This window comes from Globicephala melas, chromosome 8 (assembly GCF_963455315.2).
Source record: "Globicephala melas chromosome 8, mGloMel1.2, whole genome shotgun sequence".
Classification (NCBI taxonomy): domain Eukaryota; kingdom Metazoa; phylum Chordata; class Mammalia; order Artiodactyla; family Delphinidae; genus Globicephala; species Globicephala melas.
In genome coordinates this window covers 102487605-102774334 of record NC_083321.1, presented here as the reverse complement: position 1 = coordinate 102774334, position 286730 = coordinate 102487605, and the positions used below count along the sequence as shown (strand labels likewise).

Here is a 286730-nt window from a genome sequence, read left to right as displayed (position 1 = left end):
CCATACATCGCCTGGTAACAGAGATTGAAGTCAGCAATCTCAGCGAGAATTGCTGCTGCTGCTGATTGTAAAATTCGAGTTGCCCGCGTTTCTCTGTGTTTCTTTCCTCCCCCTCCCTGTTTCACACCGACTGGCTCTTCCTGTCCTCTGACCTCAGCCTTCTCCCTGGATCGCACCGTGGGATTTCTGAGATTGTGAGTTAAACCACAGTGAAGCTCAGAAGTACTTTGAGATTCTTGGGCCGACAGTCCCAGCAAAGATCCAGCTGCTGGGGTTCTCTCTTTGGTGGGAGGTGCAGGCACGGTGTGGCTGGGAAGGCCAGGAAGTGACCGACGATGACGCTGCACGTGCCCGAGGTGCTCTGCAGCCCAGGGCCCCGACTAAATGTCACCCAGAGGAAAGCAGTGATCTGTAGGCTACGTTAGACACACAGAACACAGCAGGGGAAAACACACACTTCACAGGTAATGCAGGGATCGTCCACAAGGGCCTTGCACTCTGTAGCTCACTAAGGGGTCACTGGTCACAGATTTGCAAGGAAGTGCTGCAAGACTTGGATCAACCTTAACCCCGAAGTCTCTGAGCTCCCCCGAGGACCCGGGTTTTGAGCTTCCGGGCAGGCAGAATCTCCCCGCCCTGAATCCACAAGCCCCAGGGTGATCAGAACGAGGGGAAGGGGGTGACAGCCCTCTCTAGGTGTCATCCCTGGAGGGGTTCTGCCAGTGGGTGTGTGAAACCCAAAGAGAAAGGTGATCCGGGCCAGTTGGCAGAGAGAGGGGTGTGAGGACAGAGGCCACCTGTGTGTTTCACTGTGGGGCAACCCCTCCTGGCCTGGCCCTTAGCCAGTGTGACAGAGGCCAGGGGAGAAGAAGCAGCACTGCCACGGGGACCCAGGCAAGAGCTGGGAGGTGCCAGGACTGGGTTACTGCTCCTCCCCACAGAGCCTAACGGCTCCTGGCTGACCCCCAGCACACTCAGCTGGCTCACCCCTCCACCCCCAGCCTTGCAGCATCTGTGCTCATGAGGAGCTAGTGAGGGGAGGTCGCGGGGAGAGTACCGTCCTCACACTGAGCCCCTGGTCTCCCGGGACCCACTCGGACCCTCAGGCTCTTCCTCTCCATCCTGCTCAGCCTCTGCGTCCAGCTCTGCTCCAGCACAGCCTGCTGGCAGTGGGGGACTGGGGAGGAACTGCAGGAGCCGGCCTTCCCGCTTCATTTCTGCCAGCTCCTTGGCACAGCAGCTGGGCGTGTTTGTTTCATAGGTGTCGTGGAAGGTGTTGTAGTCCACCTCATAGAAGCCCTTTTCCAGGGTGAGGACTGGAGTGAATCGGTGGCCCCAGAGCACCTCCGTATCCATGTAGGAGCTCCGTGCTTGGCAAGTCATGCCTGGGTGAACAGAAGGCACGTGTGTTAGGAGTGGCCACAGCTATCCATCCCATCACCCACCAATCAGTCATCCATCCATCCCTCCATCTCTCCACCCTATCATCCATCCATCCCTCCATCCATCCATCCCTCCACCCTATCATCCATCCATCCCTCCATCCATCCATCCCTCCACCCTATCATCCATCCATCCCTCCATCCATCCATCCATCATCCCTCCATCCCTCCATCCATCCATCCCTCCACCCTATCATCCATCCATCCCTCCATCCCTCCACCCTATCATCCATCCATCCCTCCATCCATCCATCCCTCCACCCTATCATCCATCCATCCCTCCATCCCTCCATCCATCCATCCCTCCACCCTATCATCCATCCATCCCTCCATCCATCCATCCATCCATCCATCATCCACCCATCCCTCCATCCATCCAATCATTCATCAGGCACTTGTTGAACGTCTGCTTTGTGCTAAGCATGATGCAGATAGAACGCTGAATAAGACACGGTCCTTGCCCTGAAGGAGCTTGAGGGGTGATGGAGGCAGAAAATTAGAAATGAACAATGCAAGATTTTGGAGTTGGTTCCTAGAGATTGGAGTGGATAATTCAGAAATGGACGTGGTTCCTGAAACTGAGTTAAGTTCTAGAAGAGTGAGACAAGAAAAGAGGCAGGAAAAGGGTTTGAACAAAGATAAATTCAGCATGGCTGAACCCAGAGAAACTGACAGGCACTTAGAACACCCAGGCGTTGTTTTGGGTGGATACACATGGGCAGAAGCCTACATGTGCGTACACACACACACACAAGCTCACAGCATGGCTCCTTGATTGGAGCAGGCTCCGATGTCTCCATTCCCTGTCCGCTCAGCCCTGGCATGCCTGTGTTATTTTTAGGTGCTGTTTCTCTCCAGAGAGAGCAGCTTTGTTTATGGATGAGGACGCCTTTGAGCTCAGGGTCATGGGGAAGCAGCTCTCTGATATTTAATCTTTCGGCCAAGGAAGGTCCTAGCTTGTGCTCTTCAGGGACTGAAGGAGACACCTACTCCAGCCCCCCATTTGGACGTTCTCTGGCAGGAGTCTCATACACACCAGACCCAGCGCAGAGGCTGCTCCCCACTCGGTGCTCTGGTGCTGGGCAACTCCAGTGTACCCCACAAGCTGCGGCTCACAGCCTGTTCTCTGCTCTCAGGGTGCTGCCTGCACCAGGCCTCTCCCCTCGGTCCTTGGACAAGCCCCCCGGCTCAGCAGAGGTGCAGAGACCCAAGCTGGGCACTGACCAGCCTAGACACAGGCCAGGTGTCTCTGGGGCCTCAGGGAAAACAGCAGGACAGGACCTCCATGGAAGCTTTGGGCCAACCCTCTTGGGGACTTTCTGCCCTTCTTCTGCCCCATCGCTTGGGAAGGGGCTGCCCCATGGCTGGAAACCTACTTGTGTATCTGGCATCCATGTTCCAATGCACTTGGAAAGGACAGAAACCCCTCTGGGTGGCAGGCACTGCGCTTCCCACATGCTACTCCATTTCATCGCTTAACCCCCAGTGAGCCTGTGAAGTTTATTAGCCTCTTCTTGCTGACAAGTTGAGCAATCTGCCCACACTCACAGGCAGGCTGCACAGAGCTGTGCTGGTCAGACCTTGGCCTGAATCACAGCCCATCCTTGGCTCCCTAGGCGTGGCAACCAAGCTCTTAGAGATGCTGAGATCAGAGCCAGTGTGGGTGGGTGGTCTCCTTCTCTTGTCTCCCCGCAGACCCAGGGTCACCCAGGACATGCGGTCAGAGGAGGTCAGCCAGACGGGGCAGGCCAACCTCAGGACCTGACTTTGAGGCATTGTGAGGGAGAGGCCAGCAGGTGGCAGTGAGGGCGGGGCTGGGGCATGAGGGGCCGTGCTTAGGCACCGCTTTCCTGTTTGTCCCCGCGTCTCTGACCTGACCCCTCCTTTGTGGCCTCCAAGTGGAGCTCTTTTCCCAGAATCTCAGCCCACGTTCTGATCCGAGCCCGGCACCAAGGTCAGGGTGACCCGCGAGCCCCTGGCCCTGTGGGAGGAGGCTCCCTGCATCCCAGTTGTCCTGGCCCCAAGGGCTCCCTCAGCTGCCACCATATGCCACGTGGCGAGGCTCGGCCCCCGGCAGATGGCCGAGCAGCCCCGTCCGTCCAGGCCTCTGGAGCCAGTTCGCACCCCAGCCGGTTCCACTGGCTCCGATCGGGAGGGTCTGTGGCTGCCCGGTCCGAGTCTCCCACCCAGCACCCAGCTTCTCAGGAGGCCAGGAGGGCTTGTTGGGTCACCTTTGTGCCAGGCCCCCAGCATTCTGGGGGAGAGTGTGGAGTGGCAGACAGGCTGTAGTCACAGACCTGAGCATGAGCCCTTCCTGTCTGCAGAGAGCTCCCACCACATCTTTAACAGGAGCTTACAGCCAGCCCTCCAGTGCTGTTGCCGGAGTAGGAAACTATGCATATCCCGAGCCCGGGGGAGATTTCTGCAAGTCATCCTTAGGGTCAGACCCCTTCGTGAGCGGAGAGAAGGGGGCAGGAGAAGGGGAGGAAGCAGAGGTGGGTGCAAGGTTAACGGGGGCTCCTTGGCCCAGGGAATACAGCGGGGACACGGGGTCCCCCAGGCCTTGGGCTCACCGAGCCCCACACGGAGCTCGGCCTTGGGAAGCGCTTGGCTGCCCGTGAGTCAGTCGCTGGGCAGGGAGGGGCTGGCCGGACACATGTGCGTGCGATGCACTGTTTTCTGCACACCTCGTGTTCGTGGAGCCCTTTCCACAGGGAATATGAGGGGCGGCCTGCTCCACGGGCGCCCACAGGGGCCCATAGGTGTCTCTCCCAAAAGAGGATTCTGTGACTTTGGGAACCTTGGGTTTGGGAAATGCCGCACCCTGTCCTCTCCCCAGGAGGTGATTCACACGTAAAAAGACAATGCCAAGTCCTACAGTAAGAAGCCGGTTCACCTTTGTTTAACCGGGAGTTTCCCAAAGTTATTTGCTCACAGAAGTCTCTTTGGGTGACACCACCTCCACGATAGCAGTTAGGTGTAGCCTGTTGGAAACCAGTGCTGGGTTTGGGTCACCTGGCTTTGATCTGCATCCTGGCTCCATGACTTAGGAGCCCTTGCTCCTGGGTAAATAATTTGCCTGTGTCTCTGTTTCCATATCTACAACTGAAGGAAAACTATCTCACTCACTGAGCTACTGCGAGTTTAGAGTCTAGAATGGGCCCAGACGTTGGGCGGGCTCTGTACACCTTAGCTGCTCTCATCCCTCCATCTTGAGGAACGGTACCCCCCAGATCACCATGCAGGGGTCGGGCGGTTCAGCTGCCGTCTGGAGACTCCACCTTCTGGAGTCCTGGCAGTGGCCTGAGGGGAGGGGCCGAGGAGGAGAAAGCGGCTCACCTGTTGCCTCCACCATCCCTTCCAGGATGACCACGATTTCAAACTCCTCCTGATTCAGCTGGGCCCGCGACATCTCCCAGAAAGGGCTCTTCTCGTTGATCTCGTGAGAGATGATGAGCGGGGACACCAGGAAGAGGCGGTCGTCCCCCGTGTCGAAGCCCACGTTGATGTCGGTCTGGTTCAGCGGGATGAACTCCCCCTCCTTGGTCTGCCGGGACTTGATGAGCTTGGCGCGGATGGAGGCCTCCACGATGTGCGAGTTGCGAAGGTCGCCCACCCTGAACATGAGGCAGAGCTTCTCGTCCCGCAGGGAGATGACGGCGTTGCTGGAGAACATGAGGGTCTCGGCTCTCTTCTTGGGCTGGCTGATCTTGACGAACATGCACCCCACCATGAAGGCGTTGACGATGGAGCCGAGGATGGCCTGGACCAGAAGGAGGATGATGCCCTCCGGACACTTCTCCGTGATCACCCGGAAGCCGTACCCGATGGTGGTCTCGGTCTCTATGGAGAACAGGAAGGCAGACACGAAGCCACTGAGGTTTTCGACACAGGGGATCCACTCCCGGTCCCCGATGTGATCCAGGTCGCCCCGGATGTAAGCAATGAGCCACCAGATGAACCCGAAGAACAGCCAGGTGACGGTGTAGACCATGGTGAAGACGAGCAGGTTGAAGCGCCACTTGAGGTCCACCAGGGTGGTGAAGAGGTCGCTCAGGTAGCGGTAGGTCTCCTGGACGTTGCCGTGGTGGACGTTGCACTTGCCACTCTTCTCCATGTAGCGCTGCCGGGGCTTCTTGCCCTCCGCCAGCAGGCGCGTGCGGTCTGTGGCAATGGGGATATAATCGCGGGCCTGCTTGGGAACCTTCTTAGGGTCCCTGGGAGTGACCCCAATCTCCATATCCTGGTTCATGGCATTCCTAGAATCGCCAGCCATAGCTGGGGTATGCTGAATTAAAGAAGACATCATCAGAAGGCCAATAGGCACAAGAAAAGATGCTCGACATCAGTTAATTATTAGAGAAATGCAAATCAAACTATGAGGTACCACCTCACAGCAGTCAGAACGGCCATCATTAAAAAGTCTACGAATAACAAATGCTGGAGAGGGTGTGGAGGAAAGGGAACCCTCCTACACTGTTGGTGGGAATGTAAGTTGGTGCAGCCACTGTGGAGAACAGTGTGGAGGTTCCTCAAAAAACTAAAACTAGAGCTACCAGATGACCCAGCAATCCCACTCCTGGGCATATATCTGCAGAAAACTCTAATTCGAAAAGATACATGTACCCCCAATGTTCATTGCAGCACTATTTACAATAGCCAGGACATGGAAGCAACCTAAATGTCTGTCAACAAATGAATGAATAAAGAAGATGTGGTCTATATATACAATGGAATACTACTCAACCATCAAAAAGAATGAAATAATGTCATTTGCAGCAACATGGTTGGACCTAGAGATCATCATACTAAGGGGAGTAAGTCAGAAAGAGAAAGACAAATACCATATGGTATCACTTGTATGTGGAATCTCAAATACAATCCAAATGAACATATCTACCAAACAAGAACAGACTCAAAATATAGAGAACAGATTTGTGGTTGCCAACGGGGAGCAGGGGTTGGGGGAGGGAAGGAATGGGAGTTTGGGGTTAGTAGATGCACACTATCATATGCAGAATGGATAAAGAACAAGGTGCTACTGCACAGCACAGGGAACTATCTTCAATATCCTATGATAAAGCATAATGGAAAAGAATATGAAAAAGAATAAATATATATGTATAACTGAGTCACTTTGATGTACAGAAGAAATTAACACAACATTGTAAATCAACTATATGTCAATAAAAAAAAATCATCAGTGAGGTGGACCATTCTGATTCAGAAACCCTGAACTTCAAGGTCACTCTGCCTTTGTGCCCTCAAAGGCCTCTCCTCTAGTGTACAATGGACCAATAGATGTGGACCAGCAGCAGCCTGGGAGATGCTCAAGGCAGGGACCATGTTTTCTTATATTATTCACTTATATCCCTGGTGCCTAGTACAGGTTCTAGCATATAATGGAAGCTCAATAGTTGTTTGTTGAATGAATAAACGAACACATTCCAGGTGCAAACTCCACATTTAGTGTCTGAAGGGTTTAAAGAAATCTGGGAGCAATTTAAAAAATAGTAATTGCAACACTTTATTAAATGGCTACTGTATTCCATGCCTGATACATGGACAGTCACTTGTTATCGCCACAACAACCGGTGGGAGTGAGAGATTGTAATCTCCGTTATAGAAACACTGCACTGTTTGCTCAGGCATCAGGCTTATTTCCAACAGTCTCTCTTCCTCCTTTAGAATGTAAGGCCCCCACCCCCCGTCTCAATTTGGGGTCTGTTTTGTTCCCTGATACATCCCAAGTACCCACAGCAGAGCCTGGCACAAACTATGTACTCAAAAATTACTATTGAATAAATGGATGGATAAATAAGAAATGAGTCCCAAAGAGGATAAGTGACATTCAGGTGGAAGAGCTGATATCTGGGTTCTCGCTGGTCAGGCCCAAAGTCTATGCTGTTTCCTTTATCCCTCCCTGTCTTCTGTCTTTTTATCTGAGATCTTAGCAGCAGACAGAAAGGAAAAGGCAACACGTGTCTGATTCACCTTGCGGTCACTCCTACGGTCTGAGCCGAAGGTCTGTGGCCGTTTGAACGCTTACGAACGTGAAAAATTGCTGTGTGGACCCACCATTGAAAATTCTGGTACAGTAATTCCCTGCCCTCTAAGAAATTGAGATGGGCGGGATGTTAATGCCCCAAGGTTTTCAAAAGGGCTATAAGATATTTCTGGAGTATATGCTGCACTTTAAACATCCAGGATCCTGTAGTACTCAGTCTACTGTTTTTCTGATATTGTGCCCACAGTCATTTAAAATGCTCCCACGACCCTGAAGAGGCTGGGCAGGACCGTGAGATTGCAACAGCAATAGCTTCAGTATCTGCCCAGGCACCTCGCTAAGACACTAATATCATATGGGCTCATTTAATCCTCACAACAGAGCTCTTACACCAGTACTGTTATCATCACTCCATTTTCAGACGAGGAAAATGAAGCTCAGGTGGTAAGTGGCTGACTTAGGTTTGGGATCTAGGTCTGTCTGACTCCAGCCCGGGGGGTTCACAGCCCCCAACACCCAGTGGCCTGCAGACCTTGAGGTTCCAAGGAGCAGACTGAGACTGGTGAGCTGCTCCTTCCAGAAGGTTCTAGGAGCTTCTGATCCTGGGGATACTATCATTCAGCCCTTCTTCATCTTTATAAGCAAGTTCTTGACTTCACAGTTATGCCCCTGCCCAGGAAACTGTGTCCCTGATAGCACCACCTAGAGGAATGTTCTATAAACCACGAGCCAACTGCCTGATTGACTGAGTGAGGGAGATCTCACCCATCACAGAGAGGCAGACCTTTCCTCTGCTGCCTGAGTGGCTGCAGCAATTCCAGGGTAACCTTTAAAATATCATATTGAAGGGTCGTAGGAAGTGCCGCTCGTCTCAGACGTCCACTGGCCATTCCCCATTCTGCAGAGGCCACCTGCTCCTTGTCTCCCTCGCACGGTAGCTGCAAAGGTAACTGGAGCTGGGAGGGCATACTTGCTGCTGCTTTGCAGAATCCCAAGCACGATTTTGCTCCGCCCCTTAGCCGGGAGACCGTGTACTGAACACTCGACCAGAGAGTGCCCAGAAATGGGGAGAAAGGCTGCCGATCCTGAGGCTCTGGGTGCTCCTGGGGACCTCAGCTGCTGGAACGCAGATGGGGGTCCGTGAGGAGTGCTGCCCGTGACTGGCAAGAATGAGCCACCGGCTAGGGCGCCTGGAAAACACAGCAGCTGCCCTCAGCTCTTTCAGGAAAGGAGCTTTCTGATTTTCTGCTCCGCTCCCTTCTTTGCTTCTCAGCATACTTTCATACGTGCTTGCAGGAGAAGGCCCTGTTCTGTGATGGAAACAGAAAAAGCCTTTCTGGGACACCTCAGCCCAGATCTGAAAACGTTTTGTGTCCAGCAGACAGGAAAAGAGGTTGGCTTCTGATCTGATATTGGCACCCGTTCTCCACGTGAGCTCGAATCCTCTGCGGGAGTTCTTACTCATTCAACCCAGGGTGAGATCTGGATTCTAGCTCAGCTTCCAACACACCTGCTCTGTGATCCAAAGTAAAAGTCTTAACTTTCTTTGCTTCAGTCTGATCTGCTACAAACCTCGGATAACATTCTCCACCCCTCCAGTCCTGGAGGCCATTACGGGGACCCAGGGAAAGAATGTATGAAAATAAACGTAAGTATAAGTATAAATGTGAATAGTTACAAACTCTCCTTGAATTGAAATTTAATGCAATTTCCCAATAACACCATTTTAAACAAGACAGAGGCCGGGAGCCTCTAAGGCAAGTATTTAAATCTGCAGTGTGCAGTCTGCAGGGCAGGTATCAGGCAGGGTCCCTTGACTACCTGGATTCCTTCTAAGCATAAGCAAATCGCCCACCCTAGAAACCTTGGTTTCCAGTGCTGTGGCCCAGCAAGTCAAAGGGTTTTCACAGACAATGAAGATTCTTTCATCAGGTTTCCAAGATCCATTCTATTAATTTATGCATTCACTGAGCAAACGCTAATTGACGAACTATTAATAGTTCAACTCGCGTGCTAAGAGCTGGTGAGAAAGCAGTACGATGAACGCAGACGCAGGCCTTGTATAGTTTCTTTCTAGCATTGCCGCTTCGAACCCAGGGGTCTGTGGAGACAGAGGCAGGGAGAAAGTGTTGGCCTGGCCGTGGCCAGCTGCGTGTGGGCACGGCTCTCTGCAGAGCCAGGAAGAGGGCCTGACTTGAGCAAATCCCATTCAGTCTCAGCAAGCCCACATCTTCATCTCCATCTTTCATTCTCTCCCGCGTCCCTGAATGGAAAGCTGTGCTGAGACACGATGAAAGCTCTTGGGAAAGACAGAGCTTCAAGTCCAGCAAAGTGCTTGAATCTCTTTGATATAAAAACACAAGTGGAGAAAGAATCAAAAGAGGCACAGTCAGAGGCAGTTGTATTTTAGATAATGCATGAGTGAACCTGACACCCATTTCAATGCACCTCTGCATTAAGAATTCCCAGAACTCCTCTCACGTCCCCAGTGAAGAAAACTCTGTGTCGTGGGGGTATTTTAGAAAGTCATGGATGCAGCAGTTTGATAGAAACTGAACTTGGGGGCCAGCAGGGCTTCCTGAAGACAGCACTGGCCTGGGAGTCTTGTCTCAGACTCAGTTCCCCTACTGTAAAATGGGCATAGCAGGCGCCCTTAGCAATTTCCTCCTTTCTCTCTTAGATACACTGGATCAAAGTCTGAGTTCCCTGAGATTTGGGATTTGGTGTGAGATTGGAGGAAGAGTTATGGAGGGAATATACCCAGTTCTCAGACTGAGATACTTGTCTACTGTTCTATATGAGTCTATACGGCTGTACTGCTTGTTAAATATGAAAAGACTCCAAACTGGTTGATGAATAAGTTGCTCCAATGTCCTCAAAGACCCTCAGGGTGAGCAGGAAGTATAAAAGGTCTTACCAGTAGAGTATGTACTTGGAACAGAGAGGGCACATGAGAGTAGGAAGAATTCTTTTGTTTTTTTAAATCTTACCTACATCTTTTATTTATTTATTTATTTATTTATTTATTTATTTATTTATTTGGCTGCATTGGGTCTTAGTTACGGCACGCATGCTCTTCGTTGTGGCGCTTGGGCTTCTCTCTAGTTGCCGTGTGTGGGCTCTAGAGTGAGTGGGCTTAGTTGCCCAGTGGCAGGTGGAATCTTAGTTCCCCGACCAAGGATCGAACCTGTGTCCCCTGCATTGGAGGGCGAATTCTTAACCACTGGACCACCAGGGAAGTCCCGAGAGTAGGAAGAATTCTGAGAGGCCCCCATGATTCCTGCCCCCATACACTCCCTGTACATCCCCGGATGTGGGGATGGGGTTCTCACTCCCATGTCTGGGTTTTGTGCTAGCCCAGTTGACTCTAAGCAAGGCAGATCGTTTGGGGGTGAGCCAGACCTAGTCAGAGAAGCCCTTAAAAAGACTGGGCTTTTCCTGAAGCAGGACACTGGAGGCATGAGAGGAATTTGACGAGACAGGTGTTTCCTTTGCTGGCTTTCAAGACAGAGGAGCATTGCCGCGAGGAATGTGGGTGGCCCTCGGGAGCCAAGAGCAGCCCCTCATTGACAGCCAGCAGGGGAACGAGGACCTCAGTCTTACAGCCGCAAAGAACGAGATTCTGCCACTAACACAGGAGCCGGAGGAGGGCCTGAGCACCAGATGCCATGCAGCTGCTGACACCTGGGTTTTGGCCTCGTGAGACTCTGGGTGGAGAACGTGATCATGTGGCGTCTGGACTTCTGACCTTCAGAACCGTGAGCCGACCAATGGCGTTTTAAACCAGTACGTCTGTGGTCAGATGTGACGGCAGAAATAAACAACTAACACACGACAGAAGAGGAAACCAGGTGATGACGAGTTAGGCACCAGATTGCCCAGCTTCCTACTTTACCTTGAGCGGAGGGACTTCCGGGGAAGTGACTTCTCTGTAAGCCTCGGTTACTTTATCTGTAAAATGGGGACAATAATAGTGCCGCAAAGAGGGTTGCTGCGATGATGAAATGAAAGGTGTGTGCACAGTGCGTGGCTGATGGGAGCTCTTCTAAGTGGTAGCTCTGTTATCCTCTGTCTAGGGGTGGGAGTGGGAGTTGGGGGGGGCAGGAGAGCTTCAAGCATTAAGGACGAGGAAGGAGGACCACCAGGGCCCTGTGCCTGCTGCACCAGCATCATGCTGCCATGTGGCTTCATATCATTCACTCCTGCGAGGAGGGCATCGTCTTCATCTTACAAAGGCGGGAGCTAGGAGAGAGCTTAAATAACACGCCCAGAGTCACACAGCCTCTGCTGGGAGCTAAGACCCAACGCAGTGTCTAGATTCCACAGCGGCTGCACCAGATTGGCGCTTGTGGCTTGGAGAGGAAGAGGTCTTAGATGGCTCTGGGCTCTGTGGGGTCCTGGTGGGGAACCCCTCACTCTCTTTCCCCAGAAGCCGTGCCTGAAGAACTTTTTAAGAACCTTCACTTTCGGTTCTTTTCACACCGAGGCAGAGATGGTTCCGGTGCTCAGATCAGGGCGTTTCTCTTGCTTGGGACCTGCCTTCTCTACACAGGAGTGTGGGAAGAGGCGGAGGGGAGGCACCGGGGCTGGGGGGACAGGGGACCCCTGAGCGCAGTGGCCTGAGCATGGAATCGGGGTCACCAGCCTGGTTTTCCGTGACCATGACCCCTCTTCTCCCAGCCACCTGTCTCGGGCCAAATACCCCCACTGGGCTTGGAAAGGGCAGCTCTGGCCTCCTTCCTGCCTTGTGGTCCCCGGACAGTTCAGAGGCTCGGGAAGAAGCAGCAGGCGCCTGGCCTCAGCCCACGGGCCGCCCACCTGGAGCCTGGTGTAGAAACAGCAGAGAGAGAGGCCAGAGCCCATGGACACGGGAGACCCAGAGGCTGGCCCAGCATGGGTGGGACTGGCCCGGAAACTGCTGGCGGAGCAAATCCCTCTTCAACCAGGAGAAATCGGCCAGCGACTCCAGCCCCTAGAGCCTGGGCGCAAACCGCACGATGGGCTGGCTCCTCCCAGCCCTGGTTTCCCAGCTTTCACGATTACTAACCTTGAAAATGAAAACAGAGCTCTTTGTAGTGCATTCTGAGGTTTAATGGCCAAGAGTCAGAAGTAATACATCTTTAAAACCCAGCAGATATTTTGTTTAAAAACCTCATCATTTTGCAGCTATTTGCAGCTATCAACTTAGGTGGGAGTCTGTTCTCTATTTCCTGGATGTTTTGTGGTTTTCCTTCTTGAACCCAAGTTCGAAAAGTATCTGGGTGACACCACACGTGTGAAAGCACGCTGGAAACCGTGGCACACAAGATTCACTCATTCAGTCAGTGAGCTGGTGACCCTCACTGAACACCCCCTGCAAACGTGCATGATCGCCCTGGGGCTGTAGGAGGAGGTGGAGCGGCAGTTCACCCCTTTCCTGCGCTTTCCATTCACATTCACGGGGCTCTTGTTCAAATGCAGATCCTGATGCAGTAGCTCTGGGGTTCCCAGAATCTGCGTTTTCTCAAGGAGCTCCCAGGGACCTTGATGCTTCCGGTCAGCTGGGGGCTGGACGCCATGCTGAGGGCTGGATCCCACAGCCCAGAAGCCCGACCCTGGCCACGCTCATGGCGATGGAGACTGAGGACCCCTGCTCTATTTTCTGCCCTCAAGGAGCTCACGGAATGGTGGGGACACACAGGCAGACGGTGCAATAGAGAGTGACAGAGGGACCACGGCACAGTTCTTGATCCAGCTTGGCCTGAGTGGGTGAGGAAGAGTAAGGAAAGACTTGCTGAAGAGGATGCCCAGCGGGTGGGGTGAAGTGAGCCTTCTTTTTTTTTTTCCGGTACACGGGCCTCTCACTGTTGCAGCCTCTCCCGTTGTGGAGCACAGGCTCCGGACGCGCAGGCCCAGCGGCCATGGCTCACGGGCCCAGCCGCTCCGCGGCATGTGGGACCCTCCCGGACCGGGGCACGAACCCGTGTCCCCTGCATCAGCAGGTGGACTTTCAACCACTGCGCCACCAGGGAAGCCCCTCGAGGTGAGCCTTCTTGACATGAGACCCGGGAGCGGACCCTCATAAAAGCTCAGGTACTTAACACCCACTACATGCCACCGCTGTGCTGGGTGCTTTTAATGCATTGTCTCATTTAGTGCTCAGATATCTTAGCAGCCTCATTTACAGATCACAAAAGCAGAGGGATTTAGTAACTTGCTTAAGCCCACTCAGTTATTAAGAGGCAGGACTAGACATGTTTGACTCTAAATGCAGCTCTAAAACACCTGGTCCAGGAGGCAGCTGACGACACATTCCGATCCGTGCTTGGAAACCAATTCATGATTTACTGCTGTGCTACCCGTTCTGCCTGGGCTGCAGAGTAGAGCTGGGGCCATCCCCCCTCTCCTCCATCCACCCTCCTGCTTTTCTCCTGAGCTGAAAGCTCGCCGTGCTTACATCTGCTCCTGGACTTTTTCTCACCGCAGCAGTATTTGCTCACACAGGTCCCCAGTTGCTCCAAGGAGACAGGGTGTCCACATATCCCAGCCAACACCTGGTGTCTTGGTGTAAGTCACCAAGCGCCCCTTTCACTCCCAGAAGCATCTCTGTGTGGATGCTCTGGGCTCTCCCAGGGCAGAGACCACTAGCCGGTGGCCACTGATCTCACTGTGAATGACACTGGCTGGACTTTCCTGCATGTCAGGTGTGTCTGCCTCTGCCAGGAGTGGATCCGATACCTGTCCCTCCTGAATGGGATGTGCATGCTCTAGTGACCAGAACCCAGGAGGCTGGTACCCAACTCTGCCGCCTCCAAAGGCAGATGAGTGAGGTCAGCGAACAGAGCTGCTGCTTCTCTGAACACAGACACACCTCATGTGCGTACTGACCAGACAATGTGCTTTCTCTTATTTTTATGCAAATATGAGACTTCTCAGACCTTCTTTTCCACATTTTTGATAAAGAAAAAGATTTTTAAAGATATAATTCCTATTCTAGGAAAAGCAGTTATACAAACCCACGGTAAATGCAATCAAAACTTGCTCTGGGGGGGCTTCCCTGGTGGTGCAGTGGTTGAGAGTCCACCTGCCGATGCAAGGGCCACAGGTTCGTGCCCCGGTCCGGGAAGATCTCACATGCTGCGGAGTGGCTGGGCCTGTGGGCCATGGCCACTGAGCCTGCGCGTCCGGAGCCTGTGCTCCGCAACGGGAGAGGCCACGGCAGTGAGAGGCCCGTGTACCGCAAAAAACAAAACAAGAAAAAACAAAAAATAACTTGCTCTGGGTCTTGGGGACACTATAGGGAGTGGTGGGGACTGAGGTGAGCAAAGTACACGTGTGGTGCTACAGGGGGCAGCGTTACTCAGCTCCGGCTAATTACTGTCGTGCAAGAATGTGGAGCTGGTGCTGCAACATCTTCCACTTTCTTTTTCTAGAAAAGCTAGAAATGAAGACTTTTAAACAGGAAATTTCTTTTTTTCAATGTTGACAACTAATTCAATGATTTCTGAAACACCGAGCGAGCCAAAAAAAAATCTGTCTGTGAGTCAGATTCAGTCTGTCAACTGCCAATTTATACTCCTGGGCTCCCGAGGCAGAGAGAGGCTCCTTCCCCACGTGGACATGCTGGCTTGGACTTTGAGTTATGCTGAGCGTGGTGTTAAGGGTTGTGGTCATGCCAATAAAGTCTCCTCAGAGCCTCCTGTTTGCACTAATGAGTCTGCCATGTACACATCCTGTCAGTCCTCAGTACAGAGGAAGCCAGGAGGCCGATGTAGGACTCGCACGATAGCAAAGAGACAGGGAATGGGCTGCTGCTTAGTTCACACCGTGGTCCTAACCAGCCCCGTCCCCCCGCCCATAGCCTTGTCCCCCCTCCCCAGACCCCTCCGTCGTGCAGAGGGCTGCCGTGGCCCCCTCTTCTCACCGTGCATCCTCTGCCTACCTGCCTTCTCCTCCCAATCACACCCCTTGCAATTATGCTGCAGGAAGCAGGGTCTCCGGGAAGCCTTACATTCTCTACTTCACACATGGCAGAAGTGGTTCCCAGTGGGAAGAGATTCTGACTATAAATGCTTTGAGAAGGTGGAGGGAGCGCCCCCTCCGGGGTGGGGTGGTGGGCTGTGAGGCCAGGAGGTGGATCAGGTCAGAAGTTGTCCCTGGCTGGGACGTAATGGAGGCTGGTTATCCATCATTAGGGGATCCTGAGCCAGGAGGGCTGGAGAACTCAGCGGGAGGAGTGGGGTGGCCCCCAGGTGCTGGCTCGTGCCCAGGAGGCTTCTTGCTGTCGCAGGCTCACAAGGGCTCAGGACACGTGTGCTCCTTTTAGCCCTGCTCCTGGACCAATGCCCAAGAAAGAGGATTCTGCCGGGGTCTGCTACAGCACACTGAACGGTGGCACCCCTCTCTCTGAGATGCAAAACTGTCCCGTGACAAGGAAAACACATATCATATGACATCGCTTATACGTGGAATCTAAAAAAATGGTACAAATGAACTTATTTACAAAACAGAAATAGAGTCACAGATGTAGAAAACAAACTTACGGTTACTAAAGGGGAAAGGTGGGGAAAGATAAATTAGGAGGTTGGGATTAACATATACACACTGCTATGTATAAAATAGATAACCAGTAAGGACCTACTGTATAGCACAGGGAACTCTACGCAATACTCTGTAATAACCTGTGTGGGAAAAGAATCTAAAAAAGAATGGATATATGTGTACGTATAACTGAATCACTGTGCTGTACACCTGAAACTAACACAACATTGTAAATCAATTATACTCCAATAAAAATTAAATAAAACAGTCCCGTGACGGCATGAGGGGGGCATGTACCAGGAGAAGGGTGGGGGGCTTTCAGCAGAACGTGGAGCCGGGACCACACGGTTGGACGAACAGGCCTTGCCGGGCGGGACCCTTGGTCACCGCGATGTCCCTGTACGCCACCATCCTGACTGCTGAGCTGCTGAGGCTGCTGCAGGGGGGCCACCGTGTAAGGTGGGGGAGGCTCAGGGGATGAGTGTCCTGCCTGCGACTGCTCAGAATGACCTTCCCTGGGGAGCTGTCACAGACTCCCTGGTCCCACCTGCTCAGGCCTCCCGGGTCTCCTTCCTGAGGCTGCCTCTGTCCCTCCCAGGGGAGCCCTTGAATCTGGTCCCTCAGCATGGGTGGGATTGTTGAGCAAAGTCAAGGTAGGGGTGTGGCTGCAGGGCCGGGTCACTCCTAGGTAAGTCACCTGTCCCTAGGTTTGCCTCAGACATGCCCTGACCAGAGCCAGCTCTTTAGGGAGCATCTATCCCGTGTGTGCTGCTTCCCCCATGCCCTTTGCACTCATTTTGTTTTAAATATGTGTTCAATTTACTTCCTGCAGTGGGTTATGCTGACTTATTTTATTTAAATAGCCCTAGAAGTGCAATGTGTGTGTGTGTGTGGTGTTTTTCCTCTGAACCAGATGTATATTAACCTTATGTGTGTTCACTCACCTAATCATCTCCGCAACACTATGGAGAAAGCTCAATGAGTCCATTATACAGATAAGGAGACTGAGACTCAGGGAAGGTCACGTGGCTGGGAAGCCGCAGGACCCGCTTGAACTGACACTGGGCTGACCACAGGGTCCACGCTCTCCTACTCTGCCACTCGACGTCCATCCAAGTCCGGAGCACTAGACAGAATGCAATCTTGATCCTGAATTATAATCCCAACTCTCCTGGCCACGTACCTTGCCCTGAACTACACATCATTCCATAGATCCCTACCCTGGGTCTCTTTCCGGTATAAGAAATGGAAATATCCCCAGGAATCGTAGTGTCAGTGAAATACCTGCTATTTTATCAGGAAAATTTTACTCCACCAGATACCAGTGTAAGGCACTCGGCCCCCTAATCCGAATTGTTACTGGATAAGGGCAGGTAGAAGGTATGAAATGATAGCAGTGTTATTACTATATGGAATTATTATGGAATAATAACGGTAATTGCTATCTCTGTGGGGCCCATTCATAACTCTTGGACTGGTTCATGGGAATCCTATGATTTTAGCCCCACTCTGTAGTTGGCTAGTTGTCCAAGGACACACACATGCTGGTTAAATCACTCCCACGACGATGACACTTGACATGGAAACACAGACTATGAGGTTTTGGGTAATAAAAATGCCGGAAGATTTAACAATAGGTCTAGCAGGTGGCCTTGACCCCTGGTCGCACAGAGAAGGGGGTGGTCAGTGCCAAAAGGGTGAACCTGGGCCCTCAGACCTCGGGCAGCCCAGACCAGGCCACTCATTCAGACTGCATCCTCGGACGTGTCTCCACCACAATTCTAAGGAAGGAATAAAAGCTTCTACGTTATTTTTTTGGTATCTGGAGAGGAACATGAACCTTATTTGAAGTGCTGTGGACTAATCTTATGCTTACTTTGTCATTAAAGACACAAAAACATGGGGAGTTTGCGATACAGATACAAAGAAAAGAGAGAAGGATTAAATGGTGTTTCACTGAAGGGTTTTTAAAGGAAGACAGAGTTCTCGTCTGAAATGAGAGCAGACAGATCTGGTATTTGCTTGTGGAGTTCAATTCATTGGAGGAAACACAGACAGAAAGGTCATTTTGATGGTATTTAAAAGATCTAGTTGAGTATATCTGAGTGAGTCCAAATATATTCACTAATTTTTAAACAATAAATTTATTTATTTATTTTTGACTGCGTTAGGTCTTCATTGCTGCGTGCAGGGTTTTTCTAGTTGTGGTGAGCAGGGGCTACTCTTTGTTGCGGTGGGCGGGCTTCTCATTGCAGTGGCTTCTCTTGTTGCGGAGCACAGGCTCTAGGTGTGCAGGCTTCAGTAGTTGTGGCACGCAGGCTCAGTAGTTGTGGTGCACGGGCTTAGTTGCTCCGCGGCATGTGGGATCTCCCCAGAACAGGGCTCGAACCAGTGCCCCCTACATTGGCAGGCGGATTCTTATCCACTGTGCCACCAGGGAAGTCCCTATTCACTATTTTTTTTTTCTGTACGCGGGCCTCTCACTGCTGCGGCCTCTCCCGTTGCGGAGCACAGGCTCTGCACGCATAGGCTCAGCGGCCATGGCTCACAGGCCCCGCCGCTCTGCGGCATGTGGGATCCTCCCGGACCGGGGCACGAATCCGTGTCCCCTGCAACAGCAGGCGGGCTCTCAACCACTGCGCCACCAGGGTAGTCCCTATTCACTACTTTTTAAAAGGGTGAAAATCAGGCTTAATTTGAGGTATGGACTGTGGATTTGAAAGGCTTAATCACATGTACCTGTCAAGCAATTTAACGTTTTGTAAGCACCTAATTGTTGGGCAATGCATCTATGGAACTGCAGTTGTGACTGAAGTTCCCAACTCGTTCGGTTCCCATTTGCTTAAGATGGAACGTTTGTTGCCCTCCTTGGCGGGCTGCTGCAGGCCCTCATGGGTCCTTACATCTATTCGTCTTAATACTCAGCCGTGGTTTACTGGCCGCAATCCGGATTCACCCTCCCAGCCCCCTGCAGGAGAAGTATGAAAAATCACGCATAAAAGGCATGAAAATCAAATTAATTCATTTTACATTTTCCCCACATTCATGTCTGTCCATCCAGTACTTTTCCCTTTTAAGCCGGCCAGCTCTCTGAAAGTGAGCAGAATCGTTATAATACATTCTCTTCACTGTAGCCCTGCACTGTGAGTATGTGGCCTGCGTTAAATAATGAAGTAGATCAATAATTAAATCAAAACGAAAAAACACTTGTTTCCTCTCAACAGCCCCAGGGACAGATTTCCTGGGCTGGTGCCGATTCATCAATGACGATCAGAGAATATGAGATACAGTAGCTCAGAGAGACGGTAGCAAGAAAGCAAGATAATGCGAATACAAACAGACTTACATACAAGTGAAAAGATGGCATGGTGACAAGAAGGTAAGAGAACCAGTGGGAAAGGACCAGAGACTCAGGGCGTGACAGTAATAATATCCTCCCAGATTGTATTTTAAGTGATTTATATGTCTTGACTCATTTAATCATTGCAGAAAAGATGTGACATAGGTACTGTTTTCCCTGTTTATAGATGAAGAGAGAGAGTGAGTAAACTGCCCCAAAGCTAGGGTCGTGGGTCTGGACTTGAACCCAGGCTGACCGGCCCTGGCGTCACACACTACCTCTACGGAAAAGAAGCGAAAGGGAGCCTCCACGTGATGCAGTAAAGAGGAAGAAGACGAACATCACGGGAGGCTGAGTGACCAGGAGAAGCAGTGAGGATAAGAGAAACAGGAAGCAAAGAGAACTGAGTAAAGGGCTGAGCATGAAAGACGCTTAAGGCAACACAGGATGAAAAGAAAGGACACAGTGATGAGAAGTGAGTGAGGGCATCAGAACGTGAGTTGGGAGAAAGCAAAGAAAGAACAGAGAAGAGAATCAGTCAAGGGGAAATAAGCCTATCTTACTTGCCCTTTGCTATGCCATTATACCCATTTTACGGAAAGTAAAATGAAGGTCTGAGGAAATAAATGATTCGCCCAAGGTCACACAGTTCCTGGCAGATCAAAAGGAACCATGTTAAGTACAAAATGCCAATGAAAGAAACCAAAGAACATCGAAAAAATGGAGACACATACTCTGTTCGTGAATGGGAAGGCTCAACACAGGAAAGATGCCAGCTCTCCCCAGGCTGATGTATAGATTTAATGCCATTCTTATCAGCCTCCCACAAGAGTTTTTTGTAGATACAGAGAGGATTATTCTGAAATTTATATGGAAAGGCAAAGGAGCTAGAATAGGGAAAACAATTTTGCAAAAGAATAAGATGGAAGAAGCCAGTTTACTCAGTTTCACAACTTACTATACAGGCACAGTGATCAAGACCATGTGGTTTTTCAAGCCCCTTGGAAAGCCTTCTGCGGTCCAGTGGGACCTCCTTGGCCCCTGCATCTCTCTGGCCATGCTCCCCGCCCCCCGATGCTGTGGCACGGCTGCCTCCCCCCAGTCAGTCCTGGGAGAGGCTCCAGGCAGGACAGACAGGGTGTGTACATGACCCAACCTGTATCACAAGTTCCTGCACAAGGTCTGGCCTGTGGTAGGAGCTCCACACACATTTTTGAAGGAATATCGAGCGACTTTTTAAGTTCATCCAATGAAGGGCACTTTCCAAAGTGACTGAGGCAACCTGACTCGGGACTGTGTTCCCTGATGTCCAGTGGGGTCGTCTGCGATAGCCCAGGAGCGCTGGCTGTCACAGCCTTGCTAGTGAGGTGCCTTGGACCTGGGCCCCCATGGACCTGTTACCCCAGCTGGACAGCAGCTTCCTGGGGCAGGGGTGGCACCTGGTCCCTGCTGCTCTTGTGACCCCCCAGCCAGGCTCTGGGGATCAAGTTCTCAACAGCCCAATCTTGGGGAAGGGGGGAAGCAGACTCCAAGTGCAAGACGTGGGGCACAGGTTCAGCCCTGGATGACACGCTTCCACTCTTGCCTTCTCCCCTCTTTTCTTTTATGAGCAGCAAGAAATAACACAGGATGATAGCACTAGGGCCTACCTGACTTTAAACGCTGGGAGCCTGAAATGTAAGAGAGGACATAGGGGCAGGTGGCACACACAGCCCCAAACAACCAAGTCTCAGGAGATGAGAGTGAGAACCTAAAAGCTTGTCCTTGTCACCATTGATCTCTGACCACCCCCCCTTTCCACTTCCCTTTTCAGTGTCCCCACCAGGTTCTCTGGCCACCATATGGATTGACCCTTGGTGACCAGGAAGTGCCGTTGCCACCTGTCAAACTGGTCAGATATCCCTGACCTCTGCCCCTCAGTCTGCTCTGGTCTGGAGTGATGATGGAACTTAGCATGGATGCACAAGCCAGGATCTCCAGGGTCATGTGTTAAAGGTCTGGCTCTGACATTTAGCTCAACAGAGCCGTTGGCCAGTGTAGCTGCCGTCCTGGGCTCTGGGGACTAGAATAGCTCACTTATCAGAATGTCAAGGTAGGAGGCGCTAGATAAGCGGGGCTGCACTGGCAGAGGCCATCACTCTGTCCCTCGGCAGCCAGGGCTCCGGAAGGGGAAGCTGTCCCCTCTGGTTTAAAATTATTCCAGAGAAGGCCACTCCACAGGTCTCTTAGAGAAATACATTCAGGTGTTGTTGTTTTTTTTCAAATGTCTCCCTACAGCCCTTTGTGTTGGTTCTCCCATCCTTCTTACCTTGTCTTCAGGAAAAACAGAGCAATTCCTCCACGGCTGACCACAGTCTTACAGACAACTGACGATGGGCCCCAGCTCCCAGTGGCCCGTCTGTAGCTCAGACACAGTGGAAATTTAATCTAAAAATGGCTCCTTCCAACCACCTAATGGATTCCTGGGCCACACCCTTCTCTCCATCATCCTCCCATCGGCAGCATAAACATTCAACCAGGATTGCTCAGAAAATGCAAACTTCTGCTAACGTTCTCCTGAGTGGAAAGCATAACCCTCCCTGCCCGAATGATCACGTTCCAAGGTTTTCAAAAATTAATTATTCCTGGCACACGCGAGGAGGTCAAATCCATGTTGCTGAATTGATTTAAAAACAGAAAGCAGACATGGACGCAGTTTACAAGTACGTGAATGCACAGGACGCTGCCGGTGGCTTTGACCACAGGACGCAACGAGAGCCTGGCCGTATTTGGAGCCAACAGGAGGGAGGGTGGCACCCCTGCTGTCGCCTCACGCTGACGTCAGCATCCTCACGGGCCACTAGGGCACCTCTAGTGTCTCCTGGATGGGAAACCCAGGAGGGTGCCGGCAGAGAGCCCCAGGGGGACCTTGCTACGCAGCCTGTGGGGTGGGAAGGATGCTGGTGACAGGGCCACACTGATTCTGCTGGACCCACAGATAGAGGGAAGAGCTCTGCCCGTCTCAGGATGTGCCCGAAGACTCCGGGGAAGCCAAGTCGGGGAGTTCCACTGGGATCTGACCCCGGGCAGCGCGGACCCTTCTCTCCCCTCCCATTTCACCCTTGCCTCTGCCTCCTGCCGCACTGCTCGCTGCACAGAGTTCACCCATCTCTGCTTACTGTCGGCAGGCTACTTAAATAAGGAAGGCTGCGGGAGAGTCTGTGTCTGAGTGATGCCCTTCCTGTTGGAGAGCTAGACACGGAGTCTAGAATATGGTTTGGGGAAACTGGGAGCCCCGTGATTTCATGGAAAGCACAGACCTTTTCTCTGTGGGATGTTTCCTCTTTCAGCGATGGCCCTAGTGCTGTTCTAATAATTGATGCTGTTGTAACAATTTATTATCAATCTTGCGGTGAATGAATGGAGCCTGAGAAGTAGTAAACACTTGATAAATGCCCCAGAATATTCCTTCCAAGGTAAAAGAATGCTTGTCTTTTTCTTGCCTTAGGCTCCAAATCTCTACTCTGTGACACTTGGTTTCAGCTCGTGTGGGTACAGGATGGTGTAGCGGGGCTGGATGAGGTGAGGTCAGGGGAGACTGGGAGCAATAGTGGGAAAAGCACTGGATGGGAAAAGAGAAACAGAACCTCCTCCTCCTCCTACATAAAATGCCTCAGGTCCCACAGGAAGTGTTCATAAGTGACGATTCCCTGATATCAGTGCCCCGAAGCACCCCTGCCCTGCACCCCGGCACTTCCTCTGAGGGCCATGCCTTCCTCTACCTGGAGTGAGGGCATCTCAGGCAGGATCAATAGTTGAAAATCACAGGCTGACCAGGCTTCTCAGGTCGGAGCCCAGCCAAGGGCCCTTCTCTCTAACGCCCATACCAACGGCTCAACTTGATTCTCCCACCAGATTTTAGGAAGCCCGAGGGCCTCTGTCAGCCAGCTGATGGGACTTACACCTGGGTTTTAAGGAAGGGTATAGATATGGGAAGGCCAGAACACCTTTCAGGCTTGCTGTTTGGCAGTGGAAACAATCTGGATTTGAAGCCAGAGGACAAGCATTTAGAAGTTAATGGCTGCTGACAAGCGCTCAGAGCTCTCCAAGCTTCAACCTCATCTATAACGTGGGTGGGATGAGCTCCGCGTCACAGGACTGGAGTCCAGATTACCGCACATGAGCGCGTCCAGCTCAGTATTTGGTTCATAAATATTAGCTTCTTTTCACTGCCTCCCTCCCACATGGAGAAGTACTTTGGGAAGCAGAAAGCCCTACGATGCATAGCTTAGTGATGAAAAAGAGGCACGGTTGGGAGTCAGGCCCAGGTGAGAATCTCACTTGAAAGCTGTGGACCTCCAGCAAGTTACGCAGCCTCGCTCAGCTGCGCTTTCTCACCTGTAGAACGAGGATGGCGATACCTGCTCCATTAAAAGGCTCAGAAGAGAGCAAAGTGCTGGGCATGGTTTGACCCCAAACAACCACTCATGTGCCTGGGGGTCTGCTGGTGTTTGAAAGGACTCTCAGAGCAGGTGCTGGGCTGGCCCTGTCTGACCCGATGCTTGGCACAAACCCTGGAGCTTCGGGGCCAGAGCTGGTCCGAGGAGCCGGCAGCGCGCAGGCCGTCCCGCGGTCCAGGGAGGAGGAGAGACCTGGTTGAGGGGAGGCACCACAGCTCTCCAGGGAGATATGCGGGTCCGGGGAGCACGGGAATAATGGTGCCATTCCCTAGTCCCTAAGCCTGCCCTTGGAGCTTTGCCCCCCACCCCGGCCTTTCTGAACAGTTTGGAAGATGTTTACAAAGAGATACGGAGGCACGCAGGAGGTGACCGGGGCGGCAGGAGGGCAGAATCAGCAAGGCCATGTTGCCAATTTGGCCAGACTTAAAGGAAGCAAGACTAAGCTGAGGATTGATTTAAGGCTAAAGGGGCTGGCCGCCCTCCCCGGCTCTCCATACCCACACCTGAAGGCAGAGCGGCTGCCCAGGGGCAGGATTCCTCCTCCCCGCTGCCCCGGCCTCGCCCACCCTGATGCGGGTTTTGTGCCACGGGACCCCAGCTCTAGAGCAGAAAAGCCACATTCGCAGCCCTCTGGAGCCTAAGCTCGCAGCCCAGGGCAGCGCGCCGGCTTCGGGGAGCTCAGACTTCCTGGCTGAACTTTGGACCCATCCTAAGCCCTTCCCTGTCCCCAGGGCTCCCAAACTGGCAGGTGCCGGGGGGAAAGCCAGCTGCTCGGGCAGTGGGCACCCTGAGAGCGCCCGTCCTGCCTTCCAGAGCCGGTGAGCCGGGGAGAAACGGAGGAGGAAAGAAGACAACTTACTTGTTGAGATCGGAGCTTCCACGTCACACTGATGCTAACTTCTGGGGTGCCCCTCCGAGGCGGCAGGAGCATTCAGGGCGCGGGAGGGGATACTCCAGCCCCAGCCATCACGGCAGCCTCGGACTCTGCGGGGAGCCTCTCCCTGCGTGGGGTCCAGTGGGCAGAGGCTTCTAAGCCATTCTGTCCCTTCCCTCGCCAGCCCCTCCAGTCCCAGCCACTAGTCACTCCCTTTCTCCTGCGACAGTGGCAGGAGGCGCGCGCTCTCTCCCTCCCTCCGTCCCTCCCTCCCTCCGTCCGTCCGTCCCCTCCTCCCTACCTCCCCTCCGCCCTCTTCTCTCCCCTGGTTCTCCTCCCCTTCTGCCCCCAGAACAATGAATCTCTGTGTACTAATGTGTAATAACCGATGTAAAGGAACACGGGCGAAGCGGTGGGGAGGGGGGCCGGGTCCGGGCGGGGGTTCAGTGCGACGTGATTGGGGGCGCCGTCAGTTCTGAATGAATCCGAGGGGGAAGGCGGAGAGACACCCCGGGGGAGGGGGCCGGCGGCTCTGCGCTCCCTTCCCCGCGGGCCCCGCCCCCTCCGTCCCTCCCCCAGGTTCCCGCCACCTCCCTGCCACACCTGCTGCTGGTGCCGGGGCTGCTTCTGGTCTTAAAGGTGCCAAGGACAGAGCTCCGTGCGCGCGCGCATGTGCGCGTGTGTGAGCGTGTGCACGCGTGTTTAGTGGGTGCGGTGCCGCAGACCGAAAGAAGGAAGAAACTAGGCGAGCAGAAATCTTGGATCAGAGCCTTGCTCATTCACTCCGCTGTGCGTTGATGGGGCGGTTGGCGAAATTTAGTTGCGCTTCTTAGATGGAACCCAGCAGGCGAGAGGCTTTCCTTGGGAAGTTGGAGGGGCCGCAGTCTTGGCGCTGCATCCCCAGCCCCACGGACCTTGCTCCCATGGGTGGAGTGAGGGTCTGGGGTGCCCTGGCTCACGGGCTGGAGATGGAGCAGGTCCAGAGACAGGAAACAGGCCTGCGGCTCCCAGGCTCTGTGCTCACCCCTGGCCGTCCTCTCCGGAGGCATGTGGCCTGTGGCCGGGCAGGAATAGCAGGAAGTGTCCTCTCTGCCCCGAGGAGAAGCCCGGAGCAATCCAGATGCAGAGCCATCGCCTAGCAGCCGCCTCCCTTCCCTCCCTTTTTGAGTTCCTCCCTGCCTGGGGGAAGATGAGTGCCTACGTTCATTCTGTAACTCCTGTGAGTTGTAGGAAAGCCAGCTGCTAACGTCACATCCCCTCCAAAGGGAGGGCTGCTGTCTGGGCAGGGCCTGCAAGCTTCTCCGAGCACTGGTCCATCGGGGGCCCTTCCTGGCCTGTCTCTGCCTGTTGCCCAGCCTTTGGGGATCCACACCCCTGCCCTAATCCCCGAGCCTGTCTCCCCTCAGGGGCAGGCACAACAGCTGAGGTGTGTGAAACCAGTGCCCGCCAGGGCAGGGACCCTGGCTGTCATGTTCTCTGCTGTGCCCTCGGCACCTAGCACAGGTGCTCAGTGAATAGTTATCAAGTGAACATTGTCAAAAACAAGAAAATGGGTTTATTAATTACAAGGAGATGACAAATGCTTGTCCCTGGGGCTAAGATGCCCCAAACCTGTCCCCTCCTCTATGCACAGTAACGCGCAGTGACGGAGCAGCTTAGTCTCACGGTGGCAACCTGCGGGCTCCTCCTGCCGTGGACCAGCGTGTACACAGCCCACCGTCCAGGCACCGTCCCCAGGGATAGAGCTCAGAGCAGCCGGGCTTGGTCTCCTGGATGCCCCTCCCCTCTCTCTGCAGAGGGTCTTTATCCAGTGAGGCTGCAATGGTTCTGACTAACCAGGAAATCTCTTGGGCCCCTTCGGGGGTGTAGCCTGTCTTCGCCCATCCATCACAGGCTGATCTTAGGGGTTATCACTCTGAGAAGAAAACTCCCAAGTCCTACATTTCCTAGTTCTCAGAGAGGCCTTGGCGGTGTAGGTCTGTGGACCACATGACACGTGCTGTAAGCATCTACTGAGCCCAGGAGGTGCTCTGTCTTGGGGTGGCAGCTGCCTTGGGGTTCAGTATAAAGACCATATGGCATTTCTTCTGCCGTGATGGAGGGAGCCTGGCTGATGGTGAAGCAAAATATAGGGTAAGAAAATGTTATTTTGTAAATATTCTCACAGTGATGGACCTTGGACCAGGAGGGCGGAGAACCTCGTTCTCCGCCTAGACCTGAAAAATGCGAAATAGGATTCTATTCTTGGCTGGTTTTTGCAGATTTAGGTGAGCCTTGACTGTTTCATGTCCAAATCCTTCAAAGATCACAGGTGACATTGGAGCATGGGGGACACAATGGAAGAACTACTCAGGGGGTCTGGAAGGTATAAGTACATCTTTCATTGAAAATTGATGAGGCCGGGGCTCGAAAGCAGCGGAGAATTCAGGTGTGTCATCCCTGGTAATTAGCGCGCAGAACCCCTGCCTCTGTGCGCCCTCCCCTGCTTCTTACCTTCCTTCATCGAGCAAGAGATGAATTCACAATTAAAGTTTTCTCTTCAGAATATGACACACAGGAAATTATTTTTTCTCCTATTTATAGAAATTCCATTTGCATTTATGAGGCTGGTAATGAGCCAGATAAAATATTAATTAAAAGAGTTTGTTGAGTGAGACTCTGAAGTCCTAACTAAAACTCTTCTAAGACAAATATTCTAAGTATTTTTTTTCATGTCAGGAGAATTCTTTATACATTGGTTGTGCATGTTAATCACCTCGTCTATAAACAGCAGATATGTCTCAGTCAGTGGTACTTCTCTTTCTCATGGTTTCTTTACGCTAAGACCACTCCCCACGTATATATACATTTTGTATATATAGAATGTGTATATTGAATAGTGATTATTGACCACATATAAGTTAAGGTCTGCTATGTTTTGACACTCTGATGGGCGCTAAAAAGTATAATGGTGGGCTTTGATCTCAAACGCCTGACAGTCTAATTGGGAGGGTCAGCCTATGTGCAAGAAAAGTTAGCAGAAAAATTAACAACTTGGGATTTTAATTCCCAGGTGCTAATTGATGGGATGGCGGTGTAGAGTTGATAATAATGCTAACACAGCTTGGAGAGGGGGCTGAGGGGCTGACATCTGACTGCAGAGAGAAGTGGGACATGAGGAAGAGAATAACACTGGAACATGAGGAGTGGGCTTGTATGGAAAAGCCTCGGGGAGGCAAGCACTCAGGGAGCCGCAGTGAGGGGGGGTTGCTGCTGGGATGAAGGGGAGCTCACGGGTAAGAAGTGAGGCTGAGATACGGCTGCTGCAGATGACAAACTGAATTTTAAATCTTATTCCGTTTTCATTGAAATAAGCAGGACGGCTGGTGGCTCCCACGTGGCACAGTCTAGGATCAGAGGCAGGAGGCGCGTTCGTGGGCCACGCACTGGGGCTGCCCTGCGGTGACGAGGGCAGGGGGGGACAGACCCTGAGGACGCACAGTGTGGTGCACAGCCCAGCAGCGTCAGCACCGTCCCGGGCCCCTTGTAAGAAATGCAGAGTCTCAGGCTCCGCCCTAGTCCTGCTCAAAGAGAAGCTTCATTTTAACAAGATCCCCGAGTGATTCCCACGCATGCTGGGGTTTGAGAAAGAGAGAGAGAAGACACAGCTGAGAAAGACCCGGCAGACGCCAGTGCCTGATAGCGCCCGCTGAGCAGGGAGAGGAGGAGTAGAGCTGGGCTTGTTGCTGAGCTGGGCTAAGCTTCCCAGAATCCCCAGGGACCCTGAGCCTGGGCTCCCCCTGTGCGCATGGAGCCCCTTCTAGTCCCGGCACTACGGCTCTGATCGGCGCGTGCTGGGGCGTCTGTTTCCTGTCTCTTTCCTCTACCTGGAATCTCTAAGTTCCCTGAGGCTGACGGCCTTGCTTTTTCAAATCCATGAAATTCGCAGAGTCTGGCGCCGTCTCTTTCATTCAGCAAATGCTTACTGAAAGCATGCATGTCTGATGATGGGAATACGAAAGGCAAGAGGAACAGGGCGCTTGGAAAGCAGAGATGCAGAGTGTGATTTTAGGCAGAGGATGTGCTAACCAAAGGTTGGGCGCGTTGCCCGCATGGAATTGTCTGAGAAGAGGAGGGAGTGGGCGTCTGGGGTTGAGGGAATCGGGGACAGAGGTGTAGACTTTGGGATGCCATCTACGGAGAGGAGGAGGCTGGGACTCTGAGGCCAGTTTAGATGTTTGGAGGAGGGCGGAGAGGGATAGGAGAAGCGGCCAGATGCTCACACCTGAGGGGAGGGAGGAGGAGGCGGGTCCAGAAGGGGACAGAGGGCTGTGATCAGAATGACCTGTGTGGCGGCACCGCCCTGAAAGGATGAGGGTGGCAAGACCTCAGAGTGGGCGGTGTACCGGATTCCATCTCCAAGAAAATATTAACTAAATGGTACTTATCTCATGAAGACTTGTGCTCAACACAGCAGGGGGGCAAGAAACGTGTACCCACAGGTCCTGCTGACCGCAGAGCCAGAAAAATCAGGGACAGTAGAGCTGAGGGTAAAAGGCACTGCCCCGGCTTTCCAGATGTCACTAGTAACTTCGCAGGTCTTGCTAAATGTGCCTCGTGCGCATGCCTGATCGCCATGCCGGTGCCTCTGCTTTCCCCGAGTAGATAAGCATCTACCTGTTGGGAGAGGATACCAGATCACCTTTCAGGGACTTTCATGGAATTCTGGCTGTAGCACAAGTGTAGCTCCAGCTTTTCTAACAACAGCTTTCCGTTCCCGAGTCTGCGCCCAGGTGCCCGAGGGAGACACTTACCACGATCGGCTGCACGGCTGATTTTATTAAATCACAGCCCGTGTGCCTGGAGGCAGGGGAAACCCAACAGCCTGAGGACTCTGGATTTTGTCGCCAGATTCCAGTTTTCAGTTATTGCAACACTAGGAGCAAATAATATTTTCTTCCTGCTCCATGAGAGGGACAATATTTGAAGATAAAAGAAAACAACAACTTTACTTCCTTCCTATCTTTATTGATCAAATCTCACTTTCTTCTGTTTTATGGAAAACGCCACAGCGTTACCGACCAGCCAGCACTGGCCTTGCTCCGGTGGTTTCCACAAGTGGCCAATAGCACCATCTAGTGGCTGAAAAGGATTTCTCAGTAGGTAAAATACCTCATTGACTCATTCACTTATCTTAACCTTTAGCTTTGGTTTTACGAAAGTAACATATGCTGTTATTCAAAGCGTCACATTGTTCTAACTAGTTTGATGTGAAAAAGTCAGAATTCCTCCTCCTCCTTCGTTCAATCCCCAGAGGCTACCATCTTTCCTGTTTGGTTATCTTTTCCCCTTGGTTTTACCCATTGTGTCTAAGTACTATGTTTATCGTCGTACTTTTAGATGCTTCGCTCTTAGAGGCTATCACTGAAGATGGAACTTAGCTTTTTTCTCCCCTATCCCAACCACATGTGCACACTCTTCCCATGTTCCATTCTCCCAACGGAGTGGTATCGCCATTCTCCTTGGATAATATTCAGGTTTAATGTTATCAAGTCTATACAATTCTACTCATAGCTGATCCATGCAGTAAGCCAGATTACTTTTTCTTTCCTGCACAACTTTTAGTTTTCCGTGGAGTCACTAACTTTCTTGGTTCTATTTGTTCTCATCGCCAGTCTCAAGGAAAATTCTCCACCTACGGTTTCAATCTCCTCTCAAGATGTCCAGATACGTAATGTATCTTATTTACTTCATCTCTTAGAGAAATCTCCCCAGGAGCCATCCACTCCCTTTGGTCTGGATGGGTTGCCCTCTGCCGATGCACAGCTGGCCTCCGGCATCTCTTTTCCCTCCACACCCCCTTCCTGTATCACGTCCTCTGTTTCCTGTGTCTCCTGAACTTTTGTTCCTTGGTTCGCTCTCTCACTTTGGAGGAACACATTCTATAGTTGTTTTGTGGGAAAGAGAGCATTCAAGGTAAATTTTCTGAGACTTTGCTTATCTGAGAATATCTCTACTTTATTTGATTGACAGCTTGGTTAGGTGTAGAATTCTAAATTGGAAATCATTTTCTCTCAGAATGTTAAAGGGGTGTCTTCATTTTCTTCCACCTTTCCATCACGTTGTTGAGATGTCCAGAGCCAGTTCCATACCTGATCCTTTTACGTGTCCTCTTTTCACTTTCTGAAAAAAAGTGAGACCCTCTGTGTGTCCGTAGTGTTCTGAGATTTCACAGTGATGGGACCTGCTTGGTGTGGGACTATTTATACCTGTTGCTGGGCACCAGGCAGCTCTTTTCCTCATTGCCTTCCATTCTGGGAAATTCTCTTGCCGTGTTTCTTTGATGGTTTCCTTTTTCCTATTTTCTTCATTCTCTCACTCTGGAATTCCTGTCACTTAGATGTTGGAACTCAGAAAGCTCTCATTTCCTTATCTTCTTCTCCCAATTTCATCTCTTTGTGTTTTGCTCTATGTTCCAGTAGATTTCCTCAACTTTTTCTTTCCACTGTTCCACTGAGATTTTTGGTTTTGCTACCATATTTTAATTTCCAAGAACCTCCTTTTATTATTCTCTTAAGGTTCATTACTTTGGTAGCATCCTTTCCATTTAAGGTTTCTTCCCCCTGCGCAGTCTCTGTTACCTCCTTTTTTATGTCTGTTTGTTTTAGCTCCACAGGTACCTGGTAACCTGCTAAGAGGAAGCTCTGGGCCCGAGGATGGGGCTTGACAGATGTCAGGCACTCTGGAAGATGCTCTGTCTGGACCATTTCACTGCAGGCACCCCCTGATAGTAATTTTCCTTTGGGGATATTCAGATTCCTTGGGAAAAACTCTCTCAGTCTCCTGCTTGGAGGGTCAAGTCCTGACTGCCAGCCTCTGTAATCAAGTTGGGGCGAGATCTGGGGGCCTTGACATCTGCGATGGGTATGTTTACTTAGCCTTTTTTTCCTCAGGGTATGAAAGTCCATCCTTAATGGTGCTGTGCGTCCCTCCATCCAGATGCCCTCTGTTTTACCCTAGAGAATAAACCTCCAGTCTTGTGCCAGGGAGGCCGGGAGAGGTTTCCTGCCTGGGCTGAGTCAGGGAGAGGATCCTTCCTAAACAGACTCAACCAATCTTCCTCCTTCTAACTGCTTCCTTCACCCCGCACCTCCAGGGACCGACTGTGCTACGAACTGCTACACCTCTGGGGATTCTGACGTGTCAGTTGTGCTGGTCCTGGTTTTTTCCTGTCCAAGCATACAATGTATCTGTTTTCTGGTTTTCAAAAATGTTGTTTTTATTGTCTCCTGTCTGTTTCTTTTTACCTTTAAGGATTAATGCCTGTTTAAAAACTGTTATTTTATTGAGATGCAGATGAGAGCAAAAGTAGAAGCGTTTCTTTAATTCACTCTCTTTATACTCAAGTCATTCATTCATTTTGAACCATCTGTTCTACTGACATTGGTTGACCCCTTGCTCTGCAGCAGACCCTGTGCCAGGTTCTTGATGTGCAGTGATGAATAAGGCCATATTCCATGCCCACAGGGATGCCTACCCTTGTGGCAGCAGATAAATAAATAGTTATGCAAGCGTATATATAAAGGGCACACAGCTAACGGTGATGTTTGGGTGTCTCCATGGAGGTCAAGTCGTCTGTCTTCCAAGAGATCCCAGAAACTGACATCGCTTAGAGCATTTGCCAAGACTCCCTTGCAAGTTCAACCAATCACCTGATTTTTGAGTACAACCATCTTCCAGCAACACCCGTTCAGGTCTAGCTTCCTAGTGTCTAGACGAGAATGCTAACTCTTTAATATGCAGTGAGCACTCTAACTGCTGGGAGCTATGAGGTCAACACATCTCTCCCTACAGGGGGCGCCAGAGGGGAGGTCAGCGCGTGGTTGGAACATTGCTAGGTGAACCTGGACCCGGGCAAAGGGCATGAATTGTAGATCGACTAGGTGATTACTGGTCTTGGCTATTGAACAAGAAGGCAGGTCATGTTCAATGGACTGGAATGTTGAAGTCTGTTGAATGAGGCTTGCCCTTCCCTAGAAGGTGTCTGCTTCACAGTGCACCTGGGGATGTTTTTAAATTCAGATACATTAACTCACTCTCTGCATGAAGATCCCAAGGGGTTGGGATTTTTCTAGAGCAGTTCACACTCTCTCCTGCCTGTATTCCCCTCTCCCTGCCCACGGCTGCTCAAACCCTCCCCAGATGCTCTGGTAATACGAGATTGTATTGGGTCAGGGGACATGGTTACTTATTAAATGGCGGGTTCTGAATGAGATGCTCTAAATCTGTCTGATGATGGACACACCTGCTGGGGGATTGAAGAATCATATAACGTCGCTGTTGAGCTCTAGAGGTCACAGAAAAAGACCAGCTTGCCTCCTTTTGTAGTGACATCAGAAAATACCCACTGGGCGGTTGTTCCCAGAGAATTCACTTCCCCTTATCTCCAGAGAACCTGGCTGTTATTCGCCCCAGCGTCTTTTTGTAAAGGAAGGAATCAAGCCCCAAAGCTGTTGGTGAGAGTGGCAGGTGGACCCTTTCTCCTCTGCTGAGGATTTCTAGGCGACAACTGGAGGAGACCTGGGGAGGGAGTCAGGGAGGATGGGTGAGGTCAGGACGGGAGGGGGCTTGCACAAATGGGGGTGGGGATGGGAATAGCCCATATCACCTCTGCTCCAGGGCACCTGGGGTAACAAGGACAAGATTGCTAACCGGACGCGGAGGCAGGAGGCCAGGAGCATCACCCACCTCCTTCTGCAGCTACTTTCCCTTGTTTAAGTGATCACATAAGGTCATGTTCACAAAAGTGCTTTGCAAAGGACCAGACAGAAAAAGGGAGGCTCCTGTGACGGTTGTTTTATAGGCAGTGCTGAGACCCTTTTAAAGAGCAGAGTTCACCTTTGGGGTTCTTTCACAGGAAGGTAGGAACGGCCCTGCATTATAGTCCCCAAGCCTAGGTCAGGCCCTATCTGTGCTCTCTGATCTCCAAAGAGTGTCCCAGCCACCCAGCACCTCCAATTCCGCAGCCCACGCAGCCCCCCGGGGCCACTGGAGACAGCTGACTCTATTCCCACGTCACAGTCTGGGGAGCACGGCGTGGCCTCTGCTGTGCATTCATTGGTGCAGGACTTAGAACTAAGCCCAGGATTCCTAGTCTCTGGCTCTATTTGATCTTAGTATTCCACATAATGGTAAAACAGCAAGTGATGTTCATATAGCATTTAGCAATAACAAGACACTTTCACACAGTACCGTGTAAGGCAAGTGTAATTTGTCCTTTTTCAGATGAAGAAGCTGAGACTCAGAGAGGTTATGTAACTAACCCAGTGTGACGCTGCCATGAAGGGGCAAAGGCAGACATCAAACCCAGAGTTTTCTGACTGCAGGTTCAGTGTTTTTCCTATTAACTCGAGCTCCCTGAGGCTGTCGCCCTGAACTGGAGGCCCTTATTCTAAAGCATGTTTCCTCCCCCGAATGCAATCTTAATGACCTTGCACCCAAAGTCACTGAGGGGCCCGAGAGACAGCAGGGACCCAGGCTGGAAGGCCCGTGAGACCTGCTCTTTGGAATCCAAGTTCTCAATATTCTGGGAGGGCCTGGGCGTCGTGGTTTGTTCTGTATGCACCGCGGGTTCTGACGATTTGTCCCAGGGCATTCCTCGTGGGTGGATCTCTGAGCAATGAGGTGCAGGGCTGGTCCTGTGGTAGGAGGTGATTGTCACATCGGCTAAATTGGCTGCAAAGGCATCAACTTCAAGGTCACTGGACTGGCCCGGGGCACCTGTGCTTCGTCACTGTAGGAGTTGGCAATTTCCAGAGCCTGGGTTTGCATGCCCGAGTCGAGAAACTGACCCCCATAAATACGCGAGCCTGGGCCAAAGTGCCTGCCAAGTACCGGCTCGAGGGGCGTCTGGTCCCTGCCCAGCCCTCCTCACCTCCCGGGGCATTCAGCGAACAGAGGGGTGACTAGCTGGGACCGTGTGAACTTACTTGTCTTGACTTTTGATTTTATGGGGACACGTGTGAGTAACTGAGAATCTGGAACAAAGTGTCCGAGTCACTGAACTGAAACTCTACAGAACCATGGGCCAGTGTTGCCGCCACCCTCCCCTCTACCTTCCAAAGGATCCCAGCAGCACCCCCTGGTCCTCCGTCCACCCATGTCCCCACCTCACACCTGCTCCCCAAACAGACGAGTATGCAGGGCAGGCATCCACCATCCCTTCCTGCTCTGGTCTGCTGTCCCGGCTGGACCTGCCTGCTCTGTGGGCTTCCGGTGCATCTGGGCATGCCTGAGGGAGTTATGGGTGGTCCCCTTAGAATCTGTTGGTTGCCACAGGGATTGTAGCTGTAAGATAAAAGCACCAGCCAGACTACATGACCAGCGAGCCACCCTTGATCTTCAGAGTGGAGGCAGGATTATGACCACCGCGTGGCAGGGGCCGCTCAGCCCTGTCCTTCGCTCAGGCCCCATGGATGTGTGGCTGGGTCCTGGCAAGGCTGTCTTGGTAGCTTTCCAGCAAACAGAAGTCCCCACCCCTGCCCCAAATGAAAATTGCCTCCTCTGCTTACTTGGTCATAGCATGGCGCAGCATAGGGACCCCTGTGTGTCTGAGTGGTCCCGAGGGAAGGAAGACATAGGGTGCTCTGTGGATATGATGTCACCACTGGGTGCCAGGGCAGCAAACAAAGAAAAACTACAGGATGCCTGTACCAGCTGGGAACTCCAAGAAGTAAATGTCTTTTGTGGGATGCCGGTGCTTTGCAGGGGAACAGGCATCCTGTGTTCGCAGGCTGTACACGGCAAAGGGGAGGGAACTCCACTGCGGTCGTTCATTCATTCTTCGGACAAGGTTTCAAGCTTTGGAGCTTGGGAGCTCAGAGAACGCGGGGGATGAGGAACCTGTTTCCTGGGAACATCAAATCAGCGAGAGAGAAAGCCATGCTGAGGCATAAAAGCGGCAAGAAAAGTACCCCAGAGACCACACGAGTTAGGGGACAAAGACTTGGCCACTGACGGGTCTGGGATTCTTCGTGGAGATGCCCAGGGGGACAGCCTGGAGGCGGTGCCCTGTCTTCCCTGCGGCCCCCTGGGGACAGGAGCCAGGGAAGCAGTGAGGCTTCAGAATGCAGGGCAGGGTTTCTGTGAAGCCACCCCCGGACCTCTTGGGCTGTCTTCCTGCCCTGTTTGTATTCACCACTTCAGTCCACGAGACAACCTCTCTGTCCCAAGTGCTAAGATGACCTATATATTTCACCCTTTCCCAAAGATTTATTTATTTATTATGATTTTTAAAACTTGAAGTATAGTTAATTTACTTAGTTAATTTACTAAGTATGTTAATTTACTAACAAACTAATGTTGTGTTAGTTTCAGGTGTACAGCAAAGTGATTGAGTTTTATATATAGTTAATATGTATATATGTGTGTGTATACATATATATACATACATATATACGTTCTCTTTCAGATTCTTTTCCCTTATAGGTTATTACAACATACTGAGTATAGTTCCCTGTACTACACAGTAGGTCCTTGTTGTTTACCTGTTTTATATACAGTAGTGTGTATATGGTAATTGCATACTCCTAATTTATCCCCCCTCTCCCCTCCCCTTTGGTAGCCATGTTTGTTTTCTATGTCTGTGAGTCTATTTCTGTTTTGTAAATAAGTTCATTTTCTTTAGATTCCACATATAAGTGATATCATCTCCAAAGATTTACTTTTATATGCTTATTCTTTTAAACTTAGAGTAAGTTACTCAGGCTTGTTTTCTTCCAGGAATTCTCCCTTTAAACAAGCACACACTGCAAAAAGAAGAGAAATGTGAAAGAAATTTAAAAAAAAGAAAGAGGGCACTCTCCATAACCTGCGTTTGCAATTTCACCATCAAGCCCAGGGCCGTCTCCCCCAGGCGCTGGGAGAGGGAGCCTGGGGTCCTCCTTGAGGGTTACCGTGTTCTCTGCCCGGTTCCTGGATCCTCAAAGACAGGAAGGACACTGGGGGAGAATTCTGTTGATGAGATTTGCTCGGTATTTACACCTCCACAGCGCCATGGAGTTAGTCTTGGATTTGAGTTCCGCTTCCCCGGAGCTCATTGTCTGTGCAAGCCAACCCCAAATGAGGCATTCCTGTGCAGGCTGGGGGAACGAATGGATTATTTCCATTTGAAGACAAAACAAAAGTCAGCTGTAGCTCACCAGGCATCACCCTGTGAGCGCAGAGGGGCATTGAGACGAGCATCACTTCCCAGGCCAAAATGGCTTCCTCTCCTCCTCTCCCCAGCCCCACCACTCCTTTTTTTTTTTTTTTGCAGTACGCGGCCCTCTCACTCTTGTGGCCTCTCCCGTTGCAGAGCACAAGCTCCGGACGCGCAGGCTCAGCGGCCACGGCTCACGGGCCCAGCCGCTCGGCGGCATGTGGGATCTTCCCGAACCGGGGCACAAACCCGTGTCCCCTGCATCGGCAGGCAGACTCTCAACCACTGCGCCACCAGAGAAGCCCTACCCCACCACTCTTAAATATTGAATGTACTTTGTATAATTTTGGTGGAATTATTATTGTTATTAAAGAGAATAAAATTTTTACAATCCCAACTGGCTTTTTCCAAGTAACTAGCGGCAGAGTGAAAGGAGCAAGTCCCCGGCACATACTGTGTGGTAGCCCGCCCCTAATTCCTGCTCTGATTTTTCGTACTGTGACCATGTTCTATTTGTTATACCCAGGGTAATAAAGAAGAGCATCACATCTAGAATGACAGAGGTGATGGTCCTGTCCCACGTGGGCTGGTTGGAGGGCACCTCTGCAGAGCTGGGCTCCAAGGGGCAGGTTCTTAAGAAGACTACGGGCAGGCTGGAGAGTTTGGGTGGAAGTGGTTGAGGAAGGAAGCTTGGAAAATGTGGGCAACAAGGAGGTGACCTCTAGGTTCCCTTTCAGTGTGGGAGGTTTGCAAATCTATGAACCTCTCTTTCCATTCCAAGAAGGCAGCTGCCCCGGGAGATGGGGGTACAACATCTTTCAGATTGCTGGTCTGGTGTCTAGTGATCAAAAATACGGGGCCAGCCGAGTTCACGTAGGAACTGAACCTGGTCTCAACCCCCGTCTATCCTGGGTCCCTTTAGGAAGGGTATTTGAGGCCCTGTGGGAACTGACTTTGCTAAGCCTCTGTGTCTTCTTCTCTAAAATGAGGATTAGAAAGACACATCTCTCCCTCCTTCACAGAGACACAGACAAGACAAAACAGCAGATCAGAAGCGATTACAGTAAGTCCCCTACATACGAACGAGTTCCGTTCTGAGAGCGCGTTTGTTAAGTCCCACAAAGTTAGCCTAGGTACCCAACTAACACAGTCGGCTACAGAGCACCATACTGTAATAGGTTTATAATACTTTTCACACAAATAATACATTAAAAACAAACACAAAAAATAAAACATTTTTAGTCTTACAGGACAGTACCTTGAAAAGTACAGGAGCACCAGCTACATCACCGCTGCTTTTACGCTTGCTTCCAGACATCCTGGGCTTGAAATAGAGATACCGGACTCTGCACAGTACTGTACAGTAAAGTACACAAAAGCACAACCACTTGGAGAGGATGCACGCACGTGAAAATGTACGCCAGACACGGGAACTAACTTACGTGATTGGACATGTGAACACACGTTCGCATCTTTGAAAGTCTGCAACCTGAAGGTTCGTATGTAGGGGGCTTACTGTGTTACCTTTACCCAAGCACTCCCTGCCACACCTCTCTCTTGGGCTCGTCCCGAGTAACACCTGTCACAGAGCAACCCCTTCACCATAGGACCAGACACCCAGACTCCAGCCTGCTGATGGAAGACATGGGGACCCACAGGGTTCAAAGCACACGGCCCTGGGGCAGTGTCCATTCTCAGGGGAAGGACAATCCAGTCCTGGGCGTTACAGGGAGCCCACCTGAAGGGAACCCCCTGCAGCCGTGCTGTACGTATCTCAAGGGTTGGGAGGTGGGAAAATACGTTGCCGCTGAGTATTGAAGTAGCACTTGCTTCAGGGGAGCTCACATCTGTTTATTCTTGGGAGCTCTTCTGAGGGGCGAGAAGGCCTCGGAGCACGGCTGAAGGCGGGCGCCTTTTCTAGAAAGCCTGGCAGAGACAGAAATGAGGGCAAGTCTGCAGCCTCTGGGCACCTCTTCTTCCTCGTTTAATGGTATGAGTGGCAGGGCTCTACAAGGAACACGAGTGAGACACTGTGTGTGAGATTTGGGCTTCCAGGATGTGTCCCCACCATGTCTTAGAGGAGGGAACATTTTATATTTGTCAGAAATGTGCTAGAGATGTCAAACTAGGCAGCAATGTACGTAAATACAAAATTCCTCAAGATAGGAAATACGAAACAGAAGAACTTTCAGCATCATCTTACGTTGAGACCCATGGCTCTTGCATTCTGAGTGTCCGTCCCCTCCCCCTAGGGCCAGGTGACTCCCATGGAAATGTGGATAAAGGTCAAATCCAAGCACAGCCCCTCCCTCTGCCATCTTGTCCCCACCTGCCCCTCTTCTGCCTTATCCGTCAAGACGTCTGTTCTTAAACCAACGTGTCTCCCCTCGAGTCCTCTACGTGCTCCAAACTCACTGTTGTTCTCCAGCCTCCAAGCTACTTCTCCTTCACCCACTTCCCACCTTCCACCAGCTAGTTTCCAAGTAACTAGCTGCAGACTCAAGGGAGTGAGTGTAATTCTACCCTCCTGACAGCATCCAGCTATACATCGCCATCTATATGAGGCCCCCCCAGTTCCTCCAGCCAGAGGTAACCTCTTCTTCCATTTATTCACGACACTTCCCATGAATTTATGCCTTATTGTGTTTGTGATGTCTTCTCCCCTACAAAGCATTAAACTCTTGAAGGGCAGGGACCATGTTTTATTCACGTTGTAACTTCCCCAAGTGCCTGCTGCTGTGGCTTTAACAGGAAGGCCCTCGACAAGATTTTACTGAATTAAACGGAATCGTCAAAATCCTCCCTTTGTTCAATCCTATTTTTTTTTTAAATGTCCCTTGACCTGGAATTTCTCACAGAGCCATGGATGCATTACCATCTTCAGAGGCAGTAAATGTTTCAGAGGGAAGCGTTTCATCTCTTGCACACAGATTTCTCAAAACCTTTCCATTGTGAAGCCCGTGTAACGGTGTTCTTTCCTTTTTGTCACCTCAGTGGGATTACCTAGTTCTCCTCTGAGGCAAACATGTTCAGACTGTACCACATCTCTTTCACCAGACACTTGTTCTCTGAAAAAATCGAGGCACAAAGATGAAAGAACATATTCCTGCAAAGAGTCCCTCTATCTTTCCCCATTTAGGAACTAGAGGCCTGTCTGAGGGGCCATGTGTTCGCTTGTCGTGGAATCACCTTGGCTGCCCTTCCTGAATCAGAGGACACGGGTCACATCTGTAGGAAGGCGGTGGCCTGGGACACAGGAGATCTCTCTCCTTATGTGCAGAGGGAAGACAGCCTGTAGATTAGTGGCTAGAAAAGTAGATTCCTACTCTGTGTTAGAATAACATGGCCATGTGCTTGTTTTGCAAAAAGGACGTGTGCAGGAAGGGACTCATGGTCTCCCACTCAGTGCAAAGATTTTCCCACAATCCCCCTTCTGTCTCCAGTACAGGGCTTCACCCCCATCCTCTGCTACATTTGAAGAACCCCAGTCCACACTTTCCCTGGCTTTCTCAAATCCTAGGAGTGGGGATTTCGTTCCTGATAAGGAATTTCAACCGGTTTCCCTGTCTTCCGCCCCCGACAAGAGCACTGCCTCCAGGGGTGCCTGGGCTCCCACGCCCTGGGCTTTGAGAGCTCAGCTTTGCCCCTAGACGCCGGCTGACTTCTCCCTCGGTGGGTACTTGTGTTCAGCCCTTGCCGCTCTACCCCGTTCATATACTCTCCAGCTTCTTGAATTTTGTACAACTCTCTTGACCACTTTTGTTCCCTTTCCTGTGCTCTTTGTCTTTGTGGATTTTCACCTTTTAAAATTCCTTTACCCCCATTTTTGTTGAGTTCAGGAGGGAGCAAAAATAAACGTTTGTTTCATCTACCGCATTTTCATCTTACAGTTCTTTAAAATTTCCTTTCCTGATTCCCAAAATGATGAGTTCAACGCTTTGCCAAGAGTATATGCTCTACCCAAAGCATGCAGTTAGAACTGCTTTTTAACTAACCGGAGCAGAGGCAGGGCAATGACTTGAAGCTCTGTTTCCCCCTACGGGAAACTGTGTCCACCTCGTGGTCCATCATCTCAACAAGGCAGTGGTTGTCAGGGCCTGAGCTTCTCATATAGGCGTGAAGTTAACCTCTGCCTGGTCACATACTCAATGTGTCCCCAGAGGCGAGTCTTTCCCCCTTTATCTGTATGTTGATTAAAACGACACTTTCCCAGACGTTGTTAGGATGACGTGAAGTGATACAGCACAGACTGGGAGCCCACCCCGGGTCAGGCTCCCCCTTGCTCTGCTCAGACCAGGAAGAATTTGCCTTGGCAGTGTTGCTGTGATCTGCTGCTCTCACCTGCTATTCATTGCATACCCACTCCTGGGACCCAGAACTGGTTCCGTTTTGCAAGGCCTGCCTGCTTTCCCTGCTGTGTGCTCTGCACCTGGTCCCAGCCTTGCAGAAATTGTTGTGAGCTGCCCTTTGTTGTGTGAGCGGAATGCCCCATATCCCCTAACCAGACAGGCACCTCTAAAGACCTACTGTTTATCCAAATTGCTCCCGTTGGAATATTAGTCATGAATGGGATAATATCTTTGAAATGTTCCAATTTTCTTTAAAGAAAAGATAAAAAAAAAACAGTCCATCGACTCTGGTCCCCCAGCTCAGGTGCAGAGGTTGGGGCTCCTGGCTGTGTTTGAGGAATAAATGCCTGTGAACACCAGCGGGGTCGCGCAGCGGGACCAAGGCAAAGCCCGGGGGAAAGGCACTCTGCACGCTGCCACGGGCTGTCAGGCCCAGCAGGATTGTCTCTGTGACCGCAGAGGTGGAGAAGCGACAGACGGTGGGACAGGGGCAGAATTTCTCCATGAAGACCATGGGTAGGAGGAGAGACTGAGGAAACGAATCATGCTGGTTTCATGCAAGATGCAGCATTTTATCAGATCAAGCGCCTTCACTGGCACCTTATAACCAAGGCTCCTGGAGCTGGGAGAAGCAGCTGCCCTGCCCTCCCTGTTGCTTAGCAACAGCCTCTTTCTTATTCCCAGATGGTCCCCAGGGGCCGTTCTGAATTGGGGGGCAAGGAGAGGGAGGAAGGAGGTAAGATAACTACCTGGTGTCCATAATAATGAGACGCCTGGCTCCATCCTGCAAGGGACCTGACTTGCAAATGAATGAGACGCTTGAGAAAATGTTTATTTTCCTCATTTGGGGTCTGTTCTGTTCTGACTCCGAGAATTAATGCTTACCTTTGCGAGGTGCAGGTTTGTGTTTCCAGTTGTCTGGAGGAGGATTGGAGAATGAGAGGCACATCTGCGGCTCACACTGGCCCAGAGGCCCACCCCACCGTGGCTCTTCGGGCCTCAGCTCTGAAATTGAAGATGAGAGCCCTTTTCCTGGATTGCCCTGTGTGAACCCGGTGCCTGCCCTGCAGTGGCCCTGACAGCTCCCGTCCTGTCTGAACAGCCCAGGGGAGAGGGAGGGGAGGTGGAAGCACCCTAGGCTGCCCTGGAGTCTAAGGAAGTTTCCAGTGGCCACAGGGGAGTTCACCAGCCACGGTTGCCCTGGAGGAGGCCCCTCTCCATCACCAGCTCCCTGGGTGTGCCCTGTGCTCAGCCTTTGTGGGGCGCAGCTGCTAGGGCCCCCGGTCGCCCACTCTCTCTGCACTGGGCGTCTGCAGGCTGCATTCCTATGCTCCCCACACCCAGACTTGGGGCGATGTGCTGCTCAGGGGTGGGGGGGGAACCTGGGGTGGGAGGTAATTCCCCGGGTGGGGTAGGGATGCCAGGGAAGGTAGGTGGAGGACCACACAGTGGGCGATTGAGAAAGGAGGTAACTTTGGAGAGAGGGGCGAGCCTAGGGAGAGGGGGTAGGGACTGCTTGCCCACAGGGGAACTTCTGTGAAGGGAAAAGGTCATATTTAGCACAAGCTTTGGAACTCTCTTCTTGTTCTCTTTCCCGTGGCACTGCTGCTCCCTAGAATAGGTCTCCTACAATCAAACTTCATACGGGAAATGTTCCTATAAGTTCTTTTACTTACATCTACTCTATTCTTTTTCCTTTATCATAAAACTGATGATACTTATACAGGTTTGAAAACACAATTTCCTTTCCTCATGTAATTATCAGTTTCTATTTTATCGTCTCTACGAAAACCAAAATGTATACCTTCTCCTGGTTTTCCTGTGTCAGAATCACTGGAATGTGGCCTCCAAACTACAGTCCAGCTCTGCAGCTTCTCCTGTTCTTTGAGTCACTTAGACTGGAGTGAAATCTGATACTTAATGTCATCTCATGAGGTGCTGAGTGGAGACCGGCAAGAAGGTGAAGGTGAAGGGTGCCTGCATTCGCCCTCCAGCCCCGCACGGCCCCCCCAACCGCTACTCCACGAGTACAAAGTGACAGCTTACTAGGGGAACTGTTTTCTGACGCTCCAGTGGTGACTAGTGGTGAAATGAGTGACGGTCCACAGAGGCCACTGGGACCGGGAGGAACCCAGACACCAGGACAGCTCAAGAGGGCGTGAGACACCAAGTATGAACCAGAGGGAGATGACCCTAAGGGCTGGGGTGGGAAGGAGGAAAGAAAGCAGATACTGGGCTGTGTTGATTTCCCAAGCCTTCGCTCAATGCCAAGTACGTGCCAAGTCCATTCCATCCATCACCTCCCTACCCACTGCAGACCTTGAGTGACAGAAGCTAGGACCTTCCCCCCAGTGCGGTGCTTGTGCCGCAGGGCTCCCTTCCCTTCACAGGGCTCTGCTGTGAAGTCTCGGCTACAGAGCTCTGCACTGAACTGGGACCAGGGTGGCAGAAATTAGCCGAGGGAAGGTCAGGCCAGCCTGACCTGTGGTCACTGAGGAGCGTCACTGAGCAGGAGAAATTTTGGAAAGGGCTCCTCGGGGACCCCAGTACCCCCATCCGGGAGCACCCAGCCTTCACGCAAGCGTTTGGCTGGGACCCTCAGCAGGTACACACTGGTTCCCACACGGCTCCATAAACATCTCCCTCGTAATTAGCCCTGGCGGCGCAACACCTCTGCTGTATCCGGCCCACTTACCTGCCACGCCTCCTCTTACTGGAACCGGTTCTAAGTAAACTGTGTTCTTTGAGAGCCGTTGCATACAGATGAGTCGGCAGCCGGTCTGAGCTGACCCACAGACTCATAAAAACGAACAGGGCCCCGGGCCCCGTCACCCGGGCCATCCAAATTCTTGAAGCAAAGGTGCAAGGACTCGCTCACGTCAAGGACCCGGCTGCTTTCTCGGGGACCAAGAAACTGAGCTTTTGTCTCTGTGTGGACGCTGGCAATCCACGAGGTAAGGGGAGAAATGCCACATTGCTCCTTTGGGGAGTTCATCAAAAAGGAGTGAATTCTGGTGGAAGTTTAGCCTTCTTTTCCCCACCTCAAATCTAGACAGACTGTCCACCGTTCCCAGGGGATAAAAGTGCGGTTTTAACTCCCTTGCTTGTTGGTCCATATGTTTTGGTTGCACGTGGATGACGAGCCATGAGCTTCCTCCTGGCCACCCTTGGCCATTCCACAGCCCTGAGCATCACGCCTGGTTCCACCACCTTCTCCTCGTCGTGGTGGAGACAGACGTGCGTGGGCTTCTGTCCCTGATGGCTTCAGCTCCTGCAAGGGCAGAACTCTCTCTGCCTTTGCTGTCATTCAGGTAGAGGGTAAGGGTGCTAGTGAGGTCCACCGTGGAAAACGCTGAAGGCTTGACTGGGTGGAATGTGTTAGTAAGACTCTGCTCACCTGCAGCAAAATGGCTTTCCTTCACTTGACGAAATGCTGCGTGATTCCGAGTGAATGCATCTGGACTCCTCACTGTTGGTTCAGCTCCCTCAATACAGCTTTGATAGATGCTCTGCACAGTGAATGGCAGCTGTTCCCTGTGTTCCGCTTCGTACGAGCCCCAGGATGAACAGGCCTGGAGCCCCCTTCTCCAAACCTCCATGTCGTATAGATGCTATGCATAGTTGCTCAAAAGGTGTCTGTCTTTTGCGATTGGCAAGCTTTAGGAAAATTGTGTTTGCTTTTTTCTGTAGTTGGGCGAACAAAATAAAGGCAAACATGGTGATGGGAAGGACACCATTGTCAACAAGGACTTACCCAGCCCACTGGCAGGTGCCCTTCAGTCAGTCACACGCTTAGCTTGCGTTGTCTTAATCTGCCCTGTTTTGTGAATATGTATCCCTACGAAGTTAGCTTCAGTTTCTCAAAACACAGTGGAGTGGAGTGTCTGGGAAGGTGTGAACCATCAGAAAAGACTTTTTTGAATACATAAGGCACGAAGATGGCTTTTCTCCTGGGTAAGAAGGACATCAGTTCAGCTCAGCTGCAGGGCTGAATTGGCAAGTCAGCACAGGGAGCAGATGACTTGTGAATGGTTCTTGGAGCTTTGATGCTGCTGGTGGCTTTGGTTTTCCGTGATGTTTTTCCAAATACATAAGATGCTGTAATTGCCAAGAAACACTCTGCAGAGCTGAGACTCAGGCATGTCTTTTTTCGTTTTCCCAGCAATTCATGTTTTCTGTGCTGGGTTACAAATCTACCCTGGACCTTTGCACAGCTCAGTGATTTTCCAAGGATTCAGCTTTGATCACATGCTTTGCCTCTTACCTGGCATGTGGCTTCCGTGGAATCAATGCTTCTTAATTCCTCCACTTAGAGTTCTCACTGGGATCGCTTACATGTCCTGAGGTTGATCCAAACTTCACTCCTCCTGGACCTACAATTTAAGACGCTAATCACGACTACTGCGTTCTTCTCTTCACTATTGCCCTTTCCATTAATATTATTATTAGGCATACAGGTTTTTTTCCCCATTTGCCTTTCAACAAGCTTATAATGAGCAGCCACTGTCTCCTGGGAACTCTTTGAAGTCCTGGGAAATTACTGAACAGCCTCTGTTCGCATGGAAGTTACAGTTTGGGGGCGGGGGTTGGGCACATGGAGGTAGACTGTTACACTCCAGTAGGGTAAACGCCACGGTGTAGTCATGATAGAATCGTTGCCTGCACAGGAAGGACTGCCCAGTTTGCCTGTGGAAGGCCTCCTCATGGAATTGTGACCCTCAGCTCGCTGGGTGGGCAGGATGGGGCCCTTGGAGACAGGAGGAAGGGCATTCCAGAGCGAGGGAACAGCATGTACAAAACCACAGAGGCGTGAGAGACCATGGCGTATGCAGTGAATACTGAGCTGGCATGGCTGGGGTGGGGGGAGACGGGGAGGGGAGAAGAAGGACGGAGCTGTGAGGGGAGAGCTCACCATGAGGGACCTCGTGCGCGATGCCCAGGAGCGTGGCAGTATCTTGAAGGTAGTGAGAGGCCACGTGAGGTCATATTTACAATTTAGAAAGGCTGCTTTGTCTGCAAAGTGCAAAGTGGGTTGAGCTGGGGTATGAACATTGCCAGGAAACCAGCTAGGAAATTACTAAAAGGCGGAATACACGAGACCTAGGACAGACTGGCTGTGAGGATGAAGCATAGCCCTGACACGGGAAACTGAGGCTTGGCTGGTCTCATTCTGGAAATTTCCCCAAAGTCCAAACGATGAGCAAACTTTGAATGGAAAAGAGCGTTTTCTCTACCCTGGGCCTCACGCACCCACCACGGCTTCCTGGGCCCAGAGAAATGAGTTAATGGGCCCGGATGTTACAGGAGGCCGCTGCTGTGTAGGGCAGAGGCCTGGCCTTGCAGGGGCCCCCTCCTCAGAAATGTAGCCTCCGGTCATTGGCTTTCCTCCGTCATTGAAGTAAGTGCCTGCCTGTCTGCGGTGAAGGAGTATCTCTTTCTCCTTCTCTCCTTGATCACCCGGGCCTAGATGATGCGTCGCCCTGGATCTCTGCTGAGCCCTGGTGTCACCCTTTGGGAGGCAGGGCAGAAAATGTGTCTTTCCCGGCGGTGGAGCTTAAAGTGGAGACAATATCAGAAAGAATAACAGAATTGCTGGGCTTTAGAGACCCCTGTCACCGTTCCTCTAAGTACCATTAATTGCCCCAAAGTATTCCCCACTCACACTGAGCAGTTACTGAGCTGAATCTTCCTTGTGGGTCACTACTATGAGTAGGTGCTCTTTTCTTTTTTTAAAAATATAGAATAATCTTTCTTTTTCTTTTCTTTTTTTTTATTGGAGTAAAGTCACTTTACAATGTTGTGTTAGTTTCTGCTGTGCAATGAAGCGAATCAGCTACATACATGCCTATATCCCCTCCCTCTTGGACCTTCTTCCCACCCGCCCCATCCCACCCATCTAGGTCGTCACAGAGCACCGAGCTGAGTCCCTGTGCTATACAGCAGGTGCCCACTAGCTGTCTATTTTACACGTGGTAATGTATTTATGTCAAACCTAATCTCCCAATTCGTCCCACGCTCTCCTTCCCCCACTGTGTCCACGTGTCTCTTCTCTACGTCTACGTCTCTATTCCTGCCCTGCAGATAGGTTCATCCGTCCTATTTTTCTAGATTCCACATACATGCATTAATATACGATGTTTGTTTTTCTCTTTCTGGCTTACTGCACTCTGTATGACAGACTCTAGGTCCATCCACGTCTCGAGTAGGTGCTCTTTTCAGCCCCATTTTGCAGGGAGGTAAAGATGACAGGGACAAAGGGAAGGGAACTTAAGTCCGTGTCTCCTGAGTTTTTTCTAGTGGGCCACATAGAATAGGATGACGTTGATAAGACAATTACCCCTTGCTGGGGTCAGTGGAGAGGCTGCCATCTCAGGCCTGGTCACTCACTCCAGGCCCACCCCAGGGCGAGGGGACAGCATCTGGGTCCACGTGACCCCTGTCCAGTCACAGCGTCTGAGACGCTCTGGGCGGGTCCCACAGGCAGTGAATGGCAGAGCTGGGATTCAGACCCGTGTCTATCTGACCCCAGTATCCACCATATATCCCTCCTCCTTCCACTTGGCAGGCGGGTAACAGGTCCCGGATAGTGAGATCTCACAGTTCAGAGTATCTGGGCAAAGCAGCCCTCTGGGGTTTAAGTGAGGATAGACTCATGTCAGAGTAGCTAATTTCGGGTGCCCCTGGGACTTTTCTCCCTGGACCTGAAGTAACTCCTGGGATCCAGACAGGACTCAAAGTGTTCCAGTTTAGTTTCTGTCAGGCCCGAGAAGAAGAATATGTCAGAATGTGTATTGTGTTGCAAGTTCAAGTCCCAGCCGAATGAATTTATTGGCACAGAAATCAAAGTTTGCCCAATAATTAATTGAGGATAGTTGAATATATTAATTAGTTTTAAAGACTCTGCTTCCCACTGTCTCTTTTCCCCACATCACTCGGCATCTTCAGAGGTGGAGGTGATGGTGAGCCTGATAAGGGGGTCAGGAGACAGCTCCAAGGGACCATCCGTCTACCTTCATCTCAAGGTCAATAAAATCATTAAAATTTCATAGGTTGAGAAAAGAAAGGACAGGGCAGTGATGACTTAGGCTAAAGCCAAAAGTAAAGGAAAAAGGACCAGACCTTCCCAGTCTGTTCTGTCTCCCGGATTATACATGATTCATGCATAATATCAGCTCTGTTCCAGACAGCAAAAGTGGTTGACTTGATTATGTAGTTCCTAATCTTCATGAACAAGCAGGGAGTGTGTACGGAAATGGGAGAAACAAAACAGAATAAAAACAAACAACTTCAAAAAAAGAAAAAAAGATGAAAGAAAAATTCCTGGGGAGACATATGGGAGGTAGACCTAGAAAGGCCAACAATAAGCAAAAAATAACCTAAGGTCAAGGGGCTCAGAAAAGTCCATTCTCTGCTCCAGATGGAATGATCCTAAGCCATCCTCATTGGCTTTGTCATGAAGGATGTTCAGAGGACTTTCCCCATCCTCGCTGTTGCCTTGTCAGAATCCACAAGCAGATAAAGGGAGTGATGTCCTCACCCCTGAAACTCCCTGGTTCTGTTTGAAAAACAACACGAAGAAACCAAGAATATTGCACACGATGGGCAACTTCAAGACTGCTGAGAATCCCAAGATGTTCTACCCCAAGCAGTTCCTTCTCGAAAACTCTAAGGGCTTTAGCTGCTAATATAAAACCCAACCCGATACCATCCCGTTAAACAACAGAGCATTGAAACGAACTCTTTTTTTGGCAGATTTTTACAAGATTTTTATTTTATATTGGAGCAGTCTAGTTGATTCACAATGTTGTGTTAGTTTCATGTGTGAGTCAGTTATACATATACTTGTATCTATTATTTTTCAGATTCTTTTCCCATATAGGTTATTACAGAGTATTGAGTGGACTTCCCTGTGCTATACAGTAGGTCCTTGTTGATTATTTTATATGTAGTAGTGTGCACAGCTAATTTTAAACAATCATTCTAAGGGTTCATCAGAACCCTCGCTCACTCATCGTAGGAAAGAAGAAACTAAGGGCTAGAAGGGTCCAAGACTTTCCGGTGTCCCCAGGTAAAGCAGAAACCTGAATTCACCCAACAGGGCTTTAGATCTGTAACTCCTCACTCAAGGAAGCCTGTTGTTTTTTCCCTAAGTCGGTTCCCCAGTGTGCGGTCTGCCCCGGTGGGCATGTGTCTGCCCAGGTTCCGATCTGCCTTGTAAACATTCATAGAGGCAGGTCACCCACTTAGGCCTTAAGAGAACATTCTTTTTGAATACTCTGAAATATACGAGCCAGAAATTTCCATGTATTCAGAATTTTCCAATGTCCATCCGTGGCCTTCCCTCTTCCAATTGCACAAACACCAATGTTTCTTAGCTCAGGTTCAGGAATTGCATCTACCAGGGGGTATCAATGTGCCACCGTATCCCCAGGCAGCAGATTTAAATATGCAACACAACACGGTTGAAAGCAACAGGTTAATACTTCTTTGCAGCAGGAACCACCACAGCTCTCTCAGGTGACTACCCTCGGGGAAGACTCATGCTTCGCTGCCCTTGATTAAACGCTCGGGAGCTTTCTGACTCCATCCAGATCTGCCATTTGTCCTTGAGGAATTTGACAGAGCTTGGAAACTATGAATAACTGTTGCTAGATTCTCACAGGCAAAGACTCCCCGAAATGTGGCCTTTTGGGGTCCGAGTCACTGATAAGATGTTGGGAGAGATAAGAGTAATCCCTGTCTTGTGCTGGAAGGCAATCAACCTCGGGGATCAGGGGATTCGGAGGATCTGAGGGGTTGGACCGCTGATGAACTGTGCATGGGGTGGAGAGGGCAGGAATCGGATTCAGAGAGGAGTCACGGGAGTGGTCAGGGGATCACCCAGAAGACCTCTGGGGAAGCCCACGCTGTGCTGGGTTTTCCAAAGTGGGAGGACCCTGTCCCTACCTTGCAGAAATTGCGGGCCCCTGGGAGGACAGACAGGTGGGAATGAGAGAGGCATGGGATGGGCACATTCTACTTGATGGGGCTGGGCTCTCCCCTCCCACCCGGTCTGCTCCCAGAGTGGCCCCAGTGGGATGGGCCGGGGGGGGCGGTGTCGAGGAGAGAAGGCTCATCCCCTCTCCCAACTGCTCCATCCCCTTTGATGGAGAGACGAGGGCAGCTCTGAGAGATCCTAACTCACAGTGCTTACCTGGACCATTCCCAGCTTCCCTTTAGAGTCTGGGGCTCTTGTGCTCCTTTATCCAAAACCATTGCGAGTGAGAGCACAGGGTTTCCTTCAGGCAGTGCAGACGCGCGCTGCTGTCAAGACACAGACAGGGTGAAGCTCCCTGGGGAAGGAGTCTAGCTGAGAAGTGGAGGAAACTGTGTCCAAGATTTGGATTTTATTCACCTTTTTATTAATACATGATTTCCTTTGGTCTGTGGTGCTATTTGCAGTTTTGGATTTCTACAGACAAGGATGCTTCTTTAAGGACCTGGTGGCAGTGAGAGGGGGGTGTGGGGAGGGGAGGGAAGGGGGCCCAGGCCAGGCTTGTGCCTGGAGTCATGTGAGTGGAGAGGTTCGTCACTCAGGACATGAAGTGGGCAAATTCCTTCCCAGGAGTTGACTCTAGTGAAGGGAAGCTGAGAAACAGGCTGCCATTTGAGAAGGTCGCGGAGGGACGTGGGCTAAAATTGCTCCCTAACATGGGAAGGGCTGGTTTTCTCATACCAGCTGAAGGCAAGAGGAGATTCAAATCGCAGCCTGAGGATGTGGGTTAGGTATCGGGGGGAATCTGGGTGCTGAGAGGCAGGAATGGGTTTCAGAGGGAAATGTTCCTTATGCAGACAGGGAACCAGCGTCTGTCTCTTTGGGGGAGGGGTTCAGGGGCTGCCTGCCCACAGGCAGGGTGGACTTAGAGTCTTTTCCCGCCCCAGGTCCTGGGAGGGAGCAACCATGAACCCCTCACTCTTGGTCTTGTATTGTGGCAGCGGGGAGGCGAGTCTCCAGCGATCCCACTGTCTTTGGTGGCTCGAAGGGGCAGGTATCTGATTCTTAGCTTAAGTGTGGACCCGGGACAGACACCTCCGGCCACCTCCCCTGGCTAAGCCTTTCTTCAGGCTGCCTGGAAGCTTCCTTCCTGCCCAGGCCCCAGAGACGCCCCCCAGAGGTACCATAACCCCTGGCAACCAAGGGGTCAAGGCCCCGTCTCTTCCAAGCATCCCCTCCTCTCCCTGCTGACTCTTTACTCGTACTCTTGTTCTGTCCCCACCCCCTGCCTGATTCCTGGTCCCCACCTGCAGCTACCAGACAGGGCAGCTCGGGGAAGCAGGCCTCTTTAATCCCCTTGGCCGCCTGCTTTGCTTGGGACAGAGCCTGGGCGGAAGCTGGCGGTGCAGCAGGTCCTGTCTCTGCTGGCTTAGCCCTGTGGGTGAGGAGCCTCAGGGACTCCAGCAGCCAGACCGCAGGCAGGCCAAGTTCCCAAGACAGACACAGTCAACGACATACATCTGATGACTAGCGACCAGATGCTGAGCCATTTCCAGGCCTGGCTGTGACGGGGGATGGAGAGAAGGCACGACACCCACAGAAAGATGCTGGTTTTACCTTTGCACTGTGGACGCTCCCTGGTCCCCACCCCGGAGTTAATGAGAGTAATCCCGGGCAGGGTGCACAGTGGGGCTGCAGCGCGGGTGCGGGGAGGGCTGGGGAGGGGCGCAGTCACAGGAGCTTGGTCAGCTGGTCTCCAGGGTCCTGTGTGCATGGGGTCCAGTGGGCGGTGCCTTCACTTTTGTTCAGAGAGAAGCTTCTGGAATCCCTAACTTAGAACTAGCAAAGACACTTCTTGAGTTCTTTAAGCTGCCTCTTCCTGCATTTAAAAATTCATCCGTTTCTACATCTATTCACTCCACACAACGAAGCCTATGGAGGGTCAGTTAGTTATCAATTCTATTTTATTTTTTAAAAATTCTTTTTATTTTAATTTTTTAAATTGAAGTATAGGGGATTTACAATGTTGTGTTAATTTCTGCTGTACAACAAAGTGATTCAGTTATACATATATATACATTTGTGTTTCCATATTCTTTTCCATGATAGTTTATCCCAGGATATTGGATATAGTTCCCTGTGCTCTACAGTAGGACCTTGTTGTTTAGCCATCCTGCATATAATAGCTTACATCTGCTGACCCTATTGCTTCTGTTTTAAATAGTCAATATAGATAAGATTCTTCACTGGAAACCTGCTGTGCATCATATCATCCTTTCCATCAGAAAGTTCTTCCTTGTGTCTAACTGAACTCCCTCTTGCTACGATTCCAGCTCACTTTTCTATAGTGTGTCACTCATTCGCCTGAACTCTCCCAAACGCTCCGTCATTTAATTTGTATGATGGTCTCGGGAGGTGGATATGTTATTATTGTCATCTGACAAATGGGAAGACTGCAGCCGGCTTTGTGCCCATGCTGGGGTGCAGGCAGGGCAGGTTTCCTAGGTCTGCCTGAAATGCTAAAACTCTCTGAGCAACGCCCTGGGTAGGAGCCAGCAGGTGAGCTTGGGAGGAGGCCGAGTTCGGCTCACCTCCAGCCTGGGGGAGGACCTGCCCTCTCTCATAGTGACATTGCTTCCCCCCACCATCTTTAGCTCCTGGTGCCCTCTACTCACTGCCACTTGTCAAGGTCACCCCTTGTTACCATGGCTTTCTCAGCCCTTATCACCATCTATAATTACCCTGTTTATTTGGTTCCTTTCTGTTATCTGTTCTGTTCTCTCCAACTCCCTGAATACCAATCTCGTTCCTGCTCTAGCCCCAGCTCGCAGCATGGAGCCGGGCATGTGATAGACTCTCAGTAAATATTTATTGACAGAAGGAGAACAAGGAAGGAACAAGCAAAGAAAGAGCAAGCAAGGAAGGAAAGAAAGAGGGAAACAGAGGAAGGCCTGTCTTTCCCCAAGGCCTTCCTGCTTTTCCTCCCTGACCCTAGACCAGAACTGATTCAATCTTTATGGAACTTCTGGTAGAAGGATCCAAGAAGACTTGGGTTCCCATCCCAGCTCTGCCTCATCTGAGCTATTTAACCTCTCCATACCTCAGTGCCCTTCCTTGTAAAATAGAGATAATTATACCTACTTCACGGGGTCGCTGTGAGGATTGAATGGACTAATTTCTGCAAAGCCCGCAACACAGTCTCTGGCATGTGCAGACATGCGATAAGCCTTCAGTCTTTTTCCTCTGCATTGATCTCAACCCTTCCGCCCCAATCCTGTAAAGCAAAATCAAACCCCGCAGTGTTCCTCCAGCCACGTGTGAGAGGTGCTCTTCCTGGCTGGAACGGGGATCTTTTAGGGAACACACCGCCAGCCTTCCGTCTGTGCCAAAAACAGTCACATTGGAAGGGATGCATTTTAATGAGTTTCTTCCAATAACTAAGTAGAAGGTGGACACCTATCCCACCAGAGGAAGCTACAGTAGGCTGAATTCTAACTTTCTAGCTCTGGGAACATGGGTCAATAACTTGGCTTTTCTGATCTCTGATTCTCTCCTCTATACCCTGGGAATAATGGTGATACTATGTAAGTCATAGCGCAGCTGTAACTGTTGAGTTTACACATGGAGAGTGCCTAGAACATAAATGGTCGCTATTGTTGATCTATGGGTTAGAGGAAAAACTACCCTCACACTAAACTAGATTCAAGAAAGCTTGATAGAACGAACTTTCTTTCTTTCTTTCTTCCTTTCTTCCTTCCTTCCTTCCTTCCTTCCTTTCTCTTTCTTTCTTTCTTTCTTTCTTTCTTTCTTTCTTTCTTCCTACCTTCCTTCCTTCCTTCCTTCTTTTCTGTCTCTCTCTTCCTTCCTTCCTTCTTTGTGTGAGGTCTTAGTTGCAGCAGTCATGCTCCTTAGTTGCGGCATGTGGGCTCCTTCATTGTGGCATTAGAACCCTTGGTTGCGGCATGCATGTGGGATCTAGTTCCCTGACAAGGGATCAAACCCGGGTCCCCTGCATTGGGAGCGTGGAGTCCTAACCACTGCGCCATCAGGGAAGTCCCTGATGGAACTTTCATTAATTGCTAGTTACTTTTGTACATCTTATCTCCTTTTCCCTTCAAATAACATGGGAAGAGGACCCGCTTCCCATTCTTCATTCATTTATCAGTTCGCTCATTCAACAAACACTAACTGTAGCCAGAGAGACAGATAGCTTTCTGACAATGGTTAACCAGCCATAAAACATGGTGGTGTGCAGATGTAGAAAACCAACTTATGGTTACCAAAGGGGAAGTGGGGGGAGGGATAAATTAGGTGGCTGGGATTAACAGATACACACTCCTATATATAAAATAGTTAAACAACAAGGACCTACCATATAGCAGAAGGAACTGTATTCAATACCTTGTAATAACCTATAATGGAAAAGAATAAAATATTTAGATATATACATATATACGTATAAGGGAATCACTTGGCTGTACACCTGAAACTAACGTGATCCTGCAAATCAACTACACTTTAGTTAAAACAAACAAGCAAACACGGTGGTGCGTAGGTGACTTCTTTAACAGCCATTCTCCTGTCCTTTATTTCAGGGCTCACCACTGTATTGCTTGTTCCCTCGGAGCGGGGGTTTTCCTCTGGGTACCCCCGCTTGGTCAAGTGTCCCTTCATTTCCAGCTGCTCTTGCTGGCCAGGGCTCCCTACCAGCCTCTCCATCACCCAGCCTCCCTGAGCCTTGCACTTCATTGGCTCTATCTCATTCACATTTTCTTCAGAGTCTCTGAGCTTTGAATATAGTTCAGCTGCTTCTACACTTTTAAAAACTTTAAGACCCTTGACCAAGTGAATAAACGCTAAAAATAAACGGTAAAATTTTTTTTTTTTTTTTTTTTTTTTGCCACGCCATGTGGCATACAGGATCTCAGTTCCCCGACCAGGGATGGAACCCACGCCCCCTGCATTGGGATCACAAAGTCTTAACCACTCAACTGCCAGGGAAGTCCCCCAAATGGCTAGTTTTTTGATCATGGAAACAAACACTCAGAAACACGTCTATTTCTTACACACATTTCCGTGCACAATATTGAGTTCAAAATACATGAAGTTTATGTGCCACTGCACATTGTAGAAAACCTAAACTTAACTTTAAAAGATTAGGGGGGAAAGGCCCACAGATGCATATGATAGGAGCATGCACGATCTCCCTGTCCCCTCTGAGACCTGGCATTTATGAATTCACCACGAGGTGTTTTCATACCATCACTGGATGTTCACTTCGTCATTAGTTGCGTGAACAAGTAAAAATCACGTTCAGCTGCATCTTGGAGGAAAATAGCTTCTCTCTCTCTTTCTCTCTCTCTCTCTCTCCCCTCTCTCTCTAGAGGGTCAATGGAGTCCAATGGGTGGCGCTGGATATAACGTTGTGAACAGGTCACACCACGTCCCCGCGCTTGTGCGCTTCCAGCCAGAGGAGGGCACGAACTTTTACTCTTTCGAGAACTATTTGTAGAGTTTCTCTAATGGTGGATCTGGGAGCTGAGAATTCAGAGGAAAGCAAGACAGGCTGCTTTCGTGGAGTGGATATATTCGACTAGAGGGGAGCTAGACAAGAAGTGAACACATAATAAACAGGCAGATAAATGAGATGACACCTGATATTGATGAGATGCGAGCAGCGGGGTTGACTGAGACCACGGTGCTGCCTGGGATTGGATGCTGAACGGCCCTCAGAGGAGGTGACCACGGAGCTGAGTCCTGACGGACGGAAAGGAGCCAGGACAGCCCCAAAGGAGGGAACAGCAGGTGCAAAAGACCGGGGCAGGGGCAGTGTGGCACGTGGTCTGAGCAGCACCGTTGGTGAAAGCACAGTGACGTGAGGTTGGTCTGGGCAGAGCCCAGGTTATACAGGACCTTGTGGTGGTTAGGACGAGGGGGTGCCAAGGAAGGCTTCCGCCAGGCAGCAACACGATCTGATTTACACAAGAAATCCCTGCCTCTGACCTGGCGAAGGTGTCGGGGGAGGAGAGAGAGAGACAGCAGAGACATGAGCGAGCAGAGGTTATTTCTGCAGCTAAGCAGGAGTGATGGTGGTTTGGACAGCAGTGGCAGTGATGGAGATGGAGCCAGGAGGACAAAGGGGTTCTGGATGTATTTTGTAGGAAGAGCAGAGAAGACTTGCTGATGGATTGGATGCAGGGATGAGAGACAGAGAAGAATCAAGATCGAATCAACTTTTCCTCAGTTGTTTGGCCATTGACAGAGCTGAGGAAAGCACGAATTCAACAAAATAAATATATAATAAACTCTATTTGGTGCTAAGAAAGAAAAGAAGAGGGTGCTAGGGACATTTTTCTAGAGCAGAATCTCAGCCACAGATGCCCGGTGGAGATGCACCTCTCAACCCCACCCAGGGCTCATGGGGTCTGAACTCCTGCTGAGAGTTTTGGAGAAAGGATTGCGCCAGACGCCCATCACAAGCCCTGTGCTCCAGCAGCCTCTGCTTCTGGAAGGCTGGTCATGCTAACCTCAGAGAAAATTCAATTGGTCTGGCATAATTGGATCTTCGTGGTCTAATCTAATCTGGTCATTTTATGGGCAATCTTTTTCTTTTTGATCGTCAGTCTTTCCCCCCAGCTTTGTTATTCTTCCCTAGCAGCCAGATAAACAAAGTCTTCGCCCTTTGGGCTTCATGTTTGCAAACACACTCCTTACAGGCCCCCTTAAAGCAGCCCGGCGCCCGCTGCCTTCCCCTCCCAGAGGTTCTGGGGGAAGAGCCTTCCTGAAGAGCCAGGGAGGACAGGGCTAACAGAGGCAGAAGAATACTGCCCATGGCCTGGCATCTCCCCTCGGCGGGGCCACACGCCCGCCTCTGCATTTTCTCTGCAGCTCACGTGGGCCCTTCCGAGTCTGTCCTCGGATCCGGCAAGGAGAGCCAGCTGCCTCCTCCAAACCAGACCTGGGAGTTCAAATGATTCCTCAAATGCCAGCTCGACACCGGCTGTCTCTTCATGAAGCCCCGTCAGCTCCGCCAAGCAAGGAAGGAAGCTGACCTCACTGAAGTCCCCAGGTGCTGGGCCCTCTGCTGTGGGTTCTCACACTGAATCCCACCTCAGCTTGTGAAACAGGCATTCTTATCTCCATGTTCATGGAGAACATTCAGGTGCAGAGAAGCAAAGTCATTTATCCTGTTGACAAGTGGAAGGAGTGGGGTTTAAACGGAGTCCACACCACCTCCCAGCCTGACCTTCGCTACCTTTGTGACACCTGCTGACCCCCCTCTTAGCTTCGCCAGCCCTACCTACTGACCTTCTGCAACGATGTTCTCAGTCTTAGCACCCACAGCTCGGACCCCACAGCCCCCAGGCACCGGGGAGCCAGCACTTCGGTCAGTGCTAAGCCCACTGGTCTTTGCAATTCCTAGTGGCTTTCCTTCTATCCTCGCTTCTCCATCTGGCCCAGGGAAGCCCGAGCAAAGGGGACCAAGCCAGGACCAGAGCGATGCTGTGAAAAACCCATTGCTGAAAATGGGTACAGTTACTGGGAGTGTGGATGGACTGGAAAAATGAACCAGGAAACAGTGGCTTTGGCTCTGAAATTTAGGGCTGCGCAGAGCAGCGAGATACACAGACAGAAAAAGAAAGGAAGGAAGGAAGAAGGAAGGAAGGAAGGAAGGAAGGAAGGAAGGAAGGAAGGAAGGAAGGAAGGAAGGAAGGAAGGAAAGGAAGAAGCAAACGTAACTCACCACAAACTCCAGGGTCTTTATTGCTCCTAAGCTTTTCTTAGTGACTTTCCATTTTGTCTTGTTTATTTCCAGGTTTAATAGATTACATTGGGAAATCAGGTCTGTGAAAACGCAGGCAGTCAGCTCAGACGGGCATCAGTCAGCAGCAGAGCTGGAATTCAAGTCTAACTCCAGACCACGCGTTTCCAGGCCAGAGGCTCCGGGGAGCCTGCACACGCTCTGCAGGTAGACTGGCCTCTTTTTCTGTTTGTAGGAAGTAGTGTTCACCACGGGACAAGGGCCACACTTTAGTTTCTTTGCCCCCAAAATGTCATTTATTTGTGATGATCCAGGATTGGTCCTGATGGTGTGTCATCAAACAGGTCATTGTGATCTATGTTAATGCAGGTGAGGTGTTTTTTTTTTTTTTTTTTTTTTTTAAGGTCGGCAACTGAAAATAGAGAGGGGTGGCCCGTGTTCAGGAAGCGTACATGGAAATCCAGCCCTGCCCTTGAGAAAGGGGCCGGGCGAACCTCCGGCAATGCACAGTGGGTGGTTTTCTGTCCCTCCTTTGAGAGGACCAGAATTTGGACTCCGCACAGCTCTTCCCCCCCAGCTGTCACCAAGGAAGCAGCCCAGACCCCCCACCCATCCTAATCTGCCTCACGCCCCCTCCTTCCTCCTCCGTGTGTGTGGGCAGGCGGAAGGATATAGGGGAACGTGGCCTCACGAGTGGTTTCAGTGGTGCGATGGAATTCTGGCTCATCTGTGAGGTTGCTGAGTCCCCACAGAGGTCGGGCTAAGAATGGATAACTAATGTCACTGACTCCAGGAATACAACAAGGGCCATGGGCAAGGAACAAAAGTCAAGAAAAAATAAAGATTAAAATATGTACCGAGTAAAGGGGACTTCCCTGGCGGTCCAGCGGTTAAGACTGCACCTTCCGATGCAGGGGGTGCGGTTCGATCCCTGGTCGGGGAGCTACGATCCCAAGAGCCTCGCAGCCAAAAAACCCGAAACATAAAACAGAAGCAGTATTGTAACAGATTCAATAAAGACTTTAAAAATGGTTCACATCAAAATATATATATATATATATTTTTTAAAAAATGTACTGCGTGAAGGAAAGAGCAGGAGAGAATGGAACTGAGCACACACGAGTGTGAAAGAGGGGGAGGGAGTGTGGGTAGACAGTGGACCGAGGGGCAGCCAGACGAGGCCAAGGCCGAGTGAATTCCCGTCCGCCTCCGGGCGACCCATCAGATGGCGCGTGGGTCCGCGAGGACCTTGGCCCGACCTCCTGCCCTGGGAGCTGCGAGGAGCGAGTGGGCAGAGCTGACCCGGGGCTAAACCCTGAGCTGCCAGGTCAGGGTCACGGCGTGCGGGACCCAGGAGAGGGTGGACGGCGGGGCGGCACCACGCTCTGCCTCGGCTGCTTCCCCAGTCACCACCGGCCGGGCTGGAGGAGAAGGGCTTGCCCACAGATGCCGGCAGAGGCGCAGTCTCTCCTTTGCTGGCAGAGCGCGTGTTGAGGGTGAGGACGCACAGAAGCATCTTCGGGTGCCTCCAGACTCTTATGACCAAGGAAGTAATTTGGATGTGGTGCTTCCGGAATCACGGTAGCACTTGCTATAGGAGGAGGGGCCAGGTTCAGCCGAGGACCCTACACGGGCCGAGCGTGGTGCTTCCGGCTGGCGCTGGGAGAGAAGGGAGGAGAGGAGATGGAAAGGAAGAGATTGGAGAGGCAGGCCGCAGATGGGGACAGTTTGCCGAGCCCTGCCGTGCAAGAGGTACCTCATGTGGATTTTTCCTGTACCGGCTCTGTTGAAACAGTACAATATGATACGATACAATACAATATTGATATAATATAGTATAATATAATATAACAAATTCCTATACCATGAAATCCACTCACTTAAAACTACAATAGTGGGTTTTGGGTATAGTCACAAAGGTGGACAGCCATCTCCACCATCAACATTAGAACTGTTTCATCACTTCAAAAAAGACGCTCCGTACCAATTACAGTCACTCCGCACTTCCCTCTCCCCCGACCGCCTGGAACTACTGATCCAACTTCCTCTCTATGTAGATTTGTCCGTTCCACACATTTGTACAAATGGAAAAACACCATATCTGGCCGCTTTCACTTAGCACAATGCTTTCAAAGCTCACCGTGTTGTAGTATGTATCAGTCCTTCATTCCTTTTTTGTGGTCAAGTAATATTCCATTGTATGGACAAACCCCATTTATTTATTGCTTCATCCGTGGATTGGCATTTGGGTTGTTTCCAATTTCTGGCTGTTACGAACAATGTCGCTCTCAACATTTGTGCACAGCTTTTTGTGTGGACATGTGTATTTTCCAGTGAATCCCCTTGGCAACCAATAGGCGTTATAATCACCAATTTATTAGGGAAACCTGTGGAGAGGTTAAGTAACCTTTTTGAGACGGAAAAACTTCTTGTGATTCAGTTTGATTACGATTAGAAGGGCAAATAAGAGGAAGTCAAGTGGAATTTCACTTCACTTTTTCCAGGACACTATACACACCAGTGAGTAGAAGGGAGGAGAGGAATGAGGAAAAGTGCGTCAGCAGGCCTGCCGTGGGCTCCGTGGGCCCTCTTGGGGGCAGGTCTCGGCGAGGCCTTGGGTTTGCCCACCCTGGCCCGGCTCTGAGTCTGGGAGAGGACTTCCTCCCACTTGCTCTCTTGTTTCAGGGGCAGACACTTGTCCAAAGCAGCGCAAGACAGTTGCTGGAGTAGCTCGTCACACTGTGAGGACGCAGGTGGGACGTCTCTGCAGCAGTGTCCCCACTCTCAGAGGATCCCCTGGGATGGGCCCTGCCCGGTGACAAGAAGAGCCCCGAAGGGAGGAATTCAGCACAGGCCCAAGGGCGGCTCTAGGACACGGAACTACAGGGTCATGGGGGCTGCTGACTCTGCTTCCCTCTGCCTCCAGGGCTTTCCCAGAAAGTTCTTGGACATGGGAGGGTGGGTGACGTGCCGCCCCATTAATGCAACTCCCGTGGCTCGGCAGAACCCAAGCCAAAGCTGGTAATCATTGACCCTCAGAAGCTCCCGGGGCAGAGCGGCAGGAGCCACAGGAGTGCGGGCTCTGCAGCTAATCCCCTGCCCTGTGGTTAGAACCTTGCCCTTCTCATTACCTTTCCGGGAAGCACGCTGCTATTGCAGCCTGGACACTGGTGAAGAAAAGCCCAGAATTTAAAGGCATCACAGATAATGACGCGGTTGGATCTTTCATTCAATGTATGGCTGTAACTTGAAAGAGAAGTTAGAGCTGGAGGTTGCATTCCTGAGGGTGTTAATGGCTGGATCACTTTGCATGCCTAAGTGCCGTCTGAGCTCTTTCTATCCATCTGTAATAGATATGAATGGGCCCATTTTTCAGATGAGGAAATGGACACACTGAGAGATGGGATGGTACCCCGAGTGAGGGCTAGTGACTGACCGACTCCAGATTCAAACCCCACACACCCACCTCTTAAATCCTGCCCTCTAGGCCCGTTGCTGGGGCAGGAAACATAAGCTAGCATATAGGACTGAAAGGCCTTCAGAGGTCCCCTCCAAACTCAGGAACCTGGGGTTCTGCGCCTTCTCTTTGCATGTCTCTTGGAACAGGGATGGCCCAACATGACACCCTTCACCTGTGGGTACAGCCTCATGACTAATAGTCCCCCAGTGCCAAACTCAAGGCATCAGAATTATTCCTCTATATTATAAATCTTGAAGGCTTAGGATTCTATATGTTTTCTTAAAAACAAAGTGTACTTTCTTGTTGCAGACGCTCAGGAAAGTATGTTCAGGGCCTCTAGTCCACATGGAATTCATTCCTTTTTGGGCTGGAAAGACTGAATTGATGTAATACCAACCCAAACCACAGAAAACTAGAAGGGTCAGACTAATAACGGGGTCACTGCACACATATAAATACAACTTTTGGTAAACATTAAAATTCTTTTATTAAACGTCAGTACCATTTGAGGTGGGTGCTTGAGAGAGATTTAAGAATTATTTTATTACATATGTGTCCAGTTTTCAGAAAAACAAACTACACTCATCCCCCAATACACATACTTTTACAAGCCAAACAAGTGAGAAAATGATTATTTTATTTGAAAAAGTGATTCTTTGCTTTATAAACTTATTCAGTAAAGGATTCCTTTAAATATCTAATATTCTAATGCATATATCATACAACTTACTCTACACAAGCAATTTCTGTTCATATATTATCTTTCGAGAACACAATTTATTGGTTTTGGTTTCAGTATAAGATTTATATCTAGACTTGTATAATGATATTTTCATTGTAATGGATTTCTTTTGAATAGAAATGAGAATAAAAGGCTATGAGACTAGAAATGCCTTTGGGTCCTTGTGTTAATTTAATTTTCAGCTATAGGTTCACCAGAAACTAGAATTCAACGGTTAGGACAGTGGTGCTCAGGACGTCTGGCCTGAGTGCATGGTGGAGACCTGAGAACTGACCCTCCCACCACTTCCATGGCGGAGGGTTCCATCTGGTCCTGGGACAGACTGAATGGAATTTCACCCAAGATTCTCTAGGGACCTGTCATCTCTCTCCAGATGATAATCATATTTGTTGTGTTTTACTACGTATTTTCCATACTGTGTTTTCACCCCCAATCCTGAGCCCAGCAAAGGCAACTTGGCAAATTCCAAGCCCAACAACAGGAATCCCAAAGCCAGAAGCTCTTGGGTCACTGCAAATTCCAGTCATACATGAAGCTTTGAAAATCATCTCCTGCACCTTTTCAGACAGAGGCAAGTGACTTCACGTCCACGCTGGCTTCTCAGTAAACAAGCCAGTGGACAACCCAGGTTGCAAGAGATTTCACACTCGTGGCTGGGCAGACACTGGGCTTCTTGCCCCGGAAGGTCCCCGCTTCAGGGCACCATTGAACTGTGCTCTAGAGGGCGCTGTTCACAAAGGATACAGCTGGGAGGCCCTCCACCCAGGTCTTAATGACCCTTTCACAGTCTGCAGAGGCTTTTCTCAGCCCTGGGCTTCCCTTCATTCATTTTGAGCTGTGCATCCTCACGTTTCCCTCGGTTTATCCTCTTCACTTTGGCTCAATCCACGCATAGCCAACAAAGCCATGCCTTCTTTTGGTAAAGTACAAAACTCCCTAAAGTTGAGAAGATAGACTCCTTACAAAATCTTTAGAATAAAAGACAAGAAGACCCAACCCTGTGACTGTGAGTTTCTCTCGTCCTCTAGGGTTCTCTCACTCTGTGGTCACCATTCCCCACAGCCCCCAGGGATGTGTGGCTGTCCCTTCAAAACTCTGAATCAGGCAGAGATGAAGGGCCCCCCCTAACTGGGGTCCCTTTGCCGAACCGAGACATGCTGACATTTCCAAAATACTTCAAAAAACAACTTTGAAAATACACATAGAATTAGCATCAACTTCCAAAGCACAGGATTCCTACTCCACAGCAAAGGCATGCTGCCACCAAAGACTGGTGAGACCCTGCGGACACCTGGCTTGGGGCCAGCCTCACAGACTCCCAGGCTGGCTGTCCTGGTGGGAATATCACATCTCTTCCTGCTGGGTCCCAATCCAGGTGCCAGGAAGTGATACAGGTCTTTGCGGGGAGAGTAGAATTATCTGAGGATGACCAACGGCCCTTGTAAACTAGTTAGCTGGACAGAACTGAAAAAGTGAACTTGAATATTTTAACTCCTTTTAATGACTTTGTATATTTACATTTGGTCCTTCATTTTCACATCCTGCTACAGAAGCCTGCAAATATACGTATGCGAGTGTGACCCCTGGAAGCAATGGTGTGGAATCGTCAATCGGTTATAGAACGGCTTTATGACCTCTTAGTTACACCTCTTCTGCCTTTTGGGGTGTCATGCCTCCCAGCCAAAGAGCAGCAGGGGTTGATTTGTCGCAGCTAGTGAGCACACGCGCCCCGAGGAATGGTGGGGAGCCTCGCTTGAGAGAGTGTTAGACAGCACATCATCAAGATTCTTTTTTTTTTTTTTTTTTTTCATCATCATCAAGATTTGGGCTTGTTCTGGGTGATTTGGGAGAGTTAAGGAAGCAATACACTGCTCTGGGTTACATGTCAAGAAATAGGGGTAATTCTGTGATGGAGTATGTTAATAAATCTTATTATCTAGAAGCAGAGCAGACCCGGGTAAGGCTAAAGCTGTTATTGGTAAAGGAGCAGGGATCCCTCACAGTGCCAGCACAGGGGGACATTTGGGCATTTTCATGGTTTGGACCACGTTCATGTTTCTGTCTGTGGTCAGACATGATTCTGATGTTGATATCCTGTGAAACCGGGTTCAACAAGAGAACACCAAGATGGAGCTGTGAGCCCCCGGACAGCTCCCGGCAACACCGAGACCTAGACGTAGTGCCAGGCTGGCTCCCAGCTGTCTGGGGTTGCTTTCTCCTTTGCAACGGCGTCTGTAGATTGTCAGTGATACAATCAGATGCTACTTAATGTCTGTGGTAAGAGAAGAAGGGCATCACCCCTGGTAGTGCACCAAGGAAAATTCTCTCCCTCTATCCTGTTCTCACCTCTCCAGGATAAGGCTTCCGCCCTGATGATGGGCAGATCCTTTATACAGACGTGCTTGGCTTTCTCAGGTCTTCTATTCCACAGGTCAGGATGGGCTCTGAAGCCAGTACAGTTCACAGACATCGACGTGTTCTCAGAACCTTTGTCGCCCTCTCTCTCAGGAGCCTTGTCCCTCGCCTGCGTGTCATTTCCCCACACAGCCCCTGTGACTCTGCAGAGCAGACCCTCAGTGGCCTGGGTCGGTGACGCCTGGTTAAGCTGCTGCACAGGTTTAAACTTCTGAACTGATAATAACAGTTGCTACTATTTATTGTGTAATTGCCGTGTTCTAGGAACTTTACATTTGCATGTAAAACACGCTACAGCCTTTGAGAGCATATTCTCACAGTCATTTCACAGGTGAGGAAGCGGAGGCCCAGTTAGCCTAAGTGGCTTGCTCAGGTCACCTGGCCATCAAGTGACAGATTCAAGTCCATGTCTGCGCTCAGCCCAGCTGGACTTCCTCCAGCCTACCTGCTGCCTTTGGTTCTTACCTGTGCCATGAACGTCCTGCAGCAGGGCTCCCACCCCGTCTTGATCCCCACGCATGGCAGATCTCTATAGTTATTCAGGTGATGCTCCTGGACCGGCAGGCTCCAGAGATGCCTACAGAAGCCGGTGTGCCGTAGGAGAGCACCAACACCCCCAGACCTTATGATTCACTGGCTCTTGTTCCCAAACTCTGTTCTCTGGAAGGAACCAGGCACCTAGGAAAGTCTGTGCTGCATTCCCACCCTGGACACAAGCAACTTGTGGCTTCACAGGGGAGGGGGCATGTGAGCACACTCGGCCCCAGGGAAAGGTGGGGTATTACTGAAGTGCAGTCCCAAATCTAGCCTGGAAGGGTCCTGAGGCTCATGCCCGTTCACATGCCCATGAGGCCAGGAAAAATTATTTCCACCGGCCTTGCCAAGTTCTATGTAAGAACCCAGGCTGAGCCCAAGTGAGCAGCCTGGTAGAGCTAAAGACATCAGAGGTGATTTCTCTCAGAATATTGAACAAAAAGGAAACAATGCCCTCTGTCGACAATAGGTCTCCCGTATATACGTATCCCCAGGAGCTGGCTGACTGGATGCCCCTGGGCACTGAGGGTTTGCAAAGCCAGCTGGGTGGCCATCCTGCAATAGCTTGAGGCCGTTTTCATAGAAAACAGGAAGTCCTCTGCGGTAACAGATGTATTTGTTTTAGCTCCTCAGCAAAGGTGTGTGCAAGAGTGTAAGCTTAACCTTCAGCCTGTTGCGTCTCCTCTCTGGTGGATGCTTGAAAACCCTGTCCTCAACCCCTTCAAGGGCAGCAAACCTGCCGCCTTGTAATTATCGGATAGTGACTGAATTACTACTCATACTTGAGCAACTTGACAGCCGGGACTGTTACCTCTTTTGCTTCCTAGCGTAGCACCTGGCATGTAGTAAGTTCAATCAGTAGAGAGTTTGCTTGATTTCACTGATTAAGAAGGCGGAGACCTTGGGCCATGATCCCATTGCATGCCTCGCTATGGTAGGTCCTCAGGAAATGTTGGTTAATGGCCTGAAGCAAAGCCATCAATTTTCATGGCAGCTTGAATTTCTCCTCCAGCACCATTGCAAAGGGACTACAGAAAGTCATTTGACTTCTGCTCTCAGGCTGAATAACTCCTATTTCCTAGCTCTGACAGACAATCTTGACTCTCAGAAATGTCCCGAGCGAATTCAGGCTGTGTGTGAGCTGTGAGAGGTTGGACTAATAGGCAGACTACAGCAACTGGTTTTTCATCTATAGAGAGGAACGATAGCCTTTGTAATTCTAAATAAGAGATAAAAGCAACATCTATTTGCCGTCTTCTCTCTGGTCCAGTGGCTGCTGAGCGTGCTGGGGTGGGTAGAAGGCTGTGTGATATTGGCCATGGGAAACTCCAAATTCCCAATTGCTCGTTCTCAGGGGGTGGCCTGCAAAAGAACGGCCTCTGTCCTGGTTCTTTAAATATCATCAAGGAGCACAAACTCTAGGTACCTCACTTAAAATGCAGACGGGTTTGGTTGCCATAGGTACTGTATGCAAATTAAGCATGCATTTTTATGGAGAAAAGGAGATTCAGGAGGAAAATGTTTATTTTCAAGAATTTGAAAGGCTGATCACCTGAAGAGAGTTCACACTTCTTTAGAAGTATCATGGGTTGTCCCCGAGGCAAGACTAGACCGGGTGTTGTTGGTATCAGTTTCTCCTCTAGGTCTAGATGAGAACATCTCACAGGGCACACAGGCGCTAAGTGCGCTGGCCCTTGCTGGTTCCAGCCGGTGTCTCGCGCTGTCCCCCAACACTGTCACCTGTTTACTCAGCAATTCTTTCAGTTCCTCTGTGCCCCTGCCTCTGTCATATACACAATTTACAATTACAGTGCTGCACAAAAATGTCTCTTTCAAAATATCTCTATTGGATGGGAGCCACGTAAGTGATAGCAGACTCATTGCTCTTATGCATGCTTTGTTTAATTGATTGATTGTCATTCAACAAACAGTTACAGAGTTCCTACCATGTGTGACGCTAATGCCATCTCCAGGCCTTGGTCTCCATAGCGCTTCTCTGCTCCTCAAATAAGATCCTCCCAGAGCACTTCCATTGTTTTCTGCCCTGGCAGGTATCATACTGCGTTTGACGGTTTATCAGCTCGTTTGCGTCTCCCACCTGGACTAGAAGGTTTTTCACAATGACAGGGACTGTACCCATCTGGTAAATGATTACTTCCGTGATGTCTAACACACGTGTTAGAATCCACACATCCCTGTTGCTTAATGAAGGATAAATAAATTAATCGACACAAAAGTGAGTTTTCTGTCAGTTGAGGTGTTTTCGCAGGGGGTTGGGGGATGGCCTGTCTAATAGAGATCTCTGAGCAGAGACGTGTCCTTTGGGTATTATACAGACCACAGCACATTGTAATTGCTGAGTTACTGAGCTCACTTCCCCCTTCGACTGTGAGCTCCTTGAGAACAGGAACAGAGTTCTATTTGTCTTTGAAATCCTACACAATACACTCAATGTTCGGAAAGTTCACACAAAGTCTATTTTTTGAGAATGGACTGTTTACAGAAAAAAAGAATGCTGGAGCACTGAAGAAAAAAGATGGCAATAATATAATCCACTTGCTTTGCCAGGCCATTAAGAAGAACTTGGTAAATATTAGCTAATGTCCAGCCCTATGCTTGCTATTAAGGTTTACTGATTTCAACAGAAAGTGACCTAGAAACTGTGCATGTTCCATAAACCAGGGCCAACTTCTAATCGCCCAATAGTTCCAAAACTACATATTGTGTCTGTCTGTGGTAGGATTAAATGCCATTGTCTAAGCAAAGTCAGATATAGGCTGTGTATAATGGGACTGCCACGTGACGGATGGGTTTGGTCAGAGGATGAATTTATCCTGTATTCTTGCATTCTCTAGGTATGAAACTTCTCACTGTCTGAGTAAATAAATCAACAGCATTGGTTAACCCAGCGCATGTAGAAAGTACCTTCAGTAAATGCCAGATTTTACAAAATAAATCCAACAATAAAGGCTGCTTTTAAATCTCAGTTTCTTAAACAACAGTGACTGCTGTGTAGAGAGATTAACATGGCATCTTGTTTTTTCCTGGTGTGATCTTATTTTTGTCTTACAGACATGTACTTACCTACGTCTATCATTCACCTGTATCTTTGTGAACACTCAGAAATCTCAGTATCTCAGTGTGTTTCAGGGAATATGGTGGGAGATTGATGATAACTAATTGTTTCTGGTGAAAGGTATTGGGCCCACACTAGGAGGAAGAGCAAGAGAGCTATAGAGCATGGTAAAGGAGAGGAGGAAAATGCCAGAACAGAACCTGTGCCTGCTGCCCAGGGACCTTAGCTGGTGGCTTGTCAAGTCTTAGCATGATGGTATTCAAGCCATGTGAGGTTTGGGAAAAAAATACATACCCAGCTTGGGGCTTGGCCTTTGTTTAAACCACACAGCTCCACTATCAAATTAATGTTTTCAGGCTAATACAAATTAGCATCGGTCCACTGGCCAAAGCCTATCATAAATTAGGCTGGGTTTGAAAGAAATCAGCCTGCCTCCAGAGACCAGCTCCCAACACTACCTCCTTGCTTCTCCCAGCCGCGGATGCTTCGGGTCAGAATATGTTTAAGATGTTGGTAAGTGTGGGCGATCTGGGGAAGCTCTTTTTAAGCTGGGTGCTTTCGTTCCTGCTCTTTGCAAGGCCAGGCAGATAATATTTTCTTAGTAGTACAGGCATGGAAACCCAAACTCATCCAAGAGATGAATCGGGGGCACTCATTTGCTCTACAGAAATACCCTTTCTTTTCAAAAGTGAAATGAATTCAGGTGGGGCTACAAGAATAGCGGGGGAGAAAAGCTCGGAGGTTGCTGTGTTAGGAGTTGCGTCTGGAATTATAATGTATGACAAAGAGGATGTGAATTCGACGGATGAATGTTGGCTTTAGAAGTTATTGTTTGAGGTGAGATCCAGCCTAAGAAGAGCTTTGTAAACAGTATGAGCTTCCATGAACCTGGGAAAGGGAGAGAGTCCCCGGGGGATGGACGTGGTAGGATATCACTTTTGTTCAAAATTTATCACTAAGTTGGTTTCGCTTCCTAGTTTGTATGAATAAACACATTTTTGAAGGGGGATTTTGAAATCTATTTTAGAAACATATTTGCATTTGATTAAAAATACCACGAAGACATTGCCAACCATAACAGGCACACCTTGGGAGTGGGGTGAGCACAGATAGGGGAGGAGACCGTCTAGTGTTTCTGACCCCGGGGGTTCATCAGTGCTGTCTGTTTGGGGGAAATCCCTTCAGTTTTGTGCTGTAAGATGGAAGTTACAATAATGTCATCCATGAGACCTTTGTCCAGATGGTATTTTGAAGTGCTTAATTCATTCAAGGAATGATTCCATTTATGCTTATTGAATAAATAGTAATGGTCTGTGCTAACAGCTGGGATAGAGGAGTGAATAAAACATGGTTCTACCTTTGCGCAGGGTTCTTTAAATCAGAGTGCCCCATCCTTCAGCTTGCAGGCAAGGAAGGAAGTAGCAGATACCGATGGTGAGCAGCTTACTATTGCTTTGGGGAACCTTGGCATCCCAGGCTTGGGATCCACTCAGAAAACTTCCAGGATCTTATGATACAACTTGACCAAACAGTATTGAGGAACTCTGTTCTAAATAGTGTCGAGCAAAAAACAAAAAAAGGAAGTTGACCAATGCTTCTCTTGAAATGTTTCAGAGAAATCTGGTGTTAGAATATGAAACGTTATAACTGAGACACAGTGAGGTAGAGATTTCTCTGACCTGGAAGCGGGGAAGCTTACACTCTAGTTGTCATCCTGCCATGATTAGGTCCCTGACTTTGCTGCTGTCTTAATTTTATTGAAGTATAGTTGATTTACAACGTTGTGTTAATTTCTGTTGAGGGACCTGACTTTGGAAATATCATTAAAATTTTCTCAGTTCTGGGCTTCCCTGGTGGCGCAGCGGTTGAGAGTCCGCCTGCCGATGCAGGGGACACGGGTTCAAGCCCCGGTCCGGGAGGATCCCACGTGCCGCGGGGCCCGTGAGCCATGGCCGCTGAGCCTGCGCGTTCGGAGCCTGGGCTCCGCAACGGGAGAGGCCACAACAGTGAGAGGCCCGCGTACCACAAAAAAAAAAAAAAAAAAAAAAAATTTCTCAGTTCCTTCACTAGATAAATGAGAGAATTGAATTGAATTATAATTTCTCTTGCTATGTGAGTATCCGTAGCAGTACATAAGATGCTTTAGGTAGTATACTGATGAGCCTTTTTTTCATAGTTATTTATTTCTATATATTAACCAAAATGTAAATAGTGCATCAAGTTTCTGCTTTCACAGATAGTTTTGCTTAGCTTAAGACTAAATTTATTAAAGAAAAAAGAATTCATTTAAAGAATACTATCAAATAAATCATAGTACAGGCCATAATTTGTTATCATAAACATTTTTAAAAAATATTTTATTGAAGCATAGTGGATTTACAATGTTGTGTTAATTTCCATTGTTCAGCAAAGTGATTCAGTTGTACATATATATACATTCTTTTTCCTCTTCTTTTCCATGATGCTTTATCACAGGTTACTGAATATAGTTCCCTGTGCAACACAGTAGGACCTTGTTGTTTATCCATCCTACGTATAATAGTTTGCCTCTGCCAACCCCAAACTCCCAATCCATCCCTCCCCCACTTCCCTTCCCCTTGGCAACCACAAGTCTGTTCTCTGTGTCTGCGTTATCACAAACATTTTTAACGTTGGGTGTGACTAAGGTCAGAAAACACATGGATGTATGCTCTCTCAGGTTCCTTTACATTTCTATCTCCCTGGAATTGTTTTTTCTCTTTATCTTTAAGCAATATAGTCTTGTAGTGGGAATTTTCTACTGACGATAGCATTATGGTATCCAGAACAAGGTTGTCAGCTTGCCCAAGCGATCATTCACCCGGATGGTATTGAATGGCAGTTTCATAGACAGTTAGCTCTTTCTGTGAGTCACTTAGTTCACTAGTGTTAGACACATAATTTTGTTCTGTTTTGTTTTTCTTTGATGTGATTTCAGGTCGGGTGTTGACAGAAAGAATGTTCAAACATCTTCAGAAATGGTTTGTCACTCACTTTCTTGGGCGTTCTGCGCAAAGAGCAAGGCTGGTCTCCAAAGACGGAAGGTGTAACATCGAATTTGGCAACGTAGAGGCACAGTCGAGGCTGATATTCTTTGTGGACATCTGGACGACGGTGCTGGACCTCAAGTGGAGATACAAAATGACCATCTTCATCACAGCCTTCTTGGGGAGCTGGTTCTTCTTTGGCCTCCTGTGGTATGCGGTCGCCTACATCCACAAAGATCTCCCTGAGTTCCATCCTTCCGCCAACCACACCCCTTGCGTGGAGCACATTAATGGCCTGACCTCAGCTTTTCTGTTTTCTCTGGAAACGCAAGTGACCATTGGCTATGGATTCAGGTGTGTGACGGAACAGTGTGGCACTGCCATTTTCCTGCTTATCTTCCAGTCTATCCTTGGGGTCATCATCAATTCTTTCATGTGTGGTGCTATTTTAGCCAAGATCTCCCGACCCAAGCAACGCGCCAAGACCGTCACTTTCAGCAAGCATGCGGTGATCAGTAAGCGGGGTGGGAAGCTCTGTCTCTTGATCCGAGTGGCTAACCTTCGGAAGAGCCTCCTTATTGGCAGTCACATATATGGAAAGCTTCTGAAGACCACCATCACGCCTGAAGGAGAGACCATCATTTTGGACCAGATCAATATCAACTTTTTGGTGGACGCAGGGAATGAAAATTTATTTTTCATCTCCCCGCTGACAATTTACCATGTCATCGACCACACTAGCCCCTTCTTCCACATGGCAGCAGAAACCCTTCCCCAGCAGGACTTTGAATTAGTGGTGTTTTTAGACGGTACGGTGGAATCAACCAGCGCTACCTGCCAAGTCCGGACATCCTACGTCCCAGAAGAGGTGCTCTGGGGCTATCGTTTTGCTCCCATGGTGTCCAAGACCAAGGAAGGGAAATACCGAGTAGATTTCCATAACTTTAGCAAAACAGTGGAAGTGGAGACGCCGCACTGTGCCATGTGCCTGTATAATGAGAAAGATGCTCAAGCCAGGATGAAGAGAGGCTATGACAACCCCAACTTCATCTTGTCCGAAGTCAGCGAGACAGACGACACCAAAATGTAACACTGGCTTTTCAGCGTGAGTAAAGCAAAATCTCGAAGATACCTAGTGACTAGAAACATTATGGAGCAATCAAGAATTTGGGGGTATGACAGTGGAACGAGAGCCTTTAAACTCTCCCCGTGCAATGTCCCTGAACCCCATAGCCATGATCCTAGAAGACACATAGCTCTACAAGGCAACTGCACGAGAACGTGCAATGGGTTTGTAGGAAACTGGAATATGGGAGACAGAGGAGCTCACATAAAATCTTGACTAGGATTATTTGAAATCATGCCGTGTTGATGGGAACAGACAAAAATCATTGAAAGCCTCATGGACAGACCAAATGAGATCTTTTTAAGAGTCTTCCCAAAGAAGATATAAGCTTTAGATAGGATCAGGGAAAAAAGATATTCTTATTTTGGTTCTACTGATAAGAAAGAAGCCACGTTTATTTTAACATTGGATTGTATCCAAGGAAAAATTGTCTCCTGAGTTGGGGGAGATGAACCGATCAAAGTAATAAGAAAAGACGGAGCACAGTGAACACTTGTGAGGCTCTGGCCTTCTCCAGCCCTGGTCGTTGGCGCTTTCATCTAAGTCTGGGTCATGCCGTGTTTCCAGAGGAGCAGGGGGGAGGCTTGGCCCATGGACTCCGCACCTCTACATGCAGGAGAGGAGCACAGGGCCCAGCCTGCTCGACGGCACCTCCAGAGCCTGTGGTCAAGCTGGGTGTTGGCCCAAGGACATTTACACAGTCTAAATCACCACTCTAGAATCTCCATGGACACTTTCCTGCAAGAAAGAATGTTTGCTTTGAAAATGAGGGTGATATTTCTTCCAATTTGTGTTAGATGGGATAAGGGGCTTCAAATCTGTTAAAACACTACTTCCTGATCTTCCAAGAAGGCAGTGAGGAGTTTGAAGGAGCAAAGACAGTTTAGAAGGGAAAATACTGCTAATGCTTCTGAGAAAAATATATCTTGTGTTTTTCACCCGAGCGTTTGTAACTGAAATGCTGTTTCTAAAGGAGAAGTATGAAAGGGAAGGGAATGGGCTATGACCCCACAGTAAGGAAAGTGCTAGGTCTTCCTTCCTCTGAGGGCCAACACCACATCTTCATCAGACAGACCAATGTCATATGAGGATTGATCTGCAGGGGAAGCTTTCACTGTGAATGTCTTGTTCAGTTCCCTGCTTACGTTATTTTGAATGTATTCTCGAAAAGATGGTACCCAAAGCTGCTTAGGAATCAAAATGTTGTCAGTGTGCTGATTAATACGTTAAATCCCTGGGCTTCCCTGGTGGCGCAGTGGTTGAGAGTCCGCCTGCCGATGCAGGGGACACGGGTTCGTGCCCCGGTCTGGGAAAATCCCACATGCCGCGGAGTGGCTGGGCCCGTGAGCCATGGCCGCTGAGCCTGCGCGTCCGGAGCCTGTGCTCCGCAGAGGGAGAGGCCACAACGGTGAGAGGCCCGCGTACCGCAAAAAAAAACAAACACTAAATCTCTGAAACTGTGATGTAAGTTTGTCTTGAATCCAGCGTGCCCAGGAGGACACGACCTCGGGTGCAGGTGTGCCCCGTCCCGTGCAGCCCCACCAAACCACTCTGGTGTGAGTCTAGGCATGTAGTCATGGATACCAATGACTTTGTTTTTGCAGGCCTGGGGTTGAGTTTGTACAGATACACACAGACACTCTGGTCCTTCCGACAAAAATGAGTGAGGAGTCTGATGGGTTCAGAGTTGCGCACTTTGTCCGTGGCCATAACGGTGGACACGATGGGACCACGTGGGAGATTACTCTGCGTGTAAGTGTGTTGGCATCGCCATTTAATCTGCTGACAAAGCTAAAGGAAATCAGGTGTAACAAGTTCGAGGGAGCTGGAATTCTCTGCTGGCCCATTGTCATGAGGGTTTATGACTCTGCAGTGTCTTTATAGACGGAAGGGTCAGAAGACATGCCTTCTAGTCTGTTCTGCTCCTTTTAGCAGATGTTGGGGGATGCTGGCAGTGAAGTGATCATAGGCAATCCATTCCTCTTGATCATTAGGAGAGCAGGACAACCGGGATCTTTGCGAACGGCCTTTCTTTCTGGGTTGTTCGATGGAAGACGTCTGCTTCCAAATATTCCTTTATTAGGCTTTCTGCCCTTTGAAGTCTACTTTTAAATGCAAATTCCCATCGAAACTTTAGCAACTGTTAACATACGTACATCTAACAAAGCCCCGAGGAAATGAGGCCCTGCAGGCACCATGCAATTGTCCTAAGGGGTGGCTGGAACCCCAAAGCAGCATAAGAACTCTGGACATTTGGAGAGAAAGGGTTACCACAGGCATAGGAACTCAGTGAGTAAATAAATTAAATGGAAAACAGAAGGTTCCAGAAGGTTCCAGAAGGCCAGCTTGCCCATAGTTTAATGCCAGTGCTAAAGGCGGGCTTTCTATTCCAATGTGGTAACAGCGTTCCCACCAGGACCTGATCACACAGGCACTGCTACTGCTACAGGTGTGCTCTATAATTCTATTTACTGATTTACCCATTTTTAAAAGCAATTCAACATTTCTTTTTCCTTTCAAGAAAAACTGCATCTCATGATGCATCACCATATCCAGAGTTTCCCTTAGTACTGATTCCTCCTGAATGGGTTGTTTAGCTCTGTTGCTCTGAGGTTTTGACTTGGAGAGTCTGATCCTGGTTTAAACTTCCAGGACTTAGGTTGGCTCAAGCTCCACTATTTAGAGTTAAGATGTGGGACACTGTCTAAAAATTTATTTCTCAAGACAGAAAGGGTAGAAGGAAAAGATCCTAAGTTGCCAGGTCTAAGGAGTGAGATGCTCAGCTCATCTGCCTGTTTTCATGGACAGCAAAGAACTTCCCTGCTAGATCGTGGGGACCGTTGGGGAGCTGTCTTCCCTCGAGACTTTTCATAAAACGGGAGATGGGTCCTCCACAGGGTGACTGCGAGTAGCGCGGGGGGCCTGTCCCCTGTCCAGAGCAAACGTGATGAAAACCTCGGATGCCCAGAATGCAAATGAAGCCCCGGCCCCGCCCCCGGGCCGTTGTCCTCCCCATTCCAGGAAGTGTATGTCAATCAAAGCTTGACAGGGGAGATAGAGAATTTTATTTTGGAAGCCAGAAGTTTGAGAGCAATGACTGGAATTTCCTCTTTCTGTCCAGCAAGGGCTGTTTGTCACTGGGGAGATAAAAGTCCAGGGGTAGGGAATAAAGGTTATCGGGATCTGGGCCACACAGAGCCGCGTTGGGGGGCGCCGCGGGAGGAGGGGTTACGGAGGAAATCTATTTCAATGCCTGTCATTAAGTTTCCATTAAAAGAACATTCAGTTAGGAATTCAAAAATAATTTAATCTCCCCAGCCAGATGCACCCAGCTGGACTCCTTGGAGCTGAGCCCTGCAGAGAGGGAGACCTTGCATGGGGGCTGCGGGGGCGAGGGACGGGTGTGGGCCCTCCTGCATCTCCATCCCAAGCACCCTCCACCGCCCTGGATGTCCTAGAGGCCGGGAGCATCTTTCAGGCGCGTGAGGAACCCCAAGTTTCTCTCGTGCTATAGTAGGAGAAGCTTACTCTGGGGCTCCTTACTGACTTCTTACTATGTCTGAAGTCCTGTCTAAAGCATTTCGTATACACTACCTAATTTTATTTCCCCAATGATCCTGTGAGGTACTATCATTCCACCGATTTTTCACCCGAGGCAGCTCAGGTAAGGAACTTGTCCAGAGTCACTAGCTAGTCAGTGGCAGGGCTGGGACTCAAAGCCACATCTGTCTAGAAAGCTTCTGGGTTTAAAATCGTTCATGTCTACATCCTCTAACATGGATCACCCTCTGGGAGGCCCCACCGGGGCTGCCAGGCATTTACCTGGGTCCCATCGATAGTCAGCACCCGTTCCTGGTCCCGTCTCATGCTTTGGGAGAAACCCCTCCCTGCTTGGCATGGGGTAGAGCCCCTGGACAGGGCTTAATAAACATCTTTGGACTTGCATATTCTGGGGAGACTGGTATCTCCTATGTCTGCATATACCTTAAATATCTGTACTGATTAGATATACGTTGGTTGGTTGATTTCAATCTCTCAGTAACCCTTCATTTGAGGGAGAGACAGATATTTCTGTTTTGACAGACGGGGACATGGAGCCTTGGATAACCGTGGAGAACAGTGTCCATATTCTGTATTCACCTCTGTGTACCTACAGCACCAACACACTGCCTCACATAGTCAGTAAATGGGTTTTGAATCAGTAAATGAATGAATGATGTGCTCACGACAACATGGGTAATAGTGGCTTTCAACCCACATCTGCCCAAAGAACTTCTGGCCAAGCTACGTTATTCACTAGCAGAGGGTCCGTGACAAATAACTTCATCGAATCTCAGTTTCCTTATTTGTTAAAGGGAGCTTTGAAACAGGTTTAGGGAAGGATTAGATGAAATAATCGACGGAAAAATTCCTTTCTAAAAAGTAAATGACTTTTGGGCTTCCCTGGTGGCGCAGTGGTTGAGAGTCTGCCTGCCGATGCAGGGGACATGGGTTCGTGCCCCGGTCCGGGAAGATCCCACATGCCGCGGAGCGGCTAGGCCTGTGAGCCATGGCCACTGAGCCTGCACGTCCGGAGCCTGTGCTCCGCAACGGCGCAACGGGAGAGGCCACAACAGTGAGGGGCCCGCGTACCATAAAAAAAAAAAAAAAAAAAAAAAAGCGTAAAAGTAAATGACTTTTAACATGGCAAAGTGGGGTAGGAGCATGGGTTTGAAGCCAAGAGCACTGGTCCCTGGGGTGGACTCCCGGCCACCTGATGCTTCATGGGCAAAGGAAGAAGGTACCTGGTTGGGGCACTGACAAAGATCAGAGGTCTGAATACTGCATAGGCCATGAGTTGGGGGAATCTGAGTAGAATCCTGGTACCTTGGGCTTCATTTCAATCCAGTGGGTGTTCATTGAGGGCCTCCTGTGAGTCAGGCACTGGGGATGCGAGAATGAGGATGCAAGAATGGTCCCTGTCACTGTGATAAAGGATCCTGAGGGGCTTAAACCAGCTTGGGGGACCAGAGCTAAATCAGAGAAGTGCTGATTGTAGAGAAAGTAATTTTTTGCCTTATGAAACATGCATATAATAGTTTCCCCAAAAATGGCATTGACATTACTGCTAACAAGGAGACTATTGATTATGGATTTATAATTATTGGGAATTTTAAAAAATCTTTATAATATATCCTACTGGGATGTACAGTCAACAAACTGCTGTCAAGTCACTTGAGGGAGTTCTTTTCTCTATGTGACCGTGCAGCAATCTGACATAGAATTAGGTCCCTTTGTCTCAGCTTATTTGCAATGATGAGAGCTTGCGTATTGTTTTCACTGTTTTCTTTGGTTAATCACGCAAAGAACGGCTCTATGGTTTCAAAATCCTAGAACCGGATTTAGAAAACTCATTTCTATTCCTGTACCCTCTCCTTTCCCTTCCTCTTATATCAAGGTAGCCATTCTCATTAGTTTTATCATAATTCTATTTCTTTTTGAAAAATATAAGCCATATACATATACTTATATCCCCCCATTCTTACACAAAAGGTAGCATTCTAGAAACACTGTTCACTTAACGATACCTCCTGCAGATTACTGTGTAGGGACCATTGTTTATAGATAATTCTGACACCTGTGGGCTCCCCACCCCACTTGCCTTCACTGGCTTTGCTATAGTTGCTGGGATCTTGCTCCAGAGGCCCCCTGCTCTGCTGTTACGAGCCTGAGAGATCATGGCTGTGCCTGTCTTGCATTCCTCTCCCATTGCAGAGCGCCTGCACGGCTTACCCTGCTTGGCAATGAGCTGGATTCTCAGAACCAGGGTTCTCAGTGGGAGCCAATCTGCCTGGACTAACAGCTCTTTAAGGATGAAACCTTCCTGGAATTTTGGCTGGTGAGAACGTCAGAACAGGTGTCCTCAAGAGAAACAGCGCCACTCCGCTACCCGGTCTAGGGTCTCTGCTAGGAAGAGGGGGCTTCATTCCCAGGGCTTCTGGGTCATCACCTTCTGATGAGGATCCAGGCACCCTTTGGGAGATGGAGGTCATAGAAACTACCATGTACGTGAAATTTTGTGCACAGGTATTAAAATTGAATTCAATGAATGAAATAAATAAGGTGCTACAATTGAAGTATGAAGAAAATGTTGAGGGGGCCAGAGGAAGGGGAAGGCTTCCCAGAGGAGGTGGCAGCCAAGCTGGGCTTAGTGAATGGGTAGGATTGAAAATAGGGAAAGGGGTAGGCTAGAGAGCTGAGCATCCGCTGCACACACGTCCCAGACTCATGGAAGAGCAGGATGGACATTTGCTTGGGTCTCCTGGGAGGTGATGTGGCGTTTCCATGGCCACAGCATTGGCACAGGAGGGAAGCATCACTCTGTGGTCAGAGCAGCCGGGGGCTTGGTGCTGACCTGAGGTTGCATCCTGGATCTCTCAGTCAACCACTGGGGTCCTTGCAGGGCAATGACATGATTAGATGTGTGTTTTAGGTATCTATCTCTGGTGTTGGTGTTCAGGGTGGAATGGAGAAATGAGAAGCAGAAGCTCGCTTTGGGGGGCTGGGGAGGAAAGTGTTAGCGTTCCCATTTTCCAGGAGGGGAAACCTGCTCAGAGAGCACATGACTTTCCCAGGTCCCTAGTGATGCAGCGGGAAGGTGGGGCGAGGGCCCTGGGCTTCTGCTTTCGAGTCGATCAGGGCTCTTTCCTGGGGCCGCCCACAGACCTCACGCCTGGGGGTCACCTTTCCTGAAGGAAAGCTCACCAGGAAGGTGGCAGCCAAGGTCAGCGGGACTGCTCACCAGGACCAGAGGGAGTGAGTCTGGGGAACGGAGAAGCACATCCTTGAACTGGTTCCTTGGGGACACAGAGGTCACAGGCATCTACCATGGCACTGAGCGGCCAAGGAGTCTGGGAAGGTGAGGGCTTGTCCACATCCCAGAGGTGACTTCCTCTGTCCCAGTGACATGAAAAGGAAGCGATTCACTGATGTGCGGGCTCTGGACCACCAGCACTGTTGGTTTTAGTTGAGCTCAAAGTGGCGGTGAGAGACCACAATGATCCTGACGGCTTTCTCACTTCCCCATGTCGCTGGTGGTGGCCACACACGACCTGAGCCTGGGACCGCCTCTGAAGGACACGCCCTGCTGGCAGCATGGAAGAAAAGACGGAGGTGATGAAGAACAGAGGTGAAGGCAGGAAGTCCAGTGTGAAGTTCAGGGCCTTGGAAGACAGACACACTTGGGCAAATGCAGCTTTCCCCATTGGCTGTGTTGTTTAAAACTAGTTCTTAACCTTTCTGAACCACTTTTAAAGATTTAAAAATTTTTCCATTTTTTTAAATTAATTTTCATTGGAGTATAGTTGATTTACATGAACCACTTTTTAAAAAATCGTAAATAACAATAATCCCTCTCTTAGAGGGTCACAGTAAGGACAACAGTGTGAAATAATACGCAATGAAGTAGTATGTAAAGCACCCAGCACAGAGCCTGGTACAGCCTCCCAGTAGATGGCAGCTTGAGTGATGCTACAGCCGAGGAGATGATTCTGATGATTAAGGCAAGGTGGAAAGGTGAGTCTGGCCCTGTGATTGGTCCCATACTGTGCCTTGTGCCCTCGGCCTGAGCCCCACCACTTCCTTTCGCTTTCTAGTCCCAGCCTTGATCTTAACCTGAGACAAAATAACTCACCTTCCTCCCACCACTGCTTCTGCTTCCGCTGCAAATGCACCAAGTCCTAGAAGCTTAGCGGTGAAAAGGCCCCGTGAAAACCCTGACCAACCTTGTCATCGTACAAGTGGAGAGACAAGTGGGTCCTGGAAGGAGATGGCTTATTCAGTGTGTCTTCATGGATCTCGGAAAGCACTGGTTGCTGACCTGGCCTGTGCTTTAGACACTCCATCTGGTGACCAGGGGAGCAGAAACATAAAGAAGATGTGGCACATATATACAATGGAACATTACTCAGCCATAAAAAGAAACGAAATTGAGTTATTTGTAATGCGGTTGGATGGACCTAGAGTCTGTCATACAGAGTGAAGTAAGTCAGAAAGAGAAAAACAAATATCATATGCTAACACATATATATGGAATCTAAGGGGGAAAAAAAGGTCATGAAGAACCTAGGGGTAAGACAGGAATAAAGACACAGACCTACTAGAGAATGGACTTGAGGATATGGGGAGGGGGAAGGGTAAGCTGGGACAAAGCGAGAGAGTGGCATGGACATATATACACTACCAAGCGTAAAATAGATAGCTAGTGGGAAGCAGCCGCGTAGCACAGGGAGATCAGCTCGGTGCTTTGTGACCACCTAGAGGGGTGGGATAGGGAGGGTGGGAGGGAGGGAGATGCAAGAGGGAAGAGATATGGGGACATATGTATATGTATAAATGATTCACTTTGTTATAAAGCAGAAACTAACACACCATTGTAAAGCAATTATACTCCAATAAAGATGTTAAAATAAAAAAAGATATTACGGACCTACCTGGAAAGGAAGGTGAGAGGGAGGGGAATCTACGCAAGCCATCAGTCGTAAGCAAGCTGGCACCTTACGTTAGCGCCTCTGGCCAGCAGGTGGCGCCATCCACTTCCAGATCACGAAAGTGAAAGTGGTCTGAAGTCCGCCTCCAACTGTTAGGCAGGCTGTGGAGAGAGGGCTTTCGCAGACCCGGCAAGCTCTTTAATAGCCATTATGCTGTTTAAATATTTAACAGAGAGACATAAGATATCTGGGTCATCTAATCATTACTGGGATGATAAAACAACGGTGGAAGACTTTGGAAAAGTAAATATGATATCAATGTAGAAGTTTATAACTCTAGAGAGGGTATGGTGGCAGAAGAGACACTTGTTACTGTTTATCAAGAGGCTCCTAGAGTGCAAGAACTTTCCATTTTCTCTACAACAAGCTGAAATAATATTATTATCCCCATCTTATGGGTGAGAAGACTGAGGCTCAGATACTTGGCCAAGGTGGCTAGTGAGGGCAGAGCTGGTATATATCTACATATTCAACATGTATAGCTTACTCATTTATTTTTTTTATTTTTTTATTTTTTGCGGTACGCGGGCCTCTAACTGCTGTGGCCTCTCCCGCTGCGGAGCACAGGCTCCGGACGCGCAGGCTCAGCGGCCATGGCTCACGGGCCCAGCCGCTCTGCGGCATGTGGGATCTTCCCGGACCGGGGCACGAACCCGTGTCCCCTGCATCGGCAGGCTGACTCTCAACCACTGCGCCACCAGGGAAGCCCTATAGCTTACTCATTTAATCCTCATAACTACCCTAGGAGGAGTAGGAACAACCCACCCATGCAAGCACAGGTCATGCTGTGTCAAAATTCACGGCTTTCCACCAAAAACAGGCCAACTCCTGTCTCCTGATCAGGGCTCAATCCTGACCCTTCTAGTTGCTTTCTTATGAATTTGGTGCGTTACTTATTCTCTCTGAGTCTTAGCTTTGTCATCTGTAAGATGTGGATTATAACCACACAAGGCTATGGAGATCGACTGGGGAAACACAGGGTTTATTTTAAAGCAAAATTCTATTTTATGGCATTATTTTTACTGCAGACACCTAATGGCTTAATTCACATAAAGACGTACACAAGGCCATTTGTCACAGGACTATTTGTAGTGAAGAAAGACCTCCGTGTACCACAACAGGGAGATGGCATTAGTGCTGTGTGGACCAGAATGAGGTGAGATGCTATGCTGATTTCAACAAACATTTGGGCACACAGCAGAATCCTGGGACATGCTGGAAAACGAAATGCACTGGGAGCGCCGTGGAGCTCAGTTTCCAGAGACAGCCGACAGGAGACACAGTTGTCAAAGGAGAGACCAGGCACAAGGGATCCTAACCTTGTCAGGGGCACCAAGGAGGGGTGCCTGAGGAGCAGACATCAAGGTGAAGCCTGAGGCATAAGGAAGAGTTAGTCAGATGATGGGGGCGGGGTAAGGAAGGATCATGGGGTGGGCAGTGCTCCAGGAATACACCACTATGCGTTACAAATCGCATTTAACAAGTGTAATGATTATAGACAATGGTCTCAAAAATGTCACATGAAAGAAGTATGAACCAAAAAAGATAAAATTAAATTTTATAAAAATTGTTGAATTAAATTAAAAAAATAAAACTTGAAATATTTTTTTAAAACACACAATTTGGTTGCGTATATATACATATGTGTACATACACATGAAAGAAGACTCAGAAGTAACCACAAATCCATTCACTCAGTCATTCATTCATTCATCAAATGTGTTTGGAGGGCCTGCAGTTCTGAGACTGCTGAGGGCAGGGGGGATACACAGTGAGGAAGATGGTCAAGGGCTTCACCTTTACGGACCTACTTTCTAACGGGGGGAGGTGCAAAATAACAGTACATGCAAATACCTTTAAGAAAATTTCACATAATCACACAGGTCACAAGGAACATTCAGGTGGGTCAGGACTCAGAATGACTGGATGGGAGGAAGATGCTTTAGACAGAGTGGGGACGGAAGACCTCTCCCAGGAGCTAACACTGAGAAATGGCCAATGGTAAGGAGCCAGCTACGCAAAGATATGGGAGGAGAATGTTCTAGGCCAGTGGTCCTCAACCTGTGGCACACAGGCATCACATGGGGAGCTTCAAAAAATACCAATGCTCGCCACCACCAACCCCCGGATTCTGACTTAATTCCTTAATGGTACAGCCTGGCACTAGGACTTTTCAATCTTTCATAGGGATTTTTACAAGCTTTCCTGGTGACACTGATACACGCTGAGGCTGAGTCCCACTAGACTAGGTGGAGGCAAGTGTAAGTGATGCACTTGACTATCTGATCATCTTTGGGTGGTAGCGTAAGGGTCATTGTCATTGTCATTTTTTAATATTCTGTATTCTACAGGTTTTCTTTTAAGCCATGCATTTCTTTCACAATAATTTGAAACAAAAGGTAACTTGGACAACAAACTAGTGAATATAACAGAAAAAGAGAAGCAGACTCACAGATATAGGGAACAAACTAGTGGTTGCCAGTGGGGTGAGGGAAGGTGGGGGGAAGGTAGGGGTAGGGGATTGAGAGGCACAAGCTATTATGGCTAAAATAAGCTACAGGGAAGTATTGTGCGGCACAGGGAATATAGCCAATATTTTGCAATAACTATAAATGGAGTATAACCTTTAAAAATTGTGAATCACTGTACTGTACACCTGTAACATATAATATTGTACATCAACTATACTTCAATTTAAAAAAAGATAAATCAGAGATAATACAGTGTAGTATCTAGAGATCTAGGTAAAGATCTAGGCCTGGACTGGATCTAGGAAATTTGAATTCTAGCTGCTGCTGAACGAATGAATAGCAGTACGGTCTTGGGCAAATTCCGTTACCTCTCTGTGCCCCAGGTTTTGCTCATCTCTAGAACGAATGCTATAATTTCATGATTCTAGGAACTGGAGTTCTGAATGAGGAAGAACTAGCAGACACCTGAACAATTATAAACCTGACTTCATGCGAGGGAGGGTCTCCAAATAAGAGCCGGCTCTAAACTGGCAGCTTTGGAGAATCTTCCCAGACGCTTCTTTTGTTCTTTCATGTACTTTTCATGTGAACTTCGTTTCAGTTGTTTTCTTATGTCGGCTCGTAAGGAAGCACAAAAGGATGAACCACGCCCTTCCCTTCATCCCGTTCCTCCCGGCATGACCTCACTCGGCTACCCACCCCGTCACAACTCCACCCCAGTGCTTCTGAGGCCCTGGTTAGAATCGTCCAAGGCCAGCCGGCAAAGTGCCTTCTCTTCGGCCTCCCATCTTTGGCAAGACTCTACCCCGTTTCCCAGGATCACTCTCTTGCTTCTTTTACTTTCCCCCCCAGAGAACACGAGCCTCAGGAGCTGGGCACTCAGGCCCTTCCCCAGCCGTGCCACATTTTTAAGAACTTCATGATGGCAAGGTGACGAGGAAGGAACGGCAGGCGACATTGTTTGTTTACTGTTCTGCTTCCTGGTTTCGTTCTGGTTGTGGTCAAAGTCACCAGGATGTGGGGCTCACCCCCCCGCTGTGTGGTCATGATTTCTGCTAACTAAGAGGACTGCCAGGCTCTGCCGTGGGCAGAGCCCAGGATTCACGTTCCTCTCCTGACTCTGGACCCAAGGAACCATCGCTTCATTGCTGTGGGTCTCAGGGGAGGTCCAAGTGACAAGAGCCGAGGGGCGCATCTCTTCCGGGCTCTGAGTTCAGAGCTTTCACGGTGGTTGCCTGAAGTCAGCCACGTGGAAGTCTTTATACTCTGGAAACCAACAAATGCTACAAATCAGGCCCCCTGCTGCCACCCCATCTCAAGAGCCGGTTATTAAACATTTACCAGCATACAACTGAGGCTGTCTGCCAGGCGGGGCTGTGTCCGCATCACCTGAGAGGGCTTCTTATAAATGCAGAATCCCTGGGTCCCACTGCACACCTCTGGAATCAGGACATTTAGATGCCCTAGGTGATTCCAAAGACCTGTGCACTGGACAATGGTTTTCTAATGACATGGCCTTAAAGGTTATTTTTAGCTCTAAAAAACTCCGCTTCTGGTTGTCACCTGCTCATACGTTGGTGACTGTGAGCTGCTTTGCCTCAGTGGCCAAGCCTGCTGACGTCTTCACCTGGAGCAGATCATTCCTGCTCTCTGGTCCCGGGATGGGAGGACTTGTAACTAGCCCGTCCTCGCTAGGCTTGGAGGGAAAGCCAGCGAGGTTGCCAAGATTTCCTTCGGAAGAGGCTTCCCAAGGGAAAGCTGAAGAGCCCCAGGCACAGCGAGGCCCCCAGGGCGTCCTTCCTGGCTCCGGTTCCTCCTGGGTGGCGAAGCCGTCCTAGCTCTACGGGGGCTGGCCTGCTGCTGACGCCATGTTGGCCTTAATGGTAGCTCTTGCTTTGATCTGGGGAGGAGAGGAAATCACTGCCAGAGAGACAGAGATGTTCTGAAGTAGACACCACTGTCTTAAAATTCTACCTGAGCACACCTAGCGTCCTGCCAGCAAACGGACCATCCGCTCAACAGCAGCCCCCAGAAGGGTCTTCTCCAGCGAAGTGAGGGCCTCCCGGGGTGGGGGAGGGTCTGTGGCTGAGCGGGAGGGCGGTGCCAGGTCTGTACCCGCCTCCATAGCTGGGGAGCTCTTTCTGGATCCCCTCTTGCCTCTTGACAGCACCCTGCCCTCCTGTGATCTGACCCGGACAGGAGAGGTTTACTGCATCTCCTTTCTGTGTCCTTAGCTTATTCCCTTGCCTCTCATTTTCTGCCCCCAGCCGTTCTGTCTTCCAGAATCCCTCTGAGTTAGACGGTTCCTGCTTCCTATGCCCCATACCGTTTTCAGGGCCCAGCCTTCCACCCTTGGCTTTGGATAACCCCCTCTGGCTGCCGGGGGCAGCCTCCTCAAAGCCTCTTCCAGAGGTTGGTTATGGCCGGAGGCTCCGGTCTCCCCACATGGACTAAGCAGCGGCCCCGCTTTCCTCCGTAGCTCCCCTCACCCACCCAGCCGCCGTTGGCCTTGGGCAGAAGGTGAGCTTTGCGATCTGTAGACGCACGTGAAGACTTCTCAGAGGCTGGGGGAGGGAGCGGGAACGCGCAGGAGCGCCCCTGAGGGGATGTCAGAGCTGACCCTGGGCGGGAGGCCGGGCAGCGTTTGCGCGTAGAATGGGCGAGAGGGGACCCACGAAGGGTCAGACGAGGTTTCGGCTTCCTCCTGATTTGCGCCCCCCCGCACACCAGGTCTCCCCTCGAATCAACATCATCTTTCTAAGAAAGCCACTTTATCACTGCCAGGTCACATGAGGCTGGACCGGGGAGGGCCTCACGGTGGAGCCGGATCCCCGCTGCCCCGCCGGGCAGGGGCGCAGCCTGGCACCCACGCGGCCCCCGGCGCCTCCCGGAGCGGCTCCGGCTGTCTGCCCGCCCGCGCTCCAAGGCAGCGGGGTGGATGGCCAGCATCCAGCCCGGCCGGCAACTTGAAAATACAAATAAAACAGAGGGAAAAGAAAGAAAGAATAAGGAGCGCACCGGCAAGCCAAAGAAAATATAATTCCCAGGCCCGGGCAAGCTTGGGGCCTGCAGCCGGGCCGGGCCGCGAGCCTCTGGCAGGGGAACCGGCGGCCCTTTGTGCTGCCCTCGGCCGCCCCCCGCGCGGCCCCGTCCTAATTGGAGAAACACAATCCGGGTTTGCGCCCGACGCGCCCGCGGCCGTGGAGGCCGGAGAGGCCGGCAGCGCCCTGCCCTCAACAGGGCCCGGCTTGTTCTTTGTGCGGCAAATATTTATTTTGGTTCAAGTGGACCCCTTTCCACAAAGACCACCTGGTTGTGATCAATAACACCTATTTTCAGATAATCTGCCGCTCTCTAGGCAGAGCCTAAGGAGCTCACCCAAACAGAGACCTTTTCAAAGGGAATTGTAAATGGGCTGGATTCACGGCGGGCGGGCCGGAGGGGGACCGGGTAGGGGCGGGGGGGGGGGGGAGCCCGCGGGCCTGGGTGGTCAGGCCAGAGCTGGGCGAGGCTGCCAGGTGGCCGGCTCCGCTCAGACCTGGCTCTCTACCCTGGCTGGGGGTGGGGCTGCCTGGGGGAGGGGGGGCGTGGGGAGGGCTTCCAGGGACCTTTCTCAAAACAAATTCCAAATCTTTCTTCGGTGGCCAAGTCTTGCTGCGGAGGTAAACTTCTAGAAACGAGAGCAGCTTCCTCTTCCGCCCCAAAGAGCATCTAACTTGTCAAATGAGGATTCGGGGATGCCGCAGTGTGAGGCTTCCCGCGCCTTACTTGCAAAGTGAGCATCCGACCCCGGACCTCTCTTGGGGCAGCTCTTGCTGCAGGGGTGCACGCTGAGCACCCAGGGGTTTCCAGCGCTGGGATGCAACAGGAGACAGAACACAGGGACCCTGCCCTCAGGGAGCTGACCTTCCTGCACGGAGAGCCAGACGAATCAACAGGTGAAACACTTAGTGATGTACAGGAGAAAGGAAGCATGTGAATAGGTATTTTGAAAGCTGTAAAGTGCTTCATGTGTCAGCTCTGAGATGGAAGCAGCTCTCCCGCTGGGCCAGTTTGTCCCCTCCACGGCAGGTGTCAGGAGATGAGTTCACGCAGGTGGAAAACCCCAAGGAGACTCAGGAGGTGCTGTGAGCTCCAGATATCTCAGGGGTGGACCCAGCAGGCCAGAGTCCAAGTCCACCTACTAACGAATTTCAGAGCCTCGGAATCCTTGAGAAGGAATTGGGCTGGATAACGTCCATCTCTTGGGTTGTCATGAGGGTTAAATAAAAACTGAGACCACACATGCATCAGTATTAGTTCCTCCCTGCCCCAAATGCCATGGAACCACGGCATGTAACCAGACTTAACAGTCTGGGCCCGGTGGAGGTGCAGTATCTTTTTGTAATATGACAATTTTAGGGTTTCCATAACATAATTTAAGATTTGGGGGCACAGACTGGAGACCAAATAAGTTCTGGTAGCTGGGGCCTGGCATTCCTTCCATAGGAGACGCTACTTGGGGTGGTCCCGCACTCGGGGTCGTCCTCACTCTGTCGGTAGGGATGGCCTAGGCTGGCCAGTCTGGGTGCCTGCCGTGCCCTCAGCTCCACTGGGGAGAAGCTGGGCTGATCCAGAATAGGTGACACCCCCCTCTCCCGGCTGCCGCCCCTGGGCCCTGAGCCCTGAGTTGAGGACAGCCAGTCCACAGACTTCAACTGGATGGACCTCGAGGGGTCAGAGTTAGGTGACAGTAATTCGCTTGGCAAACCTTCTCTCTCAAACGTTTTAACTGGGTTAAATGTAGGGTTCGAGGCCCGTGGTGGTGGGAGGACGGGTGGGAAGATGTGGGGAGTGTGTCTTAGTCGTAGGAACATAGGTGCGCTCTCCCTCACACCCCTGGGTCCCCAGTGGCTTTCTTGTTCCGGCTCCAGGAGGCTGTCTGTCCATTTTTAAGACGTCTCCATCTCCCCCAGCGCCCATGGGTGTTTTACAGTCAATGCCCAGTTCTCCAGGAAGCCTGAGTGGCTGCCTGCCTCTTACGACTCACAGAGCCCACCTTCCCTGCAAGCTGTCTAAACACTGCAGGGAGGCTCTTCAGCCATATGTGGCCAGGCTGGGGAGAGGGCAAGGGCAGACCAAGGGTAGGATGAGTGTGCACGATGGTGTTAAAACCTCAGCAGGTAAAACTGTTTCAAGAGTTTTCCCCCTTTGTCAGTTAGTAAAGGCCTCCATGCTGCCAGAGGACCTGCTGTAAAATCTTGAAAATAGCTTCTCGTATCCTGATGCTGCTTTCTCTGCACTCGGATGTGGCTGGAAAGAGGGGATAGACTGATTTACTTCATCTTTGCACTGGTTGGGCCAGGCTGGGGCTGCGTTTATGTCACTACTCGTCATCAAGAATGTGGCCTTCTCCCTCTGATGAGATGTCCTCAGTGTTGATTCCTAGCTCCGAGTTTGCTGAGATTAAACCTGGATTCAGACAAGCTAGTGGGGGGTTGATGGCCCAGGAAAGATTATGATAAGAAAGGGGCGAGGGACAGGAAGGAGGCTGGTGTGTCGGAATTTGGGATAATTGAATTTGCGGTGCAGCCAGCAGTTATGACCTGGGTCATCCGCTGAATCTTTGGTTGTAAATCCGCTAAGACCAGGAAATTCCATGATTAGGCCAATCTTTCCATTTTTTCTCAAGAGACCAAGATGGCTGAAGATTTAGCTAGGGACGGTTTTCACCTTCTAAAGATACTGACTCTGAGTAAACTAGTATTTTTGCATTAAGATTGTTTAACTTATGTCCTGGAAACCAAGCGTCGGTCCCCCTGTCTTTTTGTCACAGTTTCTCCCAGGAAATCCAGCAAGCCCTCATACTTAAAGGACATCTATCCATCTGCCCTGATTACCCAAAACGCTGGAGGCGGAAAGAGTTTCCTCCAGGGACCTACTGCATGTGAGGTTTGAGGCCGTAGTTTTGACTCCAGTTTTCCCTCCATTGCCTTTTGGGCATTTGCTAATGCAAAGCTGTGGGGCCGTTTGTAATGAACTCTCAACAGACTGAAAAACTGATGTCCTGAAAACGAGTATTTCTTGCCAAGTAAGATATAACCTAAGTGCACACTGAATGCATACGTGATGTTTATGGAACCTTGAGAGTTTTCTGGAAGCTCTACAAATACTCAGGGTTTCCCTCTTGGACTTAGGCAAATCCCCTCGAGGTGAAGGGCTTGCTTCCTTAGGGACACAGTCTTCTGACCATGCAGAGCCGCTTAGGGGATGACTGTGTCTTTGGCCACGAGGCTCATTGCGGGGATGGAAACTCCTGCTCTGCTCCGCTGCTCCGCCTTCACTCCCCTTTGCCCCAGACCTTCCAGGGCTGGCTTTGAGCCCAAGTGGCAGCCCTCTACTTGAAAAATTAGATCCATCAGAGTTTTGTGCCTTGGATTCTGATCAGGTAATCAGTGAAGTTTGTAAAGATTCGATGCGAAGGGAAAAGACTGCAGATCATCAGAAATACTCTTTTAAAAGCAGGTTTAAGCTACAATTTGATGAGCTTTGCTTTTCAGAAATGAGTGGCAAGCTCATTTTTCTTCCTCACACACTAAGTATCTGTGGATAGAAAATTCACATTCTCTACTTTTTGAAGTTCTCAGATAGAGGTCTGGTGCAAACTGGTTTCTTAGTGGTCATATGTTCTATTATTATTTTTTTAAGACAAAACTTTGAGTTACTCAGAAAAATGCTAGATAAGTAGAAGGTCCTAAAAAGACAGAGAAAGAGCAAAAGGAGGGAAGTTTTCAGGAAAAGCTGGGATGTCTGGAAAGTATTCCCAGAATATATGTGATGCTTGACTAGATGTTTCTGAAAACCAGGGCCTCCGGGCACTGCAGTAATCAATGAGGAAAGCAATACTGCATCTTCTGGGGAAACCAATTGGCACCAAACACTGACTTGGTAGAAATTGTTAGCAAATTATAACAGTGCTCTGGTCTTATACTTTAACTGTGTCTTCCATGTTTTTTATCTTCTCCATGTATCTCTGGGGTTAATTGTAACAAACCAGAGCAGAGGCTCCCACCCTGCCTCTCAGAGTTGCTGGGCAAGTGGGCCTGGACAGTTTCTGTCCAGCAGGTGCAGTTTGACAAACAACAGCCATGTATCGGATCCTTCTATAAAGCCAGGCACTTGCTAGGTGCTAGGAATAAAAAGAAAGAATTAGACACAGTTCCTGCCCTTCATGTCTTTATAGTCTAATGAAGGACACAGATCTTCAAACACAAATAGATTCTGGGGTCTCAAGTTGCCGTGTCTTAGCATTGCATCAAAACCAAAATTAATAAAAAGTCATGCCATTTTTGCCTCCGTTTCTCTCAGAAAACATTAAAGGCATATCCCAGAGCATTGCTTTTCCACACTCACCAGCCATATCCTGTCCCTCCTCCTGCTTCCAATTGTTCCCCTGGATACCCAGCGCAAGATTTTTTAAAAAATTTATTGAAGTATAGTTGATTTATAATGTTGCGTTAATTTCTGCTATATAACATAGTGACTCAGTCATATATATATATTCTTTTTCATATTCTTTTCCATTCTGGTTTATCATAGGCTATTGAATATAGTTCCCTGTGCTGTACAGTAGGACCTTGTTGTTTATCCATCCTATATATACAAGTTTGCAACCACTAATCCCAAACTCCTAATCCTTCCCTCCCCCACCCCCTCCCCCTTGGAAACCACAGGTCTGTTCTCTATGATTGTGAGTCTGTTTCATAGATATGTTCATCTGTGTCGTATTGTAGATTCCACATATAAGCGATATCATATGATATTTGTCTTTGTCTGGCTTATGTCACTTAGAATGATAACGTCTAAGTCCATCCATGTTGCTGCAAACGGCATTATTTCATTCTTTTTGATGGCTGAGTAATATTCCATTGTATATACGTACTGTATCTTCTTTATCCATTCATCTGTCACTGGACATTTAGGTTGTTTCCATATCTTAGGTATGGTAAATAGCTAGCACACAATTTTAAAATGTCATTTTCTCCATCTATCCCCCATTCCCAACAAGCTCCTAACTTGTAGTCTCTCTAGTTAATTTCCATCCCTTTCTCTCCTTTCTCTAACTGTTCTCCAATTCTGCACCGTGAAAAGTGCAGGGGTGTGTGTGTGTGTGTGCGCGCATGCCCTTTTGTGCACACACACGCACACACACATTTGGATGCGAGAATGCAGAGACAGGCAAAAACCACAAGTTAATGAATCTTGTAATCCCTTGTCCCCACCCACGTCCACCACATACACATGTCAATGAGATACACGCAGTCTTCACTGTGTGTTCATGGATCTTCCCTTTTTCCATTTTCCTTCCTTCCCCTCTTTCCTTTTCCTGTCTTCCCCTTTCCTTCCCATCCAGAAGTATTTATTCCTGAGGCCACAGGTGGAGCAGAGCAAGGTAAGTATCAGTGCAGTGGTGTCAGGGCCTGAACGGGGCACCAGATGGGGTGTCCTGGAGTGTGGTGTTTGTGCCCGAGCAGAGTAAAGAGAGCATCCGTGGGGGGGACAGGGGTGCAGCTGTCACAGCAGTCAGGTTTGAGCGGGTTGAGGGTGGAGTCCCAGATAGGAGGGAGTCCCAGCCAGACAGTCCCAGGCCTGTCTCAGGACGTCAGAGCTTGAATGGGGAGAGGAAGGCATCCACATGGAGGCATGGCCTGGTGTCGGGTAAGGAGGGTGTCCATGCAGTGGGGTAGCCAGGATGGGAATTGAGAACCACAGCAGGGCTCACGTGGGGGAGGGGTGGGGTGCAGCAGAGATAGGAGACTGGTTACATCCAGAAAGATTGATAAGTAGGTATGTATATTATGCATAATGGAAACCACGTTTCTTGTTGTCGAACAAGAGAATAACAAATGTGGGAAGGGAAAAAAACTGGGGTGGGTCTTGTGGTGTTAGATTGGAAATAGATGCATCTGAGTCAACTGCAGGCTTTCGAGATATGTGTATAGATATAGAAATAACTATAGATATAAATGTCTATGCATATGAGACGGCTAATTTCATGTGTCATCTTTTTTAAAATAAATTTATTTATTTTATTTATTTGTTGGCTGCATTGGGTCTTCGTTGCTGCGCACAGGCTTTCTCTAGTTGCGGTGATTGGGGGCTACTCTTCGTTGCGGTGCGCGGGCTTCTCATTACGGTGGCTTCTCTTGTTGCGGAGCATGGGCTCTATGCGCGCAGGCTTCAGTAGTTGTGGCACTCAGGCTTAGTAGTTGTGGCTCATGGGCTCTAGAGTGCAGGCTCAGTAGTTGTGGTGCATGGGCTTATTTGCTCCGTGGCATATGGGATCTTCCCGGATCAGGGCTTGAACTTGTGTCCCCTGCATCGGCAGGTGGATTCTTAACCACTGCACCACCAGGGAAGACCCATGTGTCATCTCGATTGGACTAAGAAATGCCCAGATAGCTGGCAAAATATTATTTCCAGGTGTGAATGTGAGGGTGTTTCTGGGAGAGATTTGCATTTGAAACAGTAAACTGAGTAAAGAAGATCCCCCCACGCTAAGGTGGGTGGGCACCATCCAATCCAGAGAGGAACTGAGTGAAACCAAAAGGGGCAGAAAGGGTGAATTCTTTCTCTGCTTGAACTGAGATGTCCACCTTCTTCTGCCCTCAGACGTTGGTGCTCCTTGTTCTTGGGTTTCCTCAGTCAGACTGGGAGGCAACACCACTGGCCTCGCCCACCCGTCATTTTCGAGCCTTTAGACTCACTCAGACTGAATTACACTATGGGTTCTTGACCTTGCAGACAGCAGACTGTGGGTCTTCTTGGCCTCTGTAATTGTGTGAGCCAACTCCTATAATTAATCTCTTCTTATACCTATCTATCTATCTATCATCTATCTATCCATCTATCTATCTATCTATTTATATTTTCTTGGTTCTGTTTGTCTGGAGAACTCTGATTCACACAACGCATGTATGTATATAAAAGTCTATGTATGTATACATGATGTATATGCATATATACACATAGGCTTCCTAGCTCTGTCCACTTGAGAGGTCTTGGGAGCAACAACATTGCAATGGCAATGAACACATCCAGCACCCTGATATTGGCTTCTAAATATCATTTTCCACTAAAAAGAACCAGTGATATTTGGAGAAATGAATGACTCCAGAGCTGAAACAGGGAGCCTCAAATATGTAACTGGGGGAGAAAGCAAGACAGTGCTCAAAGACTGAGGGGAACACATCAAAGGACATGGAGGCCAGCTTGAATGACCTCCCATGGGGACAATGTAATCATCCAAATAAATAATTGTAAGAACTGTCATACCCACTGAATAAAATAGGAAAACACCCATCTTTAGAGATATAAATAAATGAATGAATTTATTGAAATCTGATGATGAATGGAATATTTACTTAATTTCAAAGTACCTCCCCACAAAATACTTATTAATTACAAAGGGGAAAAGAGTAACCTTACAGTGGAGAAGCCTGGCAGACACCATACCCTAATCACATCATCGAAATGAACACCGTCAGTCCTGGGATACACTGAAATTGTCAGAGGCAAGGAGGAGGCAGCAGCATCAACTCTGTGATGTCGGAGATGCCTAACATCTAATCATGAAACACCAGACAGCCCCAGATTGACGGCCATTCTGCAAAATAACTGGCCTATAATATTCAAAGTTGTCAAGAGTCCTGGAAGTTAAGGAAAGTTGGGAGTGTCCCAGACTAAAGGGATGTGACAACTAAATGTAATATGTGATTCTGGATGAGATCCTTTTGCGAAGACGAGACATAACAGGGCAACTAGTGAAGCGTGAGTGGTGCCGGAGGATTACGTGGCTGTCCGTCCATGTTCATTTTCTTATTGTTGTGATTGTCCCAGATCACGTGGCAGAACGTTGTTGTTTATAGGAAACACACTAATATTTGGTGGTGATGGGGCATCAGGTTGGCAACTCACTCACATGGTTCCCTAAAAATGTTCTTTGTGCAGTTCCAACTTTTCTGTACGTTTGTGACTGTGTCAAGCTTTTGTAACTTTTTAAGTTAAAAAGGTATATTTGCAACATGTGAAAGAATGGAGGAGTACGATTGACTCCTCTGTCTTAGGATGAGAGAGCAGAGACCAGGACAGAGTTTTGAATGATAAAGAGGGACTGCTCATCAACCAAAGCAGTATCTGGTATTTCTGTCCTTCTTTTCAACATACACAGCATTTTTACTTACAGTCTCATACTTAACCCCTGTCATAACATTGTGCGGTTGTGACTATAATCCTCATTTTACAGATGGAAATCAAGCTCAAAGACAGTAGTTATAATTAGGGAGGTGTAAATGCTGGGCTTATGTTCAGACCGCGCTGACTGCATCCCTGTTCTTTACGTATCCACTCAGCATATAGTTACTGACTAACTGCTGTGTGGCCAGGAAGGCAGCAAATGAAACAGAGGCTCTTCTCTCCTGGAGCTTACAGGCTCTTTGGGTCTGCAAAAAAATCTGGATTCAAGCTTACTAGGCATAAAATCCCAGCTCCCAGCCTCTATTTCTTAGCTGACTTGAAAACCCAACACAGCATTTCTGACAAAAGTGCATTTTTAGCATTCCTTCACAACAATCTCCTTTGCAGTGTTCTGCAGCGTGTAAGCCTGGTCTGCTGGGCTTTAGGGGTACACAGAACCAGTGCAAGGCAGGAGGCCAAGTGGGGTGTGGCGAGAGCCGGGGATGGGGAAAATCCAATGTACTCCCACTTTTCACTCATTTGGAAAATGCCTTTCTGACTGTAAAACAAAACCTACACTGTGTTGCACCCCCCAGACAGAGTGCTCTCTGGTTACCAAGGACTTAATAACAGTTCTTGGAGAAACTTAGCAAACACTAACAGGTAACAGTGATTTTATATATATATATATATATATATATATATATATATATATATATATACATTTTATATTATATACATGATTTTATTTATGCATATGTACTTCCTGTACAGTATTTTGTAAAGGGTTTTCCATGTGTGTCATCTAATATCTCACAGGAACTCTTGCGGGACTTATTACTCAGCTCTCCAGTTCGTAGGTGCAGATAAGTTGCCCAGTAGGTGGAAGGGCCAGAATTTGAACCCAGGGCCTCTGGAGTTACATCCCTGCTCATTTATCTGCCTAAATTGCCTCTCTCCTCCCACTAAGAAAACACATGAGGTAACAGTTAAAATCCAGAGGGTTAGTTGAGCCATGGTAGGTGAGTGGTCTCCCTGGAAACTTTTTCTGTTTCCCCCTAGAGCTTTTAAGCTAAGTGTAAATTGACTATGAGCTTAGGAATTTACCAGCTCAGACAGACTGAAACAATTAGAGAGGAGGCCAAGTAAGAGTGAGAGACGGAGACAGACCCCAGGCGTGTGAGCTGAGCAGACATTCCTTTTCAAAGCTTCCCTCCATCCCCTTTCTCAATTGGCTGAAACCCTAGAGGTTTGACTGGCTAAATCACTTCCTCTCAGAAGTGTCCGTCCCCCAAGGGAGGCTGGGATTTGTAGTCTTGAAATCAGCCGACCTTTCAGAATCCTTCAGCCAGACTCCCTGCGTGAAGGAATGCAGTGTCGATTTCAGTAGCTTTTCTGTAGAATGAAGTGGCCAGTGTGCTTTTTGCAAAACTCAGATGAGAAGAGTTGAAGCCTCTGTTTGTGCACCAGGACCCCGTCTCCTGCCCCCCATTCCAGTTCTTTATTGTCTCCCCTCTCCTTCCAAAGAGACTAAGCACGATTTATTGCCTCATCACTGCTGTTGATGAAAGGGAGACCTGCGGGCGGTGGTGGGGGGGGGGGAGCAGCTCGCCGGCTAGGTGTGGAGCAGGGCTCAGCAGCAGAAGAGCCTTGCCGGAGGGTTGCTTCCCAAAGTGGTACCTTTTCAATAGCTTCTAAGGTAACAAGTTTACATAATGGGTGTTAATAATAGATTTTAGAGGAAGTAGAGTGTGAAACGAAGCCCCCAGACCACTTAAGGACAGCACTGCACGTCGTTTTGTTTTGCTTTTCTCTAATTTCCTCACCAGCCATCGCCTTGGCCTGGCAGCTCCCTGGCTTAGCGCAGAGCCAGATGTTCTCTTCCACCTGAGAGTGCTGGAACCTCACGTTCTCGTTTGGTCTAAGCTAGTGATAACCTGTGTGAGGGCCCACACTTTATGCATGACTCATGGCCTAAATAAACATTGTACACATAGATGGTTCAGTTGCATGTCCATGTCATTGGTTGAATAAAATAATGATCATGTTAGGTGTTATTACCTTCCTAGTGGTCATTGACCATTAACAATGTTGTAAGACAACAGACTGGAAAATACAGCTTCCCTTGCATGGGAGTCGACGATATTTTTTGGCACACACACACACACACACACACACACACACACACAATGACTGCCTGCTCAAAAGGGCTGTTGAGTAGCATCTTAAACTGTGGGGGAGACGATTTCCATTAGAACTGCCCACGGGCTTGCCATGCTCCGCTCTGCTTGGCGTGCCGTCTGTTAGACTGAATGCGCTTCATGGCCTCGGTACAGAATGGTTGAGTGGGGGAAAGATTGGGCTAGCAGCCAGGATGGTGAAGATCGTGTGTGTCCTCTGTGACGAGTCAGCTGGCTGCCTTGGAGTAAGTGAGCAAACCCTAAATCCGAGTATTACAGGGACTGTCAGTCCTCACTCCATACACATGCTTCTAAGGAGGAAATGGTGTCCTGGTCCTGTTACGAGTGGACCAGCTCCCTAAATGTGGAATAAATCATGGGGGGATGAATTCTAGCGGCAATATTTGGTCAAAGTTCCAAGACCTTCTAAAGGTCTTAGCCAGTGCTTGAATAGGACATACTAAGAAAACCTCTTAAAAGGATGACCTCTCCAGGGTCTCAGCATCCCATCCTTCTCACAGCAGTCAGAGGTATGTGCCTCTGTTTCCCCAAATGACTACTTAGCAGATTTCAAAATTGATGGGAAAATTACTTGGCTGAGAGAAAGATTTGCAAAAGAGTCCAGCTAGACAATTCTTAAACATCCCTGGCCTTTATCATTTCTCTTTCTATGCTTAGGCCACTTATATCAAATTTTTATTTTCTTCTTTCTTAGAAGTCCACTAGAAAACCCATACAGGTGTATACATACATATTTATTCCTCTAAAGACTAACATTCTTATTGAGTGTTGACAGTGGGAGATATGCAATACAATGAAAGTAGGAAGAAACCATTAGAATTTCAGTTACAATTTATTTTTATATCACTCTTTAAACTTGTTTATTTTGTGTTTCTTTTATAAGGTAGATAATAATAATGTAACAGTTTTATATATGCTTTATAAATTAATGTGCATACAGTGAGAATATTTGCTTACACTTTTTGGTTCTTTGTTTTTGTTTTGCGGTGCGCGGGCCTCTCACTGTTGTGGCCTCTCCCGCTGCGGAGCACAGGCTCCAGACGCGCAGGCTCAGCGGCCATGGCTCACGGGCCCAGCCGCTCTGCGGCATGTGGGATCTTCCCGGACCGGGGCACAAACCCGTGTCCCCTGCATCGGCAGGCGGACTCCCAACCACTGCACCACCAGGGAAGCCCTGCTTACGTTTTTTAATGGCAGGGTGCAAGTTAAAAAATTTAACTGGGACATGTCTCCTTTCGTTTAGGTAGACAAATTGTCTAGAAGGTACTCACTGTCACCCAGGGAAGATTACAGGGTGATCAATGTTGTGAGTCTAATTTCTCACAACATCAAGGACTTTCCAAACCTCCTTCGTTTTCATTATAAAATAGAGGAAATGAAAATGAGCTAACTAACAGTGAAACGATTTGAGGCCGGTTTCTTCCTTGGGAAGAAAAAAGATCTTAAAAATCCACATGGGCCATAAGCTCCTGGTAAGGACCAGAGGCAGCTGGGCCTTCTGATTCTCTGCTGGAGTATCAGGGGGATGGCCACTTGGGTCTGAGGTGCTCAGTGATGCAAGAGTGAAGTCCAACGGATGAGGTCTATCCTGGATGGACCTGATTGCTTTCTTCTGGTTCTTGGACACAGACTCTCCATGGCCTTGGCTGTCATCCTATAAAACCCTTTTAGGCTGGAGGAAGATTTAAATAATATTAAAAAAAAAATCTCTGCAAACATTAGGCACAACGTGAAGGTTAATTTTAAGTATCCATTTGACGGTGGCCAAGATTAAACAGTATTTCCGGGTATGTAAGTGAGGGTGTTTCTGAATGAGATTAGCATTGAATGTGTGGACTCAGTGAAGTAGACTCCCCTCTCCAACGCCGGCCAGAGCACCTCATCCAATCACAGAGGGTCTGAAATAGAGCAAAGAGCAGAGGAAGGAGGAATTCACCCCTGGCTCCCTGCTTGAGGTGGGACTTTTCCCCTGCCCTTGAACTGGGATTTACACCATCAGCTAGTTTCCCTAGTTGCCTAGAATCACACACCACTGGCTTTCCTGGGTGCCCAGCTTGCAGACCGGGGGACTTCTCAGCCTCTAGAATCACATGAGTCGAGTCCTCATAGTAAATCTCCGTATAAATCCCATTGGTTCTGTTTCTCTGGAGAACCCTGACTAATACAAACAACAATAAAAACCGAATTGATCCTACACTTTCTGCTGTACGTACATGTGAAAAAGTTTTCATGGTGCCAGAAGACGTCAATAGGAAACTTCCCCTGGGAAAACCCTTGGACCTGGTGGGGGCAGGGGAGAGAATGCTGGTTGTAAATAAGAAAACGGTGTCCTCGGTTCTCAGAGAAAAAGGCACAATTTATTTAGTCCAATTATTGTACAACATAGTCTTCATTGACAGTTGTCAGCTTAACACTTAATATAGTTTAAAAAAGTCAATGATTACCTGCAAAATTATATATATTTTAATATCTAAAAAATATATTGCATATATAAGGCAGGAAGATCCCTTGTATGCACAAGGGAAAGTTTGGTTGTTCTTTTCCAAGTTATGATTGTTGCAGTTCGGTTATTTACAAATATCTCCAAAGCAGGAATGGTTTAAAGAGTTTGCCTTGATTTGCTTCTGCTCACTTGTTAAATAACAACACCAGTGGTTCTCTTTCTAGTAAGTCAGTGACTTGAACGTCCCGTGTTCTTTTCCGCAATAAGTCACATTATGCTTTTTTAAAAACCAGCTATAAAAAACATACAAACAGCTCAAATGTACAGATTGACAAAAGATGTACAAATTACATTAAAAAAAAATAACGACTGATTTGATAGTAACATTGTATTTGTGACCGAGGTCAACTCGTTTCTTTACTCTTTTTCACTTTTTAATTATTTATTTTTAATACTGCGAGATATAGGAAAATAACTCTGCATAATTTATACAGTAAGTTGCCTTCTGGTTGGTGGACCCTGGACTGATCTGACAAGCGCACAGCACTTGCGAATCTGTTTGTGTTTAGAAATCCCTAGGACTTTTCAAAGTTCTGGGACCCACTGTCATTATTTAAAAAAAAAAAAAAAGTTATTTAACTCTCTGGCTTTCAGGAATGTCTGCATTTGCATTAACATTTCTTAGTTCATATCTTGACTATTTCCAGAGAGAATGGTCAGCCTAGTGCATATTTACTGCCCACTGAGAAAGATTTTGCAATGCCCGTGGCTTCTTAAATACACACTTGTTCTTTCTCTGAAATTCCAGTTGGGTGAAAACTTCACTAGCCTTACAACTAATGTTCCAGTTTGCTATCCACTGAGTTAGGTCTTCCTAAGATAAGATGATAAGCTTCCTGCCTCTATTTTCACTAAGTCTCAAACCAGAGCATAACTGGTTAAGTCCATGATTCTTTATCCTATGAACCCTTCAAGGTCCAAGATGAGACCCGTGTGTCGATAAGTAACTGTTTTGGTCCTAAAAATATAAATCTACGGTTTCTTTCCCAGAACCATGACACAACTATTCCAGTAATCTAAATATTCAACTCGTAGGCTGACAGGAGACTGAGACTCCCAACTGGCATACTGGCCCATGGAATTATCCATCTCTTTGTTCAAGGTAGAGGAAGCAGGAGTTACCAACGTTAAAAAAAAAAAAAAAAAAAGAATCGTTTTTAAAGAACAGGTACACAAGTTCTATCCAACAAGAGAGAGCATCCAGTTTTGTTTTCTCTTCAAGGCCACGTATGTCCAACAAGAAGTGTGAGGAGGGGGACTTCAGCGAGAAGGCCACCGGTGATGAAGCGTCTAGTAGTAGCTGCCTAAGTGTGAGGGCACGTGGGTGTTTGGGTGGCGGGGGACATTGGGGTTGGGGTAGATGCCACCCGTGGGGGAGGTCCAGTACTGTGACGCTGCTCCGAAGAGGCTAGAGGAAGTGACCGGCATGGAGGACGGGGGGGGAGGGACAAAGTTCACCTTCTGTTGGTGGGTGTGGTAGGAGGGCATGTAGGAGATATCCGAAGGGTACTTGTACATGGACGACTCGGTGGGATGTGGCTGCAGGGCCTGGGCGATGCCGTGGAAGTCAAATTTGTAGGCATACCTCTTGCCGTGCACTTTGGTCATAATGTTCTTATCGTAGTAGTATCGGAGGGCTCGGCTCAGCTTGTCGTAATTCATGTTGGGTTTGCTCTTCCGCTCCCCCCAGCGCCTGGCCACCTCATCGGGGTCCGTCATTTTGAACTCCCCGTTGGTCCCCTCCCAGGTGATGCAGCTGGCGTTGGCACTGTCCGACAGTAACTCCAGAAGGAACTGCCACAGCTGGATCTGCCCGCTCCCTGCAGGCAGCGAGGCAGACAGGAGGAAACAGAGGCTCAGCCTGGGAAGTCAGAACCTAATTTCCTAAGTGCAAGGGTCCTCTCACCCTGGTTAAGAATCCCTCGATTTATTTTTACGGTCAGAGCCCACTGGCCCCTGACGCTGGTGTGATCAGCAAGGTTAGATGGTAAGATAATCTGCCCCGGGCCAGGTGACATTCGCCCAGAACCAGCTGTGTGGTTTTGGGCAAACCACTCCCCACCCTTCTGGGCAAGATGCTGACTCTCTTCCTCTATAAAGGCCTGAATCACTGTCTTCTCTTTACTCAGTGCTGAAGTCCCTCAGGGTCCTGGGGGGAAGGTGTGACAATGCTTTAGGCTGATGGGACCTGGACTGTTCCTTAAGCCCTCGTGCTTGGCTCTTGGCTCTAAGCTCTACAGAGAAGAACTTGGGCAGAGAGGAAACCAGAGGAGAGGGAGCTGGTGCGTTCCCAGCCTTCTGAGCAGGACCGGCCTGGAGACACAGGCAGCAGGAATTCCCTGGGTGCCCGTCTCTCTATTGCAAGGGCCTATTAGCTCACACAGGAGGTGAGTTTCGTTTAGAGCTCGCTTGAGAGTTAGCTTAATCACAGACCCTTAAAATACACTGTCAAGTTTATTTTAGTTGCAACCTCTTTCATGTAGCCAGATAATGCTGCAATACTTTCTAAAGTCAAGACTAAAGCGCGTTTGGAATATGTATTCACTTACGTGAGGAAGGTTGCCGTGAGCTGGCTGGAACTGTTTCCTGGTACCCCACCCCCCATCTTTCCCTACTGAAACTTATCTCAACCTCAGTGCAGATACACAGGGCTAAAATGTTTGTTGTCCAGAAGCATCTCCAGCTAACGGACATTATCACCATCATGACAAGTCCTGTCCTCTCCTGTGTGCACCAGAGAAACAGGGGTCGAACATTTCAAGGAAAGAAGTACATGCTACTCCCAGGTCAGGTGTCTGAACTGAGGACACCTAGGAGGTCCCTGTGACCACACAAAGCTATGGAACATTCTGGAAGACGACCTCTCAGGTCAAAGGAAACTCACCGGGATTGGCTAGGCGACTGCTGGTCGGGCCCAGGATCTGATATGGATCTAAGGAAACAAGAAAGGAAATTTGCTTCACTGTTATTAAAAAGATAGAATCAACAGCATTAACAATGACAATACCCCCAAGGGTTTACACTTTTATTTCAATATCGTAGGAAAGCCTGATTTCAGAAAATTGCACTGCCTTTTTTTGCAGACCTCAAAGATCTTGACCAGTTACCGTCTTTATCCCCGTAATTACAGAAACAACGTGAAATAGTATCATTTTTTCATACTTGGTGTCTAAAATTTGTAGGTAATGCTGTCATTACCTAAAACAGAATAGTAAAACCACTTGGAAGGGAGCTAGCTAATATTCAATCGTCATGAATAAGGTGAAGTATGGCTTATTAAATGGGCTTAAAGAAGTCTAACGATGACTGGACTTCAATAGCTCTAACTATTACTGACAACTTTACACGTCTCTCTTTTTCTGGTGTAGCAGAAACACATGCCCAGAAATCAAGCAGCCTGGGTTCTAGCCCAGCAAAGTTATAAACTAAATAACTCATTGGACAATCTCTGGGTATCGGTTTTCTCATCTGCAAAATGATGGGTTGGGTTCCTGGATTCCCCAGTTCCCTTCTAGAATAACCTTCCCTGATTTTAAGCTTGGAAATGTCAACAGCAACCAGAATTTGGATTTTAGCTATGAAATGATTCTTCTTAATATCTCAGTTTACTTAAAACTTATGTGATTGTTTAGCTATAAAAGAAATCTTGGCAATATTGACTTATGTGAGGTTTATCTTCTTTTTTTCAGGCGAGGGAATCACGGTGGAGACCTGGATCACAACTTGGCCCTGCTATCGTAAGTTTGATACTTTACAATTTTCATAATTATAATTTTAAAAATCGACACGATTTTGGGGGTTTTGCTTACAACCACAAATTAACTTGAAGAGTCCTTAAGCCCTCTTAGTCTACCTCTGTTTATCCACACGGTATGACAACTAAAATATTTGGGGCAGGTAATGTCTAATTTCGTTGTTGTTGGGGATTCTTTAAATCCCCTATGTCAAGTCCTCTTTGTCTGATGTGTGTTTCACAGTCAGCAAATTCTCAGCCTTCCTGAGGAAATGTAGGTCAACTTTCTCTCGCTTATCCTCAGTGGAGATGGAAAACAATGTCTGTCCATCCCAAAGCAGTGGCTTGTTTGGAGCTCACTCTTAGCTCTGTCCCACAGAGAAGACCAAGCTGGGCTTGGAAGGGGCACAACAGCTGTCTTTAGGTACATGAAGGACCTTCACAGAGAATGGGAGGAAGACCTCTCCTGAGGGCAAACTGGAAAGCTTGAATGGAAGATACAGGGAGGGGGACTTTGGCTCACATGGTAGAATTGAGCCTAGCCAGGTAGTGAACTCCCCGTTGCTGTAGGTATTCAAGTGGAGGTGAGGTAATCATAAGACTGAGATGTTACAGGAGGATGTTGTAGACCTAGATGTCTCCAGGTTCCCTTTCCATACTAAGAGTCTCCAATTCCATGGTTTTAACAGTTCCTCTGCCTTAATTAACTAGATCCACCACAGGGAACGTTTGGTCGAGCAACTTGAGAGTCTGGGATGGTAGCTCTAGTTCTCCCGTAAACCAGCCGTGTGGCTTTTTGCAAATCACTTCACCTCTTTGGGCCTCAGTTTCTTTATTTTACAACATGAGGCATTTTAATCGTTAGGCTCCTTTCACCTCTGATATTCCACGAGTCTCTATGTGATTCCAGTGTCAGGTCCCCAATTCACAGATCTATTATAGTGTCAAATATAGGATGCTATGAAAGACACAAATGCCGTATATTGTCTAAATCCTCCTCCGCTGACCATGTGGGACCAAGGGCCACATAGGAAGCAAAGGAGGGTTCGCACATCATGGACAGGTACCTGGTTGGGGCCGCTGTTCAGTATTCTTACTCATTGTTTGTGCTCCTGCAAGGGGGGGACCTGCAGCAAGAAGAGAAATACGGTAAGTGGGGCCATTCTCCACGAGGGGAGGGGAACACCTCGTCCAACGCCCCCCCCGGAAGGAGGACAAATGTGCTTTCTCATTCATTCATTCGCTCACGCTACTCATTTATTCATTCTATTTTATAAATATTTATCCAGAATCTACTCTGTGCCAGCACTGCTCTCGATACTAGAGAACCCAGCACTGAACCAGTGGCTCCTGCTAGAACTTACGTTTTAATGGGGAGACAATGATAAACAGCAGTAAGTATGTAGAAGAGCATGTCTAACGGTATCGGGGCTGCGGATTTCATTTCTAATGAAAATTTAGAAAGGTCCTGAAGGAGAAGGTGACATTTGAGCACAGGTCACCTGCTCCTGCGTTTCCATGTTTGTGAGCTCCCCTCCATGGCAACTCTTAGGTACACCCTTTCCACCCCTGTCGTCGTGTCTCCACGTTAGAGCTGCATTGCTTCTTGCACCGTCTATGGACTCATCTGACTGGCGTGCTCACCACTTCTCTCTCTTCCCACCGACCCATCAAATGCTATCTAGCCAGTTTCATCTCCCTAAAACACTACATCCCACCATCCAAAAACCTTAGTGACTCACTGTCGACTGAAGCATTGAGGTCTATCTTCCTGGCATCTTTGCCCTCCCTTCCTTACCTTTCCAGACTTATTTCCCTTCGTGCATCCTAAACCCCAGGAACCCAAGTCCTCCTGATTGTCAGACATGTCAGCCTTGATGTCTTTCCCTGGCCCCACCTCTCCTGGGAGGCCCAGTCCACCCCACTGCTGCGGGTCCAAATCCTGCCTCTCCTTGCAGAGCCAAATCATATGGCCCCAGGTCCACTTGGTCTTCCTGATACCGCCCAGAGGGAAAGAGTTATATGTGTGCATGACTCCTCTCCCCTGCTTGAGAGATTGGTCCATGTCTGATTCAACACTGTGTACCCCACAGGGCCAAGGGCTGGGGGCAGAGTAAACAGATAAGGCATATTATTAAAAGGGATGGTGGTTATTGCTGGCATTAGTTTTCAGTCCCAACCTCTTTCTTGCAAGAATTCCCTTCACCATCCGTTTCTGTGTTTGATATTTTACTTCCTAGAGATGGCAGGATTGACACATTCTGGGTCGGGACCACATGAGTCAGTCTTTCCCGCTACTCCCTTAATGGAAGATTTGGGGTCCGATTTCAGCACAAATTGATGTGTCAGACCCCTACCATCCCCTCATCAGGTTATCCTCCTTCTCAGCCTTTCATGAAATTGGGGTAGAGATGTTGGTATAACTACATCTTGACAATTAGAAAAGCCAAGCCATAGAGGGTCATTATCGTAACTTAAACGACAGAGTCCGAATCTGATGATTTTTCATTCATACAGACCTTGTCATGAGGGAAAGCTTCCAACTTCAAAAATTCTAAAGCCAAATGCAATGAAACAAAACTCACAGGTCTGAGTGAAAATCCCATCTTTCCAGGACTAGGTATCACTGACAGGTCCTACACTGGCAATTAATTTTGATGGCCATTCAAAAAGCAGGAAAACAAAATGCTCACTCCTCTCCTCCTTTATCTTATGACCCTGTTCTCCACCCCGTCCTCAGAAAAAGGTTTTCTTCCCAAAGAATAAAGTGACGTTTACTTACTTTTGTTGAGACCAGAATTCATGTTATTGCCCCATCCTCCTCTCCTGACTGAGTCATAGGAAGGGTCTAATGGAAAAAACAAATAGAGGTACATCAGCATCTCCTGCTCTTTAGAAAGATTGCGTGAAGATTGTCGTTTAGTGACCTGGAGAATTCTGCAGTAACTTTTCAAGCATCACTAAATTCCAGAAGTGTACTCTTCCCCTGGGACAAAGGGGAATGAATGGAAGGAACATTGACACACTGATTGGGAGCCCAAGTAATGGAAAGAACCCTGAATTTGAAGTCATAGGGCTGGTTCCAAATTCTGTCCTTCCATCATTTGTTGTGAGACCTTGGATGAATCCAGACATCCTTGGGCCTCAATTTTTTAAAATACGGAAATAAAAATTTACATGATTTACCTACCTTACAGGGTTGTGCTGATGTTATCAACGGAATATTTGTGTCCCCTGCGTGAATTCATACACTGATGTCTAATCCCCCCAGTGGAACGGTATTGGGAGGCGGGGGTCTTGGGAGGTAATTAAGTCATGAGGGTGGAGCCTCCACGAATGGGATTAGTGCCCTTACAAGAAGAGGTCACAGAGTTAGCATGTCTGCCTGCTTCCTGCCATAGGAGGGCACAAAAAGAAGTCAGGTGTCTGCAATCCAAAAGGGAGCTCTCACCAGAACCTGACCACGCTGGCACCCTGACCTCAGACTTCCAACCTCCAGCAGTGTGAGAAGTTTGTTTCTTTTGTTTGTAAACCAGCCATCCTATGGTACTTTGTTACAGCAGCCGGAACGGATGAAGACAGGTAATGATCAAATGAGATAGCACGTGTGAAGCATCGTATAAGGCATTCTACAAATATCATCTAAGTTTAGCAAGAAAAAAATGTCTGAAGCTGTATAGCAAAGCCCTTTAAGCAGCTCTGGAGAGATGGGTCACGTCCAGATTAAAGGCTCACGGGCAGACTGTCTCGCAGTGAGGACCCTGGTGGCGGCTCCAACCCCTCACTCCAGCACACTGATGCTGTGGGCACGTCTGGGCTCTCCTCGGCCTCTCATGCTTTTTTGCTGATAGTGAAGAGGGCTGGGTAATGACCACAGAGAAAGGAAAAAAGCCAGAGGTGTGGCTGGAACCAGAAACGAGGGGCTGGAGAGATGCTTCCTGCCTGGAAGTGCAGAGAGGTTTCCAGATCGCCTTGGCGGACACTCCATTGACATGGAACATTTGTGATCCCAACCCCTTTCTTGAAAGAATACACATGCCTCCCTAACCCCGTTCAGAAATTGCTTAACCGACTGGCTGGAAACATCCTCCTTTCCTTTCTCATGGTGTGAGTCCCATTGAGACACGGAGCAGGAATAGCAGAAGAGCTTAAGGATACAGAATGATGACTTTCAAAGTCTTTCCATGGACAACAAAGAAACCATAAAAAACATCTGAACAAATGGAGCACAAACCTCATCAAACAACGGTCAGGCGGGGTGAAACGCAAACCATCCCCCTCCACCCCTTCTGAGCCTCTCAAACGAATTAGAATAAGAACTGCAAAGACGGACCGGCTGGTCCCATGGCTTGTTCTTGTTGTTTCTGGCTAAGAAGAACCAAAAGACAGGAATGATTTCCTTGTGGAAAAATCCACGTGCGGATGCACATTCCTCCTGGCTCTGGAAAAGCCAGTGCAGTTTTAAAATTACAGTCTTTAGCAATTGGCATGAAAAGCAAAACAGAAAGTGAGGGGGATGCAGATGGGAGGAAGGGGAGGGAAGGGGGCAAAAGAGAGACAAAGCTCGGCTCGTTTGAGTCGTCTGTTTTTATTTTTCTTTGACTTTTTTTTTTTCACAATTCCTCCTGCAAATAGATTCTTGTGCTTGCTTAAAAACAAAATAAAACAAAAACAAACAAAGAACCTAAGTTGTTTTCAAGCTGGGGATGCGGTTGTAGATTCTCATGGGTATCTTCTGGGCTGTCTTGCAGGGGTCTGCAGAGTGTGTGCGAGGCTGGGGTATCCTCGAGGAAAGACCGGGTTCTTCCAAGATTTCTCTTTGGTGGAGGGGGATGCTGGTTAGGCCTCCAGCAATTTATCTGGGACTGATTTCTGCCATGTATTGTGTGTTTGGCTATACAGTGGATGTGAACGAATATGACACAAGTCCCCAGTGCTTGCCTTTAAATAGGAGACGATAACAGATTGTGAAGAAATATGGGTGGTGTACCAAAGGAGTGCTGGAGACACTGGGGGTGAAGGAGGGAGAGGCTAGTGTGACTGGGTCTGGGGTGACTTGAGTGAGGCCTCTTTGGGAAGGAGAGAGTGCGCATACCCAGTGGGCATATGGCGGAAGTGAGCAGTGAGATGCTAACGTGTCGGATGCGGGGAACCACGCTTGGGGCTGTGGGACTGCAGTGGGGGGACACGGAAGAGAGGGCCGAGGCCAGGTTCATGGCCAGGTCCATGGCCGCTCAGCCAGCTTAATGGCTCTGGGTTACAGGCCATGGAAGAAACCAGGAGAGGCTTGGGGCAGGTGGCAATACCACGAACCCAGGGTGTGGTGGAGAGTGCAGCTCGTGGTGATGTGTAGGATGGATGGATGGGGTGGGTGCTGGGGGAAGGAGATGAATCTAGCAGGAACGGAACAGAAAGTGGAATAGAAAGTGACAAATTCATGAAAGAGAAAAAGCAAATTGCTAAGTTCCAGGAATTGGTGTGACTTAACGTCTGACTTACTGCACTGATAATATCTCTGACTCAGAGTTTTCTAATCAGCGTTTCTTCTCAATCCTTAGTTTACCGGAGGCTTCCATCCTCTCTTGCATCTTCTCTAAAGCTATGTTATATTCGTTCAGAAAAACCTTTTTTCTTAGTCCAAATTATGGCTTTGGGCTATAGTTATCCTTGACGTCTTGCCAACTTTTCCTCCTATTCTTTTATTCTAGCTCTGGGGGCACTGCAGACAGGCAAAAGTTAGAGAATGCTTGGAAGAATTCCCTCTAACCAACAGAGGGCAGGTGGTGGCTGGATCTTTCTCTGAGCGCCCAATCATGTTGGAAGTTGAGGCTTTATCAGAGAAGTGTCTGACAGCCCCATCTTTCCCGTGATGCCTTGGGGGTTGGGAGGGGAAGCCTGACCGGGAGGACTTTCGAGGTCCCAACCAACCTTAAAGTCCCCTAGTAGGTGAAAAAAGCAAGGGACAGAAACAGAGAGGCCACCAGCCATCAGCCTGAACTGTGTCCTCCTGTGGAGTTAACTGAGCCATAAACAGCAGCGGGCCGTGCCGTGAGCGGGCGTCTTTAGCCGAGGGTCCCGGAGCAGCGTGTAGAATCAGAGCAGCAAAGGCCACCAGGCTCCCTCCCATGTGCTCTTTCATTCCTACCCACTTGCATGGAAAATCCTGCCACTGGCACCTGAGTCTACAAAGGACACCTGGGTCCATTTACTGGGGAGTTTAACAAACGCTCTCTGTGGGCCCTGGGGTTTGTGGGGTCATCTCCTAAATGGAAGATTGACATGAAAGCCAGTGTTTTTGGAGTAAGTCCTACTGCAAAGACATAGCTGAAGATGGAGAAGGCCAGGATCAAGAGCTAAGGTTTGGCATTCTGCCTTAGAGATTGGAAGTACTGGGGCAGCCTTGCAGATTAAATTAGATATCCAAGCAAACAGCTGGCCCAGCGCCCAGCACAGCATCAAACTCGGTAAATATTAGCAAGTAACATTAGTACTGTGTTTGCATCATTAAATACCTTAAAATGTTCAGACCCAGAAACACGTTTGCCAGCCCTACCAAATACACATTAACCCCCCTCTCCTGCTTCTATCCGCCTTACCCTGCTCTACTTCTTATTTTTCCACTTATCACCTAATTTAATCAATAATTAATCCATGATGTTTATTGTCCACATCTCCCACCTGAATGTCAGGTCCATAAGGGTAGGGACCCCTCTTTTGTTCTCTGATAGAACCAAGCACCTAGAACAGTACCCAGCCCAGAATAAGCACCCCCTAAATATTTGTTGAATGAATGAATAACTGGGCCAATTATTTTCTCCTTCTTGCTAAATACACACACTTCCTCTTGTTGTTCACTCTTTTCCTAGCTGGAGAGAATTCAAAGCCTCTACCCCAGCTGCTCCCCACTAAATGAAGTCTTCAGGGCATCCCAGTCTGGGTGATGGGAGATGGATGAGTATAGACTGTTAACCCTGGCTGCTCTCTGAGCAGAATGGACAACAGTCCATGTATGACAGGGCGTAGGCTGAGACCTGTCCCCACAGGAAGCCCAGGGCTACATGCCATTCATTCAGGTGGCCGGCTTTTTGTTTCATATATGTTTTAACAACGTCATTGTTGAAATGAGGGCTTGTTTTCCTCCTAAAAGTCATACAAGTGAGAACTCAGCAGTGCGGTCAGCTCTAGTCCCAGACACACAGACAGAAATATGTCTACAACCAACATGGAAAATCCTGGACCCGGAGCTACCCAACGACTCATATTCCTGCACAAACACTCTTCCTCCCCGGGCCTGACGCCCGACTGTGCCAGAGCTCCCTGACCCTCGCTGCCCGTCAGCACGTGGGTTGCTCTCCAGTGGGGTGTGCCCGGCCACAAGGCAGCCTGAGCATGCCCTGGGCCCCCCCATCCTGAAAAGGGTGCATACTGTCTGCTTTCTGAGAACTGACTTCTCAAAACACACACTTAAGGGAGTGGCCAAGGGCACAGAGGGCAAAAATGTGACCGTTAGAGACCCACAGAGCAGCTGGTCTCAGAACTTCTGGGTGGTGGCAGACGCTTGAGCAGCAGAAAAGTACCCCTATTCTGACCCTCACTTTTTACTTCAATGAAGGTGGTACCCCTGGCTTGATGACGAATCTTACTGTGATGCGTTTTCAGGAGTCCTCCCAGAAGGGCTTTGCCTGGAGCTTATGGTTTCAGGCGGTCCTGAGATCAATTTTTGCCAAAGCAAAGAGAGACCAGAGCCTTATTCTGGGGAATCTGGGCACTGCCAGGCATTGTGGGTAATTCAGCTTCAAGTATATAATAGTCTGAACAGTATCTCCATCATGGGATGCCCGGTGCGGCTGACTTTGACCCTAAGTGGCCTCTTAGATTCCATGAGAGCCTCCCGGGGTGGAGAAGTATGAGCATGGAGATTTTTTTCTGAAAAGTCCTTGTGGGAAGGGGAAAACTTTCTCTGGACGTGACTTTCTCGCAGACGTCCCAGCGTTAACTCAGCTTCTGTGTGAAGCTGTTAAACGGGTCCTAGAAACCTGGCCAAACATCTCCGGAAAGACATCTCTTTCTGCTCGGATGCCGACGGTTCACTGTCTGAAAGCCCAATGTCCCAGGCAACGCGCAGCTCCACACTTTGTCATGCCCTCACCTGGAGGCCAAAGAGGCAGAGACACCAGCACAAAAGCCTCTCTCTTCATCCCGTATGACATGAGACCATGCTCCCGATTACTGGATAGAAAAAGATGGATTTTCTCTGAGACTTCTCTTCGAATTTCTGGTTGGCAGTACCTATAGTCCTGTTCATCCTCGGAAAGGCCGGCTTCTAAATGCAGACCTTTCAGCAGAACGGGCAAGGCCGCCCCTGCTCAGGGCAGAAGCTTCTCTCAGTCCGATCCAGACCTCTTTTCTTGGAAGACTGAGGATGCCAAAGGAGAAAAGCTCTAATAAAGGGGACCCTGAACCCAAAGCCCCAAACTTCCCAAAAAAGAGCCAAGTCCGCCAGGAGGAAGACGCATCGCCCAGACTTTCCCCCATACAGGGAAGCCTGTACATGGGGGCAACATCCTAGCTGCTGGCAGAGGACGAGATGTTCCTCCAAACCCCTCCTCCCTCTGAGGCCCTGGGTTAGAAGAGGCCCAGCCTTTGAGGAGAAGCAGGGCCCCACTGGCCACCAACCCCATTCTGCTTCCCTCTGGGCTCTCCCTCCTGTGGTGCCCACCCGGGACAGCCTGCCCTGCTTCCCGAACCTTCTCAACTCAGGACCGGCCCCTCGTCTGCCACTGTCTCCATACGACCCCTGCCGGCGACCACTACCAGATGTCTGACCGGTTGGCCTGGCCCCCCACCTCCAAAGCTATGCAAAGGCGACTGGCGCCCGGGCTGTGGAAGGTCGTGGAGGGCGAGGACGCCCTAGTGCAGACATCCTTTCTCTCTGGCAGGTCAGTGGTTACGATGTGGCATTTAGAATCAGTCCACCCTGGGTTGGGACCCCAGCTCAGCCATCTACTGTGCCAAACAATCTCTGTCTAAGGGTTCCTCCTTTTGAACCCCAGGTTCTGCTTCTCTAAGTTAGCCTTAAAAACGCATTCCAATATACATTAGGTGCAGACTAATACTGTTTGATTCCACTTATACGAGGTCCCTGGGATAGTCAAATTCATAGAGTCAGAAAGCATACCGGTGGCTGCCAGGGCCCCGGCGGGAGCGGGAACGGGGAGGCCGTGTTTGCTGGGGACAGGGTTTCAGTTTAGGAAGGTGAAGAATTCGGGAGACGGATGATGGCGAGAGCTGCACAGCCATGTGAATGTACTTAGTGCCACTGAACTGTACAGTTAAATATGGTTAAAATAATATGTTTTATATTATGTGACTTTTACCACAATAAAAAAAGGATTAATAACAAATGCTTTAGAGGATTGTTAAGGGGATTAAATAAGCATTCGATAAATGGCAACTTAAAAATATACACAGTATACACGTGGTCTATACCATCTTGTTTGCACCTCTAAGATGCTGACCTTGGTGAACTGAGGTTCAAAAGTCATTAGAGGAGGCCCTGAAAGTGAAGGGAAGCGCAAAAGAGGAAGCATAATTCCTGTGCTCCGAGATCAGTGATTCCCAAATCAGAATAAACGCTGGCTCTCTTTTAGAAGAAGAAATGGATTATCCTGTATCCCAGTTTAGAATCGCCGGCCGGGAAGCTGGCTCTGGCTGGTGCCTGCTGGTATATTACCAGGCTGAGGGTTTACCCGGCATCCTTCCTGCTCCCCTGACGGTCAGCTCCCCCAGCTCCCTGCCCAGCCAGCCCTGGAGCTCCAAGCTGGGTCCTCACCTCCTTTCAACCCTGTCTATAAGGGTAGCTCGGCCTTTACCTCAGGGGCATCTTATGTTCTAAAGAGCAGCAGAGGATCTTGGCTTCCACGGAGATCTCAGGAGGAGGGCAATATCTAGGGAAGGCTTTCCTTAAACTTGGAACGCACAGAAAAAAAACATCCTGGATCAGATTTCCTTTGCTCAAGGATCTTGTCCTGGAATCCAAACAGCCCCTCAGCCTCAGAGCCGGCCCCGCTGTGTGGAGGAGAATAAAACTACTGTTTAAGACATTCCACGTGCAAAGGGAAGAAAGGACACGTGAGAGAAATGCTTGAAGAATGGATGGCTTTCAAGGATGAGAATTTGGAGAGGCCAGTGGCACCCTTGTGGGCACAGCCTCGCCACGGTCTCACGAGGCTCCCCACCAAGCCGGGACCCTCGCTCGAGTTCGTCCCTCCCGTGGGCTCTGTGTCTAAATGACACACGAGTCTAAACGACCTCTTTATTTTGATGAGGCCTCAAAGTGGGATTTGGGGGCCCGCCTTGTGTGGAAAAGCAATTTATACTCAGTTAATTGGGTGTTTGCCCAAACTCCCCTCCATGTTGGGCCATGCAGACGCAACTAAATTGCAGCCTTCCTGGGTCAAATCTGCCTCAGGTTTAAGAGGATTCTGGGTCAGAAGAAGAAAACCTAACAGCTGCCCTAGGTAAGAGGGCTTGAAGGTGAATGAGAAGCAGTCTGTGTTCAGCCCTCTGGGCTCTGCTGAGAGCCCGGATCTGATCCTCTCCCATCCGCGTTCCTCAGCTGGGTCGCCCTCACTCTCTGGCGATACGGGATGGTCTTGCATCTGTTGCATGATTCAGCTTCCGCATCTCTTTCTTCCAGAGTTCTGCAAAGGCTCACCGGTGAAGGTCTCGCGTTTATTGCCCTCATCTTGTCCAGCCTCCTGGTGTAATTCTTTGTGCGCTTATGCCCCTTTCTTGGTAAGCATCTCTGGGAAGACACAGACTGTATCTTATCACCTCGCTTCCTTCTCTTGCCCCCAGGTTCTTCCTCTTCCCAGCACCAGCTATTGGGCTTAGCTAATACCTCACATCCCACTCACATTCATCCATTCAACAACATTTTATTGAATGTCTACAATTGTGCTAGGCCCTGTTCTATGTGCTGAGAATACAATGGTGGCCAGGCATACATCCTTGCTCTGGGAGCTGACATTCAAAACAAATAGTAAACGACATCGTATATAAGAAGGTGGTGAGTGGTATGGAGAAAAAGAAAACAGGTGAAGGGGAGCAGATAGTGCTGGGACAGGGAGGGCCTCGCTGACAACACAATCTGAACAAAGGCTTGACCTATCTAATGTTATGGAAATAAAGCTCTCCACAGTGCCATAATTTTCTTATGAAAAGTGACTGGGTCGCCCAACACTGATTTCAAAGCCCTTCTGGAAAGGCAATCCCTCGTTAGCAGCTCTTTACCTTGTGAGAATTACTTTATGTTGGAAGACGAAAAAATAAGCTAAAAAACTTGACACTATCGTTTTGATGTCTGGGTGAGAGATAGTAAAAGGCGAGATGAGCTTAGTCTATTAAAGAGTTCACCAGTTTTCTGCCTATTTAGAATCAGGGTAATTGCCAATTCTGTTGTCTTAGAATCACACTGACTTAGGAAGGCCATTCAAATGAAGAAACTTAAAATCCCAGCGCTTCCTAGGATTTGTTTCTGACCTGCCTCTGAAGCGTTTTGCAGGAAAGGGCGTTTCTGAGGGGTCAGTGTGGTTGAGAAGAGGACAGGTGAGTTCTCCCTGAAGGAACACTCCATCTTTGTGGCCTGGCAGGTGAGCCCTGGAACACTCCCACCTCTATGTCCTGCACCCACACATCAAAAAGCACAGGAGTTAAAGACAACCATCAACTCCGGGCAGGTGGAATGTGGTCTCACTTATATAATAGAATCTGAGGTTTCTTTTCAGGCTGGAGGGGACTTCAGTCATTATCTAAACCAGACATGCAAATTAGCACAGGCCTGGAGGCCCAAAGCCTGAGAGAAAGCATATGTGGCCATATAAGAATTTTAATAGAAATTGAAAGTATGACTCATAGCAGAAAAACTGCCTTTCTCTCAACTCCTCTAGGATATTGGGCAGGCCAAAGACTTTTGAAGCTCGAAGAGTTTTCATAGTTATACCAAGAACGGTTTTCATTTCTTTGGAAGAGGGGTACCTAAATCTTATCAAGTCTAAGGTCATTTGTGGTGTTATTAAGGGCTCTTAAAGATTTTCATGGGAAGGAATTCCATGATTTCTCTTTATTCCATTCCAAACAGGGAAACAGTTCACTGCCATGGAAAAAGACTCTAGATTGAGGTTCAGAACTCCTTGGTTTCCCCCCCATCTCTGCCAGTTATGAGCTGTGTGAACTGAGGCAAGTGACAATCTCTCTGAATCTGTCAACCTATCCGCAACAGGGGAAAAAACGATTCTCCTAAAATTTAAGAATTTGGAAAAGCAAACAGCCTGTTTAATCCTCACAGGGTTCTTTTGAGAATCAATGAGATCATGCATGTGAAAATGCTTTACACACTCCAAATGTCTTCTAAGATTATAGCTGATTTTCTTTTCCAGAGTTTTATTCCTTGGGAAGAAGTTAATCTTTCTTGTGTCAACCAAGGCTAATTTCTTCTGGTTCTTTGTTTAGGGAAGCAGAAGGATTGAGTAAATATTTAATTAAATTGACAAACTAGATTTTCCTTCCCCAGTGAATCTATCAGCTGTCAATGTTATTTACTGAATATCTACAGGGCTGGAAAAAAGGGATACAGGACAAAACTCACCATTAAAGATGATAAGATAATCTGTAATTAGGTCCATTGATGGCTAGTGACTGAGAGAGGGTCCCGAGAAGAGACTGTAGTCTTTGTGGGTAAGGAAAAAGTATCCTGACGAGGGTGGGACTTGAATTGGGCTTTGAAGGATGTCCTGGATTTTGATAAAGTAATAATCTCGCGTAATTTACCACTTTCTCTTTCGAATGTGCCTAACACACGAATTTGAACTTCATCAGAGGTGTGTTAAACTTTTTATTGATCCTCACATGGGATTGCTTACAGATCTCTGAGGCTGGAGGGGAGAAGCCCACATGGGTTAGTGTTTCTAACCATAGTATTTCTTCCTCAGAGACTTTATCTTCTCTCAAAAGGATATTTCATGAGAAATAATTATTTATTATCTTAGATGTGGGCTTCTCTGAAGAGAGTATGATGTTACATCTATAAAAAGAACTTGGGAAAGGTTTTTATCTTAAGATAACAAATGATGCTATCTATGCCCTGGCTTTTCACTAGAAGATTCCCCAAGTCCCTATACCTCTGTCTGGCAGGAGAAAAGCTTCTCTCTTTCTCTGGGGTGGGGAAGGGGGGGAGGGAGAGGGCAGGGAGAGAGAGGGGAAGAGAGATGGAGAAAAATTTGGTTTACGAGCGTGGGAATAAACAAACTTCTTTTAAATACTTTCAGCAACTACTGACCCTCAAACAACCTCTCTGTAGAATTTCTAAAAATCAGTGTATTTTGCAGAACAAATGCATTTGGAAGATTGTGTGTGGAGGTGGCCACCAGTGGATTACCTAGAGCACTTGTGGACCTTGCCTTTTCTTCCCAAAGTACTCTGGGACCCCCACTCCTCAACACAGCTAACAGCCATCACTTCCAGCTTCTATTACAGACCAAGACCCTGCGGTCATGGAAATGGCGTTACATCAACCAAGGCCAATTTCATTTTGAGTCGGAGCTCTATAATCTGGAATGGGATGAAATGTCTGAGTCAAAGTGAAACCTGGTAGGGACGGGAGGGCTAAAATAATAGTAGTCAAGAGTCTGGAGATGAATTGGAAATGCAAAACCCAAACGGCCCACTCAGTAAGTGTGAAACGCCACTGACAAGTTAGTGGAGCTGTGGTGGCACTCCACCTCACCCACCGAGTGTCCACCGCCGGGACACCCCTCCCTGGCACTGGCGGGTGGAGCAGCTGTCTGGCCGAGTCCAGTTGCAGGGGTGCTCTGGAGGTCAAGTTGGCCCCAAATACCTTTCCCACAGCCTTGCACCTCTTCCCCTCCCGCTCTGAGGTTTACATAAAGCGTTTTTCTTTATTAAGGTGCAACAGGGTTCATGTTTTCACTGTCACCTTCACTGACGTTGCAGAGCACGGTGGCGCCTATCAGATTCTCCGAGGACGCATGTAAGAGCAGTTTTGATAAACATGACGGAAGATGCCCAAGCGGGCAGGAAGGCCAAAGTGGGCACTTCGAAGCAGCCAGGAACAATACCAGGGGCCAGGATGCCTGCTGGCACAGGGAAGAGGAGAGACCCATGGTGCAATGGCAGAAAGGATGCCCATGCAGAGCAACGAAGGCACATTTTGTCTCTGTTAAGTATTCAAGTGAAACTTGGCTCTCGGTGGTGGGGTGATGTGTGGGGCGAGCATTTCATAAGCAGTGGGAGATGCCTACTCTCAGAACACTCAGCTCCAACTTCGCCAACCAAGGGCACCTATGGATGGAGAAGGGGGTGTAGGCTGGGATGCTGGAGCAGCCTGGCTTGTGTCTTTAAAATGGTCCAGGTGATGCTGATCTCCTTGCTTTTCCTGGAGAGCCATGGGTCAATGAAGCTTATTGAGGCAAGGCCTTGCCTACCTCTTGTAATGTGAGGAAATTTCACAACTAGATGTATCGAGCTAATATCCACCACCCTTGTTTTTTTAAGTTACGTTTACTGCAATCCTTATTGATCAACAGAGTGTTACTCAGGATGGCATTTCCTTTTCTAAATCTCTTCTTTCTTTCTTTGATTTTTAAAAATGTAATACTAAATACACAAAATGTATAATGTTGTGTAAATTATAAAGCACAATAAAGAAAAGGACATCTGTGAAGCCACCTAATATGCTTCTTGAAATGCAAGAACCGAGTACCCTGAGTGAGGGTCCTGATTTGGGGACCATAGCAGAAATCAGTGAATCTCACCATATCCTCTTAACAACTAGATGACATCAGCTTCCTGGAAGAAATGGGCCGTTCCATGTTGTGCTGGATGGAAGAGGGAGATGCAGTTGGGGGCCTGGCACTGCCTGGGTGGGGAGTGGGCTGCGGTAACAGGCTCTGTGCTGCCTTCTGATTCCTACTAGCGTTGCCATTTGAGCTTAACGCATCTGTGCCCCAGTTTTCTTATATGCAAGATGGGAATAATAATCGTACCAACTACATAAGGTGGTTAGGATGTGTAAAAATGAAGTGAATAGAAAAGTTTTTGGCACAGAATAAACCCTCAATCAATGGCAGTTGTTATCGTTATGGGGCGGGGGGGGGGGTGATAAGAAAGGTGAGGAAAGGAGGGTTGAATGAGCAGGAGTTAACCTTTCCTGCAATATGACTTTCCCTTGTCCTGGTCCTGTCCTTGGCCTCTTTCTCAGTGGCACCCGTAGCAAGAGGACCCAAATCTGAAGGGCCTCCAAGGGGAGTGTAAGCTGATAAAAAATGGGGCAAAAGGGGGTGATGTGGAACGATCACCTTGTTACTGAAATCTGCTCTCGGCAAGCTCTTCCCTCTACTTCTGGGTGGGACCAATCACAGCCTGGGAGGAATCACGTTGGGGTCAAATGAAGGGGAAATTGTGGCAGAAAGGGAAAGGCAAGTCCTGAGCCCATCTTTGCAGTGGACGAGGCCAAAACATCACTCTTGGATTTAGAAACATCATGAAGGGTGAATTTTACAGTAAGTCCTTGGGGAGTAGTTTAAGGCAATTTGTCTATAATTTCCATCCATCCATCCATCCAACCATCCATCCATCATCCATCCATCACCCACCCATCCATCCAACCATCCATCCATCCATCCATCCATCCACCCATCCATCCATCCATCCATACATACACACATGGCCTTTTCTAAGGCACTGTCCCTGCCTCCAAGATGCATCAGGTCTTGCAAGACCAAAGGCTGTTGGCTATACTCTGTCGGATGCTTCACTGGGAAGACAGTGGGTACAAGCAAAGCGCCGTGGGGCAAGGGTGGTTGAGGAGACATCGTCTGACCTGGGCCACCAAGAGTGAGTGTGGCTCATAGGGTGTGGATTGGGGTGGGAGCGAGACAGCCGAGGATGGTATGTCAGGCAATGGGAGAACTGGAAACATTCAAAGTTCTGTTTGAAATGGTCTAGACAGGAATCCATTCACATTTGAAGGACACATTTTTTTGGTCGGGACCTAAATGGGTAAAAACTGTGCTGCTGGCCAAGCTGTCACTCCACCCAGACCTCGAAGTGACCCAGGCCGCGCTGGACGGTACCTCTGTCCATCCTGCTTGGCGGGACCTGGACAGCCTGCAAACTTGCACACTCCGGAAAGGGCGGGTTTTGCCTCACCATCCCTCATGAGGTTGCGGCAGTCAACGGATGTGAGTGGCTGGAGAAAGGAGAGCAGTGCCTGCTTTACTCCAGGGGGTCACCCAGTTGTGCCTGCCTGTCTCAAACCCTGGGGGCTCACGGCTGACACCCACCTACCTTGGAATTCCTTCCCCGAGATGAGAGAGACCTTGGAATTCCCTCCCCGAGATGAGAGAGACCTATGGTGGTAGATTTCTTTAAAACTTATCAATTAATCGATCAAACACAGAAACTGAGGGGAACGATCATCGGAAGATATATTTATACATATTTCAAAAAAAAACTTCGAAGGAATAAAACGTACACAATTTGAATTCAAATTGTGTACGTTTTATTCCTTCGAAGATTTTTCTGAGATGGAAGAGCTCCTTCAAATAAGGGGAGTCGTGCCGTAACTGGGACTAAACAAAATGCCCCAGCGAAATCCCTCTACCTGCCTCTAACGTGCAACACGGAAAGCCGTTTGCATCGTTATCCTGGAACAAATTTACACTTGTCTTAGGAAACAGGCTAAGTGTTTCCAATAATTTAGAGAGAGTGTGTTCTAGTCGCTGTGGAACCCACACATGCGGTAACAGCGCACACAGCACACCCACGGAACAAAATAACAGTTCTTTTACTCAGAGAAAGGAAGGATAATGGTTACTTAGAAAGTGTCCCAGACAAGCTGTCAAATTGAATTCAGAGAGCTGGAGTCTGACTCCAGGACAGGGCTGGCTGGCTCAGCTCCCTCGGGATTGGGGTTTCCTGCCTGCTACAGCTTACAGACAAAGATTCTTTGTTTCCAGCACTCTCTCTCTCTTTCTCTCTCTCTTTCTCGCTCTCTCAATCTCTCTCTGGTGAAAACACACACACACACACACACACACACACACACACACAACATGTAGCTCTCCAAAGAGGGTCAGATTGAAAGCAGACAAAACATTAAGTCTGGAATTTCAAAGGAAAACAATTAAAAAAAAATAAAACGGAGAGAGCAAGCTACTGTCTGTTCTATAATCATAAATCTTGCCTTTGGACACAGAAACAGCACACACTCACACACACACACACACACACACACACTCAGCAATCATCCCTGCTTTTGCTAAAAATGGATTAGGGGTAGTTCATCATAAAGGAAAAACATATAATGACAAAGTTCTTAACAGGCTCTCCTGGGAGGCCTGAATACCCTCAAATTTTAAGTGCACATTAGCGGACACAGACAGAGCCCGTGGAGCCACATAACCTGCTCCATGAGAGATGTTATTTACTCCCTAAAAATAACAGGCGATTACCTCACAGCATTACAGGCCTTTCCTCAGGCACACGTGTTCCAGACCAACCCGCACTGGCCATCCCGCACAGGGCAATACGCACGCGGCCCAAGGCCCCGCCCAACACACGCTCACCCCCTGAGACCCTGACTCAGGCTGCTGCCTCGAGTCCACCCCCCATGCTGGGCCCCCAACCTGCTACCCTTGTTCACTGCCACACACACAGGGCACAGGAATCCACATTCTGCACGCATCTACATTTTCTCCATCCAAGCAAAACTTCTCGGGGCATCTTTTAAATCATGGAAAAATTTGGAGATGTAGGAAAGCAGAGAGAAAAGTCTGCTGCACCCCGAAGGGCCCTTCGGCTTTAACAAGCATGAACTCACGGTCAACCTGACTTCAGCTCTCCCCCCACCCATGCCCCCTCCCTGCCCTGACTATTTTGAAGCAAATCCCTGGCTCCTTTGCTGAGCTTCCTGTCACACAGGGACACTATACCCGTCTTTCGGTTTCGTCTAAACCACTAAGAGTCCCACCCAAGGCTCCCCCATCATGCTCGCGTCACACACCCAGGCCCTGGTGTTCCCAGGGGGCACACTCAGGTATACCCACGGGAGCCCACCTGGTCCCGTCCCCCAAACCCAGCCCGAGCACACGCAGCCCCCGCACAGGATAGATCCAGACATGCTGGGTCTTTGATGCCCACCTTCCCTTCATTCGATACCCATTTCCAGCACGACCGTGCTGGGTCCTTCCAGAGGCCTCCCATCTTTCACTACGACCTCCATCATTAAATCATCAAGGACACCCCACAGGCGCTGAAAATGCAGGGGAAAGTGCCGAGAGGTGGTGCTGTAGCAGCCGTAGTCAATACGCAGCACTGACTTATAGGCCCATCTGTATCTCTGACTACATCCTCTTGAGGGGAGCTGGCTGGGTACCACGTTTCCGAAGCTCAGCCTAGCGTCCCATACATGGTAGGTTCTTAATAAATGAAGAGATGCGTGAACGGGGTGGAGGAGGGCACGAGTCCTGACTAAGGTCCTGAGAGAAGCCCTTCCCTTCCTGTGTGGTCTTGGGGGAACCCACACCTTCCCTGGCCTCCTATCGCCTCTGTTCCATGAAAGGTTTGGAGTGGATGGTCCACTTTAACATTTAATGATTTTTCATCCCTTCATTTCTCTTAGGGAACTTCTTGTAGGTCACATGCATTTTGATTATATGCAGTTTCATATTATTCCTTAATCGTTCCATATGTGAATCTCCCGAATAAGATTTTAAACAACTTGGCCATCTCATCTACGGTGTTACCACGCCATCTGATATGGTGTCTTTCATAACCCTGGGTGTAGTGTCAGCATGTGGTAAACCCTCAAGAACATTCTAATGATTTTGTGATAAAATCCTAATTACTGCTGTAATCCATGGAGCAAGCATACTGTGTACTTACTGGTGCATCAGATGCCCTGGTAAGTGATTTCTAAGTATAATAGCCCTCTTGAAGGGGCACTAAGATTGCCTTCATTCTATACGTGAGGAAACTGCGGCAGAAAAAAGTAAGTGACTTGACCAAAGTCACACAGCCTGTTTGAGTCCAGAGCCTGGGTTTTGAACCAATATGCTCTAAGGCTGAGATATGAGATAAATACCTGCCTTGGGGAAATGGAGAGCATTAACTAAAGAAGGTTTAAGATGTTTGTTAGATGCTTGATGCAAACTATTATATAGAGAATGGATAAACCACCAGGTCCTACTGTATAGCCCAGGGAACTATATTCAATATCCTGTGATGAACCATAATGGAAAAGAAGATGAAAAAGAATGTATATACATGTATAACCGAGTCACTTCGCTGTGAAGCAGAAATGAACACAACACTGTAAATCAATTATACTTCAATAAGATAAATTTTTTAAAAAGATGTCAGATGCTTGAATGAAATATGTTGAGATGATGAGGTGAGAAGCAGCCTGGAGGGAGGAGTGAACAGCAAGACCTACGTTGGAGCCCTGCTCTATCCTAAGACCTGGGTGACTTCAAACGGACCCTGTTATCTCTGTGCCTTGTTTCCATTATCTACAGAACGGGGATAATAATAATATCAGCCCTGCCAGCTCACGGGGATGGTGAGGGGTGCAAACGACGTAATAGATGTACAAATGCTTGGCAGACAGTGAAGGGCTGCAGAACCGTGGTCCCGGCTATGGGCACAGGTCCTGCCATCTGGAAATCTCCTTGAGAGAAGCAGGGCTCTCATTAGCATAATCTTCAGCGCCGGTTAGGCATTTCACTCTGAAGGACATGGAAAGGTGGTTTCTCCCCCTGTCTCTCCCACACTCAGCGTGCAAGAAGACAGACTTTTTATCCATTAGCCCAGGTGACTGCAGGCCAGGGCTGTACCCCCGGCCGCAGATGACCTGCGTGGGTTTGCATTTCACAGCGGGTCCTGAAAGGCTTCCCGGGCGGGGGCTAGAGGCTCAGCCTCCACGGGCCGCTTTATGAGTTCCAGGAGTTAATAAACAAGGAGCTCAGTATCCTCTGACTTTTGGAGACTCAGAGGTATTTAAACAGATCCAGCACAAGGAGCTAAGGAAATGAGGGTTTAGGATGCAAAGCAGCTCTGAAGCAGAGCGCTGCTGCCCGTCCAGGGGATGCGCTGGCAGGGCCCAGAGCAAGGCTGCCCGGAAACACGGTGGAGCTCTGACCTGCATCCCAGGCGGACACACTCATCCCTGGGCATGGAGGTCGGAGCTCGAGGTTTAGAGAATCCTCAGTCCGGGCCCCGGGACTCCCACGTATTGGGTTGGCCAAAAAGTTCGTTCAGTTTTAAGCAAAAATAAGACACATCTTTCATTTTCACCAAGAACTTTATTGAACAATGTATTCATTAACAGAACGAACTTTTTGGCCAACCCAATACTTGGAATGGCCATTTAACTTCTAGAACCCCAGTGCTCTCCGGATAAGATCAGGTAACCAACACCAATCCCAATGACTACTTAGATACACACGATGAGAACATATAAGAATGGGATTTCTGAGAGCTGAAGGGATGGACTCATGTAAAGCTGTTGGAATCAATATCAATAAAAATTATAACCTCATCAATGACAAGGATGAAAAAGAACTAATAATCCAGTGGTCAGTTCAACCTGCTCTTCCATTAGTATAACATGAGGTCCTGCTCTGTCTTTTCTAGGTCAGTTTGGGGCCAGGAAAGATAAAGATCAACCTCCCAGTGTGTCTCCAAGACAACCTGGGTGGCTCTGAGACGGGTCTCCCTTTCCTCTTTCTGGTTCCTGTCTGCCGTGTAGGTCAGCACTGCTCAATCTTGGCTGCAGGTTTAAGAGTAACGGGGAGAGCTTGAAACAATTCCCAATGCCCAGCTGTCACTCCTAGAGATTCTGAATCAGTTGGTTGTGTCTGGGACCTTGGCATCAGTATTTTAAAACATTTTTTATTTTTACTTCTGTTGTATTTTTTTCAGATATATATATATATACTTTCCCCCCCTGTATTATACAGTAAATCCTTGTTGCTATTTTATACATAGTGGTGTGTATCTGTTAATCCCATACTCCTAATTTATCCCTTCCCCCAACCCTTTCCCCTTTGGTGACCATAAGTTTGTTTTCTATGTCTGAATCTGTTTCTGTTTTGTAAATAGATTCATTTGTATTACTTTTTAGATTCTACATGTAAGTGGTATCATATAATATTTGCCTTTCTTTGACTGATTTACCTCACTTAGCTTGATAATCTCTAGGTCCATCCATGTTGCTTCAAATGACATTATTTCATTCTTTTTTATGGCTGAGTAATATTCCATTGTACGTATGTACCACATCTTCTTCATCCATTCATCTGTTGATGGACCCCTGGGGTGCTTCCCTGTCTTGGCTACTATAGCTAGTGCTGCTATGAACATTGGGGTGCATGTATCTTTTCAAATTAGCATTTTTGTCTTTACTGGATATATGCCCGGGAATGGGTTGCTGGATCATATGGTAACTCTATTTTTAGTTTTTTAAGGAATCTCCATCCTGTTTTCCACAGTGGCTGCATCAATTTGCATTCCCACCAACCGTATAGGAGGGTTCCCTTTCCTCCACACCCTCTCCAGCATTTATGATTTGTAGGCTTTTTGATGACGGCCATTCAGACTGCTGTGAGGTGATGCCTCATTGTAGTTTTGATTTGTATTTCTCTAATAATTAGTGGTGTTGAGATCTTTTCATGTGCTTTTGCAGTTTTTATTGTGGTAAAACATATATCACATAGAATTTACCATTTTGACCATCTTCCAGTGTACATTTCAGTGGCATTAAATAATTCACGTTGCACAGCCATCACCATCAGTACTCTGTCATCTTTCCAAACTGAAACGCTGGGCCCATTAAACAATAACTCCCCATTCTTCCCTCCTTCCAGCCCCTGGCAACCATCATTCTACTTTTCTGGTCTCTGTGAATCTGCCCATTTAAGGTCCCTCCTATGAGTGGAGTCATACAATATTTTCCTAGGGCATCAGTAATTTTAAAAAGCTCTCCAGCTCATTCTCTGTGCAGTTAGGAATAGAGGGTAGTGCCAAGCAGGGGTTATGTATGAATTCATCTTTGGGAGGAGAGGATAGTGCAGGGATGTGGATGGAGATGTTAGTAGAAAAACTGCAGGGACAGAGAAAAATAATGGAAAAAATTTACATCTCCACCCACACGACATTTAGGCAAGGTATTGCTTTCATGAAAAGCCAGCTAGAAGGGAAAGGCTGTGTTTGTCAGGGAGACTATCTGAAGTAAGGGATTTTGAATCCTACACCCTGGGTTTGAATCCTTGTTCTGCTGTTGAATAGCTGTGTGCCCTTCAGGGAGCCATTTAATAGTCCTGAACCTCACTTTGCCTGTCTGAAAAATGGGGCTAATTCAATCTACCTCTCGGGGAAGTTGCCGGGCTTAAAAGCAGAGGCAAAGCACGTGAAAGTGTCTGAGGCATTGCAGAATCCTATATATATGACAGTGGCGGCTGCATTGAAAATGGGTAGCAGTTGCTTCCATTCTAATTTATTTTCTTAAGTGCATTAGCCTTGGTATCCGGTAGAGAGAGCATAATTGTTCTAGCTCGGTCCAATCTGTGACCATAGAATATTTAATTTTGGAAAAAGCTTAAAAACTGCTACAAATGAATTTTTAAAATCTAGCCTTACTTCTTGGGCACCAATAACCCTTAGAGAGTGCAATTGTTTTCAAGAGACAAGCTGGAAAGATGATTATGCCATTTTAAAGTAAAAAGACATACTCATTTGATAAGCACATTGAAGAAGCATTCATAGAAGCATTTATCTCTTCAACTCTTTCTTTTGTGCTTGATGCCAGCACCTGTCCTTTGTGAAATAAACACGTACACTCATGCACACACACACACACACACACACACACACACACACAGAGCTCTGGTCCTCTTGTTGGACTCGGTTTGTTTGGGGCTGTGTATGTGCCTTATTCAAACAAGACGGAGCTAAGGTTGCATGACGTCTTCTCTTTATTTTTCCATTTAATATTTTAAGAACCCAAGATAGCTATTAGAGAAAAGCAGAAGAGAGAGGTGGGGAGGAGGGTGAAAAGCAGGGAGAGAGGAACGTGGCTAGCTTTGTCTTGCTAATGTACTTTGTTTTGTGGACGATGGGCCGTTTAGACAGATCCAGACCACCTCAGGAGGGGGAAGGCGACAGAGCAGCAAGACAACTCAAGTGGAAAGCTTTACTGGGGACAAAAGCTGCACCTGCAAAGCGCAGACGTAACCGTTTCTGGAGGCCAGGGCCGATGCTGGGAGATAAATGCCCAGCACCACCTGACTGAGGGCTTTGCAGTGCGCACTTGCCTGGATACTGCAGTTCATTCATTTCAGAAGAGAGGCAGCTCCTGCGAAAGCCCCAAAGAGCCCAGCGTGGCATTACAAACTCACAAAAGGACCGAGGGAAGGAACAGCAGCGCAGGTAGGGGAGAGGCTGAAAGCTAGGACCCCTGGAGGAGTAATGAATCGTTTGTCAGCGCAGTTCAACCCAGAAAAACTTGCTTCTTAACGAAAATCTGTATTTTACGTCCAATATCAGCTATTCTCTCATAGGCTCTGCCCCCAGAGTCTCCCTGGTTAATCCTGGTGGAGTTAGCAGGTCCCAGCCTGCAGAACTGGAGGAGTTTTCAGGGATCTCCTGCCTCCCTCCCTCCCTTCTTTCCTTTCCTTCTTCCTTCTCTCCCTCCTTCCTTCCAAGACATGGATCCCTATCTGCAGACGAAACGAAGTTCAGTAAGTGAACCAGATCAGAGCAGAGGGGCCCTGGACGAAAGCAGACCCTCACCTGCAGCAGCCAGGAGCTCGACAGTCAGGGGTGACTCTTACTGGTTTAGTTTGGCCCTTTTATTTGACAGGAAACTGAGGTTCAGGGCATGAAGTGATTTCCCCAAAGTAAACCAGAGGTGCTCCGACCTCAATCTAATATGTTTGACACTGTAATATATTTTGTCTCTTATGGACATTTGCAACATGATGGTAAATGGGTCACCTAATAAAATGTGGCTTGGACTGTATGATGAGTCAATATGACTTCAGATTTTTTATGGCAAAAGCCAATAACTCTGACTTTGAAAGAAAACAGTAGCAGAGACTGGCCCAAGGTGGGGTAAGAGGTGAAGAAAGTCACAGAAAACCAGGAAAGTTTACAAACATATTCATTATGTTGAATTGTTCCTCCACAGAATTGTCTGGTCATCATCTGATTATAAATTGTTAAAAGGAAACAGGAAGTCTAATGTGATCGAAGGTGTGAACTTGGTCAAGACACCCAGGCTCACTGGGTCTCTGTTTCCTCCATAACCGAAAACAGTTTTGAACCAAATGTCTCTAAGATTCTTCCCTTAGAAGAGCTTTATGTTTCTCTGAAATATTATGCTGTGCTAACTCCATGCAACCAATACTGAAAACTTCTGCCTTCATTCATTCTATGCAGCAGGTGTGCCTTAAAGAAAAAGTATTGAAAGAGAGAGAGCCAAGGAAGAGAGTGCCCTTCATACTCCTACTCATCCTTCAAGGCCCCACTCAAAATGCCCCTCCTCCATGGAATTTTTCTTCTGCCTCAGGCAGAATTTTTTCACTCCCATTTTTTCTCCCTTAAACCAGGTACCATGAATCATTCACTTGTTTAAATGCCTGGAATCTAACAGTGTCTGGAGCAGGAAATCTCCACAACGTTGTTTCATGAATAAAGATGCTGAGAAATGTATTGTAATGTTTGCTAAAACCCTCACTGGCGAAAACCATTGGCTGAGACCATTTTCCTTCTCTTTCAACCAAAGCAAAGCAACTAGACCAAATCTCCAAATCACCACTTTAAAAATGAATTGATATCGCTTAAATTTCTTACCAACACCCCCCTGAAAATATGACATTGCAAGAATCCTTGAAATCTTCATTTTGTTTCCTTCAACAAAGAAATCCCCCGCCTTTTGGTTTTGAAAGTGAGCAGCATCCGTTTCCTTCCAAGAGCTTTCATTCATGGAGTAACAACCTCAAGTCGCATCTTTATGGAATTATCACAAGATATTTTACAACCTTGTCATGTTTTTGCAATGAGCAGCATAAGGGGGATCAGCTTAGGCTTCTAGAAAAGCTGAGTGGACAAGAGAGTTGGGACACACACCTGAGGTTCCCCCACCGCAGTCTTACCATCGTGGGCTGTGCTGGGCTGGTAATGAGGACAATTCTACATGTGAGAGAACAGACTCACCTTCTTTGACATTCAGTCGTGAGGACGGGTCCGTGTGGGAGGTTGTGTTATAGGCCAACAGTGAACCTGAAAGGCGAAGCAAACGCATCAGGTTATAACCAAGACACTCTTCCGAGATCAAGACTAGGAGATGGGATGAGAAGTGAGTGGGGAGGGCAGGAGACAGGAGAAGGATGGAAGGACAGATGACTGAGTCCTTGAGAGAAAGAAACAGTTAATGTCACCCATTTGGGGGGCCAATCACGCAGGACTGTAATAGCTTCCTGGAGTTAGGGTCTGAGGAAGGTAGGACAGAATCCTCATGGGCGGGACACACACAGCCCTCCCAGCAGCCACGTTTAAGGTTCTAGAGTTCTTGGGGTCCACACTATGTCATAGCAGGAACACAGGGCTGGGCACCATGTCCTGGTCCTTCGACCGACTTCCCGTGTGACCGTGAATGAGGGACTTTACGTGTCTGGATCTTGATTTCTTCGCCTTGAGCTACGAAAGGGGGTGGCAAACTTTTTATACAGACCAGATAGTAAATATTTTAGTCTCTGCGGGCTGAAGATGGCCTCTGTTGCACATTCCTCTTTGTTTTTGTTTTGTCTTGTCCGCGGGCCAGCGCTGGCCAGATTGGACTGCAGCTTGTATTGCCACGCCCTGGAGGAGAAGCCCGGCCACTTTCTTCCCACTGTGATGTCCTTTGGGTTTACAGGTGGGCAAGGTGCTTGGTGAAGGGGGTGCTAGGAGCTGGGAAAGGGGTGGGGCTGGCAGCGCTCCCTGGAGTAACTCTTGTCTCCCTTTATGCGTAGCTAAGAGAATACAACTCAACGTGAGGCGTAAGCCGCTGAATTTTCTGTCATCACAGGGTGCCGATATACAACCTTTTAGAATTAAATGTTCATGCAGAGCTACTTTTAGCAAGCACTGAAAGCAGTTCTAGTCTAGGCATTTTCTAGTAGATTTAGTCTGGGCATTTTCTTTTTTTTCTTGTTGTTGCATGTAAAAAACTTCTCCCTTCTTTCCTAAAACTAGACGTGTGCCTTTGTTTCCAGCAAATCCAAGAGCTTTATTTTGGAAACGTAGGCATTTTTGTCGTCCTCCTTGAGGCTCTCCCGTGGAAACTCTGAAGCACCATCAGGTGGGCTGGGATCTGCTTTTATAAGCTTTTGACATGGGTGCTGGGAACTAAAACATCCTTCTAAACCATCCTTTGCCTGCTCCCTGGGACCGAGTGGACGGACTCGGGTGCCAGGGCCTGGAACAGGGAATGGGCTGTCAGACACTCCTATTTTTAGTCTCAAGTCCCGGAAGGGACACGGGAGTGGAGTGGCTGCCTCACCCAGCTGTGGGCGTTTGGTTGCGTGCCTCAGAGAAGCTGTGCGCCCTTCCAGGCCAGATGACGAAGAGAGAATTTTGGAAGAGTCATCCAACTGCCTAGAACCTCTGACTTTGGGCTTGAGCAACTATTCCTTTCAGCTCTGCAACAGTTCCAGACAAAAAAAGCAGAGGGGTGGTGATGGTACTGAGAGAACTCTATGCCAAAGTGTGGCTGTGTGGAGACACCTCTAGAAAGGAGGCGGTCATGCGCTTGGAATAGCCGAGAATCAGATGCGTTTGGTTCTTCCATTCTCAAAAATATCAAGGACAAAGTGATTCCTTGCACTTCGTTTAATATAAATTTTTATGCACATGAGAGTTTAGAATTAGACCTGCTTCTTATCACTTACTAGCTTGGTGACCTCCATCCATTTACCCAATCTCTCTAAGCCATAGGGTCCTCCTATATAAAACAGGCTAATAATAACACCTACCTGATAAGGTTCTTATGAGGAGTCAATAAAATAATACACACAACTGCTCGGAACAGACCTTGGCTCAGAATGAATGTTCAATACACGCTAGGTATTATCAAGACTATTTTTGTATCTTTTCTCCCACAGACACAACAATGACACACAATAAACTCTTTATAAAAGAGTTTGCTGGGCATTTGCCTTGTTCTCTGGAATTAGAGTTATGAATGGGTTCTGCTGCAATAAGAAATAATCCTCCATGACTGGAAGGAGGTTAAGAAATGGAAACAAGTGTTCCAAGGGAAGAGAAAACAGTCTCTGGAGTAAGACCAAGAATGTCTGCCTCTCTGTCCCTGACATTCTCGGCCTCAGGCGGAAACCTCACGGCTGGAGCAAATAAAGAAAAATGATGGTCTCGGAGGACCGAACTGCCTGAGTCATTAGTGCAGATGTAGCTGAGAGCACGAAGCTTAGATAAACCGCACTTATTAAATTTCCCCCTCGGTGAAAGTTCTTCCTTGGGCACACGTGAATTCCAGAGGAAACTCCCAGAAAGCCAAGAGGAAGGGTCGTTTGACCTCTGCAAAGCTTGCATGAAATACATATTTCATGGTAACCTAGGAGAAGGATTTTGCCCTGAAGACTGTTCTTGGTTCAAATTTCACTCCTAGAAGGAGAGGCTGCCTTCCCTGTGGAGGGGCTGATTTGGGGTGTCTGACCTCCTTCCCAAGGGACCAACTTTCCCTTCTCTCCTCCCATTTTTTACTTAACCAGTTCCTCAGGCTACAGAGAGTGGCAAGGCACACTCTTTCCTTAAAGGAATTTGTTCAGATGCAAGAAGGTCCTCCCTGGAGCCTGACCTCTCACTCTGTGGCTTTGGATATCTCTCTCTCCTCCTTTGAGTCACCTTCTGCGTGGGGCGAACACCACCTTGTCAGAGGAAACAGGCTGTGATGCTAGGAGGGGAGCCAACACTCTCGGGATGCTTGTCGTCGTGCGCTGGATGCTTTCTGTCTATTCTCTCACTTAATTCTCACACAGATGATGAAATCAACATTCAGAGAAGTCAAGTAATTTGCCCAGGATCACGTAGCCAGAAAGCCCAGGAGGCAGGATGCCCATTCTGGTCTATCTACAAAATCTGCTCTCAGCCCAGCAGACCCTGCAGCCTCCAGGCTAAATCGAAGAAACAGACAACACTCACCTATGGTGTTGGAATCAAGACAGTGGCTGCCTTTGGGGAGGAAGTGGGGGTGATGGAGTGGGGCACACGGGGGCTTCTAGTCTCCCCCTTGACCTGGAGGGACTCATATGAGTGAGTGGATTCACTTTGTGATAATTCCTTGACATGTGCATTTATGGTTTTTGCACTTCTCTGTCTGTGATACTTTAATTAAAACGTTTGTTGCCTTGTCTGTTTACGTATTTACATGCACATGAGGGCTTCTATGTGTATCTATGTATTTGGGGCCCCGCAAAGCACGGAGCAGCTGCTGCTGAGAACGGAATAGGCTCCCCAATGGGAAAGCACAAGGACAAAATAATTTCCCGTTGTCGCGTCCACCCGTCACTGGTACAGTATTTGGGATCTGAGAGAGGATGGAAAGGAAGAGTGAAGCTTGCAGGTGTGGGTGGAGCCCAGCAATCGGGCTTTCTCCAGCTCCACATTCCCACGAGCCGACCTGGCCTTCCTCTGGGGCACCTGCAGACGAGACAACGGCCGTCTGAGCGCCAAAGCCTTTGTCTCCCGCCTTGCGGACACCTTGCGCGCCCCACTGCCAGCCTCTGGAAACCGGGCTTCCTTTTCTCTGCACTGCCATCAATGGCTCTGGCTGGAGGGTGCAGGTGGGCAGGGAGGAGGAAGGAGGCTCTGTGTTCTTTCTTTTAAAATTTTTTAACATCTTTATTGGAGTATAATTGCTTTACAATGGCGTGTTAGTTTCTGTTCATAACAAAGTGAATCCGTTATACATATACATATGTTCTCATATCTCCTCCCTCCTGAGGCTCTGTGTCCTGAACAACAGGCCTGGCTGACGACTGAGTCCCGGGAAATCTGGCCTTTTGTTCTCCTTCACCGGTCAGACCCGGCCTGGAAGGGATAATACTTCACTGGCTTAATTGCCCAGAGCCATCACCTTTGCCGGAACATCTGAGGCGGCCGGTGGGGACACCACAAAACGCAAAATGTGTTTTCCATTATGTTTAAATTAAAAATGGGAATCAAGATAGATACCTTTGCTGTGGTCTCCCTGTCACCCCATATATTTCATCTCTCTAGCGCTGCCACTATTCCCAAACGCATTTGCTTAGCATTTTTCATGGGTCAGACGCAGACAGACAGACGGAACACAACTTTCTGTAAAATGAACAAAGGCTCTTTCCTTCTGTCTCTGCCCGCCCCACCCAGGACCTTTTGGACTCCCAGAAACCCCAAACTCCCCCCAGCGGCCCTGGGTCTGAACTGCCGTTTGGGGACAGCTCCCACTTCCTTTGAGGTCCGTCCCAATCTTGCCTTGTGACACCCAATCTCACTTCCCGCAGCCCGAGACTGTAAATACGGCCTCTGCCTGCATGAGATACTGAAAGGGCTGCCCGTCAGGTCCAGAGTGTGGGGCGCCGCGCGGAAGAGAGACGGGCAGAGCTGGCGTGCAGATAGGTTTGGCTTAATCGGCCTCATTCCAGGAGGCCACAGGGAAGTTTTCGGAAAGCATTTATCTCTGGGTACAAAAGAAAACAGAAAATGCTGTGGGGAAAGCGGCCTGGCCCTCCACACAGGAGCCCCAGGGGCGTGAGGCTAATTCCACAGCAGGGGAGGGAAAGACCGGGTGACCCTGGTGAGCGGGCGCTGTCTGTGCAGCCGGGCCTCTGCCCTCAGAGCGTGAGGCTGTGGGCATAGCTGCACCCCGGGCCTTAGGAGGCCTGGGTCTCGGACACCAGGCTGCTCTCCAGGGGCTGGGCACGTCTGAACCCATTTCCGAAGCACTCCAGGCCTCATTTGCTTTGACTTTAAAATGGGGATTTATAATTAGTTGTCCATGGTGTCCACAAGGGGGCACCCTGTCTGTCCCGTAAAGTGAGTGACACCTGGGCAGACGCAGCCTGAGCCCGGGTGTCCCCAGGAGACTCCGGAATGATCCCAAGAACTGTGGGCATCTCCCCAGACCCGGCCCCCACTGTCCTCCTCCCATTTCAAGTGCAGGTGACATTACAGAGGGATGTAAGGTACAGTCACTCCGTCTGGGCCAGCTGAAAAGCCAGGGTATGGAGAACAGGAACCTCCAGGCAGGCCAGGTAAATCCTAGCACGAGACAGGGGGGCTCAGGACACTGTTATTTCTTCTCCACCCTGGAAAATACATTTTCAATTTGAAGTTTGGTTTTTAAAATTTGAAAGTATAGCTCCTGTTCTGACAACCCGAATAAATACTCGAGCACCTTTGGTGAAAGTGTAAATCTGGTGTCAGAGCTTCTCAATCCTACCATGTCCTTTTTTCTACTAAAGTCCAGAAAGCTCAGACGCCTCTGGAGAGGCGCAGCTGCCTTGCAGTCTTCTGACCCGGGGCTAAGTTAGAAGGGCTCCAGTTCTCTTCTATCCACTCTCCTTAGCCCCACTGCACTTCCTCCCTCTGTGCTGAGGAGCTCAGCTCTTTTCCTTCCACCTCTTGCCAAAGTGGAACTGTTTGAATGCCACCCCCTCCTCCACGAAAGGACATATGACAATGCACGAGGCATTAGCACCCTTCTCCCGGCCTCAACTCAGCTGCCCCAACCTCTCCCCAGAGCCCTGGCCTCCCTGCCTCCACACAAAACATCCACTGGAAGTAAGTCTGGAAAAACAATATGGTGTTTGCAGGCAAGTCGGTGGGCCTTGCGGGGTTCCCAGCAGTCCTGAGAGCAGACAGCCACCATGCACGTGACCTCCTGCAGGCGTCTCAGTGGATCCCCCCCAACCAGGGGTCCCAGAGGCTGCAGCTGAAAGTGGACCCCAATTAACAAGAGGCATGAATCAAAAATTGTTTCCATGATAGCAGATCATTTTAAGTCTAGGTTCCTCAAAAGGCCTCTAGAGCAGTACAACACTATGCTGGGGCAGGTTTTTTTGAACCTTAATACAAGTATTTTAATTTTTGTTTTTGCAGGCAGACATGGTTTTGCGTCGTTGCTCAGACCCCTTTATATTTTGCTGTTGCACTCAACTTTGTCTCATATATGTGCTTTCTTCATCTCCACTCAACTCTGGAAATTTGCTCCGCTAATAAGCTCCTTTCTGGAAACTTCATATTATTATTGCTTTGGGGGCATCTTCCTTAATTCTACAAATACTCTTAGAAAGAACGAAGAGAAGAAATCCACCCTTTTTCATGCCCTGCGACATATACCCAGAAACCCAACCCTCTGGCGTCCACTTCTTCCCAGCCTGCTTATTCCTTTGCTCTTTCTTATCTGTTCTCCTCCGATAGAAAGCCTCCTCAACAGTTACCCACGACCACCTTATGAAATTCCTTGGCCTTCTGAGCATAGGTTGGTCTTGCTTCAGGGTCTGTGGCTTGGGTTCTCCTGTGAGAGGAAGTCCCAGCGGGGACTTCAGTTGTTTATGGACCCGCCAGAAAGCAGGGCCTGGGATCACACGGTCTGAATGGGCTCTCCCCACATCAGTCAGAACGTGCTTGAACATGCCCTCAACAAGGGCATCTGATAACTGGGCCCTTTAAGTGCTCCAAGCTCTCTGTCCACACTGCCGTCCATCTCTTCTCCCACAAAGTGATTCCCAGACCTCCCGCCGTATGACACCAGGAGGGGCAGAAAGGCAGAATCGGTCAGCGTTTTTGCTTTGCTGGTCTCTCCTTCTCATGCCCAGCTTCTGTGTGCCCACTTCCACCTCCTGCCCTGCCCAGCTAGCATTACTGCAGGACTCTGTGCAAAGACCCTTTCTAAACAAATTCTATAAACACTTAAAGAAATACAGATTGTTAGAAAATGCTCATTCTCCAAAGCTCAGAAAAACTGGGTGGAAAACCGCCTCCGTTTTTGAAATTGTCATTTCTTGGGCTGACCTCATGCTGCAGCAAGACTCAGACATGAGGTCATTCCTCTGGTGTTAACATACACGGCATCACCCACACAATCCCACTGCTTACCAGACGCCTCGGAGGGTGACTGGGGAGCCCAGAGGCACCAGTGGAAACTTCCGAAGGCATTTTCAAATTCTTTCATTTTTACACCCAGGGTGTGTTGCCCCTACCCCACAGAGTACACTGTTGCAGGAGACAGATTACAGGAACGGTGAGCTGAAGACCCACTGGACAACGGAACACAGAGGAAGAATTAACTAACCCAGAGCCCAGGAGACCAGGGAAAGCGGCCCGTGGGCACTGTCCAAGGATCTCAGCGTTAAACGGGCTTTAAAATCATCAACCTCATTCTTTCCGAAGCTGAACTCCTGCAAGCTTCCCAGCAGCCACGGACAGCAGACACTGCACCCTGAGGCTGCCAGTGGATCTTTGGGCAGGGCTGACTGTTAGAAAGCCCCCTTGTAGAATGAATCCACAACTGTTTTCCTGTAGCTTCCACTTCCCCATCTTAGGACCATCTTTTCTGGCCACAGAACAGTCCTTCGGTACTTGGGGTCACCGATATACCACCTGTATTTCTGGTGAAGAGTTCAGGCTGAGGTTATTAGCACGTTTATCAAAATTCTGTTCTGATGTGTATGTTTCGTATCAGATGAAATTCATATCAAATTGATGGGACTTGGCAATAGGGAAGCCTCATATCGGATAAATCCTTTGAACAACCGCGCACTTTCTTTCATCAACTCTCCCTTTCCAAAGCTCTTTGCCTTCTGACTCTGCCAGGAGAAAGCTTCCGACAGATCCTAACCCCCCTGCAGCATCTGCTACACTTCCTGTTTAGTTGGGAAGGGTGTGTAGGTAACAGCGGGTAAAGGTGGGTTAGGGGGTGCCAGAGTGACCCCAAGAATAAGAGGAACTTAACGTGTAAATATTCCAAAACGTAAATCTAGAGTTTACTGTAGGAACTTTAAATCATCGCTCCAGACAATACCAGCCAGGGTGTCCATCTATTTATAGTTTGGGGCAAAGTAGTTTCTGGAAAGTTGTTCTCATGGGAAGAGTGTGACTCGCCTCTGGCAGACTCCACGGGGCTGCAGCTCCCTACTTTTTCTCCATTCCTCGTTTTCCTTCCCTTGTCATGGCAGGACTGGGTCAGTCCCCTCGCAGGGTCTCTGGGAGCCCGTGCGACCTTGGCAACTTGACACCCAGATGGGCTGCTCCTATAGCAACCGCCCAGCATAAACCGACAGCCCGGGACCCTATCTCCTTTCCCTGGGCTGGCTCCGTGGGAACCAGTCTTCATCCTGAGCGGCTGGGCGGAATTCTCTCCCAGCCCTGGGGGCTTGGGCTGCAGCCCCTGGGGTGTAAGGGAAAGGACCAGGTACTTACTTTCCCTGAGGTAGCTGAGGTGTGACAATAGCACTTCCGTGTTGTAGAGGGAGGTGGCTCGGAGGAAATCCTCCTTGTTCAGTTTACACAGTTCCTTGCCGTCCATGTTCTGGAAGAAAGATGTGTCGATCTCCATCAAGCCGTACTCCTTTATCGCCCACTCCAGCCACTGCCTCACGTGCTCCTGCGTCCACAGCGTGGGGTCTGCAGGGGAGATGGGCTGTTAGCAAGGCTGCAGGACGCAGGGTTCCACCCCTTCTCTGTCTCTGCCTCTCTCCTCTGTCTTTTCCTCTCTCCCTCTCTCCCCATCTCCAACTCTCTCCCCTCCCTTCCTCTTCCCCTCCCTTCCCCCTCCTCAGTCCCCCCTCCCCTCAGTGAGAAAGTGGTTCCCTCCCAGATGGTCCTCCCAGAATGCCCATCCGGCCCCGTCACATCTGGCGCTGCCTGAACCACTTAGCGCTCTGGAAAGGTTCTTAGACGCCTCACTACGCAACTGGACAGGACGTTCTCTTTAAAGCCTTTGGAGGGCAACCGAAATCTCTGCCTGAGAAATGGTGGCATCAAAATGAAAACAAGCACAGTTTCCAACGCCCAGGGCCACCATCTGTATCTTAAGAACATCAGTGATTTCACGGAAGAACAGTGATCTCTCCGATGGCTGCAGAAAAGAAGATGTACGTGGACACTTGGACCACAATTCCATGTGTGCATTTGGAAAACCCAGTGGTGTTAGTCTTAATAACTTAACCCCAATCTGGTTTTCTCCCTTTGGAGACAGCTGTGTTGAAATTTCTTTAAAATCATCCTGACAAAGTTTTTAGGATATTTAAATCCCCAAAGATGGGAAATGGGGAATTCCCTGGTGGTCCAGTGGTTAAGAGTCCGCCTTCCAATGCAGGGGTCACGGGTTCGATCCCTGGTCTTGGAACTAAGATCCCACATGCTGCGGGGTAACGAAGCCCTCGTGCAGCAATGAAGACCCAGCGCAGCAAAAAAAAAAAAAAAAGATGGGAAATGGTGTTGGAGGGAGAAAACATTTTAGCTCTCAAGTGAACATACATAATGTAAGGACTGAGGTTGTTAAGGTCTCCACTTGGGACCCTCAGACTCCTCCCCAGCCAGGTGTGTGTATATGGGGAGCATGTGTACTTTGAGTGCTGGTGATGAGTTCTAGCAGGTTCCACGCTAGGTAGAGCCCTTATAACTTATCATGTATCACCACGTCTTTCCTTGGCCCCCAATTATTAGAGAGTCCAATATGCAGTTAAATATGCTTATCACAGAAGAAAGCTACATGGGTCTTGCGCTCATGAAAGAGAATCCACACAAAACACTAGGGCAGGAAAGCACGGAATTAAGCAGCAGATTTTTCTTGTGGCAGTTCGAGAACTCGTGGGCAGAAGGGGTCACTGTGGATTTGGAGTCATGGAAGGCTTCCTGGAGGAGGGGAGATTTGATGGTCCCCAACTTCTACTGGGCCTGTTTTATTGGACTGCTCATTGGGTAGGAATATCTGTGCTACCTCTCAACCACCTCACCTCTCATTCTAAGGGTCTGTGAAGGCTCTTGGCAAAAATGGGAGCAGGTCTGAATGATTAGGAGGGGTTGTGGGGAAAGAAACAAGGTTTATGCCAACCACCCAGAGCCCGGTAACTCATAACACTCCAGATTCTGAACGCCTCCTAGGTGCCCGCTGCTCCACGTGTGCCATTTCTCACTCATCGAGAAAAGCCTGCAAGGTGGCTTTTCTCTTCGTTTTGCAGTTGGGAAGTGGCGTCTTGAAGGCTTAAGTCCCCAGCTCAACCTTCAGTCCCAGTCTGAGCTGGAATTCCAGTCAAAATCCTCCCAGGACTGCACTTAGTTGAGGGTCCCCCACCCCAAGCCTCCTCTCCTCTCCCCTCTCACCATCCTGCCTTAGCTCCCCCGGGAGGTGCTCTGCCACCACCCCAAAAAGCGGAGCTACTCGGGGCTTCATTGTACAAGTCTGTATCTCTCTCTCTGTCTCTCAGATAAATTTCTTGCTCTGTCTTACTCTTTTGCTCTCCAGGAACAATCAGGCACAGACCATTGGTAAATGGAAATAATTTTGCACCATTTCAGAATTCTAAAGAAAAGTGTCCTGGGGGAACTTGCATTACGTAGCATATTAATTTTTTTTTCATCAGCTTTGCCTCTGCCTCTCCTAATTCCTCACTTTGAGTATCCAAGGCCTCAAATACAATTTTACCCTGTAGATTTTATTTATTTTCTTATTTCCTCCCTTGCTTTGGGCTCCGTCACAATATTCTTTCTCTTCCTTTTACAGCACACTGAATTATAAATTTTCCGCTGTGGAGCATGCTAAGCTCTTCCAAATATATTTCCTGGATGATTGAGTCCTAGTTTCTTCCCATCGGAACTTGGAACTGGTGGTGAACTAGGGACCTCGTTTATACTCGTCTTAAAATCCCACCATAAATTCAGCTGGTTGTTCCACTGATGCTTTATTGCCTTGATGTGTGGACTTGCCCAAAGGAGACTTTCTGTTATGTCCAGGAGGCTGACCAACATGTGTGAGGATAATGCTTTACCTCTGGACCCAGCCAGAGGTGAAACAATGAAGTGAATCCCTAGGTAGGGAATTCATGACACCAAGTGCTTTGGAGACCCTTTGATAGGAATTTATGCTATTTTCATTATTACTGCTGGGGTTACTCTCGCCCCCTAAGACTGCCATCCTGATACTCCTTTTGAAAGTATTTCAACACCACTTCAGAGTTGAAGGGTCAACCAAACAGTCTGGTCATTTCCCCCCCACCCCTTCCCTACCCCCGCCCAAAAGTGACTATGGAAATGAAATGGTGTCAACATTTGGTTCAGAGACAACCTCTGGCCTCTTAACTCTTCTGTCCTCAAGATTTCCTCCCCATGCTGGCCGCTGTTTAGAGGAGCAGTGTGCAGGTGGGAGGGTGGGGTTTGATTCCAAGTCAGCAAAGGCCTGGAGAGGTTCGGCTCCGATGGGGGGAGTCCAGAAGTTTCCCTCCAGGCCAGCTTTAGCTCAGCGTCATTTCTGCCTTCTTTCTATAATAAAGGAGAAGGCACCGTTTTCTCGCCTCTCACAAATGCACCCGAGCTACACACGCCTAGCTGGTGTTCCCGGGGAGGGGAGATCGGACGTTACAAGATAGAAGTAGGGATGAGGCCATCTGCACAGCGCCTGGCACCGAGAGGCACTCAGTATACGGAGCTATTCTTCCCCTTCCTCTGTGAGGTCACGCGCTTGTGGAGAAAGGAAATAAACATGCTTTCTGAGCGGTTTGCAAGTCCTGCCGGGCACAGAAAAGTTCCCGCTGGTCCACCCCTCTCCTGCCTCACCTGTTCCCACACCTCCCGCGCCTGCCGCCTTGAGTCTAGCCCAGAATACAAGCATGTGGCTGTGTTCCTAGGAGACGGTGACACACGGCTTCCCATGGAAGGGAAACATACAAAGAGCCTAGGACGGAGCGGCCCGTTACAAAACCACACCTTCTGGACCGAGCCGCGGATTCCTTTGGATTTACCTCAAAGAGACACCTAACCCTTGGCGCTCAGACACAACTGCATTTACACTTTTCCAAATGGAAGGGGTTGGCCTCCTTGGTGAACTGATTTTGGTAAGTCATTCACTTTGCTTCAGATTTGGACACCCTGGCTCCTTCTACCTGGCATGGACTCTACACATGGTAGTTTTTCCTCCCTTTTCAACCAGGCAGCTGAGTTCACCAGCCGAGGCGGAGGGTCCAGCCAATGCACGGAAGGCTTGAACAATGATTTTATCTTCTGTAACCGAAAGCACCAATACCTAGGAAAAATCGCCTCTTTTCACCTCATGACGTACCTCGCCGCACACATGCTCAGCCTCTCCTTCTGTTAAATACAGTTACTTCTGTTTTGAATCTGGAAGAGCTGCCTGCAGTTTTGGAGAGGTGAGACCCTGCAGCTGCCCGGAAGCGCCTGCCTGATGGACAGACCTCTGTAGCCACTCTTCTCCTTAAAGGCAAGGGTGGGCACATCTGGGTGTCCCCGGGATTCCTTTTGGCCTCGTCCTGTGGAACCAGGCGCCAAGGCTAGACTCTGTGACGTGACCTGTTAGAGGGCAGGGCTTCCAGAATCTGCGCTTCGGGGCTCTGGTGACATTTGCGAAACTGTCTTGGAGGGCAGCCAGGGAAGAAAGTGGGAAGTGCAGCTTCCCCAAGGAAGCATGTCCATAGAGAACAGGGTACCAGGTGAAGGTGTAGGTGCCCACTGGGACGACTAGCCCAGAAGACTGAGGACGTGGGTGGCAGCCAGCGAACTGGGTCCCAAAGTACCTGCGGGGACGATGACCCTCCTCTCGTTGGTGGTCATGTTGGGGGGAGGGGGGCCGTTCTTCTCGTCCATGTAGCTGTTGTAGCTCATGGCGTTGGACTCGCCTCCGCCCACTAGCTTGCCGCACTTGCTAACACTGCAGTCCACCGGAGACTCCCTGGAGTAAGAAAAGACAAAGCCCAGAGGAAGTGATCAGCGTCACTGCCACCGCTGCCACCGGCACATCCGTGGAGCCGCTGCCCAGCCCCATTTGGTGGAATGACGAGGACGAGGACGCTGCTGACGCTGCTTTATTTCTATCCACGCAGCCACCAGAGTTTTCTCCAAATCCCAGCCCAGTCCTATAATTACGGTACTTAAACACTTTCTGGCAGCCCCTCGCTGCCCTCAGACTGGAGTCTGGGCCTCTGAGCTCGGCGCTGCTGCCCTCCCGCTCTGCCTGCAGCTGACACTTTTAGCCTTGTGGCCAGGCGACCTACGGTCCCGAGGCGCGTGCACTCGACCTCGCTCCCAGACAGGCCTTTCCCCGCTCCCCGAGCACCCTGTTTCTGCCATGGCTCGTCACATGATGTGATGGTTAGCCTGGCAGGTGCCCTTCCCCTGGCTGGATTGGGAGGTTCCTGATGGTGCCATGACTTTTTTTTTTTAAGTTTTTTTAAATTATGGTAAAAGTCTCACAAAACATACTATTTTACCCATATTCAACTGGACAGTTCAGTGGCACTAAGTACATTCACGTGGCTGTGCGACTCTCACCGTCATCCATCTCCAGAACGTTTTACCTTCCCAAACTGAAACCCTGTCCCCAGCAAACACTGCCTCCCCATTCCCCTTCCCCGCCCCCCATCCCCCGCCCCTGGCAGCCACCAGTGTACTTTCTGACTTTATGAATTTGACTATTCTAGGCACCCCGTATAAGTGGGGTTTAGACAAATACACCTTTTTAAACCCTCTCTATAGTGCCTTACAGAGGGGGTGAGCCATCACTGTTTTTGGAGTGAATTATTTCTGTTGCATGCATATCATTTTAAAGTGTTTCTCATACAATGTTCTATTTGAACTTCCCAATCACCTGCCAGGATAGGCATGGCAAGGGTTAATATCTCCTTTCTATGGTTAAGGAAACCAGAGAAGTACACGGCCAGGTTAGCCCCTGATACTTTGCAGTGTGGGAGCAGAGGGCTTCAGCTCAGCGACGAGCATCTGTCCGATGACTGAGCTGACATCTCAGTTGTGGCCACCTGGTGCCCACAGCAGCCTGGCAGAACACTCTGCCTACCCCGAGCCCAGGGCCATGGAACTGCCCCCATCAGGCACGCCCAGGCAGTGCCATCCTACCCTGCCCTCGCTTCCCCTCAGCCCCTCCAGCAGCAGCAGGACTGAGGGAGGAGACTAGAGGCCAAGGAAAGGCTGCGGCCCTGTCTGGAGCAGGGAGCATCAGCTCTGGCAACCTGGGAGACAGCCAGTCCTTGCAAGAGCTCCAAGCCAGGCTTTCAGACCCGGGAGTTCAGATAAGGTTCAGATTACCTCCGGCCAACTCCGGGCCGCAGAACCTCACAGGGCTTTCCAGAGGCCTGGCCGCTGCCCTCCCTCACTCTGCTGTGGGCAGGAACAGACCATCCCGAGGCCTTAAGGACCAGGGTTGTGCCAGATCGACCCGCCCGTCCTGCAAAGGCCGAAGCCCCGCGGGCAGGAGAGCAGTCGCTGAGCCGGGAGAAGGGAGTAACAGCTTGGGAGGGCGGGGACTCGGCAGGGTGGGGGAGGCCAGAGCACATTCAATAAAGAAAATTAAATGAATTTGTTTCTTAATCTGAAAGGAAAAAAATATTGAAGATCACTTATCATAGCTGGGAGATAAATGCCCCACTGAGATATTAGAAGTCAGACGGTAATTTTTTCCTGATGTCTTACAGAGGGGAACATGGGCTGAAAATGAAAATAAGATGTATAACTTACACATGTTAGAATTTAAGGTTTTACTATTCGCCTACTGTTTTTCCAGGCAGAGAACCAAGAACCAGCCGTCAGAGCCCCAGATTGTTAAAGGTTTAATGTCCCCATAGCAGTCTGAGAGGAGGCAGTAGCACATCGGGGCTTTGCACCAGAGTTTGGCCCTTTGGCTTCTGCTGGAGAAAGACTTGGCCTGAGATGAAGCAGTCCCAGAAAGACCCTGGTGCTGCGTCTGAGCGGAGCACTTGCGGAGCTGGCGGGGTCTCCTTCACCCTCCTCAAGGCTAACCGCAAGTGGGCGCATGCGCACACAGGCGCATAGGCCACCCATGCAGGCCCACGCACAGATGCACGCATGCACGCACATGCATGCATGCACGCACACGTACACACACCACCACGGCCTGGCAGCCTTTCCCAGCATACTTGTCCATGGTGAAACAACCCGAGTGCAGCAGAAGTTTGGAGGATTAAGTTGGCCTTTAACCAAGAGAGCAACGTTTTCATTGGCTGGGAACGCAGTGCAGATGGTGAGGTTGCCAGAGCACACACTTCCCCTGGCGGGGGCCAGAGAACTTTCTGCGAGGGGGCGGGGCCAGAGAACTTTCTGCGAGGGGGCGGGGCCAGAGAACTTTCTGCGAGGGGGCGGGGCCAGAGAACTTTCTGCAGGGGGCGGTGTCGGGTGGGGGCAGGCGTGGCGGAAGGGGACTTGCCCTCCGTGGGCTGCGCCCCACTTTGGGAACATCGGGGAGACAAGTTGTGAAAATTCTTTTCCACGTCAGCTGGGCCTCTGGGGATTTCTGTGCCCAAAACGGACCCCTTGCCATGCAGTGGTGAAAAGTCAGACCTCAGAAAGCATCGCAGTGAAATGACCCCTTATGCCATAGGTGCCTGGGGCAGGGCCAGTCCCTGGGGCCAGGAGGAGAGAAAAATAAATTTGGAAAGAGGAATTGTTTGGTAAAAGCTGCCTGGTATGTCACCTGGTAAGGAGTCTGAGCACTACGGTGAGAGAGGCACCTGCTTGGGGGGGGGGGGGGGGGTTGGCCAGGCCAGATCCCCGGGGAAGAAATCTGAACAGAGTCAGGCCCCGGGTTCTCCTGCTAGGGTGACCACGGGGGCCGGCCAGTAATGGGAACCTTCTCGTTTCCTATCGCAAAGAAGCGGCCATATTTCAGGGTCCAACCCCTCCCCCGCCCCGTGTTCGCACCTGCTCCCCAGCGGGGCAAGGTGATCTGCTTGCCCTCTCGCCCGCCTGGCTGCTTCTCCTCCGGGAACAAGGCCCTGTCCTTGGTCCCAGACCCTAAGATCCGCAAAGGGGCGCCCTAAGGGAGAAGCCCTGGCCACCACCCTGGACTCCGCCCTTGCGCAAGCTGGCCCTCCTCCGACCTCTGGGAGAGAAGGAGGGAAAGCCATGCCCTCGCCACCCACCTGCCGCGCTCCCCTCCACGCTGGGGCTCTCGGCTCTGTGACTCTGCAGGCAGCACAGGCCTCTCTCGAGGCCTCCCCAGCTACTGCGAGGAGGGGGTGGGGGGGTTAGTGGGGTACAGTTGAAGCAAGCATAAAGGCTGCTCTTTAATGAGGCAGCTGGTGCCCGTGAAGAGGCCCGATGACAACAAGGGGGGGCACGCACGGAGGGAGAGAGGTTTTTGCCATTCAGCTTGCCCATAATGTTGCTGATTTGTATTGAGACCTGTACTTACAGCTAGCATGGGGTCAGGGCCCACAGGCAGCTGATAGCACTGGGACAGGTGACAGGAGGGCCTGGGGCTGCCACAATAGAGCGGGGAGGAGGTGGTGGCTCTGAGAGTGTAACTCAGAGCATCTCCCGTTCAGCCGTGGCTCAGAAAGCCACGCAGCGGAGGCCACAGCAAAGGAGTCGTGACCCTGCAATCTTGTCCTTTCTTTTCACCGCTGGACATACCCTCTTTACTCCTCTGGTTTTACTTGTGTGTGTTCAGGGAACATTGCTTTAAAAAGGCTACTGCTGGTTTCCAGAAGTGCCTTGCAAACGGTCAAGTGATTTAAAACAAGATGAGAAGTCTTGAATATTTGGATAAAAGGAGATTTCAAAGACTTTGCCCAAAGATAACCCCTTCAGACTATGCAAACATCTTCTCTACCTTCCCTTTCAACTCAGAGCAACTTAACTCAGGGTATGTCACCCAGACCCACAGATCTGCAGCCCAGGCTTACTGTCAATGGATACGCGATATCCACACAGCTAACGTGAGGTCCCAAGGGCTACTGGAGCCCTGTGGTTGCATAAGGACTATCAGGCGTGTCTTCCACATCATGTGTGTCTTCCACAACACGTGTACACTGTACGGAAATTAAGCAAATCTGTGCTGTCTTTAGGATTTCCGTAGGAGCCATGCAGAGATGTGTGCATATGTCTTTTGTGTTTTTGAAAAGGAGATGCAATACGTTAAAAGCAAATTTCAAGACAAGAAATCACCTGTAGTGAAGCCATCAGCCTAACTCGTACGCAGCAGATGCTCACAGCTTCTCCAGAACCCTGAGTGCGCCTCCCACCAGCTTATGTGTGACATGCTTCATATTGTGAGGTTCAGAACTTTAGGAAGCACCTTAGGAAGGGACTCTGCATCTGGAGGCAGAAGTGACAGGATGTGTGAGGCTCGTCTTCCTGTATGTAGAACTGAAGTCTGTAGGTGTTGAATAAGGGCATCTGGATCCTGCTGGCCAGTCTAGGGAGCGTCGGGGCAGACTAATGCTAAACTCTGGTCCAGCAGGTCAGGCAAGCGGGTCTTTGCGTTTCCCCTCTATAAGTTGATATATATTTTCTTCCTTCATGGGATGTTATCCCCAAAACCCGTGGTTGGGACAGGATGAAGCTGAGAGTTAATTGCAGACCACAGCTTGGATCGAGATGTTGAAGTCTACATCCAGCACAGAGCCTGTGTGCCACACAGTTTGAAGAGCAACTCATGCTAACAGATTCAACACGGGGAAGGTACAGAGAAAGAGAGCGAACCTTCCTCAACGCGGGCAAGCTCGAATTTCGATGAGCTCCTCAGACCTCCGTCTCTCCACCAGGCCCTGTGACTTGCCAGCGGCATAGGAAGCAAGAAGGGTCTTGTAGTTTTAGGTGCACAGGATACCTCCTCCAGTGACACATGTATCTGTGGGGTCTCTGATAAGCATCAACTAACTCAGAATCCCAAGTTAACAAAGAACATGGAGAGAATTCACAGTGAATCACGGGACGGTCCAAAACATTCTAGCCCAGCACTGTCCAATGGAAGGGGCCACATATATAATTTAAAATTTTCTAGTAGCCACATTTTAAAAATAAAAAAACAAGGTAATATGAATTTTAATAATATATTAAAATGTATTCATATATTAATTCAATACCACCCAAAGATGATCATTTCAATAAAAACAATATAAAAAATTAATGAGATATTTCACTTTCTTTCTACACTAAGTCTTCTAAAGCCAGTATGTTAAAATATATTTCAAGCACATGTCCATTTTGCATAAGCCATAGCTCAGGTGCTCCAAAGCAACGTGTGACCAGTGGCTACTGCCTCGAAAAGCACAGATTCAGTCTGTTAGCCAAGAGGTCCCAAATTTTACACGCTGGTTTTTTCATCTGAAGTTAGGAATTATCTTTTGCATTAAAAGTACCATCATCAGTGTTACTTGGAGGACAGAAGCACAGAGTGGCAGGTGAGAGATTTGAATAGGCCGGCATCTGTTTCAACACACTGTTTCTTTTTGAGTTTTCAAATATGGGATCTGACGTGGTTCCATCTTAAGAAAAGACATCTTTTCTGAAAATCCTTGCTCCCTGCTGCCCACCCGTCCAGTTTCCATGTGAGCACTTAGAGGATATTTATGAGGTGCCAGTGACGGCTGCACCTAGCCTGCCTGGCTCTGAGAGTCCACTGGATCTTCTTTGTTTCCCAGGAGGGCTGAGACTACATCAGTCTCAACCTACTCTGGTCAAGACGGGCAGATCAAAAGCAGGGGCTGCTCTGTGTAACCAGGGCCAGGTAGATATCACGTCTGGTCCCTGGGGTCTTCACACAACTCGTCTCCAGCTGGCTTCTGGTGTGACCGGAGCCAGGGACGAGCTGGCAAGGGGGTTCTGAAAACTGATTTCCTTGGGGGACCCTCTTTGCCCAGGATTAGTATCTTGCAGTGCTTGAGGCTTCCCTGGCAGTAGGGGAGGGAGCAGTCAGCTCACGAATGCAGGCTCACCTGAGCACAGACACAGGCTGGTCTGAGGCGCTGCCAGCTCACTTGGGTCTCTGTCCCGGCTCGTACACGGATGACCTACATGACTGTAGAGGAACATCTTCACCTTTGATTCGCGTTAGCCACGCGTTCGTTCACATATTTACCAACCGTGTGTTGAACAGCCAACGATCACGTGCCAGGTGCTGTCCGGTAAACAATCGAAGCCCTGCCCACGCTTTAGTGAGGGGCGTGCCAAGAGCCGGGAAGGACCCAAGCAGGGTGAATACTGGCGGGTGCTGTTTTAGATCTGGTGGTCAGAGAAGGCTTCTGAGAAGGGGACATTCTGGCAGAGACGTAAAACAAGTGAAGGAGAGAGTCAGAAGACCAGATGGAGTTGGAATGTTCCAGAAGGAAGGAACACACGTGCTTGGCATGCAGAAGCAGCTAGAGCCTTGTGTGGCCGGTGTGGACGGAAGGAGAGAGACGGGGGTGGAGGGTGAAGAGGGTGTCAGAGGACTGCTGAAGGACTTTGGATTTTTGTCATAAGCCGTTAAAGGATTTTGAGCAAGAAAGTTAAATATTTTGAAAGAGGACTCTGGCTGCTGTCCGATGACGAGATTTCAGGAAGGCAAGAGGAAGTGGGAGGAGGAAGGGTGCTCCCAGGTGGCTTAGAAGGATAGGTGCTTGGGTGGGGCAAGGGCAGTGGAGGGGAGCGGGGGTTGGATTCAGGCTACAACAGACCAAAGCCTGTCCAAGGGTGGATCTGGATTGCCGGCAAACATCGGGAGTGCCTGTGTTCAGGCCGGTTTGGGAGGTCTTGCGGAACGGCCCTCCATGCTGCGGGGTGGGTGTCGGCAGACGTGAGACGGTGGCAAAGGCACAACACGCAGGCAGAGGGGGCGGAAAGGTGGGCCGCGGGGGGCCAGGATCCGAGAGCCTGGGCTCCGGGGCCAGCACCGCCTCCTCTGAATCCTCAGGCAAGTCATTTAGCACCGTAAAGCCCACTTTGCCTCTGTAGGTCAAGATGCAATTACAATATGGACCTCATGGGAGAGTGGTGGGAGCAAATGGTGACGTGGAAAGATGTTTGACAAACTCCGTCCTCCCTGCGCTGGGGGCAGGTCGTTACCCTCATTCTCTCTGTGGAGAGACACTCACTCACCGGAAGGGTTCCTGGCTCGGACCCCCTGAGCCCCCCTGAAATCCTAGAGGCTGGGGAGGTGGCTGGGATCCCAGTGGCTGGTTTGGGTCAGTGGGGTTGGAGTGTGTTGGGACTGGGCGTTTCCACAGGCAGGTCCGAGACCAGGGCCATCCGGGGGGGGCCTCCCCACCACCCGTGCAGCCCTCCTGCTCTCTCTAGACTTGTTTCCTCCGTGATCTCATCCACCAGCACAGTTAGAACTCTTCCACAATGATGCCCAAGCCTAAATTCCAGACCCCAGTAGTATCTGAGCTTCGGTTTCCAGGGCCTCGTAGATGTTTTTATCTGAATGTCCTACTGATTGCTCCCGACGTATCTGATGGGCAACGTTGACATCCCTACTCAAAGCATGTCCTCCTCCTACCCCCGTGACTGCTGCTGGCACTGTCCTTCTTGGAAACATCCAAGCTTTGCCAATCTTCGATTCTTTCCTCTCACAAACCCCTCCCCCCAGTGCAATATTTATCCACCTAAGCCCCGTGAATTGTCCCCCGGATATGTCCCTCACGTGTCTTTCCACTTTTATTTCCACAATCAGTGCCATCACTCTAGTTCAGAACCATCTGATTTCCTACCTGGGATATTTCACTAACTTCTTTACTTATCTTTCCGACTCTCCCCTCCCCACTCTCTGTGTACAATGATCCTTAGCTTTCAAGTCACAGATCTGATGATGTTCAGATGTCACGTCTATGTTTCAAGTGGGCGTTTGCATGTGGAATACATTCCCTATTTTTTTTTTTTTTTTTTTTTTTTTGCGGTAAGCGGGCCTCTCACTATTGTGGCCTCTCCCATTGCGGAGCACAGGCTCCGGACGCGCAGGCTCAGCGGCCGTGTCTCACGGGCCCAGCCGCTCCGCAGCATGTGGGATCTTCCCGGACCGGGGCATCGGCAGGCGGACTCTCAACCACTGCGCCACCGGGGAAGCCCCAGGGCGCTCTCTCAATTTCTGTTTTTATCTCCCTGTGCTGTAGGCCCCTTGGCTTGCCTGCCGTTTCATGAACGAGGCACCATGTTCTCTATTTTCGACCTTGGCTCATGACGGTCACTATTGGGATATCCAGCGCTTTCCTAGTCCAGGGCCCTGTCCTGGGTCCTTTCTCCTACAGCATCACTGTCGACCCTTGTAACAAGCCTATGGAAGAGTAAATGCCCCAGCCGTGCAGAAAGGAGGCCACTGGTGCTCAGAGGGACCCGTAACTGGCCCACGTTCAGAGGCAGGACTGGACCCTGGGCCACCCGTCCCCCAGGTGTGCTCTCCCTCGTCGCTATGATTTTCTTCTCCTCAGTCCTCTCCTGTCCATCTCTATCTGCAAAGTCTTCCCAGCCCAGGGCGGCACTAACTCCCAACACACTTTCCAAGTGTGACATGTCCTCCCTCGCATGGGGAGCCCTCAGATGTGTTCACCCTCATCATCATCCTGGACTTTTACTCCAAGAATGGTTTGGTCATCTTTGCTCTGGTGAGACCCACCCAGAGAGGCCAAGTATCTGGAACAAGACACGGAAGAGTGTCTTATTGCTTCATTATCCCTAAGAGGGGCTGCACCTGGGCCTGACGTAAGGTAGATGCTCCAAAAGTGCCCATTAGTGTCGTGGGCCTGAGGGCTGCCTCGGAGCCCAGAGAGCAGGGGGGCTTCCGGCCTCTCACCCCAGATCTCTGGGGACTGGCTCGGGCTCCCCAGCCCAGCACCAGAGCCCCGTCTGCTGCAGACACCCCTCAGTGCCAGATCTGCTGACCCAGCCCCAGAGAAGCAAGCCGGGGGTGGGGTGGGGAGGGGGCCCAGCCTCCCCCGGCCCCCGACCCTGGGCAGCACAGGCCTGGCGGGCTTACCTGGACCCGTTCATGTGGTCGTACTCCCGCTTGACACTGACCCTCACGGGCTGATTCATCCACTCCTGCTGCGGGGGCAGGGGGTTGATCTTGTGGGGCTGGCCGTAGTCGGGACTCCCGGAGGCGGTCATGTCGGCCTTGGGGAGATGGGCCGCCGGTCCGTAGGCGGAGTCGAAGAGGGACTGGTCGTCGCTCACCACCGACAGAGCCTCCTGGAGGGCAGAGAGGAGACAGAAGCCCCGTGTCACTCTTCAGCCAGCACCACTCCCCACCTACCCTCCCTGGGAACCGGCAGGCTGGCCCAGGGCTGCCCAGTTGCACGAGCTTGATGGGTTCTCTGCAGGGTACCCTGGGTGATGAGGCAGTCTGGGGAGTGGAGCGGGGATGCAGACCGCCGGGAGTGTGTCCATCTGTTGGGTCCATAGGCTGGGACCCCCAGAAAGGAGTGTGGGGAGTGGAAGGCCAGGAAGAATGGTCACACAGAGCACACGCGTGGGTTGGGGTGGTGGTTGAACCCTGGGCTCTCTCGGGATAAACAGAAGTGCCCCTTACTAGCTGGGGAAGCAGTCAAGCTATGGGGCATAGGAGTGGGGACATTTCTTTTACAGGTGAGGCCAGTGAGACCCACCCGAAGAGGTTAAGTATGTGGCTCAAGGCCACACCAGGGAAGAAGGGTGAGGCCCAGGGTTGTGGTCCCCTCCAGTTTCAGTTTTCTTCTCTGCAAACAGGAATAAGAATAGCTTTTTCAGAGCTGATAGGTGATTGAATGAGAAGACCTAGGTACAGGTGTCTAGCTTGTTTGCTTAGAGGTGCTCTAGGATGTGCTGGGGCATCTTACACATCTGAGATGCAGATGGGAGGCTGCCTGCCTCCCTGGGACACAGTGCTCCTTCATCCTTTCCTGCCTGATTCCTTCAGATGACAGTTTCCAGCCCTGATTGTGAGGATTCAGCCTGCCCAGGAAAGAGGGCGGAATCCCAGCTATGTGGCTGGAGGAGTCAGGGCTGATCTTCCCATGCCTACTGTCCCATCACCTGCCGGGACAGGTGGAGACGGCGGACGAAGAAAGGTGGCAGCATCGCCCTTTCCGGAGGTCTACTGACCAAAGCAGGGTAATGAGATCCCCTCATCATCCAGCTCATGGCAGATCACAGCGACCCAGGTCGTGGACTGGGGTGTGATCGTCACTAGATCACACAATTCCACCAAATTAAGTTGACCACGTTTCAGAAAAGGTAGTAATTCACCATCTAGAATTAATTATAATCTAAGTATAATTACACAATCTGTAATCGTGGAGAGGTGATGTAATATTACAGGAGGAATGTCCAGCACAGTCTCTGGCACAGAGTGACACCCAGTAAAGTTAGCTTTGATGGTTATTAGCTTCAAGTAAAGATTCTCTTAGGCCACCTGCTATGGTCCGAGTCGTTCCCTTAAAATTCATATGTGGAAGCCCTAACCCCAGTTCCTCAGAATCTGACTGTATTTCGAGATAAGATTTTTAAAGAGATGCTTAAGTTGAAATGAGGCCTTTTGGGTAGGTCCTAATCCAACATGACTGATGTCCTTATAAGAGGAGGATATTTGGAAACGTGGAGAGACACCAGGGGTGGTGGGCACAGAGGGACCACCATGTGGGGAAGCAGCAAGGGGGCAGCTTATCTGCAAGCCAAGAAGAGGCCTCAGGACCCGCCAGCACCCCATGTTGGATTTCCGGCTCTCAGAGCTGGGAGAAAATGCATTTCTGTTGCCTGAGCCACACTGTCGGTGGTATTTTGCTATCGCAGCCCTACTGTGGCACCTTTACTTTAGCCCCCGCTCCCATACCTATAAAATTACAATCTGCTCTACCAGCTAAGTGTCGCCCTTTCTCCCACGGCTGTTCTCAACCCCAGCAGGAGGACAGCCATACTTCAAAGGAAGAGGCTCTTCTGCAGCTGTTTCCGGCTGGGATCAGGAAAGAATAACTGGAACATAGTCCGGGAAGTCTGCTCCTACTCCAGAAGGCTTTGCAGAGTATAGACATGGCCGGAGACGGCAGTTTCAAAGCTGAGCTGCCTGCACAGTATGGAAAGGACAGGGCGGGTCCCTTGATTCAGACCTAAAATCTACTGGGGCCCTTCACTTTCCACCTGCTGCCCTGTGTCATACTCAGAGGAAAGTTGTGCTTCTTGGAACCATTTGTCTGTTGGTTATGATATCCATCGTCCATCTCAATTAGGGATCCGCGCTGACTCCACACCCCGAACCAGGGATCTGAACTGTCCTCCCGGCACACAGTGGTTCCAAGTTGAAAAGTCAACTTGAAAAGTCACTGTCATCTTCCAGAGGCCTGAGTCTGAGCCCATGAACTTCCTGGGGTTCTCCACTAGGAGTGGAGATGCATTACCAACTAGGACTCACGAATGCCCTTTTGGTGACGGATGAACAGTCACCAGTTCTGCTACAAAAACAGACTACACCTAAGGAATCAGGTATCATCTTCCGCCGTGGAGAGCGGCTGACATGCTTGCTTGATCATGCGCAAATCTTGGCGTTTCCAATTAAAGTCTTTCTTCCATCTACTTTCCTCTGGGTTGGGGGAGAGGATGATGGAATAACGGAGGCCAGGAGGCCTGGGAGGCAGGACCGGGGATAGTGATACTCGGGCAAAGTTCCCTACCATCATTATCCCCCGAGATGGCAGGTCAGGGAGCAGAGAAGCAGGGTAGTCAAGGCAGAGGGACCAAGCAGATGGTGAAACCAGGGTTCACAGCAAAGAGGTTGCAACAGAGGCCAGATAAGACCAAGCTGGGATTTCTGGAGGCTGACCAAGGAGAGACTTCTTAAGTAGATGAGAAAAAATGCTTTACAGGACAAAGTGCAGTGTGGTAAATGGTACAAAACCGGTTTGAACTCATTTTGGGAAAAAGTTTCCTTCAGTTCACAATCAAAGGAAACTCCAGTCAAAGGGGCCACGTCACAGGAGGAGAGGACCCTGGTTTACTCCAGAACACCTCTCCTTCCCCCTTCTGTCCAGTCCTGTCCTCAGCTCCCTCTGCTGTGTTTTTCAGACTCTTTCCTCCGTGAGCGAGCACCCAGTCCCTCACCCAGCCCACCCTGCACGTTCCCCCGCCAGCTCCCTTGAAAGCTGTAAATACCGTCATCTGCCACAACCCCGGCTCAGCTCCCTCCGAGAGCATCCTCGGTTTCATCCATCGCAAATCTATTCTCATCTGCCTGTTTTCCAAGAACTCAGCTTCGCCCCGGCGGCCCACCGTCCACGTTCCCCGTTCACGACGCCCAGGCTGCACCTCCTGCCCCAGGCTCGCTGTTTCCACTGCTCCACTAAACAGGCCTTCAAGTGCCCTCCTGTGTCTTAGTCTTTGTGAGCCCGTGCGCTGGGAGCATCCTTTCTTTGCCCCCTGCTCCGGACACACATCCGATTCTTCCCATTTTGTAGGTAAATGAAATCTTCCTTGCTCCATGAAACCTTCCCTGATAATGATGCCCTGTGACTCATTTGAGCTTTGAAAGGTCCAGTGAGACTACTGCTTGGGTAAACATACACGTACACACACACACACACACACACACACACACACACACACTTTTCTGTTTGCAGCCATTGATAGGGAAAAGGCTTTCTTAAAAAATTTCATCACGTGGTGGAGAAAAGAGTTGGTGGCTGGGAGAAGCTGGGGAGAGAGAAGATGCTAGAGAACGGTTCCTTGTCTGGCCTCCTGGACTGGATCAGAAAACCTAACACGAGCAGGGGAAGGAGATGAGGACCATGAAGTGGGGATCGTAGATTTGGGGAGACCAGGCCCCAGACAAGCTGCTTCGGGGTCCTGGTGGAGCGTGAGAGCTGGGGAGAAGATTCACACTGGCTCTGAAAGGAAACAACGGCGTTTTGCCATTCAAGGCTGGAGCTTTGGGGGTGTCCCGAGACCAAGCCCATGGCACGTTCCCAACGGGCAGTGGCGAGCCTTTTCCAAGCTGCTTTTGGGGCAGCGGCGCATTGTAGGAAGACGGGCGTGGGGCAGGAAGAGGCCGACGGGAGCACGGCCTGAGGTGAGTGTGGCCGTCGTGCTTGTGTGACAGAACCTTGTCCCCACTGGGGGTCCCGGAAGTCCCTGGGGGAGAGTTGATGGGGGCGTCGGCACCAAGGAGCTGCTTTGCCCAGCTGAGGAGCTGTCAGCTGGCCGTCGGATCAACAACGTGCCTGTAGCCTGTTACACACTTGTGCCTCTTGTTATTTTCCCCATGTCTTAGAAGCTGTTTACTTTTACTTAAATTCTTAAAACTTATAAAAGTTTCAACATGAAACTCTTACTTGTACTTAAAACTCTTTATAGGAATGAGTACACAGTTGGGGTTCAAGACCTTTATACTGAGGGATGGTTGCTGGGTGTTTACCTCCAGGATGATGGGCTGAAGACAGAGAGAACGTCAGCATAAACGTTCACACACTGTTCTCGGGGTGGCTGGGTTCCTTCACTTCTCCTTTTGACTTTGGACCTGACACTGATCCCTTCATTCAGAGGAAGTCAAATGATCCTTTAAAGCCTTGCTGAGTCTGGGTTGCTGCAGAGCACATGGCAGGGAAACTGACTTCGTTGGGAAGGACAGAGGGCGTGGCCCTAATCCCGTGTGGTGCTCAGTCTGGGGTCTCTCTCGGCCCTTGTCGCTGTCCCTGGGAAGCCAGCCCTGACTTGCTTAGTAACTGGATTCTGCGAAGCACATCCCTTTGCTCTGCTGAGTGCTGGGAAGGAAAGGCCTGTCACTTAGGATGCTCTGGTCCCTCAGCCACTGAGACCTAGACCCAGAGGGAGGCACAGGGCCCCTTGACTCCAAGCAGGGAAGTGGTCCAGCACAACAGTATCCCACTTGACCCGTTTACCAGAGCACTCAGGCAAGGGCAACTGCTTGGAATGGCAGCTTGACTTCCGAGCTAAGTGGATAGTCATACTGGTCGTAAAAATGCTGACCAAACTGTGTCAGCGTTCCTTCCCAGGATGCCCTGCTGGCCCAGGGAGCCAGCAGATGGACACGGCCAGAGGGCACTAGTCTCGGTGCTTCTTACCCAATTTGTGTTCAGGTGCCTTTAACACATCACTTATAATACATCCCTGTCATCATTATAGAAAACAGATCAAAGTAGCAGACGATTATCATAGCATTTATTTAGAGCAAATCCAGTTTCCCTGAGCGATCTAATTTAATCCTCCCTGCAATTCTCCGAGGGATGTACTGTTATCATCTCTATTTTTCAGATAAGGAAATGGATATTCAGAGAAGTGAACTCACTAGCTCAGGTGACGTAGCAAGTGAGTGTGACCTGGGATTCCAATTCAGATCTGCTGTCTGGGCACTTAACCATTACCATCCACCTCCCAGTTAGACTATAACTTCTTTGAGGGTAACTCTTTATGTCTGTTGAGATGTACACAGAGCACAATCTTTGGAGTCAGAAAGATTTGAGTTCCAGTCCAAGTTCCATCAGTTAGTCGTCAATGCACCACCTAGTGCAATTTATTTATACTTTACAAACTTCATTTCCTCATCTGTAGAATGGTGATAATAACAGTACCTAATCTGGCAGATTTTGAATAAATATAAAACGAGGTAAGTGAACTCCCTAAATCAAGAGCCTAAAGTTCTTAGGACACAGCAAACACTAAAACAAAACAAACAAACAAAAAAAGTTTTTTTTTAAAAGAAGCACAATGCTGAGAGATGCCTTGGGACCCTTTGGGTTGGAGATGGGGGCAGGGCGAGGGGAGACAGATAAAGCCTGAGAGATTCCTTCTTCTCAACTGTGTTGGTTACTTAAAAGTAACCAAGGTTGCCCAAGGTTCAAAATGAAAGGGTTTGAAGATAACAGTTGGATTTGAAATGCAGATGCCATGGGCTTCTAGAAAAGAGAACCTACTTCCTAATCTATGTTTCTCCTTCTCCTTGCAAACCATCAGATTGCTCCATTGCAGCTTCAGCCCTCTCTCTCTTTCTAGCTTCTGAATTCAGGCCTCTAGGAGGCACAGATAAGGCACTGAAAGAATCCTGCAAACGAGGGGAGCAGGTGGCCAGCACCCACTCATCCTACCTCAGGCATGTAGTAAGTATCAGAAGAATGCCACGTGCGTAACTGTGAATTCACTAATAAATAAACTTCCCTTAGTTTGGAATTTGTCAGGCGTACTTTTTTCCCCTCTCTTTTCCTTTTTTTAAAATACCAGCAGATGTGTCTCCCACCTTTTGTTTCCCTTAGATTAAGCAAAGGATATTTTCCATATGCTCACATCAGTTGAGTGATGGGGGATGTGGTCAGAGCATGGCCACATGATGGCCGGGCTGACATCAGGGGTGAGCCAACAACTGCATCCCCAAAGACCTTAGCAGAGATGCAGGCAGAGGGGGAAAATGCTGCAGAGGGTGCCGTGAGGATCTCCCCATTCTCTGCAGGAGTGCATGGAAGATATGTCTGCCGTCGTCCATGTGCAGCAAGGACACACACAGGCCACGGTGATGGGCCAAATGGAGTTAGAGAAGGAAAAGACCCAATTTCCCCCCACCCTTTCCTGATTCTTACAATGAGGCTGAGTATTTATTTCTAGCACAGGGAATGACCCAAAAGATGCGCCTGAGAAGAACTGACCCTACGTCGTTTCCTTCCCCTCCTCTCCCCCGTCCTGCCCCGAAACTTGTAAGGACAGCTCTCAGTGGCTCAGGAACTCTGCTGGAGCAAGTGAAAAAGATGTCAAAAGCGACCAGACTGAGTTCCCTGCCTCTGCCCCTGCTCAGTGGGTCCACGACTCCCAGACCAGGCCTCTGGAAAGCTCATCCCTGGGTCACCGCAGGGAGCCCGCGAGCTGTGGCTTTTGATTACATCCTTTGCATACTGACGTGAAGTCCCTTCTCCTGGCAGCCAGAGAGCATACAAAATGCAGACAGGATTCTAGGGAGCAAAGTCCTCTGTCTTCTCTGTTTTGGGAAACCAGCAGGCTCTGCAGCAGCGTGTGTGTGTGTGTGTGTGTGTGTGTGCGCGCGCGTGCGCGCGCTGGGGGGTTGGTCAGCACATTCTCATCTGAAGTGTCAGGAGAGGTGGCTCCTGTGAGTTTGCTCAAATCTTTGGCCTCTCCCTCCCTTCTAATTGCCAGCCCTGTGCCCAAATATTGCCCGTTATTTCCATCCCACAGAGGGCAGGTGCCAAAGGGAAGAGGAGGTAAATGTTCTGCAAAGTTGGATAAGGAAGAAGGTGGAAACATCGATCAGACACCCAACTTTAACTGAAAGCTCTTCTGCGCGGAGCAGCGCAGGTACCCTGCTCAGGTCGGGAAGGTTGCCTTTGCCCCAAAACAGCCACATCAGTATTTCCAACCTTTGCCACTCCCCACCGAGAGGCTGCGTCTGTTTCCCTCCCCTTGAACCCAGAGGAGACTTTATGACGCCTCAGCAAGTGGAAGGTGGCACAAGTGGCCTTGCAGGACTTCCAAGGGCAGGTGATAGACGCATTGCGACTTCCACCTGCTTCTCGTTCTCTCTTGGGCCTCTAGCCCTTGGAAACCAGCCACCATCCCGTGAGGAAGCCCACACCAGCCCGAGCAGAGAAACTACATGGAGAGGTCCACACACAGAGCAGCTGAGGCCACCAGCCACCAGCCAGCATCAGCCTCCAGGCCTGGGAGTGAGGAACCTTCAACGAAGGTTGACAGAACTCATAAGCATTAATAATTGTTTTGTGCCACTAGATTTGGGGGTGATTTCTCATGTAGCGACTGGAGCATCTCCTATCGCTTTAATCAGCAACAAGAGATCCATATTCAAAGGAGGTAGAGGAGGATCGTGTGAGTAACCTTCTCACTATGGTTCCTGGCAGGGGCTGGCAGCAGTCAGCGCCAGGACAGACTCCGTGGGGAAGCGGAGGCCCAAAGCCTAACCTCTCCAGGTTCGTACAGTGAGGGAGGGTCAGACTCAGCCATAAGGCCTGACTCCTCTGAGAACCATGTAGGGGAATTACCCCAGACAAACAACGGTGAGAAAACAAACAACAAGCAGGGACCACTTTTTAAATTAGAACAAACAGAACAAGTATAATGTGATAACATGAAGCTTTCAAGGAACTTTCACAACCGTCACCTCATTTAGCCTTTTAGGATGTGAGTTAGGACTCTCCTATTACTGTAAAGAAACCTGAACTAGTGACTCTCCAACCCGTAGCCTGACTGCAACGCTTATACTCTTCCCCCCAGGCCTCCATGCCCACTGCTTGTCACTTAGATCTTCACTAACTGGGGAGGGGGCTTCTGCTGTGGCCCGCCCAAGAGAAAGGCAGCCAGCCAAGTCCCTAGAAGATGGAATGGGAATCCTCTGCAGATGAAAGTACTTTATTTAATGGAGTTTAATAAATTAAGGGAATGAGCCTAAATGAGTTCAGAGGAGAGGATCTTGGCGTTCCATAAAGATGGCCATGTAACAGAATCCAGAGCCGGAGGCCCCTGTTAATCACCGTCTCCCATTAGATGCTTCTCCACGTCTCCCATGGGTATTTGCCTTTGCCTGTTGACACTGAGTTTTCACAGTCACTTTTTTGACCCTAACCACATTTAAAGGGATCTCTAAAGATCAAAGTTACATTCTCCTCCCACAGAGAATGACTTTAATGCTGAAAAGAAGAAAAGTGCTGAATGTGGATACTAACAGGAAGGCAGATAGAAGGTTAGTCTGAGCTCCAAGAAGGGAACATTTTACAGTGTGTGGCCCTTTCTGTTTCTTTACAATGGGGCTGACCACTCTTCAAGCTGCTTTCCCTCAATGACGATGGGGAGTGTGAAAAGGCCAGCCATGATCTGTTGTGTATAACCTGTTACATTTGACACTCCGGGGACCAAGCCCCTCTCTAATAATAAGGAGTGACCTGACCACAGAGGTGGACCCCGAGGTTCCCAAGGGACAGGGTGGCAAGAGGGTGGGATGTGCGGCCTCGCTGTGACTGGCAAGCTTAGATGTTCTCTTCTGTGAAATCAAGCCCGTATTCTCCTGCCAGTTCTGATTGGCTGGAAGGGTTAAATAAAGCCCTGCCAGGTGCAAAGGGGTGATGATGAAGAGAGAACTGTCAACCATCAAAACACACCCCCAGATGCCATGGGGAGAAGCAGGCGGGCAAGGCGGCCGTCCTGGACACCGGACCAGCCGTAGTTCCCAATGGATTTCGTCCCTTGCACTGGGACTGTATTCTGCCTGGTTGCACAGCAGTGGCTGTACCAGTCATTAAAAATACAGGATGCTTCCACACTGGTGGCTCAGTGCTGTTGCTCTGAGCCCCCTCCTGCCCTTCTCTGCCCCGGGATGATGATGACTAAAGGGTCGAAGATTGGCACCACGGGTCCTCTGGGACTCTGCTCCAAGACCAGGAGTTGGTGCCCTGGTGCCCCCGAGGCACCACGTGAGTGGTTATACATCAGAATGTTTCCCTTGCCCTGCTTTTCCGATTGCGGAAGTGGTGGCATGAGACGGGCTGGGAGCCGCCTTGTCCCCCAGAGGGTCCCCGAGCATGTCTGCTGCAGGAGGGGTCAAAGACAAAGGGTACAAAGGAAGCAAACCACTTCTCCGCTCTCTTCACTCCATTGGGTGCCGTTGTAAAATCCGTTCCAATAAAAGGCACAGGCTGCCAGCTGGGTCAATGCGGGGCTTTATTGGCTGTGCAACTTTGGCAAACTCCCTAACCTCTTGGTTCCTGGCAAATTTTAACCGTCTTCTACTGAACGTTTAATGCTCTTTGACGATGATGAATGGCCTCACTGCCCTGATCACGGAGAGCCGAAAGCTTGGAAGAAGCATCCTGGTGGGGAGTGGCTGCAGTGCGTCCTCACAGAGTCTGAATTTCCCCCATCGTGGGCTGATGGGATGGGCCGGGGGATGGGATGCAGTTCCTGAGACTGGGGAGTAGGGGGCTCTAAGAGTTTCCCTTGGGGCTTGACCTTTATGGCTCTGGCCTGCTAGCTGGACCAAGGCGAGCTCAGTCTGGTCTGTGGTGACAAGAGAGTGATGAAGGGAAGAAGGGGGCAGAGGCAGTTCAGGTCTGAAACGATGCGCTACCCCAGGGGAAGCAGACATTGGTCTACCAGTCTTGATGACGCCTTCTGACATCTTTTGCAAGCATCTGGGAAGGGAGGAAATGTAGATGGCATGTATCCTTGGGTGCTTCTGCAACGCCACGGGTCCTGGGAACTTTCCCATCCTTTGTCTCAAAGACCAGTTTTGCTGCTAGAAGCAGCCCAAAGAAAGGGACCACGTCAATCTTAGTCACTGTCTGCATCCAGCAGCTTGCACAGTTCCTGGCACCTAGCAGGTGTGCAACAAATTTTTTTGACGGCTAAGAACCCCAGAGCATGATGGGAAACACCGAGAGCGTCCCTCTCCCGCCAGCACCTCTGCTGCCAGCCAGACCTCCGGCTCACTCTCGGCCACGAGACATTAAGCCTTGCACCCAGGCTTGTCCATTTTTTTAACCCGCTGCACCCAGTGACCGTTTCTTGTTCAAATTTAAACACGAAGCCACCGACTACTCCGCACCCCCCCACCAAAAAAGCACTCGAGGTCCTTTTCCTAGAAGCTGTGATCTTATCTGCTGATTTCCTTATGTGATGGTTTCCGTGGCAACGGGTGCCCTCATAATCACAGGAAGCCCGGCAGGAAACAAGCACGTAGGGGCCCTTCGATCTATTCTTCCAGCTACACCCAGGGAGCACCCTGGCAGGGGGGCAAAAGCAAAACCAGCCTCAAGAAGCAGGGTGTCCGTATCTGTGAGCCCTGCTGGCCCTGGCCAGGGAGAAGGGAGAGTCCACTTCACCTTTATGGACACCCGGGGCCCAGCACGAGTGACTCCGTTTGACTTCACTTTCTCCAGGGCGTTGGGCAGAGAGGATCCCGAATCCATTTCCCAGTGCTTAATAGCTGTTTCCTTTCTGTGATTCATGCCCAAGGAGCCACGCTGGGTGACCTCAGGCCCAGCTAGTCCTGAGTGTGCAGGATTTCCAACTTTCACATCTGGAAATTCACAGCTCTTCTAGCCAGGGTGTTTAGTTCTTCTGTGGCCCCAGGGCATATGGTTACCAGATTGCTGCAGCAACACAAGGATGGGAGTGACCAGAGGAGGTGCCCACAGAGGTCCGTCTTCTGGGCCGGCTCAGCCACCCTGGTCCCGTCTCTGCCCACCTCCTGGGTTTACTGTACTCTGCTCCTCTACTCCATTTGTACCTTCTGTTCGTTTCCCCCTTTCTTGTTCCTTCTCTTGCATTTTAATGTCCTATTTTTTTAAATTAATTTTTATGGGAGTATAGTTGCTTTACAATGCTGTGCTAGTTTCTGCTGTACAGCAAAGTGAATCAGCTATACAGATACATATATTCCCTCTTTTTTGGATTTCCTTCCCATTTAGATCACCACAGAGCACTGAGTAGAGTTCCCTGTGCTGTACAGCAGGTTCTCATTAGTTCTCTATTTTATATAATACACAGTAGTGTGTATGTGTCAATCCCAATCTCCCAATTCATCCCACGGCCCCCTCCCCCCTTGATAGCCATACATTTGTTCTCTACATCTGTGTCTCTACTTCTGCTTTGCAAATAAGTTCACCTATACCATTTTTCTAGATTCCACATATAAGTGATACTATACGTTACTTGTTTTTCTCTTTCAGAGTTACTTCACTCTGTATCAGTCTCTAGGTCCATCCACGTCTCTGCAAATGGCACAGTTTCGTTCCTTTTTATGGCTGAGCAATATTCCATTGTGTATATGTACCACATCTTCTTTATCCGTTCCTCTGTTGATGGGCTTAATGTCCTATTTTCAATAGTTTCTCCCCTTGTTCTATAAGACCTGCCACCCCTTTCTCCCCAGCACGCTTGGCCTGTAGACATCTCTATAATACAGATTTCTGATTGCTCTTTGCGTGTCTGCAAACACCTATGTGGACACCAGCTTTCTTCTCCCTTTGCTCTATCCAGACATCCCTGCATAGACCCTTCCTCATCCCCTCTGCCTCATTAAATCTCAGCTTTCCACCAAACCTTTATGGAGGACCTTCTACATGTCAGGCATTCAGTACAGGGGATGCAAAGACAAATGCGCCCCAAGGTGCTCAATCTGGGGAGAAGGTTGACTTATGTAGGGGACTTATGTGGGGGGCATGGGAGGGCAGTGAGTGAGGGCCTTGGGGGTTGGCCTCCTGGAGGAAGTAGAGCCTGAAGTGGGTGGAAGGGACCTTCTAGAACACCTGGAGTTCCACCGCGTCTTCCAGGAAGCTTTGCCACCCTGCAGCGCACCGCAGTGGCCTCTCACTCTGCTGCAGCCTGTAGTGCTTTCCACCTCACCGCTGATTCAGCACTTTATTCTCGACTGCCGTGTCACGCTGCTTTTATTTGTATTTAACTCCTTCTGGGTACTGTAGTTCTTCACAGGTTGATGCTCTGTCTCTCCAGAAAGTAAATCCCGCACGGATGGATTTTCTTTGTGGTTTTCCACAGACGTTATTAACACTTACGAATACCTTGGTTTCCTCATCCCTAAAATGGGCACAATGACAGAACCTACTGCAAAGGGCTAATGTGAGGATGGGGTGAGCCGAAGGGCTCCCCACTGTGTCCTTGCTCTGAACGGCGCAGTGCTGGCCCCTTAGAGATGTTGCCTCTGGTACCTCTTGTTAGTTCTGTGACTTTAGGCAAATTCTTTCATCTCTCTGTGCCACAGTTTCCTTTTTGGTAAAATAGCGATGATGATATTAGCATGCTAACTCATGCCTGTCACACAGTAAAGCACTCCTTAAGCTTAACCTTCTTATTCTAATCCACGGGTTTTAAGATAGGAAAAGCACTTCATTTCTCCGGGCCTATTTCTTTACCAAAACACGAAAGACCGAACTAGGCGAGAGCCAGTTCTGAGCCAGTGCTTCAGTCCTATCATCGATTAGCAGATCGATCCTATAGCCTCATTTGCCTGCGATGGTCCCAACTGATGCCTTTTGTGCCAGAAAATGCTTAATAATGCCTCCTTTCACTCTCAGATTTATCCTGGTTTGTCTGATGCGCTATGGGGCTGCCCCATCTATGGTAACTCAGAGATCGCAGTGTGCCTCAGCTCCTTGCCCTCCCCCTTCCAGGGAAGAGGTAAGGGGAAACGAGGACAGCCTGGTCTCCACACAAGAAGCCAGGCATCGCTCCTCTTGGAGCTCAGACTCTGCCTCTGGTACACAGCTGGTCTCTCGGTTGGCAGCCACCCTCAAAGCAGTCACCCACTGGGTTGGCCTTCGTACTCGTTTGACTTGAGTGCCAAGCCTAGGCATTCTGGCATTGGGCCTCCTGTCTCTCGGCATCCATCTATAAGGAAAAGCAGATATTTTGTGAACAAGTCCTGCCAAGGGCTTCCAATGAAAACATCTCAGTGGGATTACATGGAGGTATTTTCTTTGTCACTCTCAGTAAAGCTGGTTGAGCAGAAAACCCAGCTGAAGCCCCCTGACAGTTCCTAGGGACTTGGGACTGATTTGGTTACTTTCTCTATAAAGCGTACTTAGTGTTTGACTCTTGGAAGCTTCTGGAAGGACCGGCCTTGCCGCGTAGAAGCCACGCCTGTCTGTCTGTCCCAAGGACAGGAGTCATGATGGCAGTAAGGCTTAATCCTTGACGTTCCAAAAACTTATGGGAAATGGGAAACCGCTCTCCTAGGTGGGAAAGCCATGAGGAGGTGTCCAAAACCTCATCAGAAAACCTCAGCTCCTTTCCCTGCTTGGTTCCCTTTACTTCAGGATCCACTGACAGTCGATGACTGTCAATTCTCATGCTGCTACTTCTGCTTGGGTTTCTTCACGGTTGGGATCTCCCACGTTCTGTAGGCCTTGGTGATTTTCACGAGAAGGCCACAGCCAACAGTGTCAACCTTCCCAACCCCGTGCTTCTTGGAACCCGTCGTCACCTTGCTCTCTCTAATCCCAAACCAAGAAAGGTTTCAGGTCTCCCATCCTGAACGACTTGAAAAAGTGTTAGAGATTGTGGAAAGGAGGAACGAGGGTTTGTATCCTCTTCAACCTCAGTCTTGTGATAAACTCGGAATTAAGACACAAAAACTGTTTACGTAAACCTATGATCCCTTTACATAGAAAGAAACTAAACTCTTGAATTTGGTCCTTCAGACCAGCGCTGTCCAGTAGAACTTTCTTCGACAGGAACCGTTCTCCAGTCTGCACTGTGCAACGCAGAAGGCACTAGTCCTGGTGGCTACAAGCATCTGAAATGTGGGCCGTGTGACTGAGGAGCTGAATTTTTAAATTTTAGTTAATTTAAATTGAAATAGCCACATTTGCTAGGGATTGCCACGTTAACCAGCATGGGCTCTAGACACTCGTGCTTGGTGGCCGGTCTACGTACTGCTCAAAATGTGTGACGGTCACTTTGGATATTTCTTGAACACGTCCTGTCTCATTATGGGATCGTGAAACATGTTTGTCACAAAAAGCATTCCTTCTCTGAGGCATTCATTCATGTTGGTTGGACATGTGCCTTGTTCCAGGCACTGTGATAAAAAGTCAAGAATGTGTCTGTGGAAAATGACATCAGAGAGTTTTAATAGCATTTGTTGCTTGCAGTGGAATTAGGAGATTTGTAGAAACTTTCCCTCCTGCTGATCTGGCTGTGTCTGCGTAGTGAAGTAAATGCCTGTAAGTGATTTTGTGAATAGAGGGTCCCCTGAGAAGTGAGCAGCCTCTCCAAGTCTGCTGTGCAATCACGACTGTGCCCAGGGCGGGGCGAGGTGATGCTGGGAGAGGGAGATGGGGGAACATCCTGAATTAAATACGGTAGGAATTACGGTATGTTGTGAGGACCAAATTAAAGAAGAGCGAGGTCTGCAAAAGAACCCTGGAAAGTGTAAGGCGCTGCCTTTTAATGCTACCGTGAGCTCATGCAACAATCCGGGCCGATGGCTTTCCCAGATACCCTGGTGTAGCATCTCCGAAAGCGATAAAGCAGCTGAGCAGTGCGTCCCGAGAAAGAGGCAGGGCGTGAAGTAGACAGAAGACAACTGCCAAGGCAGGGGGATTTCAGAGGAGGGGAGAGCAGTGAACTGAGCAGGAATGAGGGGAGGGGAGGGTGTTAACACTCTATTGCCTGTCAATAAATGTACGGCAGGGACTTTCCTGGTCACAAACATTCAGCTGGGACCTCACGGAAACATTGCATCCCGCATCTAAAGAGCACAGAGCAGGGAGAAGGGGGCCTAGACACAGCGCCCCGACCTCCGGAGGCTTCTTCCTAAGGGATTTGGAAGGACACCTTCTCCCTTTAGAAAAAGGTTGTGGCTCTCACTGCAGGGCCTTCAAACAACACCCGGATGTTGAGCGATCTGGAGGCACGGTGGGAGGACCCCACAGTAAGACTCCCTGCACCCTGGCAGGCTGCTCAGCCCCAGAGCCCAAGTCCCAGTGCGTGGCGACTGTGCTTTAAACCAGAGCTTCAGCCTTTGCACTCTTGGCCCCGTGACACATCACGGGTGCTTCTGGAAGGCTTAGCCCTTAGGAGACCGACAACTCTGAAGGGCGCAGCCCAGGGCTCTGGGTGCCAGCTCTGCCTGGAAACCCTTCTTCCCATAACATCAACGTTTGCATGCAAACAGGATCTTTGCCGCTGCACCTTCTCTCCCTTCCTTTCTGGCCACCCTGTCCCCATCCTTCCCAGGCCGTGGCCCAACATCAACTAAGCGACCAAACCACACTCTACCCCAACTCACCTCTGAGAGGTGACCCGACCATTAGGATGCCTCAGCTCACCTAAGCCTCTGAAGGGAGGCCCCTACGGCACGGACCCCCTCCAGGTCCCACCTGTCAACATTTGATGGTCTGAGCTCATTGAGAAAGAGTTAATCTGAAATATTCACTCTTATATTCCGAAGAGACCGCTACAGTTTTAGAGGGGTTTCCCCTTCCCTCCCTGCAGATAAATCCTCTTAATTGTTTTTAATAGAGGCACTTTTTTTTTTAAATGCATCCTCTAAGCACACAGAAAACTAACTGGGACGATTAGGGGAAGAGGAGGGGGTAAGAGCATGGTGGGCCCATGGTCAGGCCGGCTGACAGGAAATCAAGTTGACCACATTCATGGGGTCTTGGTCTTTGACAGCCCAACAGTGTTCAAGGATTTCTCTGGCTTAATGTCAGGACTCCCAATGGGCCAGTCCTTCTATAAACACCAAATGTAAGCGCCAAGGGGAAAGGATAGGAAAGATGCTGTCTTTAGGTACCGTTATTTGCTGTGATCGCACATTTACTCTTTCAGACCCCGTGTGGGTCCCTCGAGAGCTTTCCGAGCACACCTTTCCGATAGAGACCATCTGACCACCACCCTCCCTGTACACGTGTGTACACATATCCCGAGTAGTTATTTCAATATACAGCTGCCCTTCCCACTTTGGGTCAGAGGGTTTCTTGGGAGATTACTCTCTGCACTCATGGAGCACAGCCATACATAGAAGTTGACGGCCAGGAGGCCTCTGTTTCCCTCTAACACCAGAGCACGTGAATCAAGACCATGTGTCCCGCACACGTGGGGACACGAGGCGTAGCCAGAGGGTCTGGCCAGACCTGATGCAGCTCAGACGTGGCCCTTTGCTCTTGCGGCAGGAGGAAAATCCTGTCAAAACGGCTTAAAGATCTTCTAATATTTCCATGCAATTAAGGCCACATCTGTCTCCCAGGCCCCCGCACTTCTTTGCTAGTTCACAGACATGAACCAAACAGTCTGTCTTGTCGATCTGGAAGGTAACAAAGAGCTCCATTCATAACTGTAGGCAGTTTCACCATTTTTTTTTTCAAAGTAAAATAGAGTTTTCACTTTGAGAATAACCTGTGTGGCAAGCGAGCGAAGGATTTTTTTCCCCCCTAATAAATCAAATTCAACAGCCTAATAAAACGCTGGTTCCCCCCCTCCCCCCACCCCATTCCCTCCCTCCCTCCCTCCCAGGGTCCCACTGGGCTGACGACTGCTCTGCATTGCGAGCTGTGGGTGCCCCCGAGGAGGTGTGGGAAGGTGAGCTGGGAGCAAATGAAGGGAGTTCAAACACCTTTGGAAGGTGCGATGGGGATGGGTTGTTCGGCAGATTAAGGACTGGGTGGGCGGGTGGGATGGAGGGAAGGTGGGGGGGCTAGTCTGCTTTCCCCTCCCCAGCTTCACCTACTTTTTCAGCCTTTCAGAGCTTGTTTCAAAATATTCCTTTCCTTCCACAGCTCCCTCTACCCCAGTACCCATCCCTGAACATGGGGTAAACCTTCTGCTTCCTTCTTTTGCACGAGGAGGAACAAAAGCGCCATGTTCCGAAAGATGGAGCAAGGGCTCTGGGACCACACCTGCAGCCGAAGCCCTGCAGGGGCCTGCCCCTCCTCAGAACGAGGCTGAGAGATCTCCCCCGTCTTTGAAGCCTCCAGAGAGTGAGTTTGCAGGAGATAAGTGCTGATAAACATCGGGTTGGGTGCTTATCCGCAGAGAGCACAATCTTTTGAGGTTCTCTCTGCACTCACAGGCCGTAGAGACTCTAATCAGAAAACAGAAGGGAAAATGCAAAACCAAGCAGTATTTGCTGCTGCTTTTTCTTCTTCTTTTTTGTTTTGTTTTGTTTGGTTTCAGTCTACACACTGGAAAGCCCAACACGGATGCTGTAACACAGGGGACTCCAGAGCAGAAATGCAGCCCTGGGTCTTTGCTTTGTTCAACGTTTTTGTTCTGACATCAATGGAAGAAATATTTTCAGTCCTGTACATAAGAGGATGAGTCAAACGTTGATAACAATGATTATCTATCTCCAACATTTTCTTTTCCCAAGTGCTTTTACAGGCGTTGTGTTATCTGGCCCTCATGACAACCCTCTAAGGAGGACAGATGGTTTACAAGGGAAGAAAGTGAGCCTGGGCTTGGCGGTATGACTTATCCAATGCCACACAGCATGAAGTGGGGTGGCAGAAGGAAAGCCCGGATTTTTCTGGCTATAAAGCTGGGTTCTGTTCATTCTATCCCATGCAGTGGCTCAGTAGCTAGAAGATACTCAGAAATCAGAATGGCCTTGAGCCTGGGCAAGGCATCTGGAAGGATCTGGAAAGCTTGGGTGGCGGTGGATGAACCAGGGTGGAGGGGAGCTCTGAGCTTTGCAGCTCTTGAGTAATGCAAAAAGGGCGGAGCCTTGGCTGTCCTAGGTTTCAAGGTATTGGTGATGCCTGATTTGGGGTCCTAAGCAAAGGTTGCTTCTCTGATTTTCCACTTCTCCTTCGTAAAATGAAAGAGTGGGACAAGATGGTACCTAATGCAGAAGGGTGGGGGAGAGTGAGGATAGCACGGAGAGCGTTCTCTCCCCATGAGCACATTCTCTTAAAAATTATGCAACCACAAAGGCAATACTAGGGTAAAATGTTGACAAGATTTGCCAAGACTAAGACGGAAAGCTCAGTGGTAGAACCTGGCTATCCCTCCCAGCTCCCAAGTTCTAGGGTGACGATTAGCTCAAGGAACCACAGATGGCTATTTATATCCGTAAAGATAACGAGTTATTTCCACACAAGCTTTAATTAAGCAATTCTGCACCTGACTGCCAAGCCTCAGTATTATAGGTACTATTGACCATCTGCAGTTGGATAGAAAGTAAACTCCACAAAAACCTCACAAGTCACATTACAGCAAGAGTAACTGGAACTCAGCCAAAAAGAAAGTTTCCTAAGGGAAAAAGTGATATACCGTTTGTACAATGTGTCTTAGGCCCCTCAATAAACCCTCATGGCCACTTCTAGGATGGGAAGTGAGACTGGGGTGTGGTCTCACCCCAGACTCAGGGGGCTCTGCCCTTAGTTGATTTTTTTTTTTTTTTACAGGAATGTATTCGTGTTATTTATTTAATTAAAAATCAAATTGAAAAGAAGGGTAGAAAAAGGAACATCTTGTTCATGGCTGAATTCATGGTTTGGAGAGTAGGTGGAGGGGGTGGGGCTGGATGAGATCCCCACTTAGGACTGGGTCAAGATTGCTGAACCTGGAGAGAAGCCCGGTGTTGCAGAGGGGCCAGTGTGCAGGTACGGTGGAGGCCGTCTGGAGAGATGCAAATGTGCCCCATTTGTGTCTGTCCTACCAGTCTCACTCATGAATACCTGACTTTGTGCTTCCTAGTCTAGTTTTTCAGCTCCCAGTTGAAGACAGACCGGAAGATAATGCTGGGAGGTGGTCAGAGAGGCTCCCCTCCCCTCTACAGATGTGGGGATGGAGCTATGCTGGCCCCAGGTCCTTTCCTTCCCTTGGTCTCTATCTCCTGCTCCCACCGAGAGCCCACACCATCATCACTGCGTAGCTGGCTGGATTCAACAAGTTCAGTTAAGGGTTTTCAGAAGTCCCTGTCATTATAAGAGTTAAATCTACCGCAGAAATATGCCTCTAGAACTCAGACACCCATATTCTTTTACGTCCACTGATCCTTTAGAATACGTTTGCTTGGAGTTTGGGGAGGGAGACTCATCTGGTTAGTATCATCCTTTGGAAACTGGGCTGGACTGGTCTAGCGTGCTGAGTCAGACTCTCCCACCAACGACAAGAGGCCTTAATCTTTTTCACTGCCCTCCCCACACCTGCGCTCGCGCGCGCGCACACACACACACAGATACCCACAAATTACAATGCATTTTGAAACTACTAAAAATTGAGCTATAAATATTTAACGTATGCAAATAGTATTACAGCAGAAAGAACGCACATAGACAAAGTGGCAGTCATCTATCTCTTCTAGAATCAAAAAAATAACCATTCTTTCTAGTTTTCTTCTGATCGTACAGTATTTACTGGACATTTGCCCTGGAAAGCCATTAAACAACACACTTTATTGGTGTCCTATTAGCCATAGGCTTCTGTTTTTAGATGACATAGCTTGAGTGGAGATTTTTATCTGTACCTGGCACGTTTCGGGAGTGTCTGAAATGAGTGTGTCTCAGGAACTCTCTCCAGGTTCTCGCCTCTCCACAGTTGGTCAAGTGACAAACCGATTCAGGGTATCAAGCCAACAATCGGAATCTTAGATCTGACGCGCCTGCTACAAGTACGTAGCCTAAGAATTCGTAATATCTAAGAATTGCTAATATCACCATCAAAAGCTGTAGTTTATCAATTCGTATGACTCCTTTTGTTGGAAGTCTCCTGAGAGTAAAATTCCTGAGGATAAGAATTATCACCAGGTCTTCTGTTTCTAACAACTTCTGATTGCCTTGCATCTATGAAATGAATGTACACAGCTCATCATAATGAATGGAAAGCAAAGAACAATGTACTTATGCTGGGTGGGGTGGGAGGGGGGCCCTGGGGGGCGGTTGCTTGTTCAGCTCGAGCAGCTTGCACTTCCTGTTTAGTGGGGTTGGGTGAACGATTGAAATAGGAAAGTCTCAGTGCTCAAGCAGATAGATGGCCTCCTTGGTGATGCCCAAGGAACAGATTTGGCCTCTGATACCAGATGCAAGTTTTAGTGTTAGGAATCTTCAGGATCAACCCGTCCCCAATTCTAGCTGCTTGTTTCAACTGGCCTCTGTCTTCCCGTTAAAGTGGAATTAAATAATTCCTCAGACCAGCACATGAGATCCTTGAAGGAAAATTAAAAAAAAAAATCTTATTCTTAATCCTATTTTCTGCTTGTGGGAATCAGATGAATTTCCAAGGGGGTCCAGCACATAAGGGTGGTGAAGGCTTGGGAAGGCCTATGAAATTCATTAACATTTCACAATTTATTCTCCAACTACAGCCAAATTCAGACTCCTGGTTCATCTAGCTACCTAGGAAATCATAATCACACAGATGTCATAAAGTTACCTTATATTCGCCTCCCTTATCTAGACACCTAATAATACTGATAACCACTATGATCATTTCTTGATCATCAAACTGATCTCTTAAGGAATTACACCAACTACACGGTCACAAAGTTCTACTAAATTGAAGGTCAGCTCCCTGAAAATTAAAACCAAATGGTGTCTTAGGAAGTATGTTATCTTCTTGGATTTCTCCAAATCTTAGACATGATAAGTTCATCCTAAATCTTTCAATACAAATGATAACCATGATTACCTTTAAGTTATTACAGAGGAATTAAGCAAAGAGTGAGGGGCTAGAACACAGTCCTGGGCTGGTTTAATTCCTGTACTCAGCTCAGTCTCTGCCTCTCTCTCTTTTTAGTGGAAATAGCAGAAGATGCATCTTCTAGACTGATTTCCCTCCATGCTGTTACTATAGCATTAATAATAACTAAACTTTTAGACTATTTTATAGTGTAACGCATTTATCCGAATAGAAGCCTTCCCACACCTATAATCGTATTTAATCACCATAATAAACTAAAGAAGTAGGTAGTATTATTCCCCTCCCCCATTTTGCTGATGAAGAAAGGAAGGTACAGAAAGACTGAGACCTCATTTCTGGTCAGAGAAGAATGTGAGCCCACCTTCTGAACCCCAGGAACCCAGCCCTTCCCATGGGGCCACCCTTTCTCTGACGCATGCTGTGCCCCAAAACACTGTAGCAATGAGTACATTTATTATTTTTCTGTTAATGCCATTTTTCCTTCCCTTTTGATCTCGCGCCCTTGGTTAGATGGTAGGCAGTCTTGAGGCGAGATCTTTATCTCTCAGTTACCGTTTTAACTGGCAGTGGGCTCCTCGGGGGTCCAGAGACACTTGCTGATGGATGGCATGCACCGGACAGGAGGCTGCTGGCTTTGACATTTTAAAACTGCACACTTCCTGCAGTGACACAGTATGCCCAAGCGACAGGCCTCACTGCCATTTTCTCAAAACCAGGAAGCGAAACTGGCCACCAAGAGCAAATGACCACCAGCTAGAGCATTAGTGCAAACCAAGCAAAACACAGCAAGATGCAGACCGTGCGGGTCAGAAAGACAAACACATTCAATGTGCAGTTATCTTTGAGGAAAGGTACTTCACTTCTTCTGTCACCATGGTTTGGGTCACAACCACCCTGAACTTTTAACCAGGTTCTATGTATGTGTTCTTACACAAAACTCATCTTTAGACCTGCCTTGCACAAAAATCTCGGTCTCTGGCACACACACGAGTACAGCCTTCCCTAAATTTTTTGGCTGACTGTCCCGAAAAGGACAAGGCAGGGCTGTTGAATGTGCAAGAAAACACTATTTTTCCTCACATTTTTCTTTCTGTGTCTCCTCTTCCCACCTCCGGTCTCTCTTTTAACCAACTCAAATCTCTGGCAAATTGGGCTTAGGAATGACACCGACCGTGTTTTCTGTCTGCAGCTGCGGAGTCCTTGGAGCTCTGGGGGGTTGCTGGGGCCCAGGTGAGTAATCTGAACCTTGCCTCTTAGCAGCAAGCCCTGTCCGGTCACGTGCTCGGTCCCCCCTCCTCGGGATGCTGATTGCAACCCAGATAGGAGGGGCCTGGAGAGTCCACCCCCACCACCACCACCACCACCCCCGCAAAGAGCCCCTTTCTCCACCCTTTTTCCTTCTGTTGGCCAGGACAGGAGGGAGAGAAAATAAAACCACAAACTTCTTTGCATATGAATGCATCAAGAAGTGTCTTTCTGAGCACTTTTGTTCCATCTGAAAGCAAGGGAGGTGGCTAGAGAGCAGGGCTAATTATACAAAGACAGGCCGGCGCATCCTGCAGAAACAATTTTGCTGGACCCCCGTATTTGCACGGCTTCAGGAATTTTCGAGGCGCAGCATCGTACGTATACCACACGTTGTATACCGCACACGTGTTCCTGCCAACCGAGTCCAAATGACAAAGGTGTTCTTTGTAGCTCCACGTGTGACACCCAACAGATTCTAGACCAAGGGCAAATTTGCTGTCTCTGACTTATTTTGCTTATTATTAGTACTTTAAAAAAAGTCTGTCCTGGCCCAATAACGTAGCTGTGTTCACCCAGCATAAACCAGATTTAAAGGAGTACGGGGAGCCAGGAAGGCTGGTCACGGAAGTAAGCCGAGCTGCTGAGACGCCCCTCGGAATTCTAGTCCTATTAGTTTTTCTCCAAGTGTGGTTCCTGGATTTGCTGCCTCAAAATCACTTGAGGTGTTGATTAAAAAGAAAGCTTGCCGGGACCGTTCTAGATGGAGTGAATCAGCCTTTATTTATCAGCATTTATTATTCTGCCCAAGTGGGTCTCAGGCAGAATCAAATTTAGGTTAGGTGCTCATTGAAAAAAAATGTTCACCATCACGTATTTTTGGAAAACACTGCAGAAGGTATTGCCCCTCTCCTTCCCTTAGAGATTCATGATCTATATCAGCGTGCGCAAGGTTCTGATAAGTCCTGAAACACAGGTAAGGTTCTGATAAGTCCTGAGACCTAGGCTTCTGTATGTGTGTATAAGCCAGTACTTCCCACACTAATTTGAACACAGAATCCTGTTTGCATAAAGCACCTGTGAACATCTCGCAGACTCACTCCCTCCCTCCCAACAATGAGGTGCCCTAATAGGACTTTTATCACAAGTCATCGGCGGACCCTACCTCCTTGCGTCTCATTTTTCCCCTCTTTTCCGGCCATAAACCACCTCCACTATTGGGAGAAGGAGGCATGGTTCCCTCGGTAAAGACAAATGCACTTGAACTGAAGAGAGCAATCATTTCGGGCTTCCCTGGTGGCGCAGTGGTTGGGAATCTGCCTGCCGATGTGGGGGACACGGGTTCGGGCCCTGGTCTGGGGGAATCCCACATGCCGTGGAGCAACTGTGCCCGTACGCCACAACTGATGAGCCTGTGCTCTAGAGCCCGTGCTCTGCAACGGGAGAAGCCACCGCAATGAGAAGCCCGCGCACCACAACGAACTAGCTGCAACTAGAGAAACCCCACGCACAGCAATGAAGACCCAACGCAGCCAAAATAGATACTTAAAATAAATAAATAGGAAAAAATTGAGATGAACTAGTTATAAAAAAAAAGAGAGAGAGCAATCATTTCTCTTTTTTTGGTAAGTAGTTGCTTCTTAGAATCATAACTTGCTTTGGTTTTGTGTTGAAAAAGCAGTGATGCATGGTCCTTCCTTCCATGGTCCTTCTTTGTCATTTACATGTAAATATCCTATCTTCAGAGGGCCTTGCTGTGACTCCTCAGACGAACTTACATCCAGCCTTGAGTTATTTCTCTCTACCCTTCTGTCATCACAGGAACCACATTTAGAATTTAATACTCATTTGTGCAAAAGTGGGATTAATGTCTCCCCCCCACTACACAGAACTCTTTGAAGGCAGAATCACCAGTCTAGTCTGTTTACTCCTGCACCCAGGACTTAGCACCAAGCCCGGCAGACAGTAAGCATTCAGTATTTACTTGTTGCCTTGGTAAATTCCAGCGTTTTAATTTAGCAATTCATGGAGAACATGTCAGGCGAAGTGATTGAGAGCTACAGTGATTCTGTCTGCACAACAAAACTTCCTGAAAAGCTTTTAAATAAATGCCAGGTTCCACCCCAGACCTCCTGCATGGGGAGGGGGGCAGTGCCCAGGAGTGAGGTGGCAATCGCTCGCTTAGGAGATGGAGAACGGTGGGTCCTGGTGAATCCTTTGCCGGTCCCTTCTCCTGACTTGCTCTAGGTTTGGGGCAGGTCTCTGCATTTTTGGTGCCTACGTTTCCCTGCTTAGTAAAGGGGGAGTCTTGTCTGCAGCTCCAAAATGACACTGTGAGATGTCTACTCAAGCATTTGGAATCCTAAGCTGAGAGGCCACTCTGAGAGTCCAATCATGGCTGCCGTTCCTGGCATTGTGGGTTTCTAGCACGTGGCTGTGACCCTTGGGTTTCGCCAAATGATTTTTAATACAACCTCACTAAGGACGTTTTTACTGAAGCTGCCCCTTTAACAGAACAGGGGCCGCTCCATCTGTTACCACCCTTTCTTACTTGACCTCTCGTTCTGTGGTGCAGGAGTTACACAAGCAGACCGTTAGACACGCATGTTGGCTGCTGGCTTTTTGGTGTTTTTCGCATTGACATCAATCTGCAGTGAGGCAGTCGGTAACGGGGAGGATGGGAGTGCACCTCGCAGACACCCATAGACACCCCAAGTCAGGTCTTGGGGGCTCCCTGCCGCTGGGCAGCTCTGAACAGTGCTGAGCTGGTCCACCCAGGCAGTCAGCAGTACAGGAAGCAGAGGGCACGGCTAATGTACATGTCACCGTGTGGCTTATGGCCACGGCCTCACCCCACCTTTGCTGTGCGAGCTGCAGAGCAACAGGAAACGGCCGCGGTATATATATAGCCACATTGTGTTTATCCAAAGGTGCTGTTTTGCACAGATTCTTGTGCGCTTTTTCACCGGGAGAGGACATGGCATTCGCCTTTTCCTCGGGGCCTCCTAGGTGCTTGTAAAAGTAATTGCTCCACCTGAGAAGGAAGAGGGGCATTTCGCCTTTTTGGTTTCTTCATTTTCAAGGTGAACAGACCCGTGCATTTTCTTTTCCAGAGGATTTCCGGATCCATTCAGCTGAGGCTCAGAAAGGGTGGGAAACAGCAGTGGAAAAATGCAGGATTTCCAGGAGCCTCTAAACACAGCCCATCTGGGAAAATCATTCATTCCACAGATTGAAACTCACTAATTAGGCTTTGTTTCCTCCCCATCACAGCCTCCTGGCAAATAACTAAGCACACCCCTTTGTGGTGTGTTCATCACACAGCCTTGGTCTAGTCCACAGAATCCTAGCAGAGGCAGGGCTGACAGGGTAGTCGTGGTGTCAAGACTTGGGGGGTCCCCTCTGATCTCACACAAGAGCAGCCAAAGGGAAGGAGAAAGACCTCTCAGCCCAGGTCCGTCCTCTGAGCAGAGCCCCCTTCAGCGCTCTGGAAGTGGCTTCCTGGGAGTACCAGCTTATTTATCAACCATCTGGACTGAAATGCACGTTCTTGAGCTGGGCCATGGGTTTAGCAGCAGAGGTCCGCCCTTCACCATGTTCCTCTCCCCGCTGAATGAACACGGGACGAGTATTGGGACAGTGGAGCTATTGAAACACTGGTCCCGTGAAGCATGGATGGAAATGCTTTGGTCTAAAATGTGCACCGGGGGACCTTGGGCAAGTTAGGAAACCTCTCTGAGACCAGGTTTTCATCTGTAAAATGGGGATCACGAGGCGGTGAGAGAGGATGGGTGAAGTTTTCAGCATGGGACCCATACAACCAAAGACATACACGGCAGGCAGAATGGAGGCGGTGAGAACAGAAATCAAAATGGGACTTCAGAGCGGGAGGAATACTGCAGCGTACAGACCCTGATTTCAAGTTCTTCAACGTTTCTAGGACCCACAACTTCTTGCTCTGAGTCAGTTGGCTCAGCCAACACAGATAAACTCTGTGTTGGGAGATGAGAACAGCTTGGGAGGACAGGTGTGGTTCAGTATAGCATCGCAGAGCTCTCCCTAGCAGAGTGCCACTCAGTAAAGGGGGTTCCTGAAAGTCTTGGTTCTTTCTACTCTGAAAAGACGTTGAAGTTACAGATGCATTTTGAAAAACTAGGCATTCCTTTAGCACAAGGATTCTAGAGAACAGTTTACAAGTTTTCCCCATCTCACAGTCCCCCAGCCGACGCTGGGACGTGCTTTCCAAGCAGGTTCAAAAGAAGCCAGCTCAAGAAGCAGAAGTGAATGCCTCTCGTTTCCATCCTTTAAAAAATGGTGGGAGGTATGTGTGTCTCCTTTGCATGCTTTCTCCTCGGTGCATGGAGGCAAAGTGAGTAAAAGACCTGAGCTGGATGCAGCCGGGGTTCCTACTTAGTGGGCCTGCATCTCTCATGGAAAGCCCCAGATCCCCCAAGCCTCCCCCAGTTCTTTTCCCACCTCTTTAATCGTCCTGAGTCCTGAACCATTGTTCAGTCTCATTACTGAAAGTCAAGCACACGGTGGCAGGGGCCAAGGCCTATGGCTGTGTGTGCCTGAGATTAAGACTTTTATCTGATCTTTGACAACTTGCAGAGGAAATCCTGTTCCAAAACCCGGACCCCTGAGTGAAAGGTTGCCAGCGGTTCCTCCCACCCACCTGCGAGATGAATCAGGACACCTGAAATGCGAACATGGGCTCATTGTTTATAAATATAATAAGCTCACTTCCTGTCGCTCTATTAATCCCTCCCCCTACCTCTTTTCTTTTAAACACGGAGCCTAACAAGGTCTCTTGGCAAAGCCTGGCCGAGCGTCCTTCGTGTCCTTATCCACACCGGGTCACGGAGTGAGATGCCAGTGCAAGGCAGATGCTCCCTGCATGACACTACGAGGCTGCCCATCTCTAGCACCTTAGGATTCACACAGGAGCCCAGCCACCTCCTCGTGGACCGAGACAGGCACCGGTAGCTCTGCCGTCACCGTGGAGCCCAACGAGGAATAAGAGAACCCCAGGCAGAAGGCGTGGCTCCGGTGGTTGGAGTACAGGTTCGGGGAGTCGTAGGTTTTTCCCTCAGCCCACCCCCCAGCTAGGGTGCTAATGGACTGTGGTTAGTCTTACATGGTTTATTGCATCCCTCAGCATGGTGTAGGTGAAGCAGGCACACCAGGTATTCAGGTAAAGTTGGTGATGCCCGCTGGGGTATACGGGGAGTGGAAACAAGATACTTCCGGTAACTGAAGGAAGGAATCCCAAGATGGAATTTGCTGGGGGGTCTGCCCCGATTCTGCTCCTTTTCCCACCACTCCTATCAATTCCTTTACTGCAAACAGAAGCAGATCTGCTCATCAGCTAGTCCACGAGTCTGTCCAGGGCTGTGCTGGGTGCCTGCGGGGAACACACAAGAAAGAGGAGGCTTCCCCGAGGGAGTTCACACCTGCAGGGGCCACAGGAATGAAGGAAGAAATGGTTGAGGAAAACACGGGCAAGAAAGGGAGGTCTGGGTGTAGACCTGCCCCAGCTGAGGGGGTTGACCCCGTCCATCCCCTCGCCTGGCAGCAGCTAGGCACACATACCATCCCTAAGCCACTTCCAGCTCTGGCGTCCCGGGAACCTGTGCCGGCTGCCGCCGGATAATTCACAGAGGACGAGGTCAGACGCTGCGGCCACTCCGCAAAGGACATGAAGCCTCATCAGCTCCCTGAGTGGCCACTGCAGCTCAGGGAGCGCGAAGCAGGGGGGACATTAGCTCCTAGAACAAGGGTGGTGACTCTGGGGCCTGCACCTGCTGACCCCTCTTAAAGCAGAGCTGAAGGCCTCCTGGAGAGAGCACTTGTTTTGTTTTGTTCTGTTTTAGCTTGTGAGGAAAACGAACTTGCTAGTCAGGATGGAAGTGGCCTGAGGGGAAGTTGGTCTTGGGAGGGAAACTTTACTTCTACCCAGTGGAGGACAGAGGAGACGGCAGGGATACCACTCTCCCCCTTCAACGCCTCACCCTCTGCTTAACAAACAAGAAGCAAAACCAGGCCGGCCCAGGGGACGGGCACCCTTCCCAGCACCTGGATGGGGACGCAGGAGGCATGGATGCTGGAGCGGGTTCCCATCGGGAGACCTCACCGCGCGTGTCTCTTCCCAGCCCCAGGTTCAGTGTCACTGCTGGCAGCTTGAAGGCGGCCACGGTGGGAGTGTTGACACCATGGAAACAGGTTACACACCCTGGAGAGCTGGTTGTTAAACATTTATCAGCACACGTGGGTGCGTGCGCCTGCTTCTCCATCAGACGGGACTTGAACCCTTGCCCCGGGGCCTCTGGCTGCAACAGGCCAGCGTTTGAAGCTGATGTGTCGGCCCTGTTCACACTCACTGCTGTGGACCCAGCACTCAGATTGACTCAAACCTTGGCTAACTTAATCCCACCGAAAGGCTGAGACAGGGCTGACCTGCTGAGATGAGCGTGAGTCCAACTGCTTACACTCTCTCCCTTGGGGACTTCAAGCAGTTTTCTGTGGCTGCCTTTCTAATCTGTAAGCTTTACAATCGACACGACGGGTCACTATTGATTTAAGAGCTGCTCTTTGCCAGGTACAGGACCAAGCACTTTGCGTAAGTTATTTCACTGCATCTCATTCTCACCGTAGCCGTATGAAGTAATCCCCTCATTTTATAGTTCGGGAAGGTGAGGCTTGCGAGGTTCCTCGGCTTACCAGTGGCAGAGCTAAGATGTGAACCCAGACGGCTGATGCTAAAATGCGCTCCTTCCAAAGTCTACGTTCTTGCCACTACATAGCAGGGCTATTGTCAATAAATCGTTCTTCCTGCCCTGAAAATATACGCAAATGATACTAACTCTAGGTGGAACCACCAAGCGTGGCCCAGCTCCCAGGGCCACCAGGCAAGCAGCGTTCGCCCTTCCCAAACCAGCCCCCTCCCCCCACAGGACACACTTCCTCTTCTCCCTCCTCTACCCGGGCCGTTGTCCCTCCCCTCCTTCAACCTCTACTCAGAACTTACTTCCTCCTTGAAGCCTTCTGTCATTAACCCCACCCAGCGTTGATCACTTCACCAACTTCGCTTCTCCTCAAATACTGATACACTTAGCCTAGATTTCTTTGGCCTTGTTTTACAGCTGGAGTCCACCGGGCTCTTCTGCACTGAGCTGTGCTTTGCCCCCTGTCTTTTGTCTTTTCCCACAGGGCCTGGCAATGAGTGTGGTCCACGGGGGCCTCTCGGGGTTGGCCTCGGTGGTCTCTGTGTGTGGGTCTACGGATGGCCTGCTCTTGCTGTCCGTAGCACATCTCCCAGTGATCTGGCCAAAGGATGCGAGCACCCCCTTCATTCTGGCCAAAGATGATACTGGTGTGGCGTTTGGGAGGGAGGTCAGAAGAAGTAGCCCAGGTCAGTCAATGTCACTCAGGAGCTCCCCTGTCCAGCCTAAACATTCAGTGAAACTTCTGAGGACTTCTCTTTCCAATCTTGGGCCCGAAAAGGACTTGATTCTCTCGGAAACGGTCTTAGGATTTCCTGTCGGGTCCTTCCTACACCTTTACCTTGAGTGGTAGGTTGAAACTAGCAACTAGGGTAGGAGTTTGGGCTGGGTTTGGGGAGGTACCTTTCTGTTTAATCAGGGTGTTCCAAAAGGTGTGAACACATAGGTGAGTGTGAGTGGGTGTTAGCTGGGGACGATGGGACTGAGACAGGCCTTAGGACACACGTACAGGCGCTTCAAAACCTTCTGAGTGGACTTAGGGTAGAAGCCGGGCCTCAGGTCTCCTGGCGGAAGATGCCAGTAACGTGGTGGTGACAGCTGGTCTGATTTGCATTTGGGAAGCCAGACTGTTTCAGACAGCTCATCCGATGCAGACAGCCATTCTTGAGAGCCTCCCTGGCCGGTTACGACTCTGCCCTCCTCCAGAGGCCTCTCCTGCCTTGCCCCTGACTCCCCCGGGCCCTGGACACATTACAGTTCCTGCCACTGTGAAGACCCAGCCGTGACCCTCACGCTCTGTGCTCCTGACACGTGAGCAGCCTCTCCTCCCGCACGGCCTGCCGCTTTTAGACTGGCACACAGTTTTCACAAGACGGGTTTTTGTGGTTTGGGTTTTTTCCTTCATAAGTTTGCAGCTGCTAGTTTTGAAACCACCAGCCCTGAGGCAACTCAGTCAAAAAGAGAGCAAGAAGAGAAAAGAAAGAAAAGGAGAGAGAATACAGAAAGGGAGGACAAGCTGTCTTGCTATAACCCATGCACTACACGCACAAGGTCTGTGCAGCAGTCTCGGCCTTGCCTGGCCAGCTCTGCAGGCTTCTGTTGGGGACACGCTCTTGGGGGGTCCGTGGGCAGGGTGGATTTGAGGAAGTGGGCCCTGGATCCCCGGCCCCTGGCTGCCTGTGGTCACAGGTGAGTTGTGACAGGCCAAGACTTTCGGTTATGATCCGAAGGGGGCCTGCCAGCTCCCTGGCTCTGCTCAGAGGTGCGTGCATGTAGGGACAGCGAGGTGTGCAGGCTGGGATGAGAAGGGGGAGGAGGGGGGAGACACAGGAAGACCCTGATTGAGTTTCCCAGTCCAATTCAGGCCCACCTAGTGGGTTCCTTTGCATAGGCAAACAGAAGGATTTAGCTGAACACACAGACTCCAGGCAAGAAGGAGAGCCAGAAATAAACAACTCCAGAAACAGCTATTCACGTTCAGGTCTCCCCCTCCCCCTCTCACATTCACGGGTGTTTGGGGCAGCTAATTATAGTCTTTATCTAAACCGAACACCTAGAGTCCCAGCCTCAAGTCACAGCCCTGGGCTGGGCATGGAGGCCAGGCAGGGCACGGAGCTGTCAGGCTTATTCTGGGTGGCTTTGGGGCATCCCCTCTTTGCTGGCAGTCCGACCTGAACCCCACAGTTCTCTGGGGGGCTGATAAAAGCGCTTTTGCTGGAGGGAAGAGGGAGAATCCTGGGGCTATTACCGAGGAAAGGAAATGGGAAATGGTTGGGCCTCGAAGTCAGGTCTGAGCAGGCAGGGACACATGGGGCTGCTGGGAATCTCTGCCTCCGTAGACCTGTGTCCCCTGTGGAACAACCTTGCATCTAAGTTATTTGCGCTCGTTTCTCCTCACCCTCTCCATCGCTCCTCTCCACAATTATTGGGGGTCCCTTGAAGGCTTGGAATATGTTTTCTTTGAGTGACCCATAAAGCTATCCAGCACAGCGAGTGAGTGTAGTAGGCGCTCTATAAATGCTTATTTAACAGAATTGAAGAGCATATTGCTGGTCATACTCTCTTACAAAAACATGTACTGAGGTTCTTGTTGTCTACAACATAAAATCCAAATTCTCTAGAGCCTGATATAAAAGTTACAGTTTTTAGGCGCAAGCCCTAGCTATGTTCCAGCTTCCCCACCAGCTCTGCCATGCGTGCGGTGCTCTTACTGGCATTCTTTCCTCCGTTCTCGCTCCCTCTCCCTGGAATACCCTGCCAGGTAAATTCCAAGTCACTTAAAAAACCAACTCCAGGGCTTCCCTGGTGGCGCAGTGGTTGAGAGTCCGCCTGCCAATGCAGGGGACGCGGGTTCGTGCCCCGGTCCGGGAAGATCTCACATGCCGTGGAGCGGCTGGGCCCGTGAGCCATGGCCGCTGAGCCTGCACGTCCGGAGCCTGTGCTCCACAACGGGAGAGGCCACAACGGTGAGAGGCCCGTGTACCGCAAAACAACAACAACAACAACAACAACAAAAACTCCATCGTGAGCTGCCCTCTGCGAAGCCCAGCTCTTCCCTGCAGAGTTGGTTGTTTCTTCAGTTGGTCTCTTGTGACACTGAGTACACAGTATTGTGAAAGCACTTACCCTTCTTTAGAATGAGTATTCAAGTCCACCTGTGTCCATCGGGAGACTCTGAACTCAGCAAAGACAAGGACCACGACTTACGCATCACTGCATTCTCAATGCTGCAAGGTGCTTGGAAATAGCAGATGCTCAATAAATGTCTGACGATGAAATTAATGAAAGAAAGAATGAGCTCCATCCATCTATTCCTTGGAAACCCCAGCAGGGTCTTCCTGCACCTGTTCTCCTTCTTTCCTTCTCTTTCCCACATGTGGCCACCTCCTGGCGCTCAGCACACAGATGGCATCAGGGACACAATTCTTTGATTTCCACTTCTGAAATGTCTCTATCCTTGTGCACAAGCTCCACGGAATCATCCACAGCCGTTGCTGCTCACGGGCCGCCCATGTCTGTAAAGATGTTGATTCCGGCCCTTTATTACCCAATGGTATAGACTCCCGTGAAGATGAGCTTTTCTGAATCACAGCACACCTCCTCCAGGAAGCCCTCCCACACTAGTCCAAACCCACAGGGACTTCCCTTTTCTTCTGATCTGTTTTTGGCTTATCCGCTTATACTGCCTGATCCTTCCCTTTCACCGTTCCACTGTTATTCTGGACTTGCATGCAGTTGTCAACGGATATTTCTTTTCTCCTGATTCTCTGGAGAGTCCCCCCAGCACACTTCACAATACCTGATGCACGATCAGAATACAAAATGAGCGACTGCGGTAGATGCTCCTCCGCTGACTTTGTGCCTTGACGTTCACGTTCCTCAGATGGTGGGTTTTCCCAAGGGAACTTTACGTGGTCCGACCAGCCCCTGGTCAGGCAATAGTAATCAGCAACATCTCAGTGACTCTAAGTCCTGCGGTGTAAAAATTCTCCAATAATTGGCACGTTGCTGACTCACATAGTTGCGCTTTCCTGTGGAAGCCATATTACTTAGTCCCTTGGTTCAAATACTGATAAACATTGTAGAATCTTCCCCAGCAGAGAGAGCTATTCTCCCTGGACCTTGATCTGGTACGGCCCTGCAGAGTGTGCCGGGACCCCGAGGCCACAGGAAAGAGAGGGAATGCCCCATGGGAGGGCCACCTGTAGCCAAGTAGGTCAGGTGGTTTTCTGGAGTCTACACTCAACCAAGGTGTCCCCAGCCTGTTCTGTTCGTGGTCTGAACATCCCCCTCCTGTGCTCCCTTCTCTGGCTTGGGCCTCTCTGAAAAGCATCCCTTGACAACGTCTCCTGTTCTCTCCCTCCCCACACCCAGTCAGAATTTGCCAGGTTTGCCATAGTCAAAGGACCTTGCTAAGATCAGCTCAGACAGTCACGTCAATGAGTAAGTTGCATTTTGACCTGAGCTTCCTGAGGCTCAAAGGAATCAGCTCATGGTGATCATTTCAGGCAGATGGGATACTGGGGAGGGAGACTTTTAGGGGATGGGTCGTTCAGAGCCGCCCAGCACAGCTACTGGGATGCCTGTATCTAGGGCCAGCTGTGGACAGGGGCAAGGTCCCCGCACCCCATCCCTGCCTCAAGATGACCAGGCAGTCTCTGACTTTAAGGTCACTTGGGGGGAGTTCAGTCTGGAAGGGTAGGAAAGGAGGTCTCCCCAATAGATACCTAGCCTGAGTCTTCTGGTTTGGAACTCAGGGCTTGGAAAGTCACCCGAATGCCTCATTCCCAAGTCCGACCTTCTAGAGAGTCTGGAGCTGGCAAGCTTCAGATCCATTTGCGTCAACATGTTGTTTGGTTAATGCAGCTGAGCATCTAAGCCCATTTTCTTAGAAACAGGAAATCCCAGTGTGCCAAGAGTAAACAGATCCCAGCCCCCAAAGTTCGAGTTCATTTAGGAACTCCCTGACCACAAGGGTCTGTGGGGCTGTGCGCTTGAGCCAATAACTGATCTTGCACAAAGAGATGGTGTCTCTGCAGCTCAGCGGCTGGAAGAGCTGTGCGCTCAGGAGAGGCTGTGCAGCCGGCTAAGGGCAGGCTCCCAGTGTGAACCCTAAGACAGAGGGGTATCAAGGGTCTTTTGTAACTTGGCAGGTGTCTCCCCTGAGAGCCCCCCCCCCCATAAACTCGTCAGCTCTAGTTGCTTCCCTTTATGTTCTTTGTGTCTTCCATGAGAGCAGGGGTCTGGCCTCTTTCATCCTCCATCCTGTCGATACTGTCAGCACAGTTCCTGTAACAGGAGGCACTAAATACTTATTGGTAGGGCTTTCCTGGTGGAGCAGTGGTTGAGAGTCCGCCTGCCGATGCAGGGGACACGGGTTCGTGCCCCGGTCCGGGAAGATCCCACATGCTGCGGAGCGGCTGGGCCCGTGAGCCATGGCCACTGAACCTGCGCGTCCGGAGCCTGTGCTCCGCAACGGGAGAGGCCACAACAGTGCGAGGCCCGCGTACCACACACAAAAATAATAATAATAAAAAAGTACTTATTGGTGGAATGGATGAATGATGGACAAAGCAGCACCAGCTGAGTCCAGGCTCTGACGAAGGGCTTGGCTGGCCCAGCTCTGCGAGGCACCATGCCTGGGCGAAGTGGCACAGCTGCTGGTGCTCCCTCACAGCCTCCCAGCACCCAGCCGGGGAGGACTGAGTCTCTGGAAGCTGCCGGAAGGTTCAAGCTCCTCAAGGCTGGCTGAGTGAGCTCAGGTTGGAGGAGAACGATCATTGGCTGGGTGGAGGGGGACAGGCAGGGGGGTGGCCAGAGGGCCTCCTGCTGCAGAGAGGTCTCGCTCCCTCACTAGACAAAGAGCCCTCAGAAAGCTACCTTCCCAGCCTCCAGCACACATGGAGCGGGCGGGGAGGGCCTGGCCTCCTTCTGACAAGCAGCCCAGCTGACCCTACTGCTGGGAGGGCAGAGGTGTGGCAGACAGCTGCCCCAGACGCGGAGTCGCTGAGCAGTCGCGGCGGGGCCTGACGATGGAAGGAAAGAGGCAGCTCTTCTATTATTAGTGGCTGCTTTCCACGTATGTGTAAGTCAAACAGCCTATGCAAAAAAGAGGCCTCATGGTAGCAGGAAACTCAGAGTTGTGGGTGTCCTGGCGCTATCAGATCGGGCCCTGGGCTGGGCCAGCTTCCATCTAGGCGACGCAAGGAGCTGAGCCCAGGCCCTATTTTCTGACTCAAGGGGGATCCTGCGGCTGCTTTAACATCCCATTTTCAGCATTTCACATGGGCTCATTTCTCAAGCCCATCAAGAATATTTTATTAAAATAAAAAGAAAGAAGTCTAGCCCTGTTACCAAATGCCATCCCAGGTCCAGAAGTTGGAGAGCAACAAGGTGACACATACTATCGAAAAGCCCAGCACTTAACATTTATGCATGGTTTAACTGTACATCCATTAGACACAGTGATCTACAGTAATACCTAAAGATACCGGAAAATGGCCATAATTGAATACGAAGAGAATGAAAGGAGATTACAAAACAATACGATTCTGGTTATATAAAAGCAAGACATGTGTGTCTATATATTTGTATTAAAAAGACTGGAAGGGAAGGCACCAAATATTAATAGGTTGTTTTCTGGGTTGTTAGACTGGCGGTGCGCTTTGGTATTTTTCAATTGTGATTTTTCTGTATTTTCTAAATGTTATACAAAGATGATGTATTGCTTTGGAAATTATTGTTTTAAAAAATACATAAAAATAAGCAATACATTTAATGAGTAAAAGAAAAATTTAAGCCAAAAAGCAGAGAAGGAAAGAAGTAGCAGCCTATGCAGCATAGACTTGCTAAGGCAGCTGACTGGTCGGCGTTGGGTGGCTTTAATGCACTTTACCTTCCTGTCCCTGACTCTCTCTCGCTCGCTCTCCCCTCCTTTCTCACCCCTACCCAGCTCTGCTCCTTCCAGCCAATGCCTGGGCAGGGCTCCGACAGCACCTTGCTTTCCTACTGCACCTGCCTGCCTGACACTCCTGTTAGCTTGTTCCAGGAAACAAGAGGCCCTAGAAGCAAACGCACATGTGATGAACCTAACTCAGCTTCCAAAGTCCAGAGTAAGTCTCACTTGTTACTCCAAACTGCCTGACATCTTTCCAGACCCTCAGAGCTCTCATGCATTTTGCATCCAGAGCCATCAGTGCCTGGGTGTGGAGGGACACTGGACAGTGAATTAGGCAGACCTCAGTGACCTCCAAGTGCCCCATCTATCAGAAACTGGCTGCCTTAGACCCCTGGGGGAACTTATTCCAGGTATAAATAAATAATACATAGACACACAGGCACACACACCTCTATTTGGTATACGTGTACACGTAGACATGTATGTACCATACAGCCATATATGCACACATCATACACAAATATGTGAGCAAAGAGGAGAGAACTTGAGCGTGCAGGTTTGCACGCACGCATGCACACACACACAATTTTGTCCTCACAACATTATGAAATGGTATATTTTCTTCATCTAACTGATGAGGAAACCAAGTGTCTAAGAGGTTAAGTCACACAGCCGGAAGTGGCAGGGCTAGAAGTTGAACACAGTCCTGTGTCTCCCGATCCCAGACCCTTCAGCAGAGAGCCTTTTCCCCTCCTCTATCGCCATCCTGGCAGGCTGCTGTGGTCCCAGTGAGCCCGAAAGCTCCATAATTACTGGGTTGGACTTGGCCTCCAGAATAACCATGACAAAATTTGTGGAAATGTTCACAACAGCTCTTTACTTCCAGGTTCTGAGATCAGAAACGGAAGTTTCAAAATACCGAAAGTTCGTTTATGTTGAACATACTGCTTGGGTTAAAAGCAGGAAGTCCAAGAAAGCCTGATCTCATGAGATTTTTCAGCCCAATTTGGATCCACATCTGCACTGCTGGATTTTCCACTGAGTCCAACTTCAGCTGCTCTGCCGCTTCTCCCATTTCACTGACTCTCCACCTACGGGGGGCACAGATAAATAACACAGTCTGTGGCTATTAACTAAGATTTATCCAGCGATTGGCCAGTGGCAAGGTGGTGAGCTGGGACAGGCAGTAGAGGGGAGCAACTGAAATTTGAAAAATCTGCACGTTTCTTTCTGTAAATTTTTTTAAAACCAAACTAAAACAAACAAAAGCTCTAAACAGTAAGTCATCCAAATAATGGCGGCTGTGCTTGTTTCCAGGTGCAGGAAACAAGTGGAGAGGAATCCTGCCACCTACTCCTTCCCGCAGACCTGGACCTGGCCTCGCCACGGGTCAGACCCCAGCCGGGGTGGGAGAGGACGGGAAGGTGGTGGGCTCAGCAGCGGGTCTGGGTCACCAGCTTTGGGGAAGCCTCAGGAGATGGGGAGAATCGTTTCTGTATCCCAACTAGTTGACGGCAGGAGCTGGGATTAGAACCCCGGGTGGAGGGCTTCAGGCTGCCTCTCTTTCCAGCTATACTAGCTGCCCTGGCCACCTCTCAGCATTCGAATGAGTGAACAGCATCACAGAGTTTTTAAGTGACAGAGGATAAAGGGAACATTAGCTGTTATAGTATTTATATAGTGGGTGGTTATCGCAGCTGATGCTATTTTTAATTGGAGTCCCCTTCCATTCCAGAGTCTCCTGGGGATGCCAGTATCTCTGAGACTTCCCTGCTGGAGGGTTCAGAGGCTCCCAGGGACACCTACCCTCACCACCCCCACACCACTTTAGATGCCCCCAGGGCAACATCTGGAGGACTTCTGCAAAGCAAGAATCCTCAGTGCCCTGTGGTCTGGCCTCCTCTCCTCTCCTCTCCTCACGGACTGGCGCACGCTCTCTTGAAGTGCAATTTTGAATCAGCCACACCCAACTGAAGGAGAGGGGCAGACCCCACCTTAGAGCCACCCACTTCACCTCATTTTCAGTTTGAGGAGCTCAGGCACACGTGGGTCCCTGCCTCGCCTTGTGAATCTGTGCAAACTGGGTGCAGAGGAGGGGCAGGGTAGCAAATGTAGCCGCTGTGTGGCCTTGAGTGAATCACTGAACATCTCTGGGCCTCAGTTTCCTCCTCATAAAATGCTAAGTGCAATATCCATCTCGTGGGTGGGTGTGGGCCCAATCAAGTCCCCAGGGCACCCGTGGGCGTGGGCACTTCCTGCCTGCCCTGCGGTCCAACCCCACCCTTTGGGGTAAACCCTGGGGGCCTAAGTGTCTTGGAAGCAGCCCTTCTGTGCTCTAGAACTGCCAGAATCTGGAAGCAGAAGGCCTCCAATCTGCAGTGCACTTTTTTTTTTTTTTTTTTTTTTTTTTGCGGTACGCGGGCCTCTCACTGTTGTGGCCTCTCCCGCTGCGGAGCACGGGCTCCGGACGCGCAGGCTCAGCGGCCATGGCTCACGGGCCCAGCCACTCCGCGGCATGTGGGATCTTCCCGGACCAGGGCACAAACCTCTGTCCCCTGCATCGGCAGGCAGACGCTCAACCACTGCGCCACCAGGGAAGCCCTGCAGTGCACTTTTTAGGAGGAGGAATTTCCTACGCTTAGCAATCATTAAATGCCACCTTAGAGCACAACCTTAATAAACCTGCTTTACTACTAGAGAGGGCCTTGTGGGCATCGCCTCTCTCCTTACACAGGTCCTGCCCTGTTTCCCTGGCCGCGTAGCAGGTGCACATCCTTTGCTGGGTACCCTGGCTTGGGGTGCACTTGAAGCAGGATGAAGAGGGTTAGCTTCCCCATCACTGGAAGCTGCAGGAGGAGGACACAGGGCCTTTCATGTGGCAGGAGCGCGCACTCTCCCCAGAGCAGTTTGTGCCCCGGAAGTCAGGCTGGTGGGCAGAGGCCGCGGCCTCTGCTGCTTCCTCCCCACCTTGGAAAATTACACAGAGTGCCACTCTGCCCACTGGCTGCCAGGAGATGCCCTGCTGCTTTCCAAAACGATCCCACCTCCTTAGAATCAAAAACAACAATGTGCCTGCAGTGACCAGCTCGCCCTGTCCTCTTCCCTGCCCTGGAAAAAGTACAGCATCTGTAAACAAGTCATTAGATTCGAGATCCTACCCAATTTAGACCTTTGTCTCAGTTTTCTCCAGAGTAAACTCGTGGTCACACCCACCCAAACCAAGCAAAGCCCAGAAGGAATGCAGAGTCCTGCGGCCAGGCTAACCACAGCTGACCCCGCCGTGTCGGGGCTCGGCGCACTCCCGGCGGCTGGGAGAGGACAGCAGGGAGGAGAGAGCACTGGGATCCACCAGGGCAAGAGCCGTGCGCTCCGACGTGCCAGTGGCTGAGAGCTTGGTCTCTGGGTTCAATTCCCCAAAGCAGTGTTCATTTTGCAAATGCCTCCCCAAACTATCAAAACCCAAAAGTCTACCTCCTTTGAAGTCTGGAAAGAAAACCCCCTCAGATCAGCTTCTTTTTTATTCCTGTACTTCCCGTACAGGCAAGCTTCTAGAAAACAGAGGTTGGAGAAAATGAAAGTCAATGCCAAATACTAACCAGACAGAAGAATAACTGCTTTTCCCCACAGCCCTCCACCCCCAGCTCTGGCATTACCGGCTGGGGAACTGGGCCCCTCTCCTGCCGCTGTAGATCTGTTTATTCTGCACTCCATAAAGGGAAACCAGGCCCTTTGCTGACATTTTGGCTTGGAGGGGGTGGGGAGAGACGGAGGTCCAGAATTTAAACTCAAAACCAGATCAACTTCTCTAAATCTCCTGGTGCTTTTTCTGCAATTCCTCAATGGGCCACATTGTACGATTCAGGCTTTTAACCCTCCCAGCCCGTGCGCCCCCGTCACTAACAGTCTGGCTCTGGACTTCGATGAATGCCATAAACCGCAGTGACCCCTTCTTGACTTCCCACCCCGTCGGGGCTCCCTGATCTCACTGCACCCCTAGCTTCTCTCTGCCTCTCCTGCCCGCCGACATGTGCCCCAAACCTTGCTCTCCCGAGTGAACGGGTGGGGGTGGGGTGGGGGGGCCGGGGGGGCTTCCTTTGAACAATGAAACAGGGAATTTCCTTTGTCCTGGAAATGTTCCACTTGTCATCCACGTTATCCTTATCAGCAGACCACAGTGCAGTGAGCAAAGGCCCCTGCGGGCTCGGGCCCCGGGGGGTATCATTGCAAAATGTTTTCTTCGCTTTTTCCTCTGCCTTGAATTCAAAGCCTGACCTTTACGGGTGGAATTCAGTCAGGTCATCGCTCAGATTCCCCAGTGGGGAAATAAAAGTAGCACAGGCAAAGTCTATTGTTTCCATTTCAAGAAGGTAGAAATGTTGTCTTCTCCCTGGAGCATCCAACTAAATGAGGTGGGATGGGGGACAGAGGAGGTAATAAAAGGACCCTTAAAACTAGTTTAAGGTCTTGGTAATAAAACGTAGCCTAGATCCTCCCATTCTCTCTCCATTTACACAATCTGTTCTCATCAAACGTGATTGACACCTCAACTTCGGTCCTTCAGGGCTGGCTTTCACTGGTTTTAATGCAATTCATTTGTATTTGGACAAGTTTGAAAAAGATATTTTTTTCCCCCGCTTTAAACAACAGGAGAGCAACACAGGCGCACCTTGTTTACTGACCTTCGTTGATGCTGCATTTTTTACAAATTGAAGGCTTGTAGCAACGCTGCGTCAGGCGCGTCTGTCAGCGCCATTTTCCCCACAGCATTTGCCCACTTTGTGTCTGTGTCACATTGGCAATTCTTGCGATATTTCAAACGTTTTCATTATTGTCCTGTTTGTCACGGGGATCTGTGATCAGTGATCTTCAATGTTTCTTCTACGACTTGTTGCAGGCTCAGATCCTGGTTAGCATTTTTTAGCAATAAAGTATTTTCTAACGAAGGTTCTCAGACACAGTGCTATACACTTAACAGACTCCAGTATAGTATAAATGTCACTTTTCTACACACTGGGAAATCGAAATATTTTGTGACTTGCTTTACCGTGATACTCACTTCATTGTTGCGGCCTGGAATCGAACCCGCGACACCTCGGAGGTCTGCCTGTCCAGTCAGGAAGAGGCACGTGGAACACCAGAAGGCCAAAGGAATTGTAAAAACAGCTACTAATGTTAACACGCTTGTATTCTGGGGCAGGAATAATTAATCGTATATGTTTAGTCACTTAGCAACCCTGAGCTCTTATTCTGAAAAGTTCAAAATATTTCACATATGTAGGGAATAAAGTCTCTGGGATCAGACAGACCCTACGAGCTGCATAACTTTTGATGAGAAACTTGAGTTTTCTGTGCCTGGGTTCCTCTCACTGGTAAAGTCTAATGATAGATGTATCCCACAGGCTGTGGTGGAAATGAAGTGCTAACATGCACTGAAGTGCTCAGGACAGGGCCTGGTTCATCTGTAACTACTCAATAAATAATATTAATGATAATATTATTATTGACATTACTGATATCTCCTGTGAAAATTGTTTCCAAGTAATAATAAGGTAAAGGACGCAGCCACTCCAGAAAAGATCTTGAAGGCCAATCCCCGTTCTTATCCTCTATACCGTCTTAGATCAGACAGCTTCCTCTGAAATTCTAGCAAACACCACATATAGACAGCATGCCTCTTCAGTAGGCATTTTTTTTCTTTTAGTTCTTTTTTTGAACTTGCAAAATGCATTTACGGCCATCTTTATTACAACATTGCTTCGAGGTAAAATTATCATTGGCAGAATCTCCCTGCTCTGCAGTTGAGGAAACCAAAGCATGAGGAGATCCAGGACCTGCTGAAGAGCAGAGAGCAGCTCATACCAAAGCCAGCAAGCACGGCTTCCAGAGCTCTGTGGGCCCAAGAGCTGCCTCACTCTGCCAGTCAGGAGGTCCACCAAGCTGAGGACAGGTCCATCCCAAACGCGACTGAAGTCTTCAAAGATGGAAGTAAGCTTTCTGGACTCTTCCTGCCCTTGACCGTTCTGGATGCGCTGCATATTCAACGCATGCCAACCGATGCAAAGGTACTCTATGTGCTCAAACACTAGTCTGATCGCGTCTTTGAAACTTTGAAAGTTACTGTCCTCTCACGATGTTCATTATTCCACTTTACTTGCCTTCACTGAAGAAAATGGCTTAGGGACCCACAGACAATGCCTAGAGGGACTACAGTCAGAGTCACAGGTTTGTGACACTCCATTTAGCAGAGCTGTAGGAAAACTGCATTTCACTCATTCACTCATTCAGCAAACACTTCTCGAAGGCCTGCTCTCCTCCATGCCTACCCCAGCTTACCACCTCTGAGACTAGGTTAGGTTCCCATAGTATACTCTCCTGAAGCATCTTCTACTTCCTTTTTCACCGAGCTCTTTGCACTTATAACTGGCTCAATATCTCTTTCACTACAATTTCTGTCACAGCAAAAGCCTTGCCTGTCTTTTTTTTTTTTACCACTGTATCCCAGTGCCTGGCACACAGAAGGTGCTCAATAAACGCACAAATATGTGTTAGGTGCTAAGGTGTCACAGGGGAACTGGTAGAGTGCCTGCCCTCAAGGAGCTGACAGCAAACCACAGAAACCCACACTTTGATGCTCGCCACAATGTACCAGGAGTGACAGAATTGTCATGGTCACAGAATCGTATTCTACGCACACTTCCTCCCCTTTTTCCAGATGCAATCTGAAAAGAACAAAGGTGGAAGATTTCAAACGGCAGAGAGATCTTTCTGCAAATGCATAAGCCCTAGAAATATGGGACCAATGACGGATTTTATACGTAATCAGCATGAGGTGATCAAAGACTCGAACTGGGCATTCACAGGGGCCTGAGGGTTGATCCATATTTTCTCCTTTCTGGAGGGCAAGTGTGAGCGAGAAGCAGGACCACAATGGCTCATCACCCCTAAAACCATCATGGAGAGTTAGACTGCAGGGACCTTTGCCCTATTTCCTCTGTGGCATCTGTCCATCTTGATTTTAAACAATTCAACTCAGAAACGCGTGCCACTGATTCAGTGATATACATAGGATGGACCTTCCCAGTGACGTCCAACTGAAGACTTCCAAAGCAAAAGCCACCGAAGCTCTGCTCGTTAGAGAGGCCTTAGGAAGGAGGTCAGATCTCCCCAGAGAAGGACTGGGTGTTTATTCCTCACGGGCATTCCAAAGCCACAGCAGGTAGACCACGTCATACGTTTGATTGTCCACGGGTGAGGGCCAGGGAGGAAGGAGAGAAATTGCTCCATGCCTTGGACATGCCAAGCACACGGGTCTCAGTGACTTAGAGCACCACAAAGCAATGCAAGCCCAGGGAACACTCACTGGAGGGAAACAGGTTCAAAGTCACCACTCTAGCTACTTGTTTGCTAAGTAAGTTGCTTTGCTCACCTTTATACTTAAGGAGAAATCTACCTACAAAGAATTATAAGGATCTTGGAACTAGAAAAGCCAAGTCTCTGTTAATAGCATGGAATCCTCTGTAATAGGAAATCATATATTCACGGCAGCACACAGCATTAGAGCTGAAAACGACCTTAAAAACAGTTGAGCACAATGCCAGTATTCTACAAATGAGGAAACTGAAATCACCATGCTGTAGAGGATTCCCTCTGGCTGAGGTCATTTTCAATGAAAAGATCTACAGGAAAAGCCCACACCTTTCTTTGACAAGCCCAGTATACGTTTAATCATAATTTGTGAATATCCCTGTGGCAGATTCCAAGTGCACCCATTTTATAAATGGGAAAAGAAAGCATTATATTCTTAAAGGTCAGTGTAGAATTGGTGATGAAGCCGAGAGACTAGATGGTTATCTTGGTTCCAGCTCCAGGCCAGCACTGGTAGTACCTGGGTAACGCTGGACATCCACCCTTCATCTGTTTTTGCTTTAATATCAGTCATAACAGTCAGTGGAAGTGTTAGTCTCCATGTGGACCACACATTGCTGACTCAGATAAAAATAATCCACATAAATATACCTTCCAACTGAATGCAGATTTTAAGATGTTTTTGACCTGAAATATATAGACTTTTATTGTCTAATACGGGAGCCACTAGCCACTTGTGGCTATTTAAATGTAGAATAACTAAGAGGAAATAGAATGAAATTAAAAATTTAGTTCCTCTTTGCACCAGCCACATTTCAAGTGCCCAGCAGCTGCTTGAATGGCTAGGCTAGCGGCTACATATTAGACGGCACAGAACAGGACATTTCCACCTTTGCAGAAAGTTCTATTGGACAGCCCAGATAATGACAGTTTTCTTAATCTTCCACTTTGCTTTGCCTTTAAGATCAGGTTAAGTAAGTTGAGAAGTACTGATGAAGTTTTCCAAATCTCTTATCCTAAAAACTGTACAAGAGCTACATCTCTCATGAGGTTTCCTATACATCAATACTTTCCAAAGAGAGAAGTTTGAGCCTTCTGCAGCCCAAGAAAATATCGCTCTCCCTTCCACCCACAACAATTTAAAACCAGAAATTTAGTGCTATATGAAAAAGATGAGAAAGTGTTACATTAGCTATTTCCAAATCTGTAATAAATTTAGGCAAGACATTGGCTGTGGTTAAGATGGTAGGATGGGTGTCCAGAACCTTTATACAATCCAGTCTTCCAAAGATGGAGACCATTTGTCAAACAAAATGAATTTTCTGCAAGGCTGAATTAATTTCCATGAGCGAGATGCTCTTCATAGTTTGAAATATATATTTGAGACGCTCTCTAATCTCTTTACCTCCACTCGGTGGTTTTGGTGTAGAAAAACACAGAATGCTCCTTCAATACAGCGTACGGATCTTGGAGGTCATTTGTTTTCACGGAGAAAGAAGCAGTAGGGTGATCTTAGCCGGACTGAGGTTCCTAAAGAGCTAATAGATCAGTGTCTGAGCAGCTCAATGCCCTCCGCGTGGACTTTGAAATCCCAATTCTGTTGGCTAAGAAGAAAACCCTAATCCCGAATTCAACACGTTCAGAAAAAAGATGTCAGGAGAAGCTCTTAATCTCAATCTTAAATGTCTGGATCAGCAGTTTAAAATGAAAAGAGTCAACTTCATTTTCCAGTTTTTAAATCTCATCATCACTTAGCTACTTCAGTGTGGGTAGAACAGGGGCAAATGTTCTTCCCCTTCACTCCACCTCTGGTCACACAGGCATACTGGTTGTGTAATGTCACATGGAAGACAGAGATACAAGCTTTCCTAAAATATTACTGATGCGGGATGAGAACAAAGACAAAGCTCGCCTGTCGAGTCTCCATACATGGGGGAAGAGACACCATCATTCCTGCCCTCTGCCCCAGCAGAGGACCACCTTCAAGGCAGATGACTTCTTTCACACTGTTGCCCCTTCACTCACACTCAAGTAGGTTAAATCTTTCAGTTCCTTCCACACTTAAACAATCACATTCCTTGATCAGGACCATTCAGTCCTACAGTCCCTCCTAGGTTGGAAAACTCTTCTTTCTGGAAGGGGATGGTAAAGCAGAGCACATAGAAGGACTGAAATGTTAGCTCCCTCTGAATCAACCCACGTCAGGCCTTGCCCTACATCCCCGTAACCCATGACCACAGGGACACAGAGAAGACAGAGGAGGTGGCCTAAGTGGACAACTGGGAACGGGGCAGCAGGTGTCTGGCTCGCTAGATGGGCATCTAAAAACCATTCACAAGGGGACGTGGTACAAGATACGTGGTTTACATTCTAGGAGGGCTCTTCACTCTTTATAGGCAGAGACAAAAGTAAAAACAAAAACAAAAAAAACTGAGTAGCATAGGTTGGATAGGAGAATTTTGTTTCTCTGGTATTTTCAGTGTCCACAGCTCTTTTTATCAGCAGCACAAGCCTGGAATTCCTGAAGCTGCACTCATATCCTGCCATCGGGGCTTTACGTAAAACTCCCATTGATGGGGTTGGGAGTTTCATGAGGAGAACAATGACCGGATGTGAGGGAGGGGAGAGGAATAGGTGATGTTTGGTCTGTACTGGTGCATTCATAGGGGAGAATGTCTATACTGGCAAAGATATGAAATAGCTAATTGACAAATTTTACCAAATGCAAGTCAGTCTTGGGAACCGTGAAAGCCAGAAAAAAGCAGCCCAGTGGACTCAAGTTAAGCAACATTTATTATCTGTTATGTTCAAATGTCGACCTTAGAGTCATATCTATGATAAGAATAACCAGTATTTACATAAGCTCTTTACAAAGAGGTTTTCCTTCCACACTTATTTTGATTCTTATCATTGGTCCGTAAGGCAGGTGGAAAACTTAATATTACTTATTACGATCATTACTAGTCTTATTTTACAGTCAGGAAGGGAGGAGATTAGAGAAGTTAATATCTGGCCCGAGATCATACAACCAATTTGAAACCTAGATTTTTCACACTTCGAATTGCACAGGGCTTTCCCAGAGCCATTCTGCCACCGTCACGATAATTTGCAAAACATTACAGCACCTCACTGCCCACCCGAATAAAAGTCTTGTGTCACCTTTCTTAGGCAAGAAGCACCAGCCGGCACACAGCATCCCTGCATTACACTGTGTGAACACAAAGTCACATTTTGTAACTCTGGCTAAAGAGGGCTAACCAGCCCCTAACAATAAAGAGAGAAGGGTGATCTCTCTTCAGTAAGATGTCCATACAAGGCTCAGGAATGGAAATGATCCATGATTTACAATTGACAACAACCATGTAACGAGCCACCCAACTGTTAGTCAAATGGTAGTAATTAATTGATGCTTTTCTTCAAGAAATTCAAAGCAACTCATCAATCCAGATTTTCACGAAAGCCACAGGAGAAGAGGTTTGTACTACGGCCCCTCTTCATCCTTTTGGGTGGATGGAGAAGCTGAAGTTAAGAAAAGGAGAGGAACTTGTCCAATGTTACCCAGCCAACCTGAGGCAAAGCCAGGAGCGGAGGTCAGATTACCCCACACCCTGTGCCCACTTCAGCACTTTAGGGGGACTGGTACAAACGTAGAACCTGGGACCTCTCCCAGGTGTCCTGGGGGACCTGCTTCATCAGTCTCTTCTGCATTTAGTGCAGAGTTGTGCCCAGGTAGGTTCACCATCAAGGCTTTCTAACGAGTATTGAAGGAAGGGGTGGAGGATGAGGCTTGCTGTTACTGCAGACAGCTGCCTCCCTCCGGTCAGAAGGGAGCTGGAAGAAGCATCAGCCTGTGGAAAACGCCACTCGACCTGGTCGGTCCATCTCTGATGAGACCGACTGCCTCACTGACAGCTTGTTGATGCTGGCTGGCTGCTTTAAGAGGGACTCGTGTGTTTCCCGTAACACTCCCTTGACCCTTCCAGAGGAACTGAGCTCAGAGCACCCCTCCCTCCCAGCGGTGGGCACACCAAGGTGTCTACCTTCGGTCATATTCCTTATTTTCCCACAAGAGCCACCTTCACCGAGGCATCTGTCTCTCGCTTTCGCCTCGTAAATGTGCTCGTTTTGTGCACATACAGTAAACATTCTCTCCTGTTTCCAATTATTTTGAACAGTTAAGCATGCAAATGTCTGAGCAACATTTATTAAACTTCTGTGGACTTTTAGGAGGAAAAAAAAAAGATGAACCAACAAGAATCTGAATCATCAAAGAGCTCTTACAAAACCAGCATTTTGAGCCTTTAATTGGAAATGAATCAGAAACAGGCATGTGAAATTTCCCATGAAATACACACAGGGTTTAATTTTTTTTTATAAAGGGTGCTCTGGGCAGAACAAAATCTGGGTTATACACAGTCCAAACTGATGGGAAGAAGTCACGAATTCCGAGGTGCTCCAAACCCAGCCCCGCTCTGCAACATCTTCCCATGCAAACTCTGGGAAGGCAGGGAGCGGGGACCACAGTCTCCCTTTCTGGCCTTACAGATCCAGTAAGTACATAGGGAACCACAGATCTCCAGAAGGAAGAGCTTAGAGGCCCCAAGGTCCAGAGCCGCAAATCCACATGTCTGGATGCCTTTCCTGAGGCACCCTGGGAAAATTCTCCGCATGCCAGTTTCCTGAAACACATTTCCAGAAAAGTAGTCTGCCCTTCCTCCCTCCCCTTTCTCGAAAAGTTCAGCAAGTACAGGTGCCCCTCAAGTCCCTGACCTCTGGGGAAGCCCTGTGTTGCACCATGGACCCCATTTGAGCACAATTACCTATACCCATTGACCGAATATGCTCTTACTGTTGAGAAAACCAAGGTCAGCACAGTCGGCCCTTCTTTCGGCAGGTTCCTCACCCCCAGGTGTAACCAACCGCGGAGGTAGTAGTATTTCTGACCGGCGGTTGGTTGAATCTGTGGACGGGGAAGCTGCAGCTACGCAGGGCTGACTGTAAGGGACTTGAGCACCGGCAGATTTGGGTATCCATGGTGGAACCAACCCACCGGGGATACCGGGGGATAACTGTACCTATATGGTTTTCTACAGACAGCATTTTGTGGGCTGGGAGAGATAACGCATGGATCTTTGTTCTAGGATTCCTGACCGGTCATGGACTTAGGTACAGGGCTGGCAGCAGAGTACAGAGCCAGCAGCAGAGTACAGAGCCGAGAGAAGAAAGATCTCTTGCTTTTATGTATAGGTGCAGACATTCTAACCCTCTTCCCCTGGCATCCCCAAAGCAGGTTATGTGAGGCTTAGCACCTGCCCTCACACACTCCCCTCACGCCATATAGTTTCTGAGTGATTTTCTGAGGAAAATCGGCGCATTGACACTTAGAGATGATTACACTGAGGATTGGGCTGGGAAAAATCCATATGAATTCCCCATGATAATTCCTCTTGTCTTAAAAATACCTCTCTTGCCAGGGGAGCTACATTTCAGTTTCAATTGTTTTCTATTTCAAATCAGTGATCTTTGTAAAGAGAAGAGCTGCACTTGGGTGGCTGCATGACTGCTTAGCTGCCCGGGTGGCTCCTATGGAAAGTGCGGTGTTTGATCCCACAGGAGAATTACACAACGGCCAGGGAGTAAGACTGAAAGGCAAAGAAAGCAGGAACGCCTGTGGATTCGATAAGTCTTGCTGTCTTTGCTTCTGGAAACACCCTTATGGTGGAATGTGTGGTTTAGGGGAATGGATACCTGAGTTCTGCTGCCAGGGTCTCCCGCCCAATTCTCATCTTTAGACACATCACACCTTGAAGACTCAGTTACCTCTTCTGTGCAATGGCCTCTTGTGTTCTAACAATCTCAGGGGTACTCAAGTTGGCAACTTGCAATATTTGCATTAGGGAATTTGACAGAGATATGAGCGGCTCTCTTAGTGTTCTCTTCTCGCCCGGGATTACACTCAAGGCCTTTCAGAAATAACGTGTAGAGGAAGAGGTAAGGCCAAGTGGTAAGGGGTGATACGGCACCCTCCAGGCCAAAGAAGGAAGCAGCGCCTTTACCCCAATTTCTGGAATGTCTTCTTCTGTTGATGTCAATGACCCTTTGGATATAATTGGAAGCTTCTTTTCTTATACGCATGTTTCTAGAGTTAGAACTTCACACACAAATAGGCTGAAATCTCTAAATAAGAGAGTTTCTTTGCTGATGGATTATGTTGAATCAGGGTAACAAAAGCACAAGCCCTATACACAGAGATATTCCATGTGACTCCCGAAGGTGTATGTGTGTACGGGGTCGGGGGGCTCGTGCAGTGTCAGTGAGGAGAATGGGTTAATTTTCCCGCTTTGAAAGAAATCGAACTACAACTATGATGAGTTTGAGTGCCTCCTTGACCCTCATCATTGCACCCAGGGTCCACCATGATGCCATACAGAGTGCCAGGAAAAAAACGCAAAGCCAGGCACTCGGCCTCCGCATTGAGAACGAAAAGTTTAAAATAATAGGTTCTTCAGGGCTAAATGATGTTTGGTTCCAAGGATCCTTGGAGCTATGGTTTTCTTTGTTCTGCCAAAGGAAAAAGGAAATACATCAGGAAGCTGGGCCAGTCCACAGGAAGTCTCACTTGAGCTGATAAAAGGAACTGATGTGAGGTGGCTGGGGATGCAGTTATAAGTCAATCAGCCTTGAAATAACAAGAAATGCTATTCAGGAGAAACTGGAGCCTGAAGTTAGCCTTTCTCGATGATTTCCTTTTAACCCTGCAAAACATTCCTTTCTTTGTGTTTTATAGAACCCCCCCAAAACCAGGGCTTTCTTTTAGTGTGTGTAGTTAGTGTGTGTATATGAGTGAAAGAGAATGAAAAAGACAGCAAGAGTTAGAGCTGGAGAGAGGAGGAGAAAACACAGAAGGGTACAGAAGGAGGTATTGTCAAGTCACAGAATATGCTATTCTCTACTGAGCTACAAAACTTTTTTTTTTTTTTTAATCATCTTGGTAGCTCATTAAAGTAAAACAGAACCTGTTGGTTTCCTCCTCGCCTGCCTGCCTGCTCTCCAGTATACCTGCCAGCTAAGTCAGGCAGCGACGTTCACCTGGGGAATAGAGGGCTGAGGCCTTCTTCAGGAGAGGGTGTGGAGGGTGGAGTGAGGCCACGAATCTGCCCAGTGCGGACTGAGGGTGGGAGTCTCTTAGACAAACACCACTGCCACCTGCAAGGTCCTCGAGAGATGGGTTGGACATGTGTGTGGCAAACTGGCTACGGATCACAGTGGCTAAGCTCTATGAATTTCAGAGGCTAACAGGATAAAGTCCAAATCATTGCTTTTCCACTTTCTATCTTGATGGCCTTGGGTAAGTCACTTCACCTCTCCAAAATGAAAAGAGTACATACAGCATAGGATTGTTACAAGGATCAAAAGGGAATGTGTCCTAGAGAACAGACTTGTGGTTGCCAAGGGGAGGGGGGGAAGGAGGCAGAATGGATTGGGAATTCGGGTTGAATAGATGCAAACTATTATATGTAGAATGGATAAACAACAAGGTCCTACCGTATAGCTCAGGGAACTATGTTCAGTATCCTGTGATAGACCAAAATGGAAAAGAATATGAAAATGAACGTACGTATATGTATAACTGAATCACTTTGCTGTACAGCAGAAACTAACACAACATTGTAAATCAACTATATCTGAATTAAATAAATTTTTTAAAAAGTATGTCCATAAAGGTGAAAACAGATATTGGCACACAGTAAGAGCTCGATAAACAGCTCCTTCTTTTTCTTCTTCTGACTGTGATTACCCATCCTCAACGCTATTCCCCTCAGATGGAAGGTGAGTGCATCTCTTACCCTCAGGTGAGGGGTAAGGAAAAAATGGCCTCAGCAAGGGCCATTGGGGCTCATGCAAAATGGTGGGCGATATGGTTTCCAGCTGAACTGGGGCCTTTCAGGGTTGACTGTGTCTGCCCAAAGCCTAGCACCACTTCCTGTTTTAAGAAGAAGAAGAAAAAAAGCCTCCCAGAAAACTCATTAAGAGGCTCAAAATTCTTTCTGGACATCAAATATGTCCTCAAAATAAAATTTTTTTTTTTTTTTTAAAGAGTAAGTGTAAATGAATCCAAACCAGATGAATTCAATTTCCCTTCAATTAAACAGAATTTTTAAAAAGTCCAAGGAAAAGGCACTTGGGACCAAATGTGTTTTGGGTTTTAAATGAGACCAAATTTTGGGAAAGAGTGTAAGACCCCAAAGCAGAGTCAGGCCCCATTGTTAGCTTACATTAATGCAAAGGGATTAACACAGCTCCAGTGTCACTTGGTAATAAAAACACCAGCTCACAGAAATTCAGGAAGCACCTCCTAAGACCCCCAGCCTCCAACTGGCTGCAAGAACACTCTACGACTTATCCTTGGGATTGTGGAGAAGAGCCACATGGGCCCAGATGGAACTTCTGTGAGAAGTTCAGTCGCCCACGTCCCCAAATAAGAAATGCTTTTAAAGCCTGCCTGGGATCAGAGTCTTATAAACACGGGAGCTAAAAGAAACTTTTGAAATCATACCTTCAATTTATAGATGAGAACATCTTTAACGTGAGGAAATTTACACAAATGCTGATGGCGTGAAGTGACTTGTTTAAGATCTCAGAGCTCGTTTGGGGTAGAACTGGAGCTAGAATTCAGGTCCCCGGATTCTTGGCTGGACAATTTTTCTCCATATTTTACTGTGAAAGTGGGATTCCCCAAATCTCTGAGATCAGCACATTGGGGCTAGAATGATGGTGCTCAGCTTACTTTTTACAAATCTATTTCTAATTGTCCCTCTTCATTTTTTACATCAGTTTTTGAAATTATAAAAGTAATATATACTAGTGATTGAAAAAGCCAAACACCACATGTTTATAGTGTGAAAAGTAAAAGTCTACTTTTTCCTGCCCAAAGGCAGCCCCTGTTTAAAAAAAACCAAAACAAAAAACCAAAACAAAGCAAAACACTGAAAACGCACACATATGTATGATTATTTATGCATAGACAATTTCTGGAAGGGTCTATCCAGAAACAAACAAACAAACAAATAAATAAATATTTTCAATTTTTTTTACAGAAATGGGACCACATATTTTGTAATTTGCATTTTCCCATGTATTAGTATACCTTGGAGAACTTTCTAAGTCAGTGTATATAGACAATTGATTTTATTCCATTCAACAACTGCATGATTTTTTTTATATGAGTCTTCTAAAATTTATGTATCTAGTTCCGTATTGATGGACGTTTAGATTCTTTCCAGTTTTGGCCATTTCAAACAATGCTACAATAAACATCTTGTATGTGTATCTTTGGTATCCGAGTGAACATGTCTGTGTGATACATTTTTAGATTTGGAATTATTATCAAATTTGTATAAATACTTAACATCGCCATAATTGTTTCCAAATTGCATTCCAGAATGAGTGTAGCAAGTTAGAGTTCCACCAGCAGGGATAGAGAGCGACATTTCCCCTTATTCTTTCTAACATGAGGCATTATTAAGCTGTTTTAATCTGTGCTATCCTCATAGGTAATAACTGTTGGAACTTCATTAATTTCATTTGAATATATACATGCTTGAGATTCTTTTCATATGCTTCTTGGCCATTTGCATTCCTTTTTCTAGCAGTTATTTGTAGCATTTTTGCCTATTTTTCTGCTAAGAGGTCTACCTTTTGTTTATTGATTTGTAAATGGCCTTTATATCTTAGGACACGTGCCCTCTGTTTGATGTATGGGAAATCTTTTTTCTCAGTTTCTCATTTATCTTTTCACTTGACTTATGGCATTTTTCTTTACATTAATATATAGAGGAATTAGAGCTGAGAAAGGGAGAATAATAATAAGAAGGAGTTTCCTTGGCTGAAGCCCCGGACTTCCAAAAATGTCCATACAATGGACTAGTATCGCCAAGAATAAAGGGTCAATGGAAATTATAAGCTGGGTGTTACTCTTGGGAAAATGTGCCTACATTTCCTTATAATAAAAAGCCACAAATAAAGATTCCCCCAGTGAGTACTGCTTCTTTTGGAAACTCCAATAGTCAGAGCTTAAAATCAGTAAGCAGAGAAACTTCTACTCTGTAGCAGCCTGGAAGAAACAGTTGAAGGCATCCGGCTCTTGTTCGTTTATGTGGAGTTCTGTGGAGCACGGCGCCTCGCAATAGTTTTCAACACTTAGTTGAATGAGTAAACGCACGAATATGAATTAAGTGATAAATACCTGAAGACAAAAGGACTCTCAGGCATAAGAATTTTGATGTAAGTATATGCATCTATATAGATTGCAAAAGCACTGACGACTCACGAGCTGAGTAATTTTATAATATTAACCTGTTTGTTTTCACATTTCTGCTACATGAACAATATTGCAAAATTGTTCACTCTCAGACTTCTTCCCATGAAAAATCAGTGAATTCCCATATATTCAGACCTACCAACCCTGCTCCTGGTATGTTAGATTCCAGTAGACACGAGAAAACCACATATGTCTAGAAATGCAGAGTTAAAGTTCCCGTGACACCTGTAATGCTGGCCGCTTGCAAGTGTGCACTGGGATGTGACATACCGTCTTTTGTTACCTGGGACACATGGCCCTGTCTGAGTAAATGGGCCCTGCCGTGGGGAACACATTTCACATTTCAAGTCTGCGTTCTCTTGGAAGTGGCTTGAAAAATTACATACTCTGGAATTTTGATCATGATCTAAATGGCAGGCACATTGCTCCCCAAAGATGAGAACTGTCTCAAATATTCAGTATTTTGGTTCATTTTTGTGGGTATAAGCCATTTTGAAGCTGTTATAAAGTTGATCTGAATTATCTGAAAGTGCATCTGAACACACAATCTCTGATCCTGCTTGGAAAGATGGTGCTAACTCTCTGAGTTTTTGGTTTGCTTGGGTGAAATGTCAGTATTTCTAAGTGCGGTGACGGGCCCAGCAAACCGATGAAAGTCTGTCAGATCTGTCTGAATTTCCATAGAAATTGGATTTGAGTTTCAGGGAAACAACTTTTCCTTTTGTCTCTTCTCACTTACTCTCTGCTGACTCATTCTCAAAAGGAACTAAAGTGGTAGCCCAGGATAGATGGCCCCGTTGAAAAGACAGCTTGTGGTGAAATCTCTAGAACAACTACGAAAGAACACACAGTCAAAGGAGGGAAAGGATAATCACACTTTTATGAGATCTGGTGAAACAGTTTCTCCTCCCTCTCTTGACTCCATATTTAATAAACAAACATCTTTAAACACAGCTGATAGCATGGTCTGGGGGCCTGAATTTATCACTGGTTTTCTAATCCTTTCTGCTGCTCACTTCTTATGGCCTCTGATAAGTGATGCAGCCGCTTCCATCTCCATTTCTTAAGGAGCAGGGTGAGAACAGAAAGTCTTCTGAAATGTGTACAATTACCTAGATCACCCCTCTATTAAAAATTTTGTGATTCCTCCTTTCTATGTATTTGGTAAGACCCAAATTCTTTCTTATGGTATTTAAGGTCGTCCATAATCTAATTCCACCCAATATTTCCACTCTTACCTTCTCCTTCATATGCCCCCCCCCCGCAACAAAAGTATTCCACTTTCCTAGAAAGCCCCTGAACCATATCTTCCTGTGCAAGTCCTACCCATCCTTCAAAGCCAAGAGGCAGTGTGACTGGTGTGTAGAAAAAAACAAGTATTCTGTAAACAGAAACCCTGGGCTTGAAAACCAAATCTGTCACCTATTAGCTGTCATCTTAGGCAAGTTACCTAACCTCTCTGAACCTTCATTTCTCCCCGATAAAACAGAGTTGTGATGATATTACTTCCCATAGGGTTGTTTTGAGGATTAAATGCAAGGGTGTATGTGAAAATACTTTGTAAACAGAAGGGACTAAACACATAACTCTCATTATTCAGTCTTTCTGTGTCTCTCCAGTTGAAATTGCTCATTCGTTCCTTGAGGCTAGCAGAACACTACTGCATTCTGCTGTGCAAACACACACACACACACACACACACACACACACACACACACACGGCTTCTCCTCCTGCTCTGTCTCGAGGGCAGCAGCCCTTTTGCCACCAGCCTGGTGTCTTGATAGCATTTTTTTTTTTTTTTTTTTTTTTGCGGTACGCGGTCCTCTCACTGTTGTGGGCTCTCCCGTTGCGGAGCACAGGCTCTGGATGCGCAGGCTCAGCGGCCATGGCTCACGGGCCCAGCCGCTCCGCGGCATGTGGGATCTTCCCGGACCGGGGCACGAACCTGCGTCCCCTGCATCGGCAGGCGGACTCTCAACCACTGCGCCACCAGGGAAGCCCTTGATAGCATTTAATACCTAGTTCAGCTCCTGCCTAACAGCCATGCAGCAGACCTACTGACCTGCATTGCTACAGCTGGCATCAGCTTACGATGCCAATGGGGTTAAGATGACAAATTCCCATAAGGCCAGCTAGCTTTGTACGGAAAAGGGTTATTCCATAGATTGTCTAATTCTGTCAAATGTCCAAGATATTGGTCCTACGGGTGATAATGTGGGGATAGACACACCCCATCCATTGCCTCCGGGGAAACATCTCAAAGTCCGTGGGCTACTGATGTTGGGTCTATCAGGTCAGTAGAAGAATTAGAGTGACATCACTTAGTAATACTGTCCCACTGATGAATTAGCACATGAATGGGATGAACACTATAGATAAACATCATTAAAGCAACAGAAAATGAAACAGTGTGTAGTCTTCTGCAGAGAGAAAGACACCTGCGCAGCTCTGAGATTTCCAAAAATGCTATTATGGCTGGCTGAAGATTTTGTGAGCTTGTGTGTGTGTGTGTGTGTGTGTGTGTGTGTGTGTAGATAGTGGCCAATGGCCTTTAGTCTTCTCAGTTTGTCACAAAACAACAAACAAAAGATAGAAAGACTGTTTCAAGACAGGCCAAAAAGGAAAGTCTTGTTATTCAAAACTAAACAAAACAAAAAAAAATATTCTATACCTACATAATGCAACTGCATGTCTAAAATGAATGAAAATAGTAGGGGTTTTTTTTTTTCATTCTAACTCTAGACAGTTGGACCCTAATCTGAAAATCTTTCTATCAAGCTTCAGGTAGAATGAGACTTTTCCCACAGAAGACGAGGACCTTGCCGATGGCCTGAGTGTTGACTTACAATTTGGGGATATTTTCTGACGTTTGAGGGAGGATAAAGGCCTCAGACCATTCGAAATCCTGCCTGGTGGTTCATCATCATCAAATTTTCCCAACTCTTTTTTTTTTTTTTTTGGCTGGGGCAACTCAGTGCTAGCATTTGTCTAATATTACATTTCTAAAAAAGAGGTTTGGTTTAAATCAACCACCTTTCAAAACCAATACCAAATTAACTGGTTGACCCCAAATAGAAAGAGATATCGAAATCTTAAATCTTACATAATGTGGTTATTATTGAAGACCTACTTAATACACAGACTACATATCTTGGGCCACAAGATATGTTCTAATGCATCTGAATATATTTTATTTAAATAGTCAAATATTCAATTATTAAAAGAATTGAAATAGGAATTCAGCCCACCTGTCCCTGGTCTGTAGAGCGGCCTATTGGCTATTTAAGTAAAATACTCTATTTTTTGTTGTCTCCTGATTATGGAGACCTTGTTTGTCTACAGAAAGAGAAGGGTTTATTTTGGAAAAATAAAAAAATATATTATGTAAAAATCCTATTCAGAAATTTGGGATTTTTTTATGAATTATGGAAATAATTCAAGATGGTAGCAGTACATTTTTCATTAAATAACAGAAGTGTCTTTAGTCTAAAGAGTCAGGTTCTCCATGATATTTTTTAAAACCTTATCTCTCTGTCTCTGTCCCTCTCTGTGTGTCTCTGTTTCTGTCCCTCTGTCTGTCTGTCTGTTTCTCTTTCGCACACACACACGCACACACACAGAAACACACTGCCTCCAGGGTTCTATAACTCATAAAAATGTAAAGAAAGCAAATAAAATGTTCACGGTATAGTGGAAAGAACACTAGCCTGAGGGTTAGGAGCCCTGCATTCTCACCCTGACTCTGTCACTAGTCAACCATGTGATCTTGGATAATTCAGTAAACTCTGGGCCTCAGTTTCCCTTCTCATAAAAGAAGGATATGCAGCTAAATAATCTCTAAAGCTCTAAAGTTGCAAACCTGAAAACTTGAAGATTGCACAGCAGCTGAAGTGGTAGAAATTATTCACAAACAAATAGGATTCATTGCCGGGTAATTCCCCGAGGGAGGCAATTCTATGTGGTCACGGGACAGAGAAAAAGACACAGCCTGTTTTGCCTGGAGTTCTCGTGAATCTAGGCGCTATGAAGGTTAAAAAAAAAAAAAAAAAGATGCAGGTGGGTGAGCGGGTCACTCTCAGAGTGAAGGCAGCATCCACCTCTAATGACAGAAGTAAAGTCTCTGTTCCCGGGTATCCATCTCTCTGCTGCTTTCTCCCGGGACCCCATCCTGAAGTTTCCCGTCTGAACATGCACTGTCAGTGGTAACCTGCAGCCTGGGCCAGTCTGGCTCATTGACTCTGCTGGTTTTCAAAGCCCAGCCGTCACCTCAACCCTCCTTTCCCATTTTGCTCTCCCAACATGTACTGGTTGTGTGATGCTGAGGTAAAGGGTGAAAGCTGATAGTATCTCTGCTCAACTGCCACTTCATCGCAAGCATCCTCCCTGACCATTCTGGCTGATACAACCACATCGCTTTCTACTCCCTAACCTGCTTTACTGTTCTTCAGAAGTTGTATCACCCTGGACATAGAATTATTTATTTATGTGTCTGTCACCTCCGCCAGAGTGTAAATTCCAGCAGGGTTTTGACCCCTCTTTTATCCTCAACACATAAACCAGAGCCTTGGAACATAAGAGACCCCTAATTAAGATTCACAGCATTAATGAAATACCTATTATAATAAATCCATACCTATGATCTAATTTTCTGGCCAATCGATCCCCACAAGCCCTGTCCCCAAGGAGAAATTCAACTAATGTACAGTCAACGAAGGTACCAGACTTTATTGAATCCTTACTGTGACCTATGGTAAGAGGTTCTTTGGCCCCATTTTATAGATGAGAAAACTGAGCCTCCAGAAGCTTAGTGCCTTGCTATAGGACACGCAGCAACTGAGCAGCAGAACTGAGAATGAACCCAGGTTTTCTGACTCGGAGTCCCCAGCTCATTTCCCTATTTCATTCACCAGGTCTGCATTTTCTCTGACTGTTTCCCCATCTTTAATGGTACAATGTGCATTGACTGAATCAAGCTTCCCTAGATGAAATAAGTAGATTCAATTGAAGATTGCCTAGAACTAAGGTGCAGTTTTGGAAACCAGGTCGTTCTTAAGGCAGCAACCAGTATCACGTGCTTTTCAACAACTGATACCATCACCGTGGGGAGCAGGGTGGTATAGGGTGTTGTTTAATATTTAGGCTAACTTATCTGTGGCAGAAGAACAGTAGAAGGCCTCCTGCAAACTTTGGTCCTCCCAACATGATGCTCGGAGCCTTCCCAGGAGACATTCTTGGAGAGGAGAAGAGAGTGTAATACAGAAGGACTTACTATAACAAGGGTGATGAAGTTAAGATTTTGTAATCACACGAAGTTGTGCAAATTATACACAAAGTAAAGAGCTTCTACAAAGGAATCCAGACTTCCCTGGCATTCTGGACCAAACAGCTCCCCAGTGATGAGACCCAGAGGTATTTTGAAATATAAGTATGCTTCATGTATAAGGAAAAAATACGCAGGTGCATAAAAATCACACGCCAGAATTAGTCAAAGATGACTTGTCAAGGCCATTCAAACTGGGAACACACATTCTGAATCTGTGTCTACAAACACGACCTGCTATGTGGTGTCTTCTGACCTCTCTCAGCCTAGAACTGGATTTCGTGGACATGTAGGTACATGTTCTTGCAAGAGCATGTGAGCGTGATATTTTAGGAACTGAAAGGATTGGAAAGGCACTATTGTAGATGTAATTTAGTCCCACTAGTTCACTTTTACAAAGAGTTTGAAGCTCATACTGGCTGAATGGACTGTGCATCCTCGCACAGAGACCAGAAGTCCCCTGGCCTCTCCTTGTCCACTGTCTTCTCCAAACACAGTGTTTGAACCAATGTGGGATTGGGGTCTGGGAACCCCGAGATCCGAAGGTCACCCGTAAACAGGAAACTGTGGCTTTCACACAATCTCAATACCAAAATATACACTAAACACTCAATCCTTCAGAACGCTGGGCAGTGAAGAAGCCTGCTTGAAAAGTCACTGCTCTGCCCACCAGAAGAGCAGCCAGGCGACCTGGATCAGAGACAAGGGTGCTCCGGGGGAGGGTCTGGACAGGACTCACAGGCTCCCATCACCCAGGTGAGAAGGAATGCTGTCACTCCCACCCTGGCATGACGTGCCAGCGTCCTGGTCTAAGCTTGTTCTCATTGACGGCCATGCCAATCCCTGTGTTTGCAGCTACAGAGGTTAGCACATCCTGGGTTCACAGACCACAGCTTCCTCCTTACCCTCAGGGCCTGTGCCGAGAGGTCTGAGCATCAGGGAGATATTGCTGCACTTCTCCTTAGGGTGTCCACATCAAGACCCCGGAGCCATCTTACCACCCTTCCGGGTCAGCTGGAGGCCTTCTGGGTAAGAGGCAAGCATCCTAGTGAGGGACGTTTTCTAGAGCGGAGCATCTTATTATTAAACCAGGGATACTGAGACACTTGCACGCACCCACCAATGAGAAGAGAAACTGGCATGAAATGACCGGTGGGTGACCACCTCCCTACAGGAATGCCCTCTCACCCATGCACTTTAAACTGGAGGAACCCAGGCTCACAGAGGCTCCCTTCAACCCAATACAATCAATAATCTCATCTCCACATTTTCAAGTTCCTGCTGTTGGTGCCTTTTACTTAAGTCAGCATATTTCAAACTTTCAGAGAGAGAGAGAAAAAAAAAACTTAGAAAATAAAAACCACTACCCCACCCAAATGATAAAAATCTCCTGAATTCTCCAAGCCCAACATCCTCTTCCTCAGCCCTGAGCAAAGACTCGATTCCTCTGGGTTCTGGGAATGGCGGGCTTTGCCAGTCCCCACCTCACCAGCCTAATAGCTTTTCCAGACCGACTCGGGCTTGGTGTTGGGGGACAGCCTCGCAGCCAACTGCTGGTCCCATTCATTCCTCTCGGGCCTCTTAAGGCCAGTCTCATTAGGGGCTGTCCCTCCTCTCTGCTTCTGGCTCCACTTCCCCCTTCCAGAGGGAGCAGGCAGTCAACCCTCGTGAAGTCTGCGGTGAAACCCAGACCCTCACCCGTCCCTCTGGGCTGCACTTGGTAACGTGGACCCAGGCGCGAGGCGCGGGGTGAGGCTAGGGGCTGGGGGGTAGTAGGCAGTCGTCCGGGCCGCCGGCACAGGGCCGCTCACTTTAGGAGGAGCGGCTCCGCAGGCGCGGGACCCTCTTCGAGAGGCCGGTGGGAGCCCGGGCGCGGAGCGCGGGAGTCGGGCGTGCGGAGCGGCGCGGACCGGCCGGGAAAAAGATGCCCCGGTGGAGGAGCGGCGAGGCCGGCCCGTTAGTCCCGAGGAGCCGGCAGCTCCCGAGCGCCGAAAGCCCGGCAACAGAAGTACCAAGAGGAAGGGAAACCGGCCCGCGCTGACATGTAAACAGGGCTTCCATCTGGAGCAGCCCGCGCACACAGAGCCCCAGACACACTCACTCGCACCCCGATCCGCCTGCAAGCAATCCACTTGCCTGCCCCTGGGCCCTCCCGGCAGGGGCCCGGGCTGCTGGCGGCTGCCCGCCCGCCCCCGCCGTCTTCGGCCTCGGGGGAGAGGAAGCCGGCCGCCGGGCGGGTGCCCAGCGCCGGGGCCGGGGTGCCCGGCTCGCCGGGTGGGAGTGGTGGCCCCGGAGGTCTCCGACCCCCGGCTGCGATCGGCGTCCGGCTCCCCGGGTTTCACCCTCCGCCGCCGCCGCCCGCAGCCCGGCCGGCAGCGCGATGGGAGTGGGCCGGGCTTCGCTCCGGGCAAGGGGTGCGGGGGAGATCGCCCTCGGCGGGGAGCCCGGCGGCTCGCCCCCGCCTGCGAGACTCGCCACACGAGCGCGGGAGGAGACGGCGCGAAGCCGGGTCGCGGAAGGAAGGGAGAGTGGCCACGTCTTCCGGGACCCCGGCGCCCCGCGCCCAGCCTGCCCGCCGCCTCGCCGCCCCGGCAGACCCCAGCGCTCCGCGCCCACCGCCCGGTCGCTTACCTTAATAGTCCCGTCCATTTGGCCAAGTCTGCAGCCGAGCCCCCCAATATTCCACACATTGACCCGGTTACAGCCTGACCTCGCAGCCCCTTCGGATTAGCCCGGCGCGGCCTCTCTGGCGCCCTGGGCCCTCCCTGCGTGCCCCCCGCGAGCGCCCTGCCCTCGCTCCCCTGTGCACGTTTGTTGTTGTAGCGGAGCGAAAAAGAGACAGTTAACCGGATGAAACTTTTTTTCAGCTAATTTTGGGAAGTGACTTCACTTTGCGAATGGGGAGGAAGTCCTATCTCTCTCTCTCTCTCTCTCTCTCTCTGTCTCTCGCTCTCCTCTCTCTTCTCTTCTCTCCCCTCTGCTCTCCCTCGTCTTCCCTCTCCCCCCCTCACACCCCCTCTTCCTCCCCTCCGCCGGTCCTGCTTTTCGCATCACACACACTATATAAATACACGCGGAGATGCCCAGATACATTCATGCGCTGCGCCCACAGGATACTTGCTCCCGGGAGATAAGAGCGAGCTGGGAACAATGCCGGGGTCCACGCCCAGCGCCCGCGCCCTGATTCCCGCAGTCTGCATGCCTCCCCCCACACCTTCCCCCAAAGTCCAACACCGAACGCCTTTGGCCTCCTTCCTTTCCAGGGGCCGTTGGCCGAAGGTGGCCCTCCTGACTCATTCACTTTCCGTTTCTTCCCACAGATACGTTCATTAATGTTTTTTCCAGCCGAGTCGAACTTTTTCTGGGGTTGGGGGGGAGGCGGGGGGCGGGAGAGTTTACTCGGGCTGGGGATAACCTGGAGCCTACTGCCCGGGAAGATCCGGACGCAGACCGAAGCCGACCAACCATTAGAAAGTGCATCCAATGGGAATTTTTCCACTCGGGCCCTCGGCTGCGGAGTCGCGCAGACTCCCGGAGCGGCTCACCCATCGACGCGGACTCGGGGCGGTTTCGGACGGACCCCGGCAGTCGGGGGCGTGGACTCGGCTCCCAGCGAGCTGTGAGCGGAGGGACGCACGCGGGGAGGAGCGCCTCGGCCCCTCTGCTACTGGGGAGGTCCCGGCGCCCGCCGAGGGCCGGGACCTGCGGCACCCCAGACCACTGCTCCGCGCCTTCTAGGGTCAACTCCCTGGCACATACCCCAACCCGACGGCCCAAGCCCTGGCACTCGGGTCAAAGCCGCCTATGCAATGCCACCTTGGGCCCCAAGAAACCTACACTACGGAGAGACGATCCCTCCAGGCTGGCCGGCGGGTCTCCAAAGCACAGCAGGCAACATCCCCACACCGACCCAGACTTCTCCCGGGTGAGATCCCCACCCCGCCGTGAGGCCAACCTCCCCTCGGCCCGCCTTGCCGGGCCCCACCACCCGGAGACCTCCCGGGTCCCTCCGCAGTGCCGCCGCCCGCTCCAGTTGGCGCAGCGAGGGAACCCCCGGGCGCTCTCGGCCTGACTCGCTTCTCCCCGACCTCCTCCGAAACAGGTTACCTTGTCCACGCTCTCCAGACCACGCTTTGGACTTTCTCACTTTTATTTAAGAGTCCACCCGGAGAAAGAGGAAAAAAAAATCCAGAGGAGATCCGAGTCAATTGGAAAGAAAAATTTTCAAAAGGGTGTCCACAGCGGCGAAAAAGGTGACTTATTAATTCTTTATTTCTTCAGGAGCAGTTGAGCCCGAGAGCTCGCTGGCCTCCCTCCCTCCCCCCACCCTCTTCTCGAAATTAGTCTCATCAATTCAGCTCCAATTTTGGGTTCGAATACAGACACGGGTCTGAACGTGACCAGACCTGGAGTGGCGGGTGTAGCTTGCCAGCAATTGTGACTCGGTGTGCGTACGGGGGAGAGGGGTGGGGGGATGGGGTGGGGGTGGGATGGGGGCCGGGCCGCCCCCCCCACCTCCTGTCTGCTTCTCAATCCAGGGGTCTGCTCGGGGGCTCCCCTGGGACCGCCACATCTGGTTACCGCTAGCGGGGTCAGTCCCCCCCTTTGCCTGGGGCCACCAGTTCTGGAGTTCAATTAAAAGAAATCAGGCTTAACCCTTTCCTCCCCTCGGCCCCGACGCCCGCCCTCTCTCTCTTCCCTTCAGCGTTTCCACATGCTTTCCAGAGAGGAAAGAGGTTAAAGGGAAAGGAAGAATGAATTACATCCTTTCAAACCCCAAATTGTTTCCTTTTCAGCCCAGACTCTGCCGACCTTCAAACGACAACAAGGCTTTCAGAAGGGAGCGGGGAAACCGCTTCCCACACGGACCTGACCAGAAACCCGGCACCCCCGGCCACATTCCCCCTCTTTCAGGCAGAGAGAACTCCAGTCTACCGCCGGAGGCCCCCTTCCTGGTGCTGGGCAAACACTCAGGCCGTTAAAGGCCATCGCAGGCCAGCCAGCGTCTCCCCCTTCTACACCCGGTCTTCCTAATACGTGAGAAGGCACTTCTGTGGCAAAACAGTGGCCAGGTGTCTCTTTCCACCTCCTGTCCAGCCTGGCAAATAACAGATTGGCTTCACTGCTCTGATCAGTAAGTCACCCCAACATCTCTAGTACCCCCAATTCCTTTTAGCAGGAGCTGCCTCTCCCCTAGGGAGAACTCAGTGTGGAACTAGATTAAAATGAGGACTTGCCCTCCTGTTTGAGCTGTGGAACTCAACAGCAGTTTCCGTTTCTGCCTGTAAAACCAAAGCTTCTGGCAATTTCGTAATTTTGAAGATGGTGGGGAGGGGAAGAGGCTGGCACTGGTACAACTGTCACCCCTTAGTGACTCACTGACTGGCACTGGGGCCGCGGCTTTTAGTGTTTACCAGCCCCTCTGTCAGAAGCTCCTGTCTATTCACAAGGTCCTCCACCCAGAAAGAAGAGCCGCCCAACTCTGGAGAGCCCTCTGAGGGAACCTGAGTCTCCCTGTGACCCGCACTGGCATGGCAGTGGGCAGGGCTGCCCACTTATGTAACTCTGGGTTTGATGTCCCACTCCACTGCTGCTGCTGCTTTTTTAAATCCTGAAGGGGGAAAAAAGCCCTAACCAAACACAACAGTAAACAAGCCTGCCCTGTTTAATGTGGTAACCACCAGACATCTGGAAAGATGGTTTGATCCTGGCAGCTCACATTGTTTTCACGAGCAGCCAAAGAGAATATTTCGAATGTTTGCATTGAGACAAATTGATAGAGAGCCTGTGGTGAAGCAGCTACAGATGAAAACGGTCTTGGAGCTGGGGAGGGGGAATCCTTCCCGTTCTCTCTCCTCACCCCTCTTCGGCCCTCTCCCCTCCCCCTCCTCTTCCTTCTCCTGGCCCAGCTAGGGGCTGGTTACCCCAGCCCACTCATTTGCTCACACCCTCTTTCCTGGCTCACCAGAGACTGTCCTGCCTCTCCCTTTCCCAGACTGGGCAGGGCTGGTGACCAGGAGCTGATGCCCAATACCGTCCTGCCCACTCCACCAGCCCCGGCTGGCTTTCAAGTCAGGGGAAGCTCACAGCCGAACCCGCACTGAAAACAAAAGCCAGCAACCGGGGGTCGGGGTTGGGGGGGGAACCAACAAAAGAGCCCACCACACGTTTCTGAGTCTAAGGTCACTTGCAGAACGCATGCCCACGGGGGCGAGCACTCAGGGAACCTTTGGACCTGGAGCATTTTCACTGCAACTGTGGTGGGGCGACTTGCCTCGCACCATCCGCACTTGACAACATTTTCAAAGATGCGGAAGTCCTGCTTCCCCCGGGAGGGGAGCGGCGGGGTGAAACGTGTCTTGGCTCGCTCAATGTCAGCCCTTTTGACCCGGTCAAGACTTTCCAGACGCGGCTTCCCGGGCTTCTTCGGTCCCAGCCCGGGTTGGGGGGTGGGAGGACGCGACAACCGGAGCCGGGTCCCTGGGGTGCCTCCAGACCTCGGGACCTCCGGTCACTTGAAACCCCGAAAGATGCCAGGCTTGGCAGGGCGTCTCGGGCGGGTCCTTCCCCTTTCGTCCTCCCTCCTCCCGGCCCCTCCGGTCCGGCGTCCTCGGCGGGTATTCGAGCTGGCAAGGGGGGTGGGGGAGGGCGCGCGGGGGAGGGACGGGCGAACGAGCGCCAAAACTCCAGACTGCACAACTGCAGCTTCAAGTGTCTGGCCCCTCGCTCGAGGCCATAATTAATTTGAGATTTATTTTTATTGGAGAACTCGAGTCTCGTCTGACCTTAGCCAAACAAGGCAGCTCGAGCCGCCCCTGGATGCGCTTGAATGCCGGGGAATATTTCTGCAGGAAGGCTCTGCAGGCGCGCCTGCTTTGAATTTGTTTCTCAGACTTCATCGACTCACAGATTGAAGGAAGATTTAGAGCCTCTGCTGGCCCGGCCCGCTCCCCACGCTCGTTCTTGCCTTAGCGCCAAGAGGGTTCAAAACGCTACGTGGGAGGCCGCGGCGGCGGGAGGGCCCGGGAGGGGGAGGGTCTTTGCGCCCCGATCCCCTGGCGCTCCGGGGCCGGGTCCCCAGACCACGCGGCGTCGAGGAGGAAATCCCAAGGGAGTCCGAGACTGACCAGAGAGCGCAGGCTGACAAGAGGTGGAGACCAGCCAGGTGCCGGGACCCTCACCCGGTGGCGGCGCCTAGACGGGGGCTTTGGGGGAAGGGAGAATTCAGCCTTTCCAAATCTCCAGCCGCCCTGCCTCCCAGCCGCCCCAAACAGCATGCAAAGTACAGACCTGTGTCCTTGAAACGCCGTTTCAGGACCTGCCGGCCAGATGCTGCCCCTGGGCCGTGCCGTTGCGAACATTCTGGGGCTACCAGCCTCTTTTCCTCTGGTTGGGGGGAGTCTCCCCCAGAATGCAGCGTGGGCTGAACCAGCACGCTGGTTGGAGGGGGAGCGAGAACAAGGAGTCTGGGAGACTCGTAAAGAGGGAAAGTGGGGGACCCTGTCAGTCTCTAGTGGGGCGGCGAGAGGTCTTCGGGGATGTGCTCCTGGCGCTGGAATTGCCAAGTGCTTTGCCCAGTGCGGGCACCTCGCAAGGACATGGTCAGGGTTCCTCCACTGGATCTCCTGCCTCTCCCCGATACCTGCAAGTGGAACGTCCTGGTCGAACATTCGCATTGGGAAACCGGGCTCCTTGGGTTTATATTCTAGCTCTGCATTTACCAGCTCTGTGGCCTTGGACAAGTTCCTTAACCTCTCTGTGCTTCAATGTCGCATCTGTACGTTGGCTTTATAATAGGATCTACCTCAAAGGGCTGTTGTAAAGATGGAGTGAGTGTCTAGAACTCGCCTGGCGGTCAGCACAACTTCGCCCTTATTGTTTGTATCTTGGCTCTGCCCCTTGCAAGCTAGATTACATTAACCTCTCAATGCCTCAGTTTCTCATCTGCAAAATGGACCACCTCCTAGGGTTGTTATTAATATTAACTAAGTTAGTACAAATACAATGCTCTCCCCCTTTTCACCTTTCTCTTGCTCTTTCCAGCCTCAAATCCGCCCTACGCTCTCTCCTGCGCGGTCCTCCTTGAGCACTTGGAACCCAGATCGCTGCCCGGGTGGAGTGGGCACCCTTGGTTCCCCAGGGCCCGGCTCGTCTCCTGGCTCCTGGGGCCCCGGGCGCCTGGACCTGCCGTGTTTGCCAATAATATCGGAGCCGAGTGCTGAGGCGGGATGGCCGAGGCTTGGCGGCCGGAGACTGTTTGTGCCCCTCTGGCAAATGGTAGGCGTAGGGAGTCTGCGGAACAGACCCAAGATTGTCACCGCCATGCGGACCTCCCGACCTCATCAATGCACCTCTTTGTGCAACAATACAAACTTTGTGGCTGCCGAAAAATCCATTTTTTCCCCTTGAAAGGAGCTCCTGCGGCGAGCGGCTCCCCTGGCGGCCGGAGCTCATAGACTGCCGCCCCTCTCCCCCTCCCCCAGCGGCTCCCTCCACTCGCCGGGGCCCGTTTGCTTTCTCTCTGACTCTTGGCCTGGGTCAGGCTCCCGGGCTCCCGCTTGCCCCTCTGGGTCATCCTTAAGGTTTTGGGTCCCCGGGTGTGTGCAGGCTCGGGGGTCCCAGTGGATGGGAGAGAGACTGCAGCGCCCCGCCCCGGGGCCCTTCGCGGCCCTCAGGGCAGAGCCCGGAGTGAGAGCCGGGTCAGCTGCGCCCCGCGTCCCGGGAGCGGTGGGGTGGGAGGGGTTACCGCGCCCATAACCCCCCCAGGAAACCTGGACGCCGCGAACCGAGCTCGCTGTAGTCTGTGTCTGCTCTGCCACCTCCTGGGAGGCATCCATCCACCCATCCGTTTACTGATTACCCGTCCATTGATTGACTCGTTTTTCATTCATTCATCACTGATAGATTAAACAGCCCTTCCCGGCCAAGCCTCCAAAACCTGGCTTCCCCAAAGTGACTATGTGGACTCCTTCAGACCACAGGCGGGGAAGATGCTACTTGGTGTCCACAGATTTCCCTTGAGAGAAACAGGAGGAGGGCTGGACGCAAAATTGACGCGCCCAGATAAGACCCGAGAGTCCCCACGCCGTCGAGGTGCCCGGTGCCCGCAGACGGTCACTCCGCCCGGCTTTCGCGGATGCTGGACGCAGCGGAGGGGGCCAGGAGGGAGGGGCGGGGGCCTCTCGGGGCGGGGTTTCGGGAAGGAGGGGGCGGAGCCGAGACCTAAGGAGGTGGGAGTTAGTTTGCCAAGCCGCAGCGGTCCTTCCTTTTCGGAGCTGGGGAAGGATCTGGGCTGCTACCCGGAAGGCGGGAGGTAGCGCTTGGGATGCGAGAGGACCTCGCCGCGGTCCCCACCCCGGGCAGCTCCGCACCTTCGGCCCGCCCCGCTGGCGGATTTTCATTAAACGTGTAACCCAGATGTCCTGGCCTCGGTTTGTTTACATTCTTGGGAACTGCTGTGGAAAAGGAAAAAAAAAAAAAAAAAAGCAACCCACCCCCTTCGATACACCTTCAAATACAGGAATCTGCGCTTTTGAGGGGCCGGTGGAGCCGAGGAAGGTGGGCTTGAGGACCGGGGGTGTCGAACCCGTAAGAGAAGCGCGTCGCGATCACTTGCCCGCACCCACACGCACGCGCTCACACCCTCACACTCTTGTCCACACAGACCCCTGACTCGGGGAACCTGCTGTGCACGGCGCGGCGTGGGCGCACGACCCATCGGGACCGGACGCTGGCCCGCGGGTCCTGGTGCCGGCGTCTGGGCTTTCCTGCACGGCCCTCACCAGGCTCGCCCACCTACATTCTCCCAAAGAGAAGCGGCCAAGAGGCTTGGTCCTCAACCAGGGATTCCCGAGGGTCTGCGCCATCCTCATCCAGTCTAGCTAGTGGCCCCAGCTCCACACCCATCTGGTAAGAGCGTGGTCCGCTCCACCCGCCTCTTTTCCCGCGGAAAGGGGGAAGGGACCCTAGGTCCGGGGAGAGGGTCGGGGGATGCTGGGGGTGTCATTACCTGTTTAAAGACGCTGTCATGTCTTACCTTGACGTAAGACGATGTGTCGGGGACTGTCTGAAACATCCTGGGTGGGTGAGGAAGGGTCGGGAAGGCCCAAGAACCAACCTGGGTGGGAGAAACCTCAGTCACCCGCGAGCGGAGCAAGGGTGAGACGGTGGGGGGCAGGGTGAAGTGGGAGAGCAAAAGAGAGACGACAGGAGGGCTGGGAGGCTCCCATCCACCTGGACCAGTGAGGGAGGGTGGGGTGCAGGCACCGTCACCCTCCCTGCGCCTCTGTCCCCCAGGCTCCAGGCTAAGGGGTGGTGGTGAGAGCCAGCTCACATCGTTGGGCCTCTTGCCTACAGTCCTGTAACCCTCGATCGGCAGCCGGAGATGCCCGTCTCCCCCAGGGCCTGCGTAGTTTCATACCTGGGGATGCAGGGGTGGGGATAGGGGTGTGCCCTTGCCAGAGGAGAGAAGGTGGCCAGGATAGAGGTAGGTCTCCTCAGCTTTGCAGCCCGAGGCTCCAGGAAACAGATATTTACAGAGTTGCCCACGCTGCGGCCCTCGGGGCACAGACCTTCTGCCTGACTCCCCTACCCACCCCCACCCGCCAGGGCTCCACTAGCGTCCAGCTGGCTCCCTCTTCCCTGCTGGGGGACCGCTTAGAAGGGCCCCTGGCTCAAGGTTCTGGAGGTCTATGGAGGCCCCTTTCCCAGAGCGCACCCCTCACCGCCACCGCTTCTGGAAGAAATCGAGTTTTCCCAGCAGAGACAAAGACAATGAATGAGGAGGCCTCATTTCTAGTGGCAGGGGAGGTGGGGCCTGAAGTTTGAATATTTGGACTGGAGGGCGCAAAAGCTACCCTAGGAGGCCAGGTGCCTCTGCGTGAGTCTCTCCCCGCCTGGCCAAGTCTGGCGGCTGTCTCTCTCCTCTTCCTTCCCTTCCTTCTCTTAAGCCATCTCTAACGTGGCAGGGCGCAGCTTCCACAGCAGCCAATGTGTTTCTGATAAAACGCTTTTCTCCCCACTAACGAATTCCAGCTTTTTGGCTCCCGAAGCCACAACAGACACACAAGTTCAGGGACCAGGTACGTTTCTCCAGGCTCCTAGATTCCCATTCACTGTTCTCCCCTGGTGCCCTTGCTCTAGAGTCTCCCCATTTCCTTTGAAAGTTGGAGTGAAATTTGCAAGAAGAGTGAGCAGGGGGGAAAAAAGGACAGAAAAGAAAGCCTGGGAGAGAGTGAGAGAAGGAGCCCCAGAAAGCCTCCAGGCTGCACCTCAAGCAGGCAGCCGTGAGCCTGCATCACCCCCAGAGATCCCTCGCAAACGAGCACCCACCTTAGACACCCCTTCCTGCTCCGCCAGCAGGGGCTGGACTCCGACAACTCCAGGGCGTTCAAGCTCTTGGTGTGAATCCTCTGCCCCCAGACCCCTGATCCTTGGCAGAATGGAATTAAACCTGCTGGCTGCCCAGAGTCAACGTTTGCCTTTCTTTCCAGCGTATCCAGACAGGCAGCCTCAGCTCCCGCACATCTTCGGGGGCCGCAGGAACCACTCAAGTCTGCGTCCTGCAGCTTTCTTCTCCGCCTCCGCCGGCTCTCTCCAGTTTTCTCCGTCCCACTCCCTCTTCCTCTCTCTTTTCCGTCTTTTAATTTGATTTCCGCTTTCTTATCAATATTTCAACTGCTGTCTGATGAATTGTTCTAATAGACAGCCACCCATCTGCCCCCAGCTGCTTTTCCAGAAACCTCTCTGTGTTACTAGGAAATGTCAAGGATCACCAGAAACCACCACGTATCATAAATGTAGACACACAACCAAGTCAAGCCAGGAGGAGACGTAGAAACCAGGGCCTTCTTTAAGCTGATTATTTAGTTTCAAACGATTGCAGCACAAAGAATTCTTCTTCCAATTTAAATGATATGAATGATGTCTACTTTCATTTTTCAAGCCCTTAAGTTTTTCCTCCTTAAAAGTTACTCCTTTCTCTTATTTGGTCCTCTCCAGGCATATACCTCCTAACTCACATGTTCTAGGCAGCATCTATCAGAGCAAGTAGATTGCAAGTGTCAGGGAACCAACACTATTATGGGGTTTTGATTAAAAAATACACATACATTTCAAAACACTCTGGCTGTAACACAACATTGTAAATCAACTATACTTTGATTAAAAAAGAACACTTTTACTAAGGGATTTTGTCTGGGTCCTCAGGTTTGTTTTTTCTTGAAATTTGGAAAGTTGCTCATTTCTTGGCTTGCAGGCCACTTGGAGACCTGGCTTTGAACGGGGCTCCGATCTGTGGGTCATGCTCGCACTGCCTTTCAGGTGCCCCCTCCCAGGGCCATTCATTCTCCACAGACCCTGGGCCGTTTTCACACACTGGGCCCCCCTCTCCAGAGTCTCCTGTAAAAGGGAACTGCTTACCAGGCCCCCAGACCAGAACTTTGTGAGGTGAGGGATGGCGGCGAGAAGAAAGCAGAGGTGACAGGTAAGAGTAGAGAGTGTGTCAGTTTGTAAGAACAAAACCGACAGTTTTGTACACCTCTGATAATTAGTCTCAGTTTCTCAAGGTTTCCCCTCCTCTTCCTTCCTGGGGTACCCAGATCTCTGGCTACTTTGGTACTGGACACTGGGAAAATTTGTTTAGTACCTGCTTCCTCCTTTCCCCCTCCCGCCTTGTCCTCTCCTCCCCCTCCAACTGGCTCTGGAAATTTCTGACCAAAAGGCAATTGCTTGGATTCCATTTCTGGAGAAAGCACACTTATCACCCAGATCTCCCCACGTGGGGGGTATGGGCGTCAGGGTTATTCATTATTTCCTTCTCAACAATATCCCGATTTTTCTCTCCGTCCCTCCCCCCAAAGCTCAACATATTGAAACATTTTGCTGCTTAATAAGAGCGGCCGGGAGAGCTGGGAGGTGAAAGGCCAGCCTGGGACCGTGACTGGGGCTGCCCGGGCTCAGCGCTGACAGCCGGGCTGCCCCCGCCCAGCACATTCCTGGCCACGGCTTAGGAAAACAAGACAGGGCTGGGGAGGGGTAGGGACTGAAGTACCAGAGCCAGGGCCCCGTATTTTTGTTGCTGGGATTCTTGGAGAGCTTGTCTTTCCTCCTAAAGGGAACAAACACTATTCTACACAACCACGAATAAAACAGAAGGTGCTCTTCCGAGCAGATAATAATACTACACTAATGTCATGCATTTCAAAGGTAAGCTCTTTTTAGGAAAGTTAGAGATTTGAAAATGAAGCCTTCAGCTATCTTAGAGGAGATGAAAATGAAGCACATTGTCTAATTAATACCTCACCACCCAGATTAGGTTTTTCCTCCCTTTGTCCTCCCTGTATTTTCTTTTTCCCTCCCTCCCACTCCCTCCTTCTTCCTTCCTTCTCTTGAAGGTGATTTCTAAGAGGTCCCTTGAGTACCTGCCCCTAGATTTTTAACCCTTTTCTTTATGTTTTCACAATTGGTATTACATCCTTATTTGTAGACACATCTGTCTAAGGTTTGTTCCCTTCATTAGACTGTAAGCTCCCTGAGGGCAGGAGCGGAGTTTGTCTGGATACTTTCTGTCCACACGGAAACTGACAGGCAGGGAAACAGAACGATTATTTACCTACATTCCTCCTTTCTGGCCAAAAACTAAAGAAGGAAATAGGAACAAGCACATGGCACCAGTGGCATTGTTACTAAGGAGAAACTGACGGGAAAATTACACCTGAGTGAGTGATCCTGATTCATTTTCTGCATTGCAGGGTTATGTGAAATCATTGCTTATGTGTTGGCTTCATTTTTACAAAAATGGTTCAACCAGGGAGTGTGTGATCATCCCTCTTCCCAAGCACACTTCGTGTGGTCAGCTGATGGAGGTGTCCCGTCTCCAGGTTCTGTACCAGACTCTTCAGCGTTCTGTGTGTGTGTGTTGATGGGTGAGGTGTGCTTGAGCACGTGTCCTATTTCCTACTCTTCCGGTAATTTTATTTTATTTTATTTTATTTATTTATTTTTTGCGGTACACGGGCCTCTCCTGTTGCGGAGCACAGGTTGGTGCTTGGACCAAAATCTTGTTGGTCCTGGGAAAACAGATGAGTTGAGAATGAAGTGAGGAATAATCTGGAGTTCTTTTCAGAACTGGACATAGACCTGGAAGCCTGCCTTGTTTGTGCACGTATGAGGCAGGGGAGTGTTAGGGATGTCTTTGGCCTTGACCACGCAGTCTGGGAGCAGGGGTGGGTGGGAGTAGACCCAGGCTGTCTATCCTCCAGGAGGATATGACCAACTCCCTTAGTCACCTGGAACCTTCGATTTGCCAGAAGAAGATGCTGAAATTGGTAACAGCTGCCATAAGAAGGCACAAAGGAGAGGAGGACGGGGTGGGGGGGGGGAAGGGGTAGGAAGACTCATGAAAGCCAGTTTATCCCTCCAACTGTTTCCAAAGGAGAAGGGGTGGGGGCTTTCTTGCTCCAGGTACCAGCCTGTACCAAGCTGCTTCCTTGGGATGTAGATTTGCAGTCCAGGGCCTGGGTGGCAGGTGACCCTGGTGTAGCGTTTAGAGATCAGGAGACTGGAATCCAAGAAAGGTCCCCAGTGGGGGAATATCTGGGTGGCACCAAGCTGGGCCGTCCATGGGCTCTAGGATTCTAAGCAACACAAGTAGGATCGGCTTCTTTATTTAGCAAATAAGAGAGCTATGATGAGATCATCACGAGATGCCTTCCAATCGGAGCGTGCTGTAATTCTGTGAGATTATTTAACCTGGGAAAGGATGTGAGTCAAAGGCAAATTCACATTCTCGGGTTAGAAACTCTGGGTTCCAGTCTTGGTTTTGCTCCTCATGGCTGGTGTTAGGGGCTGAATCGTGTCCCCCTAAAATTCATACGCTAAAGCCCTGATCATGCTTCAGAGTGTGACTATGTTTGGAGATAAGGCCTTTAAAGAGGTGAATAAGGGGGCTTCCCTGGTGGCGCAGTGGTTGAGAGTCCGCCTGCCGATGCAGGGGACACGGGTTCGTGCCCCGGTCCGGGAAGATCCCACATGCCGTGGAGCAGCTGAGCCCGTGAGCCATGGCCGCTGGGCCTGCACGTCTGGAGCCTGTGCTCCGCAACAGGAGAGGCCACAACAGTGAGAGGCCCGCGTACTGCAAGAAAAAAAAAAAAAAGAGGTGAATAAGGTAAAAAAATGGGCCCTAATCCAAAAGGGCTGGTGTCCTTATAGTAGAGGAGATAGGACACAGAGATGTGAGAGCACAGAAGGAAGACCACTGTGTGAGGACACAGCGAGAAGGTGACCAACTGCAGGCTGAGGAGAGAGGCCTAGGAGAAAACAAACTTGCCAACACTTGGATCTGGGACAGCTAGTCTCCAGAGCTGTGAGAAAATAGATGATTTAAGCCACTAAGACTTTGGCATTTTAATATGGCAGCCCTCGCAGACTAGGACAACTGAGGAATAGTATTTTGCCATGATCTGGTTTCTCCAAGCAGGCAAAAGGAATTGACTATGTTGACTCAATATTTCTAGAGCTTGCTATGATGATCAATGTCAATGTCTATCAATGTCTATCTATGATCAATGTCTATATCCACACTGTTTTGGGTCATGTGTGGCCTTGTGTGTAAAGCAGTGTTTCTGTCTCTGGGGTTCTTTCCACCCCAGATAAAGTCCAAAACCACACTGAGTTTCAGTGTCCTCTATTTGCTTTTGCTCGTAATGATGGGGGAGGAAGGAAGGAAGGAAATTGCTCTTCCAAGGAGCAACTTCAGATTTTAAAGTGTAGTCAGCAAGGTGTCGCACTCCTTCTCTCTCACTGTCTGTGTCCTCCTGTGGCCCTGGACAGACTGTAAACCTAGATTGGGCTCCTGGAAATTACAAGGAGAGGGAAGGGGTGGGAAATTTGCCCAGGGAGATAAGTCCAGGAAATAGAGGCAGTGAGTAGAACAGAACCCATGAGAAGAGCGGTCAGACGGGGGCTCTTTAGATTCCAAGATGTGTGTGACCTAATCAGTCCTTTGATTCCCATCACATACCAGCACACGCGCATGCACACACACACACACACACATTGGCACATTCATACACATCCTCCGTGTAAAAGAGGATCTATCTTAGGATGAGTAGCATGGGATCAGCAATCCCAACAGGTACAAGAGAAACGGTTCCCCCCAGCTGACAGATTCACCCCCTCGGCCCCATCTATAAATCTAAAATACGTAAAATTTCCCAGGATTGGGGATGAAGAGGTGAGGTTACTGGAGAATGAATGGGACCATGCATTAAGGCAAAGAAGTGCTCTGAAGACCAAAGATTTTTATATACTTTAGATTCATTCTTCTAACTCCCTAAGCAAGTTTTTCTCCCCCTTATCTTCTCATGGGTACCAGTTAGCTAATTTTATTTTATTAGATAATCCCGAGGCCTGTTCTAGCTTATTTTATAAATAAGCTTATAAATTTTCGTAATTCTAAGGAGCATATTACTAATTTCCTCTACGGTTATATTTTTCCAGGCTTTTGGGAGATGGACTCCATCCCTGTTCCTGTTGAAAAATTGTGGAACGTTTCCTTTGTAATAATTCCAGTGTGATTCCAGATAGGGTGATGTTTCTTCTGACTGAATGAAATTTATTTATTCATCCATTCATTTATTCATTCGTTTGCCAGGGGTGGGAGGATGGGTCAGATAAAGGACCTGAGTGGTATTATTTTGCTATCTCTGAGAAGGCAAAAGTTTGCAAAGACCATGTTATCTTTGCTCTATCAGTCTGGTCTTACTCAACCCTAAAAAAGAAGGAGAATAGAATTAAAAGAGAGCACCGGGTTCAGGACCTCTTGTGGAAAAAGTGGCCGTCATAGTTTGAGGGGGAATGAATCGGTAACTAAAGGATTGAAAACATAATTACAGAGTGAGACAGCTGGTCCATCCATTGCAACTTTGAGGTAGAAGGTAATTGTATTAGTTGAAAAAAAAAACAACCCTTTGAGACACTGCTGAGAAAAATGCCACAGAAATAAAAGTGGGCTTACTCTAGCTGCTGAGGATTGGAGAGGGCGATAGATGCCATAGCATTTGCTCCCTTCCTTCCTTTTTTTTAAAATTAATTGTTATTGGAGTATAGTTGCTTTACAATGTTGTGTTAGTTTCTGCTGTACAGCAGAGTGAATCAGCTATACGTATACATATATCCCCTCTTTTTTGGATTTCCTTCCCATTTAGGTCACCACAGAGCACTGAGGAGAGTTCCCTGTGCTATACAGTAGGTTCTCATTAGTTATCTATTTTATACATAGTAGTGTGTATGTGTCAATCCCAATCTCCCAATTCATCCCACTCCCCCCGCCCCACCCCGCCTGGTATCCATACGTCTGTTCTCTACGTCTGTGTCTGTATTTCTGCTTTGCAAATAAGTTCATCTGTATCATTTTTCTAGATTCCACATGTAAGCGATATTATACGCTATTTGTTTTTCTCTTTCTGACTTCGCTCTGGATGACAGTCTGCCCCCTTCCTTCCTTAATGACCCCCAATTTAAAAAAAAAAAAAAGGAAAAAACCGAGACAAAAGCCAAGCTGGGCCAATGCTAATTCTATTTGACGTGAAGGTCTTTGACATCTTTTTTAATGAAGGTGGTAGGAGTGGGGTGAGGTATAGGAAACGGTTGATTGAGGAGAGGTGTAAACAATACTCCTCACACTAAGGTCTGAGGAGAGTCTTTTGAGAACCGAGAGCCTTTTGGCCAAGCGCTTCCAACTTCTAGAGGAAAAAGATGTTATGTAAATACTTGCCTGATCAAATACTGGTCTGATGTGTCATTATTATTATTTTGGTGACCTTCAGCTTTGACAGACAGGGGACAGTGGGGTCCCGGAGAGAGCATGGCCACTCAGTATCACTTCAGTGCACTTCACAGCTGAACGCAAAACAATGTACCCCACTTAACACAATAAACACTGGGGACCCACCGCCTGCCTTGTGAGTTCCTCCGAGGGAACCTGGCTTTCCTAGATAAGAGATCAAAAGTGGAGGACATGTTTTCATTTTCTTAGTGTGTGTTTTTAAATCAGACTTTGTGAAATAAGATGTCTCCTAGATCTTTGTCTGAGGGCAAGAGGGACATAGATTTATTCCAAATCCTATTTTCTCTTTGTAAAAGATCAGACTTGTGAGTGGCACGAAGAACTGAGTATTTGAACTCTGGAATTCTTGTTGCTTCGAAGGGATTGCTAAGTTGGCTATGGAAAGGGTAGGAAATTATATGTCACTCTCTATGCAGCCTGTGTGCCGCTACTTTTGGTGATGACTTTGGTTCAATTTTACAAAAATTGACTAGAACAGAGCACATAGAGTGGACCTCGGAGAAATAGGGCTCCCCTTCCATTGGGTAATATTCCCCTCCTGCCCCTATCTCTCCCCTCCCCAAGTTCTGACCAGAGAGTGATTTGGCCTGGGCGGTGCTGACCGGAACTTGTTTGATTTTAATTGAGTGAGTCCTGCACGTCCTTTGTTAACTCAACTGGCCACCTCTGCTGGCTGGCTTGCCCTTTTGAGGTCCCTTCCCTTTTCATTCCATGAACCTTTTTATATGAGCAACACCAACAGGGAAAAATCCGAGCCAGGCAGCAGGGTGCCCACCGAACCTTTCGCAAGTCAGCTGGACGGGAGTCAAGTAGGCACCACGGCTTTAGCTACTAGCTCGGGGACCAGATACCCCAATATTTTTGCAGCGCCCCCAGGTGGTTGCCATGTGCAGCCACGTGGAGAGCCAGTCTCTTCGTTTCCTTAGGAATTCTCCCGGCCAGAATACCACCCATGGTGAAAATTCAGCAAGTCGTTCGCCTCGTGTCCTTGCAAAGGCTGACAAGGGTGGGTGACGATCACAGTTTTTCAGTTGGGTAGTCCTTTCGATTTGGAACCAAACTGAATTTTGGCCTGCATGTCGAGCAGAGAAGCTGGTCATAGCTGTAGGGCCCAGGACCCAGAGACGATAAGGACTTGCAATCTTGAGGGCTTATCTGCCCCTGTATCTGGCCTTCTTGCTTTCATAAAGTAAATCGGGAAATCTCACCGCAACAGGCTTTCCTGTGAGGAGGCTGGCATTTCCTGCCTGCCCCACCGGGGACAGGGATGGAGGGTACACATGGCTGATGCTCAGGCCACGTACTAGCTGACTTTCAACTGCTGAGGCAGGGAAAGTGGGCACCCACCGAGATCAACAGTGGTGTGCGTTTAAGCTACAGAGGTGGTTATTTTCCAGACACACTTTTCATACAGCTTTCTTACACTTGGAATAAGAAAAAAGAATCCATAGTTACGTGCTTGAACGCACACACACACACACACACACACACACACAAGCTCACCCACATATATATGCTGCGTGAATACTCAGCTGACATTCTCGGATAAACTCTGGACCATTACATTGGTGATGTTAAAATTAGGTCACATTTTAATGCACTGGGGAAACAGCTATATAAATTTCATGGCTTAACGTTTTTCAAATTTTGTAAACAAATTTTGCTTCTGTAAAGAGAATTGCCTCTCCTCACCTCCCACATTTATCTTTAGGGTAATTTTTATTCCAGTCATAATACATGTGCTATTGAAAAGGTCATTTGTGGTAATAAAGATTTCACATGTTACTTCTGTCAAAGAATGACATGCGCGTACATAGAAAACTTGATCTTGTTCTACTATTATAACATTTCCATGATATGTTTTATGTAGCCCTTAGAGTCATGTGTGATTGGAAAGGACCCTAGAGAAATTCCTACTCAATTTCCAGATGGAAAAACAGAATCTGAAACAGAAATTGCTTTTTCTCACGGCAATATTTAAACATGCTATTTCAGTAAGTGACACGATTCCTGTTATCACCACCTCTTACTTGGTGAAAACTGAATCATAAATGAGAAACCCGAGTCTCTTAGAATCATCTTTTATACATTATCTAAGTAATGTGTTTTAGACATTATCTAAGTAATTACATAAACAATTTGTCACACTTTGCCTGGCGAGCCGCAGGGCCTGGCTAGACCCCAGGCCTTTTAACCTCTAATCTCATATTCCCTTGCTGAGTTTCTATCCATTTGTCCATGAAATAAGAGTGCTTTCCATCTCCTTTAGGTGGTGGTGGGGTTGGTTTTTCACTAAGACTGCCAGTTTACTGACTTTATCACTCCCTTCTCTCTTTCCATGTTTAAAGCATCCAATGTTGCCTTCCACTTCTTTTCCCTTCACCCCCAGAGAAAGAGTCACAAAGATAGGAGAGATAGTTTGCATACCCTTCCCCTGACGTTCCCATATTACATAGCCATGGCATGATTATAAAAACTTAGCGTCAGTACAATACCATTCACAAACCACAGACTATTCCAATTTCATTGATTGTCCTTCAGTGTCCTTGCCTTGTTCCAGGGTCCAGTCCAGGAGCCACGTTGCACGGAACTGTCAGGTCTCCTTAACCACCTCCTCTGTTATAGTAACTCAGTCCTTCCTTATGTTCCATGATCTTGACATTTGGAAGAGCATTGGTGAGGTTTTATGTAGGATGTCCCACTGTGGGTTTTTCTGAAGTTTTTCATGATTAGATTGAGGTTTTGTATTGGGGGGAAGAACACACAGAGGTGAAGTGCCTCCTGCAGCTCCTCATTCTGGAGGATCCATGACACTGACCTTTCTTATTACTGGTGATGTTGACCTTGAGCCCTTGGTCAAGGTGCTATTGACCAGGACACTTCCCTGTATAGTCACTATTTTTTCCCTTTGCAATTAATAAGAATCTGGGAGGGGGGTGGGAAAGACACTTTGCAATTAACAAGTATTTGGGGAGGAAAATATCTTGAGACCTTGAGACCTTACACTTTTGCTCAAGAATTTTAGCATTTGTAGTTGGCTTTCACCTTGAGCAATAATTACTGTGGTGCTCTAATGGTGAATGCTCTCACTTCATCTACAGTTATTAATTGGAAATTTTTGTAAGAAAGAGTTGTCCCTTCTCCTCCTTCCCTGCCCCTATCTCCCTTTCTTGCTTTCTCTCTCTTCCTCTATTTCTTCCTCCCTCCCCTCCTTCTCTCCCTCCCTCCCTCTCTTCCTTCCTCCCCTCCCTCCCTCCCTCCCTCCTTCCTTTCTGCAGTGTGGACTCTTGGGTATTTATTTTCTCCTTTGGATTGTAATTCATTACTACCATTTATTTATTTATTTTTTTTGTCTCAAATTGTTCCATTTGGGCCATTGGGAACTTTTTCAGATTGACCCCTGCATCCTTTTGACATGTCCCATCCTTGCTGATTTTTTTCCTTTAGCATCTTCTTACTCTCTGGCACCAGGATTATCTTGCATTTTCCCTGCCCAGCCCTGGAATCAACTGCTCCTCCAAGGATCCCCAGTTCCTTGTAGAGCAGAACGGTATTTGGAAACCAAGATCTGGTAATTGGTTGTGCTCCTTGCTATTAGGTGCTATTGCTTCTAGGCCCTCTCAGCAGACAGAGTAAGGAAATATATGTGTGTACACTAACCTAAGTAAACACATGTATCTGTATTCCTTTCTGTATCTTTCTTTTTTTTTTTTTTTTTGCCACACCATGAGGCATGTGGGATCTTAGTTCCCCGACCAGGGATCAAACCCGTGCCCCCTGCAATGGAAGCACAGGGTCTTAACCACTGGACCACCATGGAAGACCCTCCATTCTGTATCTTTCTATTTGTGTCATAGTCTGCTAGGGTGGCCTAAACAAAATACCACAGACTGCATGGCTTAAACATCAGAAATTCAGTTTCATAGTTCTGGAGGCTGGAACTGCAGGATTAAGGTGGATTAAGGTGGCTGGTTTCTTCGGAGGCCTTGCTCTTTGGCTTGCAGTAGGTGGTCTTCTTTCTGTGTCCTCACATGGCCTTTCCTGTGTGCATGACCATCCCTCCCTCTCTTCTCATGAGGACACCAGTTATATTGGACTAGGGCCCCACACTTAGACCTCATTTAACCTCAATTACCTCCTTAAAAGCCTCATCTCCCAATACAGTCCTATTGAGGGTTAGGGCTTCAACATATGGACTCCATAGTCCATAACCATCTGTACAGACATATGTTTAAAAATGAGTTAATGCTGACACCTCAGATGCCAGTCCATACCATAGGGTCCATCCTAACATTTCTTCTTTGCTTACTTGTTATTTCTTTCTCCAACAGTGACAAATCTGACATCTACTCTCTACAATATATTTATTTATTTGTTCAGCCAGAGTATACCTGTGTTGTTTCAGAATTGCTAATTCATACCCTGGGAAGAAAAAATTCGCCCAACTAAAATACAGAGTTTATGCCTGGGTCTTTTGTTTTTAGCCTTACAGTATCTGCTCAACGCAATGTTTCCCAGAGTTACTTAGGTCATGTTCCTTCCTCAGCCCTTGAGTGTGGTTATGTCATTCCTTTGTAATGCAGTTAATTTCACTTGTCATACTCTGCATCCCAACTTGGGTTCCCCTGAAATTGGGGTTGAGTTTTAAAATTTACATACAGTAACATTCACGCTTTGTGGTGTACCGTTCTGTTCTTCACAGATGTAGAGCATCACCATAGTACCATCTCACACCATCACCTCATCTTTACCTTTACCTCTTTATCCATCACCCCTAGAATTTTCTTGTGCTGCCCTTCCTCTCACCCTCAACCCCTGACAATTACTGGGATTAGCTTTCCATCCACAGACTTTTGCCTATTTCACAATGTCATGTAAATGGACTCATATAATATGTTGCTTTTGGGTCTTGCTTCTTTCACTCACCAAAACGCATTTAAGATTCTTTCATGTTGCTGTGTGAATCAGTAGCTTGTTCCTTTTCATTGCTGAGTAGTATTCCATTGTTGAGTAGTACTCATTTTGTGAATGTACCACAATTTATTTATCCATTCAGCTACTGAAGGACAACTAGGCTGCATTCCTCCCAGCAGGTCTGAGGATTCCACTTGCTCTCAATACTTACCAGGGCTTGGCTGTAATTTGCATTTCTCTAATGACTAATGATGAAGAACATCTTTTCATGTGTGTGATTGCGTCCGTATACCTTCTTTGGTGAAGTATTTTTTCTAGATCTTTTGTCCGGTATTTTATTGTTTTTTTCTTGCTGTTGAGACCTGAGAGTTCTTCATTACTCCGGACACATATCCTTTATCAGATTTATGGTTGCAAAGATTTTCTTCCATTTTGTGTCTTGTCTTTTGATTCTTTTGGTTCTACCAGACTGTAAAGAATTCAGTAGCTGCAGTTGCCAAAATGTACCTATTCTGAAATGTAGCAACATCCCTGGAAAAAACTTCTAATAAAAATTTGCTAAATTATTTCCATTGAAATCAGTCTACATGAAAGGGATGTATTATTCATAAATTGTCATTTATCAGAAAAACCAAAGGTAGAAGTGACTGAATGCTGACTGATTTTTAAACAGACAGCATGATAATCTAATAGCATTCTTGAACTAATCACTAATGTAGGCAAGCCCTCTCCCGTTTACAAGCACACACAATCTGGTGGGTTGAAAAGTGAGTTGTTTGACTTCAGAAATTCATTGAGTTTAGTTCATAAACAATCCTGTTTAGTTGCTTTTTTTTAAAAGTCCTTTATTCTCTCACTACTCTTGTGTGATTTCAGGAAAAGCTGACTTTATGGAGCCCCAAATCTTCATGATTTATACGGATGAGTGTCATCCTACAGATTCTACACACGTGGACAATTTGATCAAAGGCAGCACTAGCCACAGAAAAGAACCTTGGAGTGAAAGATGCCGGGAAGGTTGTCTCCATCGCCACCTCCTCGGTGTTCTGTCCTTCTACCTACGGATCTGTACTCAGAGCTGATGAACCCTGGTGACAAAAGCGAAGCAATTTGCATTCAGACTTTTTTGCTTGGTTAGGGGCAAGGCTGGGACCACACCACCGGATTCACAGTCCAAAGCTTGGTGCATTCCTTGACCCTGTGGAGTCGGTTTTTCAGGGAGCTGAGGACAGTCCCTCAAAGGTGACTGGGCAGCATCAGCTAGTGGGGACCCAGACACAGGTTAACAGGAGTCCAGGAAGTGCACTGGGCCCCCTGGAGATTTGTTCAGGTGCATGTCTGGTGGGGCTTTGGGGACGTGGGAGAGCTTGAAGCACCCTGGGCTCTCCATGGTGGGTAAGTCTATGTCTCTCTTCTCCGATTCCATTTCCTGCCTCTAATGGCCACAGCTTGATCGTTGAGACTTAGCCACCCGTGACTGTTGAGGGAAACAGAGGGAAAATTGAGCTGCTGCAGTCACCTCCTCTTCTGGCATAAGGGGCAGGGCCCAGCCAGAGCCCATCGTTCACTGTCACCCTCGGTTTTAAAACCATTCTATTAGGAGGCAGGAGAGAGATTCTGAGATCCCTGCGGAAGAAATCCTTCTGCCCTTATTTTTTTTTTTTTCTTTTCTGAGCTTAAAGATGAGGAAGTAAGTCTGTGATGGAGAAAGACGAAAGTAATGCCTAACAAAGGGGCAGTGCTTAATTCTAGGGAGGGAGCCAGCAAGCGAATATTGAGAAACAGAGATGACGAATGATGCAAGTTGGAGTCTCTGCCCCAAGAGGTGAAGTTATCAAGGAATTGTCCCATCTCGATCGTCATCTCTGCTGTTCAATCCCTAAAAAATAATGCTGGTCACTCTCCCTCCATCTGGGCCTCTGTTTTCCCAGTCTTTTAAATGGGGATATTATCCACTGTTGAAAATGAGGTGAGGAGAGCCATGGGTAGCAGAGGTCCTAAAAAACACACCCCGGGTCCATGTGGAGAGCACCATGCCTTACAACTTGATTCTAAAAATTCACTGATAGCTAAAAATACCCTGTTGACACAGGCCTGTCTGCACCCTCTGATTTTTTACTTTACGTGCAAAAATTTATGTTTTTCCATTTGCCTTGGCTAGGGTTCTGTTATTGGAAGGTAAGGTGTGGGAAGTCCTTCAGAGGTTCAATGGGAGACAGGGAATCGGATATAGTTTTTCTCTCTGGAAGGAACTTTCATCGAGTTTTAAAGAAAAATGTTTAGGCTCTGCTTGCTTCTGTAACCTCTAGTCTTCTGCCAAATGGCAACACAACAAAGAAATCCTCCTTTTCAAGTTCTGGTTAATAAAACAACACAACGCAAGACAAATAAACAGAAACAGAAGGCTTCAGCTCTCAGAACTTAGTGAGCCCATGTGTGAAGTGAAAAGGAGCCACTGTGCCTGGCCGGGCAGGCGACGTCTCCGGGAGGCCATGGTACCCCTGACCCTGGTCCGAGGTCCGAGACCCACTGCGCACGCAGGTCCCCAAGCCAACAATATGGAGCGCTGGAAAAGTCTCACCAACAAGCAGCCTCTTCTTTTCTCTCTCTTGCCCCATTGCTCTTCAGCTCTGGTTGTTTTGCTCATGGAGACTTGAGTTGGTGGCTGAGTTTCTGGAGGCTGTGGCTCCAGGCATGATGGTTGAGTGGATAGTGCTAGAAAGAGTGGATGTCCTGCAGGGGTCGTGGTGACAAGTCCTTTCGGGGGGTTTGGTCAGAACTTAATGGGCAGCTGAGTTATTGAAACTATAAGCTCAGCTTTCTCAGGCTGCCAGCCTTCCCTCTTAGGGATATTGTTTCTTAGGGCTCAGCTGTGAGTGGTGAGGGCTTGGGGTCTTGTGCTAGGAAGGGGAGAGGCACGGTGCAGGGGAGCTGGTGGCCTGCAGGGACCTGGACGGTTCATGCTGCTTTTGCAGTGTGGGCTCCGGGTGGGGAGGTGGCAGCTCAGGAAGCAGCGTAGCAACAAAAGTCACCCATCTCTTCCATGCTTCTCCCCTTCTCTTTTCCTCTTCTACCTGTGAAAACACGCTCTCCCCTCTGCTTGCACTGGAAGCCCTCTCTCCACCTCCCCACAGCGGCTTTCAGCACAAGATTGAACATAAGCCCCAAACCCATGAGGAAAGCATTTCCTAATAGCCGTCTTTCCTTGGCTCACAGGGAATGGTTTCTCAGCGTCTCATCCCTACTCTCAGGGGACATCTTCAGGCCATTACGAGGCCGTATCTGTGGATCAGCTGCTGCTAAAACCTGGAAACAGAGTAAACCCAACACTGGAAGAACTGCTAAGGATTTATGATGTTTCAGAGAAGAAACCGTTCATAAACAGCCGGCCAGCCAACTTCTCTGCAACGTGTTAAATAACAAACCGAGGATGGAGAGCTGCTTTTTGTTATTTGGAGCAAATTAAATGACAGGAGAGACCATGAAGCAGTTGGTGGGATGTCCTTGGAATTCAAGTGCATGGCATTTTCATCTCTGGGGGGATTTCATGCATTTAGCAGCTCTTCCTTCTGACTCATTACTTCTCCTGTTTTTGATAAATGTCTCTAGGATATCTTCTGGGGTACATGATTCCTGCAAATCTCGCAGAACTCTCTCCCAAGCTCACTTCCTTGTTGAGGGTTTTATTAGATTCACCTAACACTCTTTTTTTTTTTAAAGATTTTTTTCTGATGTGGACCATTTTTAAAGTCTTCATTGAATTTGTTACAATATTGCTTCTGTTTTTTCAAATTAATTAATTAATTGATTTATTTTGGGCTGCGTTGGGTCTTCGTTACTGCGCGTGGGCTTTCTCTAGTTGTGGTGCGCGGGCTTCTCATTGCAGTGGCTTCTCTTGTTGCAGAGCACGGGTTCTGGGCATGCAGGCTTCAGTAGTTGTGGCACACGGGCTCAGTAGTTGTGGCTCACGGGCTCTAGAGCACAGGCTCAGCAGTTGTGGCGCACGGGTTTAGTTGCTTCGTGGCATGTGGGATCTTCCCTGACCAGGGCTCGAACCTGTGTCCCCTGCATTGGCAAGAGGATTCTTAACCACTGAGCCACCAGGGAAGCCCTGCTTCTGTTTTATGTTTTGGTTTCTAGACCGCGAGGCCTGTGGGATCTTAGCTCCCCAAACAGGGATTGAACCCACACCCCCTGCAGTGGAAGGCAAAGTCTTAACCACTGGACCGCCCGGGAAGTCCCTCATCTAAAACTGTTTTTTTGGGGGGTGTGGGATGATTGCCACAAAGAAAGCAGAAGCTGGCGATGCCCCCAGTAGGAAGCTTTAAGTTTTGGGCACCATAAAGGGCTTGATGGCCGCCTACCTGCCTCCCAGTCCCTCCTCCTTCCTTCCCGAGTGAAGCCTGGCAAGGGGCGTATGCCTTCCTGCACTGCTTGAGTTCCTCAGAGACTGTGGAGCTACCCTCAGCTCCAGGGATGGGCCACAATTTGACTCCAGGGCAATTCCCTCCTTGAAATGCTTGGTTCAGGAGTGGTCATATGACCTTATTCTGTTTGAGGCAAAGATATCAAAGACTCCTGGGAACACCCTTTTCCATTTTTAAGAAGAACGGTAAATAGCCATTTTCTCTCTTTCTGCCTCATTTTCTGTTGGTGGCCTTTTTAAGAGCAAGAGAGAAGCTGCTCTGAGAACAAGGCTGATGCCCAGAGCAAGGCATCTTGAGAGGATCTCAGGGAAACGTAGCCAGAGTCCTGATTGCACGTTCTTGGAAACTGTGCAACCTCTAGACATGCAGTTATAGAAGCAAATAAAATTCCTTATTGTTCAAGCCATTCAATTTAGCTGAAATCATCCTAACTTGTCTAGGGGTGTAGACTCTTAGCATGGTGTAGAGTGGGCCCAGTGAAAGAGAACTCAGGTGGGAATCCAAGGCTCTAGCCTGGAGTTTTGGGCTACCGTGTACTAATTATGTGCCCAGGAGCAAAAGGTCAGTCAAACTTCCGTGCTCGATGCCCGTGTTAAAGGGGTGTGATAATCTCTACATCAAGGTCACAAGGCTGAGTGTGGATCATATAAGTCAGAGCTTCAAAACATGCTGTGTAAAACGTTATTACCACCCTTTGTTGGTTCAATTCTTCCATTCTTCAGATAATTCTTCAATTATTCCATTATACTGAAAATAATAGTGGCTAACTTTATTGAGAGATGATTAAACGTCAGGCCCTGTGCTAATTGCTTTAATGACTGAGCTCATTTAATCTGCATTGCAATCTTATAAAGTATGTTATTATGTCTCCGTTTTGCAGATGAATAAAAAGCATTAGAAAAATTAATATTCTTTCAATATTAGACATCTGGTAAGTGGGGGAGCTCACTAGTATTTGGAGATAATGATACTTGCCTAAGCATGAGTTCAAAAAATTGTCAACTGCACAAAAATTGTCACCACTCTCCAATTCTGTATTAGACTTGCTCCCATTTTCAGTGTTTTACTGTTTATTCTGTGATCATCTAGCTTTCTGTTACTGCCCCCTAATCCTTAAGTTAATACAAATTTCCCTTTCACATTAACTACTGTACTTATTTATTGCATTTGAAAAATAAATAGTTTGTGCTGGAGTTGTTTTTACCACCACTCTACAAGTGCGTGCGTGTGTGTGTGTGTGTGCACGCGTACGTGTTGGAGTATTAATGGAAATAATGAGTGCTTCAAATATTTTGAAACTTAAAATAAACGCACTTTACTGAGATGTCTGAGATAGTGGCTTACTGGTCACAAATTGTAGATAGTGGCTTACTGGCCACAAATATCTTGCCCTGAAATACTGGAGGTGGGTATAGATTCCACGTAATAAGGGAGGGCTTCCTTACCGTCAAGACCAGTCGTTCGCAAATGAAGACAGTTTTGCACCCTTCACTCCCACAGAGGACTGTTGGCAATGTCTGAAGACATTTTGATCGTCACAACTAGGAGGCAATGATGTGCTATCGACATCTAGTGGGTAGAGTCCAGGGATACTGCTAAACATCCTTCAAAGCACAGGACAGTCCCCAAGACCAAGAATCATATAGCTCCACTTGGCAATCGTGCTGAGGTTGACAGACCCTGGTCTAGACATCCCCAGGGTCCAGTGCTGAGCTCTTGTTTCCATGCCATTCCTGCTTGGTTAGGAGTTAGGCAACCCATCCTGTTCTGGGGTCCATACGAGTGGACTGCTCACAATTTGATACCCACACTCAGGGTCAGCAAAATTCTGGAGGCTGGTCAAGGATCCTCCTACTGGAGGAGCCACAGGCCTTTTGCAAGAAACTGATGATGAAAGCCTCTTGCCCCAAAGAGTTGAGGTCAGCTGATATGCACCTTTTGAACAAAGAGGGATGGTCTTTGGGCATTTAGTTCCTACAGCCCCCTTCCACCTCACCCCCTGCGTTCAGCTTGCTAGGATGCTTGACTGTCTCTCCGTTGACTCCTCCCCCCTCCTCCTTATTCCCTCAGGTTTATCCCTATTGTCTCGGCCCCTGACAAGTTCCAAGGTCCTGACCTCAGCACCTTTGCTCTGCTACCGCCAACCCAGGGTCCCATCATCAACTCTCTTTACGGCAAAGGGTAGGATCACTTTCTTTTCCTTCTGATTTATACACATCATGATAATACACATTATTTCCCATTACACTTAGGACCTTCCTTGTTGATTCATAAGAGCTTAGGTTAGAACTTTAAAAAGAAGCGACTATTAGAATTTCCTTTCTTTTAATTTTCTTGTATTGAAGTCAAAATTTTTCTTATAGACTGTGAATTCCTCTAAATAATGAGGAGAGAGTCAGGACACACAACAAAGAAAGAAAAAAATTACAAAGATGAAAATGTCAAGATCTTATTTCACTACATTTGAGATTTCATACGTTTTTCTGTTCTCCTTACACTTTGGAGTTAGGAAGGAGGTAGTTGTGGTAGAGGATAGTTTTATGGGTTTAGCCAGATGTTAAGGACATCTGGTGACTGGATGTTTGTTTTTGAAGCATTTCTGAATGTTATGCTCAGAGGATGGGAACTGGGGGTTGAACGGTGGCTGCTCTGACCAGTCTAATAAACAGTATTTGCTTTGAGAGCAGAGATTTAGGGGCAGGAGTAAGGAGAGGTGGCTTGGGCTTGGCAGAAGGAAAGTTCTTCCTCCATGTGCCTCTGTTTATTTATTTGAAGATGAGAGTCTGCCTGATATAATAACCATACTGAGTCTAGCTGTAATTCACAGAGTGCTTAATATAAGACAGGCACTGTGCTAGACCCTTTGCTTATGTTTTCTTATTTACATCTAGCTCTCATATGCTAATCTGTGATGCTCTGTAAGGATGTCTTCTAACGCTTCTAGAATTTATATCATTCTTTTTCTCCATCATCTGGATAAATGTCATTCTTTAGACTTAAACATACGGTTCTCACTTTTAGGAATTTTACTACTACCAATCCTAGTATAATATTGATGGGTAGCCTTAACTTATCCACATCCATCAATCCAATTTTCTTGGAGAAGGTGCCAGGTTCACAGTATTACTTGTGACAGTGAAAGTCTTTATGCGAAATGAACTTCCCCACCCCAAAGTCAAACCTTGGGATCTTTGTTTGATAAACTCTAGGCTGCAACTGGGTGAATCAATTGAAGAAAAGCCTAGATTTTCTCGAGGAATATCTCTTGGACTTGAGCTTTTTGGATGAATATCTCTTGGAGTTGAGTCTTCTTTCTTTTTTTTAATTAAAATAAAAAAATTTTTTTTGGCTGCCTTGGGTCTTCGTTGTGGCACGCGGGATCTTTATTTGTTGTTGTTGCAGCGCGCGAGTTCTTCGTTGCAGCGTGAGGGCTTCTCTCTAGTTGTGGCGTGTGGTTTTCTCTTTAGTTGTGGTGCGTGGGCTCCAGAGCACGTGGGCTCTGTAGTTTGCGGCACGCGGGCTCTCTAGTTGAGGCGTGCAGCCTCAGTAATTGTGGCACTCGGGCTTAGTTGCCCCGTGGCATGTGGGATCTTAGTTCCCCGACCAGGGATTGAACCCACGTCCCCTGCATTGGAAGGCAGATTCTTCACCACTGGACCACGAGGGAAGTTCCTTGAGTCTTCTTTCCATCAGAGGCAGCCTGAGAAAATAGACGGCATTTGATGCTCAAATTCATGCTTCAGAAAAGGAAAGGCTGCTATAGGAATATACTCGGTGAGTGGATTTGAAGGCTTAAAGAAGACTGCAAACAAAATTCTACATCATCTTCCCAAACACTACGGCTAACAGTTTGTGACTTGTCCCAGTGATTTAAGTTGTCTGCTGGTGCGAGATTTTCTAGAGTTGGAGAGAGGTTGTCAATGGCCGTAGGGAGAAGCTTCTGAGCTAAATAGTAAACAAGCAAAAATGGACAACGTATGCTGAGTGAAACAAAAAATCCTGAGAATCCTTCAAGGAAAAGAGCAGTGTTTTGACTATGAGTAGAAAGAAAAAGATCAAGAATTCAGGAGGTGAGCAAAGATGCTCTTCACGTGGGAGCCAGAGACTAGTGGGCTAACTGGGTCCCGAAGAATCTGAGAGATGCAGACCCAGTTAGAACCCTGGTCGGTGGTCCAGAGCTGGCCTTCCATATACTATCCCCAATCCTGATTGTAGCAGTAGAGCAACCCTGGAAGGACTCAGTGGAGAACCTGCCGCCATCAGTGGTAAAGGTCTGGGGAACTGGTGGTACAAGTGAGCAAGCCTGCACCCTGAGGGCTGTCCTGACCTATAGGTTTCAAGAGGATCTGTCCATTATTTGAAGACTAGAGACTTAGCACAGCTTAGAGGATTTGCAAGGGATTTGACTGCAGCATTGGAGCAGGCAGGCTTCGTGTGCTCAGATGGGCACCAGCAGGCCCCGGCATCTCGTTTCCTTAAGTTGGTGGGAAGGATTTGATTTGTCAGAAAGGTCCTCGGCTTCAGAGAGTGAGGGGGGATACAGAGTGAGATGAGTAGGAACAAGATATATAGTGGAAGGAAGAATGTATTCTGGAAGTTTCTCCAAACAATGATATACTCATACCTCCTCTGCTTTTAGGAAAGGAAGCTGATTTTAAGCAAACAAAAAAACAAACAAAACTAGTGTAGGGAGATTTGAAAACGTTTATAAAGCAACTCTGAAGACCAAAGAGACCCTAAATAATTCACATCTTACTTCTCTTTTTCTATGACTTTTGCTTTCAGGGTAGAGCAGTCAAAGATATCAAGATGGGACTGTAAACCAGGACCCCTCCCTGTCACATCCTATAAAGGAGAAAGCTCTTTAAAAATCTGGAAATCTTTAAAATAAAAAGAATAATTTGTGAATGGATCCTTACAATAAACAAAGAAATAGAATGGTTACTTTCTATGATATCAAATTTCATGTACAGTTTAGGTATCCTTACCAGGTAGGATCAACCAAGTACTTTTAACTCTATAAAGTTTCCATTATTTCATTTAGCCAGAGAAATCTTCCAGCTCATACTTTACTAAGTTTGGAAAAATATTAACTAGGCCTTTCCACATCTATCAAGTTCAGAGACAATATACTTCATGTACCAAACTGCATAAAGTTTAGTCCTAGAAATGTGGATTTTATATATATATTTATATATATATATATATATATATGTTTATTTTGGGCTGAGTTGTGTCTTCTTTGCTGCACACGGGCTTTCTCTAGTTGCAGCGATGGGGGGATACTCTTCATTGCGGTGCGTGGGTTTCTCACTGCGGTGGCTTCCCTTGTTGCAGAGCACAGGCTCTAGGCACACGGGTTTCAGTAGCTGTGGCACATGGGCTCAGTCGTCGTGGTTCACGGGCTCTAGAGCACAGGCTCAGTAGCTGTGGCGCATGGGCTTAGTGGCTCCACGGCATGTGGGAGCTTCCCGGGTCAGGGCTTGAATCCATGTCCCCTGCATTGGCAGGCGGATTCTTAACCACTGCGCCACCAGGGAAGCCCAATATATTCTTAATATTTATTAAATTTTTCTTTGTCTATCGGCTGACTTATTTTAGTCCCGTGGGCGTGCACTTATCATAGGCTTAATTCATATATTCAGATGACTCTAGCAGCTTTCTGTTCATGAAGATGAGTTAAGATGAAAGGCATCAAAATAAGGTAGACTTGAGCTAGCAAAGCATCTGTTTAATATAGCCCCTCTTTATATTACTTATTGCTGGTGCTGGGCATCAAAGAAAAAAATGAAAAGTCGGCACTGTTCTCTTAAAAATACGTCAAGGGCCCCCAACTCTTTAACAACACAGGAAATGTCAAATATTATATGGATATAAATAACTCAGTAAAACAGGGTTACAAGAACATCTGGCTTTGCACAGTTCCATGCACTCAGCTGGTGCAGAGATATTTCAGTAATACTATCCAGTCGCTGGGCTGTGCGTGCCTGGGACACAGAAGGGGATTTGAGTGTCGAGTGAAAAATGTGCTTGTAAAAGGGTCTGAATTGTTATCTGTCTAATCCGTCCTAATCTGTTCAGTCATTTGCTCTGGGGGCTCCTAAGAGCGAATACTGACCCCCTCTGGAAGCTACTTTCTTAGACAGACACCCCCAGAGCCCAGGGTGAAGGGTGGAGGGTGGGAGGTTAACGACCCTTGAGACGCACGCTGCCCCAGTGATAACTGGAGAGATCATTTTAAAAGGGACATCTCAATCTTCGGGGGGAATTGCAGCTTTACTTCAGCTCTAACATTGTGGAGACCGTCGGGAGGGAACGCTGGTGACGGGTCTCCTTTGTTCTTGCCAGTTTTGCCTCTCACCCCACTGGGCTCTGCTGTGTGGTTTCCCTCCTCTCTCTGCTCCTTCGTGGTCCCCACTGAAGGCTTCCATGGGATTCGGATGGGCTAGCATCTGGGGAAGGCAGTCTGTACAATCTAAACCATTTGGTGTGCATTTCATTATGCACATGAAGAAAGAAAGTGAAACCCTCAAAACAGATATACATAAAACCTTCACACAAGGCACCTAAGGTGTATGGTTTTCCTCCCAATTACAAAGGTCATCATTATTAAGAGTAATAAAGGGCAACACCATCCGCCTCACAGGAGGGCAAAGACAAATATAGAAACGACAGGTATATCCTGGATCCTTTCGGGCTCATTCCCAAGTAACTCTTTTACCTATGTATTCTGCAAATATTGAGTGACTACCGTGTACCAAGCTTGGTGGTAGGTAAAGACTCAAGGCCCTTCCTTGCCTTCGAGGAACTTACGGTCTGGTGGAGGAGGCAACCCTTGGACACTAACAGCTTAAATCCAATTCAATGCAATTCAGTCCAATCCAGTCCAACCTGATCCAATCCAGTCCAGTCCAATCCAGTCCAATCCAGTCCAGTCCAATCCAGTCCAATCCAGTCCAATCCAATGTATTCTAAAATAAACCATTGAAAGAAAATGAATACCAGGTAAAGACACTTGCTTAAGGGTCTCGTACCAAACTTTCAAAAATCTAGTTATACTGATATCCTTCTACATCTCCAAGAGTCTTTTTGGCAATCACTTGATCCTCTGTTAACATCAAGTCTAGGTGGGGAAGCACAGGTAATTTAACTGAGTGACAGTGCTGCCCAGCACTGAGACAGGAAGCGGAGGTGAAGATGATTTCTCTCTGAAGCAGCTGGGGAAATTGTCTTGAGGCGAAAGAAATCCCTTTATAGGGAGTATGACTGGTAAGTGTGCATGACGATCTGGCTGTAGTTCCTGGAGACATCAAAGTGCTAACCTTACGGCATATATTTTTTTTTTCTTTCTCAAATAACCGCATTCTATTCACTAAATCAATGAATTCAACTAATGTGTTTCTATGGAGCATCTTCTAGGAGTGAAAGTCTGTGGGAGATGATAATTCCCTGCTTTCAAGGAGCTCGGTCGACCGGGGGAAGCCACATAAATGCGTAAGTGAAACATCATGGGAGGAGTGTTAAGGATCTGTGCTAGAGAGAGAGAGAGACATCTGGTTAGAAAGCAAAACCCCATGGTGCATGGGTTGGAAAACGTCGGATGGGTGAGAGTAATTCTCACACTAAATATTCGTATGTTAAATTGAATTTTTCATTCAGGATGATCCTGATTGGCTATATACCTTGTTTGCTTTAATCAGATGATTTCCCAAATCCCTTTCACTGTGTTCTCTGTAGACTTGTCTTGAAAGGGATGACCAGTTAGTCACCTGCATTACAGACTTTGCCTACACTGTGAGTTTGGTCCTCTAGAACCTCGAGAGGGTGCCCCCTTAGGTTTATTTGTTGGCGGGGTCCCAGCCCCGCGCACCAACCCAGCCCTAGAAGAATACTGCTGAGTTTCACTTGCCAACCTGTCCTCCTGCTGGTTTCTTGCATGTACTCTCTCTTTTCTGTTCCATTCTATTCCAGGGATTTGACCGAAGAACTGCCCCCAGACACCACTGAGATCATGACACAGGCCAGTACACTTCAGGAAATTCAAACTGACAGGAACTCCTGCCTTCTGCTACTGCCCAAGTGGCTTGGTGTAGCGAGACGCCAGCTCACAGCCATGGGCTGCCACTGAAGGTTCTTGACCCTCTCTGCAGAGATGGGAATGCCTGAGGGGCTGAAAGCTTTGGCAGGGTTGAGATAAACACTCAGGTTAAGGCATTTTTCATCTGTTTAACCAGATCTCATTATGTTGTCAAACAAGACTGTGGTGCTCACAAGAAACAGCTATGGTATTCTTGTTGAGAGCTGGGACTAGACGTAAGAATTTATTTTTTCCATTGAGGTTAATTTCCCTAATGCTGGGATGCCAGGCATAGTTTTCATTGGGATGGAAGGCGGAGGGTGGAGAGAGTAAGCTGTTGGAGCCTTTTTTTTTTTTGAAGGTACGCGGGCCTCTCACTGTTGTGGCCTCTCCCGTTGCGGAGCACAGGCTCTGGACGCACAGGCTCAGCGGCCATGGCTCACGGGCCCAGCCGCTCCACGGCATGTGGGATCTTCCCGGACCGGGGCACGAACCCGCGTCCCCCGCATCGGCAGGTGGACTCTCAACAGCTGCGCCACCAGGGAAGCCCTGTTGGAGCCTTTGAAGGAAAGCTTAATGGCACTTCATAGAGCCCCCTACCTGGTGTTGGGGAGAAAAGAAGAGTTTAGAGATAATCTCGCCCGCATCCTTGGCAGAGGACCCCCTTCTCTAAGCCACCTACAAAACCTTCCCCTAATCATACAACCCCTTGCTATGTTATTTTATCACACACCCCTTCTGCTGGTTCCAGGAAAATGCCACTTTATTTATTTTTTAAGTAACTTATCTTTTCCAGGTTGAGTTAACTTTAACCTGATAAAGTTGCTTAGTCCTGATAACGCTAAAAGCTAGGTAAATTACCGTGCTACCTAGCCATTTGTCTGCATGGTTACAGGAGTATTGGTGACCCCTGTGAAAATGCTTATCAATAGTCCTATAAAATGGACTTACTGAAAATCCAGAGCAAATGTCTGGTAAGTGAATCCTTTCATTAACCACTGACTTCTAACATGATGCTATTTTATGTTTGTATCCTGCATTTCACACACTTAGCTGACTTTTGTTTTAATCACAAAACTCTATGATAAAAAAAAAACACCAAAACTCTATGATATAGCTTAAAATTTTAAAGTCAATCCTTTCTTCCTTTATAAGTGAAAGAAGCCAGTCTGAGAAGCCTACATACCATATGATTCCAACTGTATGACATCTGGAAAAGGCAAAACTATGGATGTCAGTGGTTGCCAGGCAGCAGGGCAGGGTGGGGTTGATGTAAATAGAGCACAGAGCAGTTTCAGGGCAGAGGAGCTTCAGCGCTCTGTACGGTGCTGTAATGCACCATATTTTCCTTCCAAAGATATTTGAGTTACTAGTTTGCGAAAGCGGTCTTATGATGTTCCTCTCCCACATTTGCATGACTATTTTAAAACTTCTTGGCCCTCCTGGAACCTCCTGGAACCTCTAGTACTCCCACTTCACCTCCTGCCCTACGGAGGTGGTTCTGCTTCACTGGGAAAAGAGAAACCATCCAATGGGAATCCCTTTAACTTCCTGCCACCAGATCTGCATCTTATATCTGCCTCCATAGTCCCCTTCTTCCTTCCTGTGACAGTGGAGAAAGGTCTCTTAGGTAGCTATTTTATAGCGCAGGAAAACTGCAGAGTGACTAGAAGAACTGTTTAATATCTTATACCTTGTAAAAGCAGCAACAGAATTTGAACTCAGGTCTCCAGTCTTTTTGGTCCTAATGCCCTTTGGTTTTTTCTTTTTCCTCTTTTAAGAGACTCTTCTTTTAGAGTAGTTTTAGGTTTACAGTAAAATTGAGAGGAAGCTATAGAGATTTCCCATGTAATACACCCCTTGCTCCCACAAATGTATAGCCTTTCCTATATCAACATCACTCACCAAAATGGTACCTCTTTTTTAAACCAAGGATGAACCTACATTGACACATCATAATTACTCAAAGTCTACAGTTTACCTAAGGGTTCATTCTGGGTGTTATATGTTCAGTGGGTTTAGGCAAACGTACCATGACATGTATCCATCATTACAGCACCATAGAGAGCGCTGAAGCTACTCTGCCCTGAAACTGCTCTGTGCTCTATTTACATCAACCCCACCCTGCCCTGCTGCCTGGCAACCACTGATATCCATAGTTTTGCCTTTTCCAGAAATCATACGGTTGGAATCATATGGTATGTAGGCTTCTCAGACTGGCTTCTTTCACTTAGAAATATGCATTTAAGGTTCCTCTATGTCTTTTCATGGCGTGATAGCTCATTTTTTTTTTTTTAGCCCTGAATAATATTCCATTGTCTAGATGTACCACAGTTTATTTATTCATCCACCTACTGAAGGACATCTTGGTTGCTTCCAAGCTTTGGTAATTATGAATACAGTGTTATAAACATCCGTGTGCAGGTTTTTTTGTGGACCCATGTTTTCAACTCCTTTGGGTAAATACCAAGGAGTATGATTGCTGGATCATATGGTAAGAATGTGTCTAGTTTGATAAGAAACCTGCAAACTGTCTTCTACAGTGGCTGTGCCGTTTTGTATTCCTACCAGTAAATAATGTTTCTGCCCCTCCATCCTCATCAGCATTTGGTATTGTCACTGTTCTGGATTTTGGCCATTTTCATAGGTGTGCAGTCGTATCTCACTGTTGTTTTAATTTGCATTTCCCTGATGACATACGATGTGGATGGAGAGGAGATGCTGAGGAAGTACTAGGAATGGGCTTAGGGACGGGTTGGATATGGAGAGTGAAAGAGCAGATGTCAAGGAGAAACCTTGGCTCCTGGCTTTGTTCCCATGCCTGGAGCATGACGCATGGAGACAGCGTCACAAGTATGGCGTCCGCCCAGGAGAGCCTGTCATGGGAGAAGTCACGTGGGAGCGGGCACGTGGGTCTGCAGCGCATAGGAAAGGTCCAGGCTGGAGAAGCAAATCTACAAGTCCTCAAAGATAAAATGGAAATTGCGATCATGGGTATGAAGGAGACTGTCCTTCACGAAGGAGAAAACGAGCGAGAGTCCTACTCACAAAACTGTCCAGAGCAGGTCTTTAGGAGCTGGGTAGGGAGCGTAAACGTTCAAAGGCTACTGAAAGGAGCAGCAGGGAAGTCAGAAAAAGCTGAAGAGGGCAGAGTCTCAGCATCAAAAGGAAGAGCGGGCATCAAGGAATGCAGGGCCGGGGCTTCCCTGGTGGTGCAGTGGTTGAGAATCTGCCTGCCAATGCAGCGGACACGGGTTCGAGCCCTGGTCTGGGAGGATCCCACATGCCGCGGAGCAACTGGGCCCGTGAGCCACAACTACTGAGCCTGCGCGTCTGGAGCCTGTGCTCCGCAACAAGAGAGGCCGCGATAGTGAGAGGCCCGCGCACTGCGATGAAGAGTGGACCCCGCTTGCCGCAACTAGAGAAAGCCCTCGCACAGAAACGAAGACCCAACACAGCCAAAAATAAATAAATAAAGTAATTTAAAAAATATTATATATTAAAAAAAAAGAAATGCAGGGCCATAGCCAGTGTCCAGAGCTGTGGGGAGGTCAGCAAAGATGAGGGCTGAGAAGCATCTTTTGGATTTAACAGCATTTGGGCTTTTGGTGACCTCAGCAAGAACTATTTCAGAGAAGTGATGCGTTACTGTGGATTGAGGAGAGGTTAGGTGAAAAGAGAATGGAACAAGTGCTGTGAAAAACTTCGAGGAATTTTGCTGAGAAGGGGAGCAGAGAGTTAGGGCTAACACGGGTCCCAACCTTCTCTGCACACTACAATTATTGAGGCGCTTTAAAAAAGTCCCAAAGCCAAGGCCACTCTCCAGACCAATTACAACAGGATCTCCGAGAGTTGGCCGCAAGCGCTGAGATAGTTTATAGCCCCCAGGCGATGCTTATACACAACCAAGACTGACAATCACCAGGGTGGAAGGAGATGTGGGGTTGAAGATATATACAAATATATTTTAAGGAGTGCAGACTCCAACATGCTGTATTGTTGATGGGAGAGGTCTGGTTGGGAGGGAAGAGAAGGGTTAGTTGATTGTGTGAAACCCTGAGCTGTGGTGGTGAGAAAGGCTTTGGAAGGCAGCCCTTTAGAAGGAATGCATTATACTTTTAACTGCATTGTGATTACCTTAACATTAAAAAATCTTTTTAATCTGCATTTCTTTAATTATCCAAAGAGTAAAGTTGCTTCCTGAAGCATTTCCTATAGAAGAAAATGCATTTAAGCTGTTTGACTTGTCCAGACACCTTTTTCCTTTTCTTAAGTGTTTGTTCCAAATGATGATTGCAAAATCCTTTTTTTGCATTCTCTATTCTCTCTTTTAGAACCACTTCGGACACTTGCATTTAATTTTGTAACTATGGTTTAAAGCAATTATTTTGGTTTAATTCTAGATGTACTTCATTGTAAATGCTACCCGCCCGTGTGATGACACCATGACATCCCCGTTCCTGGTTTCTGAAATTCTTCCCTCGTTTGGTATGAGTGTTCAAAATACGTGTATGGCATTATATTTTCTGAATTATTTAATAACTTAAACATTGGCTTATTATTGTGAAGATAACGAGTGAAACTTATATGTGGAATCTAAAATATAATACAAATGAACTTATTTACAAAACAGAAATAGACTCACAGACATAGAAAACAAACTTACGATTACCAAAGGGGAAAGTGGGGGAGGAATAAATTAGGAGTTTGAGGTTAGAGTTACAAACTACTATATTTAAAACTGATAAACAACAAGCTCCTACTGTATAGTACAGAGAACTACATTCAATATCTTGTAATAAACTATAATGGAAAGAAATATGAAAATAATATATACACACTTATAACTGAATGACTTTGCTGTACACCTGAAACTAACACAACATTGTAAATTAACTCTACTTCAATTAAAGATTAATTAATTAATTAAAAAAATAAAATACAAAAAAAAGATAGCAAGTGAAAGATATCATCGATGAGCATTTAATTCTTTTATTTCAATATTCTCCATAAATACTCCACCAATCTTAATTTCTCTTCCACTGTAGGTAACATGGTTTCCTACCTGCATATTTGTAGGGTGTTTTCCTATTATCCTTATGTTTACTGTACATTTCCAGGATGCAGCTGTTGTTGTTTAGCCTTGGACATGGTGAACGCTTTTGGTCTCCAGGACACATTTTTCCTCCTCAAAAAAGTGTTATAATTCTGACGACCACTCTGGTTGAGTGGTTTTGGTTTATTCTTCAGAGACACTCTCATTCTTTGTCTTCTGTGTCTAGTATCTTTTCTCTGTTTTCATTCGACTATTTTACTTTGCATTCTGGAAGAACTTTTCAAGTTTATATTCCAATTACCAATTGGTTTTTCTGCAATTTCAACTCTTCTTTTTCCTGCTTTCCATGTAACTCTGCTGTTGTATTTTTCATTAGCTTATAATCTTCCATTATCTTACTCATCTCCTTTTTATCTGTTGGTAGTTTTCCTACTTATCGCATCCTATCTCTCCTTGGGCATTCTGTTACTCTTTCAAAGAGGCCATACCTTTGGGTGTTCTATTGAAGTCTGATATTTTCTAGAGACTTTAAGATGGTGGGCCCTTTCTCATGTTCTGCAATTTGTTTTCATAAGACCCGTGGTCAACCGAACAAAATGTTTGCCAATATTCAAAGTGTGTGGGTTGCTTGTGTATACTCTCTGCATCCTTGGGCACGTGTTAAATCCCCTTTCTATTTCAATATCAGGTATATGTCAGGTTGATAGACCCTCGGGACTTAGCTACATTCCCAGGGTCTGGCTGGTCTCAGCTAGCTTGGTCTACTGGCATCTTCTACCCCCTGAGTCTACTCTTCTCCATCAAGCTGAACCTGCAGGCCACAAGAACACCTGTAAGCTCCAGCCTTCATGGCCTGGAGGACTCTCCTTGCTCTGTCCCTCCTGACGCTTATGCTTCGCGGGAGGCAGTGCACAGCTTCCAGTGCCCTGAACCCAGCTTCCGGACAGTTTACTCCTGAATTTATAGTCTCTAATTAGCTGTGGAAGCAAGGACCGATGCGAGTGTGAGACAGGGCTGAGGAAAGGGCCCCCTGGGGGATGGACGTGTCCACACGGCACAAGTTGGCGCCCTGGTTTCCCATCTCGCAGCCCTATAGCAGAGTTGAGTGGGGAGCAGGGGGAACAGACTAGCCTCGTTCTCTACACCCTTGGCTGTTTTTGTCAGTCAGCTTCTACCAGACATACAGTCAGTGGGAAGTCTTCTCAGATTCTTTCAATGGTCTTCATTTTGGGTATTGTGAGTTCGTCTTTTTCATTTTTCTTTCTTTCTTTCTTTCCTTCTTTCTTTCTTTCCTTTCTTTCCTTCTTTCCTTCCTTCTTTCTTTCTTTCTTTCCCTCCCTCCCTCCCTCCCTCCCTCCCTCCCTCCCTCCCTCCCTCTCTTTCTTTCTTTCTTTCTTTCTTTCTTTCTTTCTTTCTTTTCTTTCTTTCCCACCCTGCGTGGCTTGCAGGATCTTAGTTCTCTGACCAGGGATTGAACCCATGCCCTCCGCAGTGAAAACACAGAGTCCTAACCACAGGACGACCAGGGAATTTCCTCTTTTTCTATCTTAATAAGAATGTTAATGAGAGGCTGGTAGAGTCTTAAATGGAGGACTTATTTTGAGGCCCAATACTATTTCTTACTTTCATTTTAAAATTTGAGAGACGGTACCATAGAAATAAATCTTCATCAACTAAGGTGAACACTTCTGGCAAAGGTGAGAAATGGCGAGAACCAGCCTGAGGACACAGCAGGTGGTTGGTGGACGTGTGACCCTCAGTCTGGGATAAACTTTCTTTGTGCTGCCCTCTGAAAGACTCTTACAAGCCCAGACCCTCTCCTGCTTCTTAGAGTGCATAGAACCCTCTTTTCTTGGTAACTCTGAGGTCTCCTACATCTCCTAAAACTGTTCTGTTCCTTCTAGTAGGGTGTTTAAAATGTGCTTAAAAATTAGTGCCGAAGTCTAATTATGAGGGAAGAAGTTAGTGGAGAGGATGCTTGCAAACAGACCTTTGGGTGTGAACCTGTAAGACAGGTGGGTGCAGACCAGACATTGCACAGACTTAGCTAGAAACACCTGTGGGGCAACAAAAGGGACGTGCTTGCTAGAGTAATCGCCAGCAGCGCATAGTGTATTTGGCAGTCAGAGCTTATTCCGTTCATTTAAAAGTAGCCAATATTTACTGATAACCTACACGTCAGACACTAAAGTAAAATACTGGGGGCACAGCATCAAATGTGGCACATTCTCTGCTTTTAAGCAGCTTGCATTATATTGATGGAGATTGACAAGTAACCAGAAGATCACATGTGCTACAGCCTGAAATTGATTCAAGTCCCTGGTACTCTGAGAGAGTAAAGGAGGGAAAATTTGACTCACCTCAGTGGACCAAGGAAGGCTTTCTATAGGAAGGGATGCATTAAACTCCAGAAAGAACACATGAAAGAAAGTCAATATTAAAACAACAACTGAGCTGAAAGAAAGCCTAAGTCTGTGGAATCAATGCAGCGACTAAGGTCCAGTCAAGTTTAATTAAAAAAAAAAAAAGCTACACATGTGGTGAGTGGTGAACAGCACAGATTCTGAAGCCAGGCCATTTGGGTTTCAAGCCTGGCTCCATCGCTTATGAGCTGTTTGGACTTAGGCCATGTACTTCATCTCTGAGCCTCAGTTTTCTCATCTGTAAAATGGAAAAATGATCGTATTTACTGCGAAATGTTCTTGCAGGGATTAGAGTTAATATGGGAAAATTGTTTAGAGTAGCGCCCAACATTCACTAAGTACTCATTAAATAGTGGATGTGGATAGCCACATTCTTGTAGGACTGCAGAGCTTCAAAGTAAGAGGGAATCTGTTTTGAATTTCCAGACAAAAAGAACACATTATGTATAGATGAGAAGCTATCAGCCTAGCATCTGACTTCCTATCTGCAACAGTGGAGGTGAGGAGATGGTCAAGTAACCCACCAACTAATGAATAAAACAAATGGGTGGAAATGTCTAATAAGTGCTAAATTACAATTGTTGAAGGTATAGACCATTAGACCATATAGACTGGAAGGGAAATCCTAATAATGTTCTAAAATTAAGCAATTTCAACAAAATGAGTTGAAGTGGGGGTTTTCTTTACCTGAAAAACCCTGTAAAGATTCCTTTTGGGATAAGAAGGAGAAGTAAAATGCTCTAAATACCTCATCATATGGGAATATGGAGAGAGGTGGGGAAAAAGAAGATCTTGGCAGGAGAAATGTTTGGTGTTTTGTTTTTGGCAATGGTAGAGAATTAGGCACCAGAGTAAGGGCGCTTGTAAAACAAAGGTAACCGCTAACTTCTCCCTTTTAACATTCACTTTCATTTGAGGTTTTGATAAAATACATTCAAAATGTTTACACTTTGGGTAGAATTACCTTTTATCTTTATGTTAGGACTGTCAATAGGACATAAAGTATTTAAAAATAAAAAAAAATCAAAATGCAGTGAGAGGGCTTCCCTGGTGGCGCAGTGGTTGAGAGTCCGCCTGCCGATGCAGGGGACACGGGTTCGTGCCCCTGGTCCGGGAGGATCCCACATGCCGTGGAGCGGCTGGGCCCGTGAGCCATGGCCGCTGAGCCTGCGCGTCCGGAGCCTGTGCTCCGCAACGGGAGAGGCCACAACAGGGAGAGGCCCGCGTACCGCAAAAAAAAAAAAACAAAAAAAAAAAAAGTGGTGTTGTAAAGTTTTATTTATCACATTAGGAGGATAGAACATATTATTTTCCAGTTTGTTAGCTTGCGTTAAAGTTTTAAATATTTAGACATACCTTGTGTTGGCCTCTATTTGTACCCCTGGACCCCGCAAATGCCAGGGATGGACCTGTCGCTCAGAGCTTGGTGATGTTAGTGCCATGCCAGAGAGACCTTGCTTAAGTGAATATTTACAACAGAATATCTATTAGTAATTCCCATATCAAATGGTTATAACATATACTTTCTGAAGTGGTGGAATAATTTTTCTCCTGTAACATGGTTATGTTGATACTGTTTTTTTTCATGTATCACAAAAATGGAGATCTCAGCCCAAAGTTGGAATGAGTGGAAACTTTTAAATAGTGGGGAAGATCTGAATTAATGAGGGGTCTCTGTAGCACTTTAGGTCCAAGAGCCTTTCTGCTCGTATATTGCAAAGCATGCTCTTTTCAATATTCAAGGAGGTTGGGAGAGAAAAACTCAGTTTTCCAGTGTTTTGAAGCAGCCCTGACTCTGCTTAACATGAGGGGTCCCTGTCAGTTCCTTCAGGGCCTCACAGCTTGTTCATCTTTCTACCTCCGGATCTGGAATCATTGATTTGGGGTAAATGCTTGTTGAATTGGAAGTTTCTAAAAGTTACAAGTAGCAGAGCTGTGTAACGTTGTGAGCATGGGTTCTGGAGCCAGACTGTCTTGGGTCCAGAGCCTGTTTGTGATGCTAGTTTCCTGAGTGTCCTTGGGCAAGAACTCCATCTCTTGGCATTTCATTTCTCCTGCCTGGAGAATACTAGTGTATACCTCGGGAGGATTGTTGTAAAGATCAACTGAGTTAATACAGAGATCAGCTGGCCTAGAGAAGCGTTTGCCGTTATTATCACACGGGACCAATAATTGATTCAATCCAACAAATATTAATTGAATACCTGTCTTGTGCCAGGTTGACAGAGGGCGGATGCGTCTTATCATGTGCCAGGCCCTGTGCTTAGCTGTGGACATCAGAGTAAATAGGACCTAGTCTCTGCCTTATCTGAGTTTATATAGTAAGGGATTCGGACAGGTAATCAGGTGATTACAGGACAGTTATTTTAGAACACAGTCCTGGAAGCTTTGGGAGCACGTAGGAGGGGGTCCCTTCCCCAGTATTGGAAATGATTTCCTAGAAAAATGGAGCAGAAACTGACCGAGACTCTTTATGCTTATCGAAGGAAGTGAGGACTCAGGATCCATTCAGCTTATCGTGACATTAGATTTCATTTGCCTGGAATATTAGGTATTTAAGGAAAAAGCGATTGGCAGATGTGCTTATACGTTTAGATAATGGTTTCAGCGCCCTTCTCTGGGGCAACAACAGTGGCAGCTGCAAAGACCACAGCCTCTAGGGGCTACGCTCCATGTTTGGGTCTTAGTTTGTGCCCAACTGAGCACCATCTCTGGGTCTACAGAGTGTTGGTTTATCTTCTGAAACACTTGTTCCTCTTCTGGACACTTCTCCATAAGTTTCCTGTTTCCATCAGAACCAACATATCCTGTAAAGTCTTTCAGCTCATGGACGAAGCATGTGCACCAGGGGAGTCAAATTGTGTTGAACACTCCCCAAAGTAGTTCTTTTTTCCTCCCTTTCTTTCCTTGCTTCCTTCCTTCTTTTTCCTTATCTCTCTGCTCCATTCCCCACTTACTCCAAATCCTCTGACTTCCTCTGTGGATTCCAAAGGAGGATTTCAGAGACCTTGAGATCAAGGGCCTCTATTAGGGGCAGGGACCCTCTTGGGCTGAATTCAGCTTTGGACAAAGCAGTTATTTTGGTGCAAGCAGATGAGCAGAATAAAATCTGCAGGTCATTAAAAAGCTCCAAAGTCTCCCTTCTGCCTTACAAACATACGCCCTGGCAGAGGAAGCGATATTTCCTTACCCTCACTCACTGAGGTTAAGGCAGTAAAGACTGCTGAAATTTCAAATGTTAAATAAGGAAATTTCAAATGTTAAATTTCAAAATGTTAACTAAGAACCCTGGTTCACTGATACTAGAATATGAATTAGTTTCTCTGCTATTACTGCCCTAGTCCTGAAGGCATGAAACCCAAAACATGTGATTTTGTTTGTTTGGTTGGTTGAGCTTTTTTGTTTTGTTTTAATTTTAATTTTTATATTGGAGTAGAGTTGATTTACACTGTTGTGTCAATCAGGTGTACAGCAAAGTGATTCAGTTATACATATACAAGGATCTATTCTTTTTCAAATTCTTTTCCCATTTAGGTTATTACAGAATATTGAGCAGAGTTCCCTGTGCTCTACAGTAGGTCCTTGTTGGTTATCTATTATATACAGCAGTGTGTACATGTCAGTCCCAAACCCCCAATCTATCCCTTCCCCTCTGGTAAGCATAAATTCATTCTCTAAGTCCGTGAATCTGTTTCTGCCGAAACATGTGATTTTTATAGGAACTAAAGAATCTGGAGAATGGTGGCTATTACCTGAGAGACAGAGGTAGATGCTACAGCAGAGGTCCTGCTGACGTGCGCTTTGAGGATCTGGAAATGGGGACACCCAGTTTCACCCCTCCCTCCCTTCCTTCCTTCCATCCTTTCTCTTTCCCTCCCTGCTTCCCTTCTTTCCTTCCTTCCGTCCCTCCTTCCCTCCCTCCCTCCCTCCCTCCCTTCCTTCCCTCTTTCTTTTCTTTCTTTTTTCCTATTCCCTATCTATGTCTCCCCTCATTCACCTATTCATTGAACAAGAAGGATCGCGAGTGCCCCTCGCAGGCAGGCACTGCTCCATCTCCCTCCTGGGGATCTGAGGATCGGCATTGGCCACGAGGAGCTGAGTGCAGTGGGATGGACAGAGCTAATAAATAATGACCCTGCACAGTGTTATGAGAGCCAGAGGCACCATGCCCTTTCTGGTCAGATCAGAGACACCTTCTCAGGGCATTTGAGCACGAACTTGAAGGTGAATCAAGATTTTCCAGCTGGATTTGGAGGGGGAACGACCCTGGGTAAAGCTGTGCGGGAGCCTGAAGTGGTCCGGGAGGAGAGCAGCCCCCTGTGTCTGGGGCAGGATGTATGGGGGGAGATGAGGCTTGAGAAGGGCTCTGTGGACCAATCTGAGCCCAGGCCCTGGGTGTTACAGCAGAAAGCACAGGATGACCTCTTAGCAAATATCTCCATTGTGTGGAAATCAGCTCAATGGTCCTCCTAGTTTTCTTATAAATACTTGTTTTACAAAGGAGGATGTAAGGCCAAGAGCACTAAAGAGGGAGGAGGCCAGTCTGCTGGGAGCTGCGGATTTTCCTTTGAGCTGGGTTTTTGAGGGAATAGAAAGCGTGGAGGACCTCCCCCCGCCAGCCGGAGGCTGTGTCAACACAGTCATCAAACACAGTGAAAATACGACCAACAGGGAGCACAGCGTCAACGCGCTAATTAAAACCAAAATCCATTTTATTTTTCTTAGATTTTCCTGTTTGGCTTTTGACAACAGTTGAATGAAATATAGTTTGCTGGGGTCTCCCTTCTCTCCAGACGGCTGGTACCAATCTCGGCCTCCTTGGGATTCAACCTTTTGTAGGAGAGAGAAGCAAGGGGAGTGGAAAGAGTCAAGGGACACAGGCACAGGCACGGGCACGGGCACGGACACGGGCACGGGCACAGGCAGAGACGCGTGTGCGGGGGCATCCTTATCTGTTCCCTTTCCCTTGAGACATGAGAGACTTCTTAGGAGAGGACCCCGTGGACTTTTGTGGGCCATGGGATGGCGTGTCATGCTCCTGAGGTTCCCAAGGCCCTGCTTCCCATGGGTCCCCTGCAAGCAAAGCCCCGTGGAGGTCAGAGGTAGGGGAGGGACAATCCAGAGAGAAGGGAGGGGAGAAGCAAACGTATGTCCGGTCAGCGGCTCCTGTTGCTTTTGGTCCCTCAGGAGTGAGATTCTGAGCTGACCATGGGTGTCTGGGGTCTGGAAGGCCAGGGGACCCTAGGGAGCCCTCTCAGGTTCTAAGCTTGGGCAGCTCAGCTTTGCTATTTGTTTACTTTGACATTTCAGTGTCTTCTGATTCACGGAAACAGGTGGGGAGCCGGAAGGCAGAGATTCAAGGTCTCTGAGGGCCTTTCCTCCTCGTGGTGGCTTCCCTGGTGGCGCAGTGGTTAATAATCCACCTGCCAATGCAGGGGACACAGGTTCGAGCCTTGGTCCGGGAAGATCCCACATGCCGCTGAGCAACTAAGCCTGTGCACCACAACTACTGAGCCCACATGCCACAACTACTGAAACCCACGTGCCACAACTACTGAGGCCCACGTGCCACAACTACTGAGCCCACGTGCCACAACTACTGAGGCCCACGTGCCACAACTACTGAGCCCGTGTGCCACAACTACTGAAGCCCACGTGCCTAGAGCCCGTGCTCCGCAACAAGAGAATCCACTGCAACGAGAGGCCCACACACCCCAATGAAGAGTAGCCCAGCTCACCGCCACTAGAGAAAGCCCGCGTGCAGCAACAAAGACCCATTGCAGCCAATAAATAAATAAATAAATTTATTTATTTTTTTAAAAAACTGCCTCGGCAGGCGGATTCTTAACCACTGCTCTACCATTGAAGTCTGGGTGGAAGTCTGCCTGCCTTGGACGTGCAGGCAGACGACGTGGCCACCAGGCGGCAGGCCCTCGGGGCTGCTCTTCCCTAGTCGGTCCTGCCAAGGACGATGGCTCCGGGGCTGCCCCAGGGCTGAAAACTGAAAACTTCCAGAAACGAAGGACCTCGAGGTGTTGTAAAGTCTGGCACGTGGGAGGTGATCAAATGCTTGTAACGGCTGGGTGCAGGGAGTAAATTCTAGAGCCCAAGCTGATGGGGTGGTCCTCACCACGCCCATCATGTATGGACACTGAAAACAGAACACGGGTGGTCTGGATTCCTAGCTCTTCTCCTGGCCAAAGCAGGGCATGTTTGTACCTTGCTGATTCTGTTTCTTGCTTTAGAGTTTGTTCATTTGTCTTTTATGCCTGTTTCTACACTATTGCCAGTGTTAGTCTGCAGCTTCCACAATGGGCGGCGTGTTTGTTTTATTCTTTCTGCACCAGGGAGCACCGATGGGCCGAGGACAGGTCATGTTGCAGGGGAGCAGGCAGTGCTGACCCGACCCACCCGTCACTGAGACCGAGCTCTCCTTGTGTTTTGCACCCAGGGCACCGGGCTTGCCTGGTGGCGGCCCTGGTCCCTCCCCACTGCTCCCAGCAAGGAGGTGCTCCTCTGGGACAGAGTCTAGGAGCTACAGCAGTAGCCAATGGGGGGACATTGCCTGAGGGACAGAGGCAGCCATGAAGACCTTTGCGCCCGCCTGAAGGAGCACCTAATTCTGTCTCGAATCCTAGGTCCGTTTGGGCTCCAAAATAATTTTGGACCGAAGCTCAGGTATTTGAGATCAGCTGCGTTCACCTGGGCTGCTCATCCCTATGACGCGGTCATCGCACCAAGGGCCTCCTCCCCGCCCCTCGGCCAATTTTCTTTCTCTCTTGTCCACTCAGCTCCCTGCTGCTGCTCTCACACCCTCTTGCTCTCTTGTCCCCTCCCTGACACTTGCCAGTCCAGCCTCAGGAGCCCTCAGTCCAACATTTCATCACCCTCTACCATTTTTTTTTTTTTTTTTTGTGGTAACGGGCCTCTCACTGTTGTGGCCTCTCCCGTTGCGGAGCACAGGCTCCGGACGCATAGGCTCAACGGCCATGGCTCACGGGCCCAGCCGCTCCGCGGCACGTGGGATCTTCCCGGACCGGGGCACGAACCCACGTCCTCTGCATCGGCAGGCGGACTCTCAACCACTGCGCCACCAGGGAAGCCCACCCTCTACCATTTTTAAAGGACATTTTAAAACTACAAGTTTTCGACTCAAAGTTATGGTCTCCGAACTCAGCTGGACTCAGAGCTTCCCAGCAACGCTTTTACCGGTTTGGGGTCATCTCTCCTCCATGACCCTCACCATCTGCTTCTCCCCCACCTCACTTCAAGCTTCCTTTAAATATTCTGACCTCTGATTCTCACACCTGCTCTTCTTCCCATTTCATAGAAAAAAAAGGGAGCCTATCGGGAATGATCTTCCCCACGTGCCACTGGCTGCTTACACAGGTCTCTACGCCTCTCCCCAGCTCTGAACAGGAGGCATCAGGCTCCGCGGTGCGGGGCTCATTCATCCAAAGCTGCCTGCCTCCCTGTCCACCTGGCTGTCTCTGTGTCTTCCAAGAATCAGAACTTTCTTTTCCTGTGTCTTAGCGTCTCTCTCACTCTCTGTTGCTTGCTCCCCTTGGCTTGTGAACATGCAAAATTCCTTCCCCGTCTCTCTCGACGACACTCCCCTCTCCACCACCATCAGAGTTCACTTACTCTCCTCACGCATACTCCCTGGGCAGTTTTCATCTGGTGTTTCCATTTCCTCCCCTGACATGTACTCCAGACCCAGTCCAAACCATGTCCGGTTGGGACTGGTTATCCCATCCAAGAGCACCAAAGAAAGACTTGCCCTACAGACGGCAACTGAGGCTCAGGTCTGTCATCCATTAGTAAACAGTGAAGCTGGAATTCAGACGTAGGTTTTATGCATTCGACCGTCTGTGCTTTCTCACGACTTGATGCTGATGGACAGAAGCCGACTCTGGGCACCTAAGATGCCTCCCTGGAGGTCATCTAGGAAGGCAGGCATTTGGGGGTGAGTGGGTGGTGGTTGGGAGGGCAGTTGAGAAGTTAGAGGCAAGGAGACTAGTTAGAATGGCTTTCTGCTTATGGCGGTTCCTGCTCACGCCTCTCCATTGCTCACTCCCCGCTCCCCTCAAACACACAGTCACACACCTCCAGAGACCCACACGTGGCACGTTCAGAAGAACATATCATAAACACTCAGTGATTATTCCAAATGAATGAAAGCCCAGGCAGGAGAAGAGGTCAATGTCACAATACTTGATCCCGGCTTGAGAGTGGGGAGGAAGCTGTGTCCTGGCTCCGTCATCACCCCTTTGGGCAGGAAGGAGGCCACAGCCTCACCAGGGACTGCTGAGACCCCAGGTGAGCTGGGCAAGGAGGGCGTGTCTCTGAGAGGCGGCACACCTGTGCGCAGGGGCAGGTGGGTCTGGCCTGGGGTGCAGCCCAGCTCTGCTAGGCACTGCTGTCACCTAGCAACTTCTCACCTGGAAAAGAGGGTGATAGGGGTGTCCACCTCATGGGGTCGCTGGGAGATCTCAGTGAGCTCCTGCGGCACAGCGCCTAGGACATTGGACTGCAGGAGCTTAGACGCTGCTGCTGTTTGATGATGACGATGATTGATCGTGGCGACCAAGACCTCGTAACCCTGCTGTCACCTTAGTGCACCCAGTAAGCAGTGCCTGAGCACCTAGTGCATGCCAGGAACCATGAACTAGACTGGAGAAGGGGGAGACCCGAGGCTCGCTGTGACGGCCCCTGCACTTTGGGGCCTGAGTGGGCTGCCCTTCCTAATGAGTGGACACCTTCGGTCTGGCAAGAAGCTTTGAGGAGGGACCCCTCCAGGATCTGAGGGACCCCCGTTTCCTTCTCCTTCTCAGAAAGAGGACTGCAGGCAGCTTTTGAGCCTGTGCGCCCCAGGAAGCAGTGTTATGAGAAAGCCACGGGGTGGGGACCCGGGGGGGATCACGTTACCTGCCTTGGAGCTCCTGCTTGGTAACAGGAACTTGTGAGGCTATCCCCTTCCTCTGTGGAGCTTGTGGGAGCGGGTGAGGCTCCAGGCTTTGGGTTATCCCCTGGGCTCAGCTCGGTTCAGCACTCCAGGAGTTTTAGGCCATTATGCTTTTTCTGGACGAGCAAAGCAATCCCTCCATTTGGTCCTTTTTGCCAAATGGACTTTTCCCTTCTTCTCTGTACCCAGGATGCCCAGATGGCAGGAGGTGCCCAGAACCCAGGGCAGCAAGGACGAACAGGCCCCTGGGTATCTGGTGGTCTAGCCACCTGAGGCCAGGCTCTGCTTGAGCTGGGATCCAGGCTTCTGATTCTCAATGAGTTATTCCAGTTTGGTCTCATAGGGACCACTGTTTTTATGGACATTTAAAAAGGCTACAGAGATGCTAAAGGTCCGGGTCTGTCACTTCTTTACTGGCTCAGCTGTCACCTCTTCTGTCACCTCTTCTGTCACCCAGTATGGCTGGGTTGATGTGATTCACCTTTCTTAAAAACAGTGTGTGCTGTGAAGGTGAATTTAGTGATGCTTTTCTTTCTTAACATATTTGTTGGGTTTTTTTTTTGTCTCTTTACCCCTGTTTTGTTGCAAATCTCCTCCCAGTTGGATTCTGGTTGCCCCAGAAGTCCCGTGGAGGGAAGGGACTTTTCTTTGAGGTGATAATGTGCTTTAAATTAGGAGTTGATCTGGGGATTCCACAGCCAGCCACTTGGTCATCAGTGCAGCATACTGTCCTCTGGAAAGAGGTGATAAATGAACTGTAGACAGAAAAACTGAGGCTAAGAGATGATGTCCCTGGCTCATTAGGAGGTCACTGTCCTGTCACTTTGTCCCTGCGTCATTCCAACCCCAGGCCAGGCATCCTGGCAGAGTCTCAGGTTTCTCTTGTAAATCTCCAGGATCTTCTAAAAACCAAGGCGGCTCTGTGTTGCCGGTAGGCCAAATTGCAAGCCCTCAGCTTGGGTTCCCACCCCCCATCCTACCTTTCCCACGGCATGCCCCAGCCCCCGAACATCCCCGGCGTCCCCCTGTGCAAGGCCCCTATCCCCAGACCTCCGCGGCTTTGCACACTCTTTTCTGACCAACCTCTTTCCCCTGTTGAATTTGGTGAATGGTCCTTCCCAATAACTCAAATGGTTCCTCTTCTGAAAAGGTTCTGTGTGTCCCACCAATAGGGTGGTCACTGCCTTGCTATGCCCTCACATCATCATTGTGCATACTGGTTCTTTCCTGCCTCGGGCTCTGAGCATCTTGGGAAAAGGGTCCTCGCCTGCCCACCTGTGTCCTCAGCAGCGCCCAGTGTGGGAGCTGGGCAGAGCTTGCTGGATGACTCGCGGTCCAGGGTGAGCACAGCAAAGGGCATCGCGGTGCCCTGACGCCTCAGGGACCAGAGGGGCTGCCCAGCCGCTGGGTTTTGGCCTCGCCTGTTTCCCAGCATCTCCTGTGAGATCTCCGTGTCTGCTGCGTTGCACCACCGGCGTTTGAGCAGAAGGGGTCTCTCCAGGCGCAGAACACAGGTTCCCAGCGCTGCAGTCAGGAAGGCTGCCGAGAGGGGCATCCTCTAGTGAGGAGCAAAAGCCAGGCTTCCTGGACATTCCGGGCTTCACTTCTACACCGGGAGGAACTCTGCACCTCTCCTTTCTCCAAAGAAAGTATCCTAAATTTGGCTGGAAGGGATGCTGCGAGACCCTTCCCCATAGAAAACCAGCTTCTCGCCTCCCTCCTAGCCCTAAACTCACCTGTCCTTTTCGTGACAATAAAGTACACAGAGAAGGAGTTTCTCTGTCTCTTTTTATTTTTACAACTTAATTGTATTTATGATGGCAATAATCATGTACTATAACCCCCAGATGGGGTGAGGTAAACGTAAATTAGACTACATGATTTTTTAAATTGAAGTATAGTTGATTTATAATGTGTTAATTTCTGCTGTACAGCAAAGTGATTCAGTTATACATATATGTACATTCTTTTTAAAAATATTCTTTTCCATTATGGTTTATCATAGGATATTGAATATAGTTCCCTGTGCTGTGCAGTAGGACCTTGTTGTTTATCCATCCTATATATAATAGCTTACATCTGTTAAGAAGTTTCTCTTTATAACAACATATGTGTGTGTGGTGTGTGTGTGTGTGTGTGTGTGTGTGTGTAACAGGTATCATTGGGAATTTCTTCCTGAACTGAATTTTTCTCCTATTGTCACAAGTTAACATCAAGAATCAGAATACTAAGAATTTATAGGCAGAGCTAATTGTATATTTTAGATCCATAACATAATGTATTTTGTTGCGGTAATGCCGGTCGCCCAAACGCTGTTTACTTGTTTCTTTTCCCGTTAATTTGGCACTTAATTTTCATATTCTATTTCATTTTCTATTCTATTCACAATGAGCTATCACCTCACATCTGTCAGGATGGCTGTTTAAAAATAAAAAAAGACAGCAAGAGTTGGTGAGGTTGTGGAGAAATTGGCAGCCTTGTGCAGTGTTGGTGGCAATGCAAAATGGTGCAGATGCTATGGAAAACCGTATGGAAGTACCTCAAAAATTAAAAATAGAACTAACATATGATCCAACAATCCTACTTCTGGGCATTTGCCCAAAAGAATTGAAATCAGGATCTTGAAGAAACACCTGCAGTCTTGCGTTCACTGCAGCACTTTTTACAGTAGCCAAGATACGGAAACAACGTAGAGGTCCATTGACAGATGAGTGGATACGGAAAATGTGGTACATACGTATATACAACGGAATACTATTCAGCCTTTGAAAAGAAGGAAATTCTGCCATTTAGCACCTTGGATGAACCTGGAGGACGGTGTGCTAAGTAAAATAAGCCACTCAAGCAGGAGTTAATCGAGTTTTAAATCGCAGTGAGCATCTTCTTAGTTACTGCTTTTTACCAGTTCCCTGCGTGTCTGGTAACTTCTATTGCTGGGAGCTAACTCGTTTTGGATTCTCCCTCCCACCTGAGAGTGGGAAGAGGAGCTCGGTCCAGCTAGCAAGACTGTAGCCTGCATGTATTCTTCCTCTGATGCCACATCCAGTTGAGTTGAGGGTAGAGAATATCGGCTCTGTGTTACAGGATGGACTAGTGTGCCCAGAGGGTCAGAACATCAGAGAGCCCCTGGACCACCCTCTCCCTCCAAGCCTGCTTCCTCATCACATCTTGAGGACTCCTAACCAGCCTTCCTGCTACAAAGGCTCCAAGAACCCTGAGCAAGGGCAGAGCAGAGGGGAGAACCCACGGGTCTTGGCTTTCATGCCTGCCGTCCATGATGTGCTGTGTCTCTCTCAAGAGTCAACAGAAGTGGCTTAAATGTCACTGAACTCGAGGTGTTCTTAAGGACCACCAACCACTTCTTTTCATTGATTAGAAGTTGTCTTGAGAGGTGAAGTCTTGATTTGTCTAGTAGAGTCTATGAGAATCTTAGGTTAGCATAAAATATGCACTTGAAGGTGCCTGGGAGGGCATTTCCTTGGACTCATTCTCCAGATGAAGAAACCGAGGCACAGAGAAGTCACTCTTGGTTGACCAAGAATGGGAACCTAATAGGAACCTATTATATATAACCTAATAATTATTAAATCTATCTCCTATTTATTGAGCATTTACTCTGTGCCAGGCTCAGAGTGAAGCAGTTGACATTTCTCTTCCCAGTGCTCCAGGGGCCCCGCGGGGTAGTTTGGGAGGTAGTGGGATGTTTGATTGAGTCCAGGCTCCCAACCACACCACCCAGATTCCAGCCTGGTCCTGCCTGTTACCAGCTGTGACGGTTTCTAACTCTCTGGGCCTCAGTTTTCTCATGTGTATGAAGTGGATAATCATAGCACAGAAATCAGAAGGCTTTGGGGAGGATGAAATGCGTTAACACATGCCAAACCCTACAGCCTGTGGCTTAGTAAGTCATCCAAAAATGTTACTTTGCATCCATGTTGTATAGAAAGGAAAAGGGAGTCAGGGGGTTAAGTAACTTGTCTTTGCTGGAATTCCATCCAAGGCCTGTCCTGTGCCAAAGTCCAGTCTCTTTCCGACATGCGTAGCCAGCTTGGTGGCCTCAGAGCTGGGGAGGAGTGCGACAACTTGGTTTTACTGACTCTGCCTTTGGGTGGAGACCCTGACTTTTCCAGGCTGGTTCCCACAGGTTCCTCACCTTGTCCTTTCTTGCTGCACTCCTTCCTGTTGGCCTTCAGGGGGCACCATTGAGCTGCATTCACCAAGTTCGGGCCAAGGGACGGCAGCACGATTTGAAATTACACATGATGAAAGGAAAAAGGAAACTCCAAGGCTGAAATCCCAACTGCTAAGACTTTTGTCTTTATGACAAACAGCTCTTAAAAAACAAAATTGCTCCCCTGCAGGAAGGAGAGGACTTTTCAGAAGTCAAGCTTATCGCAATGTGTGTTGTTTCTTTGCTCCAAGTACTTTAAAAAGAAAAGGATAAAGCTACCTTAACACACACGCGCGCGCGCACACAAGTCTGGAGACAGTGTCAGACTCTGCAGCCTTAACCCTGTCAGGGACAGAGTCTTAGCCTAGCTGACCACTGAGAGCAGAAGACAAATGTTTGCCTCTGGTTACTGCTCACAGGAATCTAACACGTCAGAGAGAAAGGGAAAATAATTGGGACCAATTTTCCCTTTGCTTATTTTCCAAATCTGAGGTTCCAAACTGGGTGGCTTTCCTGGAAGATTTTAACAGGAAAGGTCCAGATTCTTGGCGCACTGGCCATGCCCACCTGGGGCATTGCCAGTCCCGCGCTCCCACTCCCTGGCCTGACCCGGATGCTGGCCTCTGCCATCAGCCTCTTGGAGACTTGTCAAAGGCCTCACGATTACCCTTTTATCCCATAGACAGTGCACACTCGGGTGGTCGCTATTTTCTCTCCTCCCAGGCATGAGCTAAGTGTGGAAGAGCTCCCGGCTTGAAGGAAAACGCTTCCAATCTCACTGCTCCTGGAAATGAGTGGCAAGCATTTTCTGCCCATCTCTGAATGGAGAGAACTTCAAGTGCATTAGACCTTTTCATCTCTGCCAATAATCTCTTGTGACTGACCCTGTTTTACAGGGTACAGACCAGTAAGGTGGCTGGAGTGCCACACAGCTACCGGAGGGGCTTTGTGGAGGTTCTATGTCCTCTGATTTAAGTCCAGGGGTCTTTGAATGACCAGATCTTAGCTGAGGATGGAATCACTCAGCTTCATTGGCTGGCTCTCCTCCCTTTTTGCAGGACTTCCCAGGGCTGTGCTGATAAGATCTCATCCCTCTGCCTCCCCCTGCCCCGACCCCAACTCATGCCTCCCCTCACCCTCCAAAGTTCACCTTTATGCAAAAGTCCTCACTTCCAGCAGAACCATCAGGGCAAATCTGGCGGGGTCTGCAGGGCGCTCAGAGGCCCATTCTCCCTGGGGCCCCCATTCTGGTCTCAGCCTTCCTGGCTTCACGGTCACATCCATCTCCTGCAGCCCTGGCCTGACTTCTTCTGCTCTGTACAGTGCAAAGGCCTCCATAAGGGATGGATGACTCAGCCCCTCATGTCTCCGTGTGATTCTAGTTTACAGCACCTTTTCTGACAAAAATTAGGATTGGAAAGTGGAAGGAGAAGGGGCAGGGACCAAGACCCAGAAGGCATGCAGTGCTGCCTGTCGGGGCAGAGCCTGGTCCCGCGTACAGGTTCCGAGACCACTTCAGTGGATTGAACTATGCTCCAATCCAGGCTGTGTACACTGTTTCAAAACACCCCCGCGCTCCGCACCAACCCACGTCAGCAGAGAAGGGTGGAGATGGAGCTGAATATTAATGATACGCCCCCCCAAGTCCTTTGAAGGCATCGCTGAGGTCTGACAGCTCTGTTTTCTGCCATGCAGTGTGGGCGACCGTGAAACACTCCTCGGGGACACAGAGAATCAGATCTGACTCCAGAAAGCTCTTCATTCTGCTCTTGGAAGGGTCAGTCGTGGAAAGGGAGCTTTCCTTAAAAAGGACTTCAGAGAGAAAAAAATCTAGCCCTTTAATTTATAAAAAACAAGTCCATCTGCTTTTTTGAAATAAACAGAGATACAGTTAATTGTTTACAGGCTTCGGTGGGGTGTTTTCATCTTTCATCTGTTTATTAAATGGTTTTGCCCCTCACCTTCGGGAAGAAATTTCATACTTCCTCTGAATTTGTCATTACTTGGAAAGCTGCGCTAAACCTTATCCTCAGTTCAGCACGAGGAAACCCTTGCAGGAGCTCTCATCAAAGGCAATCTTTAGGACTTCAATCCTGGAGAACCTTCAAGGGGGGGATGCCTCACCACTTCATCGGTAACCCCAACCCAGAAAGCACACCCTCTGAAGGCCACCGAGGTGTGATCACCTGGGAACCATTTGAGCAATGTCCAGGGTCACTGGGCAACCCCAAACACACACTGTCAGGCCCAAAGTGGCTGGTGTGTTTTCTCCCCAGGCAGGAGGCAGCTGGACTCTAACTTCCTACCAACAGCTCACGGTCAGTGACCGGGAGCATTATGGTTGGGGCATTACGTGTCAAGCATCATCTGTCCTCATCCTGGTCTTTCTACCCTTAGCGTTCAGCCAGGGTGGTCCTGATAAGGGCTCTGCTGCCATAGATCGTTCTCTCCTCACAGCCTGCGTGCGGCGGTGACCGCTGAGCTCACGGGGGTGCGGGCTCAGGGGCCGTGGAAGGAGGGGAGGAGCCTCGGATGTTACGGGGCAGCCTCTGCAACATCTTGGTCTCTCTCTGTCCCCATTTTCCTTCCCATTGTTCCTACCTGGATAACTCTGCTCATGAGTTCTTTTTCCCATAGGTGATAAAGGTCCCCACCCCTGCCCTTGCCACATTTCAGGAAGGAGGGAGGAGGCTGGGCAGACTCCTCATGGGGGTCAGTCTTTGCAGGACACCAGTGAAGATTGTTCCCCAAATTAGCAAGAAGAGGGCCAGTGTCTTTTGATCTCTGCGATGAGTTTGGCTGCCGTGTAAGACCTGGCCAGGCTCACAATTGCCACAGCGGCCCTGGCATCTCCAGACCCCAGAAGGTCTCACTATGGGACACGGCAGTGCCCGTTGTGGTGGGGAGGGTGGCTGGCAAACCCAAGGGCCTCCTCCCTGAATTTCTTCTGTCGCATCTGTTGGATTCGAGCCTTGGAACAAACCCCACCCGCTTCCCAACAATCCCCAGCTTCTAATTGCTCTTTCCTTTTCATTTTATTTAGTAACTGGGTTCAGCCCAGGAAACCCTGGCTTCCAATCTTTGAGTGTTTTGACTCAGGGACTGTAAACTGTCTGATTTCTTGGACAAACACAATCTTGAGGAATTTTTCTCTTTACACAATGGCCGGGCTGTGTGAATGTCATAGTTCCCCATTCAGGCCTCGGTAGGTTTTTTTTTTTTCCCCTTCCTACCGACGTCAATCTACTTAAAATAAATATTCCCTTTCGTTTTGGGGGCCCTTTCCTTTGGATTACTCACCTTTATCTCTGGGATTAGAAAGCAGCTGGGAAGCAGAGATAGGAGGGCAGGAGAAAGAGCCCATGCCAGGAAACCCAAGTTACACGGGCGTTTTTTAGCAAGTCTGGAGCTCACCTTTGGCTTTGCAGATTATACTCCTTGACTACGTGGGGCCACCGACCTGTGTGCTCTTCCTATTTGGAGAGACTGCTGACTCCCCCGTCCCCTTCCCCTCCCCCATGACCCCCACACAGCCCCCGAGTCATCTTTCTGAAGCAAATCTGGTCCTGTTGCTCCCATTGCCCCCTGCTGGAAACCTCTGAGGACCTGGATCGAAGCCCCACTGCTCAGGCAAGCTGGGCCCATCACGGTGTGGCCCTGCCGGCCATCTCCATTCCAGTTCTCGTGGCTTCTCCTCCATGCACCACCACGCAGGCCACCCGGTACCAGCGATCTCACCTTGGTGTTTGGCATGTGCGATCCCTTCTGCCCGAGATGCCCTTTCCTTTCCTTGTTGGATTCTTCCTCGTCCATAAAGACCCACTTCAGTTTTCACCGTGTGAGGCTGTCCTCCACAGAGAGTGTGTCCGCCCCCCTTCAGACACATTGTTTTTTCTTATGCTTTTTTCTTTCTTTCTTTCTTTCTTTCAAGATGTTTTTTTGATGTGGACCATTTTTTTAAAAAGTCTTTATTGAGTTTGTTACAATATTGCTTCTGTTTTAGTTTTTTTGGCACGTGGGGTCTTAGCTCCCCGACCTGGGATTGAACCCTCACCCCCTACATCGGAAGGTGAAGTCTTAACCACTGGACCGCCAGGGAAGTCCCCAGACACATTTTTGTGACAGCCCTTACAGCCTTACCTGTGGCTACCAATGTTCACCTTCCACAAAGCTGTGGGCTTACTAGTGTCCTTATTGTTTCAACGCAGATAGACTGCTAACTGCTCTTCATTCTTCTTTTGCTTTTTCTCTTTCTTTGTCTTCCTCTTCATCTCTTCCCTGTCTTGGTAGCTCATAAAATTATCTTTGAAATCTCTGCTGGGCCTCCTATGGTACCTGGCATTCTACCAACAGAATGAAAGATTGACTTCCATGCCTAGACACCGACCAGGCACCTTATGTTTTCTATCTCACACCCACCTGGGGGGTTAGATCTTATTTTCTCGTTTTCACATGAGATCAACGGAGACTTAGTGAGTTTAAATTCCTTCCCAAGGTCACACTGTCAGCAAAGTTGTAGTTCACACTCAGGTCTCTCCGAGCCCAAAGCCTGGCCTTTTTTGTGCTGCCCCTGGCCACTGGCACAGCGACTCCAGGGCTGAGGGGACCTGAGCCCCAGGTTGGGTCTCCTGGCAGCTCACGCGAGCCCTTGACCTTTCTGTGCCTCCCATCCAGAGTGAGAGATGGAAACGGATACGCTAGCATGCGGTGCTCAGGATGGTGGCTAAGTGCAAAACGTGTTCATCAGAAAACGCCCGCGATTGTTGGGCATCAGAAGAGAGTTAGATCAGGAGGACTTTCACCCGCTTCCCGCTCTTACTTCCTACCCCACCCTGAACGGATTGTGCTTTTCCTGGTTGAAGAAATTCATCCCTGGGGAAGGTGGGTGGCAGTCAGTCTGGATTGCTGGGTAAAAACCAGGCTTTTGTGTCTTTGGACTGTGATCTGCTGGGTTCTGCCGGTGGGTATTTAGGGGCTCTGTGGAGACCAGGTAACGCTGAGTGAAACGTGGAAACGCTTATGCAAACAGAGTGTTATGGGAAAATGGAAGTCGGTGGGAGAGGGCAGCACAGCAGCCCTCGGTGTGCTGTCGGGCTGGGGTGAGACTGAACCCCAGCAGAGGGCTGCTGGGCCAAGGGTCTGACGGTGGGTGCGTTCTTGGTATGACTCAGCGTAACTCCCACCTGTTGGTTTCCTGTTCTTTACTTCTCTCCTTTCTTCCAGAGCCAGAATCTAATGAAAGCCTGTTCGTTAGAGCGCCGACCGTATACACAGCCCTAGGAGGTACAGAAGACACAGGCCCCGCTCTTAAGAAGTTTAGACTGAGGAGGGATAAATAGTAGATTCCTACAAGGCCTCACTCCTTTAACCGCTGTTGACTGAATGGTTTGCCACGCTTCAGGGATGAGGTGGGGGAAGACCCCCACGGCGTCATGTCGGGTGGGGACAGTGGCTGTTCTTCACAAGGAGTGTGGAGACCCAGGGGGCGCGTGTGGAGCCTGTGCTCTTCTCCACGGCGCCGTCGGGAAGGCCTCCTGACCCAAAGCCGGGTCCGAGCTGACCCAGCAGGATGGCCCGTGGGCATGGTGACTCCCCTCCTCTGTGGCAGGAGGCCCCGGGGTCTGACAGCGAGGTCCCACATACGCACACATTTGGACGGCAGATTGAAGCTGGTCTCGCCCAGAACATCTAGTACGGCTGTTGTCCTGCTGACACGACGGTGCCCTTTAGTCCCACGGCCCCTGCTCAGGAGTCCCCGCCCTGCCTTAGGTCTTTTCCTGTGATTAGCAAGAGAGCCAGCTCCCAGCGACGAGCGTGTGTCTCTGACTCTGTCACCCTCTTTGAGCGCCGCTTTCTTTGTTCCCTGACAGGAAAAGGTGACCAGAGCCGGTCAGCCTGGCTGGGAGCTCAGGGAAGGGCCCCTCCCCTCTCAATGAAGCCCATGGCCACCTGGCTTTCGAAACCTCTTGTCTGGGGTAACTGTATCTCACCTCATCAGCCCCGCTGATGCTTACGTCAGGAGAAGACCGTTGTGTCAAAGCTGACTGGTGCCCAGATTATGGCTCTGAGCGTCTACCCACCTCTGTTCTTCAAAAACAGGAAGTCACCCCAGGCCAGCGCAAGTCAGCCCCAAACCCAGAGGCTTAGATCTCGTTCACGCTCAGAAAGTCGGTGTAGAACTTGGCAAGCTGGGTGTGTGTCTGTCCTCTTCCAGATGCCTCGGTTTCTCCTCCTGCCCTCAAGCTCGGCTTCCGAGTCAGACTCGAGCTTCTTGGGTGAGACCTGGAGAAAGAGACAGTGGTGGGAGGCCGAGACCCTGCCAGGGGTTTGAAGACCCGCTGGCTCTGCCCATGGACAGAGGATAAGACCTCAGGTTCCAGAAACCATTTGTGCTTGTGTGTTGTTTGGTTGACTCTGCAGCCTCGGCGCCGAAGTGATAACGTTCACATACTTCCCCATCAAGAGTGACAATACTCTAAAAATACCGGTAGTACTTTTTAGGGGGAATGCTTTTCACTTTGTCCTAAGCTGTTATTTTGGGATAGATCAAGGCCCAGACTCGGGGACTCAGGCTGCTGGCGATCAGGGCAAGGAGGAAGGAACAGGCCCGGGGGTCATCCCTGAAGCACGTCCACTGTGTTCACATCAAGACAAGAATATTCTGGGACTTCCCTGGCAGTCCAATGGTTAAGACCTCGCCTTCCACTGCAGGGGTCATGGGTTCGATCCCTAAGATCCCACATGCCTCGGGGCCCAGAAAGCAAAACACAAAACAGAAGCAATATTGCAACAAATCCAGTAAGACTTTAAAAATGGTCCAAATCAAAAAAATTCTTAAAAAAAAAAAAAGACAAGAACATTCCACATAAGACACGCAGGCTGGGCCTGGGTTAGCCTCCCTGGGTCAGATGACAGGGCACAGCCCACACAGCTAACTGGCATGTTGTCTGCTGCAGGTCCACATGCCCTACGCTTTCCTCTTCTTTTAATCTCTCTCCGCTCTGATCTGTCTCCCTCTTCTAAATCAGAATTCCTTTCTGTGGAAATAAGCCACCTAGAGGTCTGAGAGATGGAATAAATAACGAATAAATGAGTTCCCTTGCCCAGTCGTTGATGAGATATGGCTGCCACCTCCCCTACACTTGATTACCAGCTGCAGAGGAATGTCATAACATGGCAAGGACTCCAAAGATGAAATTGGCCACTGGGGAGGGAAGGGAGGATTTTAAACCAAGACCCAGGAAATAAATCCAAGAAAGGGCTGCTGTGGCGGGATTCATGCTGGGTAATGTGTGAGGACCGCTCTCCGTCCCGGGGTCCTCTCAGAGGTATCCTGGGGAGCAGACTTTCTTCCCTCAGCTCTCTGCTGCTCCCTCATCTGCCCCAGGGCCACCCCCGGGGCTCCCCGTGAGCCATCTTGGAAACAAGCATGTGGCGGAGACTCCAGGCTCCTCCAGGCTCTGATGTGCTTTGTGGCCAGGAGGAGGGTGACCGGGTGGGAGAGAAGTTGAGAAAGTTAACAGTGTTGTCTGGGGACACTTTCGAAGTCATGTTTTAAGAGGCAGATCACATCTGATGCAACACGAACCCACCGCCAAGCAGCGAGAGGCATAGGTTCTCAGGCTCTGAGACCCTATGGGAAATTGCCTATAGGCCCCACAGCCTGGGAAACTGGCCTGGAGGTTTTATAGAGTGACTAATATCCTACAGGGATCCGCTGGGTCCTAGGACTTGCCTCAGGGTCAGCACATCAACCCCTCTTAGAGCAACACCCCTGGGACCGTCTATGTCCATCTGGAAGAAACTAGTCACAGAGTGGATTCAGGACGTATGTCTCTTTCCCACCTCTCACCCAGCTGTGTGTTTACACATGATTTTATATTTTCTGTTGGGAAATCTCAAAGCATCTAAAAGGCAAGCCGAGATTCTCAAGCTGCAGGCAAAGGTGTATGTGTGTAGGGCTGAAGGGAGGGGAGCGTTGCTGAAAAAAAGGAGAGAGAGACAGAGAGAGAGAGAGAAGGTAGAAGGGAATGAAATGGCCAGGGAGAAGCTGGGTCTCCAAGGTTTAATACTGTGATATTATAGTCCATAATCCTGTCACATTTGACACGACATGATACCATTATAGGTGTTTGGGCTGTAGGATCAGGTGAAACAGTGTCACAGAAACACAATTTCTTTCTCTCGCATTTGGGGATATTGGCCAGCAGGGGATGTGATGTGTTTAGATGTTTATAACTGGTTGTCCCTGACCTGGGGGCTTGTCCCCACTCCCAGCCAAACATGGCATCTGCTCCGTTATTGTCCAGAGGGTGAAGGGTCTCCAAACCCCTAATCACTGTGAACTCCTGACACCCTAACTTCATGCTACCAGCATGAGTCCCTGGCAAGGGGATACATTTGCGACTTGGTTGTGATTCTTCTGCATCAGGACAGGTAAAGCTTGGGGCTGGAAGAGGTCCAGGGAGGCAGAGGGGGACATGGAAATGCCTGGGATTTGGATGACACTGACAGCGATTCTAAATCCTGACTTGCTGGCTCTGTTAACCTTTTGAGATTCAGTTTCTCCCTATGAATAATGACAGAGCCGTCTCTGAGGATCTGGTATGTTGCATTGCATAGGGAAATTGATCAATAATAGCTAGGGAAAAAAAAAAAGGAAAAAAAAACAGCTAGAAGCCCTTCTTAGAATCTAGTTATAATTGTCTCGTTCACCCAGGTGAAACTAGAACCCAGACTGGCAATTCCCACAGAAGGGGGATTCTGTAAATACTTGTTGAGTAGAATTGACAAGCTATTGTCTCTGGACTCCAATTCAGGGTTCTTTAGAGTCAATTTCACCTTGTTCCTTTTCTGAACAGGCATCTTCTCCACTTTCAATGTCACAGGCAGCAGAGGCTCCCAGAAGGTCCGTTTCCCTGAAACTGGCTCTCGGAGGATGTGACGTGGACCTAGTGAGTTTAGCTCAGGTTGCTTCTCTGGCACCAGCAGAAGCAGCTGCTTCTCTAAGAGGCTGAGCTGGGGTCTCCATCCAGAAGAGGAACTGGCAGATTAAGCTCTCAGCCCTGCCGGTCTGGCTAGAGGTTGATAAGCGATCTTCAGAGAAGTGGAGGGAGCCGTCTGTCCCTGCTTCCTTGCAAAACCATGACTCAGGAATATGGTTCACATCCTCAGGATGGCAGAGGAGCTAAAAATAAACCATGACCAAAAAGACCCCAGCGACGGCCCGGGGGGGTGGGGACGGGAGAGGGAGGGGTGCCAGGGGAGCTGGGGGAAGGCGAGAAAGAGAAGGGGGAGGAGGGGAAGGTTGGGCAGGGGACCACACAAGGAGAGGGAGAGGAGTCAGAGCCTTGAATCAGAGGGGGGAGGGGGGGAAGGAAAGTCCTGGAGGGAAGATGTGTTTGTCTACTGCAGGGACACAGGCTGGACGCTCGGCTGCGGGTCACCTCTGCTCCCTTTGTCCCTAAATAGGAACGTCCGCCTCTCAGCACTGGGCTCTGTCACCCTCAGTGATGTCCTGCATGTCTGTAGTTACCACTTCTACGCTGGGGACGCTGAATCTTCATCTGACTCTAATCCCACCCGAGTCTGGTCAGTATCTTCAGCTGCCTCCTTTAATCTATTTTATGTATTAGTTTCCTCCTAAGATTTTTGTGGCCACTAAAAAAAAAAAAAAAGTTTGGCAATCTTTGACTTTTGGGTTGAAACTGTCTTTGCTGAAATTTAAAATGTCCCCGATTAAAGTGCCCCTCTCCCATCTGTCCGCCAGCCCCCTCTCTCCCTTCCTGTGGTGCTACGGCCATACTCCTAGTCGTTCAGACTCTGGATCTAGGAGTACAAGCAGGGGCAGGGTTCCCACCTGCTGCCTTGGAGATGTTTCTGGGATTCGGCACTTTCTTGCTCACCCGCTATGACTCCCCTGGTCCCACACTGTTAGGGCCTAGATGGCTGTGACATCTAACTAGCTTCTCTCTCCTCCTCTGCTCTGCGCACGTCACCCTCTGCCGAAACTTCCGGTGCCCCCCTTTCAAAACCCTCAGTGCTCCTGTGGTTCCCTCATGGGAATCCTCTGGCCAGAAGTCAAAGGGCTCTCCTGGCCGGGTGCCCCAGTGGTTTGACGCATCACTCTGTCTGGTCAGGCATCCCTCCCCCATCAGGGTGCAGACCTCCTGCAGTCCCCACCACCCCCGGGAACACTCCCCACTCTTTTGAAATGGCCCAGTCTTGCCCATCTTTTGCTTTTCAAGTCTAACCTTCTCTACTTCCTTCTCCAAGCCTCCCTCCCCCCAATTATTTTAGCCTAAGGATTTTTCTGAGTCCTTGCAATCTCTCCAGTCTGCAGTGCATAGCTTAGCATTTGTTTATGCACAGCTTATCCCGATGGCTGGCCTAGCCCCTGACGCCCCACATGCTCCTCCCGGCCCCTAGCTGGGAGGCCCTGGGGCCTTTGGCTCCGCAGAGCTGACTCCTCTTTCCCGCCCCACCTCTCCTAAGGCACAGTGGGCCTCTTAGGCTGACCGCCTTGTTCCTGAGCCAGTCTCAGGAGAGTTCAGGCCTCAGCTTGACATATCTGCACGTCTCCTGCTTTAGATTAGCTTCAACATCCTTGACCTTGACGCTACCAGCAGGAGTGTCTTCACGTCCCTGTCCCTAGTCTTTCTATTTCTCGTCCTCGGTGGAGTCTCCGGGCATGTTCTTATTTACTGCACTGGAGCCATCCCAGCCTCTTTGTCTCTCGGACAGGCCAGGCTGCCTCCAGACAGGGCCTTCCCACTCCACCTCCTTTCCTGCCTTCTTTGGCTGGGTCACTCCTACCCACCCTCCACTTCCCAGGGGGCCACTAGAAGTCACTTCCTGGGGGGCAGTTTCCCTGACTGGGTCAGATCCCCCTGACAGATGCCCTCAGAACGTCCTATGCTTTCCTCCACAGCACTTAGCACACATGCAATCACGTGCTTACTTCCTTGTTTACACACTTTCCCCCAGTGGCTGTATGCACCATTTGGACGGGGTCCTAGCTGGTATTATTTTCTGCTTTGTCCCTAGCATGGAGAATACACAGTGTCTGGCTCAGAGTAGAAGATCTTTGTTGAAAAATTACAGAAGATGTGTTTTGGATTTGACTTGGGAGTTAGGGTCTGGCTGGTCCAGGACCCAAGGATTCTGCCTTCCAAACACACTGTGAGTTGTTTGACAAAGTTGTTTGACTTTGTGCTGAGCCAAGCGTCAGCTTGGAGAGGCCGTCCTTGCCCTCCTGCATTTTCTCTCATGCCTTGCAACAAAACGTCCGGGTCTGGCTCAAACTCTCTATTCTTCTAATATCCATGGCAAAGGTTCCTCTCCTCCATCTCCCCACTGCCCCCAACTCTGGCACAGATTGGAGGCTGGCCGATGAACGGACACAAAAGACAATGCTTCTGCCAATCCTGCCCGTCGAATCTCTGGGCCAGTTTCCTCTCTGTCTCCTGTTCTGCGGGAGCCTCTCATCCCAACAGGAGCACAGCCCTGGGAAAGGTAGCTCGGAGCCTAGGGCACGGGGTGGTGTCTGAGACGTATCTTCAGAGGATCCGTCACGTTGGGCAAAAAAACTCCATTGTGCATCCTTCCATCCATCCTTCCAACCAGTGTTTACCGAGTACCCACCACCCCTCCTGTTCTCACCAAGCTCACAGTCTATCGGGGGACTCAGAACCCTGAAGAGGTCAGCAAACCACGGATTACAGGTGGCTGTTAGGGCCAGGAAGGAGCAACAAGGTTTGGGATAGGGAACTGTGTGGTCCCTGCTTTGGATCTGAAGGTCAGGATAGGTTAAGTTTAAGGTGATCAGGTTCATCTTGCCTCCTCACCTCCACCCCACCAGTTGTTCTGTCCTTCAATGACTTTTCTTTCTTTGCTCATCTCTGATCCACTCTCACATATTCACATCCCGATTTTCTGTTTTCCAAGTTCTCTCTCTGCCGGTGTTTGGTCTTGTCTTCTGTTCCTATTTATCAAGAAGTTGGAAAACCTAGAAGCTTTCCTTTTCTTTTTCACTTGGATTATTCCAGTGAAATCCCTGGAGTTCCAGGTTCTGGGTCATCCCCCTAAATCACTAGGTCTCACAAACTTGGAAGGTTGGAAGATAACTTAGAAGTAAGCATGCCCAGTCTTTTGATCTTCATTTTCTCTCTCTCTCTCTCTCTCTCTCTCCTCCTCCTCCTGTTTCTCATTTTCCATCGCTCCGTTTCTTTCTCTTCTCTGGCTCTTTCCTCACCTCCTGGTGTTTCTGTCCCATCTGTCTTGCAGGATGACAAGTGGTTACAAGATAGGAAGGAGAGCCTCCCTCCTAGGGCAGCTCATTTTTTCCAGACACGTGGACAGATCTCGTTTCAATTATCACCTTTTTGATACGGGTCAAGCTGATATGCCACAGTTCTGTGCCTGTCACTTCATCATTCCCGGCTTTTGTCCTCTAGTCTTTGTTCTATCATGGGAGAAGGAACTAAGCAATTTACTTTTTTTTTTTTTTTCTGCAGAAGGGAGGATGCAGAGATGGGAGGACCCAGAAACATGTGGACTGTGCTTTTTGGTAAGTGGTACCAAGCTTTGTTAAGTCCTCTCTCCCTTTCTTTCTTGATGTGGAACACTTGAGGAGCAGGAAAGTTGCATGTAATGTGTGAATGGTCCTTCTCCCCTGCTTATCAGGGAATCTAAGCTCAGTGGTCAGCTAAGTCAGCAAGCCCGAGGGTACTGTGGAAGTAGCATGGGCTGGATGTGAACCACAGTGTGGCCATTATTAGCTATGCAACCTTGGGAAAGTTACTTCCTCCTTCTGAGTCTCATTTTCTCATTTGTCAAATGAAGACAGACTAGTACTGACTTCTGAGGCTGTGTGTGAGGATGGAATCTATGAAGGCATCTAAAGCACCTGGCTGGGTGCTGAATGTACACTTCTCATTCCAGTTAGTACGCACGTGCTGAACCCCTCACATTTGATTCTGCAAACTGTATAGGGCCTGGGCCATGCCTTTGAGGGTGCGGTGAAGCAGCCAGGATTGTGGAGATCAGGTTATAGACATGGTCCTTTCTTCTGCCCAGGGGCCTGGCTCTGAGCTGGGGGTGCTCAGCGGGGGCCCTCTCCCCAGGAGCTGTCATACCTCCGGAACTGGCCGCTGCGCCAGCGTCTGGATCTTCTTAGATCTCAGTCTGGACCCCTTCTGCTTGTCTTGTGGAATCAGTTATCAGCAGCGAGCAGAGGGGCCTTGGCTTTCTTCTCTGTGGCCCAGCCTGCCGCCTTCCTATCCATAAACAGCCTGGAGAGGGGCAGCAGGAAGGTTGCTCCTGGGGCTTCAGGTGATGCTGCCCTGCGTGCTCCCTCCATGCCTCTCTGACCTCACATGCTGCTGTCTTGATGCTAAAGCAGGGCTTCTTTTCGTATCTCCTGCCCTTAGCTGAGAGGTGCGTAGGCATCAGATGGAAATTTAGAAATTGTTCGGGAAGAGGGACTGTGGAGGTCTGTCTTTAGTTTCTGCTTTGCATCCCATTCCTATCAAGAGGCTCCTGCCAGCGGCCCCATTCCCTCAGGCTTCTTTCCACTTTCTGCGACCCTCCTCCTTACATTCATGAACTCATGAGTCCACAGACGAAGGCTGGTTGCAGCTTTGGAACAGACCTTCCATCAGCGGTGCCCCTTGCCCGGACTTCTGTGCCTGGGAGGCTTCTGTGCTGGAGTGTCAGATGGGGGCGGGGAGGGTACCGCCAAGACTGGGGAGCTGTTTGCGTGGGAGGTTCTGGACACCCCTTCAGGTGAAAGAAGAATGTGAGTTCTCAGTCCTCGTTTTTGTTTTCCACTCAACCGCTGTGGGACACGGTCCCCCCCTCCCTCCTTGCTGTGCTTTCTTCCCTGGGCTGTCAGGATGCCCTCCCTCTGGGCCCCCTCCCGCCTCACTGGTCTCCACTCAGCCCCTCTGAGCTTCCTGTTGACTTTGGAGGGTCCCCAGCTCTCTTTTCAATCCTCCTCTCCTCCTCGGTGAATCCAGCCAGTCTCACGGCTTCGGAAGCATCTAGAGCTGACCACCGCACACTGATAGCTCCAGCCCAAAGTCCCTCTGAATCCAGGTACACGTGGAACTCACAACATGGATGTCTCGGAATTCCTGTGGCCACAACCGGACGCTGGTTCTCCCGACATAGCTTCTTCCTGCTTCTGGGTCTGAGCCGAGGTCTTCAAGAGCCCTGCTAACACCTCTGGTTCTCCTGACCCACATTCAGCGGGTCAGCTGAATGTTGCCTCCACTCCTAAGCTCTGTCCAGTGCCCTGCTGCCGTGCGTCCCCTGCATCTCCGCCACCCTCAGGCTGAGCCCCATCTCCTCTTGCTTGGAGCCCGACCAGGGCCTCCTCGCCACCTCCCCGCTCGGCCCCTGCTGGTGGCCTCACGGAGGAAGTCAGATTGGATGGACGTCCATTCTCTTCCTCACCTTCCTCCAGTCTTTGCCCAAATGTCGCCTCCACAGCCCATCTGCCCTGACCATTCTACGTGAACTGGCAACAGCCCCGTCGCCCCGCTCCCCCATCCCTACCACGCGCTCTTATTTGCCTCGGGTGCTTAAGTCATTATTATCTTTTTTTAAAGAAAATTTCATTTTTCTTTTCAATCAAATTGTCTTTTTTATGGAAGTATAGTTGATTTATAATGTTGTGTTAATTTTTGCTGTACAGCAAAGTGACTCGGTTATCCATACATATACATTCTTTTCCAATATGGTTTATCATAGGATATCGAATATAGTTCCCTGTGCTGTGCAGTGGGACCTTGTTTATCCACCCTGTATATAAAAGCTCACAGCTGCTAATCCCACCCGCCCACTCCATCCCTCCCCCAAGCCCCTCCCCCTTGGCAACCAGCAGTCTCTTCTCTATGTCCGTGATTCTGTTGCTGTTTCGTAAGTAGGTTCATTTGTCCAGTTTTAGATTCCACATTTACATGACATCATATGATATTTGTCTGTCTCTGTCTGACTTACTTCACTTAGTATGATCATCTCTAGTTGCATCCATGTTGCTGCAAATGGCATTCACTACCACTCTCCCTCACCGGGAGTGGCGGGACCTTTGTCGTCCAGTCCCGAGAGCCTGGTGACACGTCGCAGACGCTCTGTAGTGGACGGAGCTTTGCTGCTTTTGGAGGCTGGCGTCTTTCACCCACAGGTCGTGGCCAAACACCACGTCTTGAGGGAGCATTCCCGATAGAGCAGGGTCTCCCTCCCCCGGCCCCCCCAGTGCTCTCTGCCAGGACTTTCCTTCAGGCCTGTTGTCACAACTTGTAAGTTCACATTCACGGGTCTGCTCACGCGTCTGTTGTCTGCCTCCCCAGCTGTGACCCCGTTACAGCGTGTTGGCTTTGTTCTCTGTGGTATTCACGGTCCCTGGCACAGGCCTGCAGAGAGTGGACTCCTGATACATTTTGGTTGGGTAAATGTGAGCACACGTTTCATGTGTCATCTTATTTGATGTGAGGCTCAGGGAGGTATTGGGCCCACAGGCATAGAACCAGGTGGACGGGCCAAGCTTGAATCGAGGTCTGTCTAACGTGTGTGCGTGTCTGTGTGTGTCTAACGTGTGTGTGCGTGTCTGTGTGTGTCTAACGTGTGTGTATGTCTGTGTGTGTCTAATGTGTGTGCGTGTCTGTGTCTAACGTGTGTGTATGTCTGTGTGTGTGTCTAACGTGTGTGCGTGTCTGTGTGTGTCTAACGTGTGTGTGTCTAACGTGTGTGCGTGTCTGTGTGTGTGTCTAACGTGTGTGTGTGTGTCTAATGTGTGTGCATGTCTGTGTGTGTCTAACGTGTGTGTGTGTCTGTGTGTGTCTAACGTGTGTGCGTGTCTGTGTGTGTGTGTCTAACGTGTGTGTGTGTCTGTGTGTGTCTAATGTGTGTGCATGTCTGTGTGTGTCTAACGTGTGTGTGTGTCTGTGTGTGTCTAACGTGTGTGCGTGTCTGTGTGTGTCTAACATGTGTGCGTGTCTGTGTGTGTGTGTCTAACTGTGTGTGTCTGTGTGTGTCTAACGTGTGTGCGTGTCTGTGTGTGTGTCTAACGTGTGTGTGTCTAACGTGTGTGCGTGTCTGTGTGTGTGTGTCTAACGTGTGTGTGTGTGTCTAATGTGTGTGCATGTCTGTGTGTGTCTAACGTGTGTGTGTGTCTGTGTGTGTCTAACGTGTGTGCGTGTCTGTGTGTGTGTGTCTAACGTGTGTGTGTGTCTGTGTGTGTCTAATGTGTGTGCATGTCTGTGTGTGTCTAACGTGTGTGTGTGTCTGTGTGTGTCTAACGTGTGTGCGTGTCTGTGTGTGTCTAACGTGTGTGTGCGTGTCTGTGTGTGTCTAACGTGTGTGTATGTCTGTGTGTGTCTAATGTGTGTGCGTGTCTGTGTCTAACGTGTGTGTATGTCTGTGTGTGTGTCTAACGTGTGTGCGTGTCTGTGTGTGTCTAACGTGTGTGTGTCTAACGTGTGTGCGTGTCTGTGTGTGTGTGTCTAACGTGTGTGTGTGTGTCTAATGTGTGTGCATGTCTGTGTGTGTCTAACGTGTGTGTGTGTCTGTGTGTGTCTAACGTGTGTGCGTGTCTGTGTGTGTGTGTCTAACGTGTGTGTGTGTCTGTGTGTGTCTAATGTGTGTGCATGTCTGTGTGTGTCTAACGTGTGTGTGTGTCTGTGTGTGTCTAACGTGTGTGCGTGTCTGTGTGTGTCTAACGTGTGTGTGCGTGTCTGTGTGTGTCTAACGTGTGTGTATGTCTGTGTGTGTCTAATGTGTGTGCGTGTCTGTGTCTAACGTGTGTGTATGTCTGTGTGTGTGTCTAACGTGTGTGCGTGTCTGTGTGTGTCTAACGTGTGTGTGTCTAACGTGTGTGCGTGTCTGTGTGTGTGTGTCTAACGTGTGTGTGTGTGTCTAATGTGTGTGCATGTCTGTGTGTGTCTAACGTGTGTGTGTGTCTGTGTGTGTCTAACGTGTGTGCGTGTCTGTGTGTGTGTGTCTAACGTGTGTGTGTGTCTGTGTGTGTCTAATGTGTGTGCATGTCTGTGTGTGTCTAACGTGTGTGTGTGTCTGTGTGTGTCTAACGTGTGTGCGTGTCTGTGTGTGTCTAACGTGTGTGTGCGTGTCTGTGTGTGTCTAACGTGTGTGTATGTCTGTGTGTGTCTAATGTGTGTGCGTGTCTGTGTCTAACGTGTGTGTATGTCTGTGTGTGTGTCTAACGTGTGTGCGTGTCTGTGTGTGTCTAACGTGTGTGTGTCTAACGTGTGTGCGTGTCTGTGTGTGTGTGTCTAACGTGTGTGTGTGTCTAATGTGTGTGCATGTCTGTGTGTGTCTAACGTGTGTGTGTGTCTGTGTGTGTCTAACGTGTGTGCGTGTCTGTGTGTGTGTGTCTAACGTGTGTGTGTGTCTGTGTGTGTCTAATGTGTGTGCATGTCTGTGTGTGTCTAACGTGTGTGTGTGTCTGTGTGTGTCTAACGTGTGTGCGTGTCTGTGTGTGTGTCTAACGTGTGTGTGTCTAACGTGTGTGCGTGTCTGTGTGTGTGTGTCTAACGTGTGTGCGTGTCTGTGTGTGTCTCCCCAGTGTTGCACTGTGCAGGCAGCTGCATCCCTGTGTAGGGAGGGCTGTCCATCCACGGCTGGCTTCTCCGGTGACCTCGGCCCAGTAAACACTGCCAGAAGAGACTCCTTCCCTACACTTTGGGTTCTTTCTCAAGAAACCTACTCTGGGGGCCCGGTGCCCAGCTCTGTGAGGTCCCGTGACTACCTGTTGCCCTCTCAGCCCCACCAAACCCGCGGCCTCCAAGGAGACAAAGGTCTAGAAGTCCCACCTCTTTGGGCACCGAGCACACGGCCTTGGGAGGCTGGGGACAGAGGCAGCCACCTGAGCCTCTTCCAACCACGCGATCCATCCTGTCCAGATCCCGCGGCCCAGGAGGAGCCAGCTGCCCTCACCCCGTGATGCGAGCCCACCGTGGGCACAGCTGAGAGGCCCCAACGGTCCCTGTTCCTTCCCGCCCACAGCAGGTGTCAGGCTCACACCTGCGTCCCACAAGGATCCGAGGCTCTTTTCTACAGGAAGGGAGAGGGTGAAGAGGGTGCACAGCGGGGGTTTCAGAAGCAGCAGGAAGGACACTGGCTGCCCTCCCCTCCCTGGCCAAGGGCAGAGAGACTGGGGGAGACGAGCCCCTTACCCCGTGCCCAAGGTCCGGCGCAGAGCTCTCACCTCACAGCAGCCCCCGGAGCCGCTTCTCCAGGTGGGCCTGGGCCTGTCCCTGGACTTAACGGGTGGCCCCCAGGCACCCCGGGTGAGTGGCAGTCACCATGCCACCTGCGGCAGGGCGGCTCCCCAGGGCTCGCAGCAGGACTGGGACGATGACAGGCACTTGGGTTCAGAAATTGTGGCAAATCCAGGGATCTGCTGACTATTGCCCGACCCTGCGGGTGATGCCTGGCCTGATACACGGAAGCTGAGGGCTTGTCTTTTGTCTCCCTGGGCAGGCAGGTGAGAGTAAAATGGTAAATTAAATAGACTCATTTAAAAAATTATTATCTATGACGCTTCTCCCCCAGTTACAATGTGGGAGCCCCCAGTATGACCCATCTGACATTAAGCCACTTTCCTCTCCCAAGCTGAGCTGGTTTTGCTTAACTAGTAGTAGATACGCTTTGCTCGTCAGTAACACTACGGAGAAGCAAGCCCAGGTCCAGGTTTCCATGCTTAGTGGCCGGGAAAGAGTGAGGCGGGGGCTCAGGAGCTGCGAGCACAGCCCGACTTAGTCTTCACTGCTTCCCAGCTTGGCCCATGTGAGTGCACGCGCACACACACACACACACACGTACACACGCATACACGCACGCACACACAGACTAAATTTGCATCAGGCAATCCCTAAAGCAGACAGTTCAATGCTGTCGCTTATTCTATCAAATAAATATGGATCTATAAATAGACCTCCCTCTTTGCCTTGGAAAGTGACAAGTGTGCAGAAACTATTTCACCCACAAGCCAAACGCTGGCTGGCTTCACAGCGTTAGTGTGGGTGTGGCATCCCCTGGATCTTGGGCGCTCAGGCAGATTCCATGAGGGTTTACAACTGAGTTGGGATTGCTTCTTCACCTGAATTGGCTTTTGGTTTCATCTGGGGGGATAAAATCTTAATCGATGTCATTTTAATTAAACTCTTCCCAGAGTGCTACCGATACCAACGGGCATCTACTGAGAGAGAGAAAGAGGGGGCGGGGAGAGAGAAAAAAAGAAGGAAGAAAAGAGGGAGGGTGGGAGGGAGGGAGGAAGGAGGAGAGAAGAAAGAAAGAGGAAGGAGGAGAGAAGAAAGAAAAGAGCGCTGCTTCCCTTTGGCTCCGTTCTCTGCTCAGGACAAGCCCACAAACCACAAGGGCACACATTTCCGGTTCCCGGTTCTGCTCTGACCATCCCAGACTTGGCATCCACCCAGCTGTGTCCGCAGACTAGACAGGTCAGCCTCCACGGCCTTCTGAGCCCTTCACAAATTCTGATGGACATGACACGTGGAATCTAGTGTCAGCCCAAACCTGCGAGGGCCATTCTGCCCAAACAGAGAGCGAGCACGCAGACCCACGAGGAACTGGATCCAGGGGAAGGGCCACAGCTCACCACCCCCAGCCCCCTGTCAGCCTTGCGCTACGGACTCCCCTCAGGCCCACCCGCGCACACCTGTGCTTGCAGCTGGGTCCCCGGGCCATCTCTGTTCTGAGCTAGTCCGAAGGTGGCACTGAGTATCGCCTGTTTTAAGGCAGTATTACGTCTTGAGGCCAAAGCGTGCGTCAAGGGAGGCCAGCAGACACACCATGGGTGAGCGCTCTGTGCCGTGAGCGGCAGGGTCACAGGTCCTCTCGCCTGTTGTTCCAACCGTCCCTTGGCACCAAGAGGCTGCCTTGATTTTTTTTTTTTTTTTTTTTTTGTGACTTATTCTGCACTTGGCCTCACAGACTGCAGGCCTCTCTTAGAGAGAGGAGGTGCCCCTGGCCGCCTCTTCCCCTGGGGGGCTGGATCGAGCTCTCTGTGCCCCCAGCCCCCAGCTAGGTCTTGTACACGAGCTCTGAGTCTCAGCGCCCAGCACGGCTAGCTCTGCTGGCTCTGCCCAGATCGGCCCCTCGGCTGCCCTCCAGCACTGAGCTGCACTTGAGCCTGACCCCCAGCTGCTGAGCTGAGCCCCGGGCAGCCTCCCCGACTGCATCACCCCAGGCTTCCTCCTCTTTCCTCCGTCTGCCTTGATTGTCAGGCCCAGCAGCTATTGCACCAATGCTTGTTCACTTTAGAACAGCTCGAACCTCCTGGGTGAGAAGAAACACGGGGTCAGAGAGGTGAAATGTCTTGCTCAGGACCCTGGGCTGGTTGGAAGCATAGTCTGGACGGTGCCTACTAGGTCTTTAGACCTTGTGTCTGTGAGTTTCTCCCCTGGACCAGCAAACTCCCACGTCTGTGCCACACGAACCAGTGGGCGCCCCGCAAGTAGACAGAACCCAGAGCCAACCTCTACCCTACAGTCAGACGCCGACCTCCCTACCCTCTGCTCCCCACGCGGCTGTTCCTGCCAACCCGGGACCACATATCTGACATCTCTGCCCGCATCTCACCAGCCTGCTCTTGCAGGTGGCAATTTGCATGGGGGAGTGTACCCTCTCCCGTGAGGTTTTGCCTATGTGAGTCTCTTTTCTGCTCTTGGGAGACGAGCAAGAGATTTTCTTTCTGCCTCTTTAGAAAGAAAGAAAAACAAGACCCCAGTAACTCCCTGCTCAGACGCAGGCCTTAAGGTGTTTCAAAGCCTCCCTGGTCTATTTCTGGCCTATTGTCGTAGGGGTCTGAGAGGAAGGCCTGATGGTAGTTCTTTGCTTTCAAGGCAGAAACAGAACATTGTTTCTCCCGGCTTTGATTTAATGGCCAAAAACAGTTATAGGAAACTGTTCAGCAGATGTTTTATGAAACTCAGAAAAAAATTGGGTCTTTGAGAGGGGCTATTTTTAGACTAATGCTTCCTACCATTGGGGGTTTGGTGCTCACAAAGGGAACAGAAAATGGGAGAGAGAGACAGAGAGGTGGAGAGAGCTTTGAACATTTAGACAATCACGTTTTATTTTTTCTTCCATTTTCACCCTGAATTAAATGTACCTGGGAATCCATGGAGGATGGAATACGGAGGTGGTTCCAGGGAGGAAGGGTGCACTTTACTGTGTCCCTTCTAAAATGAAAGTTTACTGGGTGCAAGGAAAATCTCTATGTTTTGTCATTTCCCCAGCTCCTTCTTGGAGCAACACGGAAATGCTTTCTTCCTTGCCCACTTCGCTTCCTTGTGTCCCTTTGCCTGAATTAACCTTTCCTCCTCTATCCCACCCCTGCTTTCCTTCCCCTTCTGCCTCTTTTACCTATTTCACTCTAAGGTCTCATTCACACTCAGGCCAGGTGCTTCCTCCCCCAGGAAGCCTTCCCTGAACTCTCCAGGGTGGATTGCTGGGCCTCCTCTGTGATACACTGCCCGTATTTCAAACACTGCATTTACTGCCTGGCTTTACAATCTATTTATGTATCTAGCTCCTTCCTCAGGCTGTCAGCTCCACGAGGGCTGGGGGCTCTGTCTTAATTACCTTGTTGTCCTCAGTATCTAGCCCCGTTTAGTTCAATACCATGTAGAGAATAAATGTTTCTTGAGCGGAGGGATTGATGAAGATTAAAGGGAGTGAGCAAGCAAGGGAATTTTATCCAGTTGAAAAGATTTTACTTTACCTACAGAAGCAGAAATGAATCTGTTTTGGTCTTTGCTGTTCAAGTAGAACTAAAATCTGTTACTACTATAATGTAATAAAGTAATTATTATACTCCAAAGTGGTTATTACGATTTCCAGGAAACTAAGTCTTTGGGACAATAA

The 286730-nt window shown here is 49.0% G+C and overlaps 3 protein-coding genes and 2 long non-coding RNA genes across 11 annotated transcripts; 2 read left to right on the top strand and 3 right to left on the bottom strand.

Moving 5' to 3' along the window:
* Positions 1–1062: 1062 nt before the first annotated feature.
* On the bottom strand, positions 1063–5718 carry KCNJ5 (potassium inwardly rectifying channel subfamily J member 5). The gene is made up of 2 exons (XM_030841058.2): positions 4782–5718; positions 1063–1385 (listed from the first exon to the last, which is right to left on the bottom strand). Exons 1-2 carry the CDS (start codon positions 5716–5718, stop codon positions 1063–1065), a joined length of 1260 nt encoding a protein of 419 aa, XP_030696918.2.
* A 65370-nt stretch (positions 5719–71088) lies between these two features.
* KCNJ1 (potassium inwardly rectifying channel subfamily J member 1) lies at positions 71089–72207 on the top strand. Its single transcript, XM_030835482.3, has one exon. The coding sequence runs from the start codon at positions 71089–71091 to the stop codon at positions 72205–72207; it is 1119 nt and encodes a 372-aa protein (XP_030691342.1).
* A 26785-nt stretch (positions 72208–98992) lies between these two features.
* Positions 98993–220540, bottom strand: FLI1 (Fli-1 proto-oncogene, ETS transcription factor). Of its 7 annotated transcripts, none has more exons than XM_060304285.2 (10): positions 220275–220540; positions 218953–219060; positions 149950–150161; positions 140762–140916; positions 136434–136637; positions 128190–128255; positions 105676–105741; positions 103961–104020; positions 102045–102092; positions 98993–100980 (listed from the first exon to the last, which is right to left on the bottom strand). In XM_060304285.2, exons 2-10 carry the CDS (start codon positions 219016–219018, stop codon positions 100451–100453), a joined length of 1407 nt encoding a protein of 468 aa, XP_060160268.1. In that variant the 5' UTR covers positions 219019–219060; positions 220275–220540; the 3' UTR covers positions 98993–100450. The 7 variants fall into 7 exon arrangements, with proteins under 7 accessions (XP_060160268.1, XP_060160269.1, XP_060160270.1 ...); XM_060304286.2 differs by having other exon boundaries at positions 218980–219060; XM_060304287.2 differs by lacking the exon at positions 220275–220540 and adding an exon at positions 219661–219683 and having other exon boundaries at positions 218980–219060.
* On the top strand, positions 212365–215364 carry LOC138842788 (uncharacterized). Its single transcript, XR_011377643.1, has 3 exons — positions 212365–212868; positions 213046–213196; positions 213740–215364. It is a non-coding gene; the product is annotated as an uncharacterized lncRNA (long non-coding RNA).
* LOC132597723 (uncharacterized) lies at positions 215489–217377 on the bottom strand. The gene is made up of 3 exons (XR_009564990.1): positions 216967–217377; positions 216234–216585; positions 215489–216148 (listed from the first exon to the last, which is right to left on the bottom strand). It is a non-coding gene; the product is annotated as an uncharacterized lncRNA (long non-coding RNA).
* Positions 220541–286730: the final 66190 nt, after the last annotated feature.

Excerpts from the sequence above, each read along its gene's own strand:
- KCNJ5 (XM_030841058.2), bottom strand. The coding sequence starts at position 5,718 with ATGGCTGGCGATTCTAGGAATGCCATGAACCAGGATATGGAGATTGGG. Across the intron at positions 1,386-4,781 it reads AGGGATGGTGGAGGCAACAG|GCATGACTTGCCAAGCACGG; the intron begins GTGAGCCGCTTT and ends CTGTTCACCCAG.
- KCNJ1 (XM_030835482.3), top strand. The coding sequence starts at position 71,089 with ATGTTCAAACATCTTCAGAAATGGTTTGTCACTCACTTTCTTGGGCGT.
- FLI1 (XM_060304284.2), bottom strand. The coding sequence starts at position 212,492 with ATGGGTGAGCCGCTCCGGGAGTCTGCGCGACTCCGCAGCCGAGGGCCC. Across the intron at positions 150,162-212,408 it reads ATTGGATGCACTTTCTAATG|GAGGCTCTGTCGGTGGTGAG; the intron begins GTTGGTCGGCTT and ends TCTGCCCTCCAG. Across the intron at positions 136,638-140,761 it reads GAGGGTCATCGTCCCCGCAG|ACCCCACGCTGTGGACGCAG; the intron begins GTACTTTGGGAC and ends TCTCCCCTGCAG.